The sequence below is a fragment of the Serinus canaria genome, chromosome 2, assembly GCF_022539315.1.
Source record: "Serinus canaria isolate serCan28SL12 chromosome 2, serCan2020, whole genome shotgun sequence".
NCBI classification, from domain to species: domain Eukaryota; kingdom Metazoa; phylum Chordata; class Aves; order Passeriformes; family Fringillidae; genus Serinus; species Serinus canaria.
Window position 1 is genome coordinate 77228549 of NC_066315.1, and position 288358 is coordinate 77516906.

Below are 288358 nucleotides of genomic sequence, written 5' to 3' on the forward strand. Positions count from 1 at the left end.
GTTTCTTGGGCTTTTAGCTACTACAGGGTCAGCACAAAACTATTAACAAGATATGCCTCCAAAACCTGAGCATTTTAAATGTGCTTTGCAGAAATGTAAAGGACTAGAAAACTATATAAAGGAGGGCTATTTTCATTTGCAGGGATGTCTCAGTGAGTGGCTGCTGCAAGATGTATTTAGCAAAGGAACACGGATAAGGCGGAGGAGAGCCCCTACATAAGTTTACTGCACATTTACCTAAGGGCTGCCTGTCCGCAGCAGAACCCTGCAGGTACGTATTCTTTAACCACCTCCGGCAGCACCTCTCTCCGGATGGCGGAGCTTTACACTGCTCTGCGCTGCCGGGCACGGGAGGGGAGCCGCCCCCAGACCGGGGCGAGCCTCCGCTCCCCTTCCAGCACCCGCTCTCCTTTCACTCCGCATTCCAACGCGGAGCAGCCGAGAACGCGTCCCCAGGAGCCCGGGGCCGACGGACCGGGGGCAGCAGCCACCTGGGACGGGCCGGGCCAGGCCGGGCCGAGCGCGGAGCCCGGGCGGCGCTGCCCGCACTCCGGCCGGGCCGGGGCGGGGCGGGGGCGCGGCTGAGCGCGGCGCAGGGAGCGGCTCGGTCCCGGCTCCGCCTCTGCTCCTGCCCCGCCTGGACGGGACGGGGGCGGCCCCGGGCAGGAGCGTGCGGCGGCGGGAGCTTTCCTTGTCCTCCTCCTCCGCGTCACCCCCGCTGCCGGCTCCCCGCGGCGGCTATGCGCTGCCGGGACCGCCCGGCCGAGCGGCGCTGAGGGGGCGGGCGGACAAAGGCTACGGGCTGGTGCCGGCGCTGGGGCGCGATGGAGCGGCGCGGCGGCTGAGGCGGCTCGGTGGGGCGAGCCGAGCCGAGCCGGGCCGGGCCGGGCAGGACGAGAGCGGCACATGGTGCGCGGCTGGTGCCCGGCGCTGCGCACCCGCCGGCGGGCCGAGGGGCCACCATGGACAACTTCTTGGCGGAGGTGAGCGCGGGCCGGTAGGATCCTCCTCCTACTCCTGCAGCGTGGGGTCGCTTTTGTCGGGCAGGATACCGGCAGCAGAGCGGCTGGAGTCTCTCGGAAAGTGTTCGTTCCCTCGAGTAGTTGGGTTTGCAGGGTGCTCACAGGAGCAGCGCCCGGGGAGCGGGAGGCTGGCGGAGAGGGAGGACGGGAGGGAGCTGCGCCCCCCAAATTCCCGGCCTCTGTGGCTGTGGCCGGGGCGGAACTCGGAGCCGCCGAGCTGCAGCGGTGCTGCTCGGGCTGTCCGCAGCCGGGCGGGCTCTCGGCGATGACTGGGACTCATTAGAGCGGCGGGGGATGGAGGGAGGCTCCGGTGCCGCCGCTGGGGTTGCCCCCCAGCCCCGCGCCCACCGGCGGCACCTCCCCCGCGGCGGGGACCCCGCGGGACGCGGGCAGCGGGGGCGCCGGTGCGGACCCTGCCCCGCTTCCTGCTGCCTGCGGCGGGGCAGCCTCTGAAGCCGTGCCCAGGTGGGAGTGGGGAGTCCCTCCTCGGGGGTTCCCTGTGTGAAAGCCGGGGAGCGCGCTTTGTCCGCCTTGCACGGGCACCAGAGGCTGCAAACGATGAAGGTTTCAGAGGCAGGGCTGCCTTTGGGCACCCTTTTTTAAAGGTTTGTTCATTGAGTGTGTGCTATTAAGTAGAGACGAAATCTTTTATACAAAATGCAAAGAAGGGAAGCTGCATTCCTGAAAGTCGTTTGAGCTTTACCGTGGTCTTGTGGACCTTGACAACTTCAGTATGTCGGGTGAGGAAACCAAATCAAAGGTGCTTTGCTACTGACTTAGGATATTTGATAAAACTCAGAACCTGGGTCCTCTTCTGGTCCAAGCCAGCTGAATTTTGTACAACAGTGTTCCACTGGATCAGTTTATCCCGCCTGGTGTAGACCCAGCCCTACGAACATAAAGTGTGCAGGATCAATGTCTTCTCTGTTGTGCCTGTAGTTTGCTGGCAAAGCCCGTGACTGGGTTGTGACTTCTGGTGACTGCCTGCACACTTGCTTTAATTGCACCTCTTGCCAAGGCAGTTGCACTGTCGGGGTTGTAAATACAGGCCAGGCATCTGTTTTACAGGGTTGTGATTAATCTGCAAAACTGTCCTTTGCCCTCATGAAACAACATCCCTCGTGTTCTTGGTGCTGCCGTTGATGCTTCCACAAGAAAAATAGGTGATCTGTTTACCGAAATAGTAATTAGTCAAATAAAAGAAGGTCATACACTTTATTGCTTGTTGGCTTTTCATTTGTCAGACAACAAAAGTTCTGTCAACTGCAATAAGAAGGAAGAAATGCAGGATTAGCTTTGATGAAGTCTGAATTAAGTAGTAATACTGCCTTTTTTTTTTTTTTCTTTAGAGGATGTAGCTCTCACCTTTCAAAAGCTTGTAAGCCATGAGCAATACAGTAGTATTAATCTAGCCTTGCAAAATTAGTCTGAAGAGTCATTCGCCCCAACACAAAGTACTGCAGTGTGCCCTACATAAAGGTGAAGAAGAGTTTTCATGGTTTTGACTCCCCTATTAGGCAAAATTACTTGCTTCAGGGAAAATGCAAGTAAATTTTGCCAGTCTGTGTTAGCATTTCAGCATATATTTATGTTAATCTGTGGTTGCTTCATGTGGACTTTGATCTTTCTTAAGAACTTTGACTCCCTTTCAACATGCAGATATTACTTTAAAAGATCAGTAAATATAGCACCTTGACTTTAATCTGCATCCAAAGTCCCACCCACAAGTATAAACATTTTCCTTCCCTCGCTCTGGAGCAGAGCATATGTAAATGGAAAATAGAGAGCATGAGGCACAATAGCAGAAATGCACTGAGTCTGACCCAGCTACCACAGAAGAATGTCTGTTGAAGGCACTGGATTGAGCCACTAGGTAATTTAATTTGTGCAAGGCAGACATCCTGCAGCTGCTCTTTACAAAAATATTTGCTGACTTATCTAAGGGAATTACTGTTCTTGTTAAAATAAGTTATAGTGTGAGGAAGAAGGAGGAAGCTGGATGAAAGGCACAGGTGAAAAGTCCAACGTGCTCTGCTCTTCTTTGTCAGTGATATAAGCCTGCTGATATGATTATATTTTGGGAGAAAAGCTGATAGTGGGAAGGGTAAATACTGGCACTTCAGAGGGGTTGTTCCTCAGCATTACCAAGAAGCTCCTGTTCACTACACTGGAGGCAGAAGTGTCTTCAGTCTGAGTGTTACAGAAAATATTGTACGACTTAAAAGTGCTAATAGGAAAAAACCAAAACCCCTGCATTATTATTTCTCCCATATTTTTCCATAGCTAGATGGTAAATATAGCATGCCTCAGTATAGGGTGATGCTTACTGGAACAAAATGAGGCAACTGAGTGAGACACCTCTGGAGAGCAGGAGGTGCATCACAAGGGATGTAGTCCTGTTGGGACTTGCTGCCTTTCTTTACTCTTTCTTAGTATTCTTAGCTTTTATTGTTAAAGGACAACAAGTGGTTGCACTTGTCTCCTGGGAAGCCTTGACTTCCATCCCTGTCCCAATTTTCTAGCTCAACCAATTTAAAAACAACCCATGACTCTTAGTAAAGAATTAGGCTAGAAAAGTTTGTCCTGTAACTTACTCCCCAAAATGCTCTAATTGCTGCAAGGTATTAACATAATAAAAAATTTGCATTCTAAGTACAGAGGAAAAGTGTTTTCTGATGCTTTTTTGAAGGCTGTTGATTGGTCTATGTACCTTACAATCTTTGAAAGATGGTTGGAGGTAGAATTTTAATTTTTTTTGTTTGTTTTTGTAGTCATATTTTCTTATCTAAAGTATTAAAACCTGTAGAAATCCTGTATGGGTATGTGCAATAGAGCCATTTGGCTGCGTTGCCTGAAACAGCCTGAAAAAATTGTTCCCATATGTTTTACCAACAGCCAGAGTGCTCTCAAGGGAACAGGCTCCTGTGGTAGCTGAGGTCAGACTTTCTTCCAGTGAGAATGCATCCCTGCTAAGAGGGGATGTATGCCATGAGGGAAGGAAGAAAGTAATTTCCAGATGAGGCAGAAGACAAGGAGAGGCGAGCTCAAACTGCCCCTTCAGCATCTCAAGTTCCCAAGCAGGGCTTATCAGGGCAGCAGGGGAAGAGGATGCAGAAGTCAGGTTTATCTTCTTCCTCTTACATGGTAGTCACTTTGATCAGTATGTACAGGATGTTACACTGAACCGTGGCTGCTGTCCTTGTCACAGAATTGTGGCATTTGCTGACCCAGTGGAGGTCAGAAAGGGCTTGAGGTTGGGAGAAACTTCTGTAGGTCATCTTGTCCAAACTTGTCCTTCAAGCCGATGCTCAGCTTCTGGGGAGCTAACTTGCAGCACGTGGTGGCTGCAGGGATTGTTTGGATTTAGCTGCTGCCAACCTTAAAGGAATTCCCCCCAACCTTGCAACTGTGGAAATTGAGGAGAAGGGAGGAGAACAACTGTGTGTCCTGCCTTCTGTGTAGCATGTCTGGGTAGATGATGTTGAAGGAGATCACTATAAAGGCATTACCATCATAGAGGTCCTGCTGATGTTTATCCAACACTGCACAGTTTTTTTGTTTATTTGGAACTGTGGGGTATCCCCCCAGTGTCCTTTGAGGCACAGCAGATACTCTGTGCCTGCCATGCTTTTATTTTTAGTATTACCACTGGTACCCTGAGTTCAGAATGGTGTCCTTAATTTCTGTTCTCCACAGTTGCACATACTTGCCTGTGTACCCTGTTTTAAGAAGAGGGCTCCCAGCGTGTATTCTGTGGGAGCAAGTGTTGAACCGTCCTCAAAAGGAAGGATATGGGACAAAAATTCAGCTTCAGGAAGCTGTCAGAGGAGGAATCTGCTTGAACCTGGAAGCTCTTAATTCTGCAGCTTGCAGCAAGCTTTGTCTTGAATGCTCTTTTGCTGCAACATTTGGCAGATCTCAGCCTCACAGCACTGAGTCCTTTGAGGGCTTCATCATCTCCTGCAGACACCTGGCCTTGGCACCACCAAGGTTATTCATCTCAGGTGATGCAAATAAATCCCTGCATTGATATACATAGATTCTGGCTGTGCTGTGCAGCACAGTGTTTATGTTTGGGATGACCTTTGAAGTCTCCCCAGTTTTCATTTACAAGTGTTTGGATAGTAACACAAGCCTGGGTCTGATGTTCCAGCTTTTGGTATTGGTGGAAGCTGTGTAGCTTACACCAGCAAAGTTGTCCTTTAGTCTGTTGGGGCAAAACCCGTGAGTTATGGCATAAAGGTGTTTCTGGAGACCTTCTGAGCACCAAAGCCATGCCAGGCAGAAACAGTGTCTCTTTTGGCTGTTGATGTTGGCTGTGTTCTCTGAATTTTCTGAGCTCTGACTTCTCATACATAGGTTTTCTTGAAAGCTGATGGTTGTTTTGTCTACAGTTATTTTTAGCTTAATTAGAGAGCACTGTGTTTTGAATAGAAGGTGTTTCAAGGGGGCTTAGCTCTACCTTATCAGGTCAGAAAGATGAAGTTTTTTTCAGGTTTATTTCTCCAAGTTGGAAATCACATTGAGCTCATCAGTATCATTTAATGGTTGCTGCCCACCACTGATATTCACATGTGCCTTTCATAAGACAAATTTGTGCAACTGAAACATTGTCCTGGCTGGGCTGGAGCCTAGCAACCCTGTTGGCACTGCACATATTGTAAAATGACACAAGAATTCTCTTAAAGCTGCAAAATACGTAAGTTTTGAAGTTGGCAATGGAGGCTCTACATTCTGCAGGGTCTGCTTGTGGTTTATTTGGTATGTTCAGTTAGTCTCCAACCAGAGAAAAGCTGTGAAGCCCACTATTACAGAAGATTTGGCTGCTTCTGAGTCTGGGTTTTTTTTACATTCTGGTGACACCTCACTGAAATGTTAATTTCATTTTTTTATTTGGTCTTTTCCCTAATTGTATGTTGTGTTAGCACTTAGTAGTCTGTAAGCTATTTTGCTCTAAGAAGATGTTCTTTATACATGTTTTCATTTGGTGAGTACTGTGTATGGGTGATACTGACCATTGTGAACCTCTTGTTTGTTTGTGGTTTTCTTTTTGGTTTTTTTGGGGTTTTTTTGTTTGTTTTTTTTTTTGTTGTTGTTGTTGTTATTGTTTTGTTTGTTTTGTTTTGTTTTGTTTTGTTTCAGAGCTGTCACACAGCTTGCTGGCTGGTAAAAGGGAATAGTGCTTGAAAGCATAGCTAGTCCCAACTGATTTTTGAGGCCAAGTGGCACGGGCTTTTATCAGAAACATTCCATATTTTTTCCATGATTCTGTGATGACAGGAGAGGACCACTTTGGGGACGAGAGGGAAGCAAAAAGGAAGGGTAGCTTGAGTTTTCAGTGTCATGTGGGGAGTTTTGTGCACTGTCCAATGAGTAACCTGAGATACCTTGCAACTTTACAATGCTCTTGTTGCCCCAAAAGATGGAAGGAAAAGTTTGGGGCCCCTTATCAATAATTATGCATGGTTGTACCACAATAGGCTTCTGTTCTGGTGATTTCAGCAGGATCTTCGTTTTCAGTGTGGTAAGACCATTATAATCTCATTAATCTGTTTTTTGACTTTAGAAAATAGCTGAAGAAAAACTGGTAGGTCCCTGGCTCTGTGTGCTGGAGCATATGTGTGAATATCTATATACAGTGTCACTGTGCTAATCAACCCCTAGCGAGTGAATAATGTGCCTCCTTCTGTTTTTTTCTTTCAGTATGGATTGTTAATATTGGTGGTACTTCTAAAAAAGTTTCTAGCAAGACAAATGCCTTTTTGTGTCTCTTGGATGGGTGCTGACCCAGTGGAAGGTGCAGCAGCTTCCAGCCAAGAGCAGAAGCAGCAGCTCCACCCCTGGAGCATCCCGTGGGTTGACTGCAGTGCAGTGGCAGCTCTGAAGGGAAGCGTGTCCTCTGGGCAGTTTGATCTCACCAACCTTTTTGGCTGCAGGGCCAGTATTTTTCCTTAGTGAATCACTGTCTCCAGATGTGGTCAGAGCCAGGAACATAGTTTTGGGTGGAGTATGGGTAGAAGGGCAGGAGGTACAAGTTACTCTGAATTCAGACTTTTGCTGAGGGGGCAAAAAAAAGAATTATCAGCCTTAAGTCACTAATTGTGACAACTTTACAGGTTTTGGGATGTGACATCAAAACTTGTTTGATTAATTATGACTTCAGGCTTGTATCAGAGGGTCATGGCTTAGGTGTTCTTGTTTCTCTTGCTTTTTCCTGATATTTATCATTATGTGACATTTTAAACCATTAGTGAGACATAAATGAGGATGATTTGGTCTTGGGACCATAGCTAATGGTAAATTACTGGGTTTAGGTATTATTGGTTCAAATTTTGCATGGTAGCTTTTTTTTTGTCCTCCAATCCTAAAAAGGATTTTCTAAGATGTCCTATGTCTGAAATATGAGCATTATCCACTGGCCATATTTACTGTAATGCAACTTTGTTCTGGACAGCCCCTGATTAAGAAAGGCTAAGTGGATTATCCTTTCCTTAAGAAGTCTCTTAAGTAGCTCAAACACCCCATTCTTATAATGGCAGAATTTTTCAAGTTTGGATTCAGAATGGGAACTGATATTGACCCTGCTCCAGATCTGCTTTGTCAAGTAAACTGTATCCGTGCTGAAGAAGAAACTGCACCTTTGCTATGTGGAAAATATGAGCATTATATTAGGAAAATATACTAGGAAAGATTCATTAGGAGAGAAGGAATGAGTAAAGATTGCTTGTATTTCTAAGTGTTCCTGTAAGAAGAGGGGGGATGTTGGGGGAGAATATACTGTCCACTTCTAGACTCATTTTCTGCAAAGCCAGTGATTAATACTGTAATCTCAGGCAGGTTCAAATATCATTTATGCTTGTTTCTGATACCCTGAGCCAGGACACCCAATGTAGGGATGTCTTGCAGCTTTTCTGCAAGGTCTTGTTCTGTAGGCATTGTGACTGGACAGACACTTTCCCATTGCAGACTGACTGGGGAAGGCTGCTGAGTTGATTCAGCTGTAAATGCGTCATACCTGTGCTTGTTTTACTCATTAATGTAAATACTTGCTCTCTATTTAGCTGCTGTTTTCCTTTGGGCTAAGTGACCTTTTTTCAGTCCAGCCTGTGAAAGCCTTCTTATTTGGTATAAAGTTTAGGGAGTTGGGTTTTTTTTTTTTTCTTTTTCACTGAAATCTCAAGCATGAGTGATGCTGGAGTAACTTAAAAATATATGGGGTTTTCTGTTGAATAGGTTACTAGGAACAGACACAATTTTGGTTCACACTGAAAGCATGGCAGAAATTGGGGTGTGTTCGGTTTTGCTGGCCAAAGTTAACATTTCTGTTTTCTCTAGGCTCTTCTGTAGAGGGGTTTAACATTAAATTTCTATATGAGACCTTGTAGTTTTTCCTAGTGTGCAGTTGTGCTTAGGTACTTTTCCCCCAAGGGGTGGCCACAAACAGTTACTGGAAAAAAAACAAGGCACACTTCAACCCTTTTACAACTTTGGGGAAAACTCTGCAGTTTACCCTGGTATATGGAAGGAAGTTTTCAAAAGTGAAAGGTACTGGTAACTTGTATGGTTTGCTAAACTTGCATGGAAAATTCAGATAAAATAAACCTTAAGCAGGATTTCTTGTGTGTTGCAATGACCCCGTCCCCAGTAGGTAAATGTAAACATATGGGAGCAGCGCCTTACTATGGGAGCCAGTGTAATACCTCTTACTCCTTCCAGGATTAATGGCATACTGCAGGAAAACTTTCTAGAGGATAGACTTTACTCATCTACAATCCAGTGTCCTGCCAGACTTTAGAGTTGAATAGGATTCCTGTATTAGTATGCTAATACATTGTAGCAGATACATACATTGTTTCAGTGGGCCATCATGCCTGCTTTATGGTATCAGACTTTCTTTTCTTTGAGAGCCTGTCGTTTTCATCTTGCAGCAACCCTTTTGACTTAATGTAAAGCTAAGGTGAATGTTCAAGAAATGAATGTTCTTTTTAATCCATCTCTTAGATGGATTAAATGTTTCTATGACATTTTTGGTGGCTTTGGTTCTGGTTTGTTCCAAATGAGGCAAGAAGGAAGAAAGAGAGGGTAGTTCAGCAGCAGATTTCAGGGACCAAGTTGTGCCTTTGCACAGGATCCTGGCTGGTGGCATGTACAGGGTGAAGGGCTGTGTGGGAGGACTCAGGAAGTAAAAGATTAACTGCCCTTTGATGTATTACTATTGCCTTTTCCTATATATTCTTGGGAAACTATTCATAATCCTTATTAATGGTCAGCGATACAAGAGTGTGTTAATACAAGTCTCTTTTGTTTTGGAGGATGCCCTTAAGGGCATTGCTGTGAGGACACCTTAGCAGAGGAAAATGTTTGGTTGTTGCTTTTTCCCCTGGGGGGCAAAACTGTGTTCCCACTCTGAGCAGGTTTACCTGAAGGCATTTTATCATGGCACATCTGGCTCTGTACTGGGGTTGTAATTATAAGTATGGTGGATCTTCTGGGTTGTGTTCTCTGTTCTTAACTTCTTGGCATAGTAATGCTGGCAGAGTGGCACCCTGCTGCCCAAGTCTGCTATCATGGTTTCAAAGTCAGGATTCATTGTGGTGCCTGTAGCACAACCTCAGGTAGAGACCTGAGGCTCAAGGGTTGCTGGGTGCCAGCTGTCAGCTGGATTTACAAAGCAGGGTATTACTGAAAGTTGTCAGCAGAGTTAACACCCCAAATCCCTTGGCCCTCTTTCTCTTACAAACTTTCAGAAGGCTTTAGAAAACTACTTTTGATGAACTACCCGGCATCTGGAGAAAAAATTTCTGTAGTTCTTAAAATGCTTGTGAACTGTGAAAGTTGTGCTACTGGCAAAGCCTTGTGTGGTTTTCGTGTTGTGCACTGCATGTGCCTGTTGATCTCTCTGAGAGAAGTGCAGGATTTCTCTGAAAGGTTCTCACGCCTTCTCTTTTGCATTCAGCCAAACTGGCCCTGGGTTTGGGGACAGCAGATAAGAGAAGTTTATTCATTGTTTTGAAAAAGTATTGATGTTTATGGCATTATGGGAAATGGATTATTTGTTCTTATTTTAGTTGCTGTTGTTTAGAGTGACATTGAAATGTTTTCTCCGATTAAGTTAAATATATTTGCTAAGAGAATGGGATTGTTTTTCTTATGAAGTTGTTTATCTTGAGGAGAAGTCAAATCCTTTTGTTTAATGTACGCATCTGATCACAGAGCCAGTGGACATCATTTCTGTTTGACCATTTTAGTGGATCAAACCCAGCTTTGTGTCTTGGTTAGGTTATATTTTTATTTGCTTCAGAAAGGAGCCAAGTTGGCGGGACACGAGTCACGTCAGGAGTCACACTGGAGTTCACGTCAGGACAAGGAGTAGATGCTCATTCTGTAGGTCAGACTTCTTGCTTTGCTGGTCGTCTTCTTGGATCTCTTCCCCTTATTAAATATAGACTGGGTTTGTGATTAGGGCTTATCCCCTCATTACAGCTTTCTGGTGATGGGTATGATGAATAGGTTTGTTTGGTGTGTCCAATCAATTAGTCTATTCCCCACTAGAGAATAAGAGCAGCGTTTACAGCAGGGCTTTGAAGGGTGGCATTTCCTGCTGCCTTTCAGACCGTATACAGCAGGAGTGTCCCATGAAGTGAGCTCTTTGTTCTTGAAACTCCAGTCGGATTCTGCCGTGTGGTACTTGATAAGCTATTTCAAGGAATAAACATACTCAGCAAATCTATGCTAGAAAATGTAATTTGTGCTTCAGACCCCTTTTTTTCCTCCTTGCAATAAAATTTCTAATAATTGCACACCAAATTTGAGAAGTTTTAAGAGACAATAAATGGGATTTCGGTGTTTTCACAGCACTTAAGGCAAAAGGCTGATTCTCTGTTTTGTGTTAATTTTAAGAGTCTCTACTCCCAGTTTCTGTTCCTATCACACCATTTCTGCCATCATTTTGCCTTGGTGATCCAGTACCTTAAATGACTAGGACTCTGGTGCAGTAGTTAATACCCCAGATTTCTTTTGTACAGAAGCCCATGAATAAACTCAATTGCAGTGTGAGGAAATAGTAGTATTAAACTTTTACTGTGTAGTTACACCTTTGTCAGTAGCATGCCTTTGTACCATGCAGTTAAGGTGGAGATGCCATCAGTAGCTGGTGCAGGACAGAAAGTGGTACGGAAATCTGTGCATTTTCTTATGAGCATCCAGTGATCCTTCGCTGGTGCCTTGTTCTCAGCAGTTCTTACTGAGTGAAAAAGGAAAACACTGAGTCATGGAATCCTTTTCCTTCAGACAGGGAATCAGCAGTTACTGTGTTCCAGGTGCTTCTGGACTCAGGCAAATAAAGGCTGTAATTCTGTATTTTGATTTCTTGAAATTGTGTGCCACTTACAGAAACACTTCTTTGTATTGCTTGGAAACATTTGATTTGAAAAGTGCACAGTCGCTTTATGCAGTCAGAGAGGCCACAAAAGCTTTGCTGTTTTCCTGGGATTTTTTTTTTTTTCTTTTCCTGCTGGAAGGCATCAGAGGTTTTGGTAGCCAGTATGAGCTGTGACTGTCCAAGAGCTCAGGGATGTGCCTCCCACTCTGCATGTAGATGTTAGGCAAGAAGAGTGGATGCACATAAATCAGTGGCTAAATTGAAGGGACAAGAAAGGCTTGAGGCAGCAAAGGCCCAGACACCTGCAGCAACAGATCATGGGTCACACTGCTGCTGGGATGGCCCCAGGCACTCCTGGGGAGGTGAAGGAGAAGAGCTCTGAGCAGGAGCAGATGGTTTAGAAGGATGGCTCCTCAAAGGGGCTCCTTGTTGGATACAGTGTCTGATAGCTACAGCTTTGAAATGTATGAATTAAGCTTTTCTTTTGCTTTGTAGTTCCTTTCAAATTTGTAGAATAATTTTCTGTTGCTGTCCTCTAACAAGCCGGAGTTTTCCTAGCTGTAGGTTTTGAGTGTGAATTTGCTGGTCAGGTCTTTAGTATTACAGAATATCCTGAGTTGGAAGAGACCCACAAGAATCACTGAAGTCCAACTCCTATCCCTACACAAGACCCCCCAAGAATCCCTTCATGTGCCTGAAAGCATTGTCCAGTGCTTCTTGGTGCTGTGACCACTTCCCTGGGGAGCTATTCCAGTGCCCAACAACCCTTTGGGTGAAGAACCTCTTCTGGATACTCAGCCTAGACTCCCCTGACACATCATTCCACGTCATTCCCTTGGGTCCTGTCACCGGACACCAGAGAGAAGTGTCTGCCCCTCTCTTTTCCCTCAGAAGGAAGTTGTAGACAGTGATGAGGTCTCCCCTTACTCTTCTCCAGGCTGAACAGACCAAGTTACCTCAGCTGCTTCTCGTACAGCTTCCCCTCCAGATTCTTCACCATCTTTGTGGCCCTCCTTTGGGTGCTCCTTAATGGCTTTATACCTTTCCTACAGTGTGGCACCCAAAACTGCACACAGGACTCAAGACAGAAGCTGCCCCAGCTCAGAGCAGAGCAGGACAATCCCCTCCCTTGCCTGGCTGGCCATGCTGTGCCTGATTCCCCCCAGGACAGGGTTGGCCCTCCTGGCTGTCAGGGCACTGCAGACTCATATCCAACTTTCCATCAACCAGGGCACCCAGCCCATCTCTCCACCTCCAGCCAGCACATACATTCACAGCTGCCCCATCCCAGGTGCAGAATCCAGCACTTCTCTCTTTTTGAACTCCATGTGGATGGTGATTGCCCAGCCCTCTGATTTGTCTAGGTCTCTCTGCAGGGCCTCTCTTCCTGTGAGGGAGTCAACAGCTCCTTCCATTATAAATGCCAGTATTTTGGAAATTCTTGCGTTTTATAGTAGTCTTTTTAATATCTTTTTTTGTAGTGGTATTGAGCAATGATGTGCTTCTAGATAGTTTGGTATAGGCATATTGGAAAAATCTGTGGTTTTTCTCAAGAAAGCTGCTGTAATATATATTGCAAAAAATGGGACTTTGGCATTTGTTAGTAGTGATTCATGGGTGGCAAAAATTATTGTAATAAAATCTTCCCTCTTGTGGTTTCCCTACTTTTTGTTGCTGTGTGATCATCTTTTCCACTCATTTTGTTCCAGACACTCCACCAGAGGAGCAAATAGTCAGCAAGTGGCTCTTTCTCTCCAGAAGTCCAGTGGTGGTATTAGCACTTGTTTTTCAGGAAAGAGCTGCATTTTTATCAGATCTTTGTAACTGTTAGAAAAGGGAGAAATTTCAAGAGTTCTGTCACTTGGCAAATGTTTTGCTGCTGAGGCTGCTGGAGGTAGTCTGCACCTGTGACCAGTGGGATTGATTGCTCTTTACATCTTCACTTTTGGAAGGGTCTGAGACCACCGGGAAGTAAGGATGCTTCTTTGTGCTTTGCAAAAAAAAAAGGTTGTGTCAGTAAGCTCAGAGGTATGACTCTGTAAGGTGCTGGTTCCTTTGTGGGTGTATATATTTATTTAGCTTGCTGATATTTTATTGTACTCCAGCTGCAGCGCTGTGCTGTTCCTTCCTTTCCCTGTGTACCAATGAAGAGGAAAGGCATGGGGGGAAAAGAATACCTTGTATTGTTTGCTGGTGTAGATCTAAACAGGATATTTGTACCTTCTGTTAACCTGTTGTTCCTTGCTAATATTGATATTACCTGCGATTCTTGTATATTGCATGTATTTTTTCCATTTCTTAAATTTAAGTACATTATTTGGCACAGCTGCTGGTTCTGCACAGGAGGAAATATATGGCATGGAATTACTTTAAGGTTATTTAGAAGCAAAAAAATTTGATTAGTTTGTGTGTCTTCTCCCTCTTTCTTACCTTTGTAGTTGGAATTACCCAAAGCAGCCAAAAAAAAAAAAAGTTTGTTTGTTTATTTTTCCCAGTGACCTGGGAAGCTTGTTCATAGCTCAAAAGCCATACTGACCAAGAATAACATAAATGTCTGAATTGCTGAAAGCTTAAATTCCCTGATGGAAAGGTGGTTTGTGAGGAGAAAAAATAAGGTCAGTAGTAGTAGCCATTAGTGGCTATAAATAAAGTTACTCATGTAGGCCCTCAGATGGATAAAAGAGAGAGGTTGTTCCAGTTTTTCATCTTTACCATGTGGTAAAAAGTAAGGTATGTCATGCCCTGCTGTTTTTTAGATGGATTTAAAAATAGCTCCACTTGTGCTGTTTTCTGCTCAAAGGAAGGTTTTCAAGCATACTTGGATAAGTGATGAAAGCTGTTTGGCCCCAGTCTGAAATAAATACATGAGTTTATGAATCATTTCACTTCTAGTAAGTTTTGTTCCCTGCAGTGCAGTGTCTGTTCTGTCAGTACATTTACAGTTCTGATAAAATTCTGAATTTTGTTTTAAACCTGTGTCTGTGGTCATATGAGCAATATGGAAATGGTGTAGGGAGTAGCTAATGCGCACCCGTGGGTCAACTGGCCTCCTCTTTTGTAAAATAAAACATGGCTTGCAACCTCATGAAGGAGCAGACTGATTTTCTTCCTTGGGGACAACAGCCAGGGAAGTGAGGAGGATGCAAAAAACCAGCCTGAAGTAGCAATGCACTGAGACTGCCCTGGGGACCCTGGCAGAGTCTTGAAGACTCCAGGGGCTCCCTGCTGAGTTTGGGAACCAGTTCAGACAGACGGTTGGTTTTCCTAGGCTCCACGTGTTAGGATTAACCTTATTCAGAAGAGCACCAACTGCAGTCTGGGTCTTTCCGTGTCTTTATTGCACTGTGTACAGTGCTGAACCCACAAATTACACTTTTAGTTTAAAAGTCTTTGTTTAAGAAGCAGCTCCCTTCCATGCTTAGCTGTGTTTTTGCCCAATTAAGTGAAGGATTTTGGGGCTTGCCTGAATAGGTGAGTAATAATTAACCTCTCTTTGACTTGGTAGTGCAGAACTAGAACATTTGTCTATAGAGCTAGACTTCTGCCTCGGTGTTGTTGGCTGACTGAGCAGTGGCACGTGGCATGTCCTCTTTCCCCTTTAAAGCCAAGTGCATTTGTGGACATGCTACATTTGTCAGGCTTCTTTGGAAAGTAATAATAAAGATGCAATGCTCTTGGGCTTTTCCTGAGTCCTTTATTAGGACACTAAGTGTTCTACTCATTGTGGCTCTCAGATCCCTGTGTGCCTTTTGCCCAGCAGCTCTTCCAAGGCTGGGGGTGCTGTTGTAAAGGTCTCTCCTGATCCATGGGGGATGCAGGTGAGCAGACTGTTCCCAGTCTGTGAGTTTTGTTTCTCTTACCAGCAGATGTTGGCAGTTCCCAAACAAGGGGCTGCAATAGTGGTTTCTGACTGGGCAGGAGCTGGAAGTTGCTGGGTAAGTAAAGGCTTGTGGGGGGTAGGTTTAAAGGCACAGAAGAGTTTCAGGGTTTTGGTGATCTACAGCTAAGCTATGTGATCATGTCTGAAGATAATGAACCCAAAACAAGGAGTGGGAGTTAGTGTTGAGCCTTGAGTTTCTAAAATTTGGTGCCTTGACATAGTACCCAGGCTGTGTAATTCTTTCCATGGAAATTTAGCTCCTGATGTTGCTCTACTTAAAATAAGTAAAGACATGGTAATCCCAGGATGAATATGGGACACATTTCCATCTGAGTAAGAGCAGAGTCACAATGTGTTTATGCATTTTCTGAAATACCTCCAGTTTCTCATTTCTATCTGAGTGCAAGTCATTTGGCTTCTTACACATCACAATCCAAGCTTGCTGTGGGAGAATTAATGAGAATTTAGGGAAAGATGTCCCTAACTGTGACGGGGAAAGTTGAACTAGATGATCTTTAAGGGTCCCTTCCAACACAAACCAGTCTGTGACTGTGAACAGTGCATGTACTGGAACTCAGGAAACTCCCAAACATCCGCTTAACAGTAACCAGGAAAAAAATGATTGAAATCCAGGAGGTAACTACTGCTGGTCTTGGTACAAGTTATATTGTAGTAGCAGTGATGCAGCTTCAATATGGCAGTATCCATGCTCCAAGCCCAGTTTCTGCAGATCTGCAGTCACCCTCACTGCACTGCACACTGCAGGGCCCCCCTGCATTGCTGCTGTAGCTTCCAGGTGGGCAGCAGTGGGTGGCACAGCCCGGCATGGCCTCCCCAGCCATGTCCATCCTGTCAGGGATGAGGGCAGGAAGCCTCTGCCACAATCTTGTCTCTGTGCTCTTCACACAGATGTGGCTTTGTTAGCAGAACACTTGTCTAACTCACCACTGCTTTTTAACCCATCTCAGGGTCATTGTTACATTGATTTGTGCATTGACCCTATAGCTGCTTTTATTGCAGACATGTCCTTGGAAAGACAGAAATCAGTTTTATATTTCTACTTAATTTCTTTTAATGAAGCCACCAAGCTCTCCTTGCCTGTACAGGGCATGGCACGTACTGAGGGAAGAACATTTACCCCTGGTGTGTTTTGTAAGGAAGATGCTAAAATCTGACCCACAAGATCCACAGGAGATTTTTTTTGTTTGTTTTTTAGGAAACTGCCCTTAAGAGACTGCTGTTTTTGAAAGACTACAAATACTGCTGCCATATCGGCACAGAGAAGGTCAAGTTCAATGAAGTTTCCTTTAAATTATCAGAAAGGAAGCAGAGCAGTGTATGAAATTGAGAGTAAAGGAGAGGTGCCATGTAGTTCCTACCTCTGCCAATGCAACAGAATTGCCTCAGGGCTGGATAGGGGTAATTACACCTCAGCCCTTGTCTTTCAGGCACCAGATGGTATCAGGAGAGATGCTGTTAGGATAAAAAAGTCGGAGCTGGAAACTTGGTGAAGAAAATAGACTTAAAGAAGAATTGGACCTTGCACTTTCCCCCAAATGAGCAGGAAGAAGTTGCACATGACATTGTACATTATTGTGTAAAGTAGTAACTGTGTTTTACAGGGCAAGCAGTGCTCCACAGCTGTGGCGCAGCGTGGTCCTGGTTACTCATGCAGCTGCCTGGGAGCAGCGGGTGTGGATGTGTGTGCACTCAGGGTGATCCATCCCCAGCCCATGCTCAGTCTTGAGTATTCAAGAATCAACTTGCTGGGGAAAATTTCTGCTGGAAGCTTTTTTTTTTCGCAAGAGAAGAAGCACTGAATGATTCACATCCTTTTTTTTCTGTAAACGTGTCCATAAATCATTTTTAGATGAAAAATAAATGGATACAGTTTTATCTGAGGGAAAGCATATTAGTCTAGGTTTTATCTGAGGCAAAGAATATTGTACAGCATATTAGGCTAAAAGAACCCAAACAAGCTTCTTGCAGGTTGGCTGAAGTTGTGTGTTATCTCTGGAAGTAGGATATGTTTGAGGTGGGTCTTAATGTGATCTGGAGGAATGAAAATGGAGCATCTCCTCATACTAGCTATGGGCCTAGATTCTGTAGTTCTGTACAATTGGGACCTTGCTTATGGGAACATGAGGTGTGGATTTAACTCCTATAAGAAGTTAAATGAATGTCATGAAACCATGTGTATATCTGAAAATATACACAGAAGTTCTGAAGGTCACATTTGTGCATAAACAAATATGCTCATTTCTCTCTGGAGATGAAAGGCAGCTGAAAACGTGACCAAAACAATGTTGTGCTCTCTTAAAAAGATCTATGTTCAGTGATAAACTGCTGCCAGAATTGAGCTGTGCTCATTTTATGAGTAAGCAGCTAGAATTATGATGAAATTATAGTAATTTCTTCAAAATAAAGACAAGTTGGTACTTGAAACAAGAGTGAAATTGTAGGAAGAGTGGCTCATGAGCGGTGGGAGGAAAGTGACGTCATGTGAATGCTGTCGTGGGATTTGAATGATTTAAACTGCATTGCTCCACGTGCCAAAGTGCTGCAGCCCTCAACAAAAGCTTCACTCTGCTTTTGTCATGGTTGTCCATTTACTGCAGCGTTTCCCTTTCCAGTATGTTTTTCCCTATCCCTCGGTGGAGAGGTGTAGTGTGTAAATAAGGTTCTTGCCCTCCCTTGGAGTTTGCACCCATGCAAATAAAACCAGATCTACTGCCTGTTCTAAGCAGGGGGCCAAGTTCTGGGTAACTTGCTTGGAGGAGGAGCAGCAGGCACATAGTCCCTGCAGCTTGCAATATTTTCCACTGCACACATGAAAATGGTATGGAGCTCTGAAGACTCAAAATTAATTTCCTTAGAGGTGAGGAAATCTCTGTTCCTGCCTGCAGAATGAAGTATTTCATGTGCTGCATCGTGGGCTAGAGGTACTATGTGCGGTAAGCAGCAAGTTATTGCTCCACTTTGAGATGATGATTTATGATTTCTTTGAAGAGAAAATTGGTTATTTTTAAGGCCAAGTCTTTTTGACCAGCCAAGTAAAAGCTTGGAGGAAGCTAATACAGAGCTAGCAGTGTAGGAACACATTGCTACTGCAACGTTTATTTGGAGTAAAGCCTAAGCAGCTTTTCGTGTTTCGTACTTCCTAGAGTCCAGAAGTGTTGAAGAGCCACCAGCTTCAGCAAAACTGTCTTGTGAGGCTGGGCTTTTTGGTAGTCATGAGCAAGATGCTTCTCAGTTGTTTTGCCACTGAGATTAGTGATAACAGACTGTTATCACTGTTTGTTTTTTGAAGAGTAAAAATACAATTTTGGCTAAAGCAGTACAAATAATTAGTAACATGCTTGAAAACATTTACATTTTTTGAAATTATATTTCTGAGAGTAATTCAGTAGGGATGAGTACTGCTCCAGGTGACCATGTTGGATCATTTTCCCCAGAGGAGCTCTGGGCTGAAGAAGCAATCATTCATTCTTGTGTTTGTGTCACATTCATATCAGCTGAAATCAAGCACGTGCTCCTTCTGACTAATGAGGCTTTCCAAAATCCTCTTCTTAATCCACTAATTAGCCAAAAGTGCTTCTCTTTGCACAATTCCATGCTTCAGCATTTGTGGGAAAGTTTTTTTCAGTAATGTTTAGGTCATTTTATTTTACCTAAGAGTTCTTAAAAAATCCTTACACAACAAGACAAAAACCACCACCCAAACAGAACAAATAGCTGGTTTGTTTGGGTTTTTTTTTAATTGGCAGCATAGTAATATGAGGAGTGACTTTATTATTAGCGTGAAACGTAGTAAAAGATACTGGCTGGGTATATGCAGAGGAAGGTATTTATATTTGTTTTATACTTGCATTCTTTTGTGCCATAAAAATCTGACTATGAGCATGTACAATTAAATCTGTTTTAATAGCACTGTGTGAAGCAGTCATGGAAAATTCCCAGTTTGAGCTTCTGCAGGCCTGCTATGAAGCCCATTTGCTTTGAGTTTTGCTTGGGTTATTACTTCTGCTTTTAAGGTTTCCGTTTCTTTGGGGGGTTTTTTGTTTTGTTTTGTTTTTAATTTAGGAATAAGCACCTCTCCGGCCAGGGAAGAATCAGTAATTCTGCATTTTGAGTGCTGCACTTGCTTTTTAATTTAGACACACTGACAATTTGACTTGAAATTATTGTGCAGTCAGTTTCTTTATAGATAATTTAAAGCATCATCCTTGTAATGGAAAGCTTGCAAAGCCCTCCTGGGTCTCACAGACTGGGGAACTGCACCACGCTGTGGGAAGCAGGTGTTTATGGAATTGTCTGGGCTGACATTTACAGAGTAGTTGGTTGATTCAATTCAAAAGTTTACAGAGGAGTTGGTTGAGGTAATTCATTGCAAAGTAAGATGAATTTCCATGTAAAGGTACGTGCTGCTGAGTAGACACACTTTCAGAGGTAACTGAAGAGAAAAGTCATGGTTCCCTGGGCTTTAGGGTCAATGAGGGTTGCTTGTGAGGACCTTCTGTGCAGTGTGCTGACTCATAGCTTCCAGCATACCTTTTGGGTGGCAGGGTGAGGGAGGAAGCTGGGAGATATAGAGCAGGGATGTGTAAATCTACTGGAGCAGTTACCTTCTAGGAGAAAATTATGTTTTTGTCAGACTTAAAGTTGCTCTGTGATCTGTGTGTGTTGTCTGTCTGTTGCCTGATAGCAGTGTCTCTCTACAAATACCTGTAAGGAGGTGGAAGCCAGGTGGGGTTGGTCTCTTCTTAAAACTAATGAATGATGGGACCAGAGGAAACAGCCTCCAGTTGCACCAGGGAAAGTCTAGACTGGATGTGAGCAAAATTTTTTTCACCAAGAGTGTTGTAAAGCTTTGGATCAGGATGCCAAGGGAGGTGATGGAACCACCATACCTGGAGGTATTTGAAATATGTGTAGACATGACACTTAGGGATGTACTTGAGTGATCAATGATCTTAGATGTCTTTCCCAGCCTAAATGATTCTGTGATTTTAGTTTAGTTTGTGGGTAGTCTGAGGTATTGGATGGTGTGTACTGAATTGTGACTACTTCTTGAAGACAAGATGTGTAGAGTGAAAAGAGGAGCTTGCTCTTGGCTGTGGTCTTGCTAGTTCTGGCTAGCAGCTGGATCCCCCTGCCTGTACATGCTGAGCTCTCCACGAAGATACTTCTGCTTCATATGCAAATAATGTGTCACACCCTGTCGCTACTGGACACGAAAGAATCAGATGCACACCGCTGCTCCAAGGTGAAGAGCAAAAAAGAGCGTTTATTTCCTGACCTCAACATTTATAGTTTTCTAAAAGTGACAGTGGATTGGAGGGTGGCAGTGCCACCTCTCCAATGCCACTGGACAAGCTACTAGTCTATCAAGTTTCTCCTCTTCCATAAAGGAATGCAAAACAATGTGTTATCTACAGAAAGTGTGTGAGAAAGTTCTCCACAAGGAGGTAAACATCAGAAGGCTTAGAAAATATTAGAAAATCAAAGCAACAACACCCCCTACATCTCTGCTGTCATTTCATTGCTTTCACCAGCCTAAAAACCTGCTGAATTTGAGTTTGGAATATCATAGAGTCATAGAATTGTCTGGGTTGGAATGGACCTTAAAAACCATTTAGTTCCAACCCTCCTCTGCATGGGCAGGGACACCTTCCACTAGACCAGGTTGCTCCAAGACCCATCCAGACTGCACTTTGAACACTTCGAAGCAGGGGCATCTCCAGGTTCTCTGGGCAACCTCACAGGAAAGAGTTTCTTCCTTATATTTAATGTAAACATGCCCTCTCTCAGTTTAGAGCCATTCCTCCTTGTGCTTACACTACGTGCTCTTTCAAAAAGTCTCCCTCCAGCTTTCTTGTAGATCTGCTTTAGGTACTAGAAGACATAACAAGGAGCCTTGGCTTCAGCCTAAACAACCCCAACTCTCTCTTTGTAGGAGAGTTGCTGCATACCCCCAGGCATCCTCGTAGCCTTTCTTTGGTATATCTCTGTCCCAAAGCAGCTGTGTTCTTGCCAGTCCTTCTGGTCTTGCATCAGTTTTTCTAGTATGGGGAAGCACAGCTTTCCACAGCTGGCACTTGCAGGCTCTTCCAGGCTGGGGAAGACGTGACTGTCAGTCACAGCTGGCAGGTGTTTGTGTGAAGGAAATGGGATCTCCTCCCTGGCTGAGTTTGGCATCTCGACCCAAGTAGGTCACATCAGTTAGTAAAGAGTGTGATCTTATTTCAGACCTGATCCTGGAGAAATTGGGGGGGGGGTGTGGAAATTCTGCCTCTCTGCCTCAGCAATGCTTCACTGCTTGACTGCTTGCTTGAGCTAATCCCCTTGGCTAAGAGGAAGGGCTTAGGTGCAAGAGGTTCCCACCTTGATAGATGAATGGTGCATCTCTCGGAGATTACAGTGTATAGTCAAAATCATTTGGCTGAGGAGGTCCTTTGCCTGCTGACAGGCATGTAGCTGTTCAGCCCTGGTTTAATAATGCTTTTGCACACTGGACATAGTAAACTAGAAGATAGTCTGAACCCAGATGTATTTGCTTACTTCTGGTTATCTCTGAGATAAATGCCTATTTTGTCAGGGGGTAATGCTTTAAATCACTTCTGCTTGGTTAAGCTCTTCTAATTGCTTTGTGGTTTAGTTTTGGATTAAAACTTCAACAAACCTGCTGTACAGTAAAACACCCATGTGTGTGAAAAAAACAATTACAGAAGCAACTTCTTTGTGTTTCTGCTTCTCCTACTCCTTCTATAAGTACTAGGCTGAGGTAGTGATTTTTCCTTTTGACAACAACCAGCTCTTGTAAACATGCGTCGAAGAAAGAAAAGAAAATCAAATAGCAGAGTTGTACAATAGGTGTCTGTCCTTGTCATGGAAACAAGGATGCAGAATGGGAATGCGTCAAGTCTCTAGGCGTGCCTGAAAATGAGGAAACGTGACGCACCTTTCTGTTGAAAGGTGGAATGCAGATTTTAAGTTTCTTTGGGAAAGGTGCTGCAAGCCGTGAGGAAGGGTGTGTCACTGCACATCCAAGGAACCTGTGAGCTGCCTTGGGGGCTTGTCCATAGATGTGAGATGGAACAATATGCAATTACAGTGTTCTGTCCAGGGTATGATGTGCAAGTGTCTATGACAGGAAGAGAGAAGGTTTGCTCATTTAAAATACATAAAATACTATGTTTCTGTGTTTTCTACTAAAGGTGTTCCCTTCTGACAGTTCAGTAGTGAATGAACTTCAAAGAAGTAATTTTTTTTTAATAATATAATATGTAGGAAAAATGCCAATAAAAGCAATAATGACTTGCCATAATGACTCTGCTGACTTCCCTTGTAGACACTTCATTTTCTAGTTGCACAAGTGCAGAAGAATCTAAACAGATACCCTAATGAGGGTAGCGTTACTGCAAGGAAATGTATCTGGTCAGGGAGAAGTGGAGTAAGCAAAAAAGCAGGAGATTGCTTTTCAGAGGGTTGTGACCTTGGGCAGCTGAATATAAAGAATGCAGTGTTTCAGGCTGCCTTTTTACCTTGCAACTGCTGCATACCATTGGTATTCATCAGCAGTGACCAGGCTCTGCAGTGGGGAGCATTGCCAAGCATCACCTTGTTTCCGAGAAGTTTAAAGTTGATAAAATGCAAAAGCATTCAAAGTGCATGCAGGAAATGCTGTCTTTTAACTGAACTTCATGGATTTCTAACTTTACCCACTATATAAACTTTATTGCTCAATTTCCCTTCAATATGGATCCCAAATGCTCTTATGTACTGAGTTACCCTCTGCCTGTATTACAGTGGTGTGAAAGGCCACTGTGCAGCCTGCTTTGGTGTCAGGTGTCCTCTGGGAAAGCAGAGATTAGCCCTGAGTGACAGTCTTCTGCTCATACTGTGCAACAGCTGGGAAGGAGACTGGGCTGGCATTAAATTTCTCTTCCACTAGTGCCACCTAATTTTCCTTGTCCTGTGTGTTGGCAAAATGAATTAGGTGTTTTCAACTGCCTGTTGCAATTTATTTTTCTTTAAAAGCTTATGAGCACGGGTTTGAGAAATAACTCATAATCAGCTATTTCATATTTACTGACACCTTTGTGTTTGTTTTATGGTTGGTAGGTTAGATCCTGTTTATAAAAAAAAAGCCATGAATTTTGAATTGAAAACAAGTTATTTAGGTTATAGGCTTCTGTCCTTTGCAGTTTGACACATTGTCTTCATATTTCAAGAGAGAATTGAAAAACATTGAAACACAACAGTGATCATATCTTATGTGTTTTGCATCTTTGTTTGTGGCTGAATTCTAAGAGTTGTTGGAAGTTTTTTCTGAGTTCCTGACCTGAGAAGGAGGAGAAGAAGGTAATCTTTGGAGAAGGAGGAAATGGGAAGAGCCAGCAGTTCTCCTGTCTGCTCCAGGGACAAGAGAAGTGTCCACCAAAGTCTCAGGGAGTGTTTCCTCCCAGGCATCCCAAAATATTGATCAGGGTATGTAGGATGAAAGAAAAGATGATATAGGAAATTGTTGTCTTAGATAGCATGAATTCTAATGTCATTATAGTGCAAGGATTTCATATTGCCAGAGCTTGACACCTCCTTGATAATTCTCACAGGCAGCTCCTCTAAGCACTGACAATTCCTGGTCCTTGCAGCATCCATCTGACTCCAGATCCCACCAATCCACCCTTTTATACCACTTGTTCTTATTGGCTACAGGTGTGGCCTGTTAAGATCAGGTCTGCTTCTAATCTTTAGTAACTGGTCCAGCTGCAACTCATTGGGGATAAGATTACCTTCTATACCACCTTCATTTACTGTATCCCCCTACTGGAAAGTTGAAGGACACTCTTCAGGATTATAGACAGGTGCAATTTTTTCAAAGAGTCTTCTTAGTATCCTGTTTTTCAGATGCTGGAAATGTGAATTAATTCTAAAGTAAGTTGCAGGTGGAATAAACTTTTTTTTTCCTGTGTGTGTAGAATCGTGTGTCTCTTCACAGGTGTGCTGGGGAGCCTAACTGAGGGTCACCCTTCAACTCTTTTACCACTCCCTCTCTTCTAAAAATAGAGAAAATCTATTTAAACAGTGTTACCCAGATTCCTCTTTTACTTAGGTACTTAGTTCTGTTCTGTTGACTAAAGCTCCCATAACTCTCCAGCAAAGAATATTTTCCTTTCCTGTGTAGAAGTACAATACCCATTAGTTAGTGTGTTATGAATGCTTTTTCATACACTGCTGGGATTTAATTAAAGCACTGTTGCCTGCTTGCCTTTGTTTTTTAAGATGTTCATTCATTGCTGCATGCAAGGCAGTGAGCTTCAGAAAGTCAGAGGGCAGAAGGCATCAGATACTACGCACCATAAGAAGTGCAGGTGTCCTTCTGAGTTACAAACCCTTTCCCACAGAGAGGCTGGTCACGGTGTTCTGTGTGAGGAGCCAGGCTGAGCTCAGGCAGTGCTCAGCAAGGCCAGCAATGTACCTCTGCATCCCCCAGCTCCCTGTAAGCATACGGTGTGCTTGCCAGCCTTTCTGCCTCAGGTGCACGGGAATAAGCCAGTGCCCTGCCCTCTAATGATAAAGTGTGCCTTTACCTTCTGCTTAATTGGCTGTGTATTCATCAGGTGATCTCCAGACAGGCAATTTGGAGTTGCTCAGTGATTATTGTGGTTTGCAGTGTACAAATTAGTGTGGGAAGTTGTTAACATTAGCCTTCCAATTTAGGACTTTAGTGGCAGTGTCGGCTCTTTCAGTGTTCATCCAAATTGCAAAAGGCGAGGAGGGAGAGCATGGAAGGACACTGTGTTGCCTGCCATTCACTGGGACACCCATGCTCTGGTGAAGGTGTCATCCCATTTTCCAAACCTGCTTCAAGAAACCAGGTAGCACAGGTGGGCTTCAGACATAGAGGTGTATGATTCCCCTCCTCCTTACCACCTGTTTTTTAGTATTTTTATTTATTTATTTTTAAGGATGGTTCTGGGAATGTAGTACTGGTTCCCCACCACCTCAGGTTGTTTCATAACCCATATTGGACCCATTCTGTATGATGCTGAAAGCCTGGTAATGTCTGCCCAAGCTTCCCAAATGTGCCTCAGTGCTGCTGCTCCCCACTTGCTGCACTCCAGAAATCCACTTTTTTTCTGACTAGATGTAGACGTGAAGTGTTTAATCTTCAGCAGGCTTCCCTGAGCTCTCATTCCTGCCTTTGAGCTGTGGTGTGCTGCCTTTTGCCCACCCTGAGGGCCCTTAGGTGTGTGGGGCAGGCTGCTGGGCTGCCCAAGTGTCTCATCTCTTGGAGCTGGTGTTGTGAAGGGGTGCTTGTCCCAAATCCTAGATGTTGGCCCTGAGTTTTAGCAGAGCATATGAACAGGATGGAGCGGTGGCTGCTGGTGGGAGCTGCTCTGTGAGTCGCTGTGGCTTGTGGGAATGGAGGACCTGAGCTCCAGCTGCTAAGGTCTGAGCAGCCCAAACCTCTCAACTGCTCTGGTCAAAGTGTAGCTGGGATTCATTCCTCAGTGAGGGGTCAGACCACTCAGATGGGCTTCAGAAATACAAGGCTGAAATGCTTGTTGAAAAGGCTGCTGTAGAGGTGCAACAGCACATCCTAATTTACCAACTGTTTTTCTTCTGTTTCTCCTTATTCTATGTTTTACCTGTATACAGGGTCCTGTGGGCATCTGAAGGACATCATAGGTGGGCAAAGTTAGCAAAGAATTCTGGTGTTTGTAGGGCAAACCCCATATAGCTTGCCAAAATTTGATTTAAAAAACAAAAAACAAGGAAAAAAAAAAAAACAACCAAACAAAACAACAGCAAAAAAAAAACCCAAAAACCAAAAACACAAAAAAGCCCCAAAAAAACCCAAACAAAAAACCCCAAACAAACAAAAAAAACCCACCCAAAAAACTCCCAAAACTACTCAAACTGAAGTATGAGCTAGCCAAGTTAAAAAAAAAAAAATCAGTGTAAAATACATCCTTCTAATACTTGTGTCCCTGTGGTAAGAGAGAGATACATAGTGATCATTTTGTGAGAGCAAAGCTGCCAAGTGAAATGAAGCATACTGAATCATCAATTGTAAATTCAATGTGGGGGGATCAATGCAACTTAGCAAAATAACTTATGACCTGACATTTAAAATTCCTCTATTTTCAATAATCAGTGTTTCTATTAATAAAAGAATGAAAGAACTGTGGTCCATTATTCTCTTTTCTTACCTCTTTTTCACACATACTTTCTTAGTCTTGGAATGAAGTCTTGCTAAGTCTTATGGCAACAAAGTGTGACCCATGTCTCTACAAAATCCTGAGTTCTAATTTCAAGCAAATATATAGCTTGGAAGAAGAGAGGGGAGAAAATACCCCAAACTACTTACAAAGAATGTGGGCTAGGTGGGTCAGTTCTTTTTTGTCTTATGGCTCTGATCTTATAGCTGTTTTTTGCAACACTTAAGTCTGGAAATACTTTCCTTGCTTGCCCATCCCTACTTCAATGCATGAAAATTGTTCATGTGTAAACTGATGATTTTGAGTTACAGTGAGACATAAACAAAATACAAAAAAAATATCCCTCTACTGTTTTCAGACCTGTAAAAGGATCATGAAAACTGACAATATGGAATATAAAACTAAAGTGGAACCTTTTGTGCTTCGATGCCAGTAAATTGAAAAGTGAAAACGGTAGTAATTACTCTTGGGAATAATTTCTAAGTATGCTTGTTACCTTGCACAGTCTGCTGTTGAATATGAATTAGTTTTTTCACACCAGAATCCCACTTGATACCTTGATACAGGTATGCTTTCTTGGAATTGCCTGCTTCTTTGGCATAAGAAGAGAAAAAAAAGAAAAAGGCAATGCTGAGCTTCCTAGAAGCCAGGAATAGTCCTTACCTTGCTAAATGCAATTTCTCCTGCTTGCTTCCAGGTGCAACACTGGCATTGTATCAGTGATGCTTTTGATGCAAGAGGGCTTTGACTAATACTACCAGAATAAAAACAGATAGCTGACAAAGACTATTCAAAGATATAAGATGTGTATTGATCAGAAATTTAATCTGCTTTGCAAATTCAAATCAGGCTGAATCGTTATAATGCCCTTCTGGACAAGGCATATCCATGCTTGTGTAGCACAACTAGCATCCCTAGAAAAACTAGTACTACTGTGTAGTTGTTTCATACTGGATTATCTTAAAAAATTTCCATATCCAGGTATGTAGAGATCTGTGTTAAGAACTGAGCAGTGCTTGACTGATGAACCTAATGAAAATCCTAATGTCTCATGAAAATAAATGGTAAGTGCTTCTCTTCAGAACGAATGTGCCCAAATGAATGGGTTTTTTCTTTTTCCAATTAATTATCTTTGAAGTACTCAATTAAGATGTTCCTCCTCAACAAAATATTTTGAAATGAGACTGAATGTGTACATTTGCAAGCAGGAGTTTGCATTTTGGAGGCAAGAGTCTCCTTGGGCTTTACAGACAGTCAATGAGAAACATCTCTCAAGTTCAGTCTCAAACTAAACCTTCGTTCAGAATGGCTGGTCTCTCTTATGCCCTGTGGCTGGTGCTTGTGAATTGGCTTGCCTGGCCTTTGCTTTGTGTCCAGGCAGGAGAGGCAAGAGGAAGGTGAAAAAATTGCTTGGGTGTTTTGCAAAACTTGTGAAAAGTGGTTTTGAGACCATTAGCCACCCGTGCAGGTGACTTTTGAGTTTTTAAGGGCAAAGTTTCTGAAGAAGAGCAAAGCTGTGTGACTGAGCCCCAACAAAGAAGGTAGTAAAGAAATTTCTACCACTGCTTTGCTTCATTGATCTTTAAAACCCAAGTCTCAAGAAAGCAGCTTAAGCAAGGAATAAGAAGAGAGTGGTAGCATGATTTCTCACATGTATGGATTTAAAAATCCCCCCCCTTGATGTGTGTTTATAAGCATGTCATGTAGCATAAGCAAAACATTGCCAAGCTGGCAGCTTTTGGACTGGAGACTGCCAGGCCCAACCAGGCATGGTGGATGAGCTACAGGCATTTTGGCAGGCTGTTCTCCTTTTCCCTGAGTCACTAGTAGAGCTGCAGAGCAATGTAAGAGCTGACTAGATGATGTGGCAAAGAGCAGAAGCTAGTGGTGATTGAAATTGAGCAGTTGTGCTGGGACAACTGCTGCTGCTGAATGCATTGTTGTAGGCTTTGGTGACTGGTTCTTAGTGGAGTCTCTCTTCTCCTGCTGCTTTCTTTTGCACTGTCCTTCCTCAGTTCTGCATTCCTTAAAATACCTGTTGGAACTTTTGTATTTGGCTTTGTTGTTAGAGTTTTTTTGTTGCTGTTGTTTTGCTCGTGTGTTTTCGCATTTGTGGTCATGACTGCAATTAATTAAAAAGTGAGTTTCTGAGAAAAATATGAGTGCTTGACAGAACCGTGCCATCATCAAAGACAGAACTGCAACTCATATTGAATTCTGTAGACACAGAGTTAGGGCTTGTTTGGTTCTCAGGATAAATTTTAAGAGGGGTTTTGAGTGTACTGTATATTCTTCTTCACGAACTCAAATAAGGAGGGAGAATTACATGCTACTTTTAAGACGACCATGAATACACCAGGATGTCTGTCACTTGTCTGGCCATTGCTACCCCCTGCCCCGATGTAGACCCAGAGAGAAAAGATGTGCAGTGGTCCTGAGCTCCTTTGCCCATGTGCACCCTACATCTCACTGCTGTTATCAGTAGCTGTCTCCTCTTTCTTCTCCTCACCCACGTTTTCTTTTTGCATAGTTATCTTCCTTACTGAGGTTTAACAGATCAAAATCCTACCTCCTCATTCCAAGCTGAGGTAGACGGGTGAGAGTGGTGGAGGCAGTGCCATAAGCCAGGCTAGTTTGTGATACCCAATGATGATGATGTAAAGTGGGACTTGAAACTGTTGATCCAGTAGATAGAGAAAAGTTGCTGTATGGGTTTCCCTGCTTCATGTTTGCAGTTTTGTTTGTGGTCAGTTGCCAAGTAGTACTTGCATCAATGATTTTTAATTTCAGAATTAATGAGAAATGCCACTGTCCTGACTGCACAGGTTATTTCTTTACCTTACATTTGCAGGCATGAGAACAAGCTGTTGTCTGCTAGCAGCCTGTCTAACTTGACCACAATCAATAATAGCAGTAGGCTTTCCAAACTTCTGAAGCACTGTCATGTCTTTGCAGCCATGGTGCTGGGGTATGGGTTAGGCAGTCTTCAAAGTGCAAAAAAGTATTTTGCAAAACTTGTCAAAACAAGTTTGCTGAACCTCTCATGAAAGTCATAACTCAGACTGTGCCAATACCAGTAACTCTTCCAAAAAGATTTGATGGTGTCTTCTTGCTGGATTTGCTTTTGAGTTCGTGATAAATTGCTGCTTCCTAGCCATGCAGAAATCTGTTGTCCTCAAGAGCTGACAACCACATCTTCAGAAGCTCTAGCAGGGAAGTGCAATTGCTTTTTGATGGAGTTGTCTTTTGGCTTTTGAGTGAGGTCTGTTAGTGATTGATGTCTTCACACTCAACAGAAGAAGATGAGGAGGAACATGTTTGTCCACCTGCATATGCTGGGAGTAATGCATGTGTGCATTATGTGTTGGGCATAATTGAAAGATTAAAATTTTGTGCAGTTATTTGTTGGGTTTTTTAAAATTTGTGTAGAAAATATTATCTTATATGAAGCAGTGCACCAGCACTTCTTGTAAGAAGTGCTGGTGCCTTCAAAGGGCTGAGGAAGGTACAAATTTATTCTAGTTCCATTTCAAGTCAGTAATAATAAATGTTTTAATCCAGTTTCTTGTTTTTAAAGTAGTATACCATCATTAGCTCTGTACTATCTCCAGTTACTGAAACAGGAGGAGATGGAGTCTGTTGAAGGTTAATCAGCAGCTGTTGCACAGACCTCAGGAGCAGGAGAGCTGGTGCTTTGATCTGATGTGGGGGATTGACAGACAACAGAAACATCTCATTTTCAAGGACATTTTGCTCTGCAGGAAACTAACCCCCCTGAACTGCCCTTATATCCCATGGAAACATCTTCATGGCTTTGTTCTGCTTTAAAACAGGAAATAAAATAGTATTGTGTGAGAGACAGAACTAAATCTGTTGAGAGGAAGGTGTTAGATTTTACTTCTGAGAGTTTTCTAAGGAAATTGTGAATACTACTTTAAAGGTTTGAAAAGTAATTTTACCCCATTAAGCTGGATTAAGTGTGTGCCTTGATTTGTGTAGACAATCAGTTCATGAAGTTGAGTTTAAGGAACTGAAATTTAGATTGCATTTTCAAATAAACTTACAAAGTTGCACTTTCTCTCCCTATGTCCAGGGTTCAACTAGTCCTTCTCTGTAACTCTGTCCATCCCTGTTGGTCTTGGAGCAATTTCTGGAGTGTTCATTGATTTCCCTTTTGTACATTGTGTGACAGTAGTAGCCACAGACCTTTATAGTAGGTCCCACGTTCAGCCACCACTGATGACCAGCTCTTCTGGAAGCCTTTTATTGATGGAAAGCAGCACCAGGGAAGCCAGGCAGTGCAAAGGAGGCATCTAGACCAACATTCTGAATTAAAGAGCAATCCATCAGACAAATGGCCATTACTGCTTGTTTCCCTGGACTTAGATGTGGAAGAACAAGTCTGGTTTTCTGCTCAAGAGGCTGAATGGTTCATACGTGAATTGAACTCAGTGAGGGATATTCAGCTTCCAGTGAACTTTCCACTGAGTAGTCTGGCCAGGCACTTAATAAGGTTTTGGGTACCTAAATTTAACTGTTTTCAGTATCCAAAGCCAACAGGGAAGGGTGAGTTTTCAGCACAGTAACTGACTATTAATATGAAATTAGCAAAGTTGTGGTGTTTTCCTGATGACTTCTTTCTTTTCGTGGCACCTCCCTAATTGTCGTCAGTTTGTGACTTGGGAAAGAGAAGGAATGAAGATAAATGTGGTTTTGGTTATCTTTTGCATTGAAAAGCTATGTCCTGCTTGACCCAGTTAATAACATCTCTTCCTGTCTCTCAGACTTTGTATTTGGAGCCAAGCTACTGAGGTGCATAAACAAAAAGTTCTCTAAATACGTATTGACTATTGTTCCTTTCACTTTGCCAAGCCTCAGTAGTGACATGCTTTTTGAATGCAGATGCAGCATAACCTACATTCATAGCTCTTCATTTAAAGTAATTTTAACTGTTTTGAATCAACTGCATTGATGTATTGACTGGATTTCACATTATAAGGTGTGAATGAGTAGTGTTTGCACTGAGATAAGAACACAGTTGTTATACAGTATCTGCTTTCTCATATGTAGACATATATATGATATATATGTATATAAAATGTAATTAATGTGCTGTTATTTTATGCAGCATACAGCATGGATGCCTATAAAATCTAAATTGTTAGAGTTTTGCTATGGATGCTCCACCATTTTACTTAATTGAGATAAAGTTCTTTATTAATTTTTGTGATTTTCAGCATATATATCCAACAGAAAGTAAAAATGAATGGATTTTTGTCATCTCCTAGTACAGAATACTGAGGAAGACAAGAAGTAGTGTTTGCATTTTCAGCATCAAAATCTGTGAGGTAGAAGGACCAGGACTTCTCCAGGTGGTCGTGCAGCTGTGAGATCTGCAAAGCTATTTCCTTTCAGTTTTGCAGTCAGAAGAAATTTATTTGCTACAGAAATGATGGCATACAGCTGTTTTTCTACAGACACTATTCCAAGTATTTTTGCAACCTTACTTCATGGAAATAAAAAACACTGGGCTGTAGTTAGTGCTCCATGGCTTTCTTTGCCCTATTGCCACAGAAGGCCAGCTGTCAGGGAGCTCTGGAGTAACCCAAGACACCAGGCTTCTCCCTGTGAAAGAGGCTGAGGTCAATGTAGCCACAATGCGCATTGAGAGGATTCCTTCCTCAGGTGGGTCCTGGATGCCAAGTCTTGTCTGTAAATTAAGCACTGGTGAAGATTTTGTCACCAGTGCACAGCTAATCCACTGCAGAGGGATGGCAGCTGGATCAATGTCTGTAGCTTGCATAGTTGGCGAGGTATCTCTTGCCAAGACCTTTTTGTTTTGCCCCCACCCATAGGAGAAGGCCCGTGGACAGACACTCCATTGTAGAGCTACCTTGCCAGGGAACATGTTGTATTTGCATTCCAGATGCCTCCGGCTTTGGGAGCTGCATTGTTCCAGCCTCCTTTGAATAGCAGCTATTGACCCCTAACAATGTGCATTTGTTTAAATCAACCCCTTTCCCTGCTTTAAAAAGCTTATTATAGCACTAGCCCAACCAAGTGAAGGCTTCTGTGCAGGCCCCTTCTTTTCCCCTTCACAGCCAGAAAAGGCATTAATTTTGCAGCATTAATTATTTAATTTCAAGATGGAAAACACTCCTTCTGAGAGGCTATTTTGAATGCTGAGGTTTTGGCAAATTTTGTTGCGGCTTAATGTTTACAAGCTTTTCATTGCTCTTGAAAGCATAAACTTCACGTCACTTGAGCTTCTGAGATGCTGGCAAATAATAAACCAATGGAATAACAGGGGTTAGGTTGTCCTGAAACACTTGAAGAACTTGACTGCATTTTGGCAGATGGGTTTTCTTTACTCTTTATGTATGCATTTAGGTGCATTGAGCTCATGTAGGAGGAAACGGTGTAGACTGACCAGGACAGACCTTTAGTGCCCAGCAGCAGGCTGGCAAAAGTGTTTCTGGGGGAGGGGGGAGTAGTCTGGGACCAAATTCTCTTTGCTGCTTGGGCTGACAGTAGTACATGCATATCTGCTCCTCAAGCTGTCAGGTCTCCAGAGCCTGATGGTGACAGTAGCCACCATCATTAAATCCCATACAATTTGTGTTTGCTGTGGGGGGGAAAAGCTCTGCTGTGCCTTGCTCCTGTGGGGTTATTAGGTCAAGCCAAAAAAGACCAGTGAAATAAAAATTTTATGAGAGCTGGACAGCCTTGTAGTCCTTTCATTTTATGCCATAATATTCCCACTAATAACAAAAAAGCATTCATGTGAAATGTGAAAAATGTGAAACAGTGGTTGTCTGACTGTGGGATGGTTTAATGAGCTGAGGATTCTTTCTTCTGGGGTCCTGTGTTAAGTCAGGAGTATTTAATCTCATGAGGTTTCTGTAGACACTACTGTTGAACATGTTAGTAAAGTGTTGCCTGAAAGTTGATGGAGGTGATGCTACCCCTGTGCTCAGCCCTGGTGAGCTGTGAGCTGAAGTGCTGGGTCTGGTTGTTTGCTCCCCACTGCAGGAGGGACATGGATATACTGGATAGGGCCTAACAGAGGACCAGAAAGACCATGCAGGTCTCTCTCCTAGGACTGCAAGCTGAGAGAGCTAGAATTCTTAAGCCTGGATAAGGCTCAGAGGGAATCTCACCAGTGTATGTAAATACCTGGAGGGAAGATAAAAGAGGAGGGAGCGAGGCTCTTCTTGGTGATGCTCAGTGACAGGCTCAGAGGCAGTGGGCACAGGCTGAAACATGGGAGACTCACACTGAGCATCAGGAAACACTTTCTACTGTGGGAGTGACTGAGTGCTTTCACAGCCAGCTTTATGAGATCCTGCTAGAGCCCCTGGGCTAGAGGCTCGCCAGAGGTCCCTGTCAGTTTCAGCCTTCCCTGGTGCACGAATGAAGTGAGATGGCTGAGGGCATGCAGGAATCCCAGGCAAAGCTCAGCTCATGTTGCTTTCACTGTATGGCATGATGTAGCATGGGGGCATCATCACATAATCTCTCTTGCTGTGCACTCATGCTTATGGGTTTTAGACCCATTCCACAGTGAATTAAGTGGGCTTTGCATCACCCAGCCCCACAGGGCAGCACCTGCATTAATTTGAAAAAACCCCTTGGTCTCTACATAGTGGTTGTGGTAGATATTCCTTAGTAGCAAATATGTAGCCTTCAAGTTATCATTGTTCCTGTGTCTGTATCTGAGGGACACGGGACATTTCTGTTTGCTGGCTCTGGTGCAGAGATAGCAGAGGAAGTCCAAGAGCAAAGCCCTCACATCAGCCTTCCTTCCTCTAGGAAGTGCAGGTTGAGAGGTACCCTTGAACCAGTCAGCATGGGTATGTTTGTGGTGTTCAAGAGAATAAAAACAGAGCAGTGCCCATGGTTTTCTGAAGACCAGTGTCTGATGTAGACCCAGGACAGTGGGTGGAAGTGTTCCAACTGCTGTTACTGGATTTTGAATTTAATGTTCAAGTCTTATCTATTGCTTTTACCACTCCTGGGGAGGTGTCCCCACTGTTTCCCTGTCCCCTGCTCCCCCCTGCCCACCTCAGGAACTGGTGCTCTCCTTTCTGCTTCCATCTGCCCTAACCCTGCACTTTCGAGTTTATGAACATTGCATTTGAACTGCTTCAGAATTGCTGTATGCCTAGAAACCATCTGACTTGAGGTTTTGGAAATAAAAGGGCAAATGCCCCACAGGCATTTTCAGCCTTGAAAATGGAATGCAGTTTATGAAAAGATGCAGTAGCAAAAAATAAAGAGGGATGCTCTTGCCTTGTCCTCTGTGTCCAGGTAAGCTCTTTCCATTTAGGGAAACCAAACAGCAAGAGTTTTTAAATTGCCCAGTTTGTCTCAGTTGCTGCTGTTGTCCCATCAAAGAAGAATAACATTTATTCAACATTGTCTAAAAGCATATGTAACTTGTAATGTGGCTGAAGTCCATGATAAGCTCATGGGCCACTCATCCTAAATAGGCAGGAGAATAAAAATCTGTATTTGTCTTGATCATTAATCAGGACTGCACCCCCTCCACCTAAAAAAGATTTTATGTCTGTTCTCTCTGTGAAAATTCAGGCAAGGACAGCTTTTGGATGCTAGCATGCAAAATTATTTTAATTGGGTTTTTTTTTAATGATTGTACACCCAAAGCTTATGATTGTTAGGGTATATCCCAGCACTTTCCTATCACTCCTTTACTTTTTCTTTAGGAGGATATTTGATTGTTTTTATGAAAAAAATCTGTTCTTTGAAAATCACTAAAATGCTGTTGCTCTGATATGGAGCCAGATGTTTGAAGAGAATGGGAGTGCAGTTTTGGTTGGAAGTCAGGCCATGGGTCACTGCTGCTAAGTGTTTTCATGCCAGCTAAAGTCTTCTCCTACGCAGGAGTAACTTAAGTGGCTATTGCTTATGGGATGGCTTTTGCAGCAGCTGCACCATCAGCTGTGGTCCTCCTCCCTTGTTCTCAGTGCTATTTTTGTTTTCTTAATGCTGCATCTGCACCACCAGCCAGGTGGTAGATGGAACATTAAGCTCTACCTGCTCTGCTAGACTGGCTTGTGTCTAGTAGAGCAGGTAGAGCTTAATGTGTGACACTGATAGTGTCTCCAATGCCTCCACAGCAAATATCTTTGCTAACCTTGCTTGCTACTAGTTGGTATTTTTTTTAATCCTCTGCATTGTTGTGCAGTGAAGAGAGGAGAACCATATAAAGGAAAGCAGTTTAGAGAAAAGGTGAAAGACAGAAGTGCTGGGAGTGTCTGACTGAGGTTGAAAATAAACAGGTAGGGAGCCAGCTGGCTTTGGGGAGGATCTTCTAAACTGTGTGTAAATTCAAACACTGTTCTGTAATTTTACATGTGCTAGCATGAGGCACATGACTCAGAGAATCAGAGGATTGGCTCCAGCTGCTCTTGCCAGCATTTGGGAACTTGTGGAAAAAAGAAAAGGCACTTCAGTGTAGTTCTCCTGTGTTTACTGATCAAGCAGAAAACAAGAAATACTTGCTAAGAGATTATTTTATTTTCTTTCACTTGCTTATTTGCATTTCTCTTTCTCTCCTATTCCTTGAGGAGTATTTCCAGAGAAAAATAGTGAGTAGAATTATTTCTTCAGTTTTTCTGTTATGTCACCTATAATTCTTTTTTTTTTATTGCAGGGGTCTCGAGTCTGGCTGCGAGAAAATAATCAGCATTATCCCAGCACTGTTCATTCCTGTGCAGAAGGAGTTGTTGTATTCAGGACAGACTATGGTCAGGTATGGGCATTTCTCCTCTACGTTTTGTCTTTCTCACAACTCTGTAAAACATAAGCTTTCACAGAATTGCAGAAGGGGTCAGGTGGGAAGGGACCACAGTGGTCATCTGGTCCAACCTCCTTGCTCAAGCAGGGTCATCCTAGAGTACTTGGCACGGCATTGTGTCCGGGTGGTTCTTGAATATCTCCAGTCAAGGAGACTCCACAACCTCTCTGGACAATCTGTTCCAGTGCTTGGTCACCCTATACCTTCAGTAAAGAAGTTTTTACTTGTGTTTAGGTGGAACTTCCGGTGCATCAGTTTCTGCTGGTGTCTTTTTTTGTTTGGCACCACCAAGCAGAGCCTAGCTCCATCCTCTTGACATCCTCCCTTCAGATATTTATACTGATTAATGAGGTCGTTTCATAGTTGCCTCTTCTTGAGGTTGAATAGGCCCAGCTTCCTCAGCCTTTCTTAAGGCTGTGAATAAAAGAGATTCTCCAGACTCTTTACCAAGATGTCTCAGCTGGACCTGCTCCAGAGGCTCCACGTCTCTTGTACTGTGGACTCCAGAACTGCACACAATAGTCCAGATGTGGCCTCACCAGGGCTGAGCAGAGGGGCAGGATCACCTCCCTGGACCTGCTGGCAATGTTCTTCCTAATGTGTTCTAGAATACCATTAGCCTTCTTGGCCATAAGGACGCAGTGTTGGCTCATGGACAGTTTGTTGTCCACCAGGGTCCCTAGATTATTCTGTGCAGGACCCTGCACTTGCCTTTGTTGAGTTTCAGAAGGTTCTTCTCTGCCCAGCTCTCCAGCGTGTCCAGGTCCCTCTGAAAGGCTGCACAACCTGAAGTATCGACCTCTTCTCTCAGCTTTGTGTCAGCAGTGAGCTTGATAAGAAGGGACTCTATTCCCTCATCCAAGCCACTGATGAACAAATTAAATAACACTGAGCCCAGTATAGAACCCTGGGGGGACACCATGAGTCACAGACCTCCAACCAGACTGTGTACCACTGATCACAGCCTTCTGGGATCTGCCACTCAGCCAGTTCTGAATCCATTCTGCTGTCCACTCATCCAACATAGCACTTACTGAGTTTGCCTATGAGGATTTAGTGAGAGACAGTGTCAAAAGCCTTGCTGCTGTCAAGGTAGGAATATCCACTGCGCTCCCTGCATCCATCCAGGTAGTTGTTTCAGCACAGGAGGCAATCAGTCTGGTCAAGCATGAGTTACTTTTCGTGAACACATGCTGGCTAGTCCTGATCACATTCTTGACTCCTTTGTGGGTTGAGATGGCTACAGAATGAGGCACTCCATCACCTTTCCAGGGATTGAGGTGAGGCTGCCTGACTGATAGTTTCCTGTGTCCTTCTTGCTCCGTTTGAAGACTGGGGTGATTTCCAGGAACCTCCTGGCTTGTTTGCTGTGTAGCTTTCCAGCAGATGTCAGGGTAGTTAAAGCCCCCGCCATGTGATTTTGAGGCTGCTGTAATTTCCTAGAAGGGCTCACCCACCTCCTCCTCCTGGTCAGGCAGCCTGGAGCAAACACCCGGAGTGTCAGCCTTACTCATCTGCCCTTTTATCCTGACCCATAAGCTCCTGACTGGCTCATCATCCACCCTAAAACAGAGCTCAATACATTCCAAGTGCTGCCTCACCAAGAGGGCAACTCCACCACTGTGCCTTCCTGGTCTGTCTCTCCTAAACATTCCTTTGTGGCAACATTCCACTGTGGGAACTACCCCACCACATCTCCATAATCACAATAAGATTGAAGTCTCACTGACAAAGGTGAGTCACATCTATGCCAGCATGCCTGGCACTGCACAGGCCATTCTGTTGTCAAAATCCCCAGAATTATGGTGGTGACACCAGCTGTGCATTTTCTCCCTGTGTGGAGGGCACAGTGGGAAGCTAAAAGGTTTGTGAATAAAATATTAATTTTGTATGACCTGAATGTGCAACTTGGTTTTAATAGTTCTTTCTGTTGCCTCTCCAGTCAGTTGCTATGATTGTGTCTGACAAAGCTGAAGTAATGCTGCTGGGTGTGAGAGCCTTGTTCCACATATGTTGGTGAATATGTAGTTTACTGGAGGAAGGTGGCCTCTCCAAGGTTGTAGTCCCTTACAATAACAGAAAGTTGGGGCTGGCACATGGCCAAAGAAATAAAAGCATGTCTTTCAGAGACAGAGAGCCCTTGCTTTCTTTACATGCCTTTCTCCAGGCAGGAAAGGAACCAGACAGAATTGCAGAGTGGCTTTTGATGGGCAAAATGTAATATACTCATGATTAAATTGCTGCTGTGCTGGCACTGTGGGATGAAAATTATGGAGAAACCACATCAGTGAAGAAGGGAAGAGCTGTGCGTGTCATCTGTCTGGACTTCTGTAAAGCCTTTGACATGGAACCCCACAACATCCTTCCCTCTAAATTGGAGAGATAGGGATTGGATGGATGAACTCTTTGGTGGATGAGGAATTGGTTGGATGGTTTCATCCAGACAGTGGTGGTCAAGAGGTGAATTGGTGACAAGGATGTGCCTTGGCATTCTGGACTGGGACCAGAGCTGTTTAATGCCTTCATCAACAGCTTTGGCAGTGGGATAAAGCACAGCCTCAGCAAGTTTGCAGATGACACCAAGCTGAGTGCTACAGCTGACAAGCCTGAAGGATGGAATGCCTTCCAGAGGGACCTGGACAAGCTTGAGAAGTGGGCACATGCATGTACTTCATGGAGTTCTATGAGGGTGGGTAGAAGGTCCATGCATTTGGGTTGGGGCATCCCCTGGTATCCATACAAAATGATTGAGAACAGCCCTGCCAAGAGGGATTTCAGGGTGCTGGTGCATGAACAACTGGACATGAGCTGGCAGTGTGTTGACAGCCCAGGAAACAAATTGTATCTTGGGTTGTTATCAAAAGCAACATTGCCAGTAGATCAAGGGAGGGAATTCTGCCCCTCTACTCCACTCTCCCAGAGTGCTGTTTCCAAGTCTGAGATCCCCTGCACTGAAAGATCATGGACCTGTGGAGCCATGGAGGAAGGCCATGGAAATGATCAAAGGGATGGAACACTTCTCTTATGAGGTCAGGCTGAGAAACTTGTGGTTGTTCAGCGTGGAGAAGAGAAGGCTCCAGGGGGACCTTATAGCACCTTCCAGTACCAAAAGGAGGCCTGCAAGAAAGCTGGGGACAAACCTTTCAGCAGGACCTGTTGCAGTAGGACAAGGGGTAGTTTCTTAAACTAAAAGAGGGTAGATTTAGGTGAGATTAAGGAAGAAATTCTTTATTTAGAGGGTTGTGAGGCGCTGGAACATACTGCCCAGAGAAGCTGTGGATACCTGAAAGTCTTCCAGGTCAGGTTGAATGGGGTTTTGAGCAACATAGTCTATTGGAAGGTATTCCCCCTTGCAGCAGGGGGATTGGACTAGATGACCTTTACTGGTCTCTTCCAGTCCAAGGCATATTATGATTCTGTCATCCTTTTCTCTTGCACCAAGTTATTGGTGGCCAGGTTATTGGTTCTCAGATTTGGGATGTTTCATATTTTGACTATTTTTACTGCAATTTGAAGTCAGGTTAAGTGGAAATGCTAAAATTGTCTCCTCTGTTGGAAATAAAATAGGAAGGTTCCATCACATTAAAGCATTGCCATTACATTTGAGCTACAGTGTAGAAAGGCTGTTGTGTGTGTTGTTGCACTAACATCCTCCAGGAAATGTCATCTTAAACACAACTTTCATCTTAAACACAAACTCTCTTCAGCTCCTAGTATGAATCACATGCATGCTTGCATGGGAGACTACCTGTAATTTTCACAGGATTTTGTAATTGGATGTGTAGCCATAAAGAGCCTGGCTTTTAGAAGTGTTTTGAGCTGCAAAATCCTTACACTTAAGGGAACCACAGATGCACTTGTAAAAGGGACAGCTTGCTTTGGTGCCCTAGAAAAGAATGGCAGACCTAGTGCTGACATCCACCAGCAGATAAGTTGTTTATCGTGTTCTGTGTGCATGTTGTGTGTGATGTTACTGTCTTTCCTCAGTGTCCGTAATGCCAGCTGAAACTTCAGGTAGTATGGAAAACGTCTCAAGTCTTTATCATGATGCCATCCAATTGATTGCTTAGAAAACCCTGGTGTTATAAACATCACTGGGCAAAAGATTGCCTCCTTTATTTGGACGTGCATGTGTTAAAATCAGGAGGTGCAAAATGGGAAGGACATAGGGATTGGCCTTCAGACCTGTGATGTGGCATTCCAGCTCCTCAGCAGGTCTGAGCTGGCAGCTGCACAGCCAAAGGCATAGTAGACATTCACTGCATTTGATAACTTCAGTCGTTTTCAGGGCTTATGGTTTCAGGAGTGGACTTTGTGTGTAAAAGGACTGTGCTAGCTGACATTGGTCATTTATTATCTTTTCTCACATTGCTTTTCCTGCTGTGCTTTAGACCATCTTCCCCTTGCTGTTTGGTTACCTATGGGATGCAGAAGGTGAAATGGAACTGAGATAATGCTTAACAATTACCTCTGACTGTTTGGCAATCCCTGCAATGCTCGATATCACTTTGAAAAACCAGAGAGGAGAAGCAAGGGATGAGGTTGCAGAAATGTGGGGTGATGATGCTTTTTGAAGCGTGGTTGGTGTATTGATTCCCACATCATTTTGACAGCTGGAGCTCATGTTCAAGTCTAATGACAAACCGATGAAAACGTTGGGAACTTATCAAAGCACAGCATTGTTATTCATCTCTGATTCAGTAGCTTCTACTAGACTTTGCACTTCTCACCTTACCACTGAGCATTCTGCATGTCTTCCTGTGACATGATTGGCAGGGCAGTGGGACTGGGAAGCTCTGTTGCTGGAGCCGGTTTTGTATTTTACTTATATGAGTCTGGACTTCAAGTCTTTGCCAATGTCAATTTGCAGAATTATTAATTTTTCATATCACAGTACATTGCTTCTTAATTTTTTCTTTCTGTTCTCTTGTGAGTTGCAGAAATTCATTTGCCACAAAAAATCTGTAGCACCATGCAGTTGTATGCTGAAGGGGTGGTTGTAGGGAATCCTACCCAGTGTGAAGTTAGGATTATATAAGGTATTTTAACAAGCTGCATAGCAATTTCTTGATTATCACATAGATATAATTCCTCCTCAAGTGTTCTTGTATATATTACCTGAGTGTTACAGTTAAACAGTTCATTTGCTCATTATCATTATAGACAACTGTGATACTGTTTCCTGCTGTTGTCATCCTCTGTGTGAGATGGTTTTAAAACTAGCTGATTTGATGGTCTGTGGGAAATTTCCAATACATGAGATATGGTGTACTAAAATGGGAATATCACATTGTAAGTTTGGATTTCCCTGAGCAAATAGCAATGAAAAATTCATAGCTCTTTATGAAAAGAAGAAAAACGTGGCACTGTATGGGGGTAGATGAAAACCTCATTAAATACAAGGAGGGGAAGAGTACGTCAGGCCTGTGTTTCAGGACCCTGGCCCAAGATAAAGGAGTGGGAGATGAAAGGTGTGACCTCCCTCTTAGCACACATTCTTGATGCTGGGCTGCAGCTGGCTCTGGAGTAGCTCTCCAAAGCTTCCTGCAGGCTGGCCTTCAAAACAGGGAGTCTGCAGTGACTGGAAAAGCTACCATATGCAGACAATTCACATGGTAAATATGTTTCCCTTTATAAGCACAAACCTCATGGTTTCCAGAAGAGAAGATGCTGTACTCATTTGCTAGCCGGTGAGTGGGTCGGTTGTGTTGTTTGTTTTTCTGTTGCATTAGTGCGGAGAGCTGGTGAAGGGCTCTGTCTTGGATGTTTTGGAAACACCACGTCTATGACTCTACTGTATTAATACAGTATATTCCTACTTAGTAGGAATATATTATGTCAATGAAGTCTATGAACATTTAGAATTTAAAAAGTAGGTCCTAATCTTTCCTTGTGTGTTTAGATGGACATTCATATACAAGATGACATTACAGTTACTGAAATTTTTTTCATGTTTGAGGATATTTTTGCTGCATTTATTTTTGGGGTTAAAATTATTTCTTCCTTAAAGGTTTTATTTACAAAAGCATACATTTCCTCATTGTCTTACTGTATTTTTAATGAAGTTGTGTGAGCTTATAAAGTATTTACGTGAATGTTTAAATAAAATCCTAAAAGCCCTGCTGTCATTCTGTGCTTTGTTTGACATTACTTACTTGTGTATATGCAGTAATCAATGGTTCCATTGAGAAAAACCTCTTTCCAGTTTCTATCCTTTTTTTTTTCTCTGAATACTGTGAACTTTATTTCAGATCAAAGAGGACTACATTGTGCTCCTGACTTGTACAGACACACGTGAAGCTGTCTGCAGTGAAAGCATAGATAGCAAATACAAAAAGCTTGGGGGGGAGTGAAATCTTTCAGAAGAGCTGTGTTGTTTTGCATGGCATTGATTTCAAGAACATTTTTCGAGTCACCCTAATAGGACTCTCTACTTTTTCTTCCATTTATACATCCAAGTATATATAAAAGTAATGCCAATAAATATATAAGATATATAGTCAGCACTCTGAATGTATACTCTGTGGATTAAGGACTCTTTTTTTTTTTTTTTTTAAATGCAATATTGCTGTTGGTATAAGTAGCACTGTGTTTAAGCCTTTGAGAATTGTGGAATTCCAAAACAGCACCTGAGAACACACATTTTTAATGACATTTATTCCTTTGTATATGTGTAAGACATAACTAATGTATGTGTGTATAGGGGAAATCTTATCTGAACTCATCCAGGGAGAAGTAAAAGTTGAATCAATTGCTGCAAACTGTCCTCAGTCTGACAGTAAAATTTCAGGATTCTTAATTGCATACCTACTTAGCTGACTGAGAGAAACTTTTACATTGAATGGTATAAATAGAAACAGCTGACTGATAATATGCAAAAAATGTAGGCTTTTTAAAAACAGATGTCATATTTCACCAGTAAAGACTTTGTCTGTTAAACCAGCTTTCAGTGAATTTTCTTCACAAAGAAGTCCTTCACAGCATGGTGTTATGTCAGCAAACAGAGTAGAACTTGGTATCCTTAGTTTCAAATCAGAGGCACCTGTAAATGCTTTGGGCAGCAACAAAAGTATTTTTTCCTGTGTGTTTAAGTTATTGCAACTCTTCTGCAGCATTTCTGCATCTCAGGAATTGGAAGGCTACAGATGTTCCTTGTTAAACACAGCTCAAGTATGTTTTCCATGGAGGTTTTCACTTTTTTTTTCTCTTTCTGGTTTGAAGGCTGGGAGAGTTTCTCATCGTGACCTCATTCAGAAGTTGTAGACCTGGGCTTGGTTTGAGGTTTGGGGTTTGTTCTAACTGGTTTGGTTTTTTTTTGGGGGGTGGGGGGAGGGGAGAAGGGGTTCCTTTTGTTTGACTTTTGAGTTAGCAATAAGATTATGTTGACGTTACTGTGTGGTTATATCAGGAGAGCTCATGTTTCCTCACTTTTGGTTTAAAATTAAAAAGAAAGCCCCAAATGCAGGTAATGGCTAAGCATTTCTCATAAGGACTCTTTTCTTCGCCATGTGTCCTTTCCCACCCTCACTTGGGACTCTCTTGTGCTGGCCTTTGCTGTTGTGAGGAGCCCTTTTCAACAAGAGTCTTCCGTTCATATTCACAGGGCATGAATAACACCACTGAAGTTACTTGGCTTAAGTTACTGAAGTCAGTAGGACTGTTTATCAGTAAATGCTGTGTTTGGCTGCATCCACAGCTCATAGGATCAGGCATCAGAGAAGTAAATCCTTCTGGACAAGGATTTTCTTAGCTAGCATTGAAATGCATCTTGATTGCTTCTAGCTCTTCCCCACGAAGGCCTAAAAATATTTCCAAACAGTGATTTTTTGGACATTTCCCTGAATTCAATATCTATTACCCTTCAAATGCACATTTACAAGGGAGCATTTTAAAGAAGCCCTTTGTGAGCTCCCTTGTATATACAGCCTCTTAAGAAAATACACAAATATATGCAGTGGGCTTTGGTCTTGGCTACTCTTAGCGTTAAATGAATCCATCTCTTTTTGCAAACCTTATTTATGAAGACTTTTATGCTTTTTAATTTAATGATGCATGTGAAGGGTAGTGACTACTGATTCCGGCCATTGGGTAGCTCGTGTGTGTGTTTTGGGCAGCAGATCTCCTGCCTTTGGGGCTCAGGGTCAATGCCAAATTCAGCAGCTTTACAGCAGGAAATCAGATTCCATCTGTCTAAACATTGTAAAGTTCATTTTATTCTCCAGTCAGTTATATTTGGCTTGCTTGTAATAATTCTACTGGTTAGCATACTTAAAAAATCTTGCTGCTGTGGCTATTAGCATGCTAATTTCTTGGGGGTTTTTTTTGTGCTTTGGGCCTTTCTTACTGTTGTCGTTTTTAAGGGATATGTGTGGGAGTTTTGGGTTTGGCGGATGGTGTGGGGTTGGGGAGAGCCAGAAGTCGGCCAGAGCGCCTTTTAGTGCTCAGGATTTATCTTCTGTGGAGAAGTGTTTACATCTTTATGTTGGATGTCAAAGTTCAGCGACTCTCGCTGCAAGCATCTGTTGGCGCGCCTGTAAACAGAGCTCGTGACAGATGTGAGCCGGCAGCTTCCTCCGGGAGCATCCGCAGGGAGCCTGGCCTCCCTGCCTTGCACAACTGCACTTGGCTGTCCCCGGGGCCCTTTGGTAGCCCAGCCTGTGGGGCATCTCCTGGAAGGAGCTGCGAGGAGGGGTGGCCGTGCCCCGCTCGCTTGTGCTTGCTCCATCCCGCGCTCTTTGCGGGAAGGTGCCGGTGAAGCACGCGACGTGGCAGAGGCTGCACGTGCCCTGCAAGCCCACGTGTCCCACGGGCCCACTGAGCCGTGCCACCCCAGCCCTCCTGGGAAGTATTTAATGGAGTGTAACTGCAATGCACAAAAGCCTCCCCTTGCCTGGTAAAGATTTCGTGCAACTGCAGCAAATGTTTTCCTTAATGGAAATGCTGCTTCTAAACCCCAAGTTACTTGTCAGTACCGTGTTTGAGTGCTGGTTCAAGTGGAAGCACTCACAAATTGAACAAGTGTTTCCATGTGTGCCATCTTCTTTTACTTTTTAAATACTTGCTAATTGGAAAAATCATTAATTTGGGTCTCTTAAATTCTCCAACATGCAAATATTAAAAAGGCGTTTAATTATGCTGAAAGAAGCAATATCTGTATCAGAGAATATTTTTCTGCCTTTAATTCACAAGCTAATTCAGCTTGACTTTTTATCCCTTAATATCAAGGGTGATATTTTTACGTGACTGCCATTCTCTGAATGTTTGTTAAAGCGTAATAGGGAAAGCCTCTTTTTGTGTGCTGTTTTCCCTGAACTATGTATTCATTACATAAAACATGCAGAGCAAGTTATGAATTACTTCTTGGATGTGTTGCACATGTTCTGTCCTTACTTTTTTCCTGTTACTTCCCTTTCTGCCAAAACCACTATCAGTGTGATTGATTTCAGGAAGGGGAAGGTTTTAATCCTGAAGTGAAATTTTTAAAAGAAAGGCTGAATTGTAAAAAAAGAACACCAATGCAAAATAAAACAAAAGCCTAAAACCAAACCCCAAAACCCATCCCAACTGCCAGACCAGGGTGATTATATTATCCCTGCAGAATGATCTTTCAGGCTATCAGCGTGTGGCCAGTTTTGGTCAGAAGTCAGGGAGTTTGCAAGTGAGCAGTCAGGAGATTTCTAATGCACAACTGATGGGGGCAGGAGGGCTGAGCAATGACCATAAATAACTCCCTTAACGTTGGATTTTCAAGGGTTTTGTTCTGTGCTGCCTAAACAGAACAGTGGTGTTTGCTCTAGCTTTACTGAAATTAATTTGTTTGGCATTAGTGTGGCCGTTGTTAAGTGTTTTCCTACCCATATAAATTAAATCTTTATGAACAAAAGCATTTATCTGTGAGCAGAGTTGTTTTATGCTTTTTATAAGACCTGACTGAAAGCAGTTGGCATCTGAGATGCTGACAAAGAGGTACTTTCTGCATCCCCCCTGGTTTGCTGTGGCCACGTAATGGGTTGTGGCTACGTAAACAGTTGAGATGTCAGTCTTCTCTCTTGCTTTCTGCAAAGAAAATCCAAACCATCTGTCTTTTTTTTGGTGCCTTTATTATGCTTGTACTAAAGATAGCAAAACTGCTTTGTTTTAAGATTAAAGCAGATGTACACAGGCTGCCATATTAATTTCTTTTGTAAGGGAACACAGTTCAGCTGTTCACAAAACATGGGAAGGAATTCAGGCAGCATCGTGCCAAAAAATGATGACAACAATGAATCTGTAGCTCCGTGATGAACAAGCTTGTCACTTCGGTTGTTCCCCTGTTCCTAAATTCCCTTGGATGTGAGGCTGGTCTCATTGTTCAGCATTGTTGGGGTTTTTAGGAACATATGGTTTAGGTTAAGCACAATTACATGCGGGGATGCTTTGCTCTGCAACAGGGCATCGCTCAGTTTTGCTCTGGTGAGGCTTTGTACCTTACAGTGCAGATAAATGGTGGGTGGCCCCTGAGATTTTTACTTGGAGAAATGAGTTGAGCAAAACACAAGTGGCCTAGAGCACCCTATTTTTTATTAAATGGATTTTGAAATTTCATTGTTTTTTTTCATTTTTTTAAATTAAAAAATCAAATGACTGGATAATTCTGGACAGGATTTTATACAGTGATGACTTCTGAGAAAATGCTAGTGCATGTGCAAGCACCATTTAAAACAGTTGGTAGTGGTGTCCAAAGGCCACCATCTCTCTCTCCTTTACAGTCAGCCCCCTGGGAGCCACTGTTTGGAAGAGCCATGTCCCATCCCCACCCCACTTCTCCATCAGGGACTGAAGACTGCACTTGTGGGTTTGAGATGTGAAAAACCTTTTTTTTTTTTTTCCATTGCTATTTCAGGTCATTGGAATAATTTATAAAGTGTAGCTGTTGGGCAGGTGTGTGGGGTACTGCATTAGGTGTGCTGGTGATCCCAGGCCATGGGCTGGATAGCAGGTATGGTGAGGTGGAATAATGAATCTGTAGGAAGGGAGACTGTGTCTACTGGTAGCTCCTCTGGGGAAGGCTGCAGAGCCTCTGGCTGCATGGTGCTGGTTCTGTAGATGGAAAGCTCATTTGATCTTTGCCTTACCCTGTGGTCACTCAAGCAGTTCCTGAAATCTGTGTTACCTCTGTGTACCAGAGAAATACAGAAACAAAGGGGAATCTTCTGCAACTCCAGGTATCCTTCACTATGCAATCTAACTTAAAACAAACTAAATCTGAGCAGCCAGACTGGTGTTTCAATGCAGATCACTCTCAAAGCCTGATGTTTGAAATACTGTTTGAAAGATGAGGTACTTCTTGCAGAGCTTCAGGTTCTTTAAGCAGGCAACATAGGAGCTTCCCTTTGTGATAAGATGTGTCATTGCACCTTTGGGAGCCTCATGACATTTGTATTCTTGAGCATTTCAAAGTGACTTGTTTGAAAACGTCAAGAGTTCTCATGAGAACACAATCACAGCAAGATTTCCCCTAAAGCATTTCTGCAGTGTGATAATAAACTCTTTCAGTGTTAGCTGCAAAAGGAAATTTAAGCGCTCTTTCATAGTGGTGCTTTTATTTATGCTAAACCAGGGGAAGAAAATGTTAGTGTAGGTCATGTGTCTCCTCCTCATCCAGCACTCTTTATTTTGTAAAACAAGCCAGGTCCTGTTTAGCATACACATGGTGAAGCTGAGAGACGATTTAAGGAGATTTATCTACCCAAGCTGACTTTACCAAGAACAGTCACAAAATGTACATGGAGAAAACCCCTCTGTCATACCCTGGAGAGCTCAGAAATGCTGCAGGGCCCCTTTTTGCACTGTAGAAAAAGCAGTGTGCTGCCCCTTTGCAGCTGGGCGGTTGAGGTACACACTGGAGAGGAGAGGGACCTGTACCAGGGGGAGCAGTGCCAGTTGTCTGTAAGGAGCTTCTGGATGTTGTGGGGTTACAAGGATGTGTACAAACGGGGGTAGAAGTAAAGAGTGTTTCCTCAAAGCACCCTAGTAGTCTTCCTCATTCATTTTTTTGTTCGTTTGAGGGGGTTTTTTTGTGCCTCCTACCTGCCCTTTGTTCTGTCTTCCATGCATGGGCTCCTGTGCTTTTATTTGTTTGGTGTCCCCAAGCTTCTTCTTCAGATTTGGTTCCCATTCATCATTCATCCTGCTTCTTCATCCCTGCAGCATTGCTCTCTGCTTTTCTCTCCTGTGTGCATGTTGGGGCACAGGGCAGGCTGGCAGTTCCTGGGGCTGGGAGCACGGGATCTGTCTGGGTGGGTGATGGCCAGACCCACTGGGCTCCCCAGCTGGAAGCAGGGCAGCAGGGAGACCTCACTGCAAAGGCAGCAAACCTCAGCACAGCAGCAAGCCCCACGGAGCCTCCTTCAGCTCACGGGGAACACAAGGATCAGATGGCCTTTTCATCCTCCGTTCCAGGCTCTGGTCAGGGACAGCCTGAACAGCGAGCGGCATGTTGGAGCTGCCAAGGAAGCTCCAGGAGCTCCTGCTCAGCAGCATCTAGAGCATGCCGAGGGCAGGAGGCCTTTCCCAAGGTGTTTGGCTGCTAAATGTCTGAGCCTCGACTGAAGGCTTGCTGCAGGATTTTTTCTCCAGTGATTTGTAACTTGTAGAGCTGATGACTTTTTCAGGAAAGATAAAATCTTGCCTCTTGGAAACAGTTGTTCCATTTTTAAATTAAACGTTCCTCTCCAAAGAATGTCCTGGGAGAATGTTCATGTATCAAATCACCGGAGTTATTGTAGGCCTGAATGACACAAAAATACTGTTTTGCCTGTGATGATAAAATAAGCTATTTGAAAAACCATGCATTTCTAGTGAGATGTGTACCTGCCACTGAATACTTTGTCTCAAGCTTTCCACATGTAGCAGAACCGGGAAACAGATTTGGGAAAGAAGCAATCTTAATACGTATAAACGACACAAGCCTATAATGAAAACAATTACATGTATTTTACTGCTGATTCTTTCTCTCTTGAAAGTGTGTTTTTTCACTAGCATCAGCAAGGAGTTCGAATTAGCAGAAAATAATAAATCCATTCTATTATTAATGCTGCTTTCAGGCAGGCATTTAATATACATTGAAATCTGATGGTCAGACTTCATTGGCGCTATCAGTGCATCATTAATGGCTTAAATGCAATTAAAGAGGGCTTCTGTCACCACAAGATTTGCCCAGGAAATGTAAAGTCCTGACAAGGATACTTCAAGGTCTGCTAGGCATTTGAGATATGTTAATGTTTTTCCCATGTCCTCAGAGGGGGGGACAAGAGGGCAGTATTGCTGCGTGATCAGGAAAGCAAAGGGAGCGTGACAAAGGCTCGGTAAGTCCAGCACATGAGCATGTAGTTCTAGGAAGAATGTGATCACTGCAATGAGTTTGTGCATGAACAAAACCCTTGATGTGGGTACAGGCTGCAGCCAGCAAAGACTGTGGGGAAGGTGAACAGGAGGCCAAGAAGCATAAGGCTGCTGGGGGTCCATTTTTTCTTAAGCAGTACCCTTGATTTTCTTCTGGGCATTTTTAAAAATGCTTGCCCTACATTCCCCGTGTGTGACTGTGTTAACAGATCAGACCAGACGCTGCTGTGAATATTCAATTACTCCAAATTGATTGCTGATCTCTGTTAATCCCAAGCATGCTGACAGCGTACGTATCAAATGCATTTGTTCACATTTCAGAAATGAGCAGAGCTATTGCAATGCAGCGCAGTGTCTTAATGCCCCCAATATGCTGATACAGCTCTTCTGGAAAGTATTGTCATGTATGTTGTATAGATGGTGAAATGGGGAATTGTGTGTGTAGGTGCTCACGGCTATATATACGTGAACTGTTTCTTAAAATCAATGGACTTAGAATGTGTTTACTCTGCATCACCTGCAGGTCCATATCTGCAGAAAAAATGGTGGACAACAGTAGCCTACAGAAGTTTTCTGAGTGAAGGCTTGATTTTTCAGTTATAGCTTCACTCTGATGCTGGATTAAAGCAAAACCCGGGGCCTTGGCTAAAGAAAACACAGTCAGGTAGAGTAGTATTCGACTTGTGGTATTGATAAGCTCCACAGATGCACTTTGAAAAGTCCTTGAACATTGCTACTTGAGTCAGTGCTGTTTGAATATGAAATCCTTAAATCTGACTCTCCACAAGCTGAACAAACAGCGTACTGTACGTTATGTCCTCAGAGCAGATTAGGCAGCTTGAAGTCAACAAAGATTCAGACACCACAGAGATTCAGAGCTGCGGAAGCTGCTCTCAAGTCATGCATTTTTTGCATAACTTCTAACTTGTGTACAACGTGATGCTCTTATCAGTTTTAGTGTGGATGTTATGTAAATACTAAGCACCTTATCACATGTGGTTCAAGGCTGCAGTTACAAGCAGTGCTTCCTCTATTTATGTATGAAAATGGAAAGAAATGTTTTATTAGAAGTGTGCAATTGAACAGCAAACCAGGGACAAGCATTACCACACTGACACTTGTAAATCAAACTCACCTTTGAAGTGATAGCAATGGGAAACACTAGCCAATTCTCTTTTGTCAAGAAATTTCTAAAGGGACAGACTAATTTTTATAATGGAAGATGAAATTAACTGATAAGGAAGCTGTTGGAACCTGGCTCAAGGTTTTTCAACACTGGTAAGTGGTATCTTGAGCTATTAGGACCTATGAATTAATGGTGCCAGACTTTGCCATGTGAAAGGGAATCCAGTCAGCCTCTTTTCCTTACACAGCAGAGGTTTTACCTCTGTTTTTAGTGTGCATTTGTGGTTATTTGTCAGTGATCAAAATACAGTAGTAGAAATGTTACTCTGAAGTCAGTGTCCTGTCACCTCCATAGTAGCTCAAGTGTGGAGGGATGCTGCATTTGCAGCAGGACACAGCAGAAGCAGGTGAGTTACTGGCTTAGGTAACCCCCTCCCAATCTTATCATTAACTTTTCTTGGCAGGCGTAACAGGCAGTGGCATAGGTTGACAAGGAAGTGAGTTTTCTCGGGAAGTTATAGCCAAAACAAATAGTGGTCAGATTTGAATACTGACACCTGGTGTAACCACTGAAGACATAGACACCCCTCTGAGAACACAGGTGGTTAAAAGCAGAAGATTCCCAGAGGCAACCAAGCACAAGTTACATGTGAAATAGCTGTCCTCTGTATTTCCAGACTTACTTCCCAGTCCAAAATACTCTTGCCTTTTGAAAGAGTTGGTAAGATGATGGACAAGTGTAAGAAAAATCTGGATGCTAAGATAGTAGTTTTATCTGCTCCTGTAATTAAGATTTGAGCACTTGTAGCTTTGTTGAATCTCTGTTTTATTTGAAACTAATTTGGTTTCCAGTCTGGCAGGAACTGTCTCCTTAGTGTCAGTTTTTTCCTTACCTTCCTTGGCACAGAGCATGCTTTCCAGAGACCAGCGTGTTGTTTCTGTCTAGTGAAGGCACCCCCACTATGCTGATGTAGCTCTTGAATCATACAGCTAGCAGCATGCATATCCCCAGAGTGAGTAACAGCTCTTTGCAGTACATGTGTAAATATTTACATCCATTTCCCTCCCACTTGGTAAAGCACTCCATTTTTGTACAGTACAAAGTGCTTTGTGTACAGAAGAAAACACATTGTTAGTTGGTCGGGTTTGTTTTGAGGGGGCGTTATGTTTATTTAACAGAAGGCTGAACGAGTTGCAGCATGCATTTTGTGGGGTAGTCCTGCTTTCATCCAGTTTCACAGCTGGCCCGGCAGATTTATGATGAGGTGAGGGACTTCTTCAAGGTCAGACAGTGAATCAGTGGTTGGGTAGAACCCCGGGTCCTGCTGACTCCAGCACTTTGTTTAAAAGTTCCAAGCACACAGCTCTGGCTTTGAAAATTAATGCAGAAAATAAACCAAACTTATCCTCAGCCCCACAGTAAATTTCAATAAACAAATTTTGTGGGGGCTGTTAATCTTATTTAAAATGAGCTTGATTGGTACTGAGAAGCTCAGACCTGTCCTTGCAGTAGCAGGGAATTCTGGAAATTATTGTGGTGCTTCTTTTCCACTCTTTGAAAAGGTTTGAGTGCTTAAACCCACAAATTAAATGCAAGTAGATGTGTGCATCAGCTGCTGCCGTTTTATCTTTGTTGCAGAGCAGTAACACGTGAAGATCCTCATCCGTTTGTTACACTTCTGTACCAAGTAGGGCATAAAAGCACAAGTGACAAACTTTTAGTGCCAAAGCCATTGGAAAACTCATGGAAGGTTTAGGTTGGCATCTCGCTGTGTTGCAGTCACGTAGGGTGAGCTGCAGCAGTGGGGATGGCTGGGGCTCCTGCTGCCAGCCCTGGCAGCAGCTGTACTTGTAAGGAGCAGGTGCCTCCCTGGCATTTTCCTTTACAGGAACAAGCAGTATGGCCATTCATGTCACCAGAGGGACCAGCCCTTGCTGCCCTGGACTTGCAATAGAGAGGTTCTTTAGGTTTAGAGCTCTCTCCAGAGCTTTTTTTGTGCTTGTGATTTTAACTTTTTCCAGCATTTCTATAGATGCCAGGTTCTGGCTGTTGCCTTCAGCCAAGGGCATCACAGGATGCTTGGTGACTGAGGTGAGTTTGTGAATGCTGTTTGCTAATTTCCAGTTATGAAACTTAACAAGTGATCTGCATTTCTGTTAGACAAAAAAATTATGAGCCTACCACTGGAAAAACAATTAGTGTCTGTGTCAGCACAGGTTTGCCAGAAGCAGAGCATCTTGCTACGTTGTCCTGACATGTCTGCTGAGTTTGGAGTCACCCAGAGTGGTGGGACTTCCATGATTTGTCAGCAATAATTCCAATTTCCCTTCCTTTATGCTGCTTCATCTGAATTCACACTTGACTATCCATGTCTGAATGTAGAAGACCTCGTGAATAAAGTCTGGAAAATGTAGCAATGATTTTTTTTTTTAAAACTGTTTTGGTTTAGATTACTTTCTTTGCTTTCTCGGTAAGCTGTATTTTGAACAGGCATGTGGTTTAATTTAATTTTCTCATCAAAATGGGCTGTTGCAAACTTCAGGTCTTAAAACTTTCTTTTGTTGTGTATTGACTGCAGTATTCCTGAGGCACTTCTTTGTGCTTTTATTTTTTGTCTTCTACATATGGATGCAAATGGATATATTCAATTCAGTTCTTTTATGATAACTGAGTTCTGGCCTTGATTTGAGTTCCTCTTATCATTTGTGCCTGCTTGCAAAAGTTAGAGCATGTCAGAAAAGTAAGATGTGCTCTCACTATCTGTCTGATGCAAGGCAAAAATAAAATCTCCAGCTTTATGCATTTAATAGTAAATTAATAGAGATCTTATCATTTGTTAGAGATGTATATTACTAACCTCAGCTGAAAACTTGATGTGTGGTAGGAAATCAAGCTAATACTTGCTCCATCCATTAAAAGGAGCAAGCACAGCAAGAGGCCAGGATAATGAGATGAGTATAAAGGGAGCAATGAATTTTACTATAGTTTTGAAAGCTCATTATTGAACAAGAGGTTTGTGAAGAGGCTTGGAAGAAAAGCTAGCTCTTGCTGTTGGAGTACAAATGGACTTTGAACTTTCTTTTAAAAGATCTTGAATCTGTTACAAGTTTATTGAACTACTTGGTAGTGGTAAGTGTCAGTTTTGGTCTCTGAGCTCATGGAAAACTTAGTTTCTGGGTGCATAAATTTAGTAATAAAAGGCCTGTTATTTACTTCTTGGTTTGTGTTTGACAATACGTCTGCAGGTCAAAAAGAAAGACAAACCCAAAGCACCCTCAAATTGTATTCTTTGTTTGTCTATTTCATTTGAGAAGAATTGCAACTTTCTTTAATTGTAAATAGTCTGAAACAGGTCTGTGTCCATGGGAACATAAGCATTTTTCTTAATAGAAAATACTAACAAATACACCCCATGACACTTTTCAGCTCCAGTAAGTTTAGCAGCCATATGTGCAGCAGTTCTCTGGGCCGTACCTGCACTGATTTTCACGTGTGTTGGTTGGGTTTAGCCAGAGATCCTGTTGCCGTCCCTGCAGGGTGGATGTAGCCTGTGGTTGGCAAGGTGAGCCTCCAGCAGGGTGAAAGCTGTCTATCTGATGTGAGCACAGTGTGTGGTCAGTGGAGTAACCAGAATCTGCACTCCTGGCAGCCTCTGACCACTGGAATAAACATTTACTGGTTGCTGATCTGGATGCACTTCTTTGCCCAGCGATCTAGCGGCAGTGCTTGCCTGAACTTGTCTCAGCAGTGCTGTCTTCTGGGATCTTTAGACAAGATGGTAGTGTCTGACTAACATTTAAAACTCCTTTGTGTTTCAGGAGCCTACCCTGTGCCCTTCCTGCATGGCATATTTTGTGCCTCAGTAGCTTGAATTGTGGAATCTGTTTCCTGTGGTCAGTATCCCATTCAAAGCATCTGCCTGTAGTGTTATGCACTAAAAGGCTGTCTCTCCACTGGTTCAAAACATCTTTCAGAGATCACTGAGTTGACAAGGCTTTGCATGCTAACTCACATTTTGCACCACTGTTTAGAAACAAGTTGTCTTTTACCTCTCCTTTTCTTCACAGCACTTTTTCTTTCGAGGAAATGGATTGTGCAAAGTCAAAATAAAAATCTCTGTGTGGGCACTGCTACCACTGAAATTTCAGCTGATGTAGCAGAGTGGTTTCACTGTAGTGGTGCAGTTGTATGAGAGGAAGGAGGACATGCTTGCAGTTAGGTGCTGATTTTCTGGGGGCAGAACTGTTGTCAGTTTCTTCTCAGCTGGGCAAAAAAATTTCCTTTATGTCCAAGGACCCCAGGCCAGTCAGCATGGTTTTTTGTCTCAAATGCGCATGGAAAAGGGTCAAGTGATTTCAGAAAAAGCTGATACAGCTCTGTTGGAAGGGGTTTGACTTCAAGTTGCTGCCACTATAGTAGAGGGAAGGACTTTGCACTGCTGGAGCCCACAGCACCAAGGGAATGATTTTTGAGTTTTATTGCTTTTGTGTGTGTTTTAATTGGATTGAGCTGTGCCCCAAAGGGCCTGGAAAAACATTTTGGCAGATGTGCTAGCACTTCCCTGACTGTGTGGACAGCCTGCTAACCCTGGAACAAGTAACCCCAGTATCCCCATGAGCAAAAGAAAATTCACTGAAAATGCACCATCAGTGTAATCATGGCGAGGTCAAGGGCCTCAGCTGGGAAAACCTCATATCTGTGATTCACAGGAGGCATCAGCTCTGGTGTAGACCTGTCTTAATGGGAGAAGCCTCTGGTGATGAGAAGTGAATTTGTGTGGAGCCCAGTGGTTGCTTGCTCTCTGTTGGCAGCCCTGCGTATCTGAGAGCTTGAGTTACCGTGTAGGAGCAGACAGAGGGGATCAAAATGAGTGCTGCTTCAACTTCGTTATTGACTTAATCCCTTTGAGGAGTTCTGTGCCTGGCATGTGCTCTCTTTGGCTCATCCTCTCCAGAAGTGCATCCTGATAGTCCAGGTTAAACCTTCCCCTCACCAGCAGGCTTCCTCTGCCAGTAGCTGGGCTGCAAATACTGCTTCCCTGCCTGGGAACATGGAGCAGTGTTTATGGACAGTCTCGTGGTAGGGTGGAGTTTCTGTCTTTTTGTGCAACATCTGATAAGGGGACGTATTTTGGTCTTGGTCAGATCAGCTAAATCAAACCCTATTAAAAATTATAATTGAAATCAGGTGCTCTAATTTAGATAGTGGTAGGAACCTGTATAGCTTGCTTTTAGGGATGCTAAATTTCTTCCCAGCAGCTGTTGAATATTAGATATTAAGATTTGTGCTCAACTTCCAGCATCTGAGTTGCAGCCTTTTTGAGCCATTTCCTTCTCTGATAATTTCAGCTACAATGAAGCTTAATTTGGTGCTCTGGAAACTCCCATTTATGCCTATGCTTTTGTAAGTGCTCATTCTCTACGTATGCTCCTGTGGCGTGTTTTTTTCTTCCCACAGCAGGATAGTATTTTTGCAGAGACACACAAGATTGTGTATTTTCTGTTGAATCTGCAAAGCATGTAAAGTCTTGTAAGGGTAGTATCAGCAAATTTGTTGGTTTGACTGAACTTTTTCAGATGAGTGAAGCCCAGAATTGAGAACATCTAATATAGCAGTAGTTTTATATTCTTTACAACAGAGGAATCTCATAAGAATAACCTAATTTTAAAACTATAAGATTAATTTTTAAACCATACTAGGAAAAAAAAAACTTATCTGCCTGTCTAGAACTAAATGAAGTGTTGAGTAATTCCTCACTGGTGCCTCTGGATATAACTCATTGGAGGTCTTTGCAGGCTTTGCCTTGTTAGTTGTGTCTTGTTTCTCAGAGCATATTGTGACAAAAAGTGTATGAAGATACTGGTATAAAGATTTCTCCTTGAAGTTGTACTAGTGGCATGCAGATTTTTTCCCTCCCTCTGTGTTCTAACTGTGGCAAGCATAGACAGTTAGTCAAAGGCCCAAGTCTGGCCTTCAGTGCAGAACACTTGACTTTTGACAAGACATCGTGTCTCTTTAGAGTCCAGCTGTGCTGCACATGGTGGTGCAGTGGGAGCCAGTCTTGCCCTGCTGTGTCCACAAATGTACTTTACTCATCATTGCTTCATGAAACATCTTTCTTTATTGCTGAGGCTGTGTTTCCATGATTGCCTTGGTATTAAGCAGAACTACAACCACACTTGAACTTGGGTATTGGGTAGTACTTCTGTCCCACCTTTATGGAGCTGCCCAGATGTGTCCTTCCTATGGTCTTTACTTTCCACAGCACTGGGAGTGGATTTGCCTGAGAGTGGATTTGCCTGCATGATGTAAAATGTGATGGTACATGATTGGAGCCATGGGCTTCATGGCTCTTGGATGAGGATGAGCGAATTTGGGTTTCACACAGAGCATCACTAAACTCAGGCTTTAAAAATTAGATGGGCAAGAGTTGGGAGCCATTAATCTTGCACAGGAAGTGCCCACAGAGAAGTTTCCTCTACTAGTTTAAGTTAATATTATGAATAGCAAAAATCAATATCCAGATGGAAGGTAATGAATGCAAGATACTTTAGGGGGAAGGAAAGAGGTTTGCAGTATTTCAGGGCTCAGACTTTGCTAAATAGAAACTGAATTTAGGTATTTCTGGGTTTTCCTCTGTTGCACAGCTACTCACATCAAAAGATCATAGTGGTCTCTTTAGCTTCATAATCTTTGGCTGTAGGACTGAAGCATGGCAGAAAGAAACAATCTTTGGTTGTAGGAATGAAACAAGTTTCTAGAAACTTCTGATTTTATCTGCCGGGCTGAAGCTATTTGCAAAAAAATCATGGCACTGCCAGAGCAGGAGAGAGCTTATGTGTGGAACTGTCACTGTATTTAACAAGAGAACATAAGCCTAGGACTCAGTTCTGAAGCATGCACAGGTAAGATGGAACAGGTGAGAAAAATAATAAAATAATAAAATAATTTTTGTTAGAAAAGACCACAAAGATCATGGAGTGCAACTGTTAACCCAGCACTGCCATTGCTTGAATCACATTAGGTCAGTACTCCCAGGGAGAAGTGGCATTTAGCTCAGGCTCTGGGTAGCTAAATTAAATGGTTCATTAGGGCATCCCTTGTCTTCTAATCTGATGCTGTTTGTTCTGCAGGAGGATTTTTCAGTGTTATAGCTTGTATGCTCTACTGCAGTAGGTTCAGGCAAGTATACCCACCAGCATGTAAGTTACATGGAAAAATACACTCAGACCAACTCTGCAGTTTTTTTTCTTCTACATACCTTGCAGAAGAACTTGCCCTCTTTCTAATGAAAAAGAGAAGATGAGAAAAATTAAAGTCCTTGCTCATCTTGCATTCCACAGAAATCATAATGAACAGCATAAGGATCTTTGCAGGATCTATAGGAAATTTATGGTGAATAATTCTAGCATTTAGAGGGGTAGGGACTGGGATGTAAAAAGCCAAGCAACCCATACAATTCCCAGTGTCCTTCACTGCAGGGCATTAGGACTCACACCTGCCTGGGCTTATCTGCTATCAGGTCAGCTCTGTCCTGGGTGGACATTCAGCTTCATCCCCTGTTCTCCAAGCCTGTTTCATGTTCAGGTTTATGCACTGGTTGTTGTCCTGACAGGGAGATGGCACCCTCAACAAGATTGCGAATGTATAAGCTGCACCTATCTGGGGAGGTGAGAGGAGTCACATCTTTAAGGGAAGATAACATTGAAAAGGCAGCCTTTTGTTGCTAGCAGGGATCTCTAAAGCTGAGTTCTAAGATGTGTATTTATCAGAAAACACAGTAAAATAAACTTGTTTGAGTACTGAGAGTAGCCTGGGAAGGTAAATAGAGGGCGACACTATTCACTAGTCTATGAGATTGCCATGGCCATGTATCTCTCTCACAACCTTTCCTCCAATACAAGAAATCAGAAAAGGTGGTCCAGTTTTAATCTGTCTGTTCTAATGGGTTTTTAGTAACACAATAAGATAATCTCACTGTATTTAATGTCAGACTTCTGGCTAACCCTCATTTTAAGGAATATAAACTGGAGCTTTTACAGTTTCATGTGCTTGAGGTTTGTCAAAGTAAATTCAAAAACAAACAGCAGTATCCTTACAAAGACAGAAAAGTACTGGTGTGTTTTTCTTTGCAGCAATAGTTTGGGTTTTTCTTTCCAGAGCTATAAACATTATGGTTATGTGTAAAGCTACCACATAATTCTCTGAATATAAGACATCTTTGTTGTTTGTCTCCATTATTCTGACACAACTACTGAAGTAGTACTGTCCTTATTTGGGGTGGAAAAAACAGTGCTGTGAATTATTCTTTGCTGGTATCATGGGAACTATTTAATTGGGCTTCTCCAGCTTACACATACACGCTATCTGGTATGTGATTCAGCTGCGGTTTTCAAATGTAAGTGCAGGCAAGCTGTGGAAAATAAAATTGTGTGAAAATAAAATTGCACACACACCTTTTAATAAGGAGAGCCACCTTCATGTGTGTTCAGCTTGCCCTTTTGCTTCTTGCAGAGCAGGAGTTTTATAGTTCAAATGCAAACCAGCCAGTTTATATGCAGATTTTATGGGAGTAACATATAAAACAGTCTCTCTTTTCCTGCCAAGAGCAACTTCTTTCTCTTATCTATATGTAGTGCATGTTCTCACACATAAAGCAATATCTGTGCTGAGCTATAAGACTTATGACATGGCTTTGAAAAGTGTTGCCTCTCTCAACCACTCCAAGTGCCTGTATCTGTGGATCCATGCTCTGCAATGAGCAATTGGTGCTCCTGTCTCCTCACCAAGTTCTAGGAGTGCCACTTGTCCTTTTCTTCAAGAAAGTCTACCACAGGAATATGACCAAGACAACCTATAGTCAAACCTTCTATCATTCCTTTAAAAAATAAAAATTAAGATTTTGTATTTAACATTCACAAGCTTTTTCCAAGTGCAATGGAAGGAGATTCTTACCTGCATGATAACAGAAAATGAACAGTATTATATGCAATATTATCTCTAAGGATTTAAGAAAGGAGAACTTGTAGAGACTCTTAAGACAAAAAGAAGAAAAGGTCTTTTAAGGTGTTCTGTGAATTCTTGGGCTCCTGGGCCTGGTATATTTGTTCATGCTCCTTGTAATATTACCAAGCAAAAGAATGTAATATTGTTTTTCCCTAACCTAGACATATTAAAATTTAGAAGTGTTTTCATATTTGTACTTTAAAAATCTCCAAGAGGTCTTTGTACTAGACACTGTAAAACTTTATAGCTAAGAGGTAGGGTTTTTTTCTAAAAAGGTTTCAGTCAAAGAAAGAGCCCACTCTGGCATTTCTAACAATGTATGCTTTATTTGAGTAATAATCAAATTTACTGGTATGCATTTGAGAAAGCCTAAGTAATTGGTACCTGCCTGTGCAATCAGTCTGAGTATTGCTCCTGCAGCAGCCCAGGAGTGCACTGTGCAACCCCAGTGCAAGTTAGAAGGTCACTGTGCTGCTTGTGAATAAGCAATTTCTCTTTTTCACATCCTTTTCTGAAAGATTTTGAACTAGAGGATAAATATGAATTTATGCCCTTTCCCTTATTTCTGCACATTTTCAAAACAAGATACAGAAGGGTTTATTTATTTTTTTAATATAATACATTTTAACATATATGTATAGGATATGTTGACCTTTCTTTTTCCTTTTTTTGTTTTACTCCACTGCTTCCATCTTTCTTCACGGTGGTATCATGGTTGAACCACTGTGCAATATTCAGCTGGTTTTGCTGATCTTTAATCAGAGCAGTTGTTGGGCAGGGGAGGCCTGGGCAGCGTTCCCCCCTAAATGTAAATTGAAATACCATTAATGACCTGCCAGGGGCATTGTGACCCCTCTGACTCAGCGGGGGCTGGCATGTGGCTGCAGGAGCCCTGCGCCTCCAGCTGCACGTGGCTCTGAGGGACCTCAGCTGCCAGGGCCCAGTTGGGCTCTCGGGGTGTGGATCTGGGTTTCACTTTTGTAATGAAAAAGGCTTAACTGCCTTGGCTGCTATCTTGAGATACGTGCAGCTTGGTTTCATGCTTGTCCAAACCTGTTTTGTTCTTCCTGGCAGCAGACTCTCCCTTGCTGCAGCTAACAGTGCTGGGAAGGGCAGGGGGGATGGAGAGCCAGTCCCCAGTACGGGTTTGGGAAGTTTCAGATTTCCTTGCTGAACACTCTTGGTGGGCACCTTGTTGTGAGAATAACAGGAGAGCCCTGAGAGTCTTTAAGCTTTGCTGTGTGGCACAGCTAGCAAAGGGCCTGGGTAACTTTTTAGGAGGAATTCCTGGCTGAAGAGAGCGAAACAAAGCCCTGCTCCAACATTCTGGCTGAACAGTGGCAATGCTCACACTGACCCACAGTGCTTCTGCAGGAGCTGTCACTGGTCATCTGCTGGAGACTGCTGCTGTTGTCCAGGCACGCTGGTCCTGGAGAAAAGTAAGATTCCAAGGACAGAATATACTCCATAGAACTGTAAATAAAAATGGCTTTTTGAAAATAATGTTTATGATAATTTTTGTTGCTGAAATCTCCTTGATTAGTTAACCTATCAGAATATATTATTAAGAAGAGCCCAAGTTTTTGCTTACTGCATGGAAATTCATAATTATTCCAGCTATTTTCTCCTTTCTCCCACCTTTCACCTGTCAGTTACTATTTTTGCCAAGTCGCCTGAGCGGCGGTAGGAGCAGAGGGACCCCCTGCCCTCTGCAGTGACCCGTGGTTGTCTGCTGGTAGGGAGGCAAGGTCCCTTGCTCCTTCCCTCTGCAGACACAGAGTCTTTTGTCACAGTCCTGCTAGCAGGGCATGTGAGAGCAGTGCCTCTCAGGAGGGATTATTGTATATTATTATTGCACGCTTGGGCAGCCAACCCTGCAGTAATCAGGCACTGGCAGGTTGCTGGTCACAGAAACAGCACTGTGGATCTGTCTTCCGAGGTTCAGTGTCTGAGCCTCTGAGAAGAGGGCTTCACTGGGGTGCAGAGCTGAAGCTGATCTTCTCTTCATCTCTGGCAGTAAATCCATGCCTGCTCCATGAAGCTTTCTGCCGTGGCCTGTTGTCCCTTTTGGCACTGCCGTGGGTTGTGGTGAGCTCACTGTGGGGCCCAGGGAGGTCAGCAGGAAGGCTGAGTGAATGATCAATCCTTTCCTAGACCCAGGTTAGTTCTACACCATGGACTGTCATGTGCCTCTGGACCACAGGTGCTGGGATGCTGGTTAACACACGTGGGTAGGAGGAAGCTGTGCCCATGCTGTGTGAAGCCAGCTGAGATTCAGTTCCAGCCTGGTCTATGAGATAGGGCTAAAGCCTCTTCTGTCCCAAGGTGGTGCTGCCCCTGGCAATGGTTATGAATGGCACTGGCTAATTCTGTGTGGATAAACCATCTGTACTTATTTTTTTTCATTTGACCGTGCTTCTATGCTAGCAAAAAATAATTTGTTGATATTTAATGTGCCTTCTCAGGCAGCAGAAACTATTCTGTTGTGAGACACAGTGCTAACTCGAGTAGATTAAAAGGCAGCTTTGGACACCTGCTGAGAGCTGGTCTGTCACTGCCTACAGTATAATTACAATTACCTCTGCATGTCAGAGCCAGGCACAAAAGTAAGAGGAGGTCACCTCCTCCTGCAGTTGTTTAAGGGCACCTTCCATTATCTTAGGTCAGAACTGGAAAAAATCCCAGTTGCTGTTCAGCTGAATGAATGGCTGTAGTGACAGAGGGATTGGCCTTCTGTTCCTCCTCAGACAGCATTTTCCTGAAAGCCTGCTGAATTGTTTTCAGATCAGCACACATGGTAAAAGTCAACTTTGAAATGGCATAGCCTTTTTTGACTAGTCTGCTGTGGAAACTGTACTGTGTGCTTAGGTTTGGGGAAAATGCCCAGTGTTTCATGTTCACCTGCCATCATTCTGCTTTGAGCTGTCTCCATTGTGTTACGGCTCATCATGTCCATATTTGTCTTCATGGATAGATGATCTTAGGAGCTTACTGTATTCAGGGCTTCAGTTCCTCCCTTTCCCACCTCTTGCCCTCTCTCTCCTCCCCACAGTGTAAGTTACCATTGTACACCTGCAAGTTTTGGGGGAAGGGAGGTTGAGTACACAGTTACCTTGTTTAAAGGACCTCTTTGAGCTGCAGATAAAATATGCCCTTGGCTGTCTTCCTAGCAGTATAGCTGTGTCAAAACTTCTCACCCCAGGCAGCCTGCAGGAACAGCAAGTAGTAAAACCTGGCTTAATGAAAAGCCCCTCTGATCCTTTAAAGATGAGAGAAGAGTGAGTGAGGGGCTGATGTTCACGCCAGATCTGTACCCAGTTCCTGTTTTCTGGGCTTGAGCAACAGTGAGTAGTGCCAGGAGTGTGGGTGGGAGTGTGGTGTGCTGGGGAAGGGGAGAGGTTGGTTTGTCTTTACAAGGCAGTTAGGGATACTATAGAAGTAACATTTTGTAATACTGTAGGAAAAAAAAAAGATTAAAAGTTAACTTTTAAAAGAAATATAAAAGGGCTTTTTCTTCTAAAACAAATAATTCATGCTTCAATTTGGACTTAAACTTTCACAAGTGGAAATTACATTAAGTGTGTGTGTGAGGTTAGGTCAGATATTAGGGGCAGAATCTTCATTTAGAGGGTGGCTGGGCACTTGAACAGGCTTCCCAGGAAAATTGTCGTGGCACCAGTCCTAACAGAGTTCAGGGATCATCTGGACAATGCTGTTAGTCACATGGTTTAGTTTTAGGTAGTTCTGCAAGGAACAGGGAACTGGACTCCATGATCCTTAAGGCTCCCTCTCAACTTGAGATTGTCTATGATCTGAGATCTCTGCAAACTCATACAGAGCTTTGTACCGTCTGTCATTTAGATTTTTTATTCTTGTAACATAAAGGCAAAAAGCCCTAAAACTATTTTTTTTAACAAGCAAATATGAGAGTAGACCCTTATCTAAATTTCGCTGGAGTGGGTTCAAAAGAACTTGAAAATTAATCCAGTCCCTCAAAGATAATTTCAAGCTCCACCAGTTCACTCTCATGTCAGTCTCTTGCTCATTCTGCTTCTCTGTAAACATGTCAATAGGTAAAGATCTAAAAGGTGTTTTTTAAATTAAGGCAGGAAGGTCCTATAGGAGCAGGCAGATTGCTGTTGTGAACAAAAGGTTGTTGCTGTGAGGCATACAGTACTTACTCTGGAAAAATCAAGCCAAGGTTTGGAGAAATTAAAAAAAAATAACAGAGGGAAACATAAATTGAGAGTTTTATAGTTAAGAGTTGTCAGGAGATCTGAAAACTGAAATTATGTGTTTATGGACTTCCTCTATACATATGCAAGTTGTCATGTCTTTAATTCACAAACAGCTTTAAAAATAGTTTGTGAGAGGGTTTTTGCCCTCAGCACTGGATTCATGACTAATGCCTGCCAGTATCCTATTCCTGCTCTTTATTATTTTATTGCCCCAATGTATTTAGGGCGTCTCACATAACACTTATACTTCTGTTTCAAGTAGAGCATTAATTAGTTGTCTGACAACCCTTTTGTGTTTCCTGTGACATTTAGGTCCTCCCTTGGTTGTGGGCAGAACAGACATGGAACCAGTTGACTGACAGCTGGTCTGGGGTGCACCTCTGCCAGATTTCAGGGACTGGACACTTTGAATTCAAAATGAAATGCATGTGTGGGTTGGAAAGCAAGTTCTTGCCTTGACTGCTGGGACAGGGTGGTTCCAAAGAGACAGATCTCCCTCTGGGGAGGTAATGGGCAGGACAGGGCTCCAGGAGGGAAAATAGGATCGTAATGGCAGGAGGCAGAGGTGTGGGGGTGGGTAAGAGAAATGACTGGAAATAGGGGAGGTTTTGCAAGAGGAATACAGAGGTGGAGTTGGCAGTGGAAAGCCCTGGAGGAGAAGCATGCTTTGCTCTGTTGCCAGTGGAGTAAGACCTGCAGGAGAAGAAGTTGTGAGCGAGTTGGGTCTGGGAGGTTACTGCTCAAGCCTCTGTGGGTGGTGTCTTTCAGGATGGAGGTAGCTGAGGGTTGTAAGACCTTGCAGCCCTCCCTGACTGGTGCATTGCTGTGGGAGTGCACTGGATCATGCTGCCAGCAGCCAAGTGCAGTCTGTGCTGGCTCTTCTCCAGCCTGGCTCCTGGCCATGTTGGTTGTCTCACGGCTGGTGTGAGGGTGGCCCTGGAGCCTGCTGGGGTGCTCCTGCAGGTCTGCCAGCTCCTGACACCCAGCCAGTCCTGGGTGAGTGAGCCATGAGCTGGAGCAAAACCTTCAGTGTCTGGCTGCATCTGACCGGAGCTGAGGGGTTGGTTGCTGCCTGTTAGGAGGGGTGAAGGAAACCTAAGCCCTAAATTGTCTCAGCACATGGAAATTTACCATGAAGACCATCCATTTCTATGCAAAAACCTTTCTTCTGGGTCTGTTTTCTTTTTATTCCCTCCCAGGCCTCTGCAGCAGCAGTCTTGTAGAGGAAGGAGCTCCCCAGCCTAGTGGCTGTGGTCTCCCTGTGCAGGTGACCAGCTTGCACTGGGTTGATGCAAGGACCTTTCATCCATTGCAGCTGGTGTTGCAGCAGAGCCTTCATGGTTTTGGCAATAATACAGTGGTGATAAGTGCCAGAAACTTTCCTGGATGGAAATTCCTACCAGGCAGCTGTGCCTGGCAGCAGCTCCCCTGGTATCTCCTGATCCCCCTGTGCATGCAGGTAGGATAATTCCTACAGGGTTTGGGCACCATCAGCACCCACAGGCCATTGGGGGCTACACCAGCAGCCCAGACGAGGCCAGTTCATGTAAAGTGTTGGGTTAAGAAGAACATAGAGGGATGAGGCCAAAAGGCTCACTATGGCATTGCTTGGGTTTTGTTTGGAATCCTGGAGAGCATATCTGGAGTATCACCTTCTCTGGTGAGCCTTCATTTGGGAAAAGGCATGCTTTACAGGGATGCTCCTTTAGAGCTCCAGCTCCCATAGAGACGTTGCATCTGATTTCACTGCTGTGAGTTGCACACAGGCAGCTCCTGTTCTAGGCTTGGAGACAGTCCAGTCAGCTATCTGCAGGGCTTTTTCCTTTTTTATTTTGTTCTTAGAAAAAAGACCTATTGAGATGGATTGCTTTGTGTCTCAAAAAAGCTGGTATAATTTATAGGCTGCTTATTGACCATAGTTGTTCCACTTCTTGATAGTAGGGCATATTATTCAAATCCAGCTTTGTTCATTCCATTGCAAATAGTCATTGTTTATTTCTATGAATCACAGAATAAATACAAATTTGACACTGAAACTTTCACTTGAGCAATAAATGATGCTGAGAGGAAAGCTAATGCTCTCAGTGCCTGGCATTGTCCGTAGATGTGCTTTTCCATTGTGTGGAAAATGATGGATAAAGGGGGAGAGTTTATAGTGTTCTGGTCTTCCTCTTGCAGAGACCATCAGTTTTGACCCCCCTTGTCCTTTGAGCTGGTTAAGGTGATGTGCACTGAAAGCAAAAGGAATGACTGCCATTACATCTGTTTACTGGTTGCTTCTTTCAGTAACACTGATTTGGGAGTGCCTTTGGTGGGGTGTCCCAAGACAGATGGAGATTGCACCCATGGAGAGCATGGGCCCAAACCTTCTGTTTCTGTGCTACAAGAGGGGGTCTGCTCTCTCTCATCTCGCAGTGACGTGTGGGTCAGAGCCTCCTCCCTGGGTTACTGCGTGGCCAGAGCTGGTCAGACCTTGCTGCTTTGTGGCTGCCTGTCAGGGAGCTGGAGACGTGTGCTGGGGTACATCTCCTGTATCCTGCCCTTGGACTGCTCCACTTGTTCCAGCATGGTGGGAAAGCTTGGGCAGCTGCAATTCTCACATTCTTTGTTCACAAACAGAAAGGAGCACTTTTGCATGGTGAAGAAAGTGCTGGTGACATGTTGCACATTTACTATAGGACTGCAGTGGTAGTATTTATAGGTGGGCTTTTTAAACTTTGAGCTTTGTGGAGTCTGCAGGTGCTGTAAGTTATACCAGATCACTTGGAAAGAAAGTTAAAGATGCACTTCTTCGTTTTTTCCTTGCAAGAATTGTATGGACTGCCTAGAGGCTTAGCTTACAGTAGTGTAATCTAGGTAAAATGGATGTGTTTAGTTCCAATTAAATTTCCTAATTGCCTGTGTAGGGAAGCCCAATTGAAGGGTCATAAGTTCTGAACGTGTAATTAGAAGCTTGTTCATACTTGATGGCAGAGCTTGTCTATGAATGGAAATGGTTCAGAGAGTGAAGCAAACTTTCAATACCTCTTGTGGAATGGGCGTTAGGTGGGAAGTGTTGATCAGACAAGATTGTTGACAGTGGTCAGCATGTAGAGGAACAACAAAGAGGCACAATTTAGTGGGTTGATGAGCTCTGCTGGGGCACTGACCAAGGCTGTCATCCTGGCAGTGTGCTTCCTGTCACTCTGGAGCTTGGGAGCAGAAAGGGAAATTCTGTGTGGGTGTGAGAACCTGAAAGTTGTGGTAGGAAAGCCATTTGAGGAGGTGCTGGAAGTGATCTCTGGTGCTGTCACTGCTGGAGGCTGGGGAGAGGATGAGGAAGGCTTCAGGGCAAGCTCCCAGCACCTGAACCTGGGAGCAGCTACTGACACAGGTGTCCCACAGGTATCCCAAGGAGTCTGAGAAGAGATATGAAATGGGGGCTGAGAGGAAGGGTTTGGAAGGGGCTTGATTGATAGGACAAAGAACAAAGACTGAAAATGGCAGGAACCAAGCAGAGGGTAAGAATAAAATGTAGGGTTACCACAATTTACAGGCTGTGTGTTACTCAACTGATTGGGTCGGTACAGTGATGTGCAAAGTGGTCATTTAGACATTTTCCATTAGAGATCAAGATTAACATCTAACAGGTAATGGAGGCCAGAGACTGCAGTGGTTCCCAGCACAAAAGGGGGAGAATTTTCCAAACAGATGGAAAATAGGCCGATTCTCGGTTGATGTGTGTATGGGATAGTTGCTTGGAGAAAAGACAAGAAGGTCACAGATTGGTGGTAATTCTTCCTGACATCAATAGATGTTTTACATAAAATTATTTCATTTTCCTCCATGGTGTCATAGGTAAGAAGCTTCATTGTGGAGTTTTCTGGTTACTTTGATAGAGATTGCATTACATTACATCAAAGCAAACCTTGGGCCTTAGTACATCTTGTTATCTGAAAGATTATTTTGGAACAACACAGTGGGTGTCTAAGGTCAACTGATACAAAAAAATAGTAAATTACTGGGCAAAAACATTACTTGGGTTTCACTTTTTGTCACAATTTACTGTAGAATCTTACAATGTCAATAGTTTTTCTGCTTTACGTTTGATCTTAAGATACTTTAGATTTGCAAGAGAGCATCCTTGTCCTGTATTTTAAGTATCTAATTAGACAGTAGATCTCTCCAGGAAAAAAGGATAAAATACTACATTTTTGGTTTTGTTTTTTATCTCTGGGTCCTTGGGCTTGTCATGATTTATTTTTCTCCCTGGAACGCTGCATTCCAGCTTGTAATGGCCTCCTTTTTCTGCTTGGACACATCTATAAAGAAATTTTGTAAGATTTATTACATTCTTTTAACTTCTAAACACGAGGGAAACACAAATGATGATCCTTTAGTTCAGACCAACAGCAGAGAATGAAAAAAGAATTAATATTTTTAAGTGGATGTTTGTCTGTACAGTCCTGTGTTTTCCTGGGCTGTGCTCATCTCTGCTGTGGGGTCAGTGACATTAGGCAAAAAGATTACTCAGATAACAGAGGGCACTAATGTCATGGACATATGAGCCAAGTCCTCTGGAGCTGTGATGTCCATTTTCATGGACATTACAGTAGCCATTGGGATTAATCCTGTGAAGAGTTCACATAGGGCAGTTCATGGGACAGCAACAGGAAGGCTATGGGCTTCTCTTTTTGGGTCAATTAGTTTTGCTTTCTGGTCAACTGCCCAGATGCTGTTTTCTAGTATCACAGGAATTACTGAAAAAATTGTGGTTGTTTGTTGTATATTTTTACTTTGTAAACCTGTCTCTCAGGTGACTTCTGTACAGTAGCTCTTTGTTTTCACTTTTCCTGTCCCGCTAAATTTTGTTTACCATATTTTACATTATCTCTCTGGTTATATGGGTTTGAGCAACCTCATTTAAATTGGGTGTGTGACAAAACTTTAATATTACTGGTTTATGTGTTTGGATATCAGGATTATCTTCTGTAAGGCCCTGAAGTTTATAAAGTACACCTAGGGCTGATAAAAAATATTCTTAAGCAACAAAGAGCGGCCAAGGGAAGTTGGTTGCTCCATGTCTGTTACCCCTACCACTAAACCCTCTCAATTTATTGGAACAAGACTGACAACAGGGACGTGTTATACTGCATACCCATGCCCAAGCAGGGAGTACTTGGCATCAGTCAGGCAGTACCACGTTCAGCACATGTTACTAATGGCAAGGCTATGGCAGGTGACCAGCTGATGCAGTTTCTGCCCACGAGGTGGGTAATGGGTCAGTGTGTAGAAGGGGTTGTTCTAAAATGCTTGCAATATGTGAGCTCTTCAGTAGGTGATTTTGCACATTTTCAGAGAACAGTTTTAATAATGATCCAGCTCATGTCAGGGCTTCCAAGGTACATATAAGCCTACTTCTGCCTTTAAATAAAAATCTCACGGAAATCTCCCTAAAACAATGCAGGTTTTTATTCAAATACTGACTTGTTGATCAGGAAACTTTTGGAGTACCTTCTGCCTTCCTCCCATCCAATATGGGTCATCAGCATCAACCCAAAACCTTACCTCCTTGTGGAAAACACCTGGAATGATTCAGTTGAGTATGGGATCCATGCAGGCTGGAAATCCCAGGTGTGACTTGTAGCTTTTGCAAGAAGTGGGGATTGTGAGGGTTTTTTGATGTACATAAGCACTTAATTCAGCATTCTTTTAGCTCACTTGACTCAGCTGTTGTGAAATCTCTTGATGCCATTTAATGATCTGATTCAAGCAGGGATTTTTTAAATTTGGCATCGTGTCACAAAATGGTAGCATAAGAGAGAAAACATTTGTGCTCTTTCATTGAAAGCCTACTTTGGTACTTTGCTCATTTTAATAAATTGTATTACAAATTGCATCTTTTGTTAAAACATAATTTCCATAAAATCTTGAACTTTAATTTTTATTTTTTCAATGGAGAAAATTAATTTTACATTGTTTTGTGGTATTTCCCTTAAATGGAAGGCTTGAAAGACAACTTTTTTTTCCCCACATGCCAGATTAATTGTGCAGGATAGCTTTTGTCCTCTGGCTTTTTAGGCCACTTCTTAATTTGAGTCCCTTTTTGGCATGTTCATCAGAGCACTAGTAAGCTGTGGTAGGGACAGCAGGGCAGTTTTGAAGGGTTCTCCTTTCTCAGTGAAATGCACTTGACTGTTGTTAGGCTGAGTTTGTGGTTTTGTTTTATATTTCTTAAGCTTGTTCTTTTTGTTGTTGCTCTTTACATAGGTCCGTCCTATCTCAACCTCTAATTTTCATTTCTAGAATAACATCAAGAGTTCTTATTTTGCATGCTGTCTCTTTAAGGTTAATTTAGAGTTTTCCATGTATTCAGCATGTTTGTTATCTTGAACCATTTATAACTAGAAAGGAAAGACATTTTTGCTGAATTCTCATTTAGGCTTGTCTTAAATCTTATTCTAGTTTCCTGCATATTGCACTTGACCTTCCAGAAATGCTGGGAGGTTCCTTAAGGATGGATGTTCCTGCACTCTGCCAACAGGGTCCTCTTAAAGTTCAGGAGCCAACTGGGTCATCTTCCTGTTCTTTGTGCTGACCCTGCAGAGTAGCTCTAGGTTCCTATTTCCTGAGGATTTCAAGTGCTTTAATATTTTATAACATGATCTTCTAGTTAGTAATGATAAAATTCAAGGTATTTTTTCCACGTCCTTATCCTAATAAAGGCGTGATTCAAGATGAAATAAAACAAAGCAGGCCTTTCAGCAGCAGGACTGCAAAAAGCCCATTTTAAGGAGATGAGGTTTGTACATGTGATCCTGTAGCCCTCTCTCATGACTTCAGTCTTGTTAGATGACTTTGATCAAGTGTTACAGTGGGTTTAAGAAATCTGAGGGATGCATGGTTCTGGCAAAAACTAAAAATAAAGAAAAAGTAGCTACTCAGTTTTCAAGAAGAGCTCCTCCTCCTTTCTTTTTTGGGTGGCAGCTGTTATTAGAAGTTAGTATGTTTTCTAGCTAAGTGAAGCACAGTCCTATCTCTGAATCAGCTCACAGAATAATTTGTTCACCCAAACAAGAAGGCAGTGTGTGGCAGAGATGGAAGTATTAGAACAACTAGACTGAAGAAGAGAAAATAGTGAGTTTGAATGGTAAGGATGAATCTGCAGAGGCCATCTTTTGTAGTGCTGCCACGTGCATCTCATTTGTCGTGTTGTTTTTCTAGGTGTTTGTCTGTGAATTCTTTACATTAATAAACATGCTGAGTGATGTACGGGGTGCTCTGCCTACCCTGCTAACCTGTGCTTCACTCATCAAAGGATAGGCATCACAAATATGGAGGTTATCCTCCTAGAAGTGATATTTTGCTTTCCTTCCATGTTCACATGAGATGCACTCACAGGATATGTGTCGTCCCCTTCTGGTTTCCTAATTCTCCCACTGAATCTGTTTTTCTGTATCCAGGATGATACAAAGCCTCTGTTAAGTTGCTTCCTTTTGTAGGATTTGCTCTCCTTATACCCCTTTTATTTCCCAATCCTTCAGCTTGAAGTAATTTTGTTCTACAGTATGACCTTGTTCTCCTGTATGGTTCTTCTGACTAGGAGCTGCAATTTACAACTTTTGAGATGTAATTATCTCTAATTCCACTTACAGTTTGTGTGGTTAGTCTTAGGACTGCTAACACATTTTTCAGCCATGAAAGTTTTGCTGTCAGTTGATGCTCTTCACATTTGTTCTGTCTATTGGATGTTCTGTCTGGAACACATGCTCCTGCAAGTGGCTGCTTTCTCCAACTTGGCAGGGTCCCTCTGCCCTGTACAAATCCTTGTCCTGTCATCTTTAGGGCTCTTCACTGCAAAATAAGGCTCTGGTCTCTCCATGTCTGTCTTTTTCCCTTAGCTAAGGATTATACCTAGGATGTTCTGAACCTGTTGGAGCTTTCTGACAGTTTGCTCACATACCCTGTTGATGTCTGTGATGCCTCCCAGCTCCTGTCAGAAATTTCTTTCCCAGATCTCGTTTCTTCCCCAGCTTTCCTTCAGTATGCTTTGTGCTGGGGCAAGTGGCACCTGTAATGGTGTGATGGCCTGTGTCCCCATTTGTTATGTTTAGGATACTGTTTTAATGAGGAAATGTCTTCAGGCTGTACTCCTCTGTCAGCTGTTAGGATAGCCAAGTACAGAGCTTCGGTGTTTCATCTGATTTGCCTTCAGCCTCTTGCTTCTTCAGCCTCTCTTTTCTCACTTGTCTCAGCAGGACAGACAATATCACTGTTTGTCTGGATGGCCTCCTGCAGTGTCACTTGTTCAGTCTTTCGTTGCCAGGAACATACATAAGGTTTTATGGTGAAAACCTCTGATGGGTTTCCTCCTCCTGTGCAGAGGTGGCCCCTCAGGCACAGCATGACCCCAGCCCGCAGCAGCATTCCCACAGTGCTGGCTGGTGCTTGGCTGACAGTTATGGCTCTGCTTCTGTTGGCTTCATAAATATTATTTTAGAGGATTTCAGAAGGGTTTGGGTTTCTTCTAATGTTCTACATTAGGATTTCCACAAATCAGTTGCATTAGTTCCATGCTTTGACTTTTTAACACTGAAATGGTGCCATTAGCAGGGACCAGAATTGCCTGAGGAACGTTGGCTGTGCAAATGTGGGCATATGTCTACAAGGATGAGGTGCCAAGATGTAAATTTGGAGGAAGTGGGATGTAGTCTTTATTGATGTTATTAGCATTCATAAAAGTTTAACTATATTGAGGATGTGTACATCTTCTTGCATATTTGTAATAGCTTTACAGAAGATATATAGTAGTGTTTTCCAACTGAGTATTTAAATTCTTTTTTAGGGCTTTTACTGTCTGTTAAGAACTGGCTTCAGAAACTAGTCTCAAAAGTCAATTAAGAAATCTGTTGGCTTAATAATTTCTAAATATCTGCTGCACACAGAACTTAAAATGCTACTTGCATTAGGTGTAATGACTGTTTCCTGACTGGAGAGTTGAATGGAAACATTAAGAGGATTTCAGATCAAACATGAACACTTGCAGCCTATTAGAGCATTAATTTTAATTTGCTGTTTTGCACAGTCAAGCATTTCCTCCCAGCGCAATTTGAGTGTAAGTGGGTTTTACTGTAAGAGGTGGTTTATTGTTTGGTTGGTTTCTTATTTTTGGGAATGGTTATTGTTTGGTTTATTTTTCTCTTGATAAAGTCTAGCGTGAATCCAGTGTGAAACGAGATTGCATTTGCCCTTTAACAGGAAAAGCCCTTACAGTCCTCAGTGCACTATCAGTGTGTTCTGGTTTCTGATGACCCATGTAGGCATTTGGGGCTTCAATCAGTGTCAGAGAAGCTTTAGAGGAAGGTATCCCTGCCAGGCTGTTCTATTTTGCAAGCCTGCACACTGATAAGCTGGATAGGGGATATGAATGGGTGTGAAAGCTCCATTCTCAGACAGGAGTTTTTGAATGTGTGCTCTGATTAATACTGGTTTTGTTTCCCCTCTTTCAGGTATTCACTTATAAACAGAGCACAATCACACACCAAAAAGTAACACCTATGCATCCAACAAGCTCAGAGAGTGTGGAAGACATGGCAGCACTCGTAGATCTCCATGAAGGCTCCATTATGCACAACTTATTCCAGCGATATCAGCAAGATAAAATCTACGTAAGTTTTTTATAAAATTAAGAAAAATATCCACTGGGAATGTTTTTGAATGTGTAAGTGCTGTGTGTGTTTTGCTGTTCTGTGCTCTCTCCTCTCCTAATGCTTTCCAGTTCCTTGTGTATCCACATAGAGCTGAAGCATGCCTCTTATAGTGACTTCTCACCCACAGTGATGGAAGGAGAAGGTAGCTCAGGCTGGACATGCAATCCCTTGGAAATCTTGAAAAACTGGCATGCTACATACACTCGTACACTTTCAGTGACAGGGCTGTGTAAAGGACTCTCGTTTTCCCCTTAGCCTGTAGACTCTCTGCCCCAAAAACATGTGCTGTGTATGTCACCAGAGAGGATGTGGTGGAACCTAGTCTGTCACTGCCACTTGAGATCCTGTTAGGCCAAGATCCAATTCTGATCAGCTTCCCCTCTTGCATTGTAGTAGAAGGGTTATTATGAAAAAGAGGCACACAATTGTCAAGCTGAGTGTTTGTGCTGTTAAAATCCTTGGAGTTTGGGGTCTGTAAGAACAGACAGCTGTTTATCAGTTTCTAAAACTAGGAATTAGTCCACACAGAATTCCTTTCCTTAACTCTGTAATGAAGATTTTTATTATTATATTTACCTGCTCCTTCAATATTTTCATTCATCTTAAATTAGATACAAATCTTTTGTGAGTCTTGAACTGCACTAATCATGAGAAAGATACAAGGAATATTAGCAGCTGCTACTGGTTGCAAAATTGCACTTTTCAGAGGTTCAGTGGTTGGCCATTTTGGTTTGGGTTTTTTTAGTAGTAATTGCAGAACACAATTTTTGTTTCATCACATGTCTGGGCCCTTGATTTGACCACAGACATGCTTTATTTCAACCATCACCTACTGAGTTTGGCATCTTATTTGTAAATATTAACATATCTAAGTGAAAAAATGAACTTTCCCTGTATGTAAGATTTGATGAAAAGCGAAAAAGGGCACAATGAAATAATATTCCTTTGCACATTACCCTAAAAGTGGCTAGCATGGGGAATCCTTAATACTGAGGCAGTTCTCTTTACATAAGTCTTTATGTATATTTTTTATCTCAAAACAAATGAACTGTTTTAACTTTCAGAAAAATCAGCAAACAAAAGATGAATAGCATAAATGAACAGCCCTGTGTGTACAAGTTAAAAACATAGACTTGACAGAAGTTTAGCTTTCCATCCATGTTATTAGATTAGCATGTGGTACTCAATGTGAGTCAAAATTTAAAAAATTATTTCATGATGTTCACTCACATAGGGGACACACCCCCTTTTAAGAATCCAGGAGGGTATGAGTGTGATTTTTTTGATGAGGCATAGAACAGCCTTGTTCTGAAGAGACATGTCCTAACTTCTTTTCTTAGCTTGTCAAGGCAAGTTTAGGGTGTTCTGATCTTTGGTGCTTAGCGAGGTTTACTTTTCTAGACAAACAGGTTTGTGTGCTGTTAATGATGACAGATCTGCAGTTGCTACTGACTATGCATTGTCCCTTCAGTTTTGCTAATTTAACTGCTTACTCTTTTGAATCCACCTGAAAAATGATTCAAAAGGTGGTTGGGAAAAAAATGTGTGTTTTGAAATGCATATGACAGCCTTTCTCTTGCCCTGTATGTGTAACCAGAACCAGATTATAGAAGCATCTTCTTTTCTCCAACCTCATTGGTACCCCACTCCTACTGCAGCAGTAGTATTGTTTTAGCAGGAAAGGGCTTCAGGAACAAAAATATCCCAAAAAACTGAATGCATGTCTTGAGTAATTTCATGAGAGTTTATAAATATAGGAACATATATTTTAGGAGGGGGTGTTGTCATTGCAAAGGAGGTCTGTCATTTTGAGCCAAAATTGCTTCACTATATTGAGCAATTCAGTCAAATTTTAATGTTAAAAAAAAAAAAAAGACTGAAGATGTATTAAGATTACCTTTGTTGAAGGTTACTTTGCAGCTGATCATTCCAACTTCCTCAGTGATTCTGCTTTGGGATCAAACTAGTCATAGTACAGGACAGTAAAAGTCACTGGAATTTCTGCCAGGAGCAATCAAAACTTTACAGATTATACATTCGCCTTCTCCCTTGACCAGGAATGGCTTTATCATTGTAGTTCACACATTGTCTTTTGTATCTGCCTCATCACCTTGGCTGTATCTGCCCCCAGGTGCCTTAGGGATAAATTGGGAAGGCATGTACCACTCTCCACTGTGGGTTTAGGGGCTGATCATCCCATTGAAAGACTTCTTGCCATCCCCGGATATAAATCACCCTATAATTGCTGTGTTCTGGCTTTTAGCTTACAGATCCCTTTTTTCTCAGTTCTGTGCACCTTCTTGTTCACATCCTGAGTAGGGGGAAGAGATATGCAAAGTTGTATGCTGTCATTTTTTGAGTTCTATGCTTGTAGTATTACAACTATATTAGTGTGGTTCTTGAGCATGGCAGCTTTTTGTTCCTTTTCACAGTGGCATTGAGACCAGAAAGCACCTTTTTACCTGACCAAAGAAAACACTTAGTTGGGATTTGAATTTTGGGGCTTGCTTGTTCACATACACATAAAAATTATATCAAGTGCAATATACTTAATTGTAGTGTAAAGTGTATATACTTTCAAAGGTACAGAAGAAACAATTAAAGGGAAATTTAAACAGTTACTTTCTCAGAAAGACAATTGTTTATGCAGATCTTCCTCTGTTAACTTGTGTGTTGTTCTCTATTTGAAAAGCTGTTTCTCCAGCAATGAGCATTTAAATAAATATCTTCAGATGTTTGAGCTCAGTTTAATCTTCCGTTACTTATTAACATTTTTGTCTCACACACTCATACCCGTGTTCCTAAACTTTTCACTACTTCCCACTTCATACTACGAAGTTATTTGTTGTTGATGCCAAGTTTAGTCAAACATGTCAGCGACTTTATTTGCTGCTGCCAACAACTGCAGCTTTAGAGGGTCAGCAGAGGATTTTCTGTATTTTCTGATATGTCCTGGGGAGGGAAGAATATTGACTTAGATTACAGATTATGTTCATAGTGAGAATGATGCTTGGCTCTGAACATAATTAAGGCTCTCAGCTGAATCTTCGCTGTTTGCAAGAAGGTGAATGACAAAATGTTGTTCTTGTCTATGTGCAACCATCTTCTTGTATCAGTGTCAAGTCTGTTACCATCTTGTGATAGTTTTGTGCGAATTTCCATGAAAGAGTGTGTGCTTTCCCTTTCTGGTCTGTGAGAAGCATAGGATATACAAGTCCTTTCTTGAGGACTTCCAGGCAGGCTGGTACTGCCTGGTATTTTTTTCAGGCTTTGTGACTGCATTTATTTGAAAGTTTGGTTCTGTGCTATCACCACATTTGTTGTCCAGGAAAGGACAAAATTGAGGATGGCAGTGATCATACGGTGCACAGGCTTTCATTGCTACTTCATCTCCCATTTTGTTCCTATTGGGAACAACAGTGGGTGATCCAGCTCTGGACATCAGCATACAAGGTTTAATGCTCATCTTTGAATGCTCAGATTAACGTGCATGCTAGACTGGCATGTGGCAAAATATGGAAAGATAAACACTAATGCTAAAAATGGAGGATGACCACATTTGAAAACAGAGCCTTTTGTGGAGGCACTTGGGGGATTTGGTCACCTCTGAAGTGAGGCCATCACAGGGCACATAATGTGAGGAGGGCAAGTGCTGTGGCAGCCACTCTTGTCAACATTCAAAGGCAAATTGTTCCCAAGCTGTTGATTCTGGTTTACTTTTAGTTAAGTACACACTGCGGAGCAGACTGGCTCAGCCTTGGAGAGAATTCCATAAACCACACGGCGTGGATTGTGCTGTGAGTCACACAAATTATGGTGTTTGGACTGGCTCTGGGATGAGTTGCAGTTGTCTTGTCTCTGCCAGTGGCTGGTTATTGATGCAGGTGAGCAAATTACAGAAGAGCAGAGCGGAGGATGAGAGAGCAGCTTTTGCTGAGGTGAGAGGCAGGTTGGAAATAACTGCAGTATATATTGTGCAGGTCAGTGCAGAGGCTTTCAGTGTCATATCCACCCTCATTTGCATGAATTCAAGTAATAAACAAGTATCAAAGCCCTTTTGATTAGCTTTTCCCTTTTGAATTAAGTTAAGAAATGCTAGGTAGGCACATCCACCTTTGAAGGGGTGATGATGACTTGACACGTGCCTGCCTTGTTTAGGAGGAGGATGTGCATCATGCCCAGAGCGGCGTTCTGCTTAGGCTGCAGTGTGGTGGTCCCTTGGTCACCCTTCCCTGATGGGGAGGGAGAGTGACTTCCAGGTTGTCCAACAGTTGGGTGTGGTGTTCAGGAAGGGTGAGGGACAACACAACCTATTTTTGCTCACTCTCAAATTAGGACTGCAGCTAGCCCGCCAATAATTATAACCATCTGTTATGTTTGCGTGCATATGTATGAAAAGTTCTGTACCAGCCACGTCGGCATGTAGTGCTGTACCAGCCACATCCACATCAGAGGGAGGATGATGGTAATTAGGAGCTCAGTTTTCATGGCTGGCTTCTCTTCTCTCTTCAGCTGAAGCAACAAACATTGAATAACTTGGATGAAAAAGCAACATTTATCTGATTTTTTTAAAAAAGGTGTTAAACTGGAAAAGTTGTCTCTTCCCTGACAAGGTTGTTGCAGAGCTCCTAGCCACTTCATTGTACAGAATGCTCAGTTCTATCTGTTCTTAAAAGGGATTTTCAGTTATTTATGCATTGATTTTTAAATCTATTAGTGTTTATTTACTTAAGCTGCACATTCAGTTGGAGTTTGTTAAGCTTGCAGTAATTAGATAATTTATCTCCCTCGAAGTCATGAGGGCTCCCAGAGGCAACTAGTTGATGTTTGTGGTCTATTAATCAATAATCACCAGAGGGGTTTTTTCAAATTCTGTTTGCAGACACAAACACTTTAGTATCTAGGTCAGTTGCTCTCTGTGACTTGTTTTTCTGGGTTTTTGCATATTTGGGTTTTTTTTCGAGTACAGTAAAACTCCTTTTTGATCCAGTGCAGTTGCTCTGTACCATGCTATGATGGTCAGCAGGAAGTGGATATTGCTGCATGTTACAGTGAAAAAATCGTGGGGTACACTAAAGTAATGGTGGATGTAATGCAGACAGACATAATTCATACACTTCCATAGCACTCCTGCTCAGATGTCCTCTGACATGGACACAAGTTGTAGGTGAAGGCAGAAAAAAAAAGGAAAATGAGTAGAAGCCAATAGAATCATAGAATCACTGTGAGTGGAAAGCTCCTCCAATGTCTTCAAGGCCAACCTTTGACTGAATGCCACCATAAATACCACTAAACCATAGCCTTAAAGTGTTTTCTAATAAAGACAAAACCTCATGACTTGTTTCTTCAATGGAAAAAGTTGGACACACTCCATGTGGAAACTGAACCTAAAAAGTGTGTATGACATGGACCCCTACCACGTCCTGGAGAGCTCAACAGCCTTGGTCTTTGGCCTGTCATGTGCCTTGCTATAAATAATTGTGGGCCATGGACTTACAAAACCCCAGACAATGGTACCCAGAAACTGTGTCATGAATTAGCACCATAAAACATGTATATAGAAAAAGTACATGTCCCTAGAACAATTACACTAGCCCCTAGGAGTACATTTATCTTGGTCTTGTCTGCAATCCAGCTGTGGTTGCATGGTTCCTCTCCAGAGGCATCCACTGCTGCAGAGCAGTCCCAGGTAACCACTTTGCAGGATCTGCTCTGTAGTCGCTGCTGTTTATTTAATTGCTCTGCTTTTACAGTGAAGAAATCTTCAAAGTGTGCTGATGAATCACAGTGTTTTTTACACCTTCCTGTGCTACTGAGGACATGGGGAAAATTCTTGCCACCAGCTCTTTCCACAGAAGTGTGGAAGCAGAGAATGCTGTTGCTAAGAATGCATGACAAATGTCTATACATAGCTGCTTACCTCCATAATTAGAATGTTATGCTTGCACACATCAGATAATGTTTTCAAAATGTGGTTCAAAGCGAGTTCCTGTCTCCAAGCATTAATTACAGCTTCCATTTCACATCTGTTACTAGAGAGCAGCAGACAAAGATCTATAAAAACACAGCAGGGTTTTAATTGGAAATCTAGTGAAATTTATTACTGGTGATTGTTTTTTCTAAAGGCTGGTCAGTTATATAGATCAAAAATTGTCTACCACAGGCAAATTAACTTTTTATTTTTTTAAAGTATGTGTGAATGGAGAAACATAGCTGTAATGATATGAGAAATAAACAAATGCCATCACTTGGTTAACCAACCTTGCTTCTGACTTTCTCCATTCTTCATGACTTGTGGAACTGCTAATAGTTATAATAACAACAACAATAAAGAGTGTTTGTCTGAACTCTTGTCCTCACAAAGTCCTCATCTGAAAATACTGGGGATTTTAAAGGTGCCTTTTTTCAGATCCAAGGAAGTATTTCAGCCCAAGGTGTTGTGATCAATGTGATAGCATTAAAAGGAATGAAAGGTGTGTGTCGCTGAGCACACTGCCATGTATGCCACAGCTACACAAACACTTTGCAGTGTGTGCAGTGGCCACATGTGTGCACACCTGCACCAACAGATACAGTTATATTATGGTTTACAGCACGTTAGGGGGTGTTGGTAACCTGCTGGGTCTATACACACCTGCTAGCATCAGTGGGCTTGCTTTAGTGAGGTGGAGAGGGTGAAGAGGTCAAAGTTTTATTAAAACATGAAAGCTTGCTCTTTCTATTCCTCTCTGTACCAGTATTTTTTTTTTTCTCAGTTGGTTAGTTGGTTGGTTGGGAAATAAATAATAGATGGACTGGCAACAAGGTCAGTTTCTGTTGACTTCCATGAGTTGTCTGTTTGTAATACAAAACTCTAAGCTATCTTTGATGGCAACTTCATATAGAAAACTATGAAGTAGGAATCTGTCATTGTGTCCAGATTTAGAGTTAGTGGTGGTGGTATATATTGATAATGTCTTCCCAGATTTGAAAGCTAGTATTCATTTATTGCATATCATGGCTGACTCTATGAGCCAAGAACAGAAAGCAGACCAACATGCAGAATCAAAAGAAAAATTATAAGTCATTTGCACAAATAACAACAGCAGCTTAGAGCTGTTCAGTCAGAGCTTTTGTAAATGGTGCTGAATGCTTCTGCACGTGCCATTGCCTCACTTGGTGGTAAGCTTTGGCTCCTTTCTGTAAGGTCTGTTGTTCCCAGTTCAGCAAAGTCATTGAAAGGAAGGCAGGAATTTGGGCTCCAAAACTTGGGGTGCTTACCTGTCACCACCACGTTTTACATGAGTTAGGCTTTTACTGTAAATCAAGCTGTGCAAAATTCCCTGCCTGTGCTGCACTGTCCAACTGTCTTATACACATATTCCAGCAGTTTAATACTAGAAACGCTGCAAACAACCCATTTAAGTTGGGAGCGAATTAACTTTCCTAGCTATTGTATATCTGTGTAAATGGATTACTGATTCATAGCCAGCCTGTTATTTTTTATTTGAAAAGAGTTGGTCCCTTTCTCACAGTCAGTTTCAGCTTTTTCCCTTTGATGTTTGTCAGTCTCTCCTTTTAAAAGCAAATGGAATCCAAAAGTTCCATTTAGCAGATTTTTGACAGTTAATTCCATTTCCATCTCAGTCCTGGTTTCTCGACTGACGGCTATTTGGCAGCAGTTCAGTGCCATCCAGCTAACTACCTGGCATAGAGATAGATTTCAGTTATGCTGGCTTTTGATTTCTCTTTTCATGCTCTGTTAAAGAGTAATTCCTGCTCTTCCTGCTTTCCGCCTAAAAAAGCCCTTTCTATAGAAGAGGTCTTCAAATATTAAAGAGCCATGGAAGTTATGGAGATCTGGATATCAGTATGTAAAATACTTTCAGGCAGAATTAAACAGATCTGTGAAGCTTTATATAACAATATTTTGCCAGTGTTGTAGAAACACTGCTCTTTGGTTCATCATTTTACTGGCATTTTGGTTTTCCTTTGTGTGTATTTTCTCTGAAAAGCCCCTTCATCTCTCCAGTATGAATGTATAGGAAGGAAGAAGACCATTTTTTTCTTTTCCTTGCTGGAGGGTAAATTAGACCTTCAGACAGTTTTGAAAGGCTCATTTGAGCATTGTGCAATAACAGAGCAGGAGGAAGAACTAGTTTGTGCCACAGGCCATTTGAAATGAAGTGATAAGCCGTGGGGTCTCTGCTTTTTGTGAGGCCTTTTTTGATTTGAGCTGGAGCTCGCCTGGTTAAAACTGTGCTCACAGATTGTTACAGTCTCACGTGCAAACTTATTTTCACATGCTGTGTTGCCGCCCATGAAAATAACAAAAATCAATGTCTTGTTCTGATCAATCGTGTTTGTGTTCAGGAGATCACTGCCTCTATCTGCGTGGCAGTGGAAAAGAGAGAAATTCTTCAGTAATTGTTTATATGAAAACTGTACAAAAGATCATTTTTCTGACCCAGTAGATAGGACTGCTGCATGGTAGAGATTGCATTGTATTAGTCAGCAAAAAGTACAGTAAAAACAAGGAGACTTGGTGCTTTTTACACAGGTGAAAAACTGCCAGAGACCCATGAATATCTTAAAGAAGGAAAAATGTCTATCTGATACATACAGATGCTGGTTTGGTTTTTACCTTTGGCTGTAAAAGTGCTCTGTTATCAACCTTTCTTTAAATTGGTTTTATACTTCCTAAATGGATTGCTTTTTGTGTGGATTCAGGATAACCCTTGTAGTGTTTCCTTGAGTAATCCCCATCGACATGGAACAATCTGTCCAATAGGAGAAAATGAAGAGAAAAAGAAGATGAGATTAAGCTGTGAGCGGATCTCTTAACCCGGTGGAGAGGTCTTCACCATCTCTGAGCCTTCTGGGGAAGCAGAAAGGTGGCTGCCTCCGTGCAGGCTGGGGTATTTACGTGGCACCTAAGGTGACCACAACCCAGTTTTTAACCCTTAAGAAACAGACCTAGACAGTTTCATTTAACTTCCTAGAGCATGGACTTAATGAATGTGCAAGATTGAAGCTGTCAGGAGTGGAAGGATTCTCTTAGTGTAGAAGTTAAGGTAGCTGGGTTACTAAGTACAACTTTTTTCCTGAAGAGATAGCACAGCCTTTGCCCTTGGAGGGGCTGGGGAACAGGACTGTGTTGCTTAACGCTGTTGCACCAAGGGAAGCTTAAGGTCACATTAGTTGGATTGAAGGGTAGACATAACAGACAAGGCTGCATCTAAGAGGGGGTCCTGTTGCCCAACAGTTGCCTGTGATCACCTGAAACCACACTTTGAAATGGTCCAAAACTATTCCAAAATCTTTACGTGAACTGTGCTGGTGGAATCAAGCATAAAGCCTGGCTTTGAAAAGGCCTGTTATGCCTTGGATCCATTTGTGCTCAGCACAGAAGGAGAAAAGGCCAGCAGGGAAGTGGTTGGTAGGAGAGGCTGCTGCAGTTTCCATCATGGACTGGAGGACATGGTTTGAAAGTACAGCTGAGCAGTGTGAGAAGACACTTTCCAAAACCAGTTACAAGGAGAAGATGTAGAAGGTGGGTCTTGGCTGTAGGTGTCTGATCTTTCTAGTGACATTCCATGTCATGTTCTGGTTCTCCTCTAAAGGTCCTCTCGTGTGGGTGCTAACTCTTGTATTTGTAGTGTGGCCTGTGTATTTACAAGCAGCTGATTTTGCAATCAGTCTTACAGCTGAACTTAAGGAAAAAACAACAGTTTAGGGGTCATCATGTTGAATGCAATGACAAGGAGCACAGATATAGAAAAAAGCAAAGCTGATGTAAATTTGGGCGGTTGGAAGTTCACCATGAGTCACCAGACGTGGTGAGGACTGCAGGAGCCCAAGCATGTAAGGATGATTATAGAGTATGGCATTTCCATCTTAGAAATGGCTTGATTGGTTGAAAACATTTAAAACATGCAGTTTTAAAAAACATTAAATTGTAGTTTAGTACTTTGCTTTGATTATGGTTTTTAAGAAAGAAGCTTTGCTTCAGACATGAGACAACTGGATTCTGTCCCTCTGAAATTAGCATGGGACTAGCTGAAAGAGAGGGTATGCTTACCACAGTGAGGATAAATCGAGATCCTACCATGAATGAGGGCATTAATTACCATCCTCTTTATGGCATACCATTGCCCCTTCTTCTGCCTCCCCTAAAAAGCGCACCAAAATGTGGCCCAGCCATCTTTCTCCTTTATTTGCTGATGTTTATGTGGTAGACTTTTGGTTGTCTTTGCCACAGAATAAACTCAACCCTGATTACCATCAATGCTTTCACCTGAGAGAACTCTGAACCACAAAGGCCACGGCTGCAGTGTGGAGCAAACTCTTCTGTTCCCAGGTTTTTCATCCTGACACCTTAAAATCTGGTGTTGAAAACATAACAAAGTTTGATGGCTATTTTGTGGTCTTTTAAAAGTTGCCTGCCACTGCATGTTCTGTGAAAACACTGGTTTTATTTGGTAAGGTTCCTGTAGCTGTGAGGATTTAAAGCTGTGTGAGATGCAGAGGTTGTGTGGAATAGTGATAAAAATCTTTTCCCATGCCTTTTGTAAAAGCAACATAGAAGTAGCTTTGAGGTGAGCCAGTGGTACTGCAGTTTAATTTGAAGTTTCCCATATATTAAGGGTAAGCCCACAAAGTAATGCTTGTGGAATAAATTGGCAGGTTAATACCAATACCCCATTTAAAAAAAACCCCAACTTTTACTTTTCAGACACAAAAACAGTTCCTTAAGAGACTCCAGAAAATTCAGGAGTTGTTCAAAAACAGCCCAGAAACATATTTTTTTGAGGCATCATTAAGTAAGCTTTTCTTTCGCTAATAACATGGATCTTTCATGCTTTAAAGAACAAAGGCTTCAATGTGCTCTCAAGGGAGTTGAACAAATTCCTGTTTCTCCATGTTAGTGTATGTATCTGTAATAAAACATCTTAATTTCTGTATTTGATCTATTCCAGTATCTGTAGTTCCAAGCTGTGAAGAATATTTTGATTTTTGGTGGTAGTAAGGAAATACAATGATAGAAAGAAATAGAGTAATGCAGTCTTCCTATGCCTGTTTTAATAATGCAAGCAGCTTCTGTTTCTGTTGAGATTGCTGATCAAAGATTTAGTTCAGGAGCAGCACATAATGTGCTTCAACAGAGTCCTCCAGTCTGCTTCTGCCTTCTCTCTCCCACTCTCCCTACAGGGAGATATGAGATACAGAAAGCCTAAGCCTGTGTCCTTCCCTGCTTCCCCCTTTTATTTATTTATTTATTTATTTATTTATTTATTTATTTATTTATTTATTTATTTATTTTTGGAAGCAGGAAGACTGGGGTGTCTCAGATGCTAGAAGTCTGTGAAGAACAGAGGGACACCTTGATGTGGAGAGTGAAAGGTCATGAGAAGGGCAATGTAGAATAAATTTAATGACCTTACACTGGAAAAGTGAGCTTGGGTAGAACACAGATATAAAGGATCCTCAGAAACAGAAAAGTTACTGTGGAGAAGTTTTGACATAAAAGGGAAGAAGTGCAAGGTGTATGGTTCCTGGATATGGAGCAAACCTGAAAGGATATACCCCAAAATTCTAAAAAGCATCTGTGAAGGGGAAAAGTTGAAAAGCAGGGTGGCTCTGGTGTATTCAGTATGTTTGTTTTATAGGACTAATGAGGTGGTCTTCCATTAGAGCAGTTTTCTTTTTCATTGCTTTTTCATGATAGAGAATCTGAGAAAAAAAAGTGAGGGGGAAATTTCTTACTCTACTTTTTTCTCTTTTAATCTGAAAGCCTTTTCTACATGGGGGGGAAGTAAGACATTTCAAACTGTATTTTTTTCCTACATTGCAAACTTTTTTCTTGTAATATTAAGTGTAAAATACACTAAAGTATATTTGGATCAATAAAAGCTTGAATGTCATTTAGATTTGTTTGGCATCAAATGAAAATAAATTGATTGTGTCTTTATTAAAAAAAACCCCACACTCTCATGTTAGATAGGACTACTCTGACTATATTAAGTTTTACTAGAGTACTTCTGTGGGTAACAGCAGACTTTGTCAACTCTTGTTAAAGAATAAATTGTTTTCCAGTGTTTGAAGAACTGTGGGATGATTTCAAGACAGAGGCTCAAAGCTAATTGCTATCAGAAGGCAACAAGCAAAACAAAAAGCTTTCAAAGAACTGATGAAAAATCTCTTCCTTTCTGAAGTACATCTTTAATTTTGGCTTGCCTTACTCCATGTCTAGCTGAGAAGATAGGATTGGAACTTCTAATTCTGAAAGTCCTTGTAGACAATCAGTAAACAATCTTGTTTACCCTTTTTGCTGAAAGGGGGAGCAGGAATGTCTGTGGTTTGTGATTGAAAGTGTTTTAGGAGATGAATTAACAATGTAAAATTCCAGTAAAAGTTTGAAAGTGCAAAAGGAACCCAGCCTTTAATACAGTAATCAAAGGGCTGCATTGGGATTCAGGCTGAGTAACTCAACTTTCATTTATTCTTTGGTTTAAATAAATATAGCCATGATCTGATAACAAGTTGTTGCTGGTTTAGTCTGTACCAAAGTAGTTCAAGTGTTTGTGTGTGATTCTGCGTGAAGCCTTGAGACAGTCATATATCAGGGAATAGTAAACTGCCCTGGTCATTGCCATGGATTTAAGGGGTCAGGCTTCTAGCAGGAGTTCTCACAGTATATCACTGAAAAAACTCTCAAACTATTTCAACTGGAAGTCTTCAGAACTCCCCTGTCTGCTTGCTAGTGCTCTGGCAGCATTTCTCCCATTCATAATTGCTTTGGAATGCTTTCATTAAAATAAGTAATTATTGACTTCCAGAATCAGATTAGAAACTGCAAAGAACAAAAAGAAAATTTAGACTACTGTCTTACAGGCAAAGTGAAAGTGTCATTCTTATGTGATCATTCCTTTTCTAAAATTTCACCTGCTTTGTGATGTTGGCATCATATATAATTTAGAGATCCTGCTTCTGATTGCTAACCCATTTAATTTGCCATATGCTGATGTCTGGTGCAGAAATGGTGCTCAGGAGACAACACACATCCACTGAGCTGTCCTGCATTTTCAGTTTAACCTGCTGCTAAGATGCTTGCATTTGCCAGACCAGAAGGTCTGCCCTGCTAGAAGGGGCTGTGTTGTGTGGCTGCTCAAGGTCTCCAAGGGAGGGCAAGTGGAGGAGCCTACAAGAAAGATCGAGAGGGACTTTTTACAGGGCCATGTACGGACAGGGCAAGGGGGAATGGCTTCAAACTGAAAGAGAGTATGTTTAGGTTAGATATTAGGAAGAAATCCTTGCTGTGAGAGTGGGGGCACTGGAACTGTTTGCCTAGAGAAGTTGTGGATGCCCCATCTCTGGATGGAGCACTGAGCAATCTGTTCTAGTGGAAGCTGTCCCTGCCCACGGCAGGGGTGTTGGAACTACATGGTCTTTGCTCTCCTTCCAGCCCAAGCCATTCTGTGATTCTATAAAATGGAGAATAGGTAGCATTTTTCATGGGAGTACATTTATCCTTCCCTCCTCCCCAAGGTCCCTAACTTTGGGGCTCCTTTAGCTGCCAGTCTAGGATCTACTCCTTTTAAAATATTGCTACTAGTAAGACCTTGTGATAGGTACTGGATGGGATAAGTAGTAAGCCTGGAAGTGATTTAGGAAATTATTCCTGCAGCCGCAGAATAATATCTTGCTGCACTGGAGTATCACAGAGGCACTTTACAAAGACTTCTGGAAGATTTGTCTTTTAACATGACCTTTTAAAATAATTGGAATAGTTTTTAATAACAAGTGCTGATTCAGTTTTTAATAACAGTGCTGATTCAGCCCATTGATACGTTGCTGAGCTACCTTGGGTGAAGGCAGAACCTTTGCTTGGGCCAGCTAACTCCTTAGTCCATGCAGACTAAGCTGGTTGTGGTTACTCCTGGGTCAGACTGTGACACCTGGTAGGTGATAAATGTAATACACTGCATCTGTGAAGAATATGCTTTTTTCATGATCTTGCCTTGGGATGAGGAAGTTGTTTTTGAAGTCCTGAGTTTGTTCTGTCATGTGCCATTATAATTTGGTGGCAGTTTGTGCATTTAACTTGTCCTGCAAAGAGATAGTACATTAGCTCTTAAAGCACCAGGAGACTGGAACCACAAAGCTGCATCTTTTTCAGTAGATAGAGACTGTGCTTCTTCATATTTTGCTGAAAGGAAAAGATAGAGAGAAGGAATTTTTTAAATAGTGACATGTATTAACCATTACTCAATGAGGTGATTTTTTCACCAGTTTGATTTCTGCTGTTCACTAGGTTTCTTTTATTGTTGTAATGCACTGCCCATTTGTCTATTATACCTTATTGAATTACAAGGCAATGAAGCCAGCTCACTTCATTTAACAAACTTTAATAATTCACAGTAATGACTAATATTCTGGAAGTCTTTTTGTCACTTAAAAAAAAATGTGCTTAAGTCATGTGAAAGACTGCCCCATTTTAAGTAAGTGTATGCAGAAGTGGACTGCTGTCACCTTTTCTGATATTTAAATATCAGAAGAGATATTTAAGCAAGATATTTAAATATCTTGCTTCTCTTCCAAATATTCTGATATTTGGAAGAGAAGCAAGAAAAGTCACAATGTGTAGCCCATGGTTATGCAGTTTTGCCAGTGCTTTATTGTGGAGTTATTGCTCTGTCAGGTACTTGCTCTTGCAGAAGCTATAGAGTGATTATTTACTTAGAAAGCTAGGTGGTATCATGTTTCATGGGGTTTTTTTTATTTACATATTTACCATGGCATCTGTTGTGATGATGTGCCTCAAGTTACTCTTTTCCAAAGACTTCAACCAGAGTTTAATAAGGGAAAGAGGAAGATCTTTAGCAGTCTCTTTTACTGGTCATACTTGCACTGCAGTCATGTAATTAAAAAAAGAAGCCTCTTAAAATTTTTCCCTGTGCAATCTGTGCTGAAATGTGTACCAAACAGAGGAAGTTTGTTTTCAGAGCCTTCCTTGTTACCTATTACTTATTTAAGAGTCCAAGAGGGGATGATCCCAGGAAATTAAGCTGTTGTCTCAGTGCTGTAATTGGCCGGCGATACGATCTCATGTTGAAATGGTATCTCTCTTCTAGATGAAATCTTCTGAGCTGTTGCAGAGCATGGGAGGGTGGGGGGCTGGTGTTACAAACCATACAGATTGAAAATTCACCAGTCTGTAAAAGGTGCTGGAGTTACAGTGAGGAGGAATATTCCCCTTACTGCTAATAAAATGGTCATGATTTCAAGGACACCACTGCAGTTCCCTTCGCAAAGGCTCAAAGCTGCAATTTGTGTCGGGCCTGATGGAGGGTGAACAGGTGGATAATGGGGGCTGTAACAGCAGGGTAACAGAGAAAGGAGAGCTGACACACAGCGATAATTGCATGTTAATTAAGGAGAAAAGGAGGGAGGCAGGTAGATGTGGGCTGTAAATGCTGCATAAAAGACTGATAGAGGGGAAAGGAAAGTATGGGGGAACTGATGGTCCCTTTGTCTTAGTGCATGCCCTGTGGTGTCTTAGAGAAGGAGGCTGCAGGGGGGGCACATGGGGCTGCCTTTCAGGAGTTTGCAAAATTCTGCTCCCTTTATCCACCCAGCTCTGATTAGGGTGCTGTGGAGGTGAAGAGAGCCCCAGTCCTGTTGTCAGCTTCACAGCTGGTTCCTGTCAGTGACGAGAGGGCTGACTGCTGGTGAGGCATCTGTCTGTACATGGGGGCTGTGTTAAAGGGCTGGAGCATGCCCAGCCTGGCTCTTCACCAGTCCAGAGCAGGGCTGCTGAAGCCAGGTGTCAGCTTCCTGCCTGTAACTGCAGAAAGGGCATTTAACAAAATGGAATTGGTATCGCAGAAGTAACACTGCACATGCTGTACAGTATGTCAATTAATTTCACATGCCCCAGAAACTCTGGAGATAGCATGCTTCATGTTATCTCCTACCTCACTAAATAGGATTTTATTAGAAAAATACATTGGAGCGGATAGAGGGTGAGGGAGAAAATGAACAGCATTGTGAACAGACTGTTGAAAATGATCAGGTTACCACAGCCTAATGAGTTAAGGCAATGGGAATGGGCATAAGCTCCTACCTGGGTGGTTTTGACTGATGTGCTCTCTAATTGCAGTGGGATAGAAATTAATGACTTGCCAGCTGCTCTTCTGCATCCAACTAATATTAAAAATGTTACAGAAACCCAGTGATTCTGGAGTATCTGCTGCTTCACACACTTTTCTTAGAGCCTGCTATTCTAAATATAATGGTCCTAGTGTCTACCATACTGCCTGATATTTCTGTTTTAAAAGTGAGTAGCAGAGAAGGACTTGGATACTCTACATGGAAATACAGACTTTTCCACCATTACTTTGGGCTCAGTCCAGTTTTTAGTAAGTCCAGCAAGTCCCTAAGGACACGAGAAGCAGCTGTAGGCCAGCGCTGATAGGCATTACCACGCAGCTGTAAGCAGCATTAAGGCAGGGATTTGTACAGTCAATAAGCTCAGTGTTTGTTGTAGGTGGGGTAAGCCTGAGAACATGACAGAGGTGGGAACAACTTTCACACTTTTGTTGCTTTTCTTGAAAGGAAGAAATCAGGGGAAATTGCTGGCCGCCTTTATCCAAAGGATTGTTATGGTTTTGCAAACACATATTTTTTGTCTGTCATTAGAGAAGAGTGTTGATTTGTGTGCTAACAGCTCTGGGGGTGCTGTGTGCTTGCAGACCTACATTGGTTCGATAGTGGCCTCCGTGAACCCCTACAAGAGCATCCCGGGGCTGTACGACCGCGCCGCCGTGGAGCGGTACAGCCAGCACCACCTGGGAGAGATCCCGCCCCACATCTTCGCCGTGGCCAACGAGTGCTACCGCTGCCTCTGGAAGCGCCAGGACAACCAGTGTATCCTCATCAGGTGAGTGCTGCCTGCGGCTGCTCTGCGTACCCCTGGAGGTGAGATGTGGCATTCACTTTTTCTGAGAAATCCCTTTGGCCAGGATTTTTCTCCTGGGAAGCTGAGAAGCCTCAGAGAAAAAGGAAAACAAATTCTTAGCTCATTTGCTTCTCCTGTGTTGTGCTCACATGTGGAATGTGTTTGGAGATTGTTTATCCAACAGGTGATTGTTTCATTAGTTTCTGCTGTGGGTTGTTTGCACTCTTTGGCCAGTCAGAGTCAAGCTGTGTCGGGACTCTGGAAAGAGTCACAAGTTTTCTTTTATTATCTTTTTAGCCTTCTGTAAGTATCCTTTCTGTATTCTTTAGTAGTTTAGTTTAGTATTCTTTTATAAAATATAGTATCATAAAATAATAAATTAGCCTTCTAATGCCCCATTGGGGTACCCCACAAATACAGCAGTGAGCCTTTCAAGGTGGTTTGGGAGCATGGCTGTGGGCCACGTGGGGAGAACTCCAAAAGAAAGCAGGCTTATTAAACAGCATGGTTTCAAGAGAGTTCTGAACTTGTTTTGTGTCATTCTGTGCGCCTCTAATAAAACGTTAATTTTTTTTTTTTTTTAATGCCTCTTACAATTAGAGTTAGTGAAAAAATTCTGGTGAATTTTTTGGGCATTTTTTTGGTCTTCATGCATCAAATGTTACCCTAAGTGTTTTTCCACCAGTTCAAACATCTCTGTGCAGCTCAGTAGTTTGTCACCACTAGACCCTAATTCCCATATAGAGAGGAAAAGAAAAAATTACTCTACCAGTTCTTGAGATATGCAGTAAATAAGAATAGCAAAAGAGAAACCCCTCTACATTTCAGCCACTTAATTCTGCCTGATTAATCTTCCTTGCTTAATCTTGTTGTGCTTTAATTTAATGGTGGTTTAATAGCTTCCCGTTTGAACCACTGTGTTGCTGGTATTCAGGATCTGGCTGGGGCCAAGTGCGCGTTTGGGAGCAGTTGGCATTTCAATGGCTTTTCACTGCTTTCAGCTCCTCCTTCCTTCTGGCTCCAGGAGAGCTGAAAATGCAGCCAGCTCTTTTCCCATTCCCTGGCCTGCCAGCTCAGCTGTGCTGGCTCACGCACAGGCAGGGAGACCAAAGTCTGGCCCTCCAGATAGGGAGGAGCAGGTCACTGCAGCATGGCCCCGGCCACCGGGCTCTGACAGGGAGTGATGCTCAGAGGGGTAGAAGACCTTGTGTTTCCCCTCCCTCTCCTCTCTTGCCCTCACAACATTTTTGTGATTAGGCCTACTTGCTGTCGCCTTCCTGCACCACAAAGTTACAGGTGTAGAGCTCTTCAGGCACGAGCTGACATGATTTTGGCTGTCTCCCTTCTCCCCAGGAGTCCTTGTGGTGGCTGTAGGACTGACTGCAGCACGGGGCAGACGGTGGGACAGAGAGGGGATGAGCCACAGTGAGAGCAGCGCCTTTGGCAATAGGCAGTTTCTACTGACATTTCAGATTGTGGGCCAGGTTGCAAGGCTTCATGGATAAGAGAGGGATTTGGTGTATGTAGCTCAGCACCCAGGCTGTTGTTAGAAATGTGGATTAGCTGCAACACAGCCAGGCCTGCCTTGCAACTTTCTGCAGGCTCTCAGGTCACAGAGCCCACCTGCCCTCACCTCTGGGCAGGTTCTGCTTTGCAGTGACACAAAGCTGAAGAGTGTGTTTTTTCAGCTTTCTCTAATTGTATATCTCCTTCTTATTACTTAATACATAGTTCTATACATATAAAGATGAGCTCAGGTAAGAGTCCAAGCAAAAATAAAATTCACAGAGATCTTTGCATGTGACAATAGCTAGCATGGAGTCACGATTTTGTGTTTTATTGGCAGGCAGTTACTTGTGAGCAGCCTGTGTACACAAATTTAGAGACCAAAACAATTTCTGGTGGCCATTGGTATTTTTGCCATTTTGTACTAGTCTCAGTATTTTACCTTTCATTCCAATTCCTCACAAGCTGCCAAGAGGAAAGGAGGTTATGTCCTAAAATGGACATAAGCAGAAGTGCTTGATGTTCCAGGGGAGTCTTCAGCACTTTCTGCTCTGTAAATCACGTGCTTTGGTACAGATAAGCTATAATATAGAGAAGTTTTGTATTAGGAATCCCTTTTTAAATTGTTTACTGTGGTCATGGATTGAAACAGTGATTTGTGTGAGTTCTCTGTTTCAGATAAATGGCACAATACAACCGTATAAAGGTGTCTTGTTACTGCAGAAATTGAGGAAATGTGCAATTTAAATTTAAAAAATTGATCTGCTTTCCTGAAAGAGCATTAGCTGCTCTATCTGTAAAGGACTCAGAATAGGATTTTTTTTTTTAAATTACTGAAGGTTTCCATGGCCTTCCTACAGCTTAGGAAAATCCCTTTTGTCACATTATCTAGTTTAGGGCATAGGAAGTTTAGGTATAACAGTGTGCTTGGCAAATTCAGCATCCTGGTCATTCCTGCATCTTTTACTGGTGTAGAATTAGACATTCTAACATGTAACAAGTCACTGTATTATCACTGTAACTTTTTTCTTCATTACTACTGGCATTTGAAAAAGAAAGTGGAGCTCTTTAGTGTTTGAATTCAGACAAATATTCTGGTCTTGCATTTAATGTAAGAGATAATGAAGCGGAAAATTCTGTTCCATCTTGAAAACACTGTAGTTAAAATAAGAGAATTCTTCACATTTTGATAGGCAGTTTGAGCTGCTCCTGACCTTGGGATCTCAGCTTTCTTTGGCAAATTGTAACAGTCCCACCAAGGAAGGCGCTTGGAACGTTTTCTGATGATCCTCTGGACTTGAAGTGCCCCCTGCTGGCCCCCAGAATTAGCTCAGCTTTGGTTTGCAGCTGCTGTCTTCAGGCTTTGGGTTCAAAAACCTGTGAAAAATATTAATATTAGGATATTTTTCTGTCTGGAGTAGGGTGAGAGGGTGAATTGCAGAACACGAATTAGAAAAACTCAGAATATCATTTAAATGTGAGACCATTTTTCCTGTATAACCATCCAGGCCAGGGGTGAAAAGGAAGGAAATACAGAAGAGATGATAAATTGAATCACCCAGAGATGCTTATTTATTGATGTGTGTAAGAGGCATTAATTCATGATAATTCTGCATAAAAAGGACTTAGCAGCCTAAGATGTCAACAAAACAACACACTGAAAAGGCAATAGCTTTAGGTTTGCTTTGGTTTAGGTTGGGTTTTGTTTTTTTTTTTTTTCCTGCTCTGTTTAAGGTGATCTAGTCTGTGCAGAAGCAAACACATGCTCTTCTTTCAGATAAAATTGCAATTGATCCACATCAGAGCACTCCCAAGGAAGTGTAAAGGGAGCCACAACTATTGCTCTGTATGACATTCAAGTCAGTGCCATGAGTGGAAATCACTGTCTGATATCAGTTTGTTGTCTCTGTTATTATTATCTCATGGCCTGAAACTTTTTGTTATCATTTTTCAGCTTGAAAATCAATATGAAACAAATCTTTTATATGGGACCCAGACCTGTGATGGGTGTGGTGTCCTTGTGAGACTGATACACCAAAGTTCAGATGTGCATTTGATAAAGTACATTTTCTGAAGGGGCCTTTATTGTCTGTGTGTATCTGTCTTGGGGTTTTAAAGGCAGCAGGCTGTAAGGCCCCAGAAACCTCACTTGATGGGACTCCTGTTGATGTACTCAGACACACTGGAGAAGTACTGAGAAGATGTTCTCAAGGGAGTCAAAACAACAAAAAACTTCACTGGCAACTTTAGAAGATCAGAGAACTTTTGCAAAGGTTTAGAGCCTTCCATCAACACAAAACACTTCTCAAAGCATTAACTTAGCCCTTCTCTGCTCATCCAGTTTTAAGTTACACAAAGCTCCAAGAAGAGGGAATTAGAGGAAAATTACAAGTATAGCTATCACTCTTAAAGGCTATACTATCAGCTGATCACTCCAGTGGTGTTCAGCTGACAGAAATTCCAAGAGGAGGTGGGGTCAAGACGTGTTGGCCTCCTGACTCAGTTCAAGTACCCTTTGGCCTTCCTGGGCCCTTCCCCTATGTGGGGCTTCTGGTCATCTGGCCCTCAGGAGCTGGTTTAGGGCTTCCAGAGGTGCTCCTGGAGCAGTGCCTTTGGTGTGTCGGTGATCAGCAGCCACTACAGACTGTTCTGCTGTCTCTTACCCAGACAGAACAGGGAAATGATTTCGTGTTGCCTCCTTCAGAATGAGGAGTCTCTCTCGGTGACCCCTTTCTATGCTGTGGCAGTCATGAGTCCAGGCTGCTGTGCCCTTAGCCCTGCGTAGAACAAGTCATGGAGAAAGTCTAAAGATCTCCTAAGTGGGGGCCTTCTGGCCTGCTGTCAGACTTAATATGTTCACAGTCCTGAATGTAGTGATGTGGAACAAGCTGGGCACTTAAACTCATGGGCTGGAAAGGTTGCACTAAAAAATTCACCCTTTTACTGACCTTGTAGGCAAAAGCTTTCTAAGCACTCTGAAAGATTGATCCCATTTAACTGTAAAAGTGAATAGAATGGAGTGGTTGCTACTAAATGAGTAGAGAACATTGTGTAAATCCATCCTTTGGACTTCGTGGAACTGATGGTAGTTCAGAGGAAAATTTTAAAAAGTGATAAAAAGTATAAAATGGGAAATGGCTAATGGAGACAGGCACCTTGAATTTGTGGCACTAACTATCACGTCATGCACAGCAAAAAGAGTGCCAGGATGAATTGTTGCTTTCTTCTTTCACCATGAGAACTGAGAGGTATCAATCGAAACTAATGGAGGTGGATCTGAAGAAAATAGACCACTTGCTTTTTAAGGAAGTGTGGCTAGAAACTCATAGAAGATAAGTATATTGAGGGTTACAAGACATGTAAAAACCAGATTTAGATCAAGAAGCCTCTGAAAAGTGAATAACTGGAAGCTGGAAGAGCACAGAAGGGAAATAATCTATGTCTTCCATGGGCATGTCCCATTGGCAACTGTCAAAATAGGACACTGGGCAGGTTCAGAGTCAAACCAGTTCTGAGTCTCCCCTGTTCTGAGAAAAAAACAAGAGCATGTAATTATACATAATGCCAGCTGTACCAGAGAGAGATGCAGGAATATTTTTCCATTGACTTGGAATATCTCACTTGTAGAGTGGCTCTCAGTTACAGTGGGGTAACTTTCAGCTTCCATAGAACTACAGATTCTGCAGATCGAGGGACAGTGGGTGGGGGCAGAGGAAGGATGGTATCAATGAAAGAGGTGATGGCCTCAATGTCACCCTGTGCCTGCTGCTGAGCTATATGCATGGCTTAGAAGGAGAGAATTAGGCAGGAGGAGGTGTGTATCACTTGATGATTTATTGCACTAGACAAGAATAATGCAAGGGTTTGTGAAGCTCTCTCACAACTACTAGTAAAAATGGTTTTTTATGGTGGATATTGAATGCAGGAATATTAAGTGTTTCTTCTTGGGCAGAAGAGATAAGTGAAAAGAGAAAGGGAAGGAATACTGAAAAGGCCAGACGTCAACGGGAAAATTACATAAAAAACGTCAATGGTAAAATTGCATAAAAAACACTACAGAATTTGTTTGATGTGGTATGAATATAATGGATGAATCACACTTGCTGAAACATATTGGCATTTATGAGGATGTCTCATTATATTTCCTGAATGTCTCTTCACTAATTTTATTGTTGACATTCATTTGCAGGAAAATGTCATGCTGTATTTATGGGCGGTGCCTTTCTTCCTTGCATTTTACTAGAAAGCTTCATTATACTTTGTTGTAACCTAAAATCAGTGGGGTCATTATTCAGCAATGGCACAACAAAAGGCTGTCATATTATCTAGGCTTGCTCCCCATGCCCAGTTGTGTTCCATCAAAGTTCCCACTTGCTACAATGGAGAAGGTGAAGTAAGACCAAAATGTACCCTCTTTCTTTGGGAGTAAACTGGAATTAGGTACACCTTAATGAGGAGCTCGGCCACAGCTCGGCCACAATGCTATTACTGCAAATGAAGAGTGAGTAAACTAGACAAACTTTCCCTGCAAGTTATATTTCTTAATAGCTCACAGTGTTTGTTAAGGCTACATAATTGAAGGGAAAGGGTACTGAGGAAATGAGCCACATCTAAACTTTCCCTTTTTAGAGTGTTGGTTTTGAAGAGAAACTGATTATATTGCCTTCTGTTTGTATCAGCAGGGTTGCTTATTAATAATTTGTTTATAAAATGTCAATTTAGCATTATCAAAGAACTTTGTTCTCCTGTGGGTGGTGGTGAGAGGTTTTATATCTCTGATGGTAATGAGAGGTGGAAATTGGATATTTTGAACTCACACGAATCTGGTTGGTTTCAGCAGGTATATAAAAAGTTTGTTTAAAGAGTATGTAGCTCGCTAAGAATTTCAGTATTAACTATACCAGTAGCCTTTATTTGTTAGAATGTTCATTGGTGTCTCTAACTTTCTTCTCCTCCCAGCAGGGCTCCTTCATTAGCTAGATTGCTGCAATGCATACCAAACTTTCCCATATAATTCTTAGTTTGGTCATTATCTCTTTACCATGTCTTTGTTGTGAGTTTGTTTTAACCTGATGGTGGGAAGTGTTGGATAATTGTTTGCATTCAGAGAGCTCTTTTTGCCTCCTAGGTGTGTGTGTGTATGCAGTCAGTGCCTTGAAATGCTGTCTGGGCAGTTATAAAGCTTAAGGACAGCTTGTGTTTTTCCCTGGATGTCATATTCAGGAAGTGTAATTGGGTGCTCTGGCTTCATTTGACCATCACTTCTAATCACCCCAGTCTTCCTGACCTACAGTAATGTAGAGTTTGGGTGGCTAGCCAGAGGGCTCCTTCACTGGCCACTGGGACTGTGCAAACCATTTTCTCCTCTTCTTTCAGTGGCGAAAGTGGCGCTGGTAAGACGGAGAGCACTAAGCTGATTCTCAAGTTCTTGTCTGCAATGAGCCAACATTCACTGGAGCTGTCCTCCAGAGAGAAGACCTCCTGTGTGGAGCAAGCTATTCTTGAGAGCAGGTATTGGATCTTTCAATACATGGGTATTCTTTTCAGAAGACATAAACCTTGACATTGAAATAAGATCTTGCAATGAAATCAAATATGTGTGCGTGTTTTCTGAACAGTGAAATGTGTACTGGAGAAAGGGAAGTACTCCATTAAACAAAATTGCCTGGCTTCTCTAGAGAATTGTGAGCACAGTGGTATTTCTTAGTGAAGCAAAAATACACAGAGTTTTGAAATGGGTGAAGCTTTAATGGTGGCTTTCATTTTTGTTTGGGATTGAATTCAGATAATCAGAGTAATGGAAATGGGTGATGGTAGGGAGATACCTTTGGTTCAGTTTGTGTAGCCTGAGGACACGGTAGAACAAGATACAGCATGGTGAGGATAAAGTGCTCAAGCAGTAAAAGCGTGCTGAGGAAAGGGAGGATAAAGAGAGGTGATAAGAGAGATGAGTAAATGCATCAGATAAATTGGACACAATCTGTGCAAGCAAAAATGAAATCTTGGTGTTGACGTGAAATTACATGGTTCTAAACTATTTGAAAACAAAAGCAATTTGAGATGCTATTACTTTTGTTTATCTTGCTTCATCTCTGCTCTACGTGCTGTATCTTGATGTAGTTATTTTTTTTAATTTCCCTAGGACAAGGACTCCTTGCATCTATCTAGCAATTTGCATGTGCTGAGATTTCTTATTTCTATCACTTGAGTACTGCAATGAGAATCGTGTGCATCTTTTGAGCAATTACAAAAGAAGTAGGAAGTAACAGTTACTACTCTGAGGCTGCAGAATGGTTCAGTGTGATTTATCTTCCTGTTGCATGAATACTTTCATCTTCTGCTAGAAAGCTGAGATGCCCTTTGCTAAATGGAGGATAATGCTGGGATGTAGGCTGCTGCTGAGTAGAGTGTCAGAGGGGAGCTTGTCAGAATGCTGTTCCTTTCACCAGCTCCATGTGAAGTTGTTGGCATGCTGATCACATGTTAACACTCCTGTCGTTCTCTGTCTTCACAGTCCAATTATGGAAGCGTTTGGCAATGCAAAGACTGTTTACAACAACAACTCAAGTCGCTTTGGGAAGTTTATTCAGCTGAACATCTGTCAGAAAGGGAACATTCAGGGAGGAAGAATTATGGATTGTATCCTCATTTGGTGATTTGACCCCTGTTTGTGGGAAGCGCCCGTGTACCTCTGTGATGGAGGATTGAGGGAGAGCTGGCTTGCCTTTGTCTGTGCTTTCACCCCATCCTGAAATACACACAGTTAAATTGATCTGGTGTAGGTGGGCAGGGGAAGCAGCAACACCAAATTCACACATGCACCCATGCTTTTGTGGTGGCGTGGGGTGTTTGTACTCTTGGAGGAGCAGCACTTGGAATTGCTGCCCCTAACGTGACATGGCTCGCGTGCATTTCCCATGCAATGAGCTAAAACAGCCTGAGTCCTGGGGAATAATTTGAGTTGCCAGCCATTTCCCTCATTACTGTATCCAAAGATAAGCTGCTTACTTCTCTGGAAAAGTACTTGAAAGAGCAGAGCTGCTCAAATTCTGCAGTGTGAGTCTGGGTGGGTTAAATCCTCGGATTTGTCCTGCATTTGGCAAAATCAGCCTATGAGCCACTTCCACCAGAGCAGCAGAGGTGTGGGCATGAGGAATATTCCAAGGAGATCCTACCTGCTGTTTTAAACATAAACTATGTTTTCAGTGGGGAAAATGTAATTCTTGACGTTGTTTCCAAGATTTACGAAAAAAAAAAGCAGATGTTATTTAAAATTCAGAATCTGGCAAGTCCAGTTTTGATGGGCTGGAAGAGAAGGTGTTGATACACTGATATTAGAACTGCTACAATATTATCATTGTTGCTACTTTATTTGTCTCGTTGTAGGTGTATTGTATGAAACAGGCTTAGCATGTTTTAAGAAAAGACCATGATAGTCTTCCTATTGTCTCAAATGAAAGAAGGAAGATTATAAAAAGCTTCTGCATTAATTGATTTTTACTTTATTCCTTGACTGAAGCTTTTCTTTCTGGCTCCAGATTTATTGGAAAAAGTAAGTTGATGTTTGCTTTTGCTTAGTTAATTGTGTTTGATTAAATTTTTGTCTAAAACTGTGGATAGAAAATTTGTCTTCAAAAATGATCACTTAAGTGGAAACTATTTTTTACTTTGACAGAATCGTGTAGTAAGACAAAACCCCGGGGAAAGAAATTATCATATATTCTATGCTCTGCTGGCAGGGATAGAAGAGAGAGAGAAAGGTGAGTGGCAAAGCACAAGTCACACCACTGCAGTGGTTTTCTGCTAGCAGTCAGCAGTGGTGACAGCAGTGGAGAATTTAACTGCAGAAACCCACTAACCCAAGCTGAGAAAATATTATTTATTGAGCTGGGATTCAGTGAGTGTGAATTTGAGGCAACTTGATCAAGGAACCTGCTTAGCTGAAGAATGTCACTGAGCTGATGGTAGTTTTCCTCCCAGCTTCTGCTGTGGCCTTGGGAAAATTACTTGGGGACAAACATGGCTCATTGTGTTCAAACTGAATATTTTTGCTGGTACTAAATAACTCCACGGCAACAAAGATAAATAATTCTGGTTGCTCTAATCCTTTCTCATAAAGAATAAATCCACTGAACAAAAGAAATGACATTTGTATACGTGCAAAATTGCCTAAAGCTGTTTCAGCATCTCCCTGTGGGCCTGCTGTCTTTGCATGCTAAAAAGTAGAGTTAACTCTATTATGCAGCTAAATAAAACAAAACCCAGCAAAATAACCCCCCATCTGATTTTAGTATAAAACCTTGTCTTGTGCATTGTCATAATTTCTGAGCAAATGAATTGTGAACTGCTTAAGTCTGACATAGTGACCTGTGGAGTTCTTCTGTTTTGGTACTCCTTTTCACTCACCCTGTTTTCTCCCATTAGATGCTTTTTACCTATCTGCACCTGAGAACTACCACTACCTGAACCAGTCTGGATGTACAGTGGATAAGACAATCAGTGACAAAGATTCTTTCAAGGAAGTCATTGTGAGTTGCTTCCCTAGTTCTTTTGCTTTAAAAGTGCTGGAAGTTCAGGTGTGTGGGGCCCATTGACAGAGCAGGGTACAAAGCCTTCCTGTGCTTTCTTTCCTCCATGTGCAGCTTTCTCAGTGAGGCATTAATCTTACAGGGACTTATACTTTCTCACAGTGCTTCACTTACATTTTCAGCATGCCTTTATCTTTCTTCCAGTATTTCATTTTTACTCTGTTGTTTCAAAGTGTGCTGTAATTTAGCAAAATGCTTATGTTTTGAAATGAAAAAAATATCTGGTGGGAAGTCAGTAAAACTTTTGCATGCCTTTGCCTTTCCCTGCATTGTTTTATATTACAGATATATATGCATATACATACATACATATATATATATATATATATATATATATATATATATATATATATATGCACACACACATATATATACATACATACATACATATATATATATGTATATTACTGGTTTTCAATCTGAAAGTTTTGCCCAATTCATGTGGCATCTACTGGGTGGAGTCTGCAGTACAGCACACAGAGAGCAAAGCACCTGTAACTTTTTAAGTTGCAGCTGGAAAATGCAGTATGGAGTATGTGTGGAGTATTATATGGAGTAACTTACACAATAGAGTTATAAAAACATAAACATGTTTAAAAACCTGGGTCACCCTCTCTGAATGGCTTTATGTTCTCACCTCCACAGCAATTAGTCCATACTAACCACGCTAATTGGGTATTGTAGCACTGAGGTGATGTGTGTTAGATTTTAAAAATCAGATAAAACACTTGGTTTTATGCCCTTCACCAAACTGTTTTTTCTTAGCTATGTTAATCTTTTTGCCAAACTGATGAACTAATGTCTAGTGGATGCAGCAGATTTTTTCAGTGTAAAAATCCCTCATCTTGTATGGCAGAAGGAAGTGTTGGAAACGTTGGTAAATTACTAATATTGTAGTCACATGCTGGAGTTGATTATCATGACATTTAATTTGTGCTAATCATCCCAGGCTAGGCAGACCATGAAATGAGCTGGCCGGGTGATTGCCTGCTGCCTGTAGCATGGGCAGGCTGGGAGTGGGGCTGGCAGGCTGCATTCCCAGAGCAGGAGGTTGGCAGAAACCCCCCAGCTCACCCTCACCTGCCTTTTCATGTTAAAGTCATCTCCTTTTCCTGATTTTATTGCAGTGTAAGTCTTGGAAATGTTACTGAAGGGAAGCTTTTGTATAAGAGACAGGAAAGAGCAGCACAGTGCACAGGGAGATGAACTTGTAGTGCTGCTTCCCTTTAGTTGTGAGAGGTCTTCTTTACCAAATAAACCTTCAGCCATTATCTCTACCCAGCTTTGAATTGTGGGATGAGTCTGAGGCTTTTCCATTTGTAATGGATGATTTATGAAAGATAAAATGTGTCATCTGTCAAAAACCTGCAGTGACTATAACATGATGAGTCTGACTATCGGGGCACAAAACAGTGATCTGGTCTCAGACAGGATTATATTACACCCAAATTTGGAAAGTTTGGTCATTTCAAGAGGCTTACAGTTATCCCTTCTGTGTCAAAGGAAAGCATGTGTTCCTCTTGTTTTAGTGTTTCTTTTAATATTTTACTATTTGCTCTTCTCCTCATTTATGTAGTTGAGCCTTGATTGTTGCCATATTGTTTATTCATAAATTCAATACTTTTTATATAGATACCTTTCTTTTTCAGTTTGACTGGAAGTTGTCAGACCACATTGGTAAGGTGCATGTTTGGGCACAAAAGTGATCAAATCTTGCATGCTGCTGAGTTTTCTCCCCCATGCCTTGTTACCTACAAGGCCAGTAGGCAAATTTTGGTAAAAACATGCAGGAGGTAATCAATTAATAATTCAAATTATATTAATTGCATCTGATGCCCAACTCAGCGAGTTGTTCCAATATTTATATGATTTTAATGATGAATTTGAAAGCAAATTACAACATCATTACCGCATCAAAATGAAATTTCTTAAAAGCAGAGCAATGCTTACATGTTCCAAGATGTCCCAGTGATGCCTTAGAGTGTATTCAGTTTGGGATGAAACCAAAGGAATGGACTCGAGCCAGCTCTCTTTAAGTCCTGACTTGCTTTCCTAAGGCCTCCCATTTTTGAGTCTGTGCATGTTGTTGAAGAAGCTTACATGTCATTCCAGACTGCAATGGAAGTGATGGAGTTCAGCAGGGAGGAAGTACGAGAAGTTCTGAGGCTGTTGGCTGGCATTTTGCATCTGGGAAATGTTGAGTTCATCACTGCTGGAGGGGCACAAGTGTCCTTTAAAACAGGTGAGAAGGCTGTGCATCCCAATCCAAATGTTCTTTGGGGTTCTGAAAGCCTTATTTGTATATCTGAACATAGCAAGGACAAGGAGTGAAAGGGTTTTACTGATTTTTAACATCTGTAAATGTTGATTAAAATGTTACTTTGGGAGGATGGGGTTTGACAGATAGGACAAAGTAGTCTGCTGCTGGATGCTAGGTCTTAATTTGGGAAGACCTTGGGCACATACTTATTCCATTAACAGTAATGAAATTCTACTTGAATCTAATTCCTTCTTTGAAATATTCTCAAGCTGATAAAACATAAGTGCTCAAAAACATTCCCAAGATCTCCACTGAAAGTATCTTTTTTTAGGGCTTTTAGTATTTCAATTACATATCTGAAAGAATGTGTTGGTATGTCTAAAGACTGAGCTGGTGGGCATTTAAAATGTTTAAGTATGGCATTAGAGACTAGAATTATGTACTGTTCTATATACCACATTATAGCAAAACTGAAGATTAAATTATGCATGGAAGAAAAATGTCATTGGTTAATCCTCATCATCCCAAGGAAAATGGAAACACATTCATGTGGACAAAGAGTCAATTAATGTTAGTGTCTGGAAAAATGTGTTAGTAGATTGTTTGAGTTCTTGACATGTAGCATTAAGAGGAAAATAAATATTCGTGACTCACTTGTGATGTAATTCTACTATTAATTTCCTTGAGTTGCACATATTTATGCCTTTTCATGAGCAGCAAAACATTATCCTAGAATTTTTTGTGTTTTCATCTCTAATCCCTGTCATTTCAGGAATGTCTTAAATGGTGGTGGCGGTTGTAGTAGTAATAATAATGATAATGATAATGATAATGATAATGATAATGATAATGATAATGATAATAATAATAATAATAATAATAATAATAATAATAATAATAATAATAATAATAATAATAATAGTAAAAAACCAAATTGGTTTCATAGCTTTATATATTTAAGGACATATTTGTGTTTGTCTTTCTCTTTTGCCAGCCCTGGGTCGATCTGCTGAGTTACTGGGGTTGGACTCCACACAGCTGACAGAAGCATTGACTCAGAGGTCAATGATTCTCAGGGGAGAAGAAATCCTAACACCTCTTAGTATACAACAGGTAAAGGCATCTCAATTTTGACATGTTTTTAGGGTCTTTGAAAGATGTCTTATTCTTCAAGTCTAGAGAAATCACTGATCACTCAAGAACAGAAGCTTAGCTCATGCATCAGAGTTTTAATCAAAAGTATTACACAGGTTTTTTGGGAAGGGTATAATCTCTTCAGATCCCATCCTATAATTCTGGCCAGGGCTTGTAGCTTATCCCTTGTTATTTTTATGAACTCTGATTACTTCCCATTTTTTTTTTCAAATTCTAAACATGTAGGCTGATGTTTTTTTTCACTATGGACACTTGAGTCAGGGGGATGTTTTCTCAAAATTTTCAGGAGAAATATTTTTATAATTTACAAGAAGAGAATTAGAAATAGGTATGCATAACATTGTTTCCCTCTAGAAAAGCATGAACTCTAAGGTATTGTTTCCTACACTTCTCTTTCCTTCCTCCACACCTGAAGTTTATAATTACCTAGTTTTTTTAATTCTTTAGCCCTGAAATGTAATTATAAGGCCACATTTTAAAGTACAACTGTTTTAAGTTAAACTGTTAAAGCTCAACTCATGATGCCTTGATTTGCTGCCAGGCTACATAGGAATAGGGAGCTGCTTGCATTATGCATTGTTCTGTGCTGTGCTAAGGACACTGACCAGCAGAATCTTGTCAGTTCTCAGTCCTGGAGTGGTTGATGTGTTGTCCATTCCCTCTTTAATGCAGGCAATAGACAGCAGAGATTCTATGGCTATGGCACTTTATTCTCAGTGTTTTGCATGGGTCATTAAGAAAATCAATAGCAGAATCAGGAGCAAGGAAGACTTCAAGACTATTGGAATTTTGGACATATTTGGATTTGAAAACTTTGAGGTAGGTTTCAAAAGCTTATTCAAATGGATTGTCTGATATTTATGCTTTATTTATTTATGCTTTACATATCTTTATCATCTTCTTTGGGACTTGATTTTAAGCATGGTTTTACCTAACCCATTCCCTTGCTTGCAAAATAAAATACTTGAAGTGTATGCGTTTTTGAAAATTTCTTGTCTCTTTAGGTAAACCGTTTTGAGCAGTTCAATATTAACTATGCAAATGAGAAGCTTCAGGAGTACTTCAACAAGCACATCTTTTCCTTGGAGCAACTGGAATACAGCAGGTAAGAGAGGGAGGAGAAATCTGAAAGAATTTTGACAATATCATGTTGACTTGAAGTCTTAGTTTGTAGCTACCTTAGCTTCCTTTGAAAGTCTCTTTCTGGAGCTGTGTATTTATAAAAGTAAGCTGATTTTACTGTAAAATGCAAGATAAATAAACTAGCTTCTCCTAGTTCTACAGCTAAAATAATTTCAATTAAAAGGCCCACTTTATTTTCCTTAGGGAAGGACTAATTTGGGAAGATATTGACTGGACAGACAATGGAGAGTGCTTGGATCTTATTGAAAAGGTAAGAAAGAATTTGATACTGTTACCTATTTTTAGTTTTTTGTTCTGAGGTAACGTGTCTTTAAAACATTTGTCAATGCAAAGAACAAGTGAAGAAGGTGGTGGATCTTGCATGTTTAAATATCAAACTTTTAATCAAATCATTTTCATGTATGGCTATGTTAAGGATTATATAGTGAGCTCTTTTCCTTGCAGCAATTTTTCTCCATGTGATGATATAAAAAGGCAGTATTTGGATATGATTAGAAAGATGCACGTGATCAATGCTCTCTCTTGCCATCAGTGCAGGGCAGGCTGTGTGTAATCTCCATGGCAGGGTGTGTGACTGCAGGAGTTCAGACTGGCACAGAAGCGAGTGACAGTGGGCAGGGGATCCGGCAGGCAGGACGTGACTGCAGTCAGGGCAGGGTGGCTTTTCAGGAGCTGCTCTGAGCCCTTGGCAAGTGGCTTATTAAAGTGTGCACCTGGACAACTGTGTTTTCCTGACAGGCTGTTATCAACCTGGAGCTGGCTGGACACATTAATTAACTGTGGGGTAGCTTGCTTTGTTTACCACCTCTTCTAGCATGAGAAGTGGGGAACATCAAAGGAGATCACACAGAGGCATATGTGAAGCAAAGGGAGGTTGTGCTTCACCCAGGGTGAAGTTAAACTGTGTGTCTTGCTCTGCCTCTGGGCACTGTGCGTGCTAAAAGTTTGCATTGGTTCAACACCTGGGTGGATAATTCATATGAAAGAAACTTTTTTGAAAGGCTGTTTTACACAAACTCCTCAGACTTCTGATCATTGGAGATCTTGGAGGCTGGGGATATATTCTGGGGCAATGTCACTGTATGCATCTAAAAACTGCCTGTGTCAGGAGAACTGATTCTTCCAGCAGCTTGTTTTTCTTTATTTTGCCCACAGATCATATACTCTATATTTCAAAAGGAGCATTGCCAGAAAAGCAGGATTGCAGTCACCTTCAGTAGTGGGGTTTTAGTTGTGTATGAGTGGTTTTGTGCCTCTCTGCACACAGCAATTTCGAGGACTGTGATTTTTCCAAACAGGGCCAACAGCTGTGTCCCTCTGTGCACTAATTCATCTTCTGCCTCTTCCTTCTGTTCCAGAAACTGGGACTGCTAGCACTCATCAATGAGGAGAGCCATTTTCCTCAAGCTACTGACTCCACCTTACTGGAGAAGTTGAATGCCCAGCATGCTGTATGTGATGTTTTGCTGATATTTGCTGTGCAAATTATGTAGGATCTCTTTGCTTAGGTAGAAATTAATGGTTCAGACATATGGGTGCATAGTTCTAGAGGCTTTTTTGGATGTGATCTTACTTCAATGGCAATCCATATACTTTGTTGTCAAGGCTGAGTTTGTTACTGGAAGAACATATCCTTGTTGCCGTTCACTTAAAGGTTTCTATTGTGGTGAATAAGTCAAATTCTACTCTTAGTCAGAGCTCTGTCAATCTGCAGTAGCTCAGATTATTTAGATCTTCAACTTCCCTTGATGTAATAAAGCATTTACCTTGATGTCATTTACTGAAATTTTGCTGTTTCCTCTGTTCAGATTAGTGTTACCGTTATTTGTGATACTGGAATCATTTTTCACAATTTCTGGGATGCAAGCATATCCACCAATCTTCATAACTGCCAGTTTAAGACAGAGCCTTCTGTTTCAAAGTGCCTTTAATAGATGGTTCTGCCAGATGGGGTTCAGGTTTACTATAATGCCTTTTTATGTGCTATAAATCTGTTATTACTGCATTTGAAGCAGCCCAGACTAACAAATCCTATTATCATGAGTTGCTTGTTTGCTCTTGGAGCACTAATCTTCCAGAGAGTTTACTGGAAGACAATGGTCTGTTTAGGTATGGGTTGAGAGGATTATGTGACACCCCCCTCCAAATATTTTTCTCTTTTTTTTCCCCCTCCAATTAGAACAATCCTTTTTATGTAAAACCAAGGGTTGCCGTTCACAACTTTGGAGTGAAGCACTACGCTGGGGAGGTAATTTCTTTATTTGCTGAAATTATTCCAAGCAGAACTTTCATTAGCTTAATTTTCCCCCAAGGCTGCTCAAAATTAACTAAAGCACTCTGTTCCCTCAGCAGTTTTTACAGCACCGCTCTTGTGAGAGGTGCCTGACTGTTTGGCTTGTTGTTTGAACCAGCCCTGTTTCCTTCTAGGTCCAGTATGATGTCAGGGGGATCTTGGAGAAGAACAGGGATACTTTTAGAGATGATCTCCTGAACTTGTTACGTGAAAGCAGGTAAGTTTCTGCCATTTTTGTTAAGGACATGATGCTAAGGGGTCCTGTATCAACTGATTCTGCCAGGATGGAGCACTTAATTCTGCTGGGGTTTGAATACATTAGGTGTTGCATAGCAGCAGACTTTGACAGACCTGGAAGGAGCACAGAATGAAACAGAGATGAGCATATCATATCACAGAAATGAGCATATCAGAGTTGTCTGTAAGCAGGTGTGACTGTAATCATTTCTCACAGAGTTGGGTTTGCCTACATTGTGCTATTGTTGCTGCTCAGTCCAGGGGCTGCCTGGAGAATGGACTTGCTGCTCTGTAATGAGTAAGGATGCTGGCAGGTGGTCGTGGTTTTTAACTGTTTCAGAGTGCCTCATAGGCAGCGTGCATGTGTGAGTTTTTACTTCATGTTTGTGTTTCTGGCATTCCCTAATTGGTTGAACACTTGCTGTCAGAGACTGCCAGGGTGCAAACTGCCATATAGCAATTGCTTTGAGGGGAGAACTTCTTTTAAGTTTTATCTGACTGAAAGTCTGAGCTTGGATGCCTTTGGTACCTGCATGTCTCATGTCATTCTGCTGTGTACGGTCTTAGGGTCCTGTAGGTACTCTGAGAGCTGTGGTGGTACCACATCCCTTTGTGTAGGTGTTTGGTTGAGGCTCCAGGACACACAGAGGAATGGCAAAAGAAGAGGGAGCTGAGCCTGGATGTTGCTGTCTCATCTGGTGCCCTCCCCTATCCCATCCAGTCATCCTGCCTTGCTGTGCGAAGTTGCTTGTTTGTAAATCCCTTAAGCCCTTCTGTGCCAGGGAAACTGTTAATAAGCAATTCCCTCTCTGTTATTTGTTCTGGATTTATGAAATTTCTGATATAACATCTGTCAACTGAAGTATCTAGGTAAAAATATTAAATGAGTTAAAATGGGCTGGACCTGGTTTTGCTTTTACACCAACATCTGTGTAGAGCTTGAATTAAAAAGTCTGTGTTTCTGTAGAATTGCTAAGAGGAGAGTACCCAGCCAGTAGGGTAGAGGACAGCATGCACAGCTGTTATGTCCCTAACCAAGCTGGAAGTCTTGTTTTTTAATCTTTGTTCAGGTACAATTTGGGTTGCAGTCAGCTGCAGTTTTGGTTGAGTGAAATGCAGTGAAGCCTCCAGGACTTCACACTTCATTTCCCTAATGATGTGTTTGGAATTGAGAAGAAAGAACCTCCTTGTTTTGTTTTGGTTTTTTTGTCATTGTTTTGTTTTTTCTCTCCTGGATAAATTCTGCAAAGGCAAAATCTATTTTTTATTAAAGATTGTGGAGAAAATTAGGAAATAAGAGAGAAAATAAGCATGTTTTTGATGGTGGAGCTTCTTGCTAAGAGACAGTGCTTTCTTTGCATTCTGCAGTGGTGTACCTCACAGTCTGTTAAGATACACTTTAGAAATACTATTTTTCTTTTCCATTTCAGTCTCGATTTCATCTATGATCTGTTTGAACACGTTTCAAGTCGCAACAATCAGGACACTCTTAAATGTGGAAGCAAGCACCGAAAGCCTACTGTCAGTCTCCAGTTCAAGGTTAGTTAATGTGTCAGCTCTGCTCTGTGGCTAATCAGTGACAGACAGACCCTGGTCTGTAAGGAACAGGTGCAGACTGAGAAAGGCAAAACCTGAGCTTGAAAACATTGCTGTCTCTGCTATGGCACTGCCCTTGCTAATTAACTGATTGACTGACCTGGCTTGCTTCAAGTAGACACTAACCTTTCCATCACACCATCCCCACCAAACTCCTGTTGCATTCCCCACTTGCCTATTTGTTCTTATTTTAAAGCTCATCTGTGAAGTTGGTCTCTCTTGTCCTGATTTGTCTTTATAATCTAAATCCAGCCACAAAATCCCTCAAAGCCTTACAGCAATGCCTGAATGCTGAGAAAAATAAGTGCTGAATAAATACCTCATTAAGGTGTTGCCTTGCTTTAACTTAAAGTTTGGAAGGCATTTTTGTTAAACACCTTTTTATGAGGCTTTATAGCCTCTCATCAAAAATGGCACCAAATTGAAATCTAGCATAAAGTCTATCTGCAAATTATTTAAAAGGGAAAGATTGGCATGGAACATCTCCTAAATTGCATGAGTACAAGTCTGGATTAGTTGCCTTTCATTTTGTTTGAATTAATATACATTTGCAGAGTTCGTTCACTTTTTTTTAAGAAGAGCAGACTCAAACCCCTTAAGGGCAGATTTTATCCTAATAGACTATTGCTAAGTGTTGGACAGAACAGCAAGGAGTGTATGCTGGGGCACACACAATGTCTTTTATTAAAAAACACTGATGTATTTTCAGGACAGCTTGCTTTGTGCTACCATAACTCATCTCAGAAGTATCCATTGCTTGTCATGAGATGGTGTTATTTGCTGGTTTTCCTGGGTAGCTGAACGTGCTGTTTCCACTTGGTTATTTCTATATGTGCAAAGTAGACCTTTAAAATGTTGTTAACCTTACAAAAACAGACCATATTTTTTCACTATTTGGCAAGGTAGAACAAAGAGTAGTAGTCTCTGTCAGGGGGCCTGGAAAACATAAGGGTGATAAAACATGAAATCAAAACATTATTGCCTCTTATCTAACGCTGCAGTAACTGACCATTAACCAGCTGGGCTGCTTTACAAGATGTTGACCTTCACATCATGCCTTCCCCAGAGAATTAGGTTGGGTGTTTTTTACATGTTTTAAAGCCTAACAGGGATTAGTCCATTTTATTTCAACTGAAGATAAGAACTTTGCCTTCACAGTTTTATTCTCATGATAAATTGGTTGACTCTTCTTTTCATTTGATGACCTGCCTAATGCAGGCCTGGGGGTGCAGGCAGAAGAGCAGAGTTTAGATACCATCTGTTTCAGCCTGTTGATTACCAGGGCAAGCTCCAGATTAGCTCATCACCTGACAGTGACTTAGAGGCTTGCAGCACTGTGGAGAATCTGGCTGGCTGTACCACAGGTGAAAGTGAAAATAGTTTAAATCATTTTTGTTTAGATGGACCAACTTTTCCAATCTGCAAGTGGGAGCCTGGGATGAGAGAACTGTGCACAGATGTGTAATGTTCACACAGGTTTAATATTAATGAAGCCTATACTTTTCAGAGCTGTAAATATTTGTCTTTACACAAAGATTTTTGTCTTTGTATGTTCTGTTTAATATTTGCTGCCCAACTCCCTGGTCCATAGGCTGGTAAAGGCAAGCAAGCCAGGATCTACCATTTATGTTCCCAGTTATTTCGCTGTTTCCTCACTTTGCACCAGTGTGTGCACAGCCATAACTCTGCCCGCTGCCTTTTTCACTGTGTGTTCAATCACCAAGTAAGTGCTTGGTCTGCAGATTAAAGCAAGAATTTGTTATAACAGACTGACATTGACAGTTTTGCTCCAAGACATATGGCAGGACACACAGTGTTGCTCCTTTAAAATGTGCACTTTCTGCCTCCTTGGCAGCCTTCTCTGCATTCTCTCTGCTGCCTGGCACAAAGTGCCACCTTTGAGGGGTGTAACTTTACCATTGCTAACTTTGTGGGCTCTTCAGAGCCTGAGCTCCTCTCCCGTATAATCATTTGTATCTCTGCAAAGTAAATGCAAGACTTCAGTTTAAAAAGGTTCATCATACTTAATGATACAGAATGAGGCAAGTTGGAATAAGATACAGAATGATGGCTCAGGAGAGAAAGGGGCGGATGTGTAATTAAAGTAATAATCATAAAAGGACTGAGGGATTTTGTGATTTTTATCTCCAGGCTGAGGTTCAGACAACTGATAGTCTAATGTGCATTGGATCATTCAGAGTTCTAAAGCTAGGAAAAAACCTGTTGTCTTCAGGGAAGATGGAAAATGAGTGGGTTTGGAGTGGTTGAAATGAAAAGAGGAAATCTGAGTTGGTGGATTTTGCCATAGATCCCTTATCCTTCCTTTTGACTTGCTCAAGTTTAGCTGTTTGGAAATGTGGATCCTAAGCCTTACGTAATCATTTGAAAGACCCCTGAAGCAACAACTTTGTGTTTCCTTCTGAGCAGTTTTCTTCATATCAATCTGTGAGTCTTGTTGATTGTTGAACAGTAATGCCAGTTTTGATCAGAAGAGCCAGTGGAAGAAGGGAACACACACGCACTGACCCCGGCCCTTTGGAAGCAAGAGCTTCCAGGGTGCAGTAACTTCTGGTGTGCACCACTAGGTGTTGCAGTTAGATGCTGTCTGCAGTGCTGAGCTGCTGGAGCTCTTGTCCGGGGTTATGTTGCTTGTACAAAAATCCAGCTTGTGAACTACTGTCTTCTCTCTGCCTGTGTTTCAGGAATCACTTCATTCTTTAATGGCGACTCTGAGTTCTTCAAACCCCTTCTTTGTTCGGTGCATCAAACCCAACGTGCAGAAGGTAAGATTTTAAATAGTGTCCATCTTTTCTATACATCTCAGGCCTAATCTTTTGCTGCCTGTCTGCTTATTTACCATTGTGTGAAGAGGGTAGCATTCTACACTGATTTTGTAGAAGGCTTTCAAGGGGAAAGCACTGGAAAGGGCTTTCAAGTTTTTTTTTTTAACATGGATTATGCACCTCTTTATTAGTCATTGCCCACAACTCTGATAAATGAGTGGCTCTAAGGAACGTTATAAGCAGAAGGTAGAAGGCTGCACTTCTTGTGTGACAACTCTGTGAGAGCCTTTTTAGGGAGGCAATATCAAAATCACAAAGTTTGTTTTAAGTCACTAGAGGCAGCGATTCAGATGTGTATAGAAAAACTGGTGTGAATGACTCCCTTGTCAGACTCTTTGTCTTTCAATTTATGAAAATGCCTAGAATTGTACATGCTGGATGTTTTGTTCTGTTTCAGATTTTTGTTTTTAAAACAGACTTGGCTGCTAAGGCTTACAATATCAATTTGTCTTTTGAGTTACAGATAATGAAAGGCAGTGTCAAGATTTGCCTAAATGTGTTGGAAGGCTCTCTAGAAATGAAGTGGTAATGGTACAGTAGTCATTGAAATTAATATTGCTAGCCTGATTCTAGTATCCTGGGGTTTTTCACATCTGTTTTGGTCATAACAGACTATTCATTATATGGTCTGTTTTTGTCAAAAATACAACAGCCAGAGTTGCTAGTGAATCTGATTTATGATTTTCACATGGCAACTCAGAGACTGGTGACTTTACTATATATCCATATTTAGATGTTCCATTTTTCTGGGCTGCCTATTTAATCAGGATACCAACAAAACAAATGTGTGGATTTCATTGTAGATTTTAGTGCCACCTGGATGATGGACATCCTTGACTTTACATGTTTTCATTTGCTGACTGTTCTGCTATTTGTCATGTGCCAAATAACATGCAGATTTTGGGCACCTTAGCAAGAGGAAGCAGCCTGGAAGCAAATAAAAACAATTTTCTGTGTCTTGAGGTGTTTGGTGCTCTGAGGTGTGAAGCCATCCAGGCAGCTGAACCCATGTGGATGACAGAGCCCTGACAAGTAGCTGGGATTCATGAGCTCGCATGTTTAGCAAAGTCCCTGATCACAGAAGGAAGGCAGTTTTGAAAAGCTTGTCTGCTTCCCTGCTCCTGTTTCTGTCTGGAAGCCCCATGACCCTTAAATAGAAGGATTTTGGTAACAAACTCTCATGTTTTCCTTATCTGTCTTTTCATACCTGACTAATAAGGCTCAGCTGCACAGTAGCAAAGGTAAAAGGATTTGCTGTGATTGATGCAAGAACCAGGCACTTGTTTCATTTCCATAGCAAGGAAAACACTGAGTTCCCACTCCTATGTTCCTTGTTGTTCTTCCAGTCTTTTCCCACTAAAATGCTTCATCCCTGACAAATTTGGCATGTTACTGTATCTGCACATATATTTTACTACCACTAAAATGCAGTTCTCACAGAATTAGCAGCTGTGCAAGGAGAAGAAGCTTGAGGCAGTCTCCAGAGACCACCTCTAACTGCAGGAGTGCATGCAGGAACAGTTTGGGAAATTTCTGTAAACAATCCATTTCAATGTACATGTAAAATCTTACTGAAGTCTTATGCAAAAATGGTTGTACTTGTTTTTCATTTGCCTTTATTTGATTGCAAATTTAACTTGAATTAATGGCTTTACTAAATAAGAAATACTGTTTGAAGAACAAGAGTCAAGTGTCACAGAGCTTCTCTTTTGTAGCTGATTCAGCAGAGACTTGACTGAAAATGAGAAGGAAAGCCATGTATAATGCTTGGCATTCTTCATTCAGGGAAGTGTCACCAAAATGCACCTTTGGGATTCACTGTTGGAAGTTTTGCCTGCTGTATGCTGCTCTCTTTTCCCCACTCCCCACTGAACAGACACAGTGATTTTTAGTGCTGACCTTGTGACATTGGTGGTGTCTCTCCTGCAGCAGTGCAGGTACTGGAGCAGGCACAAAGCCAGCTTTGGCTGCTCTGTATCTTCGCTAGATTTGTAGGTGCACATCCCACTGAACATTTTGCAGTTTATCCTCTCATACAGCATGTCACTTCTTTTCACTTAGACAAAGGAAAATTAGGTGACTCAGTTTGCTGTGAACCAGCATGGCTCAGAGTCACAGGAGCTGTGCATGGACTACCAGGGATCACCTGACTCACTGTGCAGGGCTGGTTAGGAAAAAAAAAACTGCTTGAAAGATTTGGATGAGCTACTGAAGTGGAGTAAACTTGGATCAAAAGAAAGTAAAAGGTCTTCACTGAGCACTTTCCTCTGTGTTTTCCATCTGCAGTCATGGTGATATGGAATGATAAATGTCACTCAGAAGGTACTTAAACAGTGCTTGCCAAATAGCTAAGTATGTGGAAGAAAGGGGTGTTTTACTGCTTGTTTGAAAGACACACCATTAAAGGAGAGCTGGACAGGAGACATTTGTCAAGGAGAGAGCTGAAATTGTGTTATTGGGAGCAAAGCCTCTCCATCTACTTGTTCCTCTCTGGGGTGGGTACAAATAGGGGATACATCTATTGGTGAACATCCTTTGTAGCTGGAGGGGAGGAGCTGGGGGAACTCAAGAAGTGTGTTTGAATTCTCTAGGTGAATGAAGTTGAGCAAATAGAAGTCAAATTCAAGCCTTTGAAAAGCAGATTGTATAGCAAGCTACTTTCTCTGCTGTTCTAGATACTGAAGCGTATTCATGTTGGTAGCAGATGTGATAATTTACAGTAATTATTTCATTGTTTCAATTTTTCTAAAGTTCAATTTTTAAATATGTTGCAGTGGCAAGCAAAAACAATTCAGCTTAAGCAGTAAACCAGTGAACATTTACATATGAAAGCAGGTTCTACACTCATTAGTGCAATTTCCTAAAGGGAGCCCATGGAGTACGTGACCTTTTGTCACAAGACATTTCGGCAGGCAGGCCTCAGACAGAAGGACAGAGGACCCATTAATCTTTGGGAGACCCCAGAACAATCAGGGTATCTGTTTTCACAATTTCCAATCTGTTCTGAACTATCCATAACATGGAAACTTTTCCACTTGGTATGCTTAATGAGTGTTTTCTGCTAATGAAGTGTTTTTCTCCTCAGCTCCCCTTATCTTCACTGCAGCTGGCAGAACTATGTATCATTTCATCCCTTTGAACTTTAGCACATCTTGCTCTGCTTTTTGGTTTCATGTTTCTTTTTCTGTCTCCTGTTTTATTTGATAATGATTCCTCCCTGCAACCTTGCCTTTTCTGATCTCAGTCTCCTTTTCTTTGTGTACCTTAAATTAAAAGCAAACACCATCACAAAAAAAAAAAACCCCAAAAAAAAAAAACAAAAACAAACCAAAACCAAAAAAATACTATCTTTTTAAAAGAACCTGCAGCCATTGCTAAAATCATCAGCTGAATGTTCTTCCAGCTTGCTGCTATTAATAAAGTTGCTAAGCCTTGGTACTATTCAGGAGACAGATCAGAGTAAATTTAAGATCTAAACTTCCTATTCAAGCTGTTTCAGAGGCAGAAGTTTTCCTGTTGCCCAGAAGCAGCCAGCCTTGTGCAGCTTGGCTCAAGTTCTTTCTCAGGTTCCTGTTTCCATTGAGGCTATTTCTTGAAAATACCTTGGCATGATCTCCAGTGGCACCATCCTGGTATAATCATAGGGAGTGACCCCACCTCCAGCATCTGCAGGGCCTCAGCTGTGCTGGTCTCTCAAAACCTGAGTTATTATAGCTTGTTTTTATAATCCCCTGTTCTCGAGACTTCAGCAGGTTCAGATGTGGCTGTTCTTTCCTGCACATAAATAGGTGCATACACTTTTCTTTGGTTACAGATCTAAGGCCAGATTGGTCCTGACAGACAAAATCCTGGCTTAATTGTAGTTCACATGGAGTATTTAATGTAGACAAAAATTTCACTTTTTAAATTGATTTTGTAGGAAACTTGTGTTGATGGGTGCCATGAAGCAACAGGATTGCAGGGTTCCTACTCATGTCTGTCTGCTCATTTATTGCCTTCCTCATTCCTCTGTTGTAGTGATGGTCTTGTCACTGTCAAGATAAAAGCTGCCTTCTCTCAGACCTTGTGATCTCTAAAGGAACAATTCTGTTTCTCTTCAGGTTTTTACATTAACTTTTTTTTTAATCTTAAAGTGTAATTAGCTTAGGTAAATAAGTGAGACAAAATTAAACCTGTGTTGTAAAGCTACTGCAGGGTAGGGGCTACAAGGAGCAACAGGAAAAATGAACTTGGTAATACCTTAGCAGTTCAAAGGAAGACTGGTAGAAAAAAAGTCTGTAAGAAATTCTATGAGGTCTGCTGCTCTTAGAGTCCTATCATGCTCCATATTCATTCTGGGAAAATTAGTATCAAGGCAATAAGATGGTTAACATTGCTTCTGGGGGCAGAGCCATTTGAAGGGATCAAGGTATGGCTATTGGCACCTGTAGTGTACTTTGAGGCATAGGTCATTAATGACCATGAGACACCCTGGAATAGCAAGCAGTTTGTCCTCTAATATGAAACAAGATACAAACCTATTTTGCTTGGCGCCTGAACTAAAGTTGTGTTCTTAAAATAGCTCTGAATCATTACAAATGTAAGTTTAGCATGATAGCAGCCTAAACACCAGGTAGAAGTACAGCTCAGGAATGCAGTGCAAAGGAGCAGCGATAGCAGAGCTTGACCCCATCTGCAAGGGTGATTGTGTGCAGGGTGTGGAGCAGGTACAAGTGCAGGGAACGCAGTAGGTGAGCTGGTTGTCGAGCTGGAATTGCAGTATTGTCATATTGAGACATGACTGTAGGAATTACTGAGTTTGCCTTCTAGGGAGATGTTGTTTTTTTTTGTTTTTTTTTTTTCTGCAGAAATATGGACAAGGAGAGTGCAAGTTTAATGTTATTGTATTGGGAAGAGCACACATAAACTTGAAAGATTCAGGCAGAAAAACTCTGAACTTCAAGGGTATTCTACCGTACCTGAAACAGAGGATTGCTAAGCATCTGGATAACTTTACTTTCAAAAGTTTTTATTTTTAAAAATTACCCTTAATAAGGTGTTCTAGTTCCAAACTTCTATGCCCATGGAAATGTATACCAAGCATTTGCTTTATACAGTAACATTCAGCAGACTCTGGGTCTCCTTACAGGGGAGCAGATGCCTTTGTGGGTTTTTAAAGATGCTGAGCCCAGCAGTTAAAAGCTAAAAAGTGTTAGGCCCTAAATGGAGATGTCTCTATGGTTTAGTCAGTTGCTAAGCCCTGAGGTAGCTCTGCTGCAGCATAGCTGCAGTGGTGTCTGGTACTGGGAGCTAGCAGATCACAGGGTAAATTTGACTTGCTGTCCATGAGGAAAAGGTAATAGATAGCCTGGACACAATAATAGTTACTCTGTCATACTTTGGAAGTAGAGGAAATAGATAATGTAGCCCAGGTGGAGCTGCTGGGTGTGTGTGGGGCTCTCTGTAGAAAGTTAAGGTCTAGCAGTATTCATTTACAGCTGTATAAGCACCTCATATATTAGAGATCCTTATTGCCTTTTTAAAAAATTCTGTCTTTAATCTCAGTTCTCAATAAATACTTGGTTTAAGAAAGCTTTCTGGCTGCCAATTACTGCTGTCATTGCTTCTGGAGGCAGCAGAGCCACAGGCTGTGAGCACAGATTGCTCTTGTTTGAGCAGCTTGGGTCAGACTCAGGGAGCTGCTGCTCAGGCTCATCATTTGGGAGAAGAGCAAGTGTTTCCTCAAAACACAGCATGTTGGCCTGATCTCACAGGTCAACAACTGCAAACTATTTATCCTCCTTACCCTTTAACTAGCTCATAAGGCTTTATTATTCATAACAGGAAGGCGCAGTCGGAAGGTGTGGTGTCGTGCCTGGCCAACGCTACTTAATTCAGCCACCTGGATCTTGTTGCCTTGGGTTTTGCAGAATTACATAGCTTCAAATCAAGGCTTGTGGAGTATGTCCCAGCTGCATCATTTTGTGACACATCACTTGAGTAATTAGGTCAGGCGCTAGAGGACTCATTCCTTAGGTAGAAGTGGTAGAGAGAGTGGGTGTGAGGAAGGCAATCTGTCCTGCTCACAGAGTGCTGGCAGTAATGTAAGGTGTGAATGTGAATCCCTGTCTGAAAGAGCAAGGTGTTTCGTGCTATGTGTAAGCCATGCCTCTCTTCAGTGTCCTCTCTGAAAGATCACTCCCATCACTGCTGTGCTGCAGCCTCTTGCTTATGCTGCCTGAGAGCCCCTGGGTTGTCCCTTTGTCCCCATCTCAGAGTATCCCCGCTTGCTGGGCTGAAGTAGGTCATTCCACTCTCCAGGCAGTCACCCAGACAAGGCACGTTCTTCTTCTTCATCAAGGTTTGTTGTTTGCTAAGCAGGGCTGACGAGGCATTCCTTTGCTAAGTGTATTAGGATTTGTCTTTCAGTGACCGTGGTTAAGGGGTTTAAAATTGAGCTGTCTAAGGCTAGGGACAGAGAGCTGAGATGGGATGCTGCAGGCGAGGGAGCAGACACTGTGCTGTAAAGGTTGCACCCAGCTCCAGGCAGAGCAGGCAGACAAGAGTTTTACTTGTTTTGCAGCATGTACCATTTGGTAGGACTCTGTCCACAAGTGGTAGGAGCAATTTCTGGATCTTGGATAGTAACTGTGGCAGTCTGTAAGCAGGATGGAGGGACACATGGGGAGCAATTGCTGCTTCGGGAGGGACTTGGATGGGGGTGGCCCAGATGGCAAAATATCAGAAAAATTCTCTGGAAAAATCTGATGCCCAGTGATGGGATATTTTTAATGTGCAATGTTTTCTATGTAATATCTGGAAGTGAGAAAGATTTTGACTGCTTCAGCAATTGATCTTCCAGCAGCAGAGGATCTTACTGCCTACAGCTGACTTCAGGCACTACAATCAATAATTCTTGCATGTTGTGCCACCTGATGGATTTTTTTTCTAGTTTATGAATTCCTTTATAGGAGGCTATGTGGCATAGATAGGCAATCGTGGAACTGCAGCTACTGATCCCAAGTCTGCAGTATTTGATTTTTATAAATACCAGCAAAGAACTTGGCTTTTCTTCCTTCTTGTGCGCTCTACCAAGCATTTGAATTGCAAACATTGTCATGCAAATGTATGCATTGAAAAACTGTGTACTTCATCAAGCTCTGGAAGTTTTCTTCTCTAACTACTACTACAAAAAAAAAAAAGTCCCCCCATCTCTAAATGGCAATTTACATTCAAATCCTGTTTGCTGTGTTCTCATGGTAACTACTCCAAGGGAACATGCACAGTCCATGATAAATAGACATCTCTAGAGCTCCAAAAGCATTGCTGGGGTACAGAGCATTGTTCTTTAGCAAAAACTTTAAAGTTCACAAGTCTCTTCCTTGCTAAGCTGTGTCATAGGGCATATTGTGCATTTTATCTCTTAAGGTTTAGGAATTTGTTGGCTGTGAAATGTATTTACATTCTTGCTGCCTATAAGGTGAGATTAGCCCTGGTGTCCTGTTAGTCAGGAATATCTTCAGTGATTGCTGTAGAGCCAGCCCTCGCTAGGCTTGACTTCCTTTGAGTAGCAGCAGGAATGAATTAAGCAAGTACAGCCAAAGATATCACATGAAAGACTTGAAATACCAGAGCTGAAGAAAGCTCTGTTCTGTGTGTGTCTCTGTGTGTGTGTGTTCATAGCTGCAAAAAAAAACTGCTAAAGGTTCAGTTTTTCACAATGGACGAACACTGAAGGGGGAAAACGTCTTAAAAGGTAAGGGGTTTAATTCATGTAGAATTTTAAATTATTTTAATCTTGCATACTTGAAGCTGCAGTGGACTTGTAGAAAAAGTACAGAAAGTACCTGGAGTTTGCCTGAGCAAGCTGTACTGGAAATGTTTCTCAGCTTGTATTTTCTTTTAAAGAGGGTAAATGCATGCAGAATCAAGTTTATGAAAAAAGAACTGAATTTACTGGTCTAATCATATTTTCGAGCTCCAGGAGAGCTTTACTGCCAAGCAGTCTGCTTTAATAAATCACACTTTGTTTGAAAGTTAAAGGGATGATTGTTTGCAGAGCTGGGAAAAAGTCGACAGAAGCAGGGCTGTGCGTGCAGATGGGGGAAGACCTCTGTTGTAGTGATGGGCTGCTTTCTGGAGGAAGATCTTTAATGTTGAGCAGTCCAAAGTGTATATTCAGTGAAACCAGCTATGTGAAGTTAAGGATTACAGCATTCCTGCCATTTATTAAGGCATAAGGCATGTATTTTTGCACTGATTGCATGATAAAAAAATAATACTGGGGACAAGTGTATTCGGGGTGGCAGGGGGGGTCGAGCAAGATATCTTCAGAACCCAGAAGTCTCAATTAATTTTGTAATTTTACCGGCAAAGCTTTGATGAGGCATACTTGAAACAGGTTTTCTTTTTTGCTGTAGAAATACAGGAAATGGACTATGCCTGGGAAAAAAAATTACTGCAGTAGTATGGAAAGGACAGCATAGCAGTTGGTATATATTGACCTTCTTTGCTGTGTCAACTCTCCCTTCTGCCCCCAGTGAAATAGCCATCTAACACAGCAGGTAAAATAGTGCTGTTCACCACTGATTGCCTTTGCTTCTGGGATCTGCAGTTGCTTTCCCACTTAAAGTGCTTGTCTCTGCAAACATTAGTATTCAGCCACAGGGTAGAAAATTAGGATAAAATTGCTTGAGAGAACCTGTTATGAAGGGAATGGGTTTGATCCTGCATCACTGAAGTCTATGGGAGTTTTATTCTGGTCTAAAGAAGTGCAGCCCTAGATTTGCCTTGCAAATCTAGATGGAGGGTACATGATCTGATAAAGTGCCTATGGGACCAGGAAACAGTGTTGCCATAACTTGCAGTTGTTCCTCTCACTGATGTTAAAATATGTCCTTTTAAACCCCAAGTTGTAGCAGAGGTGGTAGGTCAAAACGTAGCTGGTTTTGTTGTATGCACATTGATGATATGTTTTCAGTATTTCTTCTGCTAAATCTTCTTAGTTTCAAAAAAAGATAAGATTTATTTTGTTTCTCATGTGTTGGCTTTTTCAAAAAAATGTATTTACAACCTGTAACATAAATGAAAGCTTAACAACAGTGGTTATAACATACAAAACAGATTACTGAAATTTAGAGTGCTGTCCCGGCTATTCACAGGTCTTTGTCAAAGCTGGCCTCAGAACACAAAATCTATGTGAAGAGCAGAAGTTAATGTTGTTTAAGAGTAGAACTTGGAGTTACTAAACCTTTTTCTCTTTAACTGTATCTGTTTACTTACATACATATATGTGAGTTTTCTTAATTTATTCTTAACAGGATGCAGCAAAGACTTCGGAGGGAAACCTCACTATGATCCATTTGTAAGGACTGAGTACACTTCAGAACATCTGGTGCCACCTCATCAGATGAAACATTAAACACAAAATGCTTACTCAAAGAACATCAAAGTGTTTTATCTTTGCTGTCTTACACTCAGAATTTACTGTTTCTGGTGGATTTAGGCAGTTTATAAACCTCAGTAGCAAGGCAGGTCCATTCCTATCACTGTCCATAGCAGTCAGGTTGTGGTTTCAGTTGTATGAGGTGGAAAGTAGTAGCTGTAAAGTCTGTGCTTGAGGACATCATCAGAGCTGGAAGGGTGGTCAGTCTAACCTACAGGAAGTTTTTGGCTGACACATTATAAGGTTTTTGAGGTTGCCCTTATTGGTTTGTCTTCTCTCCACATTCCTGGTGTGTATTCCCTGTTCAGGCAACAGGGAGCTGGGCAGCTGGTGCTGCTTACAGGAGCTTTGCTGGGGAGCTGATAGCAGCACAATTCCTCAGGCTTTGTGGGCAGTATTTGTTTTGTTGCTTGGTCCCAAGCACCAGGCAAGTGCACACAGTTCAGGTCTGTGAAGCTGCTGGTTGCCAAGAAGCCCATTGCACCATGTAAATCATTTGGGACACTGGCAAGTTTTTTGTTTTGGCAGCCACCTTGGACTGTGGCACACACCCATGAGTATTATACAATATCTAGTGTAGGGAAGGCAAGTTTGTCACCAAACTCATAGTGCTATGTTCTATTTCCACTGTTCACATGATGCAATCAATCATGGCATTTTTGAAGCTCACTCTCAGTAGATCCAGGAATCTCCTAAGTACATGGCGAGTAGGGGCTTTGGAGGGGTCTCCAAACCTTTATTGGTGAAGAGATAATGTAGATGGGTTGAGAGAAGTCATCCACTTTCAGAAAGCCAGATAAATGCCAGATCATCTGTGATACTGGCTTTCTCAAACCAATGGCTGCCCCAGATTCAGCAAGATGAAGATGAGTGTGTCCATCTGCAGCTTGCCAAACACGCCATTTGTGCATACTTCATACTTAGCCAAAAAGAAACAGCCTCATCAATTAAAAGTAGTATTTCAAAGGGACAAATGATGATTTTTATTAGAAGTGGTGCAGCGCCTAAATTAGCTTCAAGGAAGTTTTTAATGTAGGCACACAATTCACATGTCAAACAAAATTGCTTTTAGGAAAGCTGATTTTATCTCAAGGGCTCCCTTCTGAGTCAAACATTAAGAGTTATGTTGGGTTATATACTTAAGCCAGCCTAGGAATTTCTCAGGGAAGAAATGGCTGTTGAGCCATCTAAAATTGCATTTCCCTGTGATCCCTGGCATGCACAACATCGCTCCTCTCAAATCAGCCTGGTTCTTACAGGACATGTACATCTCATTGGCCTCAATGATCTCTAAGCACACATGTAAATGCTTGGCTTAAGTTATTACTGGTTTGATGCTGCTTTGGCCAGCATGTGGCCGAGCCACAATACCTTTTGTTGCACAGCTGTGAAGGGGAGAGGCTTTTGTGCAGCTCCCTTGCAGTACATGCCCAGCCTAAAGTCACAGATCATCTGCGCAGAGAAGACAAGACTTGTTAGATCCATTGCTTCCAGTCCTGTGTGTTCCATGCATCTGGCCAAGTCCCTGAGAAAGAATGCTGGTAAGGCAGCAGTGAAAATGCTCCTAAACACTCATGGAGTCTCAAGGGTCTGTTTTCACCATGATCAGGAAATATGGAAGAGGGATAGAAAAAAATCTAGGACAAGAAGAGACAATATCTTATTCGAATATGACACAACAGATTGTAAGGCCATAAGTAAGAGCAGGAGTTTTCTCCTCAAAATCATCTTAAAAATGGATAGAGTCAACCAAATGAGTGGTCCATGTAACTAAGTGAGGATGGAGCTAAACCTTTCTGAAACAAAGGGCTGTTGACCAGGATCTATGGCTGTGAATTCTGCAGGCTTAGAGGAGATGAGCAGTGGCATCACAGTTAAGTCACTCCGAAGGCAGTTGAATGTTAAATTACTTAGATCCTGATGTACTGTTACTATTTATTATAATTAATTCTTTCTCTCAATCTTAGGTATGTATGTGTAGATAAATCAGTTAATAGTTACTTTGATGGCCATATTGGTATTAAGGAGGTTTATTGCCCTTCATTTTGGATAACCCTACACTATGCTAATAAAGCAAAGTGAGTTTACTCTATAGTTAACTCTTACTTCACAGTTGTAGAGGAATTGGAACAAATAAGTCATATTAATGGTTGTCAATGCATAACCTGTTGCAATGATGTGAGAGTGGTGGGGTGTGTTTTCTCTACTGAATGCAGTTAATATCACCGCAGAAGACACAGGAGCTTCCTGCTGTTCTGGCCCAAAGTGATGTTGACTCACCTGTCTGTGGCCTCTGTAGCAGCATGGAGAGCTGTGATCCACACAGCTCTTCCATCTCATCTTTATAGAAAATACGAAGAAATCAGTAAAGGGGCATTTTGTTTGACTTACACTGGAAATTTCAGCATTACCAGAAATACCTAATTTGATTTTGATGAGAGTCTCAGAAACATCAAAGAACTGAAGGAGGAGTCTCTGCAACTCTCAGTGGGAGGATGGGATAGGACTGTTGTGTTATAACAAAGCTGTCTAAGGAGAACATATTTATTGCCTTCTTCTGTGAAATTAATGTGCACAAACCCAAACAACTGCCTTCTTTTTCTGCCCCTGCCCTGCAAACACACACATATACACATTTCACTAGTCTTGCCTCTTGTCTAGTCAGCTGCAGATCTACAAAGCAAGTCCTGAGTATATAGTGTAAAAATGTATAAGAATACAAGAGCAGCAGCTCAGAGGATCAAATCTGAAGAAAAATGCCAGAATTAGACTGACACTTTGTGAGATGTACTGAGATATAAGATGCAGTAGTAATTAACACACCAGTTACATGGGATTGAGCTGGGCCGTTCATGTGGACCATCACACAATTCCTGCTGTCAGCTAGGTAAACATCTGTGCTGGTCACAGGGATCTCCATCACCTCTGTAATCATGAATTTTCCCTCTGTAGACTTAAAAATGGTCTTAAATGCAGTGTTAGAGGGTTCCTGATAACTTAAAGGAGATCTTCAGACCACACACTCTGAAGTCTGCTGGATCCCAGCACTGGAGCAGCCCCCTGGTACCCTGGGCTCCCTCAGGTTGAAGCGAGCCTTTGGAAATGATCCAAACCAGCCAGAGCCATGTGCAGCCCACTGGGGAATTTTCAGTGCAGAGGGGCTTGTGTGCTGGGCACTGTGGCAAGGGAGGGGCAGCGCAGGGAGTTGGGAGGCAGGGATGCTTTGGGAGGGCTGGCTAGCAGAGCCCAGAGGCAGCTGTGAATGGAGCCCTGTGCTGGGCTGGGAATAATCTGCCCTTTCAGTGCTGCCCGACCTCGGGTGTCCTAGCAACACAAAGCTGCTCGGCTGAATATTTCACGGCGTTCCTCATTTGCACATATCAGATATTGGCTGTGATTTAAGCCTGGCTGGTCTCCCATTATGGCTTTCTAACAACAGGCTTGGTACAGGAAGGAGAGGAAAAAGGGCTACTTAGGAGAAAATTTTATAAAACCGCGCACTTTTTTCGGCAGAGGAATGGCTCTGACACATTTCCTTGCTTGAGAAAGCACTGAGCAGCAAGTCTGAGCATTACGTCAGCCTCGTGCTTTGTAGGCATCTTACATGGAGAGAATGAACTGCGTGCAGGGGCAAAATGTATTGGAGAAACTGCTGGTGGCCTCAGTACTGAAAAGGGGGCGTGATCAAGTGCTGACTTTTTAATGTTTCTTGAATTTTATTTTAACTTTTTTAGCTGTGAAGTTGCAGGCTCTCGGGGCCTTACAACAAGCAGGAACACTCTGCATTCAAATAAACTAAAGCCAACCAACATTTTTATTATTCTAAATCTTGTAGCTTGCAGAGGTGTGATTCATGATTGCTGTGTCACACAGCTGAGCAGCACAGGTTTGCTCATAAATCACTGAACTGACTTCTGAAATAGCAGTGAATTTTAAGTATTCTCTTTAAAGCAGTGCCTCAAAATAGAAGAATATGAAAATGTAAATGGCGTTTGGGCATGGGATCCTAAGGAGATAGTGTGTGATGAGATCTAGAGAAGCAGCAGGTGGGTGCCCAAGTCTGAAGCTGGGAATAAAGTCAGATTAGGATTCAGAATCCTCTTCTACTCTCCTTGTATTCTGCGAGTTGATGTCCCTTGTCCCTCTGTGGAATGCAATGTGAACGCCCCCCACCCATGACCTGGAAGTGAGGTTCTTCCACCTGGTCCTTTTCACTTAGCCTGCAGTAAAGAAGAGGAGGCAATAACCCTCTATCCTCTCTTCCCTTCCCTGCAGTTGTAGTCGGAAAAGAGCTTGCTCAGTTTTGTGTCACCAGGGAGAGCAAAGAAAATTGTGATAATGTGGATCAAAGTTATCTGCAATACCATTTGAGGATGTACTGCTGAAGTGATCCTGTGTTAGCATATCAGCGAGAACTGGCTTCTTGGGAGGTTTCAAGGGTGAGATTACTTGTAGTAACAGTGCACCAGGTACTAGAAACACACAGGATTAGGTTCTTACACAGATTGCTACAAGATTTTACAGCTGTGTCAGGCTTTGGCTGTGCAAGAGGAAATTCATCTTAAACATGTTTTCTCAAGTATTTCCATCTTAGTTTCCTATTCCCTGATGAAACTTTGTGTCTTTTAGGAATAAACTCTTGATACCAAGCACAACTGTCTGAAGAAATCATGTTAGAGGGACCATGGTAAAACATGTTTTACTGCTTTTAAGCATTTAGTAACGCATTTATATGCCCAGCCTGCTAGTAAATTGTCAAATAACAAAAAAATCTTGTAAGCTATTAATAAAAAGTCTGTCATGGAGGAGTGACATTACAGTGGAAAAGTTAAAACAAAAAAAAAAAAAAAGAAACCAAAAAAAAACCAAAACAAAACAAAGAAAAAACCCAAAAGAAAAAGAAGGGTGAGGTCTCAGTCTAAGCAAGTTATTAGATGACATGGAGGGTCAGAGTTTCTCCCTGCAGCTGGTCTGTGTGCAACCTCAGCAGATGTGGAGTGGTGTGTGCACAAATCTTCTTGACCCGTAATGAACAATGGAGATGTTGGTGTTGGTTGTCTTGACATGGGGTTGGTAAGGAAGGATAGCTGTCCCTGCAATTAGTCCCTCACAGCATGTTTCTTCATGGTAGGTCTGTGGCTCAGGCAGCCTGATTGATTTTCTTCAGAAGCCTGCTGCTTACTCACAATGTGGGGAGAATGAGGCCAGATTGGGGTTTAGTCTGCAGGGACTGGAGTCTTTAGGAAGGACGACCTCAGATGGAATGGCAGCAGATTACACTCAGGTGGAAAGGAGGGTCCATGAAAAGTTCCAGCTGGGGTCTGTGCTGCCAGTCACACCTTCTGTCAGTGTGCTGAGACCCTGCCAGCAAGGCTTCAAACCTTAAATCCCTGTTTCCCAAATGCTTTTAATTGCCTGTCTCATATGGATGGTCCTGCAGTTCTGGGACAAACAGCCCATGGGACTTGCTGTGAATTTCAATGGAGGCCCTGAATAATGTATTCAAACAACAAGGGTTCACTTCAGCTGAAAGTTTAGGCAATCACTTACAGAGCTCTAAATATGCCCTTAGAAAACTTTGGTATCTCCAGCATTTAAGCCTGTACCTTTAACAATCTGTTTCTATTCCATGAAATTTTAACCAGTGTGTAAGAAATAAATCCTTCTGAGTAGCTAGCATTCCTCTGGGCCTATATGAGAGAAGTAGCAAATCCTGGGTTTCTTTAGAAGAAATTATGGATACCTTTAAAAAAGAAGGTTCACAAAGAGGCTGTTGTACATTTACTCAGGGATAGCTTTTAGTTCATACAAACCAAACAGAAAGATTGAAAAGCAAGAGTACAGGAACAATAACTAATAAAAAGTATATAAAATAGCCCTGCAATTGTGATTTTATTGTTGTTGATGGAAGCATTGAAATCTCAGCAAGCCAGTCAGAATAATTTGAGCATCTTTTCCCCAACAAAGAAGCTACTTCCAGCTCTTCTCTTAGCTGAATATAGTCAAGCCGGACCTGGAAAATGACCACAGCATCTTTGTGGATGGATCTAATTCAACAGTGTCTTGACAAGTGGAGTTTTTTAAACACTAGTGCAAATAGTCAGTGTAGCAAGGTACTGCCTCACAGCTCTTAAATGGGCTGCAGTCTTAAAAATGTCCTTGGGATGCCCTTGCTTGTAAAGTAAGCTGGGTGACAGGCTGAATATAAATACAAAAGCATTTTCACATTCATTTATTGAGGCTCCTGCTTTGGCTGTTTTGGTAGAGTAGAAGACCTCTAAAATTACAGTGTTCCTTCTATGCAGTACTATTTTTAGCACAGGAAACTCTAACCTGTGGCATGAGAGTGGCTAATTTTGCAGCCTGTCTCTTATCTGAAATACTCAGGGCTGCAGGATGAGTGATGCAGGTCAGATGCAGTAGTAGGAGTTGAAGTGATCAGCTAATGGTGTAAATGATTGCTGCTGGTAAATGCAGTGCTTTCAGGTTCAGACCTGTAGAGACTGTAAAAAGAGCCAGCATGTCATTACTGAGCTTGCAGTGAAATCTGGCATGGAGTTTGCAGTGGAACTTTTCTGAGGCATGAGGATCATTGCAATATACCCATGTTCTTTTTCTAGCAACTTCCACCAGCAGTGTTAATAATTTTTAAAGGCTGTTCATGGATTTTTGGGGTGGGTGTACAGAAATAGGCCAGGATACATGTAAAACTGTTGTTTCAGGTTTATTGATATATTCCTTGACTATGCCAGTGCCATACAGTAGAAATCCCAAATAAATAATAGCTGTGGCAAGTTCTTTGTTTTTATTGTCCTTTTTATGGTGTTTATCTGGACACAAGCACTCTGGGACAGCAAGGAAATGCCTTCCAAAAAACTTGTCTGTGTTTCAACCCAAACCTCTTCCAGTTAGAGCTGGCAGTGTGCTAGCAAGAAATGTAGAGGGTTTCTTCCTTGGAAATAGACTTTTAGGTGAGTGGGGTTGGATGCTCCAGTCCTTGGGCAGGACATGCTCATGTTTTAATGCTCCTTGCTTTATGTGCTGGAAGCACATAAATTCTGAGGTTGAAAATCTGTTGAATAAACTGTTGTCACCAAAGCTGATGGTGCAAATGACTGAAGAAATGATGGCCCGAAAAGCAGGGGGTGAAATGATTTGTTGGAGCTAGGGGGATGACACGGACACAGCTGTGCAGCTGCAGTCTCCAGGTTTGGCAGGCCTTACCCCTGCCTGTCCTGGTGTCATGGAGCATTTCCCTGTGGCAGGCAAGGGCATTTCCCTTTCACTTCTTTCAGGTTACTGGCGTGAATCCTTGACACCATTAAAGGCTGCCAAGCAGTACATTTGGAGGAGAATCACTGAGTATAATTTGGTTTAAAAAAGGCAAGCAATGGGCATGCAGAATTCTTCATATCAGTTCAGCTAATTTATAAATGTTAGAAATTAAATTAGTCATTTTTTTCAAACTTGTCTGTGAGGAAAGCCTGAAATTTGTTTTGATTAATGGAGCTGTTGACCGAAATCAGAAGACTCTGGGGACCATTTCAGAAATATCTTGCTTAGTAAGTTGCTATTTCTGACACATTTCTGACAAAATATACACATTTGTGTGTGAAAACTAGTTCTAAACCCCATATAAAGCAGATAAAGACTGGCCTCTTCTTAATTTCTGGTGATTTTTTCCAGAGTAAAACTGCCAGGATTTCATTTTAGGAGTGAAAGAGGAGATTTAACAGAACTAAGACATTGAAAAAAGTTTAAATTTTAAAAATTACTTTTTTTACATCTGTTTCATCTTTTCTTTCTCTGCATGTATCTTCCACAAAAGACTTTTCTAAGCCAAGGAAATAAACAATTTTAAGTCACAGTAGCAAAGCTGACATAATTCTGCTCAAGTTCTTACAAGGAAATGGGATTTTTTCTTTCTCTCCTCTCACCCCTATCCCTCCTGCCAGTCTCTTTGTTAACTCCCTCCTGCCTGCCTAAAGTCAATGAGGGTGCTGTAATTCATCATTACTGTGCTTGTATTTTGGTGAGGCAGCCAGGAGTTCAGGGAGGAAGAAAGATTTACACAGGGTGAAGTCAGGTGTGCTCTGTGTTTCAGCAGATGATGGATTTCTGTGCAAATGCATCTGCACAGAATGAAAAAATGTTGTGTTCTCTGTTTTATTCAGACCTTGGGGTCTTCACTAAAGGTACTGTCCGAGGAAAGGGGAAGAAAAGGAAAAGTTTTTTCTTAAAGCTCAGTCAAGCTGTAATCTGAAGAACTATTTTATTATTAAACTTATGCATAGGTGTTAAATGTCTGTCCTAATGGCTGCTTCTAATTGTGATTTCAGGCAGAAGCTCTGCCCTTTGGGAGACTCCCCATAGATCAGAGCAAGCATTTAGCAGCTTAAGGAACCAAAGTCTCGCCAGTTGAGACTCCAGGTCATGCTAAAGTCTTGGCTTTGGTGCTGTCTGGTGCAAATGCAGTGGAGACTTTTGGATCCAGGAAATAATGAGTTACAAGTTGTGTCTGCAACACAATAAAAAAGCACCCTTATCATGTGGAACAGACCTGGCTTGTAGTTATTAATTTCACATTGATATTGCTCAGTGCCTTAACATGACTTGAGTGATGTGATTGTAGCTGTTGTTCAGTGATTTTGTGTGCTGGAGTGGTTCAGCACTGCCATTCCCTGATAAAAGCAAAATGTATATTGAAAATTTAGTTGATTGCATCTCAGAGACAAATTTTGAAAGCTATCTGTTGACTTTCTTTTCTGTTGCCTTCTCTTTTTTTAAATTTTATCTTACTTTGCAGAAGTCTTAGTTTTAGGAATGACTTCAAATTTTTGCTGTGGAAGATGTACTGTTTTAAAATCAGTCATGCTTCTGCTATCTGAAGTTTTTCTAGAGAACACAATTGCTTCCCAAGTGTTCACTTGTGAACCAAGTCAAGCTTTAATTGCAGTACTGGTAGACATTCAGCAGACCCCAGAGCTAGGTCCTGTCCTGTATTACTTGGGTATCAATTGGAAAGTGAGCTTGCTTACCGCAGGAAGTCTGAAGGAAAGAGGGAAAGGTGATCATCAGCTGCACAGGTAACCCTTTGCATGGAGATTTGATACTATGGCAAGTTTACCTCATTGCTGCACCAGGCAGTGTTCAAGTGGAGATGGTTGTCACTCTGAGAAGTGTCTGCAGTTCAGTAGTGGGATATGTGCAGTTCTTGCACTCTAGTTCAATAAAGGCACATGCAATTGATTTCTTTCTTGTGAGGAGTCCTGCTGGGAGTTGTGCTTAAGGTCATCCCTGCTGTGGGGGGGGTGGGTCTTTTAGTATTTCATATTGAAAAGCATGAGCAATAACTCCAGCACATCTCTTATCACCAACCCTGTGTTTTCTCAAAGCAGCCATACTTGTTGCAGATGTGATTCCAATGATATGCCAGGAGGATTTGACCCTTCAATTTAATGTTTCATGTGTCTGTGAGTAATTAAAAATAGTGAGTAATGTAATGTGATGGAGTAGGCATTTGAAGTGGTTGATTAAAGTTGCAATGTTCTCCATGTTGTCCTGTGTTGATAGCTTGCCAACATCTCTTGCAGTGTTTAATGCTTTTTTAAAAAACTGCAGGAGTTTGAAGTTAAGTGTCTGTTTGACATTTCCGCCTTCTGGTGACCAGGCAGAGCTGTTTCGAACTTTAGTCCTAGTAGGGAAAATGTTACCAAAATGTTTCTTCTTCCTCTGTGACTCAAGTTTCTTTTAAAACAGTAACCTGAGCTTTCAAGCCAGGTGTGGTGCCGACTTTTGGCTTGTTAAGTGCCTGGAGGTGGCAATAAAAGGGTTAGGTGATACATCAGCCATCTGTCTCTCCAAGCAGGAGCTGCTCCCGTGCAGAGGGAGAGGCTGCCTAGTGAGAGAGACATCTGTCATGTCACCAGCGTTTTGCCTGGCTGTGGTGCATCCCCACTCCCATCCATGCATCTTCCTCCCCACCTCAGCACACCAAAATACTGTTGTGTTTGCAAGTCTTGAGAGAAACATCGCCTTTGAGCCAGCAAGTTTGAGTGGGGTGAAAGGACTAAAAGTCGTTTTAGTGTTAAAAAAGGGAAAAAAAAAAAAAAAAAAAAAAGCTATGTGTGCTTGTGGCAAGCATCAGCCTTGAGTTACACAAGGTGAAAAGTGAAAGCTTTTCCTTGTGATTTCTGTGTGTACATCTGTCTCCATTCCCTGCCTTTCCCATCGGGCATCATCAGCCACCTGCAAAGGGCAGCTCTGCCAGGCTGGTTCCCTGGCACTTGGATGCCATACAGTGGGCACATCCAGGAAACCCTGGTGGCAATACCAGCCATGACAATGTTGATACCCTCACTGAAAGCATCCATGCTGCTTGTTCACTGAAATACAGAGATTTTACTGGCTGTGCCCAAATCCAAATGAAACGTTGTTGAGGGAGATTGGTTTGTTCGCATCTTTCACAGAGAAGTTTTGTCCCTCTGGTGTCACGACTAGCACACAGTGTTTTGTTTCATGAATAAAGGCACTGATGGAAAAGGTTATACTGGATAGTTAAAATGAGCTTTTGAGTCTGTGCTTTCCTGAAGGTACTTTTTATAAGAAGTTAAAATTTGGGGGTGCAATTTATTTGTTAAGTTGAATTTATTTGTCAAGTAAAAATTTGGGGGAGCAATTTGTTTGCTAAGTTGAACAAGAGGCATGATTAAAGCCAGTAATAAATACCAAGACAGTCCTCTGACTGGCAGTTTCCCAGGACTTGATCATGCTGTCACTTTTGTTAGTTGAAGAACTTCAGATCTCTATGTGAATTGTTGGCTGTATCTGTGAAATCCCACCTCCTGAACGTGCAAAATGCTGAACCCTGTGCTCCAGCTCTGCAAATGGCAGTGGAAGAGGGTCAGTTGGTGGGTTAAAGTGGATGATGATAATTCATGCTGATGAATTAAATGGTGTGTTTACATGTGGTGGCATTTCCGTGTGGGGGTTGCCCACGTTTTGCCAGGCAGCAGTTAGTGCTGTCTTGAGCAGCTTTGCATGGCTCTGTCTGGGTTACCTCAAACCATGGTGAAAATACAGGTGACTTGGGGGGGTTCTCAGATGGGCTGAGGGCATTCCTGAGGCTCCCAACAGCAGAACCATGCTGGTCGGTATTCACAGGATTGCATAACTGAGTGGCTGTGGGGTTATCTGTTTTCTGAATGGAAAACAATGCTGAAAGATCTGCAGGTAAACCAAGGGGAACTCACTTCAGATGAGCGGGGGGGGGGTCTGTTTTCACAAGAGAATATTTCTACTGTTCAGAATAGCAATAAATAGAAACTCTTTTAAATACAGCCTATTTAAGATTAAAGGTACCACTGGCAAACTCCATAGCAGATAATTGTCAATACACTAAAAATTGAATATTTTCTGGCCTTCTGGTTTTGTTTTTTATTACATCCATGTGGCTTGTATTTCAAGTGTATCTTCAACTTTTGGAATCCTCTACAGGGACTTTAAATTCAATTGCTGAAGAAGCAAAATAATCAAGCTTATAGCTGTTGACCTGTTAACTGCCTGTGCTTCTTTCTCTTGTTTCTGCCTACACAGCAATAGCCTACAAATACACATGAAATGGAATGGAAGGAGGCAGTTGATGAGATAAAATGGCTGTAAATGTCCTGTCTGTGGAAATTATATTCCGTAATTACCCCATGATTTCCATTCCATAGATATTTTTATATGCTCAGGACTGCTAACATCCTTTAAGACATTGTGTAGCCAGTTATTAGGCTTTGTGCATTTCAGATTCACGCAATTTGCCCTTCTTTATTTCCCCTGACATCTCTAACCATTGCTATTAAAATTGTTGTTTTGAACAACGTGCTCATTTCAGATGCCAGACCAGTTTGATCAGACAGTGGTGCTCAACCAGCTGCGCTATTCTGGGATGTTGGAGACGGTCAGGATTCGGAGGGCTGGTTTCCCAGTCAGGAGGCCCTTTCAGGACTTTTATAAAAGGTAAACACACTGACTTGTGGACTTCAAGTGTAAGTCAATATTCTCATGTTGAGGAATAAAAGTAAAAATAATCATATGGCAAAAATAGAAGGTAATCTCTCAAATGAAGCAATAAATACTTTTTGGTTGCCAGGTATAAAGTCCTCATGAGAAACTTAACTCTCCCTGAAGATATCAATGAGAAATGTGCCGTCTTACTTCGTCTGTATGACAACACAAGCACTGAATGGCAGCTTGGAAAAAATAAGGTAAAATAACCTGACTGTGCATACTGTGGTGCTGGTGCATATGCAAGGCTGAGGGGACAGGATTTAGACTGCACAGCTCCAGAGTTGTAGCTCTAATGGTAATTACTTCTGGCCTTTAAAGAAGCTGCGCATGCCTGTTGGTGCTCTTGAAACTCTTAAAGCAACAATTAATAGTTGTGCTGAGGAATTTGCTGTCTAAGGCACTTAGAAACTGACTGGTGATTTCAGTCACAGAGAAAGAGTCCACCTGAATTTCCTGTCACTGCTCCCAACTGGTAGCACTGGTGAGGATCAGAACTTAAAATGTGGTATTCGGATTTTTTCATTTTTTAGAAGTATGGAACATGTGGGGAAACACTTTTGTTTTGCAGGGAGCTCCACTCATACTAGTAAACTGGCCTAACCAATGCCGCTTCAGTGACAGAAATCAGCGTTCACATGGCAGAATTGAGCTCTGAGTGTGTTTGCCATCCTAGTCTGAGAGTCTTTCCCAGAGGTACATTAGACCTTGATATGTGTTCTACCAGAGAACTTAATCTTCACCCACAGTTTTTTTCTTTAAAGAAAAAAAAATCAAATTACTTTAGAATAAATAAAAGAATCAAATTTTAATTTGAGAAATAAAACAATCCACGTGTTTTTATGTGCTCATTTTGCAAGTTTGGTTGTAGACAACAGCTTGTGATTTGTGCTCTTAGATTTCAGCAAATTATATAAAAGCATTGCAGTCTCAGGAGAAGATTCCCCATTTCAGAATTTGAGATCTCCTAAATATTAAAAACTTTTTAAAAATGCTTTTTATGGCCATAAGGTAGCAAATGTATTATGTAAAATCTGATTTCTGTAGGAAATGCTCTTCCTCTTCTCCCCACTACTGGATGGTTTGGAAGGGTTTTTTCTCTTCCCCTGTATGCTTAAGACTTGCATTGGGAAAGTTGTTTCAATCATCTTACAGTTGCTCTAAGAAGGAAGAAAGAATCTGAAATATTCTGATGGCAATTGATGTCATCTCCCATCCCATTTTTGTAGCCAGTGGCTCCCAAATAGCACAGTGGTAGCATTGGGCTGCAGAGCTGGGCTGTGCATCCCATTCTATTTCAGATGTAGCATATTAACAGTATTTATGCATGGACCCTGGAGAGTGCTTTGGCATCCTAGGGACACACGTTTATCAGAAATAGTTTTTTATCAAACTGCTCATCAGGACCTTGGCAGGAGCCAGAGCTCTGTTGTAACTTCCCTTACTCTGGCCTGGGCTCATCCTGCCCCAGGATCTGCCTTCACACTTGTGAGACTGCATAAATAGGGGAAGAGCCCAAGAGGACACTGCTTTCAGACTGTACATGGGATGAGGCATCATCCTGCCCCTATATTATTTTAGAGGGGTAATAAGGACATTGCAAGGATTTGGCTTCAGTGTGATATTTTTCATTGTCTTTTATATCTCAAGCTGCAATGCACCTGGTCAGGAAAATGCATTACTCTGAGCTTAGCATCTGCTTTCCATCCATTTTTTGTTCCAGAAGTAGCTGAATGCTTTTCTGAAGAATTTTGTTGTGTTTTTAAAAGCCTGTGTGTAAAGTAAAGAAAGACTGCCCACTGAGTGAAAGAAACAAATAAAGCATGATTTTTTCCCTGAGGGAAAACTTCATATTGAAAGAGCTGCCCAGTGCAGCTCTGACATGGGGACTTCAAGACTTTCTGTGGGAGTTTTTCTGTTCCTGTTTCTCGGGTAACTTGTACTAGAAAGTCCTTTTCTAGCTTTGTTCAAAAGTCACAACTGTGCCTGTCCTCGAGAGTGCTGCTTTGGCTTTGATGATGGGTTGTTTTCCCACGTAAAAACAGAGGAAAAACCAGTTTATTTTGCGTGTGAGCACCTGCAAAAGGTTTTGGGTTGTTTTTTTTGGGGGGGTGGGGGGGCACAGGGGGGAATGTGAGATTTTTTTGGTTGGGTTTTGGGTTTTTTTTCACATCAAGAGAAAACACCCAGCACTTCAAAGATGCATTCCTGCTTTTATGTGTCTTTGCAGCCCTCCTCCCTTAGCAGAGCCCACCCTGTCCATGAGCTTTCCTCATCCCCATGCTGTGGTGTGCAGCCTGGCTCTCACCCCACATTATCAAAGTGTCACTGAACTGGCTATTTCCAGCTGCCCATGTGTGAGGCAGCAGCATGCCAGGCTGTTGTCACCCATAGCTGACACCAGCATACTTGGCCTTTAAAAAAGAAGAGTTGAGAAGAGCTGGAAAAAGCGCTGACAGCAGATAGCTCACCACTATGTGAGTGTGTGGTAAAGAGCAGATGTCAAGGCAGGTGGAAGAGGGAAGCCACCTCCCCCATGCCCCTGCTTGACTGGAGAAGCAGTTTTACTCATTTAAGGCAAAACCGTCTGTGTTAGCTCAGTTTATGTCAATGCATGTGCTAAAGCTAAAGCTAAATGCTAAAGCTAAAGCTTCTCTGAGAGGCACTAGGCAGTGCAGGTGAATGGTCCAGGTTGGTGCTTGGAAGAGAGTCTGGGAAGCATTCTGCCTCTGGGAAGGTGGCCAGCTCTGGTGGGGGGTCTGGCCCTGGCCACTCTCTCCGTGTAATATCAGGAAAACACAGTCGAGCCCACATGAGCATGAAGGCACTCTCATTTCTACCCACTTCTGCAGTCCTGTAACAATGTCTTTAGAAGCTGCAAGCCTTGTAAAGGGTTGTGGAGCCTGATGTCCCTGTGAAAAACATAAATTATCAGGGTGGTGTTTCTGCCCCTCAATTAGAAAGTTCATGCTAAGCCCTGCAGCTTTTTTGGCCTGTGTTGCTCTGGTGGGAAAGGCTGTTTAATGAATCCAGTAATTACATTACATTTGGAAAAACCCTGCTCCTAATTAAAAGTTACAATAGAGTAATCTGACCCTTCCCATTGAAATCCAAAGTTAGAGGATCATCTGCAGGTGTTTTCTTTTAAGAGGACTACATTTTGTTTTTCTATTTTCTGCTGAGGAAAGAGTACATTTTTCTCTGAATTCGAAGCTGAGGCTTGCTGCCTAGACTGATCTGGCTCTCCCTTAAATATGACACTCACCAAAATTTGTTAAGTCAGAATTTTTCTTCTGTAGGTGTTTCTCCGGGAATCCTTAGAGCACAAGTTGGAGAGGCAGAGGGAAGCAGAAGTCACCAAGGCAGCGATGATCATCCGAGCGCACATCTTAGGTTATGCAGCCCGGTAAGCAACCACATGAGAGAATTGATAGTAAGGATTTTAAATAAATGGATGAGTTGTCAGGAAGTTAAACCCTTCTGACACAGTTCTCAACTTGTTGTAGGGGCCAAGCATTTAAATCCTGTAGGTGGCTTTTGAAAATAGCAGCTGAAAACGCAAAGTTTGAATTGTTGTAATATAATGAATAGGACAGTACAGAAATTTGGAAGTCAGCCAGTATCCATCTGATTGTGTCATGGAATTAGAGCCATGGTAGGAACTCTAGTTGGATGGCACCTAGTGGGGCTGCCCCAAGTCACCAGCTGAGATCCTACTGTATCTTTGTTTCTTCCTGGTAAGAAAACAGAAGGGTAATAAAACTAATCCATTTGGTTCTTGGAGATGAGGAATCTGTGTTTCTGATTAATGTTTGACTTGATTACCTGGCTTCATGCATTATGTGTTAGGTGGAGTTGTTCATCCCATCTATTTATTTCTCTGCTTTCTCTATAAGTCAGTTGAGGTTAGTTTAAGGAAGCTTGTTTGCATAATGAGGTAATTTCTTTTCATGTGCTTATTAGTCCTGTTCTTATATTCTGACCAGTATGTGACTTAATATCCCTTTTATAATGCCAGCTATCCTGCTGGTATGGTCTGGCATGGTCTTTCTTTTCAGAGATATGGGATGGCTATATATATTCTTTCTCTGCACGTGTGCACACACACAGAACTGTCTTTTTAGCAGCTCCTTGGCAGGGGCATAAGAACATGTAAGACATGTGCATTTCCTTAATGAAGACACCTAGGGTGCTGTCAAGAAATGTGAGAATCTTGCTTCTCAAAGGGACAAGAATGTGAACAGTGGGGGAGCTATCACAGAGCTAGAACTATCACGGGCTCACTGTTGCAGGTCACCATGGCAAGATCCCTCACAACTGTTTCATTACAAATTTGCTTCTTTTTGTTCTCCCCCCAGAAAGCGGTATAGAAAGGTTCTCTACTATGTGGTTGTGATACAGAAGAACTACAGAGCATTCAGCGGTAGGAAGAAGTTCCTGTGCCTGAAGAAAGCAGCCACAATCCTTCAGAAGCAGCGGCGAGGCCAGCTTGCTCGGCGTCTTTACAGGGAGCGACTGGAGGAGAAGCAGAGACAAGAGGAGGAAAGAAGAAGAGAGGAGGAGGAAAGGTGAAGTCTCTGGCTTACATCACTCTCCTGCCCGTGCCTTTTTAGGTGTTGGTCTGAAAGCCTTTATTTCAGGCTATTCTTGAACAAATGATTTTGGAAACCTTTGCTGCTTTTACTAAAAGGCATGTATAGATATCATGGTGGTTTCATAGCACAAACATATTCGTTGTGATCTTATTTTTGGCTGCCTTTTCCAGGTGGCAGATGATCTCTGTAAGCTGAGCTACTGCCATAGCAAAGGAATGTGATGAGCTTATGTTGAGCTTAATTGACTGACTTTTTTTCTTCACTCACTTTTAGGGAAAGGCAAAGGCAAGAAGCAGAGCGTCTTGCCCAGCAGGTAAATTACATTCTTAATGCTTTCAGCCACCCTGTTTATTTGAGTATCTCAACCCAGCAATTAAAAAAATAAAAGGTACCTGTAGCATTAAAACTAAACTAATTACAGGAGCTGGCAGATAAAGCCAAAGGAAACTCAATATAGTTTGCATGGAAATTTCTTTCACCTGATGCTTCATTTAATTTCCGGCAAAGATTGAATTTTCTGCACATTCTTGGACTTTCTCTACTCAGCTATCTCTGAGCAAATGTAATCATGCTTTAGTTTGTTTCTTTTCCTTTTCTTTTCATTTCTTGCTGATGCAAAGACAGGGCTCCTTTTAAATGAATGAGCATGGTGGAGTATAGAGCTTTAGAAATAAATTTTAAAAAACAAGCTTGCATTTAGGGGCCTAATTTGATTTTATTTTGTTTCATTTTATTTTTGTGCAGGCTGAAGAAGAGAGGAAGAGGCAGGAACTGGCTGCCATTCAGAAAGCTCAGAAGGAGGCAGAACTGAAGCAGGAGGTGGAGAAGCAGAAAGAAAGCAGGCAGGTGGAAGAAATCCTGCGTCTGGAAAAAGAAATCGAAGATCTACAGCGTGTGAAGAAGCAGCAGGAGCTGTCCTTGACAGAGGCTTCATTGCAGAGGCTGCAGCAGCGTCGAGACGAGGAGCTCCGGCGGCTGGAGGATGAAGCGTGTCGAGCAGCCCAGGAGTTCCTGGAATCTCTGAACTTCGATGAGATTGACGAATGTGTCCGAAACATTGAGAGGTCCCTCTCTGTGGGCGGTGGGTATCCTGCTGAGCTGGCTGAACAGACTGGAAATGCCTGCAGTGAAAAGCCCAATTTTAACTTCAGCCAGCCATATCCTGAGGAGGAGGTAGATGAGGGCTTTGAAGCCGATGATGATGCATTTAAGGATTCGCCCAACCCGAGTGAGCATGGCCATTCTGATCAAAGGACCAGTGGCATCAGAACTAGCGATGATTCCTCAGAAGAGGATCCTTACATGAATGATACCGTGGTGCCAACAATTCCTGCTGCCAGCGACGCCATGGTCATACCTCCTGCCCACGACACAGTGAGTCTCCACAACTCTTCCAGCGGCGAATCCACCTACTGCATGCCAGAAAATGTATCCTGCAGACCCCCAAATTCTGTGGAACTTATTTCTCCTGACGGAGACTATGATTACGACCAGGACGACTACGAAGATGGTGCTATCACTTCTGGCAGCAGTGTGACCTTCTCTAACTCGCACAGTAGCCAGTGGTCACCGGACTACCGGTGCTCCGTGGGGACGTACAATAGCTCTGGAGCATACCGGTTCAGCTCTGAGGGAGCTCAGTCTTCTGTAAGTAGCAATGTTTATGTTGTCTAATAATTGATAGGTGCTCTCTGATTTTTTTCTTTTCCCTGCTGTGCAGCTGTAGATTGACTGTAGCTGTTCCTAGAAAACATTGTTTAGCTTGATAGGTGCTCAGAGCACCTGTGGAAATAGTGGTCTATTGCCATCTAGATGCCACTGGGGTGAGTGCATTAGAGTCAGAGAAACAGCTCAGATACTGTTTGCAGTCCTGGGCTTTTGCACAGACACGGTTTTAACTGCTTAACTGCAGCACTGTGTGTTACTTGGTGAGGAGCTCAGTGCACAGCAAAGTTCTTCTCTGTGCACGTGTTTGGAGTTGGGGTACCAGGTAGCGTGTTGGGGAATTAATTTCAGGAAAACTAAATTTAGTTATGTGTGCAAGTTGCAAGAGTATTGAAGAATAAGATTTAGAAGCTTGCAGAAGTTCCTGATGTGCCAGGTATATTTTGAGATTATTTGGAGAGTAAAGTTCACACAATGGAAAATGTTTAAATTACTGAGGCAGGCACACATTCTGCAGAGAAATGTTTCAGTGCTGTTTCCTGAGTATACTGTGGGGTTTCCTTCTACAAATATTTTTGAAAGGATATGATTTCCTCTACCACTCACCCGGTGTTTCTGTGAGACTGTTTGACTGGGAAAGTGAAAAGGTATTTCAGGAACACTGACTTGTTTAGAAGTAAAACTTTAATGATATTATACCTGCTACATTTGGGGCAGCGAAAAGCAGTCCAAGAGCCATTGTGGGTGTTGGGATAAGTTGACAGTTCTTGCCTGAGGAAAAACACTTTCAGTGTCTCTGTTGAAGATGCCTTCCTTTTGGATGACTCTGGGTGTGTGTCAGATACAGAGCAGAAATTCTGACTTTCTGGGGTGAGGGAAAGCTAGTACCACAGCTTGTGCAATGTTTCCTTTTCAAAACGTTTTTAAGCTGTTCCCCACAGCACTTCAGTGACAGAGGCAAGTAGTACAGAATAGCTTACTCTGACCATGCTCTTGCAAAGGGATAACTTTCCTGAGCCTCTACAAAGGTTTTACTCAGTTTTGTTTTGTAATCAAACAGTTCAAGCTGAAACTTACTACAGTGTACTCCTCCCTTTGTTAGCTGGGTGAAAACCAATGAGGAACCTTCCAATACATAATGTTTTAGCTAGAGTTTTCTAAACTAACTTGATCTAAATTCTCTCCTGAGAGATTATGACCTTTCTTTCCTTTCTTGTGTAGTTTGAAGACAGTGAAGAAGATTTTGACTCCAGGTTTGATACAGATGATGAACTTTCCTACAGGAGGGATTCGGTCTACAGCTGTGTCAGCCTGCCCTACTTTCACAGTTTTCTGTACATGAAAGGTACTGGATGAATCAGAATTTGCTAAATAGACAAAATAACCAGAAATATTTATTGTGTATTACACTCCCAATTCCTGTAAAATTAAGCTATTTTCTCATTTTTCAAAGGGTGATGGAAAAGTGACTTTATTTAATTTGAGCTGTTCTCAAGTTAAGTTACTTGCAGTGGATTATATCTAGCAATGTTATTCCCCTCTGCAAGAAAAGATCAATATTTTGGGCTGCCTCTGTTTCATCTTACATCTTAGCTGTCTCACAAACAATAAAGTATACATAAAGAAAAATAACTCACAAATCCAGTTGTATCAAATTTGCAGGAAAGCTGATTCCTGCTATCAAAGCCTTATAACATAGACAGCATTCTACATTGCATACCAATTTTACTGGCCTTAATCAAATTTCACTTTGGATCTGGAAGACATGAAGAAGGTTACATGTAGCAAAGGGGTGTGAGAGACTGTGAGAGAATATACATAGGAGTTCTCTGCTTAAAATTCTTGGGTTTATCTTCTGATTTTTGATAGCAAATTCTAATCTAGCTGAATCTTTGTATGATTTCATCACTGTAGTATTCTTCATTTAGTTATAGGAGCAGTGATGAGTGTACACACCACAATGTTTGTGTGAAAAATAATGCAGTTGGCAGTAGCATGGTTCTTACTTTCTGACATAGCTAGCAGTCAGTTTTTGTGGGATAACAGGAGGATATCAATTGGGTTAAGGTTTTCATGACTGTGCTGTAGCTCCAGTGCAAAAGGTGCATTGCCTACTGTATGGCCACACTTTGGTATGACTGAGCTCACACTGGTGTATTTCCTGCTCTAAACAAAGCTTTGTCAAGTTTTGTGGTTTTGAGTTAAACATTGTTACCTCCTAATAACCTGGAGAGAGGGAAGAGCTTAACACGAGATTTTTTTTAGGTTATCACTGAAATACTTTGAAAACAGTCTTAAAGATCAGATTCTCATATGCAGCAAGACTTTTCAGTAATTTATTATAGATATGTTAAGTATATGTAAATGTAATTATATGTATGTTTCATATATTTTTGTCATACAGAGACTTACTACAATTTGTAATTTAAGGGTGTTTAGATTGACAACAGTATTGGTGGCCATAAGGATATGCAGAAATGAGGTTTTGTGGCATACAGCAGACAGTTTACCTGCAGTGGTGTTGCTCAGCACCTTCCAGTTTTGGAAGCATCTGTTTTATGATACAGCTGCTTGTTTTCACTGCATATAAACCCACATTTGTCTCTCTTGCCAGGTGGTTTAATCAACACATGGAAGCGACGCTGGTGTGTCCTGAAAGATGAGACCTTCCTGTGGTTTCGTTCTAAGCAGGAAGCACTTAAGCAGGGCTGGCTTCACAAAAAGGGCGGTGGATCATCCACTCTTTCCAGAAGGAACTGGAAGAAAAGATGGTTTGTTCTCAGACAGTCCAAGCTGATGTACTTTGAAAATGACAGTGAAGAAAAGCTAAAGGGTGCCATGGATGTCCGAACTGCCAAGTAGGTTTACACAGTTTTATGTTAGCCATGGTTCCTTCTAAGTAGTACTTGGGGCTCAGTCTGGGAAGACATTGAGTGCCCTGCCTACAAATTGTGTGAATGCAAGCAGGAAAGTGTGTGTGGGGAAGTTAGTGAAAGCAAGTGTTGTCCTTAGTTGGCTCTCTCTTAAGTCTAGAGAGTGCTCCAGAGCTAAGCCAGTGCCAAATACTTCAGAAAAATGCTGCTGTAATGAACCCATCTATGCTTTCTCCCAGACTAGAGGCCCTGCTTAGTCTGTAATGATTCCCAAGGCAATTTGGGGCATGTTGCCAAGTCTGTAGCTGCAGGCAAACCCAGAATGAAGAGGGTGGAATTAAAAGGCCCAGAGTATATTGAAGTTCGCATGGGTCAAAGCTGAATCTTCTGTATGTATTTAGATTTTTTTTCATGCTTTAAATGATTGTGGTAGTGCAGAAAAGTCTTTAAAATGCATATATTCATTAAAAAAACAAGATTACTAAACCTAATAACTTATGCCTTGTTAGCTGAAGTTCCTTAAGCCTAAGAATTTTATGCTTCCTGAAGCACACAGAAAAAAGAATTTTCTACTTGATGGTATTTTTCTTTCTAAACACCTTAGGATTGTCTACCTAATTTAAAAAATTTGAGTGTGCTAACATTAGTTGTCTCTTTTCTCTATGAAGTGTACCTAAGCTTTCATCCAAAGCAGAGAGAAACAGAAATAGCTAGTAACACTCTGTGCCTTGTAATCTGCAACTATCCAATTTGTCTGTTACTTTAACAGAGAGTTTAAACTAAATTTAAATATTTGATTAATCTTTTCTCTGGCAGTCCTGGCCTGAGCCTGATTTCAAGTAGGAAAGAAAAGAGTTTCAGTGAGAATCCTGACTTGCTACTGAAATCCAGTGGGCTGCTGGCAGCCAAGTAAATCTCTGAATAGAAGCTGAAGATCCTACCTTTTGGTTTTTTTGTCAAAACTCAATTTGACTCTGTCTCATGCATTCATTTAGCGTATTTTTCTAATATGTTCAATCAATCATTTTTTGTGATTGTTGTTACCTCATTGCTTCACTGGCTGTGCCCTATAGATGTTCTTTGCTGCACGTACCTTCACAATTATGAGACAAAGGTTACTGAACCTAGTTTGAACTGTAGGTTCAATCAATAACTGTTTGTTTATAAATTAGCTAAAAGAAAGGGTACATGTATTTAAAGAACTATGTTTCATGAGAAATAAACAATAGCTTTTCTAGATAGTGTTAATATTTACTAAGTACACTTCTAACCTATAGTGCAACTCATGTATTTCACCACTCTCTGTTAGGGACCTTGTTCAGTTTTAAAAATCTCAGGCTGATTCACTTAAAACACAGAACAGGGAGGTATTCTATTGGACACTGTTACTGAGAAGGAAGGAATCAAACAGTACAAAATTAAAGCACATAGATCATCCTCATAAGTCTGATATGCAGAGCTTGCAGATATTGTTTGTAGGACAGAGATTTATGAGAATAAGTGAGCTGGTAAGAAAATATAGCCAGTTAAGGAAATAGTAAGCTTCAGACAAATACAGCCAAACAACAAAAAGGAAATTAAGTTTATTTCTTAAGCTACAGGGAAATCTAATGTCATACTTTAATTATTGCTAAAACTTTCACAGTTGTTTTTATATCAATACTTAAATGTCCAAACTAAAAATTAGAAATATGTAATTTTTCAGCAGATGGGTGCTCAGATTTTTCTGGAAGTCATGTTTGGAATTGTCCTTGTGCTGACTCACAACCACACAGAAACACTAATCCATGTTTTCTTTGCTTTCAGTTTTCAATCTTGAGCAGCTTTCCTTTAGAATTCCAAGAATCACTTGGTTATTCAGTCAGTTCAGAAATATATCCATTTCTTCTCTCAGTTATCTTTGCCTCTCTTGGGGTTTGATAATGCTTTGCTTTTTCTTTAGTTCTTGGTAAAATGGTAACAGAGTGGTCACATTGGTATGGTGACGTTCATAGTAGTTTGAATATTTATACTGTGTGGGCAGAAAACACAGATGTAGTTTGGCAACCTAATACTGATAAATCACCTTGTGAGTCTTGTAAATGAACCTGATGAAGGCTGCTGTTATTTTAAGTATCAATAGTTTGTGAGCTTCTCAGCAGAACATAATTTTCAAAATATTGATAATCTGTAATGCTCAATATTGGTGTTTTACTTTTTTCCAGAGAGATTGTTGATAATACAGGCAAAGAAAATGGTATTGATCTAATAATGAGTGATAGGACCTACCACTTAATTGCTGAATCTCCTGAGGATGCAAGGTATGAAAATTTTCAGGCCTATCTTCTTTTCCTTTTCTTTTCCTTTTTAACCTCTATGCCATTCTGACTTTGGCTTGTCACTAATTTGTTTGACAACTGTCACAAAACAATCAGGCTGTGTCAAACACATTGCATTTAAGACACTTTTTGAAAGGCTTGCTGAGGAGAAAACCTTGTGGCAGACAGTTACTGGGAAAACTCAGATTGACAATGAAAATTTCCCTAGAATTTGGCTGTTACCCATGTGTTACTAGCAACTTTCTGAAATATAATTTGTCTGTAGAGAGGCAGTCATTAGCCACTGATGCTTTCCCTGTGGATTCCCCTGTTGTGTTTAGCTGCATTGATCAAATCAACACTTGAGACCCTGCAGTCTGCCTGAAATGACGCATTTTCTTCTTAGGGGTGGGGTCGGTTTGCTTAAGCAGAACCTAAAATTTTTTCAGATAGAAGTTGTAATGCAGTCACTGTATTTTAGAGCAAAACATATTCATGTAAGAGAAGTGTGTAAGAGAGTGCTTCCCTTACTGCATATTTAAAAAGGGTCTTGCTTTTGTTGCTAAAGGATCCATATCTAACCATGGGGGAGGCAGGTGGGTGAGGAGCAAGTCTGACTTGTCCGATCAGTTGTAGAGCATCTTTAAAAAAAAAAAATCCCCATGCTACAGTTCATGCAAGATAATAATATGCTTGCCTAAAAAAATCAAGCATTTAAATAAAGTTAACTTAGTAATCAGAGCTTATTACCCATTACTTTGCTGCCCCAAGGCCAGAATGCAGCATGTCTTTGTCAACATCTCTTGAGCTACTGTTCTTTGCGAAGGTGGAGTGCCTTCCTATATCACAGGACCCTGAGTACAGATGTAGATGTAGCAATGCAAAATCCATCCTCATTTTTTTAGGTATCCCTAAAGTTATCCTTGAAATAACTTTGGAGGTTTCTAGCAGTTACTGTTAAGATTCTTGTGGGATGTAAGCATATTTTAAAATGAAGGCTTAGCTAAAGTCTCTTCTACCAGACTTGTGTAGGTGCCCTAAGGGACCAATAAGCAATTATCAGCACGCAGACTTGTCTGTTGCCATGCATCTCCTTCATTTCTTTCTTAAAGATGGAGGAGGAGACACTATACACCCTTGTTGTGTATAGTAAGAATAACAAACCATCCCGATTAAATTACCTTTTGCCAGTGTATTTCCTGCTTCTTTTTTCTCACTCATCCCAGAAGACTTAATGAGGAAGATGTGTAAGGATTTGCAGACAGGCTTAAGTCAAAGCCTTGTTAACAAAGCCTTGTGAAAAGTGAAGTGTGATTCATTGGGCTGTGTTTGGTCCACATCTGCCATTGAAAAAATATTTTGTACCTGGGCTAGTTCAGGATCTGAGGTTGCTTTTTGTTCAAATCAAAGGAAAAACCAAGAAAAACATCCTCTTCTTCCCGAAAGAGGAGTTACTATTATTGAAGAAGTACTGCTTCAGTGGGCAGCCATTGCTGAGGGTTTGTTTTTTCAAATCCCTAGCCTTTTTCCCTATTTCTGTGTTCTGGGACTCAGCTGAAAAACAAAGCAGGTCCTGAGAGGAAAAAAAAAAAAAAAATCTGCCTTTGTTTTTTGCAAAGTGCCATGATTCATTTCATTTTCATTGTTTACACAGAGATCAAATGAAATCAGGAAAACTCTGAATTGTTCTTTATAATCCATCCATAAATTATCACTAGATGAGCATACAGTGCTATGAAGTCTTTTTTTTTTTTTTTAATTGAAATAGAAGTTTCACTTTAAATACATTTGCAATTCCTGAGCCCAAAAAGGAAAGATGAATTTAATTTGTGGGAATCTTTTGGTTGGTGAGGCTTAGTTTTCTTCAGTTTCTTTACTTCAGTTTCAGCTTTACTTCAGCTGGTGGTTCCTCCTCTCTAGATGACAGCTTTTCTCCTTTTTTTGTGGCATTGCCTTACAGACAGCGAAGTGCTAAGTACAACCTTTCTGTGGTGTCTCTGAGTCTTAAAAAAAGAATCAGAACTAAATATGTTCTCATCTGCTTCATGGTCTGGCACTCTCAATCTTCATTTTTTTCATTGCTTGCACTGTTTCCAATAAAAGCATGAGCTGATAAAAAGAATTTAGGATGTGCCAGTGATGAAACTGTTTGACAGCCTACACAGTTTTTCTCAAGCCATTTTAGCAGTTCAGTTTGCAGAAATCTACATTTTGGGGGAACAGTTGGCTTCTGAATGCTGGAGTTAAGGAGGCGTCTCTTCAGCGTCCTAGGCAAAAATTCCGTGACTAAAAGCAATTGCAGAAAAGATAACTTCAAATTTAAGTCCAGTAGGTTTGCAGTAGGTTGGGTTTTTCCTCAACCCCGTGGTGGTGGAGGGGCCTCTGCAGCAAAATGAGGAGTCTGTTTTAAAGGCTGGGCTTTTGATCCCTTTGAAAACTTGGCCCCAGGTGGTTTTCATTAGAATGGCAAATTCATATCTCAAAGAATGGCATTCAGGAACCTGTTGAACAGGCCAAGCTCTGCCCTTAGATTTCAGTGGGATTCCTTAGAGCAGTTGAGCTTTATCATATACAAGTGCCAGAAGGACAGAGGTTTCCCAGAAGCCAAAGGTGTGGTTGGAATTAAATCCATCTGCAATTGCTGCTCAGGACTAGGGGCTGAAGCACTGGAAACCTTTCTGCCACTTTTCCTGTTGTGGATATGTACAGTGCCACTGGAGTGACACAAATTTGCTCATCCTTCCAGCAGCTGGATTTTTCAGTACTCCATAGAAAACAAAAACTCCAGAGGTATTTGCTTGGGGTTTTTACTCTTTTTTTCCCTCTCAGTTGTGCTTCTACAGAGAACTCAGTGGACTCAGGTGGTCTTTGGAGAAGCATCACTGTAAGGAATTACTACGTCACACTAGCAGTGCAGCACAATTTATAATCTGAAGCCTGGGATTCCCATTAAAGGCTTTGTGTGTAGCTAGGAATGTATTTTATTCCAGATGAAACATGGAATGTGTTACAAAGACTCTCCAAGCCCTCAGATGTTTCAGTGTGCTTACAGCAGTTTTTCAGAGATGCCATTTAGTGTACAAGGTACTTTTTGTCAGGAAGAAGGATATGGCACAAGCTTGGATGGGAGATCTGGAGCGGCTTGCTTGCACCCAGTGCTACTTGAACTGACATAAAGCCCTGCTCCTTTATGCCTGTTGACAAAAGGAATCTTAAGCAATTTCAAAAACCTGCAGAACCTGCTACATCTCTGCAGAACAAAGGTGACAGAAGGCTTCTGCAGAGCCAAAATTTTACTTACACTGCTGCTTTTCTCTCCCCAGCCAGTGGTTCAGTGTACTGAGTCAAGTCCACGCGTCCACAGAGCAGGAGATCCGGGAGATGCATGATGAGCAGGCAAATCCACAGAATGCTGTGGTAAGTCTAACTCTGAAGGACTTTTCAAACCAAATATTTTTAGAAAACAGGGCCACTGTGGTGGCCACAGCCTCTGAGAGTCACAACCTACTTTGTTTAAATGTGGTGGTAGCTGTGACACTGGCTAGAGCTCCCGTGTCTTTGGTGCCGTAGCTGTACAAGGAGGGAGTGTGACTTCTGCTTCCTCTCCCATCATTCACCTGGATGAAAAATGACTGTTGCTTTTGGAGGTGGTTTTTCTGGTCCACTTCCTTATCACATCACAGTGTATGCTTGATTTTGAAATTTTGCAAAGATATTGTTAATGAGTAAATTAAAAACCCAAGAGTTAAAAATTTGAGATTTCTCTGATCCTGCATTTATTATTCTGTACAACATATATTAGTAATTATTAGAATACATCTGGAGCCTAATGTCAAGCAAAGGAAAACAAAAGCTTCTGCTTAATGGCTTTAGAAGTTTGTTTTGAGAGGATGCCATTTCTATTGGGATGGCAGTTTTCAGTGAAAAATTCAACATGTTTGAAAACATAGAAAAGTGCAGGTTTTGAGCTGCCTCCATCCTAGCTACAAATGATCTTTTACTGGAACTATTCATCCAAGTCTCTTAGTTTTCCCCTCAGCAGTTTTAATGGTTAAGAGAAACTGGTGCCCAAACCTGCAATTCATTTTGCTTCAAAGCTGCTGCTTCTTTCTCCTGTCTCTCAGAAGAGTACTGTGAGTAATGTAATAGTGAATGTCTTCCTCATTTTCTTGTTGGATATTTTTTTATAGGGTACCCTCGATGTGGGACTAATTGATTCTGTCTGTGCTGCTGACAATCCAGATAGGTAAGTGAAAACCATGCCTGGTGACTTTCTTTTTTCCTGTCTCTAGCCAAAATCAGACACTTAATGCTTTCATGTCTATATTCTACTGGCCATCCATGTATTAAAACGATTCATTATTGCCTCCCTTTTCATAGCACTAAATTCCACATGTTAAAACATGGAGTAGGAATGATGGTGCATCTTGGGGGGGCTTCAATAATTTCCATGACACTGCTTCATGCCTGAACTCTGCAGATCCTAAAGTGATCCAAAACTGGAAGATTACATATTTCTTTCATTTATACAAGTAATGCTCCTGAAAAAAAGAACAGCTGATTTTTGAGTTCCTTAGTAATGTAGTAGGCAGAAAAAATTAATTTTAATGGTTTTTTTCTGTTCAGCTTCTCCTTCATGAATGTTGTATTCTTCAGGGATGAAAACTGTTTCCCCAGAATAAAAATGTCTTATAATAAAGAAGTCAGTCCAGCATAAAAAACAACAAAAATGTCAGGTTATTCTTAGTTATTGAACTGCTAATGGTGTTAAGGGAAATAAAAAGTAATCTGGGTTCAGACCACAACTGGTTTATAAGGTTACTGGATGTGAGGTGTTCTTTGAACTGCAGGAGCTCACTCCAGTTTCTCCTCATTGTGTACATGTGTAAAACAGCTGGTTTTAAGTTAGTGCTTTGTCCTTGGCCTGCCAAAACACTGATACCAGAAGTAACAGTGAATTTGCAAGCCCAGGTTTCCTAAACCATACAACAACATACAAATGTCCAGAGCTTTCACAATTTTAAATTAGCATTTCTCCCACAATTAGTTAATGTAATAAGTTAAGCATTTCTCTTCTAAGCATTTTTAACATGGATTTTTTAGTCTTGTGGGGGAATTTTATGTTACATTTTGGGGGTTTGTTCCAGATGAAAAAATTAATGCTAAAAGGTTAAAGCAAGCATTGTAGACCGAGAAACCTGCCTGTCTGATCCAGAGAGCCATCAGCACACTCCTCTTGGGCTACTTCTTCATGCTTCAGTGAATCCTGGTGTAGGATTGGGTAAAAGCCAGACTCTCATTAAAAATAGATTGTATTCTCTGTAAATTGGGTTGCACTGCATTAAAATAAAAGAATAGATGTTCACATGCTGGTTTACTATAGACCTTTGTATACTGTAGTTTGTTTTAGCAAATGTAGCTACTGAAGCAAACACTCTAAATAGATCTGACCCTGAAACAGTTCTGATGCATGTGCAAAGCTGAATAAAGTCTGGAAGTTTTTCTCACCACAGATTTAATTTGAGATATGACAAGTTGCAATTTAATGTAAGCTTTCCTACCATTCATAGCCCTTGCATTTTAGTGTGAATATAACATAACTGAGTCTTTTCAAATGCTTAATATTTTTCTTTAGCTGATAACTAAATAATGCATTAGAGGTGGACAGTATTTTTCTGGATAGAAAATGCAAAAGATGAACAGTTTTTATGGTTATAGGGGGTGAGATAAACAGCATGTATGCTGCTTATAAAGGCTGTTTCAATTCTCATTTATTTTCATAGACCCAATTCATTTGTGATCATCACTGCTAATCGTGTTCTTCACTGTAATGCTGACACTCCTGAAGAGATGCATCACTGGATAACCCTGCTCCAGAGGTCAAAGGGGGACACTAGAGTGGAGGGACAAGAATTCATTGTGAGGGGTAAGAACTGAATGGGGCAGTAAATAACATCTGTTGTGCTTTGAAGAGATTGTCCCCACAACACAATGTAGGTAATATGCAAACATGGTTAGCGTTGCAGCCTCCTCTCCGTGTGGTGGAATTTAGTCACAAATTAATACACTTGAAATTATGTTCTTGCTGTGCCACGTAAGAAAATACTGTAAGGATGACAAAGGTGTTTTTGTAAGTTGACAAGATAATTCTTCCAGAGAAACATCAAAATTGAAAGGTTTTCATATTAATTTTATCTTTATTTTTCTTTGTTTGAGAATTTTACTTGATGTTGTTTCATATGTGGACTTATCAATTCACATATTGGTTTTTGTTGTTGTTGAAAGTGTACAACTTATTTGTAGCAACCCACTTTTGTCCAACTCTGTTCAAGAAAACAAAGTGTGATTCAAATTGTGTCCTTAACAGGGTGGCTACACAAGGAAGTAAAGAACAACCCAAAGATGTCCTCGTTAAAACTAAAGAAGCGTTGGTTTGTTTTGACACACAATTCTTTGGACTACTACAAGAGTTCAGAGAAAAATGCTTTGAAATTGGGTACACTGGTCCTGAACAGCCTCTGCTCAGTGGTCCCACCTGATGAAAAAATCTTCAAAGAGACAGGTAATTATTGGCTTTTGTTCAGGTATGCCTTCTGTTCTTCTACCTAGAAATGCAAGAAACAATGCATAAGAATATTTTAAATGGAATTTTATGGGTGCAGTTTTATGAACAAATCCAGTTCCCAAGTCACTGAGGTGTTCTACAGGGAATTACTGGGTGAAAAACAAAGGTAATGTGTAGAGGAGTAAAATTTGTTCTCGCCAGCATTCAAATAATCAGACTGGCACTGCAGCTGAGTTAGTCTGAACGCTTATGCTTACACATCAAAGACCTGGGGAAAGACATGGGGAAACACATTATTTTATGTGGAGCTATGAGGGCCAGCATTGGAGCAGATATAGGGAGATGCAGAGTAAGAGTCCAGTGTGTGGTAGCCTACATACTACACCTGAGTCAGCTCCACTGTGCACTTCCAGGACTGGTTTTCAACTCGGAAGCGTCTGTTTGCAAATGAGAAGCGACTGTTGACAGTCCTGTATTATCTCATTGGGGTCACTGACACTTCAAAGAGGCTTTCACTAGTGAAAGATGAAACACATTTCCTTTTACTGAATCTGTTTCATAAAAAGCCTATACAGTGATACAGAAAGAGAATTTGAACTGAAATGCTCTCCCTGTCATAGTTTCCACTTCACTGGTGTAAAATTAAAGGCAGAGGAGGTAGTTTGTGCTTTGTGCCTGTTTGTACGTGTGCCATGGACTAAAAGAGACTCTCGCATACAAAGCAAGTCTGTCTCACATTTTCCTGTTACAGACAGGACTGGAGAAGTAGGGCCCACAAGCTACAGTGACCTAAGAATATTCCACAGTATTAACAGTGTTGTCTTACAATGATTTTTTTTGAAGATTACTGGGTAAAACAGGGAGCTGCATGATGCATAGTTGTAGTCTTAGGCTACTCCTAGGCTTCTTTAAAGGAGAAAATCTCCTTTAATACCACAGTATCTGTGTTATGATACTTAATAACTCACACACTTTTAGTTCCTGAGAGACTGCCAGCATGATCTGGGATGCAGCACTGGGTGTCTGCTGGGCTGCAGCTTGTATGATGAGCGGTTTTGCTGTTGTGCCAGGTTACTGGAATGTGACCGTGTACGGACGCAAACACTGTTACCGTCTCCATACCAAACTGCTTAATGAGGCGACCCGCTGGTCAAGTGCCATCCAGAACGTGATTGACACAAAGGCACCCATTGATACTCCAACTCAGCAGCTCATTCAGGATATTAAGGTAGGCACAAGCAGGATGGCGTGGGGTGAGAAAGAATGGTTCCTTAAATCTTTGTTTTGGCTTTCCCATATTGGGTAATAAAGCAGAAAATTACGTTTTAATTACACAGCGACATGGACTAAAATTATGAAACCTGAATGTCTTCTCTGACCTGATAAAGGAATTTCTGTCTAAACAGTAGAAGAGCAAACTTTGAAGTGCAGCTTAGAGGGCAAGAGGGATAACTTTTTTCCATTAAAATAATAACAAGTTTTACTGGTTTGTGTTACTTGACAGGCTACACCTGGCAGTAGAGCGCATTGTTCAGTTTCATGAGTTAGCAGATGTGTTTGGCTCTGTCCACAGTGAGCAGCACACCATGATGTGGACTAAACAGCTCTTCTGACTTTTTTTTTGTCATTATGGTCCTTTCCTTTTGTTATGATAGCGTGGGCTAAGCATCTCATATCTCTGTGTGATGAGAAAAACATTCAATTAACGCTTACCGTTTTACAGTCTCATTGGAGACAGTGCATGCTCAGCCAGAGAATGTCCTTCTAGAGCTTTTTGGTAGTGTGCATTTATGAGGGGATGAGGATTCTCACAAGAGACCAAAGAAATAGGCAAGAGGGGAGAACTACTGACATTTTCCCTTAGAGAGTGCCACCTCTTCTCTCATGGAAAAGAGGTATTAAGTTCTCAGTTCCAAGATTATGAATGCTATTCTTCAGAGCAGGAGAAATACGTGGAATTCAGGACTGATAGAAGACAGTGGTCGCACATCTGTCAAACCTGGCCAAAGAAGAGCAGTAAGAGTAGTATTTGGATGTGTAGAGTGGGTGCACCAGTTTTACAGCAGCACTTTGGACTATTTCGTTTGGTAGCTTGTGCAGTTTCTAACTGAAAGGCCAATTAGTTATGCTGGAGAAATGCTTTTAAATAAAACTTTAATACAGGTATCATATTTCCCATTATGAATTACTGGAATAAAAATGAATATAAAATGAAAACACAATTCAAAAATAGTTATCATACTTCATTTTGGTGTCCTGCAGCTCTGCTGTAGTTTGGTTTTTTAACTGCACAGATAAATCAAGCCTATCCAAGGTCTGAGGTTGGCAGGTACTGAGCATTCATAGCCCACAGCATGCCTTGGCAGCCACAGCACCCACAACTGGATTTTGCACCAAATGGTGTTGGTAACACTGATTGCTCAGTTTTTACAACCAACCTAAGAGAACAAAGCCTTGCATTATTCTTAAAGCTGGACCCAAAACCTATTTTTTCTCCTTACCCCAATAGGAAAACTGCCTGAATGCTGATGTGGTTGAACAGATTTATAAGAGGAATCCCATTCTCCGTTATACTCATCATCCACTGCACTCACCATTACTGCCACTGCCATATGGGGACATCAATCTAAACTGTAAGTTTTCCAATAATAGAAACACTTTTTGTTACGAAAGACTAAACCAGAGGGTGGAATTTTTAAGTCTACAGTGAAGCAATGGTGGCAGAATACATGTTTATAATACAAATAGACAAGTTTCCCCATTCTCTTTTGAGAATAGCAGTTTGCTAGCATAGAGCCATGGGCTCGTGGTGTTCCTGTAAGAGTGTTATAGAAGGGAAGGTTGCTATTGCTTACAGCAATACAGCTAAGAAGACTGAGTTTGAAAAGTCTTGCACTGAAATAAGCAACTGTACCTGATTCACTCAGTCCCCTTGAATCATAGTCTCCCCCTCAAGCTATTGCTTCCTACCCTCTGTGGGAAGCTGCAGCCACCACAGCTTCCAATTAACAGGTGCACATTTTATAAGATGGGATAGGAAGCCTTATTTATGGGAAATAACATTTAGGAGTGTCCATGGTTTTAAAAAGTAATGCTTTGTTTAGTCCTGAAATGAGTGTAATCATCTCTTTTAATATTCTCAAAAATTGAATATTCTTTTAATATTCAAATACTAATTTAGAAGTCTCTTTTGAATGAAGGGTTCAGAGCTACTGATGACTGTGAACTGGATGTCCTTAAAAAGGATTTGGATATCTTTGTTTGCAACTGCATATTAAACAAGATATTTCTCAGACCAGAAGCTTCATCCTTGGGAAGAGGCTGGGAGGTTAATATGGAGTGTGATATGGCACTTCAGCAATGTGACTGACTCTGAAAGAAAAACTCTCCATCACAAAAAGCCAATCAATCAAGATACACCTTTTCAGTTATAAAATTTGGAACAAATCCCAGTAGCGAATAATCTCATAAAATGAGTTTGCATCATACATTTGAAATGGAAAATACAGATTCTAATATCCTGCATAACAAGGTCACAGAGCAGCATTAAGCAATTTCCACATTTAAGCCTGAGTGCTTTTTCTTTCATATCTCATCTAAGCACATTTCTCCCAATGTTTCTTTTGTAGTGCTGAAAGACAAAGGCTACACAACTCTGCAGGATGAAGCCATCAAGATATTTAATTCTTTACAGCAGCTGGAATCTATGTCTGATCCCATCCCTATAATCCAAGGTATCCTGCAAACAGGACATGATTTGCGACCTCTCCGAGATGAGCTCTACTGTCAGCTCATCAAGCAAACCAATAAAGTGCCTAACCCTGGGAGCGTGGGGAACCTCTATAGTTGGCAAATACTCACCTGCATGAGTTGCACATTTCTGCCCAGTCGCAGCATCCTCAAATATCTCAAGTTTCATCTCAAAAGGTGAGAACCTCTGATCTACTAAAGCACCACAACTTTTAACAGTGTTTAGATATCTAGAAGTGAGACTTGAAGATGTATTCACTTAGCAAACTGGCTATGGCAAACAGTGAATCTAAAACCAAAATGTTATAGGAAAGGGCATGTGAGTTGGTCTGGATGGAATTACACACATTTGAAGAATCAAGCAAGATGCCACAAAGTTGAACACACAGTTTGTCAATGTTGGCAAAAGGGGCGCTTCCTGTAACTGTAGAAAACTAAATGGCTTCCAGCCCATATCCCCAGGTCCCATTCTCACCTGTCCAAACCAACCTGTTAAAAATTCTTCATCCCACTTACCTTAATTTTCTGAGATATGCATTGTGCACATAAAAGAACAGAATCATATTTAAAGATGTATTTGAGGTACAAACCTATGATTGAAATCTGATTTTAAAATATTAGTTCAGCATTAACCAGAATGTGGAGTTCCTCTTGCTGTGATGCAATGGAAGAATGTAGAGTGTGTCATTAGGAAAGTTATTCCACCAACAAACTCAATAATTTAAAAGCTTTGTCTGTACTTGGAGCATGTCAATTAAACAGTGTACTGGATACAGAAATAATCTCAGGGGAGAAAATTCTCAAATAGGCAAATTTAGCAGCTTAAAGTAATAAGCTTTGTCTCACAGGGTTCGTGACCAGTTTCCAGGAACCGAAATGGAGAAATACGCACTTTTCACTTACGAATCTCTGAAGAAAACCAAATGCAGAGAGTTTGTGCCATCACGAGATGAAATAGAAGCGCTGATTGGCAGGCAGGAGATGACATCCACAGTTTATTGCCATGGTGGGGGCTCCTGTAAGATTACAATCAACTCACACACTACAGCTGGAGAGGTGAGGAGTGGTGACAGAATGTCTTTGTAACAAAATCAGCGTGTCCCTCCACATGCCAGTCCCAGGCAGCAGTAATGTTACACTTTGGAAGCTCTGGGGCTTTCTCTGCCAGTCTCTCTGGGAAGGAAAGGCTTACAGTGCTGTCCCTCCAGGACAGCTGTCCCTTCTCACAATAAGTTCTGGAGAAATCCCTGCTATAAAAACTGTCTTTGTGATGCAGAGGCTTACCCAGCTGTAGTTCCTTCTTACAGGAAGAATTACAGGAAACACTTAAGTAATTAGGCAGAAAGCCTAATTATTGGAGAAACTTTAGTAGACATTGGTGTGTATGAGAGCCAAGCTGCTTCCTAAAACTGGAAGACTCTTGCTGAGTTGGTGAAATAGCAGGGGTTATATCTGGCCAGGAGATAGCACACACATATTCTGAAAAAATAAAAATTACAGTGGATTTTTACAACAATTAACAATACTGATGAGGACAAGTTACTAACATTTTTGGCCTAGCTTTAACTGTTTTCGAAGTATCTGTCTTACTCTGTGGTACTGGTTTTCCATGCTATGGTTTTTTCATGTGCTGTTTTTCCATTAGGTGGTTGAAAAGTTAATTCGTGGCTTGGCCATGGAGGATAGCAGAAATATGTTTGCTTTGTTTGAATACAACGGAACTACTGATAAAGCAATTGAAAGCAGAACCATTGTAGCTGATGTCTTGGCAAAGTTTGAAAAGTGAGTGTCCCTCTCTTTCTTCACTCTAATAAGTAGCAATTAAATAAATTTCCAATGTCAGTAATGCTGAATTTTCTCTTTGACTTTCTTGTTTGTGATGATACAGCTGAATTACACACATGGCCATTTCTGGAACAAAAGCATCTCTTTTTTAGTTTTCTTATAGCCACCTATCCACTTGTGTTGGTTTTCCTCTGCCTACCAGAGTGGTAGAAATATCACTGTAGAGTTCAGTTCAGTAGTCAAAATCACCGTAGAGTGATATTTCCTATGACTATTTCCACATTTTCTTTTCTACTACAAATTTTTTTACTGGCAATGGGACTGTGAGAACTGAGCTCCAGGCAGCCACTGCCATTCTGACTGTTAGCTAACTTCACATGGAAGTCACCACAGTACAGCTCACAACATTTCTCTTACCAGTAAAACTGAAACCACCTCTAGCACTGTACTTGTTGTCTTGTTCACAGGGGTCCCAGGATGAGGGAAGAGACGAGAAAGTTGACTCCATGTATCAGAAGGCTTGATTTATTATTATATGATAGATAATATATTAAAACTATACTAAAAGAATAGAGGAAAGGATTTCACTACCAGGCTAAGCTAAGAATAGAATAGGAATGTAAACAAAGGTCTTCTCTCAGACTGAGACCGGCTGGACAGGTGAACTGTGATTGGCCCGTAATTGGAAACAGCATGAGGAGGCCAATCACAGATTCCCCCCGTTGCATTCCACAGCAGCAGATAAGAATTGTTTACAGTTTGTTCCTGAGGCCTCTCAGTTTCTCAGGAGGGGAGAAATCCTAAGGAAAGGATTTTTCATAAAACATGTCGGTGACAGTACTAAGAAAATGTAATACAAGCCTAAATACCTGTTTGTCATCCTTACTTTTTATGCGTGGCAGTCGGCCCTGTTACCCACATAAAAGTGGGGGAAAAGGAATTTTGTTAGTGTTATGCAGTTTTATAACAGGACTTAATAATGCTGTTTTTATTAACACCTGACTTATCTAAAAATCAACACTTATTAAGAGAATATGGGTAAGAAACCTTTGACTTGAGAACTGAGCCAACATTGGTCCTTGATTTTGCTGTAGGCTCTAAATACACAGACACACATAGAGCAAAGTTCAGCTGATGCCTTGCTTAGATTCCACAGGTGGCAATTTAGAAAAGAGTTTGATTTCACAGATCTGATCTCTCTCCCTCTTAACACAATGATGCAGGCTTGCTGCCACTGCTGAAGCTGGGGAGATGCACTGGAAGTTCTACTTCAAGCTCTACTGCTTCCTGGACACAGAAAACGTCCCAAAAGATAGCGTGGAATTTGCCTTTATGTTTGAGCAGGTAAAGAACAAAGCTTCTGTTTTGAGGAACTTTAAAGGGGAGGGAAAAAAGGGTTCTAGGCAGCAAAGAGAGTGTTATTACTTTGCTTCTCTTCAACTGAATGCACTACTACTCAAGCATCAGGAGCCAAGGAAGCAGTTCAGTAGTCAGAATAGGCCTATCCTGACATAAGTGAAGCACATGTTTTTTGTAGTGTTATGTTTCTTACTTCTGCATTACTTGTCAATTGCTTTCTGTATAGTGGTAGAAAAATGAATAACTGGATCTAAGCTGCATAAAAAAGAACAATACTTGCTTTTAATTTTCCTCTTCTTAAACTATTTTCTGAAGAAGTTGTAAGAAATAAAGTGAAAAAAAGTGTGACTGGCAACAAATTAATTAATAAGAGATTCCTGCTGGCAACTGTACAGAACTAATTGAGCACTAGGCTTTTATCTTGTCAAAAATGGATCATTTCATAGGTACCATAGTATAATAGTCCAGTCTCAGCAGTAAGACAGCTATGATGAACAGAAATTCACTCAGTGAACATGCTGAGCCCCGAATGAGGCTACACTGCAAACCATAAAATAAGTTAAATTGATTTCTAATAAAAATTAAATGCATCAGCAGCTAAATTTCTATTATATCAATCCCTGTAGTTACTCAGAAAGTCACTGATGGCTTTTATCATTGTTGATTGATCTTCTCCTGTTCTACTATATTGCAAATGATTAAAAATTTTTCCAGTAGTCATCTTCTTTCAGTGGACACTAGACACAGATAAAGATTTCTGTATAGGGTTAAGATTTCTGGCTCTTTGCAACACCAAGACACTGACATTCTGTTGGTGAGCAAGACTGATGTGGTCAAGAACTGAGGTACCTCAGTTTTCATACATATGAAGGGTTTTCTCCTTCTACATCTTCCCTGTAATAGAGTATTTCTTCCTTGTTCAGTTTAAGGTTAAGATACCATATGACACCACAAGTCTACCAAAAATGTCCTTCCACAGCCTGCTACTGTAGCTCAGTCCAGAACTGTTTGTTGTTGGCTGAAGGATCTGGGCAATAGGTTACCCTAGTTGGGCTTAGGAACACAGCCATTCTGTCTGTCTGTTGTTAGCTCTAGAGGAGTCATCCGGTGCCTCTGTTTGGGGGGAAGTTCAAACAGCAAGAAGAAAATCTCTGAGAGCTCTGCATCCAATCTGCTACATTACTTTATTGGCTTAAGAGGCAGATTCAGGCAGTTTTCTGTATGAACAGCTAAAACAAGCACATTTGCTGAAGCAGATTGTTTTCATGTGGCATTCTGTGCTGATTAGTGTTTAGCCAAATACTTTGTCATGCCAAAACCAGTAGTATTTGTTATAAAGCATGACATTCAATCCCTACCAGCAATATTACAGCAATACCTCGAAGAGGTAACATTACATTCTAACATCAATTCTGTTCTATTTTTTCTAATTATCTGCATTTGATGTCAGTCATCAACTTTTTTCAGACAATTATGAAGATTCCCTTTTGTCATCAGTTTTAACTCTGCAGTCTCCATTATTTTAAAGTCTGAATCCTTTAATGATCATAAGGTGCTGAAGAAAAATCTTTTAGTACTTACTCATTAAAATATTGTCCTTCCATTTCTAAAAGACAGCTTTTTCTTCTGCATGTGTACAATCTCAGGTAAACCATTTTGCATGTTTAAAGGCACATTTTGTACACCTAAACAAACTAGCTGTTACTTAGCTGTGAATTAGCTGTTTGTTTACTAAGCTTGCAATTCCTGTCTGGATCTCCAGACATGATGGGTGTTTGTTTCCTCCACTACCGTCATATGAAAGAAACCACCTAGCTGCTGCACATTTCACAGGTTTGAATGAGGGTGCAGAGAGTTGGGATTTTGAAAGAGTCTTCTTGGTTCAGAATCTCATCCCCCATGCTAGAGAGCACTGTAATATGTAGATATTGTACTAACTTGATTTGGGATCCATTGAAGATGTATTGTTTCCCCTCAGTAAAATTACAAAGCTGTCCCAGAGCTTGGCTTGTTAGGCTGGAAACATCAGTTTTCACAGCCAGATTATTGATAGCAGTAAACAAAACTGGAAACCCATTTCTTCCTAATGCCCTTGAATCAATGGCTTCTCCTCAATCAGATGTTTAGATCCTGTTTTCTCCCCTTTACATTTTATTTTCCTTTTTCATAGTTCAGTTACTCTTAGATATGGGAGTTCACTAAAAGCTGTCCTAGTAAAAGTAATTCCATTTAGCAGGTTCCTCAGTTGCCTTGCAGTTCTTCTGGTAAATCCAGTCTTATCCAGCTTAAATTTGCCAAGAGTTTTACCCCATTTGATTTATTTAATGGATCATTTTTTTCAAGTCCTGGGTTGCCCTGGCAGTAAATCTACTCCCCTTGTTTCTCATATTTCTTTCAAAGGCTGCTTTATAAAAAGCTACCTTTTTTTCCCCTTGATAGGCTCATGAAGCCGTGATTAAAGGACATTACCCTGCTCCTGAGGAAACCCTCCAGGTCCTTGCAGCTTTGCGTCTTCAGTACCTTCAGGGAGATTACACTGTGCACACCACTGTACCAGAACTGGAGGAGGTGTATCCCTTGCAAAAGCTGAAGTCTAGGATTACACAGTCAACCAAAACATTTAGTGCATCAGACAAGGTCGAGAAGAAACGAGCCAGCTTTCTTGAAGGAACACTGCGGAGGAGTTTCCGAAGTGGCTCTGTCAGCAAACAGAAGGTTGAGGAGGATCAGATGTTAGACATGTGGGTCAAAGAGGAAATCTCAGCTTCCAGGACTAGTATTATTGACAAATGGAAAAAACTCCAGAGGATGAATCAGGAGCAGGCCATGGCAAAGTACATGGCTTTGATTAAGGAATGGCCTGGCTACGGTTCAACACTCTTTGACGTAGAGGTAAGACCACAGGAACATTCAAACTGCAGCTTGCACTGTATAGGTGATGATTTCATTCCAGAGCAGTGAAACCATAAATACAGTATCACAATGCTCAGACAGCTGATGTAATAAACTTGGAGCTATTAAAAGCCTACTCCCATTAGCAAGCACTGTAGCTATTTAAATCTACCAGCTAACTGTAAAATAGAGGGACAGAATGCTATTCTGACAGGTTGCAAACAAGTATAAAAGGTTACATTTAAAGAGGAACAAGCAATATGCACTTTTTAACAAATGGTTACAGACAAAAACATCAACAGTAAGTGCTGTGTGGCTCCCACTGTTCCTCTTGCTGTTAATTTGCTTTTTTTTCTCTAGTGTAAAGAAGGGGGATTCCCACAGGAGCTGTGGCTTGGAGTCAGCGCTGATGCAGTTTCTGTCTACAAGCGTGGGGAAGGAAAGCCTCTGGAGGTGTTCCAGTATGAACATATCTTGTCATTTGGTGCTCCACTTGCCAACACCTACAAGATCGTGGTGGATGAAAGAGAACTGCTTTTTGAAACTAGCGAGGTAAGAGCAAGGCAGTTTTGTTAATTGTGGTCTTCCTGTACTGGTAGCCAGGCCACTTAGTAATTCAAGAAATGGCTGCAAATGTTAGAGATGTGTTCAAGATCCCTGTAAAGCTAAAGGGAAGATGGATGACATGGGGAGAAATGCTGAGTATTTGTATTTGTTTAGCAGCAAAAGGGTTTTGTTGAAAGCTTGACAGTTTTATATTGTTGGTGTCCAAAGAAATTCATTCATATACTGTTACCTCACTAAGAACTCTGCTCTTCATACTCTTGGCAGGTGGTTGACATTGCAAAGCTGATGAAAGCTTACATCAGTATGATCGTGAAAAAACGCTACAGCACCTCTCGATCCGTGAGTAGTCATGGAAGTCAGGGCAGCTCCAGGTGAAAACAAAACCAGTTCTACTGCACCCTAAATAGAATACATCACTCCTGGCCTCAGAACAACCTGGGAACATTGATCACCTTTGTTGACAAGCTAACCAAGAACCGGAGTTTCAACGGAAAATATCTTCAAACAATGTTTTAGAAAGACCACAGGGGGGCAGGGGAAAATCAGCTGAAATAGTCACATACTAGAACTGCTGGCTCATTCAAAACTTTCCAAAGCATTATTACCTTCAGTTGATGTAACAAATGCCTTAAGACTCGATCCACTGCAAAACAAGCAGTAATAAGTGCCTTACAATATGAAGCCTAACTTATATTGACCTAAAATTGCTGATAAAAGTCAAGAGGATTTCCTTTGTCCTTCCAGAACACTGAAAACAAAGTTATACTCATCCATTCTGCACTAATCTACTGGCCTGTATACAGGTGGGAAGGGGGAGGGAAGAAGAGCAAGGTATATTTTTTTGGAGTGCTGCTGGCAGCTTTCCCGATGGACGCCAACACTTTGTTTCCCCTTGCTTCCATGGATGTGCACATTGTGCATGCGTATTAGAGCTGTCAGTAAAATTTGACAAATTTTATTCTGTGTTTCACAAGTCTTTTGAAGCAAAGGGAATAAGTATGTGCAATGGTGTAAACAGTCTTTCTGTACATTTTAATAGTTCAGAGTTATAGTTGTTACAATTGTATGGTTACTTTATAAGCAGTTTTATTAACAGGTAAATTCCAAAATTTTCATACACTGATTTTACTTTTGCAAATATGTATTACCATATAAGTAGCAGAAGTCTGCATTCTGTATCTGCTGTATGATAAAGAGAGATGTAGCTGAGAATATTTATAGACTACCCTAATATGGAAATACAGTTATCAGTTCAATTCTCTGTAATGTCAGCTTAAGTTTTTAATATTAATTTTTTCTTTGAAAGACATCATGTTTTATACTTCTGGCTGGACTCCTCAACCCAGACTGACTGCCAAAGGCCAGAGCCCTTCAGAGTTGACTAGAGAAGGCAACATTACACAATGCAACTGCTTTAATATTTTACCTGGTTGCCTGATGAAGGTTCTTGAGAATACCCTGTAAATAAATTGGGGAATAGCAGCTAATAATAATAATTTGATTTTGGACCTTTATTTTTGTACAGAAATACTGTAATATAAGGCAAAACTTTGTTCAAAGGTATCTTTTGGTCCACAGATATTAAAAAAAAAAAAAGAAAAAAAAAGAGACCTGAAAAACCTTACTGTTGTTAAAAACCTCAGTCTTTAAGGAATCATGCCTAATTACTGGGAAAAAAAAAGTCCAGCAATAAAGAAAATATATGTAATGTGCTCTGTTTCTATTTTCTACTGAGTCAGACTTGCAACAAAACTTTCATTTCTTGTCTTCTCAGGAGGCAAGCCTACTGCACAGGCTGCATGTGTGTGCGTGTGTGTGCTTTTGCTTGGAAAGGTGCATGTGCTGTGTGTTGTTCTGCAATGTGCCCTTGCAATGTGTCTTTACATCACACAGAGGGAAAGGCTGCTGAGCAATTCCATGCCACAGTGAATGTGCAAGTGAAGCTCTTGCTATTTGTGTAGCCCTGATGAAAGACGGGCTGTTTCATTAGCCAGGCACATCATGGCAGGGCAGCATGCAATGCCCTCATAGTGAACATAGCCTTGGTAGACTACAAGAGAATTCCTTTGCTCTGAGAAATGCTCCACCCTCCTCCCACTGCTAGATACTTCTAGTCACTTCATCTGTGACACCACCCCTCAGTCCCTAAAGGCTTGCTAAGTCATATTACTAATTTCATATCCCCACCCTCCCAGAAAAGGTGAACTTACCTTAAGAATGTAAGAACCTATAACTTCAACATGTATAGTTACACACACACAGAGTATCTGAGACTGACTTTTTTTTCTAATTTTTCCCATATGCAAGTTGTTTAGAAATAATTTAGCTGCTCCTAGAAAGGCATCCTTGGAATAGCACAATTGATACATTTCAGCCAGCACAGCAGAAAAGTTCAATTTTGCCTGTGTGTAAACATGCTCAGAGAAGCCCCTCCACATCATCATAATCAGTAATTGGTTAACAACCCGGGAATACACAAGATGACAGTCTTGCACAGGGTCACAGTCTTGAGAAGCAGACACCACTACCTGATTCATTTGCCTCCTGACTGACTTCTGGATGCTCTCAACCACTGGGAGGGATGTTTGCTCTTGGTCAGTACACAGAAGTGCCTGTCACTACATCACTGTAATTAAGAGCTTCTCTTCATTCATGCCAAGCCTATCAACCTGCCATGCAAATCTTAGTCCAATAACTCTTACTGAGGCAAAGAGAAAAAATCCATAATTGTCGATACTTAACAGAATGAATGCACAGATTATCAAAATAAATACAGCATAATAGATACACCTGAGTTTGGAAGTGGAATGCCTGTCCATGTGCTTGGAACTGACCCCAGTTGTGGAACTGCCACTCATTCCTCCTCTGGAAGATGGTGGTTACCCAGGTGGTTACACCAACTCTGTCAAAAACCCTCCAGGAGCACACATTGGGTTCCCCCAGCCTGGTGGAATACAGCCACACTGAGGAGAGCCCAGGAGCCCACCAGCCAGGCACCCTGCAAGAGCACAGGGCTGGGCAGAAACCATGCAGACAGGCCTGGAAATAGTGTCAGCTGCAATGGAGATAAAATTGTACAGCTTCATCTTAGTGTGCCCTTAAATCATAAAATTGCAGAATGGTTTGGGTTGGAAGGGACCTTAAAGATCATTTAGTTCCAATCCCCTTGCTGTGGGTAGGGACTCCTTCCACTAGGGCAGGTTGGTCAGAGCTCCATCTAGTCTGGCCTTGAACACTTCCAGATATGGGGCATCCACAGCTTCTCTGGGCAGCCTGTGCCAATGCCTCGCCACCCTCGCAGTAAAGAATTCCTAATATCTAATCTAAGCCTGCCTTCTCTCAGTTTGAAGCAATCCCCCCTTGCTCTATCATTACATGCCCTTATAAAAAGTCCTGCTCTAGCTCTCTTTTAGTCCCCTTTAGGTAGGAAGGCTGCTGTAAAGCCTCCCTGGAACCCTTACCAGGTAGAACGACCCCAGTTCTCCCAGCCTCTCTTCATAAAAGAAGTGTTCCATCTCTCTAATCATCTTTGGGGCTCTCCTCTGGACTCAGCTGGCCATGCTTCAATTCCTCCTACATCTTCAGGATTCTGTCTAGCACTTTCCCTCTGCCTCATAATACAATACAACCATTTGTCAGGGCGCCAGAATTCTTAATAAACTTAATTACAGAAGCTATGCAGTGGAAATTGCTTTACCCCTGAAGAGTTGCATCAGAAAGCTAGGTTTCAAGCCCCACATTTCTGAGGCATGACACAGACTCACAGGTCTGCACCAGCTCAAATGCTCAGCACAGGCTTGCTACAGCACTGCCAGTCATGCTGGCCCAAGTCTGTTTTGCAGAAACATGGCCAGAACAGTGTCTGCTTTTTCAATGCTGACAGATTCTTTCTCACAGCACAAGCACTCCACATCATTTACGACTCTGTGAAGTAAGTAAAAAATGGTACCAACCACGTATGACAGCATCGTCCTGAATAAAACTAATCCTTTATGGAGCCCAGCCCTATAAAGTCACTGCATTTCACTCCACAGCTTCACATAAAATCACAACAGACACAAGGCCTTCGGTGCAACACAAAAACTCCCCATGCCACAACAGCCCTGGGAAGCCAGCAGAAGAGGGCAGCAGCGATCCAAGGAAGTGAACTATACACCGAGTGGTTCCACCTGTAGTACGAATTTACCTGGTCTTTATCAGGAAGCTGGGGGAGGAGAGGGAACAGGGAGGGAGTCTTCTCATTATTCTTGCTCTCCACCTGTCCCAAGCAACTGTCTCATGTCGCTCAAAGAATCACCAGCTAAAAGGTACTAGCAAAAGCAGGCTTAATAGTAAAGTGAAAGTGTGACAAATTTGTTGAAAGGTTTGCCCTACTGCTTACTAGATGGTTTAAGCACACAGAGAAAAAATGAAATAAAATCTAAAATCAATCCATCTAAATCGAAAATCTACTAAAAGTAACTTACATTGAGGCTGGGGAGAAAAAGGGTAAGAATGGGAAAGGTTAAGGAAAAAAAGGAATGAGAGAGACCCACCTATTGAGTCACAAGGTTCAGAGTGGAGCCCTTTGCCAAACTTAGTCCTAGAAGTGACCAATGGTTTAGGCCTAAAGGTTTAAACCACACTTAAACTTAACAGCACTTAATTGATAGCCTAATTCAAACAATTTAACAAAAGATTCTACAGAATTTTCTACAAGCATGACAGTAACTCACAGGCCTAACTTACTTACAAATCTAATATATTAAGGAATCTAAGAGACCTATATTCATGATAATTTTTCTATGCTTGCATGCACGTAGACCTAAAGGAGTATGTACCTGTGAAGAATTCCCCTTGAGTTCAGCTCATGTTGGATGCCATTGCACCTTTTCAAGGGGCAAAGGGTTGAACCTCAAGCAGTGGGGGTATCACCCAAGGTCTGTCAGTGGCTCCAACTACAGCAAATTTGAGAGTTCACCGGCCCTGAGAGACCCCACTCAGAAGGAGGCTGATGATTGCAGCCTGCTGTGGTACTGCAGAGTTCAGAGGGTCTCAGTTAGGACTGAGGTTTATAGGGTTGCAAGAGAGCTGGCTTAAGTCATAGTAATTTTCCATCCTGGAATTTCTTTGAAATTTTGATAACAAAACCACTGTTCCACTTGGGTTGTTATTCAGGCAAGAAAAATAATTTTCTAAGGGTGTTTCTTAAAAAACAGGAGCTCATCAGACAGCCCAAGTTCCTGGGAACAATGTTTCTGATGAGCTGAAGAGGAGTTTAGACCAGGTGTTATTTTCTTTTTCTTGCATAAAAGTTCATTTTTCCTTTGGTCCTGACACCTACACACATCTCCTTGGGCAGAGAGGAATCACTCCTGATATTTACCAGCTAACCAACAATAAGGGGGACAGGAACAGGGACAGGCCAGAGGTCTAGGAAAGGGGAGAACTATAGTAACCAATCCAGTAGCAAAAGGAGGCTTAAGAGGAGATACTTCAATTAAGCACAAGCAGACAGAAGGACAACCACTAGACAGGACTATGGGGTATCCCTCTGCATCCCCCCCCACTGGGATATTAAACACCTCTGTTAAATGCCTGTACCCCAACACGCAGAGGGGGAGACAAGCAGGAGGAGCAAGAGCTCTGTGTGTACTCACAAGGCTTTGACCTCACTGCAGTCCCTGAGATGAGGTGGGATGGCTCCCACAGTGGAATGTTGCCCCAAAGGAATGTTGTCTCCTGTTTAGGAGAGACAGACCAGGAAGGCACAGTGGTGGAGTTGCCCTCTTGGTGAGGCAACACTTGGAATGTATTGAGCTCTGTCTCAGGGTGGGTGATGAGTCAGTCAGGAGCTTATGGGTCAGGATAAAAGGGCAGATGAGTAAGGCTGACACTCCGGGTGTTTGCTCCAGGCTGCCTGACCAGGAGGACAAAGTGGGTTACCCCTTCTACAGGCAATTACAGTAGCCTCAAAATCACAGGCCGTTGTTCATGTGGGGGACTTCAACCACCCTGACATCTCCTGGAAAACTACACAGCAAAGCACAAACAGGCCAGGGGGGTCCTGGAAAGCACTGATAGCAAATTCCTGCCACGGTAGTGGAGGATCCCATAAGGAACAGTGTGCTGCTCGATTCATAAACAGTGAAAGCCTTGTTAGAGATGTGAAGGTGAGGCCAGCCTTGGCTGCAGTGGCCATGAGACTGTGGGGTTCACACACTGTGGGGTGAGGAGGAAGCAGGGCAGCAAGTAAGATTATGACCATGGAAGAAGAGCTAACTTTAGCCACTTCAGGGACCTTCTTGGAAGAATCCCATAGGAAAAGGCCTTGCAGGGAAGAGAGGTCCAAAAGAGTTGGTCAATATTCAAGGATCACTTCCTCCAGGCTCAAGAACAATGCATCCTGATAAGCAAGAAATCAGGCAAAGGGAGAAACACACCTGTTGGATGAAAAAAGAACTGCTGTCATGACTTATGCATACATGGGAGCTATACATGAGATGGAAGGAAGGTCAGGCCACTTTGAATACAGAGAGGTTGTGAGAGTAAACAGAAATGAGGCAAGGAAAGTCAGTGCCCATCAGGAATTAATTCTGGCCACGGATGTCAAGGAAAAGAAGGGCTTTTTCAAATACATCAATACAAAAGGAAACCAAAGGATGATGTGGGACTGTTACTAAATGGAATACCTTGCTGAATACCTTCTTTGCATCAATGCTCACTGACACGATCAGCCCTCAGGAACCTCTGACCCTGGAGACAAGGGCAAATGAATGTCAGGAGGAAGACCTTCCCTTAGTCAGGAAGGATTTGGTCAGAGAACATCACAAGTTCATAGGCCCTGATGAGATGCATCCATGCATCCTGAGAGAGCAGGCAAGACATCATAGCAAGGCTGCTTATGGTCACCTTTGAAAGGTCATGGAGATCAGGAGAGGTGCCTGAGGGCTGAAAGAAAGCAAATGTCACCCCAGTCTTAAAAAAGGGTAAGAAGGAGGACTCAGGGAAGGACCAGCCAGTCAGCCTCACTTCAATCCATGGAAAAGTGATGGTGTGCCTAATTCTGAAGAGACAAAACAAAGCTGGGAGAAGTGACCAATACCCCAGAACACTGTGCAGCCTTTCAGAAGGACCTTGACAGGCTACAGAGATGGACAAAGAACTGCCTGAAATTCAGTGAGGGCAAATGCAGGGTCCTGCCCCTGGAGAAGAATAACCTTATGCACCAGGACAGGCTGGGGCCCGACCTGCTGGAAAGCAGCTCTGTGGAGAAGGACCTGAGAATCCTCATGGATTAGAAACTGTCCATGGGATGCATTAAAAACAGCACTGCAAGCAGGTTGAGGGAGGTGATCCTGCCCCTCTGCTCAGCCCTGGTGATCCCACATCTGGAGTGCAGTGTCCAGTTCTGAGCTCCTCAGTACAAGAAAGACATGGAGCTCCTGAAGCAGGTCCAGCAGAGGGTGAAAAATATAATTACAGGACTGGAGCATCTCTGTTATGAGGAAAGGCTGAGGCAACTGGACCTGATCAGCCTTGAGAAGAGAACTGAGGTGGAGTCTTATCAATGTTGATAAGCATCTCAAGGGAGAGTGTTAAGAGGATGTAGTCAGGCTCTTGTAAGTGCCAAGTAGAACAAGAGGCAGAAACTGATGCACAGGAAGTTCCACCTGAACATGAGGAAGGACTTTTTTATGGTATAGGTGCCTGAGAACTGGGGCAGATTGCCCAAAGAGGTTGTGGAGTAAGAGAGGTAATACCTCTCTTACTGGAGAGGTATTCTTGAATACCTCTCTTACTGGAGGTATTCAAGAATTGTCTGGACACAATCGTGTCCCACATGCTCTAGGGAACAGGGATGACCCTGCCTGAGCAGGGAGGTTTGACCAGATGACCCACTGTGGTCCCTTCCAACCTGATCCATCCTGTCAGACTGTGAAACATCCTTTCATTTGAATGCACTAGAATTAAAAAATAGTAGGCTCTGATGAAATTCCATCTTCAAGTCCTGTTTTCTCAATCATAAGGCTCATGCATTCACTCTGCACAATTCCATATAAAGGAGACTATCTATTCTGCATTCTGAAAGACATTTCCCTTTTTTCTTACACCCTGCCTTCTGAGAGAGTATTTCCCCATCCAGACTGCCACATTCATGTCTAGGTACAGGGCCAGTACCTAGACAATTTTCTCTAACAGGCATTTCTCTCACTAGGAACTTCTCAGTTTAGTAACCTAACATCACACCTAATGTTTTTACTTAGATCACTCTTTCTACAAATAAAGCCAAAATGTCCAAACTTGCTGATTCACAGTAATTTTGATTCTTCCTCGACAATGGCAACTCCAGTATGAGCTTGCCTGTTCCATGAAGTCTAAACAAATGCTAGATTCAAAAAGGTTGCTGGCCTGCTTGGCCTGCTCTCACACGAAGTTGACCGAAGAGTAGAGCTAAACCTATAAAGTCATTATCGACTCTCCACCACGCATAATCAAACAGGTAATGCCATCTAAGAGATTACAGTAATTAGCTCCAAAATTAGATCCATGAAAATCAATTATTCTTGCTGATCTTCTACATGGCATGATTACGTAGACAGGAAGATCAGCATAGTTTGGTGTTAAACACCTATAAATTGTTGCATAAATATTCTATGGGATTGTTGTACAGTACTATTTCTGGGGTAAAAACACTTGTTTTAAGTGGCTTACCTGGCTTTGACCATAGGTGTTGAGCCATGCATTGTCTCCTTTAAACTACCTTGTCCCAAGTCCTAAACAGTTACATCAGAAATATTATTCTTTCTAATAAGACATATAAATTTTTATAATTGTTAAAATAAGTGTATATAATTGCTACATTAGCTCAATTCTATAAAACCTGGATTCAGAAAAGAACAACACTGCATTTGAGCATGCAATATTTACTACTGTCCTTGCAGACTTTTACTGAACAAAAAGGAATATCTGATGTGGGAGATATTAGAGCTTCCTGATCACGATCTCTATTACAGAAAATATAAAATTGAAGCATTATTCTTCCATATATTAATTCATTGTTGAGTTCTACTCTTCAGGCTTTGAGTTCATAGGCATTAAGAAGCACAACCTCTAGAAGAGAGGGGAAAAAGTCCCAGCATTTTTTAATTAGAAGGAGCATCAACACTCATATATTTTTGTCACTTGTGTTGAATTTTTCATCTTATTCCACCTGGTATTATGCACCTTGTATTGGGTTTGCATGGCAAGGTTCTGGTAGTGGCAAGAGGAGGGAGGAGGGGAACTACATGGGTGGCTTCTGTGAAAAGTTGCCAGAAGCTTTCCCTATGTCTGCTGAGCCAATGCCTGCCAGCTCCAATGCAGACCTACTGCTGGCCAAGGCTGAGCACATCAGGGATGGTGATAGTCCCTCTGGGATAATATATGTAAGAAGGAGAAAAAAACTGCTGTGCAACAACAGGTGGGAGACAGGAATGAGAACATGTGGGAGAAACAACACTGCTGACACCAAGGTCAGGGAAGAAGGAAGGGAGGAGGTGCTCCAGGCACTGGAGCAGAGATTCCCCTGCAGCCCATGGTGCAGCCCATGGTGGGGTATCTGTCCCTCTGCAGCCCATGAAGATCTGTAGTGGAACAGAGATCCATCTGCAGCCAACTGAGGACTCTTTTGGGGACCATCCACATTTGGGCAGGTGGATGACCAAATGAGGCTGTGACCTTGTGGGAAACCCACACTGGACCAGCTTTAGTGGCAGGATTTGTGACCCCACAGTGGAACCTCACTGGAGCAGCCTGTTTCTGAAGGACTGCACCTCATAGAGGGGACTCTACACCAGAGCAGGGGAAGAATGTGAGGATTCCTCCCCCTGAGGAGGAAGGAGCATCAGAGACAACCTGATGAACTCACTACAGCCCCCACGCCCTATTCCACTGTGCCACTGTAGGGAGGAGGAGAAGGATGAGAAATCAGGAGTAAAGGAGGCATGGGGAGAAGGTGTTTGGAAGGTGGTTTTAAGATCTGGTTTAATTTCTCATTATTTGATTGGTAAATAAACTAATTTCTCAGCACTGAGTCTGTTTTGCCAGTGACAGTAACTGGTGAGTGATCTCTCCCTGTCCTTATCTTGACTGCTGAGCCTTCCATTGTATTTTCTCTCCCCTGCCCATTTGAGGAGGGGAGTTATGGAGTGGCTGTGTGGGCATCTGGCACAAAGCCACAGTCAAGCCACCACATAGTTTTAGTTTACAAGGTCAGTCAGGTCCCATGTATCCCAACTGCCCAACAGATAAATATTTCAGTGAACACAAGAGTATTTTGAAGTGTACAGACTTGTACATAAAATACTTTAAAGACATGTCACAGTACTAATTGCATTTTGCATATCACAGGACAACACTTAATGCACTCCTGTTCCATAGTTAAATATTATATTACAGTTAAATAAAAGAACAAAGAGGATGAAGTTTCAAACATTCCTCAATAGAGACCTATGCTGCAAAGGCTAAGAGGGTGTGCATCAAAGGAGAAAACTGTTTGCTAATTATTAATTGGAAAGTTATTCTACACTTAAGTGTTAGCTAGGAAAGATATCAGAGCTTAGTGAAAAGACGCAGGAAAAATTCCACAAAAGCATGCATGAAACTTCAGGATGGAATAGGATCAACTAAAAATGCATGGGACATATGTCACCTATGACTTCAGTCTTTAAAGAGTTTTGAGGAATCCAGGCAACTAAAGACTTTTAATGTTAACTACTCAATATTATAAAAAAGGGTATAATGAGTGGACACCTGAAGAAATACGATCTATTGAGAAGAGACATCGTAGGTTCTGGTTGATAAAACTCTGCCCTCAAAGTCTGCTGAAGTTCTCTGACAGATCTCTGAATGAGGGTAGTCTGGTTTACCTGGATTTCAAAACCAGTTTTGGCAAAATTCATCGCATAAGGCTTAAAGGGAGCTATGTATACACATAAGAAGTCCTGATGTGGGTAAATAATTGGCTAGAAGATAGGGAACAGACAATAAGAGAAAACAATCCACTCCAAATATAGGTAGGAGATCATTCCTGACATTCAGGAGAGGCTCTAAGATCTTCAACCTATTGAACAGTGAACTGGAAAATGATGAAGAGCGAGCTTAGAGTTTAGTGATGACCTCAAGTTATTCAGGAAAGCCAGGATAAGGGCAGACTAAAAAAACCTGCATGACTTCACAAAACTGAATAGTTGTCCAATGAAATGGCAAATAAATTCCAAGTCGATAGAATGAGGCGGGTGAGGTGATGGGGAAGCCCAATACCACAATGAGCTGTACAGCAGGCTCTGAAGTGAACTCTAGCACTTAGGGACAAAAGGTGATGTTTTATTAGTTACAGGAAAAAAAGAAAAAAAGAAAAAAAAAGTAGTCCTCAGAAATTATTACAAAAGCAAACCACGGAGCAGTGTTATGGAACTATTCAAATCTTTGATCTGTTCCTACTTCTAGCAAATGCAGAGATGATGTGAACCACACAAGAAGGTTATTTCTTGTTGAGAAATCTTATTTCAGTTACAGAACTGAAAAAAAAATCAGGAAAAGGGAAGATGGGTGTTCAAAGTCATACCTTATTAAGAGTGACTAAGACACAAGAGTGCTGCAATGGTAAGGGTGACTAAGACACAATTCCTCAGCCTCAAAGCAGAGACAAGAAAGTGCCATGGGTATGAATAGGCAAAGAGTCAATAATCCTGCACTAATTAGAGGTCACTAGCAGGACAAGGGAAGCAATTCTTCCCCTCCTTCTACCGTTTGCAAGACCACAAAGGGAATACTTTGTCCAGTTTGGGCCAACCCAAGACAAGACAGACACTGACATACTGGAAGAAGTCCAAAGGGCCCCTGCAATGTCAGTAGCACACGGCTGATGACATAGAAGGAAAGGCTGGGAGAGCTGGGTTCACTCACTCTAGAGAACAGGGTTAACAGGGATCTACTTACAGAGTACCTGATGTGTGGTTATAGAATGGATGGGAACAGAGCCCTTCCCTGCAAGGTGCAGAACCAAATTAGAGGAAATGGGTGAAATAAGAAATTTCAAATAGATAATAAGAAAATATTCTTCACAATGAATGTGGCCAAATGTTCAAACAGGTTGCCCAGAGTTCATTGCAGAATCTCGAGCCCTCAGAGATGATCAGAGCTAATCTGGGTATGACACAGAGCAATATGTCACAGCCAAGTTACAGAGGTGCTGAATGTGTATGTGGGGAGAAAGGTCAGACCAAATGTTCTACAGGCATTCCTTCCAAACTAACCTAGTCTGTGATCCTGTGAGGAAATGAAGCTAGTGGAAAACAAGCTTAAACAAAAAAGAAAAAGGAGGGAAATTCATTCCATTTTGAGTTGGAATCCTCAGCTGAATTCAATACTTACTCTATGATGACATCAGCATTTTCAAACATATTTCAGGAGCATTAGAATGCTTTTATATTTGTAAACTCCTTTGAAACAACCACTTGCAAAGCTTTCTCCTTGGTTTTCATCCATTGTTTACTGTAGTCCCTAGCACCAGACCAACTGTCCCCAACCTAATTCTGTGCATTACAGCTCACCCATGCAACTGCTCACTGGATGCTAGTCCTAGTTTTTCCCATCCCAAACTCAAACTGCGCACAAACCTTTTAAGCCCTGGTAGGTAAAACATCAAAGTACAGGAAGATCAAAGCCAGACAACCTATTTACTATTATTTTTTTTCTGAAAAAGACATCTAAACTTTCAGTGGCTGGGAATGAAGCACCCATTTTTTCTCTCACACTAATGTTTATACCAGAGTGCTTTCAGTAAAATCATTAATATAAAACAAGCCTAAGAAAAATCAACCGTGAAAAAAGGAGAACTGGCATCCATCAAGCATTCATTTTTTCAATTAGCTAAATTACAAAACCTATTCTGGAAGAGCTTTTCACTAATTTCTGTCCACATTCTTCATGGAATATGTCAGGAAAGCAGAGGCCAGTAAACTAGAATGGATGTGACCTTAATAAAAATCTGAAAGAGTTCCCTTATTTGTAGTCTACTCTTTCCACGGAAACCTCACCTCATCCTCCCCCACTCAGATTCCACCCCCCTTTTCTGAGGAGAGGGGGGAGTTTTTCAACACCAGTGACTGAAGGGAATGTCACAGAGAGTAAAAATTTGAGGCAGGGGGAACATACATTCTCAAATGTTTAAAAAAAAGTAGTGGAATATTGGTAAGGGAGGATTGCCTCAAACCTGCCACAGTTATAATCCTTAGGGCAGTGGGATTACACTGCCATTATCTTACAGTTGGTTAAACCCAAATTTTAACATTTTAACCCCAGTGTGCTTTCTGAATCTAATTTTTCCATGGTCACTTTAAAAGTGTGTGAGGAACATCTGACTCCTTCCCAGGCTTACCTATTAAGTGTTTGGAGTTAGCTAGATTTGGGTGATAGATAGAACCGCCCACATTACTGAAATAACTGAATGCTAGCAAGGGAAAGCAAATTGCCCCAGGCCAAGCTGGGGATGGTTTTTGCAAGTTATGGACAGTGTTCACTAAAGCAGCCGCTTGGCATCCTGCAATGACCTGAAAAAAGGGTGAGTAGAGGAGAAACTCTCATTTGTGCCCATCTCTCTACCTCCTTTTCCTTGCAAAAAGGCTGGCTTTTCTCCTGCGGACTGTTAAGATTTCCTGTTAGGATTCCCTCTGCTCCCTCTCTCAAAACCAGGAAAGCAAACAACTAGTACTACTCAGCCTAGGAAAGCATGAGATGCCCAAGTGACAGCGGGAGGAGTGCTCAGTAACTGTGAGCAGCTGCTTGCACACATAGGAGGCAGCTGCCTGCTTTCCAGCATGCAGAGAGCACCCTGTCTTGACCAAGTCTTTTTAGGACAAATTTTTATTCATCAGCACAAAACTGAAGCAAGAGAACAAAGTATTTCTCCAGCCTCACAGCAACTACTTCCCTTTATTTTTCATGTGTGTTTCAGGTTACTAGAGGAGCCTGTCTCTTTCCTTTTGCTTTCTCAGACTTTCAGAGACAACACTTAATGACATTTTAGCTAGGCTTATTATTCAGGTAGGTCTGCCTGCCTCTGGGTTTTTAGACATAAGAGCATACAAGTATAACTAATTAGCATAAAACTAAAATGTCCTTTAGAAAAACATTTATTGACCATTTAGAATAATATTCTGTACGTTACCTCTTGGGTGCTAGAGAGAGCATGTGGAATAAGAAAATTAAAGTAACTCCTTCCAAAGGCTATTTGGTGAAAACACACAGTAGACTTGCAATCCACAGCCAATGTTACAACTTAATGCTGTAATTTTATCTTCTTTTACCTCAGAGAAAAAAAATGACACAGTGACCTTCAAGTGAATGTGACTCCTTTTTCCATTAAAAAAACATTCTAATGGGCTAGCTCAAGCTTGAAACAGATGTCGATTCCCAATCCAAAAATATTATTCTTGCTCTTGCAGTAAAAATTATTTTATTTTACACATTTTATCCTGTGGAACACTTTCAGTGATTCCAATTTTTGGCTCTTCTTATTCAGCAACAGATGCTCAAGTGACAATTCTCACCAGGCATGCTCCCCAGAATTCAGATTCCAAGCAGTCACATCAGCTATTACACACATCACCAGCTCGAACATAATGCCATGCTTCCATCTGGAGCCTGGGGCTGGCCAGACAGGTAGCAGTGCAGATGACAGGAGAGCATGGTATAGATTTTATGTTTCCTGGATATTTAAGATGCAGGTGTAAGCCATCAAACTTCCATAGGCTTCTTTGTGAAGCTTCCAGGATTATGACAATAGCAATTAACTTCCATTTGGTTTTTTTTAGGATTTTGGGGACTGTTATTTTAGAATCATGGAATGTCAAGGATGTCAGAATGTCAAGGAGCTGGAATTGACCTGTAAGATCATCTAGTCTCACCTCCCTTGCCATGGGCAGGGATACCTCCCAGCCAGACCAAGCTGCTCCACGCTTTATCCAGCCTGGCTTTGAATGCTGCCAGGGATGGAGCATCCACAACGTCCCTGAGACGCCTGCCAGTGTCTAACTACCCTCACGGCAAAGAATTTCTTCCTAATGTCTAACCTAAATTTCCCCTCTTTCAATTTGAACCCAACACCCCTTGTCCTATCACTGTAGTAGATCCTGACAAAGAGTCCCTCTCCAGCTTCCCTATAGGCTCCCTTCAGAGACAGGGAGGTTTCTATAAGGTCTGCACACAATCTCCTCTTATCCAAGCTGAACAGCCCCGATTTCCTCAGCCTGTCTTTATAGGGGAGGTGCTCCAGTCCTCTTATCAACTTGGAGTCCTTCCTCTGGACGTGCTGCCGCTGTGCTTGCCTGTGGCACAAACACGCGAGAAGCAGATGAAGGACAAGCCTCACTGGCAACACCTTCCAGTGGGCTTCACCTTCCCAAATCTAGAAAGCAACTAGGCTGCCCAGCTTTCCCGCAGCAGAGAACCGGTCTCTCCCGCAGCCCGGGGAAACTCCCGCCAGGGGCGGCAGCCTCGGGCCCGCCCGCTGCCGGCACCTCCCCCGTCCCCGCCGGCCGGGCCGAGCCCGCCCCGCGGCACCTGCGCGGAGGCGGTGCGGGGTAACGCGGGGGCAGCGCCGCGCCCCGCCCCGGGCCCGCCTCCGCCGCCCCGGCCCGGCCCGGCCCCAGCCCCGGCTCCGCCCGGCCGAGCCGCAGCCCGGCGGCCGCACCGAGCCATGGCGAGCGCGGCGCTCCCCGCGCAGCCCCAGGAACCGGAGGCCCCGCAGGAGCGAGGCGCGGCGGCGCCCGGGGAGACGAAGCCGGCGGAGGTGTCAGGCGGGGCCGGGGCGGCGGCGGTGCTGGGAGAGACCGGGCTGGCCGTGGGCTGCTGCATCGCGGCGGCGCTCAGCTGGGAGCGGCCCCTCCGCAGCCTGGGCGGCTTCGTCTGCGCCAACCTTCTCTTCTGGTGAGCCAGCCGGGCCGGGGTGGGCTCCGGGGCCGGGGTCGGGACCGTCCCCCAGGATGGGAAAGCCCCCGCCCGGCCCGGCCCGGCCCGGCCCGCCCCGCCCGCAGCGGGCGTCTCCTCCCCACGCCCCATGCCCCGCGCTCCCCTCGCCCCCGGGCGGAGCGTTTGCCCCCTGCCCTCCCCTGCCGGCCGCCCCAGCCGGGAGCTGTCCCGCGCCCGCTGAAGAAAGGTCCTGCTCTTCGCTCCACCTGCGCCACGGCATTCCCTGCCCCGGCATTCCCTGCCCCCAGCCGGCGCTCCGCGTCTGGGCACGGCCCTCGCGCTGAGCGCATCTGCTTGGTCGGGTTCTTTCACCCTCGGGTTCTGCCCCCATATCCCACAGCATGATGCCTGATGATGATGATGATGAGGAGGAGTCTCAGATGGGAGCTGAGCAGGGCGGCTGCAGGACACCCCGCCGAGGACTCGCATTTGTCACAGCCGAGAGGAGCCGCGGGCCGGCATTTCTGTGCAGAGTTTTGAAACCTGCTGAAATCAGGTCCCGAGCCCATCGGTTGTGCTGTGCTGATGCCCCGGTCCAGTACTTTAGAGTTCACTTTGGGTATATGTGCTTTTCCAAATTGGTGGCCTACTTAGTGGAGTCTTTGTGAAGTGGGCACAGCCGGAATGTTACTGCAGTGCACCAGTTCTCTTTTTGGAATAAGCTTTTTGTAGTCGAGGCAGTTTAGTTGAATAAGCCCCAGAGATTAACACAGGGTTGTGTTCATTGTTGTGTTTGTCATGTCTCTTTTGTTAATTTCTGTAGGAAAAAAAGTTGTCTGTGTGAAACTTCTTCAGGGCTTTCCCGTGATCTTAGGTTTTGCCAATGCCTATGTTTTTTTTGCTTTCTGATCTAAAATGTTGTTGTATGCCTGCTTGATCATGTAGAGCAATTTATAAATTAGTGCACTGTCTAATAATACTGCAGAGGCTCTTACGACTGAATAGTGTTTCCTTTCCCGTGGCTAGAACTGCTTCCTTTCCTCTTAAGCAAATAAGAAGTAAACAAGCAGTGCAGTAGATTAATAGCACTCCTCTTGATTCTCTATAACCCTAACAGTGTGATGTTTTCACATTAGATCCAAGTCATAGAAAGAAGACTTTCTGCACCTTTGTGCTGCATAAGAAAATCTCAGCAAATATTCTCAAAATAATTTTATCCTCTTTGATTCCAGAAGCAGATTGTGTGTGATGTCTAATTTATGTTAGCTTTTATTATCCATCTTGCTCTTAGGTATCCATGGTAAATCCTTTCATTGAGGAAGTGACATGGTTTTGCTCTCATTTTCTGCATACTTCAGAGGTCACCTGTTCTTTCAGCCATTTGGAAAAGTCATAATGCTTTATATTTATTTTCAGTGTGGCTCTGATTAAATTTTCAGGGACGACATCTAGCAGAATACATTTCCATGTCTCAAGGAATAGTAGCTGCTGGGCAACCCATTGGCTATTTTTTTTCCAGATTTGACCTAAGCAAGGTATAAAATGCCTGCATTATTCAATGCCTGTAAGAAGTCTCCTTTGGTAGTCTTACTGGCAACTTGGTGACCAGTATTTGAAGTTATTTTATCAAAATTCATAGCTTACTCTACTTTGTTCCTTTCAGGCTTAGTTGGAACAGCAAAAGTCAGGGCACGGATTGCTCATTTTAATTTGGTGGTGTTGTACCTCAGAAGGAAGCTTGCTATCCTAGTGCCAGGGAGTTTTGAGAGGTGTGGACAAACAAGGAAATGTTTAGAAGCAGGAATGATGACCAGTAAACTTCTGTGGTTTGAGAACATAAGGAAAGATCTCGGTAACAAACTTATGAAATCTGACACTTTGAAAATTAAACAGTCATTTAAATCTAAGGTCACATCTCCCTGCTTTGGTATTGGGATCGTCAGTGTTTGCAGCACAGTGTGTTTGCTGCTTCTCCTTTTCTTGTTTGAGATCCAGCTGGTCAGCCTGGTTTGTGATGACTCAGACACAACTGCTTCAGGACTGGGAGCAAGTGTCCACCCCTGCTGCCTGTTCAGTCTCTCCCAAGCTTTGTGCTGGCTGCAGAAACTCAGTGCTGGTGCCAGAAGTTCACTCCAGGTGTTCTGAGTATTAGGCTGTTGACTGATAACTTTCAGTCTTGGGTTTAATCTCATCCAAATATTAACTTTCAGTCCTAGATTTCTAAGCTAGAAGTCTATCCTAATTATTATTCTCTGCATGTATGGAATAGAGGGGATAGTGGCAGCTTTTTGTTCTCCCAATCTGTAATTTTAATTTCTACAAGGTCAGAGGAGTGAGTTTATTTTCAGTAATTCTGTACTGTTCCATGTGTTTTGTAGTTTGCAGATATCTATTTCAAATACATGTTTTCTATCTGCAGATAAATATTTTAAACCAAAGTACATTAATGTTTGCAAGGTCATCCCTATATACACTAGTTGCATCTGTTCACCAATTGCCCAATTTCCTGATTTCCCTAGGATTTTGTGTGAAGGGAGGCAGCAGAAAAACTGATGTAATAGATCTTTTCTCTTTTCCTGTCTTGTGGAATGAATTTATTGCATTACCCTATTTGGTATGCTCTTCACCAGCCCAAATCCACTTTTTTTTTTTTTTTTTTGAGAATTTTAATATACCTTCTGACCTTGGAAGGTATATTTGCATGTTACTGCAGGTCTCTTTTTACAATGTTACATGATGTTATTGTACTGACTCCCCCAAGTAACTGACCAACTGTGTAAAATACAAATATCAGTCCTTGACTGACAGGTCTGCATGCCTAATTTTCCATTAAAAATAATCTTTTGTCACCATCCAGACCCATGCTTTTTGTTTGTTTGTTTGGTCTCAGATGTAGTGAATATTTCCATTGTCTGAGAGAAACAATTAAGAGAGAAAACAGTATTGCTTATATCTGAATTGTCTGTGTACGTTGCATCAGATAAAGATTGTGTATTTCTAGACAGAAAATCTAATTGCTCTTTAAATGTTAGTAACAAAACACACATTCAGAGTTTAGTAGCTTGGTATGTTTTGTTTTTAAGTATCCAGTTTGTTTTAGGAGTTGTTATTGAAGTGTTTGTTTTGTTTTAAAGTATCCAGTTCACTTTAAGATTTGTTCTTAAAGTGCTTCTTACTTGAAATCTCTGCTTGGCAATGATAAAGTATACCATGAAGAGATCTCAAAGTACTTTTCATTCATTAATTCTTTCAATGTAAGAAAGCAGTACTATACTAAGCATTTCTTTCATGTATTTGCACACAACTTGTAATGCTACCACTGCTATACCTCACTTGTCTATAAATCAGGATTTCTGCCCATTTGGAGAGCAGTGTGCATGCACGATGTATGCTTGCATTTTTATTCTTTGTTACAGGAAGAAAGACATGCAGCAGCCCTGTTTTATTTGTGGACTTAGGTTTTTTTTCACTGTCAGTGCTGACTGTGGCTATCACTGGAAATGTAGTCTAGGGGACCTACTCAAACATTCTTGGTGATAAAATGTCAAATTAAGTGAGAATTGGAATAAAATAAATCTTTGAAATCAAAGCATAAAGAAAATGCATGAAAATAGACTGAGTTGGCGTAAGGCAGGATATTGATATTCTGAGGACAGTCTTAGTATGCTGGTCTTCAGGTCACTTAATTAAATTTGTAATATCTTCCAAGTCAGGAGAACACATACAGATTTTTCCTTATAGCACCCAGATGCTAAATGTGGTTTTGAATGTGGGAAATTTTGGTCTTTGGCTGTCTTTGTTACAGGAAATCTTAGAGCTACATTCAGAGTTTCTTGGGATTACTTTCCCAAAATCCAAAGTGTCAGGATAGCACACAAGTGAACACTCCTGCCTTAAATTCTAATAAGAGTTTATGTCTCTGGTGACTCAAGTAGGAATAGTAGAGTAGGTTAAGTATTGACATTATTATTTTGTAATGATAATACCTTCATTATCAGAAAATAGAAAAAAAATTCTGGCACAGGCAGTTTTGAAATTCACTGTGCATTCACATGAATGGGTTTCTTATATGGTTGCTAGTTTGTTTCTTCTAGTCTGATAGTCCTTGTTTAATTTGCTGCCTTTTGCTAAGTCTTTGTAACTTACTGGTATTGGAATTTAATTTATTCCACCTAGCTATAGTACAGCAAGTTGCTGATATTTCTTTACGCTAAACAAATGTTTGTGGTTTGGTTTTTTTTGGTTTTTTTTTTTTTTTTGCTTCCTAGAAGGTGGTTTTCCAAAATACTCTTCCTCAAATAAAGCTAAAATTCTAGCTTCAGCATAAGTTGGGATATAATTGTAGGGTCTACTTCTTTTTACCCAGGCTTATTTTTAGGCTTATATTCATTTTTCCAGTAAAAATTATGAAAACTTTTGAAGGCTTTGGAGGTAGAAAAGTGGAAAAGAAAGTGAAATTCATTTGATTTAGTTAACAAAAATGATTAAAAGCCATTAACAGCTTTTTAGTGACAGTTTTCATATTTTTGGCTGAGGGATTAGTTTACAGGAATGAAAATTGACATTGTTTAAGAGCCAGACAGTGTTACATAAAAACCTGGACAGCTGACAGCATTTTTCAACCAATAAGATGAAATCAGGATCAGTCAGAAAAGAAATTAAGTGGGATAATTGAGGAAAAGCAAGCATTACTGAAAAATTTAGGATCAAATCTAGGATGAAAACATTATGGAAGATGGAAATCCAGAGCAAAGGAGAGCAGAAATTAATTGCAGCATGGCTTGTGTTTATTCTGTCTTGCTGAAATGTACGTATGCTCCGTCTAAAACAGATGTTTCAAGAGAGAAATTATAATTTCTTCATGTATTGCTTCAAAATAATGAGACCTTTCAAATAGTAAGTAGAATTTTGAGAACAATGGAAGTTTTAGGGGGATATGCTCTGCTCCATGGTAGATGTTACAGGGCTAATGAGAGCATTAAAGAAAAGGAGATTTAGGGCAGCACAGTAGAGGTGCTACTGCTCAAACTGCTGCTACTGTATGAGAAAATGGGATTAAGATTTCTTCTGTACTTTGCCAGAGCACAGGTTAATTAAGGTCATCTGGGCATTTGTCTGAAAAAACAAAGGAAGCAAGGTTATTTGATGTTATGTGTTTAAATCAAAATGATTTTAACTTCCATGGAAATATCATCCCCTCTTTTCACTGATGTAGCAGTAGAATTTGATGTCATGGTAGACTCAGAAGGTATGTAGTTCAGGTCATTTAAACTTTGTCCTTCTCAAATGCTTTTTATGTGCCTGTCTTAATGCAACAGGTTGCAGTAAATCTGATCCAAAAGCACAAATATTGAAACTTGATTCTAACTGCTGCATTCCTCAAGAGGTTTCCTTGCAAACAGTGTGAGATAATTTTGCAATGTGAAATTATTAACTTAATCCTATTTCCCAGACCACCAATATGCTTCCAAATGTACCACTTTATAAGCACATTTATCTTTGGTGATTAAATGCAAAGCACTGAAACAATTTTTCGAGTGTTTTTTTCTTAGGGACTTCTACTATTTTCTGTTTTATTTAGACTTATTTTTAAAGCTAAGAGGTGGTTTTGTGAGTTGTGGTAGAGAAAACAACACAATTTGAATTCCCTACCTGTGTGTTAAGTTAGCATTGTCCAGCTGTCTTTGCTTTTGCCCTGAAACCTGTGCACAGACCTTCCAGAGAACTACCCTTTCTACAGATTGCTGTCAAAGTAACAGTAATTCAAATTTCTGGGAGTCTCTTTCTTAGAACAAGAGGTTTATTTATTGATCAAAATACTGATTTTAGAATTCAAGTAAGTTCTGGAAAGTTTTCTAAAGGAAAACAGATTTGGTCTGTGCTTTCTGGCTGAATAAATACGATCCTAATCTTTCCAGTGAAACCTGACAAATAAGCTCTTTGAATAAAAGTTGATGGCTGGGTTTTCTTTGTCTTAACAAAGAAAGAATTTTAAAAAGTTTTAGAATAACAAGCATGCCTTTTCTGCTTGAGTTTTTTTTTTTTTAATTGTTTATTTTTATGTACCCAGTGTTAGAATTTTTAGATTTCTGGGTGCTATCCAATGGAACACTCTTTGCTAGCTGGCACACAGGTTACAAATCAACTGCTTTTCCGTGCTTCATTTTACTCTGTTTCAAAAGTCTCAAGTACCTAATTTTATCTCTTATTTACAGAAAAACTTGAAGTGAAAAATGGTGCTTCTTTCTAATTTATGTCTTTATGGAAGGTTTTTCTCCACTAAATTAGACATGATCTAAAATATTTTTGATGTACATATTTTTAAGAAGCATTCTATTACAACATTTCACAGGTTTTCAGCTAAACAGATATAAAGCTTTCTAAGTTCAAAATGCCAGGCACCCAGAGTGCTAGTGTGTATATTTTAAATTTTAATTAACATTAGATGTGGAGTAAATGCTTTTGAAATTAATTTATTCAACAAATTGTGCTTTTTGGAAGGGTAGGGAGGTTTTTTGACTGAGTTTAAGCCTTTGTTCTTTCTAAAATTTTTGACAGAACATATACAGATGTGTTTTTTTACATGTAATTCCCTCTCTTCAATATGGAATCTGCTGTACCAGTTTTTGAGTATTTTTCAGACATGCAAGCTAAATATCATATAATAATATTGTAGCGAATTCTATTTTATAAAGAGATTCTACCAAAAAAATGTGCATAACTTACTCTGACTTAAGTGAAAATCTACACTTTTTGTGTAGGAATCGGGAAGGGATTTTTGCATTATAATTCTTGAACAGTTACCTAAATTCTTTGGCTCAGACCAGGTGTCTTGGTTTCAGCTGGGAGGGAATTATTTTTCTTCCTGATACAGTGTTGCAGTGCTGTGTTTTGGATTCAGTATGAGAACAAAGTTGATAACAAACTGATGTTTCAGTTGTTGCTGATCAGTGTTTACCCTAAGTCAAGGACTTTCCAGTTTTCCATGCTCTGCCAGCAAGCAAGTGCACAAGAAGGCAGGAAGGAGCACAGCCAGGACAGCTGACCTGAGCTGGCCAAAGGGATATTCCAAACCACAGTGTGTCGTGCCCAGTACACAGCCTGGGAGGAGCTGGCCAGGAGTTGCCTGTCACAGATCAGGTTGGGCTGAGCACTGGTCAGCAGGTAATGAGCAGTGGTACCATGCATCACTGGTCTTTATTCCTCTCTCTTTTTGTTGCATCACATTTCATTTATTATTATTGTTACTCCTATTAACTTTATTTCAATTATTAAAGTGTTCTTAAGGCTTTTACTTCTCTCCATTCTCCTTCCCATCTCACCAGGGCAGGAGAAAAGTGAGCAACCTTAATTGTCAGCTAGTGCTATACCACAACACTAAGATGTACTAAAGGAACAATGGGAAAAATACTGGATTATTGAGTTCTGATTTCTAATGTTTTGAATACTCGAGGCTTGGATTTCTGTATATGTAGATAAAGCATTTTGATATTTACAGAGGCTTAGTATGAAAATCATTTATATAGAAGAGCAATTCACATAAAAGTTGTAAATTTAATAGACATAAAAAGCAGGTTTTGCAAACGTGCTTTGAGATGGCTTTTCAGTTAGGAGAATTTAAGCATTAAATTACCTGTAAATGAAATAATGTTGAACATATATTTTTACTTCTTGATTCACAGGAGGGCAAACAAAATTATTGACCCTCTGATCAGTAATGGCACAAGCTTTCTGATACTACCTTTACCATGTATTTCAAAATTTTGTTCAGGCAATGTACTTCATGCTGTAATTAGAAGAAAACAAGCCCTCTTCCCCTTCCCTAGAACTCTTGCTTGAGAGAGTCATCAGAATTTACTGCACTCACATCGGTGTCGATTGCTCCAGCAGTAAGTGTGGAAGAATGGTCTACATTCAGCTCCAAGCAGGACACAGTTACCACCAGGACACAGTTGCTATCACATCTTTTCCTTACCCAAATGCCTTCACTGTAGATGTTAGTCTGAAACAGCATTAGGTGGTCCTCTGTAAGAGCAAAGTACACGTAGGTTTGAAATTAGCAGTTCAGTATTCTCAAAGTGCACTAGAAATATTTCCTCTCCACAGAGGAGGGCCATTCTCTGTGTGGTTCATGTTGTAGGCCATGTTTGCTCATCAGTGTCTGATTGGAAGACCAGTTCTATGGAAAGCTTGAGCTGAAAGGTGTCAGGAGATTTTCACCTGAACATTTTATGAGGAAACAGTTATATATCAACCTGCTCTCTTTAGAACTCCATGGAATTACTCTGAAGAGTCTGGCCTCTGGTTTTAAGATGTAAATATGAGTTTGTGGAACATAGAACTGAAGTCCACAAGTCACTCATGCAGCCAATATATGTGTCATAAAAGCTGATGGTGAAGCAAAGCTCCATGCTCACATCTGTGTTATTGACAGCTTTCATTTATTTATGTAATTATCTCTGGATTTCATCTAGGGGTAGATGGCTATTAAAAATGTACCTGCTAAGGCTTTCCGGAAATAACTAGCACTGGCTGCTGATAGTCTAAATAATTTAATTTTTTATTAAATATTTTCTTATGGTTTGTGTTTACAAAGTGCAACTCGTTCATAGCTGTAGAATGTGTTGTAAAAAATCCAAATCCTTAACAACTGAAATGAAAGAATCAAATTGGTTAACATTTATTTAACAATTTGGTACGTCTGCACCTTCCCTGTATCTCATGATACAATTAAAAATAGCTCTTGTCCTGCCCTGTAAGTTTTATTATGTTTACTAACTGCAATATTGTATGATATTGTAAACCATCAAAATTTCTTAGCTGGCTCATGACACTTGAATAACTTTGTACAATCCAGTTTGTGCAGGTTATTGTCCTAGGTGCTCTGGGACAATTCTGGTGCACTGTGAGATACCTGCCTTTTGGTACAACAAATTGACAGTATTGACAAATGACCATCCATACTTTAAAGAACTGAAGAAAAGACAAGAAGGTACCTTAGGCTACTTTTCAATCTTTAGGTCCACCAACATGCAGTTGAATAATTTCCACTTTTAATTGTGGAAGTTGTCAGGTTTTGATTCTTACTCGTGCAGTTTAGAATAATTTCCAAGCTGTAATTTAGCCAGGCCCAGAAACAGAAACTGTTGTGGTTTTAAGTTCTAAGGTCAGCATCTTACCAAAAAATATTTGCCAACCACTTCTAACAGCCTACAATAGTCACAGAATGAAAATACCATTCAGGTTGGTAGGGGCTTCATGAGGCTTCTCTAGTATGGCTTGCAGCTCAAAATAAGATCAGTACTTAATTCAGATGAGATTGCTCAGGGTTTTGTCTCAACAGCCATCAAGGTTGGAAATTCCACATATTACTCGAGACATAACCAAGTTTTTACTTCTGCATCACTTGTAGAAGAAATTAAACAGTTTGAACTTCAGTCTGTTTTGTTTATTGCTTAAAAAAGAGAATGTGTTTAGTAAGCTTTTCTTACATAGCATTCATACAATACAGAAGGAGTGCAGTGTATGAGGATTTCATTCTGGAGCCTTTCATTTTTGTCAAATATGTGTGTGTTAGAAATGCTTAAGAGTACAATCTGTTTTTTTTTTTTTTAAAGAAGGGGCAAAAATGCCCTAACTTTTAATAATAAGCCAAAGTACCACAGAAACTATTAGTCTGGTTGCTATGCATCACATTGATAATTCCTAGAAGAATTCTGAATCCTGACAGTGGTAGTAGCATAATAAGTGTTTTTTAGATCCCTGCATGTTGAACTAACTGTTTGCTAAGCTTATGTTTGATAGATATATGCCAAAAGAGTGCAAGGGGACTTTATCAGCTTTCCACTAGGAAGGGCTTCAAGGATACAGATCTCTGACATATGGCTCACAAATAGTTTTTCTAATCTGTATTGCTCTGGCACCTGAGGGCTGACACAAGCTGGCTGAGTGAATTCACAAGGGATAGTCTTTCTTGCAAACATCACAGTCTAGATAAAGAGCTAGTAATGTTAAGACATGAGAAGTTCAGTCAGAACGATTCAAAGCTCTCCAAAGAAGTTAAAAGTCCTTGTTTGGTGACTACATTAGCTGCTTCAACTGGATTACAATTTTTTTCCTCAAACATTGGAGCTGGGACACTGCAGTACTGAGAAGGTGGAATGACATGACTTGGCAGCATCTCAGGATGCTACCTTGTTAATCCTTGTTTGCTAATCCTAGTCCTCATTAGTGCAATTGTTTTTAACAGCAGGTGACAGCTGTGATTGCAGTGAAACTAACAGTGTGGTTTAGTTGTGAGCATAAAGTAGGTCAAACATGTTCTGTGCATTTTTTGAAAGGCACACTAAGCCTTTCACATCTTAGAAAGCATCTGATCTTACCTTGAAAAGCTAGTAAGACGTGTGTGTATGTACACACATGCACACACTTGTATATAAATTCTGGTATTGATGCATGTATTTGAGACCATCAAAGAGTGGCCAGTGGTAATTGCTAAGTCAGGGCATTCTGTGTGATTCTATAAACATCATGCAGAAGCACTGTGAAGACTCTATAGAATAGACATGATATTAAGCTCAAACAGTTTGAAGGTCTGCATTTTTTATAAACTTCTGCTGTCTAGAAGTTGGACAAAAAATTCTTCATTTGATTTTTTTTTTATACAGCATCACATCTCTCCCCCAGCACATTATCAGTAAATTAAGTAAGTAGGTTAAAAAAAATCTTCCATGCAGTGGAACTTAACATTTAAACACAATCAAAGATTTTTAATACTGAATAATATTACCAAGAAAAAGAGTAGGTATGATGCAAAGCTGTTACAAGTTTCAATTTCTTGAGCTATGATTGGGCTGTTTTGATAGAGGTTGCCCTGTAATAATTTTTCTCAACACTTTTCTGTTGGTTTTCTTGAGCTGGCTGAATTATACAAAGGGGCTGATTTTATACATTTATTTTATAGAATAATCTTATAATTCAAATTCTCTACAGATATAAAACCCCTTTATATTTGGATAAAATCTTTGGTGTGAGCTTATGTGTTTGTATTGGAATTCATATACTGGTCTGCTCAGGGTGATTGGTATTATGAGTTTGTATTAAATCTGAGAATTAGTGGCATGGACATTTTTTTTAAGGGGGATTTTCTTTTTGAGGTTTTCAAGGAATACTGGAGCAGTTTGCTACTACAGCAGTGTGTCCTGAGCTTGTTAGAAATACTGTGAAGACAATTTTCTTTCTTTGAGGTGTGCTCAAAGGGTACCTCTTGGCTTCCTGCAGTGGCTATGTTTGCTACTATTTTCACTCCCCTTCCCCCTCTTTCTTGCAGAAAAGCTCTGCAGCAGAAACTGGGTAGAAGCTGGGTAGCCAGCTGCCCTGTTTTCAAATCTGAGAGGTTTCTTGAAAACATCCCGGTTTTGTATTATTTTGTTTCTGTTGGTATTCTCATTTGATCCAGTGCCTTAGACAGTGGCTTCTTACTGGTTTCTTACTCAGCTTTTTAAAGTTAATTGCTTTTACTTTGTAAAATTAACTTGTTCACTGTTTCTGTTCAGATCACTGATTTAAAGTGCTCAAAACCAGCTATTAAAATACTTTAGCTTTTTTAATTTATTTAGTTGAGTTTTAACTCTTTTTACGTCACATCCTTTTTTTGTGAGTTAAGATATTTGCCTGTAAAACAGATAGAAGAGCTTATCTCCAAACACACCTGGATAACAAAGTCAGCAATGCATGAGATTGTAATTCATACTTTCTGAGTCTAGGTCTGTTTGACTTGACGAGACACGTTCTAAAAAAATTGTGTAATTAAAAACAAAATTCATGAAAGGTTGTTATGAAGACAAGTTTTAGTGTTATTCTGTTATAGAGATTTACCTCATCTTTGTGCTTGAAAGAATGATTTGTATAAAAATCTTGCCTAAGCATAGGTTCTGTAGGAAGCAACATAAAATTTTTTACCTTTTTTTGGTGCATTGGGCCAAGACAATTAGTTTTAATGAAACCACAGTTAATTTAAAAGTGTTACTTTCTATGCAATAATTAAAATATTCTGTTTTCTTTATTTTCTCTGAGTGTAAATAAAAGTATGGACAAAAATCTACTACAAACTCAGTGTTTAATCTTTGTATCTTTAAATGCAATGCTTAGAGCTCTCAGTATTTGCTTCTCATGGGAAGGTTATGGGGAGAAACTGAACTCAATTATTGTAATCTGAGTCTATTTCTTCTTATTTATTTTCTGTATTAGTAGCAGCTCTTAGTTTTTTCATGCTTCCAATGAGTTTTGAAGTATTCAACATTTATTTCTTCTTGATATTCTAGGTTTGTTGCATTGACCCCTTGGAGAGTGTATCATCTGACTTCCCTTATAATACTTGGAGTGTTAATTCTTCAGATAATGAAGGATTTGGTGTTCTCAAAGATAAAAGGTAGGGGTACTGATAGAGTTCTGTGCTTAAACACCTGTACTTTGAAGCATGCTAATTCATTACTAAAGCCAGGTTAATATTATGATTACTGTAAAAGTACCAGTTACTTTTAGACGGTGATAGTAGATCTGTGATAGTCTATTGCCATTTTCAATCAAGTTTTGCTGTATTTGATAGGGAGGGCACTAGGAGATTTGTTTTAGCACTTAGGTTAGGAGTGGACAGTCATTCTTGTTTCTTAACTGCTAGGTCTTAAAATGCATTCTTTTCTAAAATACAGAGTTTTCCTAGACATTCATACTTCTTCCAACATTAATCATGTAATTTTTGGAATTTTGGACGTCCAATATATATCAGTGAAATTTTTAAATAGATAGAGAAATTACCCATCTTAGCACAGTTGGAATAAGAAGTGAACAGTATTTTCTTTTTACTTTGTATAGCATTTAATTTCCAGAGTGTATAAAGTCTTGTGTGAATACAACCAGTTTTGAAAGGGATTTTGAGTTTGTTGGCTGGTCTGGTGGTTTGGAATTTTTTTTTCATTTCCTGTCCTGTACTTCATTACCATCTTGAAAATTCTTTGACAAAATGCTCATTATAAGTTTTCTGGTTTCATTGCCGTGAAGATTGGTTTTTTTCAAGATTCTTATTTTGCCTTTTATTTATTGTTAAATGCCATGCAAAGTGTTTGAAAAGATCTGAACATAGAACAAAAGCAGGAACTAGATGTCAGAGAAGCAAGTTTTTCGTCTGTGATGTACTTACACGTAATTTCTGACTGCCAAAGCCAGTTGTTCCCTGCTTAGTTACAGCAGGTATTTGCTACCTTTTCTGAAGGATGATTTACTGTCATTCCCTTTTCTGGGAGTCTTGGTTACCATTCTGTTTCCTGCTTGAGTATTACAAGCCCAGAGGCCAACTTTAAAAGCTAAGAAGAATTTGTTATTTTAAGCTCTGTGCTGTATAAATCACCACAAATATTGAATACCTTGCTAGCTGGAGGGCAATGATTTAGGTAAATTCACTCGTACCTGTAAATAATATTTTTGTAGTGAACAAATTCAGGATGTACCAATCTCATGTTTGTGTGATTATTTAACCATTCATTTATGAGATGAGGCTAGGAAGACCTCTATTTCCTAGCTTAAACAATAATTATTTACTGTAGTAAACTAATTTATTTTACTATTGTCTTTGATGCTATTGTAGACAGAGTTCAAGGAAAATCAACCCCTCTAAGTAATACTGTAGGAGTCTTTTGGTAATGAATATAAATCAATGAAGTGCCACTCCAAGAAGCAGAAAAAATTCTTCCCAGTAAATCACGTCCATGTAACTGCTTCACGCTTCCAGCCAGCCACTAGATGGCAAGACTATTACAGGTTCATGAGTATTGTGGAGTGGTTGTCAGTGTGTAGAAGTAGAGAGTATGTTCATGTTCAAGTTATGTTATCATCTTCATTGCATCCTTCCATGTGGAAATGTAGCCATAGAAGATCCTGACTTTTTCCATTAATGATTTTTACTGTATGTTAAGTTTACAGAAAGCAATTCAAGAACTGTTACTGTAAGATGATACAGCTTTCCTGTTTGACTGATACAGAGAATTCCTTAGTCATTTTGTCCCAATTCTGAATATGTTCTATGAATAAATAATAAAATTCTTTCTGATTTAGTGCACTGTGTTTCATCTAGCATTCTTACAATTACAGGTGCACAGCTTTGGAGGACCATCACTGGCAAGTAGGTATTTTATTTTTAATGCATGGTTATTTATTACTTTATTTTTTATAGCTGGCCTGGAATTTTTTTTAAGTCTGTTTTCTTCTAATAAATTGCTGAATTATTTTGATCTTAAAATATTTTCTAAGTTTATTAGTGTTTGTTCATGATTTTTAATAATTTTTTTTCTTCTGATTTGAGTTATATTAAAGTATATAGTAACATATCAGAATACTTCTAGAAATGCTTTTTGTTACACTGGGATTATCATGCTTTGTGTTTTCTGAGAATTAGTGCTTTCTTTATAATGCAGAATAATACTGTGTTGGTCAAGGAGGTAACTTTTACAACTTATAGAACTATTAGAATTTATACCAGTGCTGCTGACTAGAAGTAGGTGAGATGGCTGGGATTTCTTTCTAAGTCAACATAAGTAATTGATCATTATAAATGCGAATAAATATAATTTGATATCCATATTATTAGAAATTAATAATTTTGAAGCCTGTTGACTTGCCTGTCTTAGAAAATGTTTATGTCATATTACTGTAGAGTAATTTAGTTAATTTGTTGGCAGTTGTCCTGGTTCCAGCCAAAACAGAGTTCATTTTTGCAATAGCCAAAAGGGGTGTGGCCAGGACTCAAAGGACTTTTTATTCTCTAGCACCTCTCATTTTCCAGGGGTGGGGGAAGGAGTCTCTTCCAGGTCCCACAGTGTGGCAGCACGGTCAGGTGTGGTCAGGAGTTTACACATGGCTTGTGAATCATTCACCTCCCACATACACTGATATTGTCACTGTTACTGTTTATTGTTCTTTCTCATTGCTGTTTCCCATAAATTGTTCTTATTTCAACCCACGATCTTTACCTTTTTTGTTTCCTGTTCTCCTGTCCAGCCCTTCCAGGGGAAGGGGTGGTGGAGTAGTGAGTGAGCAGTGTGTGGTTTGGAGTGTTTCAGTGGGAACACTGAACTGGGGAGCACTATTCCTTAAGCACAACTGCAGTATAATCAATGTCTAAACGATTTGCAGACAATCCGTTTTCAGAACAAAAGGTTGCATATTTAAGGCATTATTCTTCTGAACAGACCACCAGGATTTATTATATATCGGACATAATTTGAAAGCATATCCATTACTACACTATTGTTTTATAGCCTGACACTGAAGAAACAGTAATGCAGAGTTGAAAAAGGGAAGATGCAGAGTTTTGTTCTTTTGTTTTGTTGTTTAGAGACAGATATCAATGTCAAAGCAATTGCAGAAGGCAATTCAGATGTGCAGCCTCTGTTCAGTTTTATACTTCTTAACTTCCACAGGTATTAAATCTTATAAGCATAAAATGGAATTGGTGACAACTTAGTTTATAAACTGAGCAGAGTAAAATGCTTTTACCATAGCTAGTGCTATTTCATGTATCTGTGTAGAGTGGCAATCCTTCAAAAAATTTAATTGAGAAGCCATTCCCATGGCACAGTAGGTTAGTATGATTTATATTTCATTTCTCCTTCCTGTTATTTGCCAGAGAAATTTACATAAAATTTACTGTCTTTCAGGGTTTTGAATCTGACTTTACCTGTCTGTTTACATTCAAGAGGAGGAAGACAAAGAAAACCAAATTGCTTGTGAAGTGAAAGGAAACATAGGTTTTTGACTGCCTACTGTTTCCCTGAAAAATAATTCTGCAGTCTGATAAATTTTTCTTCTCTTACTCAGTTCATCAGGTCACCAAACTAGAATAGTTGATTTTAATGAAAAGACTATAAATAGTAGTTTACATATCTTGGATTCAGGTTTTCAGTTGTTCAGAATGCTGGACTTGTCTCCCCACAGAACAGCAAATCAATGCAGGGAGTGAAAAAGAGAATTTGATGAGCTCACCATAGCTCATGCCTTTGGGTAATATAATACAAGCATTGTATGTGTCCATCTAGCCCAGCATCTGCCCTGTGAAGGGATCCAGCCAGGAGAAACATGACCTTGGGTAATGTCCTGCATTAAAGCAGGACAAGCTTGCAAGGTTCTCTTGGTGTACTTTCCCAACAGCTTCCAGTTGAACCTTACCCCCACCCCCCCTCCCAAGCTGTTCTAGGTGGACCTACTGTGAATTTGTCTCGATGCTTTTGTTCTTAGAAACTTTTGTTGTTGGCAACATCCTGTACACAGACATCCACAGCTGAACCACCTGCTTTGTAAACAGTCTTCAGTTTGTTTACTGCCCTATAATAGTTTGTAAGCTCTTCTACATTATTTCTTGTAGGAAGAAATACTTAGCAATTACTCTTTATTAGTGTTCTCCAGCAAGCTGTGACTTTCATAAACATCTGTCCTCAGATGTTCTCTTCAGTTCATGACTGCTTAATTTTTCCTAAAATACAGATTCTCTGAGTTTTGATGTCTTCACTGGGCTTTTCTGCATTTTTTCATCCATTTCTGTGCCCCTTTTTTTCTGGGGAGACAGAATTACAAATAGCATTCAGGGAGATCCTTGGACTATACATTGTCCCTCTCTTCTTTTCATAATAAATCCCAACATTTGATGGTGGGGGGCGTTTAAACCTCTACTGAGCTCTGAAATGATGTTTTCATGGATCCATGTTTTCATGGATAGTCACTTCAAGGTATTGTCCTGAGTAGTAAAGATCAGCTTAAAGCCTATATGACTTTAAGAGTTTTGGGGTTTTTTTTCTCTTTTAATTTCTTCACATTTCATCTGCCTTTTTTGCAAGAAATCATATGATACTTGATTAAATTCTGCTAATCCTTGCAGCTGGTCTCTGTCTTTACCAGAATAATTCCTTTCATTTGTCATGGCTTCTTATGCTCCATAAAAGCATTTGATGAGAGACCTTGTTGAAATCCTTCTCAGAAATCCAGGTGCCTTTTTATGGACATCACTGTTCATCTAAAAACAGGTTCACTTTTGGAAAGGACAGAAGGTTTGTGATACGATGTCCTTTACAGCTTACATTAGGACAGTCATGCATGCCCTTTGTTAGTTTTCCTGACAGTTTGCACAGAGCAGAGATGAGTGTTTAGTGGTTTGCAGTTCTCTGGCTCTGGTGTGCCTTCCCTAAAAATAGATATTGATTTAGACACTTCACAGTCCTCTGCCTTAAGGCAGCTTTAAGAGACGCCGTTTAACCAAAATGAAATTTCAGCTATTGCACCCAACCTTTCATTTATAGCTTTTATAAGTTCACAGAAAGACTTTGCATTTGTTTTCACTGTGGGTGGGTTTTTCTTTTTCTGAATGCTCCTGTAAATGTGCCTGGTGATTGTGTTGAAATTGAAAGAACTGCTGTGAGATGTTGAAGCTGGGTGCATGGTTCCTTTTCCTTTTACTCAAAATTGGATATGAAAAACTGTTTTCATGTTATCATATATGAGCAAGACATGCCAAATATATCCCCATATCCAGCAGAGAATCACTGGCTCTTAAGTAACTTAGAAAAAAATGTGGTAGATCTGTGATACTTTCAGTGAGAGACAATGCCTATTCTAATAAATTACATGATTCTGCATGATTTTTCTTTGGCATGCTGGCCCCACAGCCCTGCATCCATAGTTTGTAACTGCCTTAAGGTCCATGGAGAATGGCTGTGTGCAGCCAGGAAAGGATTTCTAGTCTGTGCCAACTTTGAAACTCCTCTGGATTGCTTTGGCAAGTGCTAGTTGGCATCCGCCAAAAATGTGCTAAGAGCTATTTTAATGGTTTAACTGCAGAACTGACCAATTCTAGTGTCTGACAGAACTGCCACACACAGATTGGTTTGTTGAAACAGATGTAGGTAGTGCCAAAATTATCTGAACAGACTCATTTCTAGCCCTACCTTTTTGTTATGTGATTCTGGTTTTGAAAATTAATATTTATCAGTCAGTCACCAGCACAGTAGAATGTTTCATAAATGGTGACATCAAAACCAAATGATGAGTTTTATACTAAAATGGTAAACTTTTGGTAGTTGGAGGGTGAATTACCGTGACTGTTCTGAAACTTGCATTTTTTCAACATTCACATGCATTGTGTATTTCGTCTGCTGCATGTACATTCCAAGTATCAGAGACTGAAGTACATCAGTGAAAATGCTGTTAATTTGTGGCAGTTGTTTTTGGTCCTCCTTCATCTTTGCTGTGCACTGCTTACTAGTTAAAGCTGGAATAGCATTACTTTTTTCATGGCCATAACTTAAATGCAGAATGCTTGTTGCCTCACATGTAAAATGTGTATATGTAGGAAGACCTGTGATTGTATTTTTAATGGAGTCATTTAGTACTATTTTAATTTTAAAATTTCAAACTGAAGATAAGTTAAACCTTCCTTAGGCATGGTAGCACTGTAGCACATTTTTCTCCCCAAATCTAGTTATGTTTCTGAGGAACTGCTGTTCAGGTATCTTGCTTTTTTAAAAATGGGTGACAGCTTTTAAAGGAGCACTGGAAAAGTCACTTGTTAAATTACTCTTTATTATAAAGCTGTTTTATTTCTTCCTATCCAAGTGAGATTTCCCTGAAATCTGGAGCTTCTCTAGTCAGTGTGGTGTTACGTTTAAGTCAGTAGATATATTAGAATATCCACGGGAATTGTAGCACACCTTCATTTCTTGAGTGGTCAAACTTAAGAAGATCAAATTAATATTAACGCATAATTATTATTTTAGAGCAAGCCTAAAAAACCCTAGTTGCAGCCTGAGAAGGGACTAAGCAAGAATCCTTTTAAAAGGCCATCAGAGAGTGGCTGAAAAGAATAAGCCAGAAAGAAAGGAGTTAATGCTCTGCATAGCTTGTTTTCAGTCCCCTGTTATGTTTTATCATTTTCTCAGATCAAAGCTACCTGGGAATTCTGGGAAGAGCCTTGCCTGACCAGTCATAGTGTTAAGCTCCCTACTGCACTAATGGCTGCTTCAGCCGCAGACTGCAGTAGGTGTGTAGTACTTACTGGATTATTAACCGTTGAATGTTGGGGATGTAATCCTTTGGACTATGAAAATAAAACCTGAAAAGGTTCTCCTGGCCCTGTAGGTTGAAAGAAAGGGTTTTTTTATTCCCAAAGCACATTTTCTCCTCTGCTCCCAAGAGGAAGGAAAAATAAGCAAGCGCAGCACCATGAACAGCATGTCTAATCCACTGCTGCTCATGTGATTGGGTCAAAGAGAAAAAGAACACTTCTTGGTGCAAGCTTTTAACTGGCAGCTGTCTTTATTGAAGCACTTTAGGACTTGATGTTGAAAACCATGGTTAATATTGAAGTGCTCTTGAAGCTCGGTAGTTAGATAAATGGGATATTTCTGAAATAACAGTCTTCACTGATAGAAGGTTACAAACTGACACACAGAGGTTATTTTCTAAGCCCAGGACATTCCTGTTCCTCACCACCTCCCTCCTCCAGTCCCTTCTTTGTGGATTCCTTTTATGAGAGTTAGCTGTGGTGATACTTGTGGACTCCCAGAGCTATCAAAGTTGCTGCCCACTTGCAGGAGAGTGTTACTGTTTGGTAGGTAACAACATCCATTACTGGGTCAGCTGATGTGACAGATGAGCTTCAAATTCAGGCCATAGATTTTCCAGATCTGAATTAATCTTTTGATCTACACTGGTTTCACACTTGCATCAGCCCAGCTCATAGACATTTGTATGCATTACAATGGTCAGTGTGTTCTGAAGAACAGTATTATGAGCTAGCACCATTCAGAGCTCAACAGATTTCACGTAATGTGTGGCTGTTAAGCGTTTTTCCAAGAAGAAGAAAAAATAATCTTTTGAGTCTAATAACTGCATAACAAAAATTATCTTTTGAATCTAGTAACTCCATAACTCTAATAACTCTATAATGTATTTGTGCACAATTATTCCTAATATGTCACTTCGTGTTGTCCCTTATAAATGAAACAATTGCCCCTTTCATCTAATTATCATGCTTTGTTTATTATGTCAGAGGCTTTACATACCTCTGATTTACATATGTTTTGCCTGCTGGGTTTGCTTAAGACAATCTGCAAGTCATGTGCCTAAATATTTCTGACGTAGTCTGCTTAGTCTGATTTCATGATCAATGGAGAAAGATTTTAAATACTTCTTGAGATATATATCCTGATCTACCTCTTCCCAAACGTCTGTAGGTGGGTCAGGTATATTGTGTCTTAATGGTGACTGTTTGTTTCCCTTGAATATAGACAGGAAGCCTAGGGTGGTGAGACAAGTGAGGGTGTTTACACCCCTTGTGTCATTGTTCCCTGTTGATCTGAAAGCCTGTCTGTTTTGGAGATGCCACTGACTGCTGCTTGTGGCTACAATAAGAAACTGACTCTTGCACTCTTGGCACAACACACAGGAATACCAATCCACAGTAGTAATAACTGCAGGGCACAAGGACTTGGTTTATTTATCTCTTTGTGTATATAAAGTTTCTCTGAAATGAGTCTCAGGCACAGTATGATTGTGTATTCAGATCACTCTTGAGACTAAGACCAAGGATATGCTGCTTCACTGTATCTCAAAATAAAAGTCCTGTCCTTCAGGGTGTTGCAAAGAGATTTCTTTGCAGATGAGTGGATTAAGAAAGAAGAGGTCTTTTTCCATTAGGAACTCCAACAAGATCAAGGCTGTAGCAGAAGTGTGTCTGTTATACACTTGTTAATCCATTTCCTTGATGTTATAGATAGGAAAAAATGTAATGTGAGCCAGGGGCAGTCATGTGGGTCAGTCAGTACCAAAACACGGCACCATCAGTTCTAGTTTCTGTTGCGCAGTCTCTTTGTCTTGCTTTGGTCATCCATTCCTCACATGGCCTTACACAACTACACAATCTGGTAACAGACTGAAGAAAATACTTCCTGTGGATCTAAAGCAAGGCAAAGGGCAGAATATAGTCTAACAGATAAATAAATAAAAATGGGCTCCAGAGAGCAAATATTTGCTTCTTCAGTTATTTCAGTGTAGTCTGAAGGCATCTGGAGTATCCAAAGACTTCCAGCCGTGGTATTTCATAGTGGTTGCTGTTCTGTTCATTTTGCCTCATATATTTGTATGAATTTGTGTTGGAAGATATATATGGCTGGATAACATACCTCAAACAATTCTGCTTCAAATATGGTTCTCCCAAATATTCTTAATATATAAAAGCTGTTGCAGTCCTTCATGAAGTGAATGCATACTTGTGGAAAGCAAATGGAAGTTGAGTTTTATTTGCAGCCTAAACTCATACTTTTTCAGTAACCACTGTACTGTTCAAAAATCAGATTGTAATTGTCCTTTGTTTTATAGAATGTGTTGCTACAACTCAGGCAGCAATATGTGTGGTGGGGTTTTTTCTAAAGGCACTTTACACATGTATGATCAAACCTTCTGCAGATTGCAGAAAGAATCGTCTATGCTGCAAAAACCTCTCACTTCATTTTTTGGCTTTTTTTTCAATATTGTGTGACCTTATTTCTTCTTTCTGGCTACTTATTTCCAAGTTGTTAGCTACCTTTTCAAGTAATGTATTCTGCTGGATTTGTTTGTTTTATATTGATACATGATAAAATAAACATACTGGTAAAGTTTTTCTTACAGGAGCAAAAACCAGTACTTCAGTAGAAATGCTATAACTTTGGCAAAAGTGTCACACTTAGTCTGAAAACTGTTTAATACCTTTTTCTATGCAATTGCAGGAAAAGGTTGGTGGTTGGTTGGTTCTTTTTTTGTTTAAGGGGAAGGGAAATGAGGGATTTTGCACAGCAATTGTAGGTGTCATGTATCTCAATGGTAGAAATAATTGGCTTGTTTGGCTTGTTATTTTTGTTATATCTGCCAGAAATTATATGCAGTGCACATAACCAATTTCTTTTCACATAGAGTGGTTTGCAAACTTTTGAAGTCAGGCCTACTCTCTGTGGTTCTCCAGTAATTTGGTTATATCTCAATTCTGTCTTTGCCATCACAAGGCATTTTCCTCTCTTCCTTGTCCCTAGAAGCTCAGCTCACCTTTCATTATGGAGGGTGCACAGAAGACATGAGGAGAAAATGTTGGAATCATCCTGTTTCTTTACAATTACCAAAAAAGTATTGCATTCCTCTTTCTGTAAATCTTACTTGTCTTCTGTCCCTATTAGTTAAACATAAAGGTTAAACATTATCTTGGGTGCAAGAAGAGCAACTTCTGAAGAAGCAAGGAAAGGACTGGCAGAATTGTACTGGAGCTGCTTTAACTGTTTTTATACAGGGATATATTCTAACCCAGTTATATTTACAGAAACTGTCATCATTCGTGTGTCAGTATCTGTATTGCTCTGAGCATGATGTTCAGACTGAGCAACATTAGTAAACAGTATCATGTAAAAGACCTGACTGGTGCTGTGTATGGTAAATGTCTTGTAAATGCATCTCAGACATAGATTTTTTTTCTCTAAGAACTAGTAAATAACTCAAGTAGAAACATTATCCTTTTCCACTGCACTGCTTGTTTAATAAGGTTTTTCCCATTTTGCATTTATGCACTTGCCTTGTCAACTCTAGCATGTTCCTGACGAGTTAGGGTAGTTGATTTTGTGCCACTTCCCAGTCTGAGCTCCTATATGTTTTGAACCCTGATTCTGTCCTTCGCTGTGTCTGACACTTCTGCTGGGGTACTGCAACTCACTCATCTGAAGGATTAAGGCAAATACTGAATGAAAATGTTAAGGACATACCAGTCTCATATAACAAGGCACTTCTAATACCCTGCCCTTGCCCTTTGGTATAACTTTTCAATTAAATGTGAAGTTATGGGGATTGCATATATGCTGGGGTTTTCTCCAGTTTGCTTTTAAGTGTCATATAGCAGAATTTCAAAAGCATTGTAGCAGTTGAGATGTACGCTTTCATCTTCAGGACAGGCTGTGTACTTTTTATAAAAAGAAAGTATTTTTACTTTTTTGGATGCTGAATAATCCTCTTTGACTGCTTTAACAGCTTCTTAGCTTTGTTACTTACTTACTCATAATAATAATATCCAAGGGAGAGCTGTTGATCTAAAATTGCTTGGGTAGCCCTTTTTTTTTCTAGTTTTACTTCGTAAACTGTAATTCCTAGAGAAATTTATTACTCTACTTCTTTGTCCCACAATCCTGTCCTTTCCTGTACCCCACTGGGTAGTTGTAAGCGAAATTATTCAGAATTATTTTAAACTTTTAGTTCTATTTAGAGAGTTCTGAAAGCATTCCATATTGTTTATGTTGGTGTTCCAGTACTGAGATACAAAGGAATAATTTGGAAGACTACTGTAGTGTGCTTCTGGGAAATTTTTTTCTTCTGTTCTGGAACAGAAGTGTTCTTACACGAATATTTAATTAAAATTTTAAGATTCAAAATAACACCTCATATAGTCTGATTTGACAGCTGTTTTTTGGTCTTGCTAATCTCACAAACAGGTGATTTCAGTTATAATTTCTAAGCATATTGTTTGAAAGCTTTTTGGGGTGTGTGCGTGTTCTGTTTGTGTCTTCTCAGGGATAAACAAACATTATTCCTCTATTAAGCCAGAAGGATTAATTTCATGGATGAACACAAGGAAGTTTCATGTGGAGGTTTCAAATGATCCTTATACCTAGCATTGTGGTCAGACTGGATGATCTTGAAAGCCTTTTCCAACCTAAATGGTTCTGTGATTTTGCCAGTTTGCCTCCATGCTGGAAAAAAAGTTCATCTGGGTACTGTGAGATGTGTATTTTTACTATACTTAAATAAACTAAGTTTTAAATACTTCTTTTTTTAATTTTGTAATACTTTGTTCAAGTGAAGTCTCTGCATCCATGATTCAATGTGTGAAATAGATACCTGACATAAGTGAAGTCTGTGCAAACTGCAGGGTGTGCTGCATCCTGTGCAAAAGTGGCTCAGTAATGAATTTCCTTTGTTACACATTGGTAAAAAATGAAATACTACGCTCAGTTGGAAAATGTGATCATAGTCTGTGGTGATGGGAGGATGGATATACAGCCTTTGTTTGTAATTTTTTGTTTAAACGTAGTGCATTTTTTCTTCAGCAATTTTCAACATATAGTAAAGCAGCTCCATTCCATGTTTGATATTTTAAAACAGGGAGCTGCAGTCATTGTTCAGTTATTTGTGAGTGTTTTGCTTCTGGATCCACTTTGTCTAAAATGCAGTTTTGTTAAAGGCATCTGTGAGCACAGACAGGTAGATTTGCCTGTTGTGAATAACCTGAGAGCTGCTAATTCTGAGCTGACCCAGTTCTGACATACTCACTGATGTGTCATGTGCCACCCATATTGTCATCACTGGGGAAAAAATGCACCCTCCCCACTACTGCCTGCCATCATCTCAGCTTTCTCACATCTTTTTTTTTTTGTCACTTTGTTTATTGTAATGATACAATGTTTATTTTGATCACAGCACTAACCAAACATTAGGTAGAAGATTCGTAGAATTGAAGGTATTTGAGGGTTTTTTTTTAGTTCAGTTTTTTTCTAGCACTTTGAAAATAAAAGAACTTCTTAAAAATTATGGAGTTAAAGGAAAGTTATAAAGGAAAGTTATACAGCAGTACAGAAAATGGTACAGAAGGAGGTGAGTGGAGAGACAAACCAGGGATTCACAAGTAGAAAATTGCTAAAACCATTAGTGTCACTCTGAAGCTCTCCCATGCCACTTGTCCCTGTCTCAGCTTTGTGCTTTCTCAGTAAGAAGTGCTTAGATCTACTCTTGCATCTTAGACAACAGCAAGTATGGCAAGTGCTGCATTTGAATTTGCAGACTTGTGTCTGCAAACAGGTGTGATTACCTGCTGTTTGGCAAGTTTTCCCAGCTTTCAGCAAGGGAGTCTGGAGGTGTCCTTCACTTCTTAATACTTTCATATTTCTTACTTATACAGTAATATTGACACCAGTATTTTTTACCAACTGAACTAAAGCTTTTAAAATCTTAATTACAGGGAAAACAAACCATACTCTCTTCTGTTTTGAGATGTGGGCCTCGCTTTGGTCATACAATGAAAGCTACAAGCTTCTCTTAAAATACTTGCCTATCCCATCTTCATGGGTTAAGTCTATAAAGATCTCTGTAGAGAAAATCCATCTGAAAAACTGCAGAGGAATTGTGGTGGTACCATCCCTCTCAGATTACTTTTTCTGTTTTCAGGGACCTCTTGTAAAGCAAACAATTAATCTTGTTGTGGAGTGCAACACCCCACAGAGAGTATCAAATGAATTAAAAGGGAAAATATCTGGTTACCTCCTGAATCTAATGAAATGTTGTTTTCTGGCTGTTCTTGAGCAGGTCAGCTTTTTCATGCTAACCATAGCATCTGTTATTCTTTCCCTTTTTTTTTTTTTCAAAGTTGCTTGGAAATTGTCGGTAATGGCAGGCACATTTACATATTGTTGTCAATTCTGGATAGTACTGCACTTTCAGCATAAATACTTTGCTTTGGGGTTTGTTTTGGTTTTTTTTACTTGTTTCTATTTACAAATTGTTGCTATAAATAGAATGCTTCAGCCCAGGGTGTAGAAGGATACACTCTTAATTTGGCTGCCAGCCTAAATAGCATTACAGGAGAACCTGTCCAGGGTGTGATTGACAGGTATGTTGTCAATAAGAAAGTGAAACTTGAAATTGAGTGTATGCGGTAGAAAGTGACAAAGACCCCTCATATCTTAAGTAAAGATCCTTCCATTTGAAGGATCCAAGAGGCTTGGACATAGTCTTACAAAATGTCAGCCAAAAAGTAATGTCATGTACTTCAACTCATGTGTTGGTTCAAGTTACAAGAACTGCCTCTTGAAGGGTGGCAACAGCTTTCCCAACCAGCTCAGACAGGGAAAGGAGATGACTTGGATTCAGTCACATCATTTTGAACAGAACAACTGGTCACTGCCTCTGTCAGGTCTCACCCTGAATATTTATCCCTAATCCACACAGATTTATGAACAAATATTCCATGTTCTGGGATTTTCTAATTTTTGGTGGGAATCCATGTGTCTTGCGATTTGTGATTATGCAGAAGTAGCTTCATGTCATTACAGTAGAATTGACACCAAGTTACTTACCAGAGTACAATCTTTAATTCCTTATTTTCAAGTGGAGATACTGTAACAGGGCAAACTGGAAAAAGTAAATTCCTTGTAAAGGATATCTGTTTACTAGGGCAATTCTCGGAGTTAGCAAAGCTATCTCTTCTAGTTCAAAGACTTCAAAGAGCTTAGGCAGACACAGCTAGATGTCTAGACAGTCAGACCTTAGCAGACCATTGTGTTTGTAAGTTTGAATTGGTTAACAGGCAATAGTACTTTTTTAGAGCACCAAGGTACCAAGCCTTGCAAAAGAGAACAGAAACCTGACATACAGTTGAAACATCCTTTTTCTAACTCTTTGTAGGCTTACACCATAAAATAAATGTAACTACTGCCTATCCAGAAGCAGCCTGTTGGATTGTCACAGAGCTGCTGGTATGTTTGCCTGCCTCAGAGATTTGTTTTGCTTGCAAACATAATGTTGCTATTTTTAATGTATTTTAAAATGTACATTATTATAGAATTAGGTGGGTTGCATCAAATTAGTACCTAAACCAGCACAATATTGTTGCAGCAAGTACCAGACTGATTGTAAGTAAAGGATGACTGCATTTTTGATGAGTGTAAGAGTGTGAATGGAATGACAGACCTCAAATTGCTCATCAGGAGAGTTCACAAAGCTGACCTTTTCAAAGGGTAGAGAGTAAATTTAAGTGAAAAGAGTAATGTTAAAATGGTCATGTCCTGTGTGCTATGTTTGTTCCATTGCACATGTAATATTTTTGCCATCGGTGGTTTTATTCTATTCTTACCACTTTCCATTTTAACAGTTGAACAACTGTGAGAGATAACTTGCAATCCTGAAGTCATTTGACTTGTCATCTTAAAGGGTATTTATAAACTATAGCATTCAGGGAGCCCCCAGTGTTACCTTAAATAGAGAGATTCCTTTTAGGATTAAGAAGAAAATGGGACAGTTTCATTTTGGAATGGCTTCTCTTAAATGTAAGTCTAATTACTTACATGGTTGATTAAAAGCTCCATAAAAATTGGTAGCAAGATTAACCATATTCTGTACTTTTATATTATCATTAAAGACTGTGTGAAAAGCAAATGGAATGTCCTCTGCTAAACACGTGAAAAATATGTTTTTCTCCTGAAAATACAACTAGCTTTTATACTTTTTTAATATTGTCCTGTATTAACTGTTTCCTGTAGGCAGAAATGCTGCTTTTGCTATATATATATTTTTTTTTTTAAAGAATAGGGTTTGTTCCGCAAAAACAACAACAACAACAAAAAAGTGCTGGTCTCCTAACAGCCTATTGAGTTAATTTCTGTCAAGTTTTCAAATTCTAAATAATTTTTAAAGGACAGCGGTAGTCTGAGTGTAATTGTTGGAACCCAGGAAATTCCTCTGACTGCCCTGGAGGACTCCAGCCCCTGCCCCGGGGGGTGGGGGTCAGAGACCTTGGCACAGGATCTTGGCCCAGGACCCCTGTACCTTTGATCTTGACCCATGGAAAAACAATTGCCAACCTTTATTTGAAGAATTACAAATCAAAAGAGTTTAAGTAGAATAATAGTTAGTTTGTCACGGGGTGAAAAATAGATTTTTGGGGTTTTTAGAATGGGGTTCAGGAGGCAAGATGGAGGAATCTGGGCATGTCCAGTCTTCTTCTTCTCCTTCTTGGCCTCCATCTTCTGCTGTGATGGTGGCACTTTTGAATTGGTTTAAGGTAGAAACTCACTTCTAACACAGGTGATAGGTATCAGGAAGTTATGGTAAACAATGTACACGTAGTTTTTAGTATAAAAAGGTAACACTGCCCTGAGGGCGGCCAGTGTGCCTCAACCCGACCTGCCAGACAGACCTGTGGCAGGTAGGAGAAAGAATGTTATTGATAAGAAACAATAAACAACCTTGAGAAGGAGAACAGAAGAATCCTGACTCCTTCTTCAGCTGCCAGGCTGGGAAAAAGATGTTTGTATGTATCTCAGAATCACTCTGACCAGCAGAGATTCTGAGAGGTAATAAGGAAGAAAAAAAGCAAGCAATTTTGATTAATTTTGAGAACTTGATAAAAGAAGCAAGAAGCATTTGTGATCAATGAAACAAGAAATATATAGTAGTATTTAGAAATATATATTAGTTATTGAGATGAAGGGAAGCATCTTTGCTTAGAATATTTAGAATGGTAATAGTCAGGAGAAAGATCAGAAGAAGTAGAGTAGTCAGGTTCTTTCTATAGTAGTCAGGTTTTGACCTTTAATTGCATCTGGCTTGCCAAATGCAAGCATTAGATTACAAAACACATGATGGAAATTATTTATAGGGGACACAAGAACATATAGTTGTAGTTGGGGTTTTTTTGTTTTTTGGTTTTTTTAATGCTGCAGACGTCTGGGTGGTTGTAACATGTGAGGGTGTGCTTCCCAGCCCAGCATCTGATTAGTCACTAATTTAGGAAGGAATGTCCTGGCACAGTTTTGTTGAAACATGTGAGCCTATCAGCAGAATAACATATTATACTCTTTTAGGTGTTTCAACATACAGTTGAACAGCTCAGCTGTTTTTCAACAGACATCATGGTATTCCTTCCAAGTCTCCTTTTCATCTCTTATTTCTTATTGACAGAAGAGATGTTACATATTTACTTACTAAAATATATTTCATGCTTTTAACACTTCTTAAATTAATATTCCAAATGTTTTTAAGACTAAATAACACTGAAGATATATTCTAGTCAGCTTGTAAGTATTTTATTTTTACACTGAGGGAAACAGAAAGTAACAAATGCTCACATTCTGCATGGCACTCAGTGAATACAGATGATCAGACATATTAAGGTGGCCAGTTTAATTAAACTTTTCAGAGATAAATATTTGCTGTAGCACAAAACCATGTTCTCCAGTGTCAACCTGTGTGTTATGGCCACAGCACCATATGACACACATTTCCTTTCCCTAGCTTAGATTTTCCCTAGCTCCTCTTTCAGAAGTTCAGCCTTTTTTTACTGAGTGCTTGGATTAGTAGTATGATTAATAGGTCACTGATGAAGTTGTGGCCATTGAGGTTACTGGAGGTCAGTTCATAACAAGAGGTAATGCTAAAGAGAATTTTATAGTAAATTAAAAAAATCTGCTATTTGTGCTGGAGCTATTCTGACAAATGTATTCATAAGGGATTTGAAAAGGCAATGAGTAGTGGGATGACCAGGTATCAAATTATTCAAGAAAATTAAGACAAGGACCCATTATAAAGAATTTCAGAAGATGGTTACAGGATTCTTTCTCAGTAAAATAGCCTCTGAAATTCAGTGTAGATAACTGTGAAGTTATGCAGAAATACCAGTACTAAATTCACATACAAAATAATAGTGTCTGAAGGTGACTGTAACCATTCATAAATAAGATGTGATCTCACAAAATGAGCATTGGTCAACAGACTAAATCTGCTGTTAAGTATCAGTAAATAAGACATGCAGGGAAAAAGCAATGACAGTCACATGCCACTCTCATAAACCTATTTTATGTCCAAATCCTGAATACTCTGTGTGGGACTGATCTGCTACCTTCCAGAAAACAGTACTGGAGAAAAAATAATCCAGATCACAGCAACAAGGTAGAACAAATACACAGAACTATTTCCTTATAAAGAACAAGTAAATGAGGTAGGTCTTTTAAAAAGAGAAAATTAATAATTAAAGAGAAATACAATAGAGATCTCTCAAAATACCACGTAGAACATACTTTCTCTCTCACTTTTGGAATGAGGAGGCATCAAAATAGCAGGCAGAAAGGTGAGAAAAATAAAAATGTGTAATAAGTTTCAGAAATCCTTGCAACATGATTGTAGTGAATATTAGAACTATAGATGGATTTCAAATATAAATTACAGGACAGTTTTTTTAAAGAAAATTAATTGGAGGTTTTAAATAAAAAATCACTGCCTCTGACTTTGGAAGTCCCCAGGCTGCAGATTGTTGTATGCTGTGTTGTATTTTATGGAGCTATCATTATTATTATCCCATATATTTATTCTCTTGCTTAGGTGTCCCCATGTATTCAGTTTTGGCAAGTGTTAAAGACAGGGCACAGGGCTAGATAGGCTTTTGGCAGTCCCAGTCTAGCTGGTAGTGGTAATACCCAAACATTGACTTTTTATTCAGTTAAGTGACACATTAGGACTGTAATAAATGTAGCTATTTATATCTGCATTTGTATATAAATTGTGTTAAACTCTGAGAAATCTGAGAAGGGCACGTGAGATAGCTGTTGCTCAATTTTAGATGGAGTGTCTGTTGCTACCACCACATTCCAAGGAAGTTGCAAGGTCAGTGTGTACCTTAACATCACACTTTCATGCATTTAGGCATGAGATCAGAGTAATATAATTAATCAGAGCAACAATATCTGAGGTTTGCATGTCTGATCTTTAAAAAATACTGTTCTTCTGTGTAGCTTGCCTTAGACCGCAAACTGAGATGTGTTTGAACAATTATGTATGAAGTTCTCATGTCAGGACTGTTGAAGGTGTTTCCATTGTATTCACCAGGAGCAGACAATTTTCTCAGAATGTGTACCTTGACAACTTCTGTCCTAACTGGTTAGCTGAATCAGATATTTTTTATACTAATAGTCTCAAAGTGTGGGAATTCAGCTAGAAACTCAGTATGATGATACACAGAAACAAATGTTTATGAAAATGACACATAAATAGAATTCTTTTGTTAAAGTTTCAAATACTTTGCTCAAAATCGCTGCGGATGTATCTTGGAAAATACTTCAATCAGTAATCAAACTCAAAACATACTGAAGAGGTGCTCTTTTTTTTGTAAAAAAATACTTTTAGCTGATGGAAATTAGTCTTTTGGGTCTTTCTTAGTCACTGAAAGGAGGCAAAAGGCACTGCAGGTTACCTGAAAAACAGTTGAAAAATTATGAGTTTGAAGTGCTCTGAATGTTTCCCAAATAAATTATTTTGGGTAGGTTTATTTTGTTTTGTTTTTTATTTAGGGTTTTTTTTGTGTGTTTTGTTTGTTGGGTTTTTTAATATGAAAAACCACCTCAGTGCATTAAAGTAAACGTCTGAGTTGAGAGGGGTTTTTTCCATCCTCCTACTTCCCTTCTTTACAGAACATTTATGGAAATATCCTGGGATTTGGGTTCAATTATATTTATTCAAGATTCTAAAGGAAAGAGAAAAAGCTGTGATAAAATATTGTGCGTTTTACAGATTTATATAGGTATGTACAAATTTATAAATAAGTAACTTCTAAATTGAAAGCCTAATTTTTCAGTCTTCTTGCAGCAAATTGTACTTTTAAAATGTATTTCATACAGCTTAATAAAAAAGGATTTTTATACATTTTTGATGTCCCTTTAAAAATGAGGGAAAAAGAAGTTTTGGCAATGACAGGAGTGGCTGTTGTGCTGTACAATACAAATGGTCTATACCTGTGTTCTAAACCACCTTCTGAAAGGCCCTGAATTTAAATAAAAATTAATAGTAAAGGAGTAGGCAATGGCAAATTTGTCTTTGGGACAAAAGCCTAGCTAACTGAAGTTGGTTGTGACTTCCCAGGGGTTCTGTCAGCCCCTCAGCAGAGCGCCATGGGTCCTGTCATCCTCTCCAGGCAGGGTGAAGGTTATCGGGTGCTCTGCCCTTCTGCCTGAGTGCTCTGGCAGCACTTGCCTGGCCAGCTCGGGGGATTCCTCTCAGTCACAACTCAGCAGATGCCCTTGCTGACAAACAGGTCAAGCTGCAGGCCCTCATTGATCATCATCCCTCATCTGAACCCTTCTTGACTTCTACTAGCCCAGGCGCCACTTGACTGTAGTTTTTTTGGGGGTGGGTGTGGTTGCAGGAGAGTGCTGAGTTCTCTCTTGCGGTCTTGGCTGCCCCTCTGCCTTTTCCATGGAGCTGTGTCGTGTTGCATTGGCCTCCCATTGCTTTAAATTTGCACGTTTCACGGAGGGCTGGATATTAGGAGAGCAGAATGGTTGGGTTTGACAAGTATTCACTTCAGAGAAACTCTGTGAAGAAATTGGTTTACCCAGTCACTTCAGGATAAAGTTAGCTTTGTTTTAATCAGTGCACTCAGAATTAACCATCTTACCCAGCTTCTAATTGTGTATGTGTATGAATTGCCATCGTGTGAAACATACTGTTGCTTTGTATAATGTATCTCTTGCTGCTGCTTCTCATTATTACCTATCTTACCCTTCAATGTTGTCACAAGTGATACTAGGTAGAACTATTTTTTTTTATGTTCATATTTAAGAGGTTTATGTCTGCTTTCTCTCTTCAGCTGGTAGGGCTATAATGTGAGGTCAAAATGTAATATGAACTGTGGTGACAGGGTCCTATTTTTTTTAAACCAGCTGATTGATCAACGTACACAAATACGTGCATTCTAAAGTGCATTCACTCTGACATTTTCTCCCTGATTTTAGTTTGTAAATACTTTAAAAATTGCTTATATGAATGTACATGTTACTGTTTTTCTTTTAGTATATCAGAATTGCTAACTTGCTGTTACAAGTGTTGGAGTTGAAAAGTAGCATACAGATGTAGCATACAGATTACTAGTTTCTCTATCACATGAAAATATGGCCTTGGAACTGAGTCATGTTAGTGATAATTTAATAATCTTTTCTTTCACCACAGCTGCACAGCTTTATAAACTACCACACTGAGACTGCATAAAGACAATTCTAATGAAAAAAAAAGCTCTTTTTAAAGGGAGAGAATATGATTGCAATTTTACCATCAGACATATAAACACTGGAGAGTTCATGTCTTGTCACATAGTAAGCAAACAAATAGATCAGTTGATGTTAGTAAGTTGATAAATTTGCAGTCATTTAGTCATCTGTCTCACTTCCAGTATACAGGCATTGAAAAAGGCTGTGAAGCTTAAGGAATCAAAATGAATCATAGCTACTGTAAAAATGTTTGGCTAGCAATTCTGAATATCAGTCAAAACTTTGGCTCTTTGTGTTGGGATGGGAGAATAGGGTTGGTGTCAGTGAAAATGATGAATGATATATAACTGTGTGCTGTGCTTACATTATAATGTACTTGAAGTCCAGCAGTTATTCATCCTTAAGCTTCTAATGTCTAATTCAGAACTGGTGACCTGGACTTGGATCTAGTTATGGCTTGCAGTTGCACTAATCTCTCTCTGGAGAGATTTTCTTATGCTGCACCAAAGAAGAAATTATATAATTAGGTGGAAAACTGGCTCCTATCCTCATGTTCATAGGATGATTGCAGCATTGAAGTAATGGTGTGTCTAAGCAAATTGTGAGCATGCCAGCAACATCTTTTAGACATAGGTGCACTCAGTATGTGCTCTGAGTTGCTGTATGGTCTGCCTTTCATATAGTTCATCTTTTTGTCAGTAGGAAAAAAAAACAACTGCTGAGAAGAAACAGAGTGCTACAAACAAAGAGACAGGGAGATGGGCGGGTTTCAGAATCTTGAGTAGCATATATGCCTAGGGAAAAAAATGCATTTTAATATGACTTGACTAAATCACAGATCATGAGAACTAGGAGAAAACTTTTTTTTCCCTACCTTTCTAGAAATGCAGTATAATAAATCAAATCATTTCATGAAACACTATGTGAAAGGTTTCTTGAAAATTTTTGAAAAAATACTCCGTTATCTTCAGAAATGGTTGAGATCATTGCTATGTGGGTTTAGGTTTTCTGTTTAGTCTTTTTGTTTTTCCTCCAAACATTTGTTTCTTTTAGAGCTGTTTAACAAGATTCCATGGCCAAAAAGTCACAGAGCAGTTGAAATTTTCACCCTTAGTGGTAAGATCTACCTTCCTGTCTCCAGCTCCTCTCTGTTTGTCACACAAATCCAGCATGATCTGTCATATTTGTAAACTGCAAGATTTGCAGTCTTCTTGTGACTAAAATGCAATAATCTACTTTGAAAACTGCAGTTGAAGTGTCTCTTACTTCCTTTAACTCCTTTTTCTGCTTGTGTTTGAAACTTGGAAATACTGTCATGCACCAGGGAGCATTATGTGTGTTTTGTGAGAAACACTAATGCCTCATAGTAACAATTCATTGTTGCTGATACAAATCAGGTTTTGGTGTCTGTTGATAGTCAGTCTGCTTTCATACTCAATTTTTTATGATTCTCTAAAAAGACATATTCATGTGCTTTGTTCTGCCCAGTGAATATTTCTTGCATGTGGTATCTTGTTTAGCTTTTTCAATGTTGCACTACTTTTTTTTTTTTTTTTTTTTGTCAAAATGGAATGCTGTTTGTTTGGGGTGGTTTTTTCTGAAAATGCAGCTTGTGATCTTAAAAAATGTTTAACAATAATTATTTCATCCAGGTACAAATAAGAATCCTGCATAAAATGCAGAATTCCATGAAGAAAGAAAAATTTTCCTGAGCACTTTTAATCTTTTTTGGTCTTCAACTGTTGAAAGAATATTTTTTCTTTTTATTTTTTCTCAAATGCTGAACCTTGGTACAGCTAAATACCAGACTATATTTTATGTGTAGTAAGTGTCTTCATCTTTTTTAGCACACTGCTTACTGCTTGTGTTTACACCTGGTATAATCCCAGAGCAAAGAACTGAGCAGGTTCAGCAGGTCCAGTTTGAGGATTTTTCATTTATGCTTCTATGAAAGGTTTCTTCTCTTTTAAAACCAGCTTCCTTTGTTTATCTCACAGTGTATGGAGAGACCTCCAAGTAAATATAATAAGGATTTGCAGTTTGAATTCAGCTTTACATAGGAAGAATCAGGACAGTAAACTTTCAGCAAATTTTGGTTGAAAATATGGAAAAATCAGGCACGCCCATCAAATTGATGAATTATGGTAAAACATATACTTTCAAATGTGTGTGCTTATAAATATATAAATGTACACATGCCTGTGCACAAACACAAATGTGATCATTTTATTCAGTTTCCTGAATTGAAAAAGAGGGGAAATAGTCCATTTTGGGGCACTTCATGTATGTTAATAATGTGATTTTTTTTTTCCAATAGCATTAAAAGTCATTACACATTCATTTTTATCCTAAACATGTATTTGACAATCATGGTTATTTTTCAACTCATGCTTTTGCTGAAGATAAAATCAGTACACACAATTGACATAAAGTAAAATGATAGACTTTTCCATTAGTTCTGGAAATGCAAACTAAACTAGATGTCCTTTTGGGAGTGGGATTTTATGTAGATATATATGTATGTGTGTGAATTATATATCTTTTTTTTTCATTCACATTATTGGAAGTGAGACTCATTCATAGCTGAATAATTAGAACAGGGTTACACACTGAAAGCACTGTGTTTCCTTTTAGGTGAGGAGAGACATAGAAGGCAGCAGTGGTAGTGAGTAGTTCTGGAGCTGGTTGTCCAGCTGAAGTATGCCACAGGCTGATTAATTAAATCTTTGGAAGCTTTCAGCCTGGGTGGGACACACTACCTACTCCTAAAACCCTTGAGCTTCATCAGTATCTATCTTGAGTGTGTAAAACAGTGTATGTGACACTATTTCCAATCCTTTTTAGCTTTTCAGTGAGGCTGCTTCCTTGTCTCTGGCAAGAATATAGCTTTTATTTCCCTTCTTTTGCTGAAGACTTGTGCAGTCTTTGGTGCCTGCCAGTAAAAGGGAAATTTTGCATAGATGTCCATGCTATTTGGGGAAAAGGCCATTTACTTGATAATTATGATATATGTTCAGTCCAAGTCTGTACTTGGCAAGAGCAAAACTAGTAAGATTCCCTGATCAAGCCATATGTCAGGCAGACTGTCAATCTGATCTACATGCCAGCACATCTTTTGGGGTGTCTTCATACCTGTAGTAAAGGGCTGTTAGTCAGCAGCTCTCAAGGAACTTTTCAGAAAGGTCTCTTTTCAGAGGTCAGCTCAGTGGAAAACAGGATAATGGAGAGAAGCAGAAGTAAGAAGAATTTATTATTAAAGTTATCCAAATAACATAAAGAAGGTCAGGTACTCTGGAAAGCTCTGTGTAAAAATGTGGTAATGACAGCCAACAGAGCATGAGGAGCAACTTAGAAAAGATGTCAAAATGTGTAAATAATAGTATGCTCTCACTGAGAATAATTACATTTCTGGTCTCTCCTACCTTAATTTGGTTATGGTAAGCACAGGAAGAATTTACAAAAGAATAGTGAGGTTGTTTGAGGGCATGCAAGAGCTTGCATGAATGAAACAGGTGAGCAAAACAGGGCTTTCAAAACTGAATGAGCTGACCAAGAGGAGGACATTGTAGATATAATATTCTTCCTCTTGATTACGAAACCAAGGGCTTCCATGTTTCTTTCAGAAGTAATAGTACAAGGAGGAGGAATTCACTGTAAGGTAGAAGGGGTTGTTCTTTCTGTTGAAGAACCAACAGAGCCAAGGGGAGGGAGAATTTCAGAACACGCTGCAAGAAGTGAGAGAGACATGACAAGGCTGGAATGTAGCAGCTCAGACAAAGTTGCTCAGAGAAGCACAGATTAGTCATGTGAGTTGAGGCCTCAAAAGTGCCAAGAAGGAACTTAGAAGGACAGAATGACTCAAGTCCAGTGCAGTTAATGCACTGCTTAGCAGCAGCTAAGCAAAGGATCGCCATGAAAAATAACATGAGTAGGAAAATACTTTCCTTCCTTATTCTGTCATTTCTAGTCACTCTGAGCTTTCAATGTTGGAGAAGTTTAAAACTCATTTCTTAGCAATGATAAAAAATGCTAAACTCTTTTCTAAACAGCTTTGTCTTTCAATTTTGCAGTCACATCAAAAAAGCCCCAAACTATAATGGTCTGCAAAAAACAATAAATGGCTGTGAAAAGCTGAAGAGAGTTAACTGTCATCTGCATGTTCCAGTATAAGACATCTTGGAAGCCAGTTGAAGTGGCTAGACCAAAGCAAACAATATTGGGTGGGCGTTGGCTGGTTTTTGTTCCCAAACAGTATGCAGTTAAGTTGCAGATGCTCTTGCCACAAGATGTTGTAGGTCATACCATGGGATAGAAATCCACTCAGAGCTAAAAAACAGTCATCACTGCTGGCTCAAATCTCCACAAGCTGGAGTCTGGAAGACTAGCTGTAGAAGGAAGCAATGCATTTTTTCCTTGGCTGTTCCTTTTGGACACAATAAAAGTTGCCAAAGCCCTTTAGCCTGATTCAGTACAATACTTCTGTCTACCTGCTGCTTCCACCCAAGTGTTCTTGGAGAGGTCAGTCCATCTCATGCTGCTGTGAAGTAATCTGGAACCTGTTCTGCAGGAAACCTCCAGAGGGATCAATACAAACTTCAATTCCTTGGGTGTAGAAGAATTTAGAATGATCAAAATAATGAGATGATTTTTCTAGGTAGTCTTTGTGATATCAAGCAAAATACTTCAGTGTGATTGCAGTTCCACTAATTATGCACTCATGCTGTTGTCAAGTATGATTTTCAAAAGTGATGAGCAGTGATACCACTAGAATACCACTTCAGTACTAGAGTATTGAAGTGTTTTATAAATGCTCTAATTCCAACCTAACAGGTCCTTGACATTTTAGATAGGTACTCATTTAGTAGGCATTTTTGAACCTAATCTTTACAGGTCTTCCTTATGAATAAGTAAACAAGGTGATATTATCCTCCTTGTCTCAGTGTGAGCTGGAAAGAGATATAAGGAATTGTAAAAGTAAACAGTTTTTCTGCTGTACCCAATAAGGTCTGGGTACAGAGTGTGACCAAGCAATGAACAGTCCAAAGTTGCATTTGAGGAGTTTGGAGTACATCAAGTTCTGAGGCTGAAATACAGGGATACACTTGATACTGAAAGCTTTTCAGCTTCTGAATGTGATCATCAGCATTAAAATGGAATAAATAAAAAGGCATTTGACATAGTAAATTTATGTGGTTGTGTAAGAGTATATTGCAGTGCATGGAAACTGAAGCAGCCCAAGTTGCATAAGGGGTTCAGGTTTGTTTGCTTTCATTTTTGATGCTACATTTAAATTCTGAATGATGCTCCTTTGTGTTTGCAGATTTCAGTTACTTCTTTTGCTTCATTTTCTAATCAGAAGACATCACAACTTCAATCTGAAGATGAAACTGTTACACAGAATCATTTCATTAATTAAGATTTTTTAATTTAGCAGTTCTGTTGTTTTAGGGTAAGCTTGAAGAAATTCAACTTTTAATTATTTAATCTATAACTATCAGAAGTAAGAAAAGAAAAAAGAAAAGGAAAGAAAAGAAAAGATTATTACATTGGAATATGGAGGTATTAGTGACCATGGAAAGTCTCAGTTATAGGCATGACATTTATTAATGCTTATTTATATATTGCATTGCAAAATTTTGTTAGAAGACTTTACTCCTGGTTTTTTAGATCTTACTAGTCCTTTTGAAGAAATTTATATGAAAAAAGAAGAAAGGGCAGAATCCTTTGTCATTCTAAAAGTTAAGCAGCTTTCCAGAAATTATGCATTACTCACAATGCCCCATATATAGCTTAGCAAATCAAAGATACATGACGTTGACATCCCCAGGACAATTCTTACTGTCTCATGCAGGACTGGCAGGTGTAAATCTTGCTGGGTTCCTTCCTAGGAAAAGAGATTTCTTAAGTGAAGGTCTTTGGATGTAATGGCAGATTTGAAAATTTGTTGAGAACAGGTCAGCCTGTTCAGTGAAGGAAGGGAGCTGTGTGAAGGAGCAGTGCTGAATGACAGACATAGGGATCCTTGGAGCCTTGGACTGTGTGACAAAGCTTCACCAGCACAGATAAGGTTGCGGGGGTGTTGAAAATTAATAGAGACGTAGCTGGTGTAGCTGGAGTGACAGAATCCTTGTCACGCATGCAGCAAGAGGAGGAAAAGCCGTAGGAGGAAATCCATATTCAATTCACCTTCACAGAAGCAATCAAAGTATTTTGGCAGAAAGCTTCCTCCTGCCAGCATACTTTAGTTTTTGAGAACTCTTTCAGCACAGTGTTCTGGTATTCCTGTCTGAGATTAGTTGTGGCAGATTAGATTAGAATCAGAATTTAAAAGCAATGCAATTAATCATTATTGAAAACTTGTCTTCCTATTCTTTATTTTTAACAATTACTATGTTTTTGTGGATTTTTTTCATCTGTGAATTTAGTCCTTGGAGAATAATTTGGCTTCTTCTGACAGCTTGTGACTGACGCTTTGCAAGGAGGAAAAAAAGGATTTTTTTATAGTCTTAAGAATAAACACTTTGCCCTCATACTTTCAAGCCTTTCACTTTATTAAAGTTTGAGTGATTTACCTTCTCATCATTTGGGTTGCTGCTTACACCTGAGAAAAATAGATACTGAGGAAGATTTCCAGTAGAAGCAGAAAAATAAAAGTACTAAATGGGTGGTGATTCTCCCTCACATGACCAGAAGGAAAACAAACTGTTTGGCTTTTGACCGTGCTTGCTACTAAACACCCTGTCATAGTGTGTGAGGTGAGTCACGACTTGTTTATTTATAGCCACGGCCAATCAAAGGCGACCGCTCTGAACTTCATTCAAGACCAGCAGCTCTTAGGATGTCTTGTAAACATTTGCTCTCTGAGCAAGGAGCATTCTTCCTGGCGGCGAGCAGCACAGGTGCCTGGCTGGTGGCTCCTAAAACACAAACCAGACTAGAAGATCATTGCCTGGATTATCTAGATTGGTAGAGAGAGACTGAGAATTCCCTTTTACATCTGAAATGCCAGACAGTGAGGATCTGGGACAAGATGACAGGTACTGTACTTTGCTTGTGCTGGTCCTCCCGTGCAGTGCAGCAAGGACTGAGGCTCCATGTAATTAATCTGTGTGTGCTCCTGAGTGCTCAGCCTGAGATCAGTTTTCTCTGCGTTGTAACCGATCTTCTGCTTCTCAGGGGCTTTGCTTCTAATGCTAACCTTCTCAGGAGGGAAGTGTGAGTTTAATGTCTGATAGAGGGTAAATGGAACTGCTCTGAGGTCCCTCTTAAACTGAAGGTGAAGGGAAGAAAATACTGTGTGGTTTTCCTTCAAAGCCTCAATATGTCAGGCATGAAAATACTTTCATTGGAGCCGTGCTACTGACAGAACAGTCACTCATTTCTGTGAGATAGGGCACTGGGTCCCTTTGAGGTATGCCTGTCTTTCTGAAGTTCAGCTTTTATTTTAATTAGCTGATAAAACCAACAGGACAAAAAAAGAAGTTATTGAATCCAAAACTTGATAAAAATTTCCAAAACACTGTTTTTCTCAAATATGATCCAGCACATTCCTATGAAATAAATGCCCTAATTAAATTTAGCCAAATAGTTTTTAAAATAGATACCTGAAATGTAGATGTTATTGATGTTTGGCTATGAGAGAGTTTATAATCTAGATTTCTTAAAGTCCACAGGGTTTTTCCATAGTCTTGATGCTAATCAAAATGTTGGCTTTAAAATGGTGTTAATTAAATATTTGATGTTGTAAAAGAGTATTTGTTATGTATGTAGAAAGAGATGCTTTTTTTTTTTTTAGAAGTTAGTGAACAAAATGCCAGAATACAGAGGCAAATCTAAGAAATTAAGCAACTACAAGGATCAGAATTGGGCATTTCATTGTGGCTTTGGGTTTGATTTCTTCTAGTTGAATTTAAATCTAAAATTGAAATTCACATGGATTTTTTTCCAATATGTTTTTCAGTGTGTTGCAAGATGAAACACAGGAGATAGTTCTGGCTGTCTATTGTAGAGCAGCACAATGAAGCATGGCCCCCTTACTGGACGAGCGTGGGTGAATGGATCCCCAGGGGCAATTGGGTCTCTGCAGGGGTGGAGTCACCTACACATTTCCGTTTGCAGGGATATCTGGGTTGTGCCCTAGATATTTATGACATAGATTACAATTAATTGTAGTGGCAGGTAGTTTTTTCTTCTCTTAAGGAAATGTTGACTCATTACTGATAACCACCAAAGCATTAATTGCTGTTCTTCAAAAAATGTTTGGTGAGATCTCCACTTTGTTCAATTGTTTATTTTTCAATAAAGAAAACTGCTAATATCTGTGACCCCTTAAAAAAAGTCTTCAGCTTTGTAATAATATCTAATTTATTTTGTTCATAATTCTTTCTCCATAAAGGCTTGCAGCAAAATTTGGCAGCTAAACAGAAGGCCTAAGACTCTTAAGACCTCTTTTTCTATCAAAGTTGGGAGTTTTTGTTTTGGAAGAAAAAAGATGAGCTTTTCTAAAGCAGTAACCTGGAAACACATAACAGAGCCCTCTCTGCCCATTTATCATTTTTGAAGCTACCATTCAATTAACTGACCCTGATGTTCATCTCTCTTCCTTTTGTGTCTTCCAATTTCTTTTTCTGAAAGTAATTTGACTTTTTGTCTTGATCATAACAAGTAAGATATAACTGGAGAACATTGCTGAAGAAGTGCTAATGAGGCTTGGTGGAGGTCAGAATATTTTGGTCCAACAAGAGGGAATAGAAGGAGGAGTTATGGGAGCTGTACAGGAGCAATTAATCTTAGAATTGCAAAGGAAGAAATTGTAATGTAAATACACAGAAAATGGTGTAATTTTAAAGGCACACTGAATCAAAGCTTCAGCTTGTATGCATTTAAAAAAGGAGAGCAGTAGTATTTTTGTGGAAGGTGCAGAATGAGCTTTGATCCCTGATTGGTTTCGGTGCACTGCCCTCCTTGTAGGCCCTGCTCAGATGCAAATACTTCTTACATCCTCTTTTCAAATTCATGTCCTACTTCAGAAAATATGTAATATTGTGTCACAAGTGTATTTCATGAACATGGTTACATCACAGTTAAATATGTGGCATTGTTCAATACTCTGTTAGTCATACTGCAAATTAAAATGAAAAATAAGCAAAGGAACAGATGCACAAATACTTCTTAGTAAGGCTAGCCAAAAAGTGAAGAGCTGTGAAGAGCAGGTACCCACTCCTATCTTCTGTTGTGTTTTGGCACATGATCACGGCTGGTAACAGATGAAGAACAGTGAGGAAACACATGGCCACAGATAGAGGATTGAAAACAATTTAGCAAAGGAGTTATGTTCCCTCAGTAATTCTCTACCATTGGATCCACTTCCATTTTGGTGTAAGACAGTAAAAATTTTTTTTTTTGAAAACTGACATTTTGTGAAGAGTCTAATGATAGCCAAGAATGTATAAAAGACACTGTGAATATTGGTCCTGAAGTGGTGGAAATATATAGCTTTAGGAACTCTCAGTAATGCATCAGAGTAGTAAGTCATAACCTACTTGTACAAAATATATTAAAACCCATGGAAAAGAGTCAAAATGAAGTTGTGCACAGAAAAAGGTACAGTCATCTTTTTAGGTAACACAGAAGGTAACTTTAAAAAAATATTCTTTGGCACTTGAAAATATAGAAATATAGTTTTCCTTTTTTTTTTTTTTTTTTTTTGTGCAGCTTTTCTGCACTTCAGTGAATACTAAGCTCATCTTTCCTAGCTGTTTGACTTTGAAAGGCCTTGAGCTAGGAATATCCCAGCTGAAGAATGAGGAGGCTGTGAAGGAGGAAAATAAATTGATTTTGTGAAAAAGCACTAAGAGTTGTCTTTGTGAGAGAAAAATAATTTCAAAAGAATTGCTTCCAACAGCTGGGCAGATCTGTGTAAAGTTCTGCAAATGGAACTTTATGATCTTGTGGTTGCTTAGTAAGGAGTTTCCTTACTTTTCGGAACAAAAATATCTCTTTTGTGTTTGGAACATTTACAAATGGGAACCTGACCTGAAAGATCCCAGCCCTTGGACCATCTTGGTGAAAGGGCAACAGCACATAGTAAACAGCATAATAGGATAGTTTTTGCTAAAGAGAAAACAAGCCAATAATGGTACTTACATGGCACTGAAGCACTCTCTTCTCATGCAGAGAGACATTTTAGAAAATCTTAATGACATAAGTCAGTAATTTGGACTACTGGCACTTGACTGTCAGATCCTGCTTTGAATAACCTGGAACTGCAGTAGTAGCTGGTGTTCTCCTCAGGGGAGCTGGGCAGGAGGAGTATAGGTCAGAGGAAGGGTTTCCTGTGGGAGCTGCCAGTCTGCTCACCACAGTCTGCCCAGAGGAGCTCAGCCCTGAAAATACTCCAGTTTAGCTGGAATATATTTAGTTTGTCTTATCAGGATATCCAGCAAAAAGTGACAAAATTTAATACTGTCTGCTGCATTGAGGAACTTGTATACTGGAATCACCTTCAAAAAAAAGCTGGAATTAACCATTTTTTGTTCAGTCAGCTGAAGAAATACAATGCAACTCCTTATTAAGACTTCATAAGATGACTGATATATTATACCTGAATAGAAGAAATGAACACATGCCCTCCAGAATAAAATCTTGTTAGTAATGGGTCTTTCTTTTTCATTTAAGCAATCTGCTGGATAAGATGAATTCCCCTGTCTCTTTGCAGAACACTTCAGTGTATTATTATAAGAATAAGTTTGCTTTTATTTTCAGAAAACTTTATTCTCAACTGGTAATGTAAGTAAAAAAACTACCTTAATTTATTGGATTGATATTGTTTAGCATGACATTAGTGGTAAAATGTTCCCGTGTCAGTTGAAGAGAAGAAAATATAGTTATGGCTTTGGTTTAACACTCTGTGCAAGGAGTATATAGAGTTAGAGATGAAAGTCTGCTTATGTCACATGGCCCCACCACTCTGCTATGCAGTCCAGTGGGAAAGGCATATCCAGCCTCAATAAATGCTGATATTTTAAACATATTTCTTGTACAGTAATATTACAAAAAATCATCTTGGTCAGGAAATAAAAGGGGGAAAGCTGTGAAATAAGGTTTTTTTTTCAGCTTTTTATTCTACACCTTTCCTTGGGAAAAAACCAAAACAGCAACAGCAAATTGGACAGATGCACTGTTAACAAAAAGCACAAAATTGAAGTGTCAGATGCAGACAGATGAGTCCGGAAAGAAAACATTTTAAGAGTTTGAGAACCAATGTTACACAGTATAACACAATTCATTTAGTTCTTATAAACAATGTATTTGAAGTACTGGAGATATGATAATTAAAGGAGATTTTTGGATTGGGAAATGTTAGCTACCCTTTAAGGCTGATAAATACGTTCTCCAGCTTCAATTTCTCTTGTATCTTAAGAGATTCCAAGGGTGCTTAAGCCTCAGTATTGAAGGGATGGTCAAATGTGTGTTAAAAGATGTTAGCCACAGTATATGTTAGTGAGCCTAAATCTGTGCAGCACCTGTGGATTAGCAATGAGAAATACTGTGCATATGGATATCTACAAGCTGAAGAGATTTCTGTTAGAAAAGTTTTGCAATATTTGGAGCAAAAAGGTTGTAGATGAAAATTCTCTGTGAAGTGTAAGAATGAAGTATATTTGTAGATGCTTCCTGGTTTTGCTTTTTCTTATGTGGAAGTCTTTCATGCAAGGACAATTTTACATGGTATCCCAGTGATTCATTTAAATTGCAGGTCTTGTTAACTTGGTCATGGCCTCATGACACAAATACAATTATTTTAGTATACTTAATGATTGCATAGGATCCAAAAGTGGCACAGGATAGAGCCCAGCTCTACATAGTCACCTTTAAAATTAGCCACGTAGGTCATTAGGATGCTGTGCTGTGAGTTTAGTAGTGCTGGCCATTCTGTCTTTCCACATAGTGCACATAACATTCACAAATGTGTTGCATTTTGTGTCCATAAGGCTAATCAATAATGCATCGTGTTCCACCACAGTTCAATAGTAGCTTTTAGAGGTTTTGCCATTGGTACTTTAATATACTTAACTGTGAAATTTCCTTTTAACACTATTTTATATTTTGGAAAGAGAAAGGGGTGTTTATTTTCATTTTCAGTATATGTCCTCCTGAAATTTCCATGTAAAATAAAAAATTTACACAAACCTTTTTAGTCTAAATACTATTTTAAATCCCTTATCTCTGTACCTTAATAATTAAGAAGAAAAAATTTAGAACCTACTTTTTGGTATAGGTCTTCAGGTATAAAATGTTTGCTTCAGAGAAAAACTGTATCATTATAATCACTCCCTTCAGCACTGCAGTGACTTCTTTCATACAGCAGAAACCTGTGAAGGCTCTGAAAAGATAGACCTGCTTGACTGGGGTTTGCTAACAGTTTACACCCTGGATTTCATTTGATTAAGTTTCATTATGAACTCCTGGTTGCCTGTTTGTCTTTTGATACCCAGATCCCTTACAGTTGCACCATCCTATAGGTTCTATATATTACCTTTTTAAAACTACCAAATAGCCATGTAACCTATATTTTGATTTACATATCTTTGGGAATGTAACTTTTGGTTCTTGCACCTTGACTACTACATTCCAAGTTACCCTGAAAATTACAGAGTGCACAGGCTTCAAATGTGTGTGGTTACAGTTGGGAAATCAGGAGGGTTTAGAAGCTCTATAATTACAAACTCTGTTTATGTGGTGCAGTCCTTCCGATCCACCACATCATGCTGTTCTCTTGTCACTGCTGCAGTTCTGAGTAGCGTATCTGCATGAAGATACTGTGAATACTGTGTGCACATAATTCAAAACAATCCAGCACATCACGAAGAGATCTTTAAACCAGTAACATGAGATCTGCTGACCTTTCTGAGAGAAATGTGATGGGGCTTTGCTTGAACAGATGTCTAGCTATGAAATGGGAGCATGACACCATCAGTCATTTTTAGCAAACATAATGCCACTGTCTCTTCTGGCCAGGGTTTGTGACTGTGATCAGTGGAAGTGTCTGGGTGGTAGAGTGTTTTGGGTAGGTTTTTTTTACAATTACTAGGCAACAGTTTATATATTTGCTCAGTTATAGAAATGATGCAATAGGCAGTCAGAAGGATGTGAGTAATTTCTTTTTTCTGAACGCCCTCAACCTTATTGACAGTAGTTTTAGAATGGAAGTGTGGCACTGTATATCAAACTAAGAATAAGTGATGGATGCATAAAATATTATCCTTTCTAAATGACCCACAAAAGCCGTTGAACGTATTCAGAGTTGGCTGCTTATTCCCAAAGGAGCACCTGTACAGCAGTCCCCAAAGCTATTTTGGCAGGAAGTACAGGGTTCACATTTAAGTAATGTACTAATATTATGCTGAAATATATTTATATTCTTGGTTGACTTATGTCATAGTCAGGCACTCCACATTCATCATCTACATCACATCACGTGTCTTTTTTTTCCATTTTTATCTTTAAATGTGACCTTTGGAAAATTAATTTCTCTGGAGTATGCATCATTGTGTGCCTGTTTCCTTTTGATCTAATGCAGACTTTATAGTTACCTCTGTTTTTACAGGGCCATGACATAACCTCTTTGTCTTTGTGTACATACATTATATGTAGTACATACAACTATTAGGATAGGATGTACCTCCTTTCTTTCTCACTCCCCCTTCACCAGGATCTGTTGCCTCCCCTTTGTCCCAGCCCTCTGATCTGTGGGTAACACTGCTATTTGAGTCGGCTCAGGGTAAAAAGACAGGAAAGATGGATATCACCAAGGCTCGTGATTGTTGGGAGGTGTGAACAATAAGAGGCAGCATGTGCAACTGGTGGTCATACTGAAGATCAGCAAGCTGACTTTCTTACATGTCTAATTGCTTAAGATCAGAATAAGGCTTCAAAATAGTCCCTGGTGTTCCTTGTAAAATAGAAAATTGTAGCTATTATAGAACTAACAAAGGTGTCTTACAATTTCTTGTGGCATAGAAGCAACTGCCAAGTACTCTTTTGTGGAGTTCAGTAGTGTGTTTGCAAAGTTTTGAAGTAAATTTCACCTGTACCATCCACTTCTCTTGCTTGTCTTCTTATCCATGTACCACATGTGGACCACGGGGCCAAAGCCTATAGCAAGATATTTTACCTGCACTGCAGCTTATGCTTTCAAAAACTTGGCTAAAGAAAGCATCACTATTGCCAAGCAAGGGAACTGCAGAGAACTTTGCCTGCAAATGTGCACTTTTTCTTCATAATTTGCATTTTTGTTTTTGAATTGTTACTAGTTATCCCATTGTGCCTTGTTATAGCTCCTTCTCTTTAATCTATACTGTCTTTATATTGGTGGTGAAAATAGTTTGCATTTTTATTGTAATTTCTGCTTTTGTCTTTCCCCCCTCTTTTTTTGCTATCAGCTTAAAATTATTAAAGTGAGAATCTACAGTTGTCCTAAGTATTTCAAAGCTCTAATTTAATAGCAGGCATCAGGGATGTTCATTTTTTCTTTGTGCTTCCACAGAGTTCTACTTTGATTGTCAACAATTTCAAATAAAGGGTAGGAGTAAAAGTCTGTAAAAGGATTTTATTATTCAGAGCACAGTCATAATAGTAGTTTTCAGTAATGGAATAAATGGGCAGCTCTTAAAGTACTTATTATTAATGCTGTAGAATTGTTTATAGAAGCTGGAAGCAGTGTTTCTTTAGGGGAAGTAGCCTATCCATAAGAACTACAGTTCCTGTAGGCCAAAATGCTTGTATAATACTTTGCTGAAGCCACTAATTATCACAGATGATGGAAAATGAAATCTCTACTGTAGGTGGGATGCAGACAGAGAGTTCTGTGTAACGTTGCTCATCCCTTCAGCTGGGTTCCTGCAGTGATCTCTGAGTTATGTTATGGTTTTATTTGCATCCTCTGTCACAGACAAATATCTGCATTCAGTGTCTTGCATGGCTGGGAAATTGCCAAAGTCATCTAGTCCAAGACACAGGGCTCTTACCCTATGCATTTCAGGTGTGCTGTTTTAAATAGTTCAACGTTTGTTTCCCTCAAAGGGGAGGAAAAACCCCTCACCCTGACTATTTTGTAGTGTAAGAGGAAATCACACCACTGCAACACCATAAATACTATAATGCAGACAGGAATAGGGCACCGGTTTTGGGCTTCGGACTTCAATGAACCTTACCCGGTGGCTGAAACCGCTGTTTCACGCAGGTGGCGGTGCCCGGGCAGTGTGGCTGTGTCCCCATGGGCAGTATGGCTGTGTCCCCGTGGGCAGTGTGGCTTTGTCCCCGTGGGCAGTATGGCTGTGTCCCTGCCGAGTCCCATCCGCCCCTCCCGTCCCTGGCTGGTCCCCGCGGCTGTGCCACCACCTCGTGGCGAACGAGGAGAGCCGGGAGGCAGGGAAGGCTCTCCGCGGAGCATTTTTGACCGAAATCGAGCCTTTTTACAAAAGCGAGGCTGCAGAGACCGTGTGTAGCTGATAGGAGTTGGGAGTTCGATCTGACCGTCTGTGTGTCCCCTGACGGCTGTGCACCGACCCGTGTACAGTCATTTTTTCATAACGTAGATTATTTATCTTGTAATTCGATCTACTTGTGAGAAAATGTTTACTATTAATGCATTAGACATGTAATAGGTTATATATCTGAGTGAAATGAGCAGAGTTGCTCATGGCTGGCTTGCATTCGCTGTGATCAAAGCTGTGTGTACTCAGCAGTGCATTATGTGAAAAGTAACTCAATAAAGCTGGTGTGGAATTGGCTTCAGATTCTCAGTGTTTGCACGGTGGTTTGTCCATTCTTTGTACCAGTTTGACTTGACACTGACTGGCCTTTGCATGTCTTTATTATTATTTGTTGTCTCATAAACCAGCTTTGTTGTAGAGGCTCTGTTTACTCCACAAAGGTATATGATGTGACCATTTAAGCTCAATATTGGATAAACTGATCAGCCCCAAATGTGATAAACCCATATGCTGTCCCATGGTTTTCCAAAAATTCTTTGGTACAGGTTTGGTTGGTTTTTTTTGTTTTTTTTTTTTTTTTGGGGGGGGGTGTTATTTTATTCAAAGCACTGAACAGTCATAAGATAAACTTGAGAAACAGTCCTTTCAGTATAATAGAAAAACTTAAATTCAGTAGGAATATTAATGTAAACATCAAGACTCCAAGAGCAATTTCTTTTTTTCTAGGTTTGGCAGCAATTTCATCATCATAGTTTGCAGAACAAAATAAAAAATAGAAAGAGAAAGCTCAAGGATTAAATGCATAAAATGAAATGTAATAATATGTGTGGCCATCCTGTGGCAATAAAAAGTACTGTGGTATATTTTTTAAAGAAAAAAAATTAAAAAACAAGCTTGGGGTCCGTTGCTTGATTTAGATGACAACTGTACCGTCAACTCAATGTCTTCATATGACCAGAATGAATAAGCAGTAATTTTTTACAGACTGAAAACTGCTTCTACTGGACAGATTATTTCTTTTTAGTTAAAATGATCAAATTAGCTCCATATAAAATAGGAAGAAACAAGCACAGGGGTCTCTAGCATAGCAACAGCCTGAGCCTAAGAATCTACACTATGTTTTCAACCAGTTCCATATGAGCTGTAAACATAGTCGGGTGTTTTTGTTTGTTTTACTCAGCTGGAAAGTCACCGATTCCAGTCAAGACTACAGACCCAGAATAAATCAGTGCATTTCAGAAACACTGATGAATTTATTTGTATTTCTTCAAGAAATGTCCCACTTTAAGGAACAAAACCCTGGCAAGGTAAGCACTTCCCAGTAAGATTAACAGTTCTATACAATTTGATAAAAAGTTGAGATAGATTTATAAAAAACACAAGTGAACAAGCAAAAAAAAAAAAAAAGTACATTCTGACACATTCAGTCATGAGTTTCTGCTAACTTTTTTTTTTTTTATGTGAAGAATATGGGTAGGTAGTTAGTGGGAAACAGTAGACTTTATAGCAATACAGTCCATCCACTTACAGCTATTGGAAATTCACCAGCTATTCCATGGACTTTTTAAAGGAAATTTTAAAACACCACAATTTGACTACAATTTAATAAAAACTTGAAAAAGCAAAGAAGTAAATAGTCATGTTCTTAAACATAAACTTTTTTTTTTTCCTCAAATAACTGTAGTCTTCAGGAATAGCTGCATGAAGAGAGTTCCTCATACTTTGTTGTGGCAATTTTTCTTCTATACACTAATGGAGTTGGAAGAATATAATTATTTAGTTCTAGTCAAACATGAAGCAGGGGTTTTTTTCCTCCAATAGAAATATAAATAAAATAACTCTATTTTATGATAAAATAGATTAATTTTTTATAATTGTATTGCTAAATACAAATTAAAGGAAGACTACAGTACTTTTTCTCCTCTTTTAATCTCTCTTAATTTTGCCATAGAATCTTTCCTGAAAACAGGCCATTCAGAATTAGCAAATAGAAAGTATGTAGTACCACACTCAAATATTAGCAGTTTAGACTGAAAATACAGATGAGTAACTGGATGAAAAATATGAAAATTATAGAATAATGAAAATTATGTATAAAATAATAAATTATATAAATTAAATAAAGTAATAAATTATATAAATTATATGTCCTGTTGTATGTTTGGGCAATAAAGCTATATTTAAAAGAAGTTTATGGTGAAGTAAGGAAATGTAGTATCAGTAATGTGGTAACATGACAGTAACTGTATGTTAAGAGATATCTAATACTAGTTTAGAAAATACAATGTTGATAGCATGTTTTCCCTTCTTTTTTCTGACCTCACTCTCTAAGCCATGCCATTATTTTACTGCTATAATTAGAAGCAAATTAGACAGTAATGCTGGGTGCAAAATTTCTTTGAATTAACCATTTTATTGCAATTCAGCTCCAAAAGCAAATGGATCCTTTCTGCAAACTTTCAACAGATCAGTTGAGCATTGTGCAGTGGTGGAAAGTGCACTGTTATGTCTCAGGCACCACAAAGGCCAAATGGTGAAAATTTGGCTCAGCCGTGTCATTAACAGGAGTGTTAAAGCAGCCACCGAGCATAAAGAGATTGCTTGCCAGCATATGAGAGAAAACAGTTTCACAAAGTAACACAACAGGGGAGAGAGCTGTAGCTGGAGGAAGGATGTTTTGCTTTTGTAAACATGCAGCAAGCATGCACTGTAATATTGCAATTAGTGAGTTGGGTTTTTTCCTGCATATAAATTGTCCAGCCTATTTTCACACAAGGAGGGTATAATTTCTAGTAATTTTAGCAATAAACGTGATTTTGTTAAAGCTTTACAGTAAATGAATAAAAACAGCATGTTTTTATGGTGGAAGAGGGGATGCATCCCTAATTACCCAAAATTGACTGTTTGATGCTTATTTTCACCAGAAGTATTAAAAGAAATTCCCAGTTTTAAGAAACAAACTTCAATTTTGCACTGCATTTGAGATTTCATTAGTATGCAACACCTTCCTTTTGCAAAAGGATCTAATCATTTAAGTGAAAGTGTTAATGGTGTATTTTAATGTTTTTGCCAGTTTTGCCTACTAGTCTGCAGCTTATGTACATTTTTCACTGTCTTGGGAAGTTACATTCCTGGAGTTGTCCTCTCCTATGTCTTGTGTAAGTATGGTCTCTTTTCCAGTCATGATTTGTGTATGTATGTACTGTTCATTATTTGGTCTCTGTGTAGGGACTGTTTATTTATTTATTTATGTATCTGTTAACACACTCATGCAAGTTTGCAGAAGACACCAATCTCTGTGGTGTGGTTGACAAGTCTGAGGGACAGGATTCCATCCAGAGGGACCTGGACAAGCTCAAGAAGTAGGCCCATGAGAACCTCGTGAGGTTTAGCAAGACAAAGTGCAAGGTGCTGCACCTGGGTCAGGATAAACCCCGGTATCAAGCCAGGCTGGAGAATCAACAGATCCAGAGCAGTCCTGCCCAGAAGGACTTGGGAGTGCTGGAATGGCTGGCCATGACCCAGCCATGAGCACTCTCAGCCCAGAGAGCCAAATGTGTCCTAGGCTCCATCCAAAGCAGTGTGGCCAACAGGGGAGGGAGGGGATTCTGCCCCTCTGCTCTGCTCTGGTGACACCCCACCTGCAGACAGGAAGGACATGGACCTGTTGAGTCCAAAGGAGGGGACATGGAGATTATCAGAGGGCCCTAGCACCTCTCCTATGAAAAGTGAGCAAGCTGGGAATGTTCAGCCTGGAGAAGAGAACACTCTGGGAAAAAGCCTTTCAGTTCCTAAAGAGGGTTTTCAAGAAAGCTGGGGACAAACATTTGAGCAGTGCCTGCTGCAATAGCACAAGAGGTGATGGTTTTAAACTGAAGGAGGGTCAGTTTAGGTTAGATATAAGAAAGAATTTGTTTACAATTTTTTGTCATATGGAAGTCAGCTTACAAGTTTTTTCAGTGTGTTGATTCTGGCACAATGTTGCATAGTCACTTTTGTCAAAGTTGAGATATCAAAACCAGACTAAGCTAAGGTAATGATAGATGTTATAATGACCATAAATCATGTCTTACTGTAGTAAAAAAGATGTCAATTGGTATGAATATAATTGTATTTTCTGTGATGAGTAGGAATGGCTCCTCAAAACTGGATTTTACCTTGAAACTGTCTGACATGGGCAATTCACAATGCATTTTTATGCAAAACTATCTGTTTTATGTAAAGTTAGTAAGTTATCTTTTGCAAAAGCATTGTTTAAACTTTTTGAGTAACTTCTTGTACAGCAATATTTCAATACCATTTTTTTCTCTGTCTTCATTTTTATCACAGTATTGTGTGCCTTTTTATGTCCCTTCCTTAAGTGCAATGAATTTGGACAGAAACTGTGCAGCAAAATAAAAGCTGTTTTGATGAAACTAGATTTTGGAATAGTGGAATATATCAACCAGAAGAAAAAAGAGAGATCTGGTGAGTAGTTAATTATAGTCACATATATTATTATATAATATTATTGTGTTATTGTATGCAGAGCATTTTATTCACCTTGCAGAAAGCTTGGTTTGTCCTGAGAAGCCAACTGTAGAGTTATTTCTTGCTTGGAACCTGGCTGCTGTTATTAGCTTTATACGGAGTGACAATGTATGTCAAATGTCTGGGTTTGATAATAAAGAAATTATTACTTCATGAAAAGAAACAAGGCAAGCTCTTTGTATGTGATTACATGTACTGCTTATAAGTTTTCAGGAAAAAAAACCTACTTGCTGTAAGCTTGCAATGCTTATCTCTCTTTAGATAAGGCAAACTTACCCCTCAGAGAGACTCACTCAGAAGTTTCAAAATAAATACATAACAGAATTTTCAGTAAGAGACAAAACTCTGTTCCTGTATCTAAATCTGCCTTGGTTTCACCCCCTCCTAAAAAAAAAAAAATTGATTACTTCTCCAAATATTCCAAAAGCATATAAGAACTGCCACAGAATAGCAGCTACAAACTAATCCAAGTTTCTATGTGGAAAGGGGAGGAATCAATTTAAAACAAAATTTTGCCTATCTCACCCAGTATCTATCTAATACTGGAAACTTTTAGATTTTAAGCAATAAAGCTTTTTCAAGGAAAATCTGTGTATGAGCAATGTTAGTTTGTTTCTTGTGCATGCTCCAGTTTTGGAAATTAAACCTTTGTAGTGTAGTCACACTGCTTGCAGGTAGCATATCCTTTTAAATTACTGCTACATCAGTAGACTTAAATCTGCTTTAAAACATGAATTTCTTGTAACCATTATACAATTCATTATACAATGAGCTGTTCCTAGACCCAAGGAGAACCACCATGTGTCTTTTCCCCCTTCTCTTACATTTAATGTGATAGTAATTGAAAATAAGGAATAATGCATTGGAAATCTTCTCTCATGCATCATTCTACTTGTTCAGTTTTTAAGTGAAACTGGCAGAGATAACGATCAGACTATAGTTTAATAAACTTCATAAGCCAGCACTGGGAAAATGGTTGAGGGTTCTTTCCTGCATTTCATCCTCCAGTTTAATTTAACACAGGCAAGTTCCCTACCTTGCTTTGCCTCCTGGGTTCACCACATGGGCTCACAAACCTTGTATTGGCACAAGAGAGGAAAGAACAAGTTGCAGGAAGAAGCAACCAAGGGTACTTTGAGTACGTTTTTCATTTTGTATTGGTTTAAACGATTCTCAGACAGAGGAGGCAAAATTTGTATCTCAGCTCACCTCTAAAGAGCAACATTCTACCAGACTTCAGAGGATGCTTCATATGCCTATTTGCATATGACTGTGAGTGCAGGGTAGCTGGGTGTGGTAGAAGAAGGGGTTTGTGAATGAAGATTACATGCAATTATGAAGAAAATTGCACGTTCTCATGTAAAAGTAATGTGGTGGGATAACTACACAGCCTGTTCTAACAACACGTTACACCTCTGCATTTTACCAGCAGCGTAGTCTGAAAGAGAGATATCTGTTTGCCAGGGCAGATGACATTCTAGTGAGCAAGAGAGACTCCTGAAGGAAGTACAATGCAGGTAAATAGATCTACTGGAATGTATTCAGAATAACATTTCTTTCTTCCACTTGGTTGCTGTATTTTGATAAGCAGCCAGTCTCTCAGTCAGGCTTGTTTCCCTGGTAGCATAGCACATAAATGGTGCTATGTGTCAGCAGGTGGAGAGTTAGTGTGCTACACAGGCTGTGAGAACACACACTGAACCTGGAAATCTGTTGTCATGAGTAGGATAAAAAATATATCTTTTTTCTTTCAGAAACAGCAAAAACAAAAGCCACAGAAGATGACAGTGAATTAGACATATCAGCTCTGTGTCCTAAGGTGACTTTTTTCAGTCAGCCCTGTCTTGCTTTTAAAATCTATATAGATAATAGATTGCTGTCCCTGTTCTTCTGTGGAAGACTTTGCCCTCCCCTGGAGGCTGTGTTCCTGAACTAAGCAGTATGCTTTAGAAGTGATTCATAGTCTCCACCTTTAGCCTTATACTAATCAACCTACTGCATTTGTGACTTCTGGCCTTCAAAGGAATGGTTTCATTGGCCTACTGAGCTAAGAATGTGTTTATTTTGTATTGGCTGTAGAATGATTTTGTTAATGTTTAAAAGCAGTGGTGGTTACTTTTATTTCCAACACTGAAATTGCAGTTGATTTTTTATCAAATTAAAATACAAAAGGGAAACATTAATAGGAAACTGTACTGGTTCTGCGTAATTTGTCAGATATTTTTGTAATCACTTCTCTAATAATTTTCAATTATGGTGCAAACAGGTATATAAAATCTTTCTAGATATGTATGAGAACACTAAAATTTCTCATTTTTCTTCTAGTATTCTAAATGACTGTATGGCAAAGGTTTTTCTGTTATAATCAGAATACCAGTTGGTATTTTAAAAATCGGAACTATTATGCAGTATTTGATCAGTAGTGTATAAAGCCTGACTTTGACAGGGATTGCTTTGGAGGTGATTTTGTGCTGGGAAAAAAAATAACCCATGGAATAAAAATTTGTATCTGACATAACTAAATATTGTGCAATAAATTGGTAACGAATAATGGGGTTCTTGTTCAGCTAATTTTTGATAGTCTTATAGATATTGGGCTGTTTTTTCTGTTCCAAGTTTATTCATTTTGTTACATTATGCACATTTTGTATTTGCAGGCTCATTTTGCTTTTATTACAGTGACTGGAATTTTCTATGCTTCTTTAGTATAATACAGCCTTTAGTTATTACAAAGAGGCATGTTGCACTTCTAAGCATCGTATAGTATTTTCATGTTTCTTCAACTAAGGCTTAAATAGGAGGTGATTTATGTTGCTATGACTTACGAGAGGGATTTTTTTCAGTCTCTAAGCACTGGTTTTCTGCAGTGTGATTTTTTTTAAATATAATAATACCATGTATGGGACTGTTTTCTGTGTAGGTTAGTCCTGCAATTGTTGCCAAAGAGCTGTCAGTGTCTGACACAGATGTCTCAGAAGTATCCTGGACCGATAATGGGACCTTTAACTTATCTGAGGGGTATTCTCCACAGACAGACACATCTGACGGTATGTAACAGCTTCATCTATATCATCAGTGGACTCCAGACATACAAGTTACCTCAAAATTATTAGACAATTTGAGGACAGGTTTCAGGGTTGTTACTTTTCTCTCTGAAACCAATTTAAGGTTAATCTTAGTGTTTTGTATGGTTTTGGATACATCTTGTGTAAGAACTGTCCTCATCTTAAAAATGTTAAAGTACATCAGCAAGTCTCTAAATAAATAAGTAGTACTGGGTAAAACCAACACATAGCTGTAGCACTCTCTTCTACCAAACCTTTCAAGCAAGTAAACCTTTTAAAATTACTACCAATGCTTTTGTGGGTAAGCTAAGCAAATAAAAGCTGAGAAAGAAACAGTGAATACACTGACTTGTTAAACAGCCAGTTAAAGAAAGTATTATCAGAATTTACTACTAGACATGAAGACAGCCAGCAATGAGCCTATGAAGACTTAGACTAGGAAAAGATTCTCAAGCACTTGGCTTGATCTTGACCAGAGGAAAAAAAATCTTACTTTTTATCAGTAAACACTTTGCTGGAATAAAGATTAAGGACAACAGTAGTTTGGTGTTCTCTCACCTGGGGATCTGTTGCTCTGCTCGTCCTGCTTTTCCTCCTAGGAAAAACTCCCTGTAAATGACAAGCAGGATGATACTACAGGCCAAAATAATAATTTCAGTTATTTTTCTAATATTTCAAGTTGTAAATATACAGTATTGTATGATCACAGAACCATAAGTTGTAAAAAGCAATTGTCATCATCTCATCTGTCTTCCTATCTAAAGCAGGTTAAAGCTCTTCATTAAAGCTTTATGAAGTTTCTCAGGGCTGTGACCACTTTAATTCTGAACATTTCTAGTGGTAGAGATTCAGCAACTTCCCTGGAAAGCCTTTTCCAATATTTGCTTACCCTCATGATGAAAAGGTTTTTTTCTTACACTGAGTCAAACTTTCTAATGTTCCAGTTTGCATCAGTTTACTCTGATCCTTTCACTGTGCATTTTCTAGACGAGTCAGGCCCATCTTCTCTCTACCTTCCCATTCAGAAGTTTAACTGATCCCCCTTTGCCACCTTCTCTTGGGCCAAATGAGGCCCATTGTCTCAGCATCTACATACTTTCTGTCTCTAGCCCCCTAAATAATCATGCTGGCCCTCCAGGGGGTTCAGTCCTGTATGCCATTGTCTGTCTAGGACTGGAGAGGTCAAAACCAGGCAAAGTACTTCAGTGGGTACTTTCAGTTGCTGAATAAAGGAGGAAAATCCTTTCTACTGACTTTCTGACTTCAATTTTGCTACTATGGCTTAGTGTGTGGTTGGTTTTCCTTGCTGCAAGGGCATACCAGTGACCTGCTGCCCACAGATCTTTCTGGAAAGCTGCTTTTCGTGTTGCTCTTGGCCTGTACTGCTGCACAGGGTATTTCATCCCAGATGCAAGACTTCATGTTTGCTTTTGTTGAATGTCATGATGTTCCTTTTCAGCCTATTCCTTTCTCCAGCCTGTTGAGGTCCCTCTGAAGGCATCCTGACCTCCAGAATATCAAATACACCTGTCCCACAGCAATTCCTTTCTGCCCATGAACTTGCAAAGTGCACTCCAGCCTGTCGTCCAAATTATTAATAAAAAACCTTGAATAGTCCTGGTTTCAGTCCCTGTGACAGACACCAATAAACAGCCTCCAGCTGCACCTTGTGTTGCTGATGAAGCCTTTGACCCCTGCAGTCTGGCCACTTCTCCACCCACCTTACAGTTCCCTTATCCTGTTTGCTCACCAGCTTGGCTGTAAGGATCATGTGGGAAACTCTATTCATAGCATAGCTAAGTGAAAAATAACATCAGCTTTTCTTCTCCATGGAGCATTTCAACAAATGGGACATACACAGAAGTGCAAGACCTAATGGGATGCATTCAAGGACTGGCTCATCTCCTGTCAAAGCTCTGTGCATTCAAGCCACCACTCTGCATGCAGCACAACCCTTCCTCCTCACCTTCCCAACCTGTCTTTCCTAAAGAAAATAGAGAAAATGATGTATTTAAAAATGATGCATTTTTAGAATATATTTCCTTAACCCTTATGAATGCTCCTACAACAAGCTTCTCTTGCTTGTTTTCATAGAAAGTAAGTTCAAGCTTTTTACCTTCTCATTCAAATACTCTATGAAAGTATTCACTTGTGCTGATTTAGGCCTCTTCCACAGGCCATGTATTCCATGGTATGTCTTACACATTTCTAATAACAAATATTGTGTCATTCATTAATGCAACCATTAAAATCAAATGTTGATTACATCTTGCTTTTTATCCTCTTTACAACATGAAACAATTCTGATCATCTATAGAGTTTCCATTTTCTGCTTCCTTTTTAATACAAGCACTGGCCAAGAAAGGAAAAAGAAATTTTAGTCTTTAGATTGGTTTTATATCTTTTTTCTTTAAATAGATAAACATTCTTTTTATTACTCCATATGCATGTTAAAAGCTTGTAACACATCCTTACGTGTTTACATATTTGTAGTTTATATATATTGTGAAGAGAAATAAATTTTAGGACTTCATGTGGTTGGTATATTTCAAAATAGCTGTGCTGAGGATTTGCATGGGTTGTTTCATTACGGATAGATGTACCTAAAAAAGTTAGCTTTAAAAAGTTATTTTGTTCAAATAGTTAGGCTGATACCAGCTGATTTGTGGCACTCGATTTATGACCTCAAAACCATTTTGTTTTAGATGCCACACAAAAGCTCCTTCCAGTAGAGAACTACTGGAGTAGGGATTAGTGAATGTATTCAGAGGAACACTTGCTACTAGCATTGTTACATGTGGCTGCCTTTTCGGGAAACCTTTTGTGAGTGCTAACACTGTTTTCTTCTGTTAACCTGTAATAGATTTTGACCGACCTAGTGATCATGAAGAAGCTTTCGCTAGAGATCTTTTAGAGTTTCCCTCTTTAGAAAATGGTGCCGGCACAAACGATGACGATGACTCAAGCATTGGTTTGCCCACCCAGCAAAAACGAAGGAAAGAGCAAACTGGTGTCAAGGCGGATCACGCTTCCAGACAGAGTAAAGAGAGACCATCCACTGCAGGGCTGTCCTTGCCTTTGACCAGTGACCAAACCTTTAATTTAATGAGTGGAATTGCTGGTGATGTCATCACGGCTGCGGTGTCTGCTGCCATCAAAGACCAGCTGCAGTCCCTACAGCAAGCTCCCTCACAGGCAGCGCCCAGTTTGAGTGAGGAGACAGACACAGAGGAAGCTGATGATTTTGAACTGCTTGACCAGTCTGAGCTAGAGCAGATTGAGAAAGAATTGGGACTTTCACAAGGTCAAGAAGCAGAATCCCAGGAAAAGAAAAAGTCTTCGGGCTTCCTTTCAAATCTGCTTGGAAGTCATTAACCTTGAAGTTGTGGCTGGTAACACAGAAGAAACTAAACATAAAACACAAAAAAAATACCATCAAACACTACAAAACAAACAAAAAAAAAAGAGAAAAAAAAGAAGAAAATTCTGAGCTGTAAGCTTTAACTATCCCTTTAGATGTGTTGTAATAATTTCCCTTATGCAAAGTGAATTAACTGGATAAGTATCCGCTAATACTGATAGTTTAATGTTTCTGGTAGTTATACCTCAATGTAATAGCATGGAAATGAATTCTCTATCCACTGTTTGGTTGCAGATGCGTGGTGGAAGTCAGTTGTTCAAAACAGTTGGGGGAGAGGTTTCTTCTACCTTTTTGCCAACCACCTAATTTGGGGTCCTGAGTCAAATTTCCGAAATCGGCAGTTTATTTACTCTAGTTTTCCAATCATGTAATACAATTAATGACTCATATTGTGAGGGCAAGTTATCAGAGGGCTGCAGTGAGATTAACTGCATCTCACCTCCTTCAATCCTACCAAAAAGTATGGATCCCTGCAGTTAGCATTATGTGTAGTGCATCTACTGTATATGAAACACATTAACTGGCACAACTCAAGTTTAATTATGCGTGCAGCACTATAAAACCCCCTAGATTTCTTACTTAAAACCTTTGAATTATTTTGGATATGGTGATGCATTTCCAAGTTTTTTGCTGTTATAGGCTTGTAGAGTTGTAAAGTGGCATGTTATATGACTGACCACCTGCTGTGTTCCTTGATGGAGTCTGGTCCTTGGCAGTATTGCCCATGTGAAGTCAGCCAATGAATCTTTAAGTTTAAAAGTTAATATTGTGTAAACTGAACAACCTGTTTGGGAGCAGGTGAGGGTAGTTATTGTTTGGAGTAGAGATTAGAGATTAAAAAAAAAAAAAAAAAAAAAGCAAAAAGGCTTTTTAGGTGCCACTTCCTTAATTTGAGATTCTGTAGGTTTTGGTTTGGCTTTTTTTCCCATGATAGCTGCTTCCACTTGCAACAAAAGTTGTGTTGCAAGGTGATGATTTTAATATACTTAAAAGCATTTGGTGAGGTCAGTTGCTAGAGAAGACACTCAGAATCTTCTTCTTGGCATGTAATTTAAAACAAAAAAAGAACTTGTTTAAATTATTTGCCAGTTTAAAGTCCACACATGCTGAGTGAGTGGCATGGGATCTCAAGCAGATAACTTATTTTTCTAGGGCTTTTTTGTTCACCTGTGACAAAACTGCATTGCAATACCAAGCAATAGTAATCCAAGAAATAGGAAGAAATAAAACTAGTTTTTTTAATGTGATGTAAACCATTAGCAAAGTTGAGGGACCATGTCAGCTGCTACTACTACTCAAGTAAATTTCCATTTGCTGGCATTTGAAGAGGTAAATACTGTTATCTAGGACCCTCAAAAAGTACAGCAACAGATGATAAAAATCTTCCACTAACATATGTGTGTAGGTAAACCTGTGTTTGAAATTAACTTCATTTTGTATTTTTTTCTTCCTTTTGAGGTGGAAGAATAGGCAGATGGCCAAAAGAGTACAGCAAAAGGAAGGATGCCGAGATGTTTTGACACTAGCTTTATTGTTGCTTGTGCTTTTTGTGTCAGTAATGCATATTGACTGTGTTTGCTGTCCTTTACCAGTACAAGGGTAAGCCTGTGCCTTCATTATCAAATACATTATGAAATAAGTGGATGCTGGATATAGATCCCACAAGACGCAGCTTTCAAATTACAATATCTCAACACCTGAGTTTCTGGAAATCATTAGAAAACATGGCCCACATCACTTCCACAGCATTAGTTGCTAAGTTTCTTCTTTAGCTTTCACTAGGTTGTTCTTCTTATTTGGAAAAAACAAATTAAAAAAAAGATCAAATACCCAACCAAAATTAAAAAAAGCTTTTGTTGGAAAATCAGTGAGTTTAAAAAGTTCTCAGATGACTTAAAAGCCTCATTTCCTTGCCACACGTTTAGGACAATCTGTACAGTTAAAAGAGTACAAATCCAAGTTGCTGATGAAGCTTCATAGGATGCCCAAACAACTGTGTGCTCCCTTGTCCAGGGGTACTGGTACCAGAAGGGGAAACAGGTTGCAGGACAGGGTGAGGCAGCAGGGAGGGAGCAGTCCTTCACAGGCTTTTCTGGAGCAGATTGGCAGGACAGGCTAGCTGGCTGTCAATGGTGGCATTGTAACAGCATGCACTTTATTTTTGTTTTATGGAAAGTACTTGTGGTTATGAAAGTATGTAACACAGGGGCACTCTTCTAGAACAATAGATTAGGTCAGAAAAAAAAAGCAGTTGGAGGAGTTTCTCAGACTTTTTGTAAATTACCCATTTTCTGGTTTCAAGACAGGTAAATAGATTGATTTTTCTCCAGTAAGACTCTCTTTCTTTTTTTTTTTTCAGAAAGAAAAAAACCAAAACTTGAACAAGTGAATCGTTAAATTTAGGGACATGGTTGCTTATCTGAGAGTCTTTAGAAATTTTTTTTTTCTGCTGTCATGATAGTCAATTACATTCAAGCCCCTAAATACTGTGTAATGGGAAGGATGTAATTCTGTAACATTCAATATTCTTCCTCAGGTAGTAAAAAGATGTCTAATTTTCTGCAAGAAATTATCTCTTCCCTTCCACACAACCACATGTAAGAAACACTTTGCGTGGACACAATACATTCCACTGCCAGCAGTTCGCCAGCAAAACACAAAGAAAATGTTTCTCTCCTTTGTGGATCCTCTCCACACTGCCCTCAGCTGGAAATCCCTTGAGAAAACTACATTTTGCTGTATTATAGCAGCAGCCAAGAAATAGCAGTTCCTTAAAAATTCCTGTCACAATGGTCTACAGCATCTTTCTTACCAAGCACTGTTGTCACCTTCCCATCCTTCAAATGGAATGCCTGGGCAGGAAGACAGGCAAGGGGGTATAAGGCAATACATAGCTTTGAAACACACAGGTTTTCCATGGAAAGCTTCCTTGTGTGTGATTCCCAGTCAAAAGGCACACGGGCAGCATAGAGGGCATAGTGTGAGCCAATGCCATGGGGTAAGTGTGTGATCCTGCCCTGGGATTGGTGCTGCTTGTGTTGTGTGTGTGCTCATACCTGGCAGCAAAGGGCTCACCCTCTTGTGCCTTGCAGTGGCTTCTTCACGCATCCTGATTTAAGGAAGGGACCTATGTCAGGGCAGGGATGCAGGTCACTCTTTTGTACTTGGAAAATTTCCCCTTATGTCAGTACATGAGTGACAGCATCACCATCAGATTGGTGGCCTTTGGTGTGTCAAATCCAGTGCAAAGCCACCCATTCCCAGCACACGGGGTTTCCATGTGTATGTACCATACACCTACTGACCATTCTTCTGTTTGTTAGTGGAAAAAAATACTATTCTATGCAGAGGAGGTTAAAAAATTGTAACCCAAAGCAACAGGATCTGATGAGATACTCGTTCTACTTGTTCTGTGTTCGTTCTGCACTTTTTCCAGGCTGTCCCAGCCTTCTGAACAAATAAATCCCTGTAGTCTCCACGTCTGTTCTCAGCACATGAGCGGCGTCGCAGTCTGAGTAACACCCACCCGGGCAACCAGAAACTGGAGAATTACAAAATGTCCATATTTAAGTATTCTGCAGCACTTTACCTGCCTGATCACTGTTTTGTAAACATGGAACTATTATATTGATTGTTTTAATAAATATGTGTTAGTTTTTATCTTAAATCATCTCATTGTGTGTTTGCTCCAAGAAATGGAAATAAACCCTATAACAACAAACGGGGTGACCTTATCACTCTCTACAGCTACCTGAAAGGAGGTTCTAGCTAGGTGGGGCTCGGCCTCTTCCCCCAGGGAACCGGTGACAGGACAGGAAGACAGTCGCAAGCTGCAACCGGGGAGGTTTAGCTTGGACATCGGGAAGAATTTCTTCACGGAGAGGGGGATCAGATACTGGAACAGGCTGCCCAGGGAGGCGGCGGAGTCACCGTCCCTGGAGGAGTTTGTTTCAGGGAGGACTGGGCGTGGCACTTGGTGCCATGGTCTAGTTGACACGGCGCTGTTCGGCCATAGGCTGGACTCGATGATCGGAGACATCTTTTCCAACCTAACCGATTCCGTGAAAACAAACAAACAAAACAAAAGAAACAAACCAAAGCCAAACCCAAGCAACCGAAAGCGAAAAGCCACACCCGGGCACGGCCCGTGAGGCGGCGCTGCAGCCGCCGCCGCCGCGTCCCTTCCGCGCGCCGCCCGCGCCTCGCGCCCTCCGGCCGCCAGGGGGCGCGCGCGGGCCGCTCCCGCCGGACGCCGCGCGGCCGCTTCCTGCCCGCACGCGCCGCCCCGCGCCCGGCAGCGCCTGCTCCGCCGGCCGCAGGTGCGTGTCCCGGGCATGAGGGACGGGATGGGATGGGATGGACTGGTTCGGCCCGGCCCGGCCCGGCCCGGCCCGAGCCAGCGAGGATAGCGGGGGCGGGGGGCAGGCGGCGTGGCCCTTGGCCCTTGGGATGAGTGCTCCCTGTGATCCCGGCCTGCTCCACGCCTGGCCTGGTGGCTTCCGGCTGCCGCCTGCGCCCCGTCTTTTCTCTTGGGATTTTTTTTTTTTTTTGTGTTTTGGTTTTTGTTTTTTTTTTTTTTAATTTTTATTATTTATTTATCTATAGGTTTTGCCCGAATTTCAGTTGTCCGTGTAATAAACGCCTGCCTTGTGCCAGGATTAGAGACACGGGCTCAGTTTCAATCACACCGAAGGCAGCTAAAAATCAGCCATAATCCAGAGCCTCAGGGGAGATCGCGATTTGTCTGGAAGGGCTTGGCTGTGCTGCGGGCTTGCGAGTGCCTGGGGTTGCGTTTTCCTGAGCCCCACACAAGGTAGGACTCGGGGCTTCCATCCTGTGGCTTAAAACGGGAGGGGAAATGCGGGCGGGTCGTGGGAAGGTGTCGTGGAACTACATGGGATTTCTCTGTTTTGTGCAGTTTGTGTTGTAAATGCATCTCCACGTAGTAGTCAGAGGTGAAGGTTTATGGCTTTAGCCTCTCTTAAGTTACAAACCTGTTCTGAGCTGCTTTCTTTTGGGTGAGGCAGAGTAGGAGGAGGTTGGATGTTTTTAAATGCCCCCGTGGTAATGTAGCATGTAGCTTCTGTCTATCCGTCATGGACCAGAACAGAGTGTTCTGCCTCAGGGTCCTGCAAGCAGTTTGTCACTAACAGCCAGCGTGGCTCTGAGTCAGTGGTTTATGGCAAAGGTTGGTGCTTGGGTGGGGAGAAGGGCAGGGTGTGCTGCGGGTGACAGGGGAACGCCTCAAGGAATATTGAGGATCTCTCAGTAGGCAAAGAACATGTTTTCCTCTGAAACACAAAAAGAAAAGCTTCTGTTATACTGAGTAGATTCTTATAGTAATCCAGATGATATGGCCTTCATTTGCTGCATCCCCCCTGTCACTATCACACTGTAGATAGCACAAGCAATAATAAGTAAGGATCCCAGTGGTGCCAGGGAATGACCATTTCATAATGTGTTTTGACCTCTACCACTGCCTCTCCCTGTTAGTAGCTTCAGGGAGGGGCTGCTCTTCCTCACTCTGCTTTCAGACCCCTCATCCTGATGTATTATTTCTTTTTTTCTCCAGATTAAGCCATAGTTTTTCTAAGTCAGTTAAACAATGAGGGTGCTGTCTGTGATCTCCAGATCATTTTTTTTTTTTTGCTCTTTGCTTTTGGAGCATTCAAGAGATTCCATCAACTTTGTTTAATTAAGAAAAAAAAAAAAAAAAAAAAAAAAAAAAGCAAAGTTTCATTAAGCACTGAGAAGGAAGGAAATGTATGGATTTAGAAAGGACAGCATAAGTGGAAGGTCACTGCTCTGCAGTTGTCCTGTCCCAGCCCTAGTAACTTGGGTTGTCTGGATGCTGGGAAGTGAAGGGAGACCAGGGTTGGTTAGTGGTTTCAAGTGCTAGATCTAGGCATGACTGCATCTCCAGATAAACAGGTCTACAGGATAAAGTGTTGTCAACACTGCACACACTGCTCCAAAGTAGCTAAGAAGGCTTATCTTTAAATGCAGTAACTTTTATTTTGCCATTTAATAAGGCTGTGGAAGATACAAAATAGGCCTGTAAGCAGGTTTTCCCTTTTACCCTTGTTTCTGAGGAATCACTGGTCTCCTCAAAGTATTAGAGTTGGCAGAACAGGAGCATGTTAAGAACCGCTAGTCACTGATCTTCAGTGAAAAGCGTGGAGCTTTTGAAATACTGTTTCTGCGCCTGGGGGCCCTCTCATGCATCCCAATCCCAACAGGCTCAGCAGTTGGGCATCCAGAGCTGGGATGCTCAGCTGCTGTTGTGGTACAAGTAAACTCAAAGTCTTTTATTTATAAGTTTCCTCTCTTGCTGCTGCCTGTGAATACTGCACTCGTTGCTGATGCTGGTGATTAATAAATTTAATTCTGTGCAAGAACTGTGTGTCTAACACTGCCTTGAAAAAAGGTTGTCAGGAGGAAGGTGTTGCAGCTTTTTTGTCTCTTACTTAATTTTTTTAACATAATTTTATTTTTTTGCCATTTTCTAGTAATGGCCACCTACACTTGCATCACTTGCCGTGTGGCTTTCAAGGATGGTGACATTCAGCGTGCCCATTACAAAACTGACTGGCACAGGTACAACCTGAAGCGTAAAGTTGCTGATATGCCTCCTGTTACTGCTGAGAATTTCCAAGAGAGAGTCCTGGCACTGAGAGCAGTAGCAGAGGAGCAGAACAAAGTCACTGCCACTTACTGCACAGTGTGCAGCAAGAGGTTCTCCACCTTCAATGCCTATGAGAATCACCTGAAGTCCAAGAAGCACTTGGAGCTGGAGAAGAAAGCTGTTCAAGCTGTCAGCAAGAAGGTGAAAATATTAAATGAGAAGAATCTGGAGAAGGGGCTGGCCCCAGAGAGTGTAAATAAGGATGAAATGAACACAGCTATTCAGCAAGCCATCAGAGCCCAGCCATCTTCATCTCCAAAGAAGACACCTCTACTTCCTAGTAATGCGAGTAGCTCTCCAGTTTCCAGGGAAAGCGCCAGCTTGTCCCAGAGCAGAGAGCGGCCAGAAATACCTCCACGGCTGCAGTGGTTTGAACAGCAAGCAAGGAAGCTGGCCAAGCAACAAGCAGAGGAAGAAGAGGATAATGAGGAAGGTAAGGCAGTAAACACACTGACAGAAGATAGCTTGGGGTAAGCTATGGTTTGAGCAAAAGCTTCCTTCTACGTCTGTAGCAGTGCAGCGTTTTCCATCACAGAAGGTCTTGCTGTTGCTTAAATTTTCAGTTTAAGAAAGGAGTTAAGGTTGGCCTGTGTTTGCAGCCAAGGACTCTGTGGTAGTGTCACATAAAATGTCAAAAGAAGTTTCCTTTAAGGAAGGCTAATGTAACAGGTTACCCTAAAACTACTTCTGAAAAAATAAATTACCAAGAATCCAGTTATGATCATTTGCTATTGTCCCAACTCATTTCCTGATCTGTTGAAGGGAGGTGGGACTATAGTTGGTTTTGTTTCCCTCTGCTCACCAAGACCAGAGGAGAAAATTTGCTCTTTTAACCTGACTGTGTGGTTTCACTTCTCAGCCTTTTGATGTCTGTGTTAAAATGGGATTAAGAGTTGCCACCCCAGTGGCCTTTTCCTATGAATACAGCTCTGTGTTGGAGGTCAGCCTGGAAAGCAGACAGCTGAAAAATCAGAGCTTCAGAATTTCCAGAAAAGAGTTATTTTTAACCTGGATGCTTTCAGTGCTGTAGTTGACTGTGCAGCTCCAAACACATCTGTTGGAACAGTTGAATGGGATGATTGAGCTCTAGTAAGGGCACAGGTAGGAATCAGCTGGAACTTCATTTCAGCTTCTGAAACCCCCGTGTCATGTTATTACATCTGGTTCAGCAGTTTTGTGCTCTTGAAATTTCAGTTGCAGTTCAGTGAATCTGTTCTACGTGAGAAGAAACATTTACCTCTGAACATATATTGTAACACCTAAAGGAGAAGCCAGCTTGCCCCTGTCTAGTGTTAATGTGTTAGTCATAGGTAGTATTGCGAAAATCTTGGTAGGTTTCTGAATGTTAATTGTTCTTTTAAGTGTGTGAGCAGGACTGTGTTTTCCTCTCTGCTGGAAATGAGTATTTTCCTTATGTCACCAGAGATGCCTTGTTTTCAATAAGCCATGCTTGTGTTCTTGCACTGTGGTGAATTAAATTTAATGCCTAGAAGCAGCAGTAAAGTGTTAATAGTTGAGAAAATGGAGGGGGGGGGAAGTATCAGATATGCCAGTGGTTTTTATGAGTGACCTTGTGCTTTGCTGTGTATCTTAAAAAGAAATGTCTTTTACGGGCAATGGTAAATTCTTGCACCTGGAAGTGACTGTGTGGCACTTAGCTGTAAGAACAAAAAATGCAATATGTTCTATGATGGCTTTTTAACTTATTTGGGACTTATTTTGCTTGGGAAAAGCATAAAATAAATACCTTTTTTTTTAAACTTCTTTTAAAAGACTGGGAAGATATGGATTCTGATGAGGACATCAGCTCTGATGAAGAGATGGAAAGTGTGGAAGAAGAAGTAGAGGAACAGCAGGCAGAGGCTGAAAGCATTCCTGCTGTTGGGGCCATACCAGTCACAGACTGCTTGTTCTGTTCCCATCACTCAAGATCTCTCACAAAAAATGTGGCACATATGACAAAAATCCACAGCTTCTTCATTCCAGACATAGAGTACCTTGTGGATCTCAGAGGACTAATCAAGTATCTTGGTATGACTGAATGTTCATTAAGCTTTTTGTCAGGATAATTATATTCTAATAGTGCTTATTTTCATTTGGATATGACACCTAATGTTTTGGTTTGGATTGCCTTTTTTTTTTTGTCTGAGTGCTTTCAGTATTTCAGTCATGAGCAGAACCACAGGCTTTCCAGGGAGAATGAGAGAAAACTTGGTTGGATGAGCAAACATGGTCATGTACCCTGCAGGTCTCACATAGTTTTCTGATGTTGAGAAAGTTGTTCAGATAACGTGAAATTTGGGACAGAATTCTGTTACTAAAGTGTGCATATGAACTGTGTTGCTCTTCCAGTGAGTCACAAGTATTTGTCTCTGGTTTACAATGCTTGTGAGAGAGCTAAAAGGTAAAAATGTATCATCCTTCAAGTCCAAAAATAATTATGAGAATAAAATAATTTTGGAGTACTGGATATAAAAACATATTAGAAGTGTGAAATTTGTTATTGAGAATACTGAGTGACCCGTACCTTGTCACAAGAAATCTTTAAATGGCCAGACTTGTTCCTGGTGGGGCCATATGGTCAAGACATAGGAGCAGCAGGGCTATCCTGGAAATTAAGGGCTCGAGGCTCCTCTTAAGTCTCTCTGCCTGCAGGCTGGTAAGGCTTTGTCACAGAAATGTTAATTACTGGCTAGGGAGATTCTGTTCAGACCAATAGAAGTGCCAATGTTTTCTGCAGGAGAGAAAGTTGGCGTTGGGAAAATCTGCATCTGGTGCAATGAAAAGGGGAAATCCTTCTACTCTACAGAAGCAGTCCAGGCTCATATGAATGATAAAAGCCACTGCAAACTCTTCACAGATGGAGATGCTGCCCTGGAATTTGCAGATTTCTATGATTTTAGGTGAGGTCATTGCTCTTTGAGTGGGACACAGGTGTAAAAGAACAGTTAAATATTACATTAGAAGCTATTATTAATTCTTTAAAATTAATTGCTTCTCAGGTTCCAATACTAATTTTGCATTGTTGGTTCCCCACTCTTATAGGTAATGGTAACAACAACAAGATTGGTTGTCTTCTTCTGTGACCATAATTACCAATCCTAAATCAAAGCACATTTTGGATTCTGTTTTGTATGTTTGCTGTTACTGAATTGAGATTTCAGTGCACCAGCAAAGGCCATAAAGGGTCATAACTGTCTTTCCCACTACCTTTTAAACAGATTGTGGACTTATGACCTACTGTGGGTTTCTTACATGGGTTTCATTGTGTAGCTAGAGTTGAGCAGGACTGCTGTGATTTAGAGGCCTCTTGTTGAACTTCCTGCAGCTAATCCTAAGCTGTGTTCATTTTGGTCAAAAATACCTCGTATTATGGTGACAGGTGGAGCTTCTGAGAGCACTCGTTCAGCAGCTGTGCAGAGCTGGTGACCTGCTCTGTGTTGGCTTTTCACCATAAATCACTGTTAGGTGTGCAGCTAAACTGTGCTGAGTTGCAGAACAGGGTGGAGGAAAAGGCTTCCTTGTCTCCAGGCTCTGTTCAGGGCCAAGTTCTGGTACTAGGAACTCACAGACCAAGGCAGGTGAAACGCGACAATGTTTGTGCCTTGCTGTAGCTGTGCATCGTGGTTCTGTTGTAGAGTGGGTCTGGATAGTTGTGGCTGCTCACCATGTTTAAACCATGTATTACTGCTCTTCCACAGGAGCAGTTATCCTGATCATGAGGATGGGAAAGATGTGGAGGGTCTTGGAAAGCACTCAGTAGAGAAAGAGTTGGATTATGATGATGACACCATGGAGCTGATTCTTCCTTCAGGTGGGCGCAGGGTTTGTGTCACAGCTTACTTTCTCTGCACTTCCCATATCTGCCTCCAATACCTGCAGCACAGGCCATTGTTGTGTTTTCCTCTGGGAAGGGAGAAGGTAGTTTAGCATTTAAGGCTCTTTGGGGTTATGTCCTCACCTTCCATTATTTTCATTGCTAAGTAGTTCAGCTTCAGCACTGACGGATATGTGGACTGGGGCAGTGGGTTACTTTGTCCATTTTACATCTTCATTATCATGTGACTCATCCTTTACTCCAACAAGAGTTTCCGTATTTGTTTGAGTGCAGCTTGGAGATGCTATAACTTAGGTTACCCAGTATAGGAGTTTTTTGTAGAGAGCCAGCTCCCACCTAATTCAGTAAACTAGTTCAGTAAATTATAAATAGCCTTTTTCTCCTTCAGCATTTGGCACTCTCGCTATTTTTTTTTCGTTTGGTGGTTTTTTATGAGAGAACCCCAGCCCTTTCATTCTGAAAAGTGCTGCTAACTCTTCAGGTACACAAGTTTTCCTGAATGTCAGCAAGTGGCTTCACTGTTTACTCGAAACAGCATTGTCTCTCTGCTCATTCCACTAATTAAGATTTTCTTCTATGATAATTGCGTGTTTATTATCTGAACTAAGGCCCTCTTGAATAGCAGCCCATTTTGTGTTTTTTCTTCAAGCAGGTTTTACAGTAATTACATTGAGTTCCCTAATAATCCTAAAATTTTTAAGGTTCTTGACCCTTAAAAAGCTTTTCTCACTAGAGGGTTTTCCATAGTTCTCACAGCGTGCTTGAGTGCTCCATTTCAGAAGCTGTTTCATGATGGATAATAAGATGTCCCCTCCTGTGAGCAGGTGCCAGGGTGGGTCACCGTTCCTTGATGAGGTACTACAAGCAGCGTTTTGGTGTGACAAGAGACGTGGCCGTTGCGAAGAACAAGAAAGCCGTGGGTCGGGTGCTACAGCAGTACCGAGCCTTGGGCTGGGCAGGGCAGGCAGGTGAGTGACAATGGGGGGGCTTTGCAGAGGAGGAGGCTCTGGGATGTCATCACTCTACAGTTCCAGAGGTCGACTTAGCTTTACATGTGGGGTTTGTGCAATAGTTTGTCTTCCACTCGGTTCATTTTAATTCCTGACATCCCAGCAGATATAGGAAGTCTGTTTCTAAAATCTAGAGCAGCTTCTTTGCAAGCTTTTCATTCCATTGTTTGTGATCCTTGATTTCCTGAGATTTCTTGGTTTCTGCCTGTCCAAGTCACTCTTGTTATTTAGTAATATAACGTCAGTCATGATTTCCCGGTAGGGGAACAGAGTTGTGGTCTATATCCACTTCTGAAATACAGGAATCACACTTGGAATGCAAAACAACCTTTAGCCTTAATCACAGTCATGGGTATTTGTAGAGGGAACTGGGCTTTCCCCAGAGAAAAATGGAAAGAACTGTACTAGTATGGGCAGGAAAACCTGTAGGTAACTGCTGAAGTACGTGGGCAGGTCAGCAGGTTTGCATACCAGTTGTAGGTAAGGTGGCAGACATTGATCAGATCATCTCTCTTCCTTCTCTCTCCCTGCAGGGGCCATCTCCGCTCAGCAGCGGGACATGCAGTACCTGCAGAGGATGAAGTCAAAATGGATGCTCAAGACAGGAATGAGTAACAATGCTACAAAGCAAATGCATTTCCGGATGCAAGTCAGATTCTGAGTTCCAAAGAGAACTGTCTACAACTGGTTATGGGAAGGGGATTTAATGGTTTCTGGGCTGCAGATCCTCATATTAAAATTAAAGTCAGTACCTACGTGGTGTGTTTTCTGGTGTGTCGTCCTCTGTAAAAAGAAGAATGGCAGAGAACTTGTCTCTTCTGAAATAATGGTGGGCGTAATTTATAAATAAAATATCTTCAGTGGAGCATGTCGCAGAGTAGTCATGACTGAAGGTACATGCATAGTCTTGCTGCCCATCTTTGTGCAGCCCATTCTTGGGGGCAGTTGACATTGGAAACTGAATGTCTTCAGTTTCCAATTCTACTGACTGGTTGAAGCCAAGAGGACATCCTAGATCTAAATGTGTATGATGAAGTGTATTGAATGTTTTCAGTTGTTGTGCCAGATATATTAGCTAGGCATTTTGGAGTTCTAGCTGACACTATTGAGGTGAAAATTTGAGAGCAAAGTTTCATGGAAGGTTAAGTAATAATTGTTTGAAGAAATGCAATGATGGAAAACATAACTCCAGGATTTAATACTGTGCTCAGAAGCTGACTGTACCTGCCTAATACTCCAGCTCAGGGCCAGATTAATAATCTGCAGCGTAGTTGTTTTACATTGAATGTAATGAATTTTCATTTCCTGAAAACTGCTCAAAATTATCCTAACATTTAGATGAATGTCAATCAGAGTTTTGCATTTCCTTCTTGGAACTCTGAAGATACTGTGGATGACAGTGTTTGTTGTTCCCACTCAGTACTGGTGTTTGGTTATCATGCAGTGACCCAAGACATGTATTGTGTGGAACAGGTAGGCTCTCCCACTTAAGCAGGTGAACTGTTGAAGGCTTTTGCAGAGAAAACTTGTGTGTTAGAGCTGAGGCAGCAGCGCTGTGTTGGTCCTGCTGGTGGAGATGTTAAATGTTTCCATGACTTTACCAGTTCCTTTAAGGAGGCAGACACCTTCAAAGTCATGGGCTGGCTCCTGATGCCCTGAGCTGTAGTGTGCTGGACACTGAGCGTGTGCCACAGGAACATGGCTGTTTCCTTGCCTGTCAGTTCCTTGGGAAGGCAGCTGGCTACAGCCAGGTTTCAATTCTGCATTTAGGATTGCTCTGGGTTCCCAAGGAGTGGCTTTCACTGTGTGGATTTGATAAAAGTTTTCTTTCTTTCTTGTGAGTGGTGTGTGTGTGATATCACTGAGAACAGCAGAGAGAGATTTGTCTGTTAACGCTGTATTTTGACTTAAAGTAGCTCTCTAGTGTCCCTAAGAGGTAAGTTCTGAAGAAGCAGCACCATCGTCATCATGTCAGAACTTCTGAGAGAGCAGTGTATTTATGGAACTCTTAGGAAAGTGATAACTTCATAGTGGAGGTGCATGCTCTGTAGGGGTTTTGGTTTTGTGGATTTGTCTGTGGTCTTTTGCTCATTAGTGCTTTTTGTTTCTTAGTGAAAGTTCTACTGCCTTGGAAGTTTTATTGCTGTTCCTGCATTTATTGCGAACAAAGAGCTTGAGCAGTAATGGAGGCTACAGGTTTGCACTACATTTAGTAAGCTGGCTAATACATTTAGAAAAGGTGTAGATTAGAGTGAAAGGAAAACTGAGGCAGAGAGAATTCTCAAAAAAGGCTAAAAAACCTTAAACTAAAGTTGGATTGATTAATGAGTACCTCCCTTTTCCTGACAAGATTTCCTAACAAGAGTTACTGCCATTGTATATCCCTAGCTGGATCTGTAGAGGGTTCACTCTGGGTTATTCACTCTCAAAGTCAGAGGTAGGACACCTGGTCTCAGCTATGTGACTCAAGCTATGTGAATCTTCAGACACCGTATCCCTTATTACAGTCATGACCTGGCCCAGCCTGTGAATATGGTATGGATTTCTAGCACTGAGAATATACCCTGCTTGTATTTGACAAGTCTCACCATCTGGCCATTGGGAGTTAGTCATGTCTTTTTCTTTGGAGAATTACTATCAAAGGGTCTAAAGTTTATGGGTTAGATTGTCTTTATACACAAATACACAAAAATACAGAAGTAGAAGGGTTAAGACTTACTAACCTGAGTATTTAAACCTGCAGAACTGGCTTTGAATACCAGAATAAGTCACCAGTGAGAATCAGAGCAGTATGCAGTCTTGAGCTTTTGGTAAACCTTCACAGAATATACAAAACTTATATTAAAGACTAAAGAATTATTCTGGAAGAGTTTTGGGAATAACCTAGTACAATTGCTTCAATCTTAGTGGTTAGGTGTTTAAGGGGGCTAGGCAGTAAAGGCAATAAAAGAGGTAATTGAAAGAAGAAATACAGTGAAGAAATACAAGGAGATAATGGATCCACTGACAAATTACTTTGCGGCTATAACGTTCAGGCTGAAGGTGCGTGGAGTTTGCCACTCTCCTCAACAAGAAAGGAAACCAAAGGCAGCTCCTGTTCTCTGTGCAGACTTGCTCAAGGACACCTGCTGTTTATGAAGAGATGGGGATTGCCTGAATTTCCTGAACAGTCTAGTTCAGAAAAAATACTGGTAAGTAATTATGAAAATTGGTAGTCATTTAGCAGATCACAGGGGAGCAGGCGGAAGTAATTGGTGTAATTTCCACCTATGAGTCTGTCCTATACATCTTGTTGCAGTTAAGTCAGAAGAAAATGGAAGAGAGGTATGAGAACCTACTGGTATTTTACAGGAAGAGTTGAAATACTCGGCTGAAAATGGCTGTCTTGGAAAACCAGCAGAGGGCGTAGGAAAGCTTTTCCCGGAATTGTGTTTACTATGAAAATAAATAAAGCCTAATAAGAGTGCATTCATGCAGTGCAGAGGTGGGGTGAGACTGCAAAGCTCACCACTACCATGAGTCAGGATTAGCACCAGGCTTCTGTGAGATGAATTGCTATTAATATCTTTATGCAGGTCCTGGGAGAGCATTGCTGGCACAGGATGGTTGGAGCAAGTACATGGGAATTGTCAGCAGGGTTCAGCGACAGTACTACAATCTGCACAACTTGTAGGTAATTCCAGCTATGTCAGACTATTTGAGAGTATTTTTATTGAACACACTTCTCAGTGTTTAGTCTTTTACCTCCCTGTACAAAGGATAGCTGAGGCCAATTTTTTGTTTCCAAAGAGAATTCCAAATTACATTTGTTCCTATCAGGAAGCTGTGTTTCCAGCTATGATCCAGCCTTGCACTTATACTCCCCTGCTCTAACCTTGCATTTTCTGTTATTCCTTATATTTGTTGTCTTGGAATCTTACTTGTTTTTTACTTTACTGTATTTATGTATTCAACTTCATATTTGCCAGCAATTTACAGTGATAAATTCCATAACCTTTTATGTGGAAGTAAGAGGCTTGCTCCTCCTGCATTGTGTTAATAAGCAAAAGGGAATGTGTACCAGGACTCAGAGGAACTGCATGTTCACATCAGGTAACCTCATATCTTAAAATTCCTTTCCTGAAGGATCTTCAGGAAACAGGTCTGGGTAGGAATGACTGGCAATCAATAAGCTGAGTTACAGACTTAGCAGCAGCAAATGCTATTGATTACAGAAGGGGAAAAGGAAGATCTTTACATTTTGTATAAGCTCTAGAGGCCACAAAGAATAACCTGGTGTTTTACAAAATGAAATTTCTTGCAAGATACACTTCTTGGAACACTTCTTTGTTTATTCCGCCAGCTCAATGAGAACTTTAATATTTAAAGTGTGCCAGGAAGGCCCAGAGAGAAGTTTATAAAACTGAGTGGCTCAGTAAATAGTCACAAGACCAACAGAAGTTCCATTTCTGCAACAAATGGGTAAACCAAGGACTTCAGATGTGTAAGAGCAGTGCAGCAGGATAAACCTGTTACCCAGCTCTGGCAACATTTTCCAGCAAGCTGAGGTGGAAGGAATCTTCCTGAGCATTCTCCCTGTTTCACATGGGCTGCAGTGCTCTAGAACTTTTGGATTCTGCTGCACACTCACATCAGTCTCTGCAGCACATGGAGGTGCAGCCCTCAACACCAGCTGAAGCCAGAGTGTGCTGTCTCTGCCTCAGCTTCCTCTGTTATTTGTGGTTCTTTTAAGCTAGAAAAGAGGGCATGCTTGTAAATCTCAGGGCCAGTTTGCCTTGCATTGCTCCACCTCAACCAAATCCCCCCATGCAAGAACAATTTCACATTTCCTACCCCTGCCAATGCCTGTTAATGGTTTGCAAGGTTTATACAGTCATCTACAAATATGTTGGCTTCCCTTTTTCTGGCTTGGGTAGCTTTCTACCCTTAGATTTCTGCACTTTACAGATATGAAAGCAGCCTGGCTTTCCTAGACAAGATCTGCATTTGGTCTTTTCCTGTTCTGCTGCACTAACAGGTAGGGCAGCTGTGTGTTTGTTCATGATATATGCACTGAAAATCTTGATAAAATATTCACTGAGTTTTCCAAAATCCAGATATTTTCTGGCATCTTTCATAGGATTAGTCATACCTAATTTACCTAATTCCTTGCAATTACAGTGTTTCAGTAGATCCTGCCATTCAAGTTGCCATATTTTAACTAAACTATACTGTGCAGACTTTCAAAATATGGCATTTCAAAATGAAGAATGTTTCAAGGGGTTTTTCCCACTAAGTGCTAAGCATTACCAACTGATATTACCTTAAAATGGCCATAGGCCAACAATAAACCCAAACTTACTTTTGCTTTAATAATTGATCCCACATTCAAGTAAATGACTGGTAAATGGCATTGTCTTTCTTTATCTTCAGTACATGACGTGGCAGTTGCCTCTGCTTTCCTGCCAGTGGAAGGTTCATTGTCCCACAGAGAAGGGAGGAGTGAGGTGTGGAGCTGTGTCCATCACCCTTGGGTATTTGAGAGTTTTGCCAACAGGTGTCAGTAGAAGCCCCATCATTCATCATAGCATCTGTCTTGGTTTCCTTCCTTGTCTGTTGAACTCAGCTATGCCTGACATAGCTGCATGAGGGAACACATTGTGCTTAGGTTTGTCCTTGACTCTTTTCCACCTAAAGCCATCGTGGTTCTTCCTGCAGCACAGTTCCTGACAGAAAAATGGCCTTTTATAGAAGAGGGGAGGAGCAGTACAATCATGGCACAATTTCTTAGCCATTTACAGAGCACAGAGAGGATTAGGTGGCTCTGCTGTGCCCACACAGTTCTCTAGCAAGAAGCTATCAGGAATTAATCAGCAGGATCTAATGCAACATCTTGCCTTCCCCCAGGTCTGGGCACTTGTCTTGAGTTGTAATCTGAAGCAGAGAGTCCTCTCCTGAGGGAGGATGCTTTTCAGATAGCTGACCAGAACGGACTTGAAGGTTTAAGTGCTTGCAGGAGGGTGCCCTCTTCTTAATTAATAGGCCAGCTGTTCAAATTCTCATTACTAAGCAGCTAAATATAGAAATCAGCCAGATGCCTTTGAAGTTTTATATTAAATGACTTGGTCTTTTGGCCCCATGAATCATCTATTTTTTTTCTGTACTGTGGCATGGCTCCAAGAAGCAATCCCAGCACAGCCATTAAGAATAGCTGAGGTACTTTGGGCAGGATGACAGCCAAAGCTGTACGTGCGCTCTGAAGTTACTCAGGGTCAGGAATCAGTGCCAGAAACTGCAGTCAGCCCACCTTGAGCATTTATCATGTTCCAATGGCGAGATCACTCAGACTCAGAAGGTCACGAAGCATTGAATCATTTGGAAATCCACCTGTTCTTTCCCTGGTTAGATACCCTTGCACTGTGTCCTTGTTTTGCTGCTGTTCCTCTTGTTCCTGAGTCATCTCAAGCTGGCTGGGAGCTCGCAGAGCTCAGCAGAGTAGCCCCAAATCCATGCTTTGTTCCTTGACATCAGCCCTTAATTAGGAATTTCAGCTCTGAATAAAGCAGAAGAAGCCACTTGGTAACTAGCAAACAGCCAAAGGAACTCTGATAGCAAAATAACGTTTTACATTTAATTCTTCATGCAGTTTGTGTCAGCAGGAGCAGATCACAGCTCCCATGCTCACCTAAGCAAGGCATTCCAGTATGAAGACTCCTGAACTTCCAAGCCCATTTATATGCCTATCTGTGACAGCAGCAGATATTAACAGCAAATCCCTCAAGCAGAAAGAATAAATAAATAATTCCTCTGCTATTCTGTCTAATATTTTACTGGCTCACTGCTTGTGGGAAAATAATCCCCTTCTGACTGGCTAGGGGATGGTTTGATGTCCAGTGGCAAATGCAAGAAGAAGCCATGCCTAGGACTGAAGGTCATGCAAATGCATTAAGTCATGTATCAGGAGCATCCAGGTAAACTGTGCCCTATCTGCTCACATGGTCAGCAGCTCTTATGGGCAGTTTTACCATAGGCCTTTCAAACCTTCACACACAAAAAAAAATGTCATAACTGGTTGTCTTGATGTACTTAAGCAGATCCCTCTCACTGTTTTTGTGTAAGATCATTATGACAGCAGTTTATGGGCTTTCTTCCCTCCTTAGCATTCTATTCCTGCTAAGACCTTACGCCTTTAATAAATCTTTGCTTCTCAGTGTTTTACTGTGTACCAGTTATATCTTAAGTGCTTGTGAGGTCTTCTTGTGTGACCAAGGCATGCATTCCTATTAGATATTATCTCAGAAACTCTTGAGAATTCTGAATATATTCATCTTGAGCTTCCCTGTTTTAATTCATTAGTCACCTACCAGCAACTCTCAAGGTTATCAGAGCAAAAAAATGAAATCTGCAGCACAGCTTAAAGGGTTTGGAGGAAAAAGAATAAAGTAGTATGACAAGGGGAAAAGGGTTTGTGTATTCCAAGACCTCTGCCTACTGAATGTGTAAAAGTTTGCAGCCTTTCAATAAAGCAATATCAATGGACTTTAAGAGGATAGTATTTGAAGAGTAGTTACTTAATGTTTTAAAAGTCCATTGAAGAAGTAGGTGAGCTGTTCTTATAGCCAAATGCTTCAGAAAAATATGAAATATAGCCACTTTAGCATTTTCCAGATATGGAATAGGTGACTGGTTCTCAGGTAGATGTAATTTATTTGATTTAGTTCAATTTTAACATTTTTGCCTCTTGGTTTATTTTTTCAGTCATGTACACAGAGCTTTTGCTTTTTTCTATGTACTGTGCTACAATTAATGCTTTTTGTTTTGAGCCATTGAAGACTAAACTGGAATTCCTTCATTAATGCAACAGCATCAATTTATGAATGAGTACCCAGCGGGTTTTGAAAGGCCGTCTTCTTCCTTGGCCGAGGTGATGATATTGCAAAATGCCTCAGCATTCCTACACATCTGTTCATCTTTCTCTGTGATGTGCCCTATCTGGAGTACAAATACATGTCAAGGTTACAGCAAGAAAGAGGTAAATGTATTCAGAAAGAAGGAAAAGGAAATCTTGCAGTAGGCACCAAGGTCTCTTCTATGGAGAACCACACAACATTGGGGATGATCTCCCACAAAACTTGGCTTTTTGTAAGGGCTCTGACTCCAGCTTATGTTTTGACATAACATAATTTGCATTACTTACAAACATGATTTTAGTTGTTCAGTTTCTTTGGCTAATGTGGGATGTGTTAACCTTATTGCTTTCCTCTTCCTTCTGTCTGATGTCTGCTTGTCCAGAATTTTGAGACTCAAATACAGAGAAATGCTGCTGATTCAGTCATCAGATCAGCCCCCTGGGCAGTGATCTCTAAGCTTCCTTCCAGCAATATCTCCTATCCAGTCACTTGTGGAAAACACTCATCTTTGCAAGGACCCAGCAGATCCAGAATCAAACAGGACAAAACATTGGATGTGGTTTCTTCTGTCTTTGGAGACAGAACTTGCTATCTTACACCAGAAGTTTGTTACAGTGTTCGCCAGAGGTGTAGAGCTTTAGAGATAGTACACCAGCCTGATTGGAAATGCAAACTGTTGTCCACATTCAATAGCAAGCACAAATTGCCTTGGAGTCAAATATAGCCCACACTAGCCACAAAAGGACAGGGCAGGAAATTACTTCTCGTGATACAGTTACTGTAGTACATCCATTAAAGAGCAAAACTATTTCTGATGCAGGGAGAAGTTGCCTCCAGAAGGAAACCACCACAATGTGAACCTCAGCCAGCTGACTGGAAGCAATTGACTCCAGCTCCTGAGAGTGTAAGAGCTCCTGTGCTGTACCTTGACAGCTTTTGCCACAATCCAGATTTATCACAGCCTGTTATACTGCAGTGTCTGCCTGAGAGGGGAAATGCGGTCTCCTATAGCCCTGGGGAAAACCTGATGCATCCTGTGGAATTAAGGGACTTGCATAGGAGATCCCACCTCTGCTTCCCACCGGGCACATGCATTGAGAGTCCAGTGGAGGCTGTGGCCTAATATTCAGTCTGTTTGGTCTCAGTTCTTTGTGCTGAAAGGAGAAAAGAACAGAACTGACTACCCTGAAGCTGTGCTTGGAGACAGCATCGAGTCATTGTCATGGTTTGGAATGACAGGTGTCTGCTACAGAAAGCAGCAGCCTTCCCTGAAATGGAAAATGTAAAACCCTCCCATCGAAATGTTATAATTTTGTAATTAAGGGGACTCTCAGGCAAACAATGGGAGCAGGAATGCAAATGTTCCTGCAAATGGGAGCAGGAACAACAGTTCTTTATTAGGGAAGAAAAACAAAACAAAACAAAAAAGCACCAATGCAGTAATACAAAACAACACTGACAGACACCCTGACACCCTGGTTGGTCAGGGTGTTGGTAGCAGTCCCATTAAATGGTGGCTGCAGTCCTGCTGGAGTGGCAGATTTGGTTCTGTTGAAGCAGTGATCCTGTAGAACGGTGTAGTCTTCCTCTGAAGATCCAGTGGTGGTGTAGATGGACCTGCTTTTCTTCAGAATCCAGTGGGAAAATGTTGCTGCGGTCTTCTAAATCTCTGATTCTGATGCTTGGCTCCTCCCTCTGGGTGGAACTTTTCACAACGGGGTGATAGAGTTTTATCAGTCATGCAGTGAGAATCAATGGCCCATTAACAGAAGATATCCTTCTTGGAGGGAGGATTGGTTGTGGAAGAGAAAGAAAATGGCCCAATTAACAGAAGATAACTGGCCCATCAGGTAGAAGTAGAATATACACACCATTTTCAACCTAGGACAGAGCAAATATTTTAAGAAGGGAAATTTTTCTCTCAGAGTCCTGAGATAAGCAGGTTAAAAAAAAAAAGGAGAATGGAGCAAAAGTTGCAAAGAAACAATCACAGCTAGAAAATAACAAGTCTGTGCACTGCAGTTAAGACCACTTCACCTTTATTCACCCAAGGCAATTGCATTTCTGCCTAGCAGAGAGACACAGCCAAGATTTCTGTCCATTTGCACTGCCTGTTGTAGCTCCACTTGCAGACCAAGCTATTTGCCACCACAACAGTCTTTGATCAATAGTGTCACTATGGGTGTTTCAGAAAATACAGGCACCATGGCAAACAGTGCTGGCAGGACACCTGAAGACACAGTCTGCCCTCTGTTCCCTCTGCTTTCACTAGCCTATTCACCCTGGAAGTTCTTTCAGCTTTCCCTAGCTTGGGTGATGAACTGGGCAGATGGAATGTGGATGAAGAGTTTCACATTTGTTAGGAGCAGCCTTGTTGCCTTTCCCTGACTGGTACTTCACTCAAGCTGAATGCTTCTAATGTTAGCTCAGGCACCATATGGGTGGGAAGCGTGGAGTCTTCCTGCCAGGACCTGGAGGCTCATGCCTTAGGTGGCTCATGTGTTGCCTCTGGCACCTGCTCTGTGGAACCTTCCACAGCCATGGAGCTCTCTCCCCACCACTGCCCCCACTCTCTCCTGCTTTCACACACTGTGTCTCCATCTGCCCCAGGCCACTTCTGTTCCTATGGCCCATCCACAGCCACACTTCAGCTCCAGCTCTGTGGCAAGCCCCCAGGATTTCCAGCCAAGAGAAAACAAGGGTTAACCTTTGCATTCCGAGCAAACCTGCATGCAGGGTCAGAGAAATAACAAACTGGACCTTGTGGTTCAAATTCAATAGTCATAAATTCTGTGTAATCTTAAAGGAAATGGCAGCCTCTGTCCAGCACACCTTTCCAGGCCCCCAGCTGAAAAGCAGCAACTTCTAAATTTGATGCCAGCTCACATCTTCCCTTTTCACTTTTTTACCTCATGTAAGAGTCATCTTCTCTGACTAAATGGGGGTCCAGAGGGTCACTGTGTGAGATGTAGATAGCTCAGTAGTACAGCATATGCTAATTTACCTAGGCCTGCATTTTATTTGGCTCCTAATGGCAGGAGCCCAACTCATTAGCATACAGAGCTCTATTTACAGTATTCATTACCTTGACTTTTTATTTCACTTGGAGCCACATTCTTTAGGTTAACACAAACCTTAAAGTAGGCTACATTGAGAAGATAGCCCTGTCAATCAAAATCTTTTTTTGCCTTTTCTTAGCTTGGTTAAACAACCTCAAAGAAGTTAATGACTGAATGGAGGAGCAGTATGCAGAATATCAATAGTGATGCTGATCCAGCTGATAAGCATGTATTATTTGTGAATAGGAATTGTGCTAATGTGTCTGATGAGAATAATCAGAATATTGTGGACTGAGTGCTCACGTGTTCCCTTTTGCCAGTGCTACTTCATTTGTACAGCACTTGCTATTGTTGGTGGTACCTTCCATTACCTCAGCAGATAAGAAGGCTCCATACTCAGCTGTAGAACTTTGTCTACTACCTAAACTTTTCCTCTGCATCATTCCTAGGGATGTAGGAAAGTATGGGGACTTTTTCTGGGGAGTGTAAACCAAGAAGTACTGGAGAAATTATTCCATTCAGCATAGGACTTGGTTGTCCTTAGCATCTACAGGAAGTTCCCCCAATTCCACTGTATTGTTTCCTCCTCTGTGGTCTGGGCTGAAGTCAAGAATGAAAGTCCAAGACATTTTGCAGCATTTCAGCAGTATTTTGTTTACTGATGTCTGCTTTGGCAGGTAGATCCCTGGGAGAGTAACAGATAATGAGGAGTGGCGAGAGAGATGATCATTGATCATGGGGCTAAATTAACCAGAAGAATCAGCCTCATGTAATGAATTACATGTGATAAGCATTTCTGTGGAAAGTCTGTTTTTTTACAAGTCCACCATGCAATTAGAGATGTGCCACAGCAAGGGAGAGGAATATAATTTTTCATGCTATAGTCCACTTTAAAGTGCATTGGTAATGCATCTTAAATGATGAGTCCAAACTTTAGGTTTTGATTGTTTTCCTTTTTAATGGGAAGAATTCCATGCTCTTGTCCTAATATACTAATTCATCCTGTTGAACTTTGTATGTTTTGAAAAATATCACTGCAGTACTGGAAGAGATTCAATCCTTTCAAAAGAGAGACTACAAAAAATTGCTTTTATCTTCCTCACATCACTGTGGAGACTAATAAACATTGCTATTGCACAGACCAAAGGTGTACCTGGTGCAGTTCCCTGGTTTGGTGGCTCTGGACTCAAGGTGTGTACTGGCAATAGAAGCTCTGTAGCACCTTCTCCACCCTCCAAATCATATTTTGTAAATTAGGAAAAAAATTGAAAGAACCCTTTAAAATATTTTCATGCATAGTTGGAATAACTTCTTTCCTTTTACAACACACTGAAGAAAAGAGCCATAAAGAACAGAAGAGGCTTCAGTCTCACAGAAGCAGGTTTTCATAGGAATTATGAGTCTTATCTCAGTCTCTGCTGTATGGGATAACAAACTCTCCCCTACAGCAAAAAGTGGCAAACCCAACCTTCATATGCTTCCTCCAGTAGGGACTTCTAGAGTTCATATGAATTGTATTTTTAAGCTTCTCTGCAGAGAAGCAAGAGCTTTTATTAACTTTCCCTCACTCCCTGCTGCTTCAAAGATAATAATTTTCTTAGTACAATCTACTTGAAAGTGCTTTGGTATTGCAGCTTAAATGATGCTTCCAAAATTCAGGTTTTGATTGTTTTTTTTTTTTTAGTGGGAAGAACTCCATGCTTTCATCTTAATGGACTAATCTGTCTGCACACATAACTGCAAAGCTGGACTTGCAGGTTACCCAAATAACCTTCTCTGTTGATGTGCATTAAGTGGTGGATGTTGTCTACCTGGATTTTTCCAAGGTTTTCAGTACAGTTTCCCACAGCCTCCTCCTGTGGTGGGCTGTGTGGTGGGTGGGGAACCCTCCAATGGGCTGCTCACAGAGAGGGATGGGAAAGAGCTTCTCTTCAGACTGGCAGCCTGGCACACATGGGTTCCCCAAGGGATCAATATTGGGCCCAACAGTGTTTGATATCTTTGAAAGTGATCTGAAAGATGGGATCAAATTTATTCTGATGACGTCTGACAAGGAACTGAGAGAGGGGAACTGAAAACTTCCTGAGAGACACACTGCAGGAAGACCTGGCCAGGCTGGAAGAGTGGCCAGATAAGAACCTTATGATGTTCAACCAGGACAAGAGTAAGATCTTCCACCTGGGAGAACATAACCCAGGAGTGCAGCACAGGCTGGGATCTACCTGCCTAAGGAGCATCTCAGTGCAAATGGATCTGGGGTACAGACAAGTACAGCATGAGTGAGCAGTGTGCTGCTGAAGAAAAGCAAGCCCACAGGATGCTGGGTTGCATCAACAAGGACATCTCCAGCAGAGATAAGGAAGTCATTGTCCTACTCTACTCAGTGCTTGTCAGGCCACACTTGCAATACTGTGTTTGGTTTTGGTCCTCACTATGCAGTAAGCTGTGGACGGGATGGAGAGGGTCCAGAGAAGGGCCATGTGTGCCATGCGAGGAAAGGCTGAGTTTGGTTTGTTTAGCCTTGAGGAAAGAAGGTTCAGGGGAGACTTTATCAACATTTTCCAGTACTTACAGGGTGGCTACAAAGAAGATGGAGACTCTCTTTACAAGTAGTCATATGGAAAACACAAGAAATAATGGGCACAAGGTATTCCCTGGGGAGATTCCAATTGGACACTAACATTTTTTGTGATGAGAACAATCAACCATTGGAATAAATCCCCCTAGGAAAGCAATGGATTCCCCAACACTGGAGAATCTGGATCTTTTAAGATCCAGCTCGACAAGACATGTCTTGTCTAGACTGTGCTTTTGCCAAGAAAGTTTGGACCAGATGATCCTTGAGATCCCTTCCAACCTGATATTTTATGATTCAGTGAAGACACTGATGTTTTCCTGGAGCTGAAACAGTCCATGAATCTTCAGCTTTAAGGAGCAGCTAAGGAACAGGCCCTGTTCTCTCCCTACCCCATGCCCTCCCAAAGCTCTAACAGCTGACTGCATCAGCTTTCCTCCTCAGTCCCAAAGTTTATAACTGGAAATGGCATCATCTGTAAGGTAAGGACAGACTCCACAAGACATTGAAGGAGACAACAGAACAAATGGAAAACCTTTTAAAAGCCTCAAGGCTTTAAACTCTGGCAGCACTTCTCCATGGGTACCGCAAAAAAGCTGAGCAGTTGCTAGTATAAGCAACATGCATTTGTATATGACTTTGACTCGTTTTTCCTTATCCTACTCCCATATTAACATTGCCAGATTCTCACCAGCCTTCCTTCCCTAGTGTCCCACAAGCCTTGAGCATCACTAGACTCCAGTTGTCTTCGACTTCAGCTTCTTAAGTGTATATACTCTTCTTCATATACTTTTCTTGTTTTGTTTTCAAGAAAGTGAGTTCCCCTGTAGCTGCTCAGCACAGATTTCCCTTCTCCTTGGCCAATAGTTTAGGCTGTATCCTATAAGCAGGTTACATCTCCAAGGACAATTTTTTTTAGGTTTCTAAGGCCGGTTTTCTAAGGCCAGCTGCTAGTGCTGGACTAAAGCCCCTGTGTTGCTTCCTGCTGTGATTTGTTTTAGACTCCTGCTCACTAAGGCAAAGACAGTCATTTAGTTCACACTCTGTAATACAGACCAGACCTGTGAGTCTGGTTCCTCCTTCCCTTCCTCAGCACCTTACCTCAGTGTCCAAAGTCTGAATTAGAAACAGCTGAATAATGATGATGGCCTTAGGCAGAGGATTCAGGTGTTAGATCCTCCGTTGTCTGACTGTGGTCAAGTGGAGTTTGACTCTTTGCAGGTGCCTTCATAAAGCTGAGAAAATTGTTTCATCCACTGCTGGTTTTTTTGAGTCTGCCCTCCAACCTGGCTTTACTCAATGAGGCTGGCTGTAGAATTAGTGTCTCACAAACAAACAGTGCACATTCTCCTCTGCTGAGTTTTTCTTAGGCTCCTCATCTAAGAGCAGTAAACCACAGCATTTCTTTCTGGGAGTCCTCAGAAAGAAACAACTGGATTTGTTCAGATCTGTCTTACCTGGCTTTTACATGTTTTTTTCTTGATTTTCCAGCTCTCTAGGAACATGAAAATATCTGTACCAGTCTTATGAAAAGTCACTTTTAGTCTGTTTTCAGTAGCAGTCACAATGCTGTGGAAAATCCATTTGAACAAATGGCCCATAGAGCCAGCAAAGGCAAAAGGAGACACTATCAGGAGTCTAAACCTGGCCATTTTCAATTATCCCTCCTCATCTTCCCTCGACAGTCATGCCTCTTTTAATAGCAGCACTGAAGATGCTTATTTCCTTTAGCATGTCTCCATGGTCAATGACTTTGTCCTTGAGCCTACTGTGTGCCTCCAAAAGCTGCCTGCAGTGAGTTCCAGAGGTTACCTGGGAATAACCTCCACATCTCCAAACTGAAGGTCCAGGCTCTGTAAATGTCTTTTACAAAGGCAGGTTCTTATTCACTTGACTTTTTACTAAACCTTCTCCAGCTTTACTCCCTTTCTTTAGATGCAATGAATAGGACTGTAGACAGTATTTAAGATCATTCTGTTTGTGCAAAGTCTTTTTAGGGCCAAAAATATTTTTCTTTCGTGATGATTCCCCACATTTTGTTTGCTAAATGTGCAGCAGTCAGTGAAAAACAGTTTTAGTGAGCTGCCAGTGGTAACTCCAAAACCCCTCTGGAGTTTTAACTGCCGGTCCTAATTTCAGCATCCTGTACCTGTAGGATTAGATTTTTTTCCCTCCAAAATGCATAACATATTTTCTGATCCTGGAGCTCATCTATCCCCACTTCCACCACACAGACACATATTTTTACAAGTTCCTTGACGTCAGGTGGGCATTTTACAGCTGGAAAGATTCCAACTATCTCCACCATTGTGGAAATTTCAGTGTTCCTTTTCCAAGGAATTGATGAACACATTGAAAGCGACTGATCTTAGGACCAGTTCTTAGGTGAGTCCTGCAGTAGTCCACATCCTAAGATGTCACCATTAAGCCAACCATCTGCTTTCTAGCCTTTAAATCCAAGGAAAGAGCTTTTCTTCAGGACACCCCTAAGTACCATCCACATGGAACATTATGAAACAATTTTTGAAAATCCAGGTGAATGAGGCTGACTGGATCTCCTGTATTCATGTGCTTATTGACACCCCCACAGATGTCCAGAAGGCTGGACTGGAGGTTTTCTTTGGAAACCTTATTTTTATGGACGCTTATTAATTATGGAAGCTTTGCTGCTTCTTTCCCAGCTGGTTGTGTTCATCCTGTGCTCCGAGAACCTATTTTATAAAGCAGAGTCCTTCTTACGAGGGGTGGGAGGGAGGGTCACAAGTCTGGTTCCCAGAACCTCCTCTGAGCTGCACTTTGGGATGGGACCAACCCTGGCAGGCAGCACAGCACTGTGTATGTGCTGCTGTGGTGTTGCAGCATTGCTGGCCAAGGTATGGGATATGTTGCACAGCCACATTTCTGCTGGGTTGGGAGCAGGTGTCTCCCTATCATCTTCATCAGCAAAAAGGAAAGAAAAGATCTAACTGAGCTTCTCTGCCATGACTTTTTTACTCCTGAATGTCCTTTCTACACCTTGGTTATGCAACCATCTCACAGTTCCTACAGCTTCCTGCCTTTGAGTATTTACATAACATTCTTGCTGTCAGCATAAGCATCCATTCCAAAGTGCTCCTCTAGTCCTTATTTTGCCCTCTTATTTCGTGTTTACAGTTGTCCCAAATTACTTTATGGCCACTCTTGTTCTCATTTGAGCATTACCATTTTTAAGTATTGGCCTCAGTTAAGCTGTGTTGCATCCATTCTTTAGAGATTATTCCTGTCTCCTGGTCTTAACAGGCATAAATCCCTCCTTTCTACCCAAAGACTCATCCACCTACTGGCACTCAGGACCTCTACTTGCCCCTATGGTTTCTCACAAGAAAGTAGAAGTATTCTGAAAAAGTCAGGATAGAGGTCTTGGACTACAGTCTCATTCTCATTAACAGCAGACCTTATCTTAAGCTTACCATCCTACCCTTCCCTACCATTTGGTGCCAGCATTCCTGCACACCTGGGATTTCATTCTGGTACCCTTAAGTACCAATGGATTGTGTTTGGTGCAAGAAGACACTAATATGAGCTGGAAGCCAAATCTCATCAGTGACAATGGTCTTCCTGGAAAATTTTCTAAAAATCCTGACCAGACCAGAGGTTTGCAGGAGAGTGAAGAGAGAGCATCTTTACCTGTCCTACAATTAACAAACAACCAGCACAGACCACCTATTGTCTTTCATGTCCCAGTGATGAGAGCTGACTCTTCAAATAAAGGTCTCTGTGCAGGCTTTCTGGTTTGGGTGGAAACACAGTGTTTCCACTGTTAAGTGTTCATAACCTGCATAGGTTTTATTTCACTGACACAGTACATACAAAATACTCTTTGACTGATACTTTATTAAATGCTTTTCCTGTAATCATTGTCCTTGATATGCTGCTCATGCAGAGGAGTGTTGGCAGGAGTTTTGTGGGTGTTTTACTGCAACTATAGATTTTAGAGAAGTTAATTTGGCAAATAAAACAAGGAATAAGAGTAAATGGTCTTCATAGTCGGTGCAATGAAAAGATGTTCTTGCACTTTATAAGTGTTTTAACAGTATGGAACTTTAATTTTCCCTTCTTTAAAGAATTCTGATTTTTCATCTGATAACAAAGCAATGTTTAATCCTCTCTGTGCATTCATCACCATGGTCCTAAAGTGCCTTACAGAGAAATAAGGCAGGTGGTTGGCAGTCTTTTCCTTGAGACTTTCAACAGAAGTGGCCCTTGAAGGATTTTGACAGCCTGCCTGTGTCAACCTATTAGTATTATTAGTATTACATTGGCATGTATGCATCAATGAAATAAACCCAAGGATTTCTAAGCTGCCTGGATGCCATTGTAACAGATGGCTGGGAATAGGAAAATAGCCCAGAAAGCATTTTTGCATGCAGTAGTGCTGCTAGTTGAAACAAACCTGAAAGTGTTTGTTCACCCTGAAGGCATTATCAGATGCTTTAGTGGATGGAACTATCACTGACAATTTGGCCAAGCTAGTGAAGCACTAAATTATTGGCACTTTCAGAGATAGGTTTCAAATGTCCTGAGTCGAGCTTGTTGCTTACTGAAGAGATTAGCATAGACCTACTGCAGTCTCCCTGAGACTGCACATCATCCCTGAGGAAGCCAGTTCCTTTGGACTGACAGACAGGACACTCAGCAACATGTGGAAGCACACATTTACATTCATGAAATTCAGTAACAACAGGCCAGAAATGAAGCCTCCAACAGCAGATAGGAACACTTTTTAATGAAGAATAATTTTCTAGTTCTTTTTCTCCTTTACCACATTTCCCCACGCTCCACCCACATCCCCTGCCAGCTTTTCCACCTCACGGGCTTCTGGGCTGCTGTGCAGTCAGTACACAGAATTTATGTAACTCTTGCCATTCTTCTAATTCTAATTGATGGCAGATACATGTAACAACCACATTCAAAGAGAGGATTCTGTAGGTTATTTTCTGAAAGGAGAACACTTTCTTCCTGCTTTGTGCTCATCTGGCTGAAGGTAGACCTTGGGTTTATTAGTATTTTTATTTATCATTGTACTCTCCTTTCCACCCTACAGCTGTAGGGTGGAAAGAGAGTACAATGATAAAAATATTTTTTTCCTCCCAGAAGCCATAGTGCAAAATAAGTGCCATGAGATTAAATCTAATGAGAGTTCAGTTTCCAGAGGGTGGAAACAGTTCAGTTTCCAAAAGAAGGTGGATATACTGCTCTGGTGGAAACAACAGTTAGTCAGAGAAGAAATATGCATTTGTTCATCTGCAAGGTGCCTATTCTTAGTGAAGAAACATCAACACAGAAGTAAGCAGATGCAAGGGAGCAAATACTGTGGATAAAGTTAAGCCACTGATCTGCTATGACACCTGATCTGCTATGAAACATGGTGAGAAACGAATCAGGAAAACAGAAAAGCATCATCTTACATTTTCAGAGGGCTCCTTAAAACCTCAACACCATGTCAGGCAGTGTGTGGTATACATTACAGATAGCTGAGTTGCATCTCACAAACATGTCTTAAGGTTTCGTTTTCCCACATGCCACTTCACAAGAGCTGGCATGTTGGATTTTTAAATTATTTTCTCCCTTACTAATACAAAATTCTTGAGTGGGTTGGCTGTGAATTCCCATCTTTCTAAGCCAAAAGCATCCAATTATTCTTTTTTCCCCCACATTTTGAGAGCTAGACATGAGACAGTGGGGAACTGAGCTGAGAGAATTACTTTCTTTATCTGATGGGGATCTGAGTTACAGTGAATCTGAGTGGTCCTGTGCAGAGATGAACATCATCAATACCCCTTCATTAAATGCTGCTTCTTCTTTTGTGAAAGGAAAGCTAGATTCATGGACATAAAATTTACTCTGGATCTCAGGACACTGAGAATCAGGCAATTCCATTCTTCCCATGCCTACCAACAAAGAGGTTGACAGAAGCTGAGCAAAAGAACAGTGAGAAATTAGACAGGTTTCTAGCAGAATTCCTAACAAATGCCAGTGAAATCATCTGCAGAAATTATTTCTATCTGAAAGAATAAACAAATGTGATAAAATCATGTCTGTCTCTGAGCACACCTAGTTGGACGGTCTAGCAGCTCTTAATTGTCTCCCATCCCTGCCACTATCTTGCACAGCAAGATAACAGCACATCTCCTCCTTTTATTAATTTACCAATCATTTTATTGTTCTTGTTTCAGCTCTGTGGGCACTGTGAAAATGATGGAAATCAGACTGGATTTCTCAGCCTTAGCTGAATAAAGACTTACAGGGGAAAAATGAAGCGATAAATTGGCTTCAGTGGGGACATACAAGCTTGGCACCAGCTCAGGTAGAGCAATTGTAAAAACCAGCATTCCAGATCCTGAGGAAGAAGTTACAAATACATTAACAGATCCAAAATACTAAGGAATGAAATCAATACTTGGAAAGGGTGGGATGAGGAGAAGAAGGGAGCCTGCTCCAATACCCAAACTAGATTCACTTTGACAAGTGCTAATCTGGTGAGTAGTAAACACAATCATGTTTCTAAAGAAGAATTTGAAAAGGTCAATGAACATCACAGAAATGTAAGATTCTTGGTTACTTAGAAACAGAGCTCAGTGATTCACAGCCATTTCTTAAACCAATCTTTGCTTTATACAATCCCTCCAATGCAGGTAATAGAAGAGTGATGCAGTCTGTCTGACACTAACTATAAAGGTCTGTATCCCTGTTCCTCACCATCTCCTTCATTTCTTTCTCTGAACCAATGTTATTTGTGAATTGTGGATTGGCTCCCAGCCAGGAATATCTGAAAATGCAGTCTCATATTGCCTAAATCCATAAAGAGGAAACTATTCAGACAACTGATGCACCTTCAGGGCAGAACATTAAATTGATCCTTTGGCAAGGAATGCCATGTGTAACTTTACACAGCAGTTCCCATAAATACTACTAAGATCATCAGCCAAAGCATAGATTATCTTGAGCTGTGGTTGTCTTTAAGGAGCAGCTATGAGAACAGTTTGTACTGTGTGCAGGTACCTGTCCAGTCTATAGGGTCCCCCCACCTACCACCCCAAAATCTGCGCCTTGAGAAAAGCTGGTGACAACGCCTCATCTTGTACAGCCAAGGTGACTGCTTTACTGGAAGGTGACAAATCACCCAGTGGAAATGGCACTGCTTGGTAGTCAGAAGGGAATGGCTCAGATATTCTCCTGCCATAATTGAGTGGAAGGGAAGTAGCTGTTGCTTATTTTATCTCCCATTATTTTCCTCTAAGTGTTGAAAGATCCCGGGGTAAGTTGTGTGGGGTCTTTCTGGGGCAGAAGGAGCCTTGATGTCCTTCTTGCATTTTCTCAGCTGGGGGAGTGGCCTCCACTGGAGCACTCTATGTTCCAGCTCCCCCTTTCCAGGCCCTGGACGTTTTCAGTCAGTTTGCATCTCTGGGTCAGCACTATATGCAGTTGTGTGTATATGTAGAGTTGCATATGTATTCCCACAGACATTACAGGTCTGATTTACAATTTGAACAACAGGCCAAATTAGGCCATTTTCTAAATTGTCTCCAACATTCTGCAGAAAGTTACTGTTCCCAAACCATTTTACTTGGAATTTAAATGTAGTGTATACAAGATTTGAAAAGAGCATTTTCCATAATTTCTTAAAGAAAATCTTTAAAAATTAGCATATATCATTAGTACCTTTTCCTGGAAACCCTTCTGGCTGCTACTATACATGATTTCGTGGAATGAGAATTTTCCTGTCTGAGAAACATAAACAAGACTCTTCAGGTTTCTCAGTCTAATGTTTGTGACCCTCTATACTAATGGATATTTTTACCTCTTGGCCCCTGTTTGGTAACTGGTTACCTGTTAAACAATAGAGTAACCTTAAGGAATTCACTGTGATGAAACATATTTTGTGATCAGGATGAGTTGAGTGTTTAACTCTGGATGCAGGGTACATTTTTGTATATACTTGGCTATTTCTTCACTTGTTTTAAAGTTATTTACCAGGCAACAATGACACGCAATGTCATTGTCCATAACAACATCTGCTGGTATTGAAACACTCCTCTCAGCAGATGCCTCCAAACTGGAATATGACAGCATGGCTTCAGTGAAATTATTAAGATTCAATGACTTGAGAAGGCAGTTAAATGTGTTTCCTCAGCTCATGTGCGTCTCTCTCATGTGCATCACCAGGAGATGCAGAGATTTGGATCAAATTCAGTGTGACAACTGACGTTCTTGTGATCAGGAATCTAGCTGGCACATTACAAAATCTTTCAATACAGGCTTTCAGTTTTGAGTGGGCTGGTGCTATCTGCATTTTCAAATTCCTGCTAGCATTTGAAATCAGGAATAACATCGCTCTGAAATTCCACCTCCAGAGAGCTACCAGATTTCTCCACAAGTACAGCATGAAGGATGAGGATGCCTCTCCTATTCAGACTCATTCATCCTTCCTTAACACCAGGCTCTGAAGGAGTTAAATCCTCAGTCTAGTAATGATTGTGGTCTTGCCAATCTTTTTTTTTCCTTTTTTTTTTAAGGTGCCAGACATAAAAATAAAGAAGATGTATCAGCACACTTCCTTAGAAGCTGAGCTTCCTGATTAAGAATAAATGCAGGATATACAGTGTATTTAATGCTGAAATGGATTCCCTTCTAGAATTTCATGAGTACAATTAGCCATTAGCAAAATCTCCACACACACACAGGACTCAGATCAGGAAATAATAGAAACAGCCACATACTGCTAAAATGTGAAGAGGGAGAAAACCACGAAACAAGAGCCAACTGTTGTGTTAGTATTGTCCTGATACTGCTCCGTGTCTGTCTCTAAACAGGCTGAGAAGAGGGAATGAGTGATCATGCTGTAAAATGCCCAGCAGGAGCTACAACGTGTTATCACTGTGCAGTGGTGATGGCTGATCCTGGAATGCTGCATTTCACCAGTTTAGTCCAGGGTACCTATATGTCACTGCTTCTTAGGAGTACCTCAAACATCCATGAATTAGAATTATTTCAGTGACAGGAAATTCATCTTTTTGATGTCCGAGTACTAAAAATACCAGTGACAAACCTGAGCACTCAAGTGTGAAAATGAATTTGAAAGTTCCCTACATTTGGTGCTGCTTGTGGCCATCTCAATGTACAGAAACCTGTTCTGTTTTTTTTTTTTTTTTCCTTCTTCTTTTGTGGTTTCCTTTCCCCTGCAACTTTTTCCTTATTGGGTGTGGGAAGGACTTCTATTGGATTTGTAAGTGCAGCATGACTACCTGATTCTACTCTCTGCATCTTTACACCTGTGGTGTATAGAGAACCTGGCAGCAACCACACTTAAGATATTCTTCAGTGCTTAGGGTTAGCTTGGGGTTACCTGAATCTGGTGTTTTGAGGAAAATCTTCTCTCTGTACTTTTTACATTCTGCTGGGTGAATTGCAATGTTTTTTAATTTAATTTGTTATACAAATAATCGTTGTATCTTCCAGCAGTACTTGCAGATATTTCTGACACCCTGGTGAAGAGCCAGGTTCTATGGTGTCAGGGCTAAAATGTTTAGATGCATGTTGGATTTGTGACTCTGGAGGTAGCAACATCCCTGGGACTGAGTATTGTAAAAGGAAAGATACAGACTGATGTCCAGAACATCATGTAAGGATTCCACTCTGCCTATTTCAGGTTCAAAGTGGATAGTTTCAGATGAGTTCCTGATATACAAATGAAGATATAGAACTCTCCCTTCCTGAAAGAGAAAGGAACATTTCTCCACATACTTCAGGATATTTTTAGAATCAGGATTTAATATTATTGTCTATGTCTTAGTGCTACAACTGGTTCGTGTGCCTGATGCATTTTTCTTCTCCCACTGAGTCTAATTTCCTCAAAACTGAAACAAATCATAACTCTCTCCACGATCATGCTGCAATGATGTTGTCATAATTATTTTTATCTTCTCTTGTACAAGCCATAATAAATAGAGGCTATTATAAGGTTTTCCAATTTAGACTTAATTGGCAATCTGAAGCCTACCATTTTTTTGCCATTCATCATGATGACTTTAAAGTGTACTCTGCCTAAATTCTGGATCCAGTAAATCAGGAACAGAGTACAGCTCTAGGAAAAGAAAGAAGCCTAAGGAGGAAAGTAAAACATCTAAGTAGAACCTGCTTGAGATCCAGCTATGTTCTCATGTTGAGGAAAGGATGAGAAGTTTGTTCCCCAGTAATGAATTGCAATGTTCCATACTAAAAAAATCTCTGGTGGACAGATGAGCTGAAGTCATATAGTAAATGTTTGGGAGAGATTGTGGCATCTGTTGAGAATGGACACAGAAACACATTGCTGAGTAGGACCTAAAGTAATCATATGTTCTCAATGTGTCTTTTCTTTCTCTTTGCCTTGGTGAATGGAATTATCACATCCTAGTGAAGTACTCAAGAGAGTATTTGTATGAGCTGAGCTAGAAAGGCTGTGTACAGGCTAGTAGTGCCATGCCAATACTCACTAGAAAAAAAAATCAAAGAGGATACCAGTTCCTCTCGGAAATATCTTTTTCTGAACTGGGCTTGAGCCTTTTTTTTTTTTATATCCAGAACTGCCCCTTCTTTGCTTTTCTGTCTCCTTCCAGAAATGCTGTGCTTCCCATGCTAGTTCCTACTTGGATCATAAGCCTCTGTTTGTTGGTTTTCATTCTGATACTCTCTCCATAAAACTAAATGCAGAGCTCAAGGCCACTGTATAAAGCAATCATGTTTGCATCTTGAATGGGCACATCTTCTTTAAATGTTCATCATATTGTAAAAACATGCATAGTACTAAAATTGTCTGCCTTTCCCCTACCTCCCAAGATCAATACACACCAGACTAGAGAAAGACACAGTTTTTCTAAAATTTACAGTTATAACTGAAGTTTACTTCAATACCTTAGTTGTCTTGATTTCTGCTTTGGCTTATTTGATCGATACTAACATCATCTCTCTTAGAGGATTTCTGAAATATATATATTAAAAAATAGGGTAACTTTTTTTAAATGTTTCACTGTATGACCTCAAGGCTCAGACCCTTATTTACAGACTCTTTATTCACTTTTTCTGGCAAGGAGATTTTGCATTAGTTTGCTCAAAACCTGAAAGCAGCATCAAGGACTAACAAAATCTAAAATTCATCATCTACAGCTTCTCAAGTGTGAATTTAATATGAGAGAAAGCTGACAGTATTATTGCTGCCAGGGTGTATGGCTCTGAAACCATTCAGCAAGGACAGAATGAATTTGGTTTATATTTGAAAAGGATGCCTATTGACAAAAATGCATCAGCCCATTTCTCAAGGGAAAATCAAAACCATTCTTTTCCAGATTCACATACAGAGGTTTGGAAAGCATTTATATTACAAGCAAAACCAGGCATATTGCTTCCTCTCTATGCTGCACTCAACAACTCAGAATTCTAATAGATTTAACAAGAGGCACCAGTAGAAACATGGTTTGACCAGAGCAAATTATCTCTAATTAATGCTTACAATCTAGATTAATTTAGTCTCATTCCTCTCAAAGTGACTGGTTTCCCTATGGGGGTGTTTCACCCATTGCTAACCATGGAAAAGCCACCTTTGAGGACAACTTTGAGTGACCAGCTCTATCAGAGGATATATCAGAGAGAGCTGTCCATTACACTGTTTCCTACTTCCTCCTATTGGTCTTGGAGTAGTTGCAGAAAAGTACTTGAGATTTTATTATCTGAATTATGGGATCAGTTATAATTAATGTGAAATTGTTTGTTTCCTGGCAGGATGATGCCACGTCTTGGGATGTGGCTAAACTGATCATGATGATGGTCTCTCCCTTTGGGCAAGGAAAACTTGGGAGAAAAGCTGAGGAAGCCACACATGCTTTTATTTCTTCAGTAAATTGTGGCAATTTAAAGCCAGGTAGCAGAGAGAGTTACAGATCTTAAACTAATAATATTGATTTTCCTTTCTGGACCACACAGCCCCTCTACAAAACATTACTCTGAGAAAAAAGATCAGACATCTGCTAAGCTGTGTTTAACAGAAGTATTTATGTTGCTCTTAGACTGAACTATGCAGGGTGACATATAGCAAATACATAGGAATAGTCATATGATTTACTAATTTTCACCATCATACAGTAATTCTTCTAATCTTGCATGCTGAAATTGAAGTGCTTTAGCAGAAGCCCTGACATTGCCTCTTAAGCTTTTAGAAGTTGCTCTTGCACGTTTCAGAGAGCATGTTTACATCCTGAGTTTTTAGACAGATACATAGATGTAGATTCCTGTCTGTACTTTTGTATATAAAAGTATTTTTTGCATTTTAAATAAACTGGATGGGAATGAAAGAATGTAATAAAAGAGGACCAATTTCTTTTTACATTTGAGGAACCATGGTCAGGGTTGAATGAACTGTAATATGAGGAAGGATAACTATTGATCAAAGCAGCTGCAAAATTACATGTAAGCCAGGGAATGGCACGCAGTTTCAAGGACTCTGATATCTTTCATCTTCTTTTATCATCTCTGGGTAAGGTGAGGAGTATCCAAAAGGGCATACTCTCAAGAGTGCACCCTCAGCCAGTTTGCTGATGACACAAACTGGGAAGAGTGGCTGACACACCCAGAGGGTTGTGTTGCCATCCAGAGGGATCTGGGCAGGCTGGAGAAATGGGCTGATGGGAACATCATGAAGTTCAACCAGGGGAAGTGTAAAGTCCTGCACTTGGGAAGGAGCAGCCCCAGGCACCAAAATATTCTGAGGGATGCCTGGCTGAAAAGATACTTTGCAGAACAAGACCTGGGTCAAACACAAGCCAGCAGTGTGTCCTCAACACTGGGGCAGCTAATGGTATCCTGGGCTGCTTTTTTTATTGAAAAGCCCCCAGTGTTTGCCCTGGAAAATCCTTCATACTCATCTGAAACCATATTTACCAACAATGGATTGCAAAGGGTCAATGGTACAGGGGTTTAAAGAAAAAGATCCTGCAAATGTAAGAAGACCTTTTTCAGAAATATGATTAAAAGGACCAAATTGAGGAGGAAAAGAAGTTTTAAAATTTTGCTACAGATGTTCATTGCTCTGCACCTTGTTCTGCTCAGGTCGGGCTTAGATACCTGATTTTGTCTTCATTACCATACTAATTTCCTGTTATCTTACAACTGGAAGAAAACTTCCCAGGTGAAAGACTAATGAATGCAGAGTACGGATCCAGCTTACCTCAGTCCTTGATGCCTGTGTAAAATACTGCCAGGCCAGAATGGTAGCTTTTAAATCCAAGTCTTTTGATACAAATGTGTCAAATAGGAAGAACTCGTCATTGCACTTTGACATACCAACATGTACAGTTCAATTAGGACAAAATTTGACAATAGAACATTCTTCTAGCATTAATAACTGTTGTAGCTTGGTGTAATGTGAGATGATATTGATAGTCATAACATGAAAGCTCCACAAGTCTTTCTCTAACTGACAGAAGACAAAGCATGCCAGGTTTTTCAGCCCATGAATTTTGGGAGAGGAGTGAAGAGAATTGGATAGGGCCTGTGAACTGTCTTTGGCAATTAGAAGATTAAACAGAGACACATGTCTTAGTTCTATGTAGATTTTATCAGTGTACAGAATAGCCCATCAGTCTGCATTTTTCATATTTTCACCATTTTTACACATCTTTTTGCAATTAAAGCATGGTTCAAAGACTGAAATAAGAAGTCATTGATACTTCATGTTTATGTCATCTGGCATTCATCCATAATTTCTCTCTGAATTATTCCGTGTTGTCTGAGAGCAGCATTTGACAACAGCAGTCTTCAAAGGTTTAGTCCTGCAGGAGCTGTGTAAAGCAGATCCTGCAGACTCTTACTTGGATAGTCCTGGTTTAGTCAGATGATGATTAACAAGGAGAGCTGATCCAAAACAATTGAAGTAATGTAATGTAATGTCTTTTTAATGATTTCATGCTGCTAGGCTGAAATACCTGATTTTATGGCGTAATGCCTAAGAGTTGGGTGTCCATCCAACACCACAGGATCTTCAGCACTCCACCCAGCCTTGTTACATGTGTGCGGAAAAACCTCTTCTGCCTATAAAGGACCCTTCCACAAAACTAGTGTCTAAGGATGCAGGAACAATGCAAGATGTGATTTTCCTTAATGTCAGTAACATTGAGATTTTTCAGTTTATATTAGCTTGGAGAAATTCTATATTGATACCAAATCTTGATTATAGTTCTTCCAACAAACTGAGGTTTCTTACCAATTATAGTGATCCAGGTGATCTTATATTCCTAAGTTTGTTGAGTCATATTTTTTTTTTCTGTCAGTATTAACAAAAATCATAAAAATGAAGCCAAAGAGGACCATTGTTAGATAAGCATCTACTCATGTAAGTAGTGGCAAAATTTAGCTTTTTAAAAAGAAATAAAGATTATTTATGCATTATTGCATATTGTTATTATTATTATAACGCCATATTCCTACAATTAGGAAAGAATTTCTGGAATGTAAAATTTTGATGTTATGATGGTGGTTTGTTAGTACTTAGCTAAACGTTATGGCAAGTATAAAGAGGACCAATCCTACATCTGCCACGTATTGTCATAATTCAAGGTTTATGAAAGTACATTGAGTGATACCAGCCTCTGGCAAAGCATTACTGATTGAATGTCTGCCTCACGTAGTCTGGCACAGCAGCAGAACACTGGGCTCAGGCTCGGCCTGAAGTCCATTGTACAGCTCTGCTGAAGTTACTTGCAAGACATGATAATGTGCAGCTGCACAGTCACTCTTTTGTGCACCAGCTTAGCATTGTGAAACAGGGCATTCCCAGGGCATGTGCAGAAGTATTTGTGCCCTTGTGAGACACAATGGTTTAATCTAGATATACAATGAAGCCAAGGCACAAAACATGCAAAGAGATCCTCGTAGATGTGGCTAACCTACGTCTTGTGAGCAAAAGCTATGGCTCTGCTACACTGCAGTACACTGCAGGTACTGCTCTCTGTAGCTGATGGAAGGCTTCCAGCCATAGAGACTGTCTCATGTGCTGGCTCATGTGGCAAGTAGTGCTTACATCACCTCACAAAGACTGGCACTGACAATGTGGGGCAGGTATACAAGGTGAACTCCCCATTCCCTATCAGGATGAACCATGGGTGATATCTTTCCTGTCCTGTATGCCTGATTTCCTTTGCAAAGACCCAGGAGTGCGGGCAGGAAGGGAGCTGCAGCATGGAACAGTAACTCCTTGATCTGAACAAACACTGGACAAAGAACCATGAGACACAAGAGTAAGAAATGCAAACAGGGAGACTGAAAAAATAGGGCTAATTTTAGCTGAAACTGAGACATTTGCCATCATGTGTGCACTTAGGTCTCTAGAAAGGTTGAACAAAAAATAACAAAAGAAGGATGTTCTCTCCTTGCCAGTAACAGTAACTCCTGTGCCTCTGCCTGAGGTAAGTCATGCCTCTATTGCTCACTCTGTATGAGAAGGTTTTAATTATTTCAGTGAAAGTATTGGGCAGAAGGTCTAAAATTAAGCAAAAGAAATGCTTTTTTACACATGACTACACTGTAGATTTCAGTAATGCTGCTTGGTGTCAGCTTAAGACTGCAAGTGGGTTGATGAGAGCCTTGAAAAATCCATGAGTGCATTAGAAGCTGTCAGCTCTAGAAACCCTTAAAGAGACCTTAAACAGCTCATAGAAATTGGAAAACTGAAACAAAGGCATGTACAGGGACTTCACATTAATTTATATTTTTCTTGTTTTTATGGTTAGTCAGAGCATTGAGTTAATGAACCTTGAAGAGTGTCTGAGATGTATTTGTTCACATCTGTGAGTATCAAAGCAGACACTTAAAATGGATGTTGAGAGATTACTATAGTCAGTGTCTTACCTGCATACTTTCAGCATGCTTTTTTTCCTAGTTTGTTATTTAAAAACTCAGTTAAGAAGAATGTCACTAGCCTGAAAAGCCTTTAGAATATTTATTCTCAACCTTACCAGGAAAGATTTCCCAGAGAACTGATTTGCAGTATCTTGCTGCAGAGTGTCACTTGAATACTGCTGGACCTTTATAGAACCCACTCCAAACAAACACCCAGACTGACTGAGCACCACAGTAATCTCTTTGTCTGTCTTTCTGATGTGGGTTGTGACTTCTCTATTCTAAAATTATCTATATCACGTGTTCTAATTTGTTAGGATGAATGTCATGACCACCACCATCAAAAGCCTTTCTAAAGTAGAATAATACAATAGAAATTGTTTTTCCTTTGTCTGCAGCATATGTTATCTATTATAGAATAAAAGTAGATTATTCTGATATAAGCCATTCTCAATCACACACAAAGTTACATGGTTTTTTGCTCTCTGTGTCTTATCCTCCAGGTAGTCCAATAATTACTTGTTCCATTACTTCTATTTCCAGAAACAGAAGCTTTACGGATTGGTTACATTTTCTTCCTATCTTTTTGAAGTGCTCAACATGTTTACTCTTCCCATTGGATGAAATGCCACCTATTATCCGTAAATTGTCAAAAGTGATTTTTAAAAGCTCTGAAATTTATCAAGATGTTCAAGATGTGTCCTAGGACATAAAGGTGGCATCCTCGCCTTGGTACTGGCCACTCCACTAACCAAGCTAATTAATAGTGGTAAGTCAATCAGCTGTCTGAGGATGGAGAAGGTCCATGGAGCCACACTGGACTTCATTTATCCACGGACTGAGGCATACAAATAGAGGGTACTTTGGAAATGCCACCATTGCACCTTTAACTTTCAAAATGTGCACTCTGCTTCTTATCATCTGTGCTCTGTGCAACATCTGTAGTTCTAAGGGATTCTTTCCATATGGTGAAAGTCCTGGAGATTGACGGCTAATTTGTAAAACCAGAATGTACTCATATAAATAAGATTGCACTAGGATCTTGGGGGCAAGGGGAATTTGCAATGCCATATGTGTTGATTTCTCTGCCAGATAAAATTATTTTAATCCACTATTGTATGCAATTGTATGTGCTTTGCCCAGGAAAATTATACTCTTGATATCTTATTCTCTCCGCTGCATTTCTGAACTTCTCAGACAATGGGAATGCTCATCTGTACTTGAATAAAATCTCATCTATTGTGTTAGTCTCCATCCTCGCTTGCTTGATTACTCAGCATGCCACAAAAACAGGCACTTGTATTGTTTGCTCCTTACCAACATTTGCCAAAGGGGATAATGCCAATTTCAAAATTGGGGTCATTTTTGGTATATTTTTTTGGTGGAAGACAATCATATTTTTGTGTCTCTTAAACAATTTTTGTAAGGAAATAAAAAGAACAAGACAGACTCATCAGCTGGCTGCAAACAGGATTTGAGTCATAATAATGAATTGTGAAGGTGTAAGCCAGGGATTGTGAGACTGTTTGGACTGAGCGTGTTAGATATAGGAGGACAATCCCATGTATCCATCAAGTTCTCACTGTAAGCCCCCTCCTGATAGCTGAGTATGCAGATATTTGACTATTAGGTTTGACAGGAAAGGGACTTAAAGCTGACTACTGAACTCTACAAGTACTGAGCATAACATAATTTTGGACACTGTCATTGTCCCTGTTAAAAATCTGAAAGTATTGTTGAAGTCAATGTAGGATTTGTGATTTATTTTCCATCAAACACACAGGTGAAGAAGTCTTCACAAAGTCAGTGTGAGTATAAAAACATCTGAAGTGAAGACTGGCAAGATGACTGAAACCCCCTGTAAATCATTGCTTTGGACACCTTTCTCTCCAGCTGGACCTTCGGAAACAACTCAGCTTTAAAGAGTTATTTGGTCATCTTGTTTCCAAAGCCTGTTTCTTTTCTTCAGTGTAGCTGCAAATACAATAAACTCAAGCAGAGTTAAATGAAATGGCACTTCAGATTAATGTCAACATCTGTGTGAAAATACTTCCTATCATTGGATAGCACTTTTAGCTATATCTATTTTATTTGGATAGCTACATTTAGCACTGCAGACTTCTCTCTATTGCAGCTGCAGGCTATTAACCTAGAACATGACCTCTTTTAGTTATTACTTAAGGCAGTAATAGTAGTGATACAGATTACAATGAAGATCCCCTGAGAAAAAGTACAGAAATTAAGCTCTATGTCATTAAAATTTTTCATGTCCTATAGTGAGACCAGTGTATTAATGAAAAGAAAAAAAATATGGGGAAATAATATGGAAACACTTAGCTAAAGGAATCTCAGTTTTTGGACTGACATCTCTGCTAAGTATATAAAATGAGATTAAAGGAGCAGTGTGTGGGGGCAACAAGAAGAGCAAACTCATACTAGAATGATTTAGGAAAGCAAATCAAATGCTTTAGGGCACAAGGTGAACACCCCTGCAACTAGGATTTGAAACATAAATTTCAGGTAGGCTTTACTCAGCATGGAAATAGGCCATGTGAACTTTCTTTGAAAGTTAATTACAGACCACTGCATGAGGCAGGACATTTCATCATTTAGACTCTTGATCTCTTCTGGCTTGTTGAGACCTATGTTCCTATGAACATCTGAAGTTACCACAGGCTTCTGTTCATTTCTTGCCTCGGAATCCCCTAAGGATTTTAATGCTGCAGTTTCATGTTTATTCAGAACACAATATCAAATTTGATAAAAATTCAATAACAACATTCAATTGGACAAGAATGTATGCATGATTTTTTTGTTGGTTTGTTTGATATCAAAGTTGCTAGTGAACGCATATGGACATGAGAAGATAAAGTATATAAATTGGCAGAAAGATCAGTTAGTTAGATTGCTGAACTTTGCTCCCAGGACCTACAGCTTTAAAATGCTGATTAATGTTAGCTGGTAGCTTCTCATATGTGCATCAGCTGTGTCACATTGCAAATTGGGTATGCTTTACAAGGGAACATTCTTATTAAAGACTGTAAAACTCCTTTTCCCTGTAATTCAGAGGAACATGATCCAGACATAAAAATATAAAAATCACTGACTCTTACTTTTTACTTTGGACAAGATCATCTAACTCACCCCACTCTCTGAATGATTCATTGCAATATTATCAAGAGAGAGCTGGGAATGTGTATTATAAATAAAGGACAGATCAATTTCAAAAGAGGCGATGCTATCAGGAGAAGCATCTATGACAAGAAAATAGATACAGGGATGAAATTTAAGGTAACATATTCAAATATCTTTATTAATATTTTAATTAAACACCCAGGTTTATCTTTCAGGTAGTGTTATGCTTCCAGCATTTGGGTAAAAAAAGCTAGGAGTCTCTGGGACATGCAGAATTTGAAAAGTTCACAGCCAGTCATGGAAGCTTTATAAAGGCTGCCCTATTTCACCTGAAGACAGACACAGCCACCCATGCATATTCATGCATTTTAATTCAATAAAAGGCAGCAATTAGTTTATAGTGTGCTCAATTTCAGGATGCTCCCCTTCCTCTCTTGAGTGTAAAAGGCACATGCTTACCGTAAATGATGAAAGAAGCATTTAGTTAATCCTGAGGCATCCTACAGATTGATTGATTTGTAAGTATCCCTCACCTACTACAGCAGGTGAAAAAAAACCCAAACAGCCATCTATGGTAAAATAATTCCCTCCTGCGCCATGCCTCCCTAAATATGTAACACAGGCAGAGCAGCCGGTGGCAGCCTTTCAAGCCAGTGGGAAAGGGTACCCATTTCTTTAGTGTGTGCTGGCCAACAGCCACTTTCTTTCCTGCAATGGAGAGGTTGGAAAAATAACACTTTTTTTGTTAATTCTTCAGCTTCCACACCACATCATGATTTGCTATTTTCCAAACACGATGGCTTCTTGAGGAGAGATGCCCTGTGAGGTCCTTTTACCCTTGGCAGCACAGCTCTTCAAGATTCCATGCTGCTATTTGTGGCTTCCTACCACAGCTGCACATCAAATATACAAAGCAGCAGCCAGGCACACTTTGGCAGTGGGAATAAAATTATAATGTGAGGACTGGAAGAGAAGTTACTTGTTTTTTATTGTTCTGGTAAGAAATTAGTAATCAAATGTACAGAAGAAGGTAATTGCTTGCTGTTCTAAGCAATTGTTCCAGAAAGAAGAGTTTGTTACCAGGAGAACAAGGGTCAAATTCACTAATTGTATATTCATGATTGGCAGTAGGCTTAATCTAGGAAAATTTGGAAAGTGTATCCAGGATCTGTTCATCCAAGTTAGCATTTTCCATGTATCTGTTTCTCCACCATCACCGCCCCAAATGACAGAGGCAGAGAGGGACTGTGACAAAACAGAAGTGGGAGTGGTAATGCTACAGTTCTTGAGAAGTCTAGAAAAAAAGTGAGAGGCTGAGATGCACTTAAATGCAGTCTGACTTTGCCCCACTTCTATTTTTATGTGATTGATTAAGTTTTTATGTAGTTGCATGCACATTTGGTGCCATTTTGAATGCCCTTAGGTATTCTGCCTCATCTCCAGATGCTACCCCAAAAAGGCATGGATTTCCTCCCGGTCCTATGGCATATCTGCAAGTTCAGTATGAATGCAGTCTTAGCTTGCATCCAGAGGACACAGATTTCAGATAAGCACACTTAAAATTTTCACTGAAGTGTCTGCCACTGAGGCTGAAGCTGTTCCTGCCCCAGTGCCACACTCTCCAGTATAACTCAGGCAAGATACATTTTGCAGTTTTAACAGTCAGGGGCTATTCAGACTGGTTGTAGGACAATCCTGCAGCCATTCTTCAAAAGGGTCACATGTCAATACACATGCCTTCAACTCTGCAGAGGATTTTATTCAACTGAGTGTTCAGGTTCAAGTTTGCAGTGAGCTCAGTGGCCTTGCAAGCTCTAAGTGTGAAGCTACGTCTGGTGGTGAGAATGCTCATCACTGACGTGCCTTCCTGTAGTGAACAGAAGGTGCAGTGAAGGAAGCAGGTACCCCATGGATCTGTGCTCAACTCTCTGTGTCCTTGGTGTGTTGGGATGTCATGTCAATGAAAGACAGTCATCCTTGCCACAGGCCAGCCCTGGGTTTTACTGCACTGTAGGAATTTCCATGGTTCCCTTTTCTGTCCCTGCCCTACCCTACCTTGCTTGGAAAGTATCACAGCCATAAATAAAGAATCTTTCCTAAAAACTATCCTTGAGTTTGCATAAACCCCTACTCAACACCCACCTCCAGGAATCACCTCCTAGTAAGGAACAGAAAATCCCACATTTCCTTTAGTACAGATTTCAGACCTTGATTAAACACTCATGAGCTTCCACCAACCATTTTCTTTTCCTTTCCCACACCAGATAACACAGTCCTGCATTACTTAGCATTTTTGCAAGGGTCTTTGCAAGGGACCCTTTGCAAGGGTCAGAGGAAGAAAATGAACTGAAAAAATCCCTAACCAACTTAGCCAACATCTCACTCATCTGGCAGGAATCTGGGATGAGTGAGAATGGAGTACTTACTGTTTCCCCATTTAAGAAGCACAGAAGATGTCACTTCTGATTTATATAACTTTCCAAAACAAGTTTTTTTGAAATAAGATTATTTAATTAGCAAATACAGTGGATTTTGTAAGAACTAGAAGATTCTCTTCAGTGATCTAAAACCTTCCTAATCTAATCCAATGTGGCCCATGGTGATTTTTATATATTTTCCTACAAATTTATCACAAGAAGGAGGATTTTGGCTCCCAGTACACCCGGCAATCTCACGAGATAGCATTTTCTTTTCTTTTTTTTTTAAATTCTTTTTTGGAAAGGGCTGGGGGTTAGAAAGATAAAAAGAACAAGAGATTATTTCACAGAAAAACACACTCAAGCTGCAACCTTGAAATTATAAAGTCTATCTCCAGCTCTTCTATTGAATCTCACTAATGTTTTGGAATTTTTAGGAGGGAAAGTCTCATATCTGCAGGAGCTGGTCTCTGTTAAATAACAGATACCTGACAACTTCCTCAGGTCACTTCTGGCAGAACTGGAAAACTCTCAGTCCAACCAGAGCAAAATCTGTCAGCTTGCATTTTTTCTGCCACAGTTTCTCAGAAAATGCTAGATTAGGTAATTCTGTAAGTTACACTGATTCATCTTAACTGTGACACGTTCTATGGCTGAGATCACACAGGCTGCAACAACTGCTGCTGCATCAAGGGTGGAGGACTTGGTCCTTTGTTCAAACAACAGGGGCTTGTATTTTTAATTTTTTATTGAGACTAATCCCTTGAAGACAAAACAGACCTACATATGGTGTGAGAAATAACCAGAGCACTGCTTTTTCAGCCAGGAATGAACATCTCAGACTCAAGTGGATGTCCTTTTCCTTTCACCACGTAAATACCAGTAAAGCATGTCAGCAAAATACCTATTAGTTGCCCTTTGTGTTTTGGTTCATCAAGAAAAATTTTCATTCTCACTTGATGGGTATCTAGACTTGAGTTTTGACATCACAGTATAATTATGACAAGCTCCAGTTCCCCACAGCACAAAGTCTCTGTTGTGAAGTTCTCACCCTGCCCTGTGTGTACTGCAGAGCTGACCACACCAGGGTTCAGCTCATGGTGGGATCCCCTGGAAGGTGTTTCCATAGAAGAAGATGCATTTCACTTCCTTGCTACAAACATTGGCCAGTTTGCAGTTTTCCAAATTGTCAGACATAGGCTGGAGGCATATTGAATGGACCAAAGGACAACTGTAAGGATTTGGGAAGCTGTTACATTATTTTTGATGTCTCACCACTACTTCTCAAGGTTTGATGTTGCCTGTACTGCATATTATAGATGCTTGTAGACAAGGAAATGGAAAGAAAATTTTTGGTGTTTTTTTTTTTTTTAAAGGTAAACATATAAGAAAGTATCTGACCAGCTGATACTAAAATAAATTCACTTTGGCCTTGTTCAGTAGCTTTTGCTCATATAACATCTAATGGAAAAGCTAATTGACATTCTGTCATTTCTGTTTCAATTAACTGAACTCAATGATGCCGCCCTCTAGAATTCGTGACAGCTGATCTATTTCCAAAATAAACCAAGTAACTAAATTTATTTGCAAACAAAGATTACCTCATTCTGGAATACATGCAAAGCCTTTTTTCTGTCCTCGTCATCTGGTACAAGAAAAAATGTTAAGAAAATGCTTTCAAACAATTAAAGATCAAAAAGGAGACTACATGTCACAGGAAGATCATGGTTGAGAAAAATTAATCACAGGTAGTTTCAAATGTTAAAAAAAAATAAATCAGCACCTTTGATAAAAAACAGCATACTGGCAATTAAAACAGGAATTCCAGCAGAAAAACATAGCAATTATGGATGGTATGATAGCATTTCAAGAAGAAAAATGTATTTTAATGAAAAATCAGAACTTTCATGTCACCATCCATGTAAGCATCTGAAAGCATGCTGAAATAGTTAGGGAAGGAAAGGAAAAGAATGCCAACCACCATTTCGTGGACAATGCAAACAAAAAGCCCCAGAGTTCTGTCAGGGCACCTGTTCCAGGAGTTCTGAGAGGTCCCCAGGTGTGTGATGGTAGCATCTGGCAGTAAGGGCATCCCTCAGGCACTGGGGATGCCACAGCCCTGGGGTGAGGCTGGCACCGGCCAGGCATGATGGGAGCTGTGACTCAGGTCAGGGCTAAACTGCAGAGGCTCATCTTAAGAGCAGCTCCCACAAAAAAGGGCTGTGGCTTCCCCAGCATCCCCAGCTACAGAAGGAAGGGGATGTCTTCATATTTCAAAAAAATTGCATATTTCCTCCATGATGGGAAAAAGCACTCAGAGCCCCAGCATCCACAGAAGTTTGAGAAATGCCTCAGTCTTCTGCTGAGAATGGGTGCTTCTGCCTATATAGGGATGAATCAGCGTTGAGCAATACTGGGTTGAATAGGAAACTAGGTATGCATTTCCAAAAATGCAAGAGAGCAGTGTGAAAATAAAGGTTTTCATTGGACAAGTGGTTTCTGCCTGCATGAGATTTGAATTGGTTGACATAACTGTAAAATCTTCCACCGCAGGATGAGTGTGTGTGTTCATAACAAAAATCAGGCACGCTCAGTGAACCAGCAAATAATCCACTGTCACTAGCACAGCTATTAACCATCTGTGGGGATCTTTCAGTGTAATAAAGCTGGATATGGAAGTGTGGCAAATGGCCTTATTACTCAGGAGTGCATTTTATGTTGCATTAAACATGCAAAATGTATTTAAATTTAAACATCTGCTTACAGCCAAAATGCCTCATTTTTGTTTACAGGTGATCTCCACCAATTTGAGTTTCATTGTGAAAGGGGTGTACATGTGGTATTCAGCAAATAGAATGATGTGCCTGTATTATTATCTAAGTAGATTTACCTTTCTACTGTCTCATTAGTATTTTGTTTTGAATATAATACACTGGCAATTACTCCCTTTGCTCCCTTATTAATATTTTAGGACTGTATCATCTTGTTTTCCTCAGAGGTACAGGAAGCAGCAAAAAGGAAGAAACTTATCATTGAGCTGTTTTGTTCCTCTGTTTATGGTACAGGTCAATGTCTTATGGAAATCTTTTGAGAAAATAAGAAGAGCAGTGTTTGGCTTTTCAGCATGTGGTAACACAGTGCTTCCATTCCTATAAACCCCCGAGTAGTTTGCTACCTGCACACCTTATTCCTGTGTTACCTCTTCTGTACATATAGATTTGCATAAAGTGTTTATCTTGATATACAATTTTAAAAAAACCCAAAAAAAATACCCCAAACAACAACCAAACAATACCCCCTATTCTGTTTATTCCCTGAACATTTCTCCTCCATTCATTCAAACACCTTCCTCATATTTTCTTTTGTTTCCGGATGTTCTACCTACAGCTGATTCTCCTCAGGTAAAAGAATTGGTAAGAGCTTCCATTATTTTATTTGGAGGAAAATATTGCACAGTGCTGAGCTGGCATAGTGGAGAAAAGAATGTACCTGTTCCCTCAGGGGTTGTACTTCTCCTTCCTGTTCCATTGCCTGCTGGAAACGCAATTCATTTCTCTGTCCCACAGTCTTATTACTTTGGTGTTATTTTTATCTGTATCACTGTTCCTTATTATTTGTCTTGTTATAATGCCTAGATACTTCTGCCAAGATCAAGACTGTAAAAATATGGCCTGAATCTGCCAGTAAAATGTTGCATATTATAGTGCAAGAGGTAGGAACAAGAACAGAGAAAGTGAACATTATTGTTTCAGTTTTATGTAAAGAATAAGCCAATCTCAGGGAGATGTTCTCGCATCTGGGAGTCTAGAGCTGGTTTGAATGTATGTCCCACTGTTCCCAAAAGAGATGGCAGAAGTGACAGCCACAGTCCTCTGGAGGCTGTTGGACACGTCTGGGAGTGCAAAGAGTTGCCTGTGTTTAGGCAACCAGACGCCTCTGTTCAGCCCACTTGAGATCACTTGCTCAAGGTTCTTCAAGATATGTATAGCAAAATGTGCTTCAATATAAATTCCATAAGTTCCAGTCTTAATCACAAATTAATTATTCCTGGTTTCAGCTTCTCTTTTTTTTTTTTTACTTTCTCCCAACCACCTACACTACTGCTGTTATGAAGTGAATTATCCTTGCATGCTTTAATTTTTTCTTCTTTCTGTTTCAGTCTTTGATTTTGGCTCCAGTCCTCCTCTCTCGCTCAGCAGAAGGCTAAACGCTGCTTTGGTTGGAGGCTGTGTTACAGAATGTTCTCCACCCCTTCTGCTCTTTTGTTGGCATCTCCTCCCACCCCCAGCATGCCAAACAACTCAAATGCTCTCTGAAGCCCAAGAATCGATAGCCCTTGTAGTTCTGTTTTAGCCAGTGTGCCAGTAGCTGTTGGTAGACAGGC

General features: G+C 40.8%; 3 protein-coding genes and 1 long non-coding RNA gene across 5 annotated transcripts; all 4 read left to right on the top strand.

The window, feature by feature from the left end:
- The first annotated feature begins 865 nt into the window (after window positions 1–865).
- On the top strand, window positions 866–163765 carry MYO10 (myosin X). The gene is made up of 41 exons (XM_030231269.2): window positions 866–983; window positions 36188–36286; window positions 73573–73731; window positions 90507–90694; window positions 97595–97729; window positions 98733–98857; window positions 99757–99770; window positions 99894–99978; window positions 100643–100746; window positions 102919–103048; window positions 104061–104179; window positions 104894–105040; window positions 105226–105326; window positions 105548–105614; window positions 106723–106815; window positions 107544–107612; window positions 107792–107874; window positions 109325–109433; window positions 112193–112273; window positions 133639–133763; window positions 133897–134011; window positions 137111–137217; window positions 138170–138379; window positions 138680–138719; window positions 139151–140053; window positions 141293–141416; window positions 142686–142929; window positions 145149–145244; window positions 148565–148658; window positions 149432–149487; window positions 151025–151167; window positions 151609–151803; window positions 152877–153034; window positions 154316–154439; window positions 155436–155733; window positions 156405–156612; window positions 157202–157338; window positions 158565–158685; window positions 161140–161592; window positions 161953–162144; window positions 162424–163765. Exons 1-41 carry the CDS (start codon window positions 963–965, stop codon window positions 162532–162534), a joined length of 6183 nt encoding a protein of 2060 aa, XP_030087129.1. The 5' UTR covers window positions 866–962; the 3' UTR covers window positions 162535–163765.
- Window positions 119692–122043, top strand: LOC115484477 (uncharacterized). Its single transcript, XR_003945136.2, has 3 exons — window positions 119692–120068; window positions 120733–120876; window positions 121633–122043. It is a non-coding gene; the product is annotated as an uncharacterized LOC115484477 (long non-coding RNA).
- A 14115-nt stretch (window positions 163766–177880) lies between the features above and the next one.
- On the top strand, window positions 177881–241194 carry RETREG1 (reticulophagy regulator 1). 2 transcript variants are annotated; one of them, XM_050970664.1, is made up of 9 exons: window positions 177881–178110; window positions 190416–190522; window positions 192238–192268; window positions 227625–227751; window positions 229518–229602; window positions 230774–230911; window positions 232729–232793; window positions 233895–234021; window positions 236903–241194. In XM_050970664.1, exons 1-9 carry the CDS (start codon window positions 177881–177883, stop codon window positions 237412–237414), a joined length of 1422 nt encoding a protein of 473 aa, XP_050826621.1. In that variant the 3' UTR covers window positions 237415–241194. The 2 variants fall into 2 exon arrangements, with proteins under 2 accessions (XP_050826621.1, XP_009093914.3); XM_009095666.3 differs by lacking the exons at window positions 177881–178110; window positions 190416–190522; window positions 192238–192268 and adding an exon at window positions 217757–217984.
- Window positions 241195–241689: 495 nt separating this feature from the next.
- ZNF622 (zinc finger protein 622) lies at window positions 241690–249753 on the top strand. Its single transcript, XM_030237910.2, has 8 exons — window positions 241690–241779; window positions 242066–242273; window positions 243970–244578; window positions 245919–246176; window positions 246886–247048; window positions 247847–247959; window positions 248808–248951; window positions 249527–249753. The coding sequence occupies exons 3-8, from the start codon at window positions 243972–243974 to the stop codon at window positions 249652–249654; spliced, it is 1413 nt and encodes a 470-aa protein (XP_030093770.2). The 5' UTR covers window positions 241690–241779; window positions 242066–242273; window positions 243970–243971; the 3' UTR covers window positions 249655–249753.
- Window positions 249754–288358: the final 38605 nt, after the last annotated feature.

Excerpts from the sequence above, each read along its gene's own strand:
- MYO10 (XM_030231269.2), top strand. The coding sequence starts at position 963 with ATGGACAACTTCTTGGCGGAG. Across the intron at positions 107,613-107,791 it reads TGAAGCACTACGCTGGGGAG|GTCCAGTATGATGTCAGGGG; the intron begins GTAATTTCTTTA and ends GTTTCCTTCTAG. Across the intron at positions 141,417-142,685 it reads CAGTTTTCTGTACATGAAAG|GTGGTTTAATCAACACATGG; the intron begins GTACTGGATGAA and ends CTCTCTTGCCAG.
- RETREG1 (XM_050970664.1), top strand. The coding sequence starts at position 177,881 with ATGGCGAGCGCGGCGCTCCCCGCGCAGCCCCAGGAACCGGAGGCCCCG. Across the intron at positions 190,523-192,237 it reads GGTGTTCTCAAAGATAAAAG|GTGCACAGCTTTGGAGGACC; the intron begins GTAGGGGTACTG and ends TTACAATTACAG. Across the intron at positions 192,269-227,624 it reads TGGAGGACCATCACTGGCAA|CTGGAAAGTCACCGATTCCA; the intron begins GTAGGTATTTTA and ends TGTTTTACTCAG.
- ZNF622 (XM_030237910.2), top strand. The coding sequence starts at position 243,972 with ATGGCCACCTACACTTGCATCACTTGCCGTGTGGCTTTCAAGGATGGT. Across the intron at positions 244,579-245,918 it reads AGAAGAGGATAATGAGGAAG|ACTGGGAAGATATGGATTCT; the intron begins GTAAGGCAGTAA and ends TTCTTTTAAAAG. Across the intron at positions 247,960-248,807 it reads GGAGCTGATTCTTCCTTCAG|GTGCCAGGGTGGGTCACCGT; the intron begins GTGGGCGCAGGG and ends TCCTGTGAGCAG.